Genomic DNA, 229,612 nt, shown 5'->3' on the forward strand with positions numbered 1-229,612 from the left:
GCTGACAAGCCAGTAATGGAATGACTGTAGGCCCATCCTCAGTCGTTCCCACACCATGGGCTCAATTCGGGATTGTGGCTTAAATGTTTGCACACATTGATTTGCACACATTTAAGTATTGCACACATAAGGTTCAACAGAATCTTAATCTTATATTTTCACTTGTCATAGGAATAATTTGTGAGGATAATGAGGAACTACACAGCAAATTCTCTAGTAAAAAAAAGAAAAAAAAAGAACACTGTGTAAAATCAACACTTAAAGTCTGTGGACCCTGATACAAATGGAAACAGTTTTAAATTAGCACGTTGCTTAGTGTAAAGCCTTATTCAAATATTTCCCAGAGTGCCTTGCCTTGCCCAGAGTTACCACCCATGACTGTATTTTTTATTGACAGACATGGTTGTTGTATTCATCCGTTTTCGGCCTTATGGACTTCACCAATTGATATCGTATGGGAATATGTTATAATAAATACAATTTAAAATGTAGCAATACCATATGTATTTCAATATCTATGTTTGTGCATGTACATTGATTAAAACCCCCAGGGCCACTTGATTCTGAAATGTAGGACCCCTTTAGCTATACATTTGTAAAATATATATAATTTGATGAAACATTGAATTTGGCCTTAGATTTATTAGCCCATAGAAACGCATTGTATAACAGATGCATACAGTCGTGGTCAAAAGGTTTGGGAATGACACAAATACTAATTTTCACAAAGTCTGCTGCCTCAGTTTTGATGATGGCAATTTGCATATACTCCAGAATGTCATGAAGAGTGATCAGATTAATTGCAATTAATTGCAAAGTCCCTCTTTGCCATGAAAATGAACTTAATCCCCAAAAAAAACCATTTCCACTGCATTTCAGCCCTGCCACAAAAGGACCAGGTGCCATCATGTCAGTGATTCTCTCGTTTACACAGGTGAGAGTGTTGACGAGGATAAGGCTGGAGATCACTCTGTCATTCTGATTGAGTTAGAATAACAGATTGGAAGCTTTAAAAGGAGGGTGGTAATTGAAATCATTGTTCTTCCTCTGTTAACCATGGTTACCTGCAAGGAAACACGTGCCGTCATCATTGCTTTGCACAAAAAGGGCTTCACAGGCAAGGATATTGCCGCTAGTAAGATTGCACCTAAATCAACCATTTATCGGATCATCAAGAACTTCAAGGAGAGAGGTTCAATTGTTGTGAAGAAGGTGTCAGGGCGCCCAAGAAAGTCCAGTAAGCGCCAGGACCGTCTCCTAAAGTTGATTCAGCTGCGGGATCGGGGAACCACCAGTGCAGAGCTTGCTCAGGAATGGCAGCAGGAAGGTGTGAGTGCATCTGCACGCACAGTGAGGTGAAGACTTTTGGAGGATGGCCTGGTGTCAAGAAGAGCAGCAAAGAAGCCACTTCTCTCCAGGAAAAACATCAGGGACAGACTGATATTCTGCAAAAGGTACAGGGATTGGACTGCTGAGGACTGGGGTAAAGTCATTTTCTCTGATGAATCCCCTTTCCGATTGTTTGGGGCATCCAGAAAACACCTTGTACAGAGAAGACAAGGTGAGTGCTACCATTAGTCCTGTGTCATGCCAACAGTAAAGCATCCTGAGACCATTCATGTGTGGGTTTGCTTCTCAGCCAAGGGAGTGGGCTCACTCACAATTTTGTCTAAGAACACAGACATGAATAAAGAATGGTACCAACACATCCTCAGAGAGCAACTTCTCCCAACCATCCAAGAACAGATTGGTGATGACCAATGCCTTTTCCAGCATGATGGAGCACCTTGCCATAAGGCAAAAGTGATAACTAAGTGGCTCGGGGAACAAAACATCGACATTTTGGGTCCATGGCCAGGAAACCCCCCAGACCTTAATCCCATTGAGAACTTGTGGTAGATCCTCAAGAGGCAGGTGGACAAACAAAACCCCACAAATTCTGACAAACTCTAAGCATTGATTATGCAAGAATAGGCTACCATCAGTCAGGATGTGGCCCAGAAGTTAATTGACAGCATGGCAGGGCGGATTGCAGAGGTCTTGAAAAAGAAGGGTCAACACTGCAAATATTGACTCTTTGCATAAACTTAATGTAATTGTCAATAAAAGCAGTTGACACTGATGGAATGCTTGTAATTATACTTCAGTATACCATAGTAACATCTGACAAAAATATCTCATAACACTGAAGCAGCGAACTTTGTGAAGACCAATACTTGTGTCATTTTCAAAACTTTTGACCACGACTGATTGATTAATTAATTATTCTTATGCTACTCAAATATAAATTACAAACATTTTCTAAACTAATCCAATATGTTACTTGGACTTATTGCACCCATTACTGAAATGCTTGTTCCAGTTTAGATGCTAGTCTCATAGGGTAGTCATCCCAACCCTGGCAGTCACTCTAAATAAAGGTTGCAGGTGATATTTTTTTTTGTATGTACTCACACTGGCTGGATTCCAATAAGACTTACACATCACCTTTCAAACCAGCATAAAGTGACTTGCAGGCCTGACGTAGCCTGTAAACCATGAATTTCAGGCCATTGTATTACACTCAGAATAAAAGGTTTAGATAAAAGGGGTAGAAACACATTTCACTTTAGTGGGACACTGTAAGGTCATCCTTTGTACCTTTAGTTAGTAGTGCATAATTGTACCCCAGTTCATATCTCAGCCACATCAGGCCTGCAAGTAGGGTTGCAAAATACCCAGAACTTCCAAAAATGCTGTTTGAAGGATTTCAGATTTCCTGCTTCCGTTTCCAGGAAACTTCCAACCAGGATTTCTGGAGAACCTGGGAATTTTGGGGAAATTACCAGAATTTTGCAACCCTGCCTGCAAGTCACATTATACTGGCTTGCTAACTGATGTGTAATTCCTATTGGAATCCAGCCAGAGTTAGGATATCCAACAGATGGAATTTTTATTCACCTGCAACCTGCAATTAGAATGAGTGCCAGGGTTAGGAACATTGTGAGGAGACTACCTAAGACATTTAAACTGGAACAAACACTTCAGTAACGGGTACAAATTTTTTTATTGAACAAACAGATTGGATTAGTTTAGAAAAATGTATGTTATTTATCTTTGTGTAGCATAAGAAAAACATCCTAGAGTCGATTGACGCAGTAGCGCTTCAGTCTAATTAGCATAACAAATTAAGATAGAGATCGTTTTTTTGCATGGGCCACATCCACCGATGTCAGCCTTCCGCATCTGCTGTGGTAGGTTTGTCAGACCAGGAAACATCCCGAAAATCGGTCTTCCCTCTAGTGTACCCTGCAAGCACAACCCGTGTGGAATTCCGAGTCTCTGGCAGCGTTTGGAACTGCCGATCTGCAGTTAAGAACGCCGAGGTCATCAAAGCCTATGCTGCCCTTCAGTCCCTTTACTTTTTGTCCCTGATGGAGACATGGATCACCCCAGAGAACACTGATACTCCAGCTGCTCTTTCGTCATCTGACTATGTTTTATCTCATAGTCCGAGAGCATCTGGTCGTCGCGGTGGTGGCATGGGTCTACTAATTTCTCTATTTCTCACCTGTCCATCTCGTCATTTTAATTCCATGCGGTCACTGTCACTTGTCCACTCAAGCTTAACATTATTGTCATCTATCGCCCACCAGGTGGCCTTGGAGAGTTCCTCAATGTGCTTGACACATTGATAAGCAAATTTCCTGACGATGGCTCACCGCTCTTCGTACTTGGCGACTTCAACCTCCTGAAGTCTGCCTTCAATTCATTTCTTTCCAACTCTTTCTTTCCCCTCCTTGCCTCTTTTGACCTCACCCTTTCCCAATCCCCTCCAACTCACAAGGCAGGCAATATGCTTGAGGCTGCTCGCCTACTAATCTCAATGCAACCCCCCTCCAGGTCTCTGATCACTACTTTGTTTCCTTTTCCTTCTCCCTTTCCTCCAACCCTAACCACTCAGCCCCTACCCAGATCGTCATGCACCGTCGTAATCTTCACTCTCTCTCTCTCACTACTCTCTCCTCTTCTATCCAATCCTCTCCTGCTAAATCCTTCTCCCTCCTGATTCTGCCTCTTCGACCCTACTCTCCTCCCTTTCCGCATCCTATGACTCGCACTGTCCCCTCTAACCATAGGAAACTATTTTCCACCTTCTCCCTCCTTAATCCTCCACCCCCTCCCCCTCCCTCCTCCCTCTCTGCGGACAACTTTGTCAACAACTTTGAAAAAAAGGTTGACGACATCCGCTACTCATTCACTCAGCCTATTGAGTCCACTGGTCTCACTCACAAAGAACTACCCTTACCTTTTTCTCCCCTCTCTCTCCAGATGACATCCTGTGACTAATGAGGTCTGGCCACCCGACAACCTGCCTGCTCGACTCCATCCCCTCCTCCAGACCATCTCTGGAGACCTTCTCTCATTCCTCACTTCCCTCATCAACTCATCCCTGACCACTGGTTGCATCCCCTCTGACTTCAAAATGGCCCGAGCTGCTCCCCTCCTCAAGAAACCAACACTTGACGCATCTGACGTCAAAAAATTGACCTGTATCCCTTCTTTCCAAAACACTTGAGCATGCTGTCTCTGATCAACTTTCTTGTTATCTCTCTCAGAACGATCTTCTTGACCCTAACCAGTCAGGCTTCAAGACGGGTCACTCAACCGAGACTGCACTTCTGTGTCACGGAGGCTGTCCGCACTGCCAAATCTGAATCTCTCCTCTGTTCTCATCCTCCTAGATCGATCCACTGCCTTCAACACTGTGGACTAAAAAATCATCCTCTCCACCCTCTCAGGGCTGGCCATCTCAGGCTATGCACACTCTTGTATTGCATCCTACCTGGCAGGCCGCTCCTACCAGGTGACGTGGAGAGGATCTGTGTCTGCACCATGTACTCTCACTACTGTTGTCCCCCCGGGCTCAGTTCTAGGTCCTCTCCTCTTCTCTCTATACACCAAGTCACTCGGCTCCGTCATATCCTCACATGGTCTCTCCTATCATTGCTATGCGGATGACACTCAACTACTTTTCTCATTCTCCCCCTTCTGACACCCAGGTGGCAACACTCATCTCTGGGTGCCAGGTAGATATCTCAACTTGGATGTCGGCCCACCACCTCAAGCTCAAAAAAACGGAACTGCTCTTCCTCCCGGGGAAGGCCTGCCCGCTCAAAGACTTCTCCATCATGGTTGACAACTCCACAGTGTCGCCCTCCCAGAGTGCAAAGAACGTTGGCGTGACCCTGGACATCACCCTGTCGTTCTCTGCAAACATCAAAGCAGTGACCCGCTCCTGCAGGTTCATGCTCTACAACCTTACCTCACACAGGAAGCGGCGCAGGTCCTTATCCAGGGAGTTGTCCTCTCCCATCTGGACTACCGCAACTCACTGTTGGCTGGGCTCCTCGCTTTGCCATCAAACCTCTGCAACTTATCCAAAACGCTGCAGGCTGCCTGGTTTTCAACCTTCCCAAGTTCTCTCATGTCACCCCGCTCCTCCACACACTCCACTTACTTCCAGTCGAAGCTCGTATCCACTACAAGACCATGGTGTTTACCTACGGAACAGCAAGAGGAACTGCCCCTCCCTACCTTCAGGCTATGCTCAAACCCTACACCCCAACCCGAGCACTCCGTTCTGCCACCTCAGGTCTCTTGGCCCTCCCACCCCTATGGGAGGGCATCTCCCACTCAGCCCAGTCCAAGCTCCTCTGTCCTGGCACCACAATGGTGGAACCAACTTGAAGCTAGGACAGCAGAGTCCCTGCCCATCTTCCGAAAAAATCTGAAACCCTAGCTATTCAAACAGTATCTTAAATAATCCTCCTCCTAACCAGCCCTTGCTGTAACTGTAAGTCGCTCTGGATAAGAGCATCTGCTAAATGACTAAATGTTTTGCTCTACGATCCCCACAAGTGTCACAGGACTCGTCTGAACGTAACCCGGTACCGGGCCGAAAAATGAATGGAAGTGAATAGTCAAAGGTATACGGGTAATTGCACCTTTTTTTCTGAGCTTTCTTATATCTCTCAGATATAGACAGACACTTCAAAAATTGTTCCTTTTGATAAATGTTTTGACTCTCTGTTTTTCCATGTACAGTCGTGGTCAAGAGTATTGGTCTTCACAAAGTTCGCTGCTTCAGTGTTATGAGATATTTTTGTCAGATGTTACTATGGTATACTGAAGTATAATTACAAGCATTCCATAAGTGTCAAAGGCTTTTATTGACAATTACATTAAGTTTATGCAAAGAGTCAATATTTGCAGTGTTGACCCTTCTTTTTCAAGACCTCTGCAATCCGCCCTGGCATGCTGTCAATTAACTTCTGGGCCACATCCTGACTGATGGCAGCCCATTCTTGCATAATCAATGCTTGGAGTTTGTCAGAATTTGTGGGGTTTTGTTTGTCCACCTGCCTCTTGAGGATCGACCACAAGTTCTCAATGGGATTAAGGTCTGGGGAGTTTCCTGGCCATGGACCCAAAATGTCGATGTTTTGTTCCCCGAGCCACTTAGTTATCACTTTTGCCTTATGGCAAGGTGCTCCATCATGCTGGAAAAGGCATTGGTCGTCACCAAACTGTTCTTGGATGGTTGGGAGAAGTTGCTGTCGGAGGATGTGTTGGTACCATTCTTTATTCATGGCTGTGTTCTTAGGCAAACATGTGAGTGAGCCCACTCCCTTGGCTGATAAGCAACCCCAAACATGAATGGTCTCAGGATGCTTTACTGTTGGCATGACACAGGACTGATGGTAGCGCTCACCTTGTCTTCTCCGGGCAAGGTGTTTTCCGGATGCCCCAAACAATCGGAAAGGGGATTTGTCAGAGAAAATGACTTTACCCCAGTCCTCAGCAGTCCAATCCCTGTACCTTTTGCAGAATATCAGTCTGTCCCTGATGTTTTTCCTGGAGAGAAGTGGCTTCTTTGCTGCTCATCTTGACACCAGGCCATCCTCCAAAAGTCTTCGCCTCACTGTGCGTGCAGATGCACTCACACCTTCCTGCTGCCATTCCTTTGCAAGCTCTGCACTGGTGGTGCCCCGATCCCGCAGCTGAATCAACTTTAGGAGACGGTCCTGGCGCTTGCTGGACTTTCTTGGGCACCCTGATGCCTTCTACACAACAATTGAACCTCTCTCCTTGAAGTTCTTGATGATCCGATAAATGGTTGATTTACGTGCAATCTTACTAGCGGCAATATCCTTGCCTGTGAAGCCCTTTTTGTGCAAAGCAATGATGACGGCACGTGTTTCCTTGCAGGTAATCATGGTTAACAGAGGAAGAACAATGATTTCAAGCACCACCCTCCTTTTAAAGCTTCCAGTCTGTTATTCTAACTCAATCAGCATGACAGAGTGATCTCCAGCCTTGTCCTCGTCAACACTCTCACCTGTGTTAACGAGAGAATCACTGACATGATGGCAGCTGGTCCTTTTGTGGCAGGGCTGAAATGCAGTGGAAATGTTTTTTTGGGATTAAGTTCATTTTCATGATAAAGAGGGACTTTGCAATTAATTGCAATTCATCTGATCACTCTTCATGACAGTCTGGAGTATATGCAAATTGCCATCATCAAAACTGAGGCAGCAGATTTTGTGAAAATTAATATTTGTGTCATTCTCAAAACTTTTGACCACGACTGTACATGCACAAACATAGATATTGAAAGAAACAATTCAAAAAAAATTACCTGCGATAGAGCATGCGGGGAAATATGATAATAATGGGGTGGTTTTGGTTCAAAGTGATGTGTTTGAGTTTCAGGCCCCTGTATTAGGGTAAAACTACGCCCTCAAATGAAGACCTTGTGAAATACGTATGATAGGCTGTGTTTACACAGGCAGCCAAATTCTGATCTTTTTTTCACTCATTCATCTTTTGACCAATCAGATCAGCGCTGAAAAAGATCTGATGTGATTGGTCAAAAGACCAATTCATGAAGTAATTATCAGAATTGGGCTGCCTGTCTAAACGTAGCAGTATTGTGTTAAATAATATATATTTTTTATGATTACATATTCGGTTAGGATCTCACTTGGTGAAGTCCATGGGACCGAAAATGGATAAATGCAACAACCATGTCTCTGTCACTAACAAATACAGTCATGGGTGGTAAACTCTACAATTTACTTGAAAGGCGCTCTGGGAAATATTTGAATAAGGCTTTACACTAAGCAGTGTGTTAATTTAACACTGTTCCTGCGTTCAGTGTTGATTTAACACGCTGTGTTAATTCTTATTTATTTATTTACACTGGAGAATTTGCTGTGTATTAATCCACTATGACCATTGGCTACAATTTTATGTTCTACCCTGGTCACCATAGATGTTTAATTTATCTGAGCATATGAGGGCCCTCACAGTAAATCACAACAGTGTGTGAATCATTTGACTTGGTAATGTAATTAAGCAACAAACAAACCACAGCACAGCAGCACTCGTACAGCCCTCTAACATCCTAGTGTTACACTCCTGATCTAGGTCACTTGTCCTGAATTCCAGCAGATCCTACTAATTCAGTGAACTCTCGCAAATCACAGATCTTCCTTTTATTTTGTCTGTGAAATAAGATGAGTATGCTACTGTAGTCTCTGAGCTTTCACAATCCCTTTAATAGATATTGTAGATATAGCCTATTGTATTTTAAATGCAGAGTCCGTGCATTTAAAAAAAATGATAAATTAGCAGATTTTGAGCTAGGTGTAATGCTTTTTTAGAAAGGGTTTGGTGTTATGATTATGAATCCATAATCCACAAGCTTTAAAATGATGGCATTGTAACCGTTATGTTATGATGGAATATTACACTGAATTTAATATGGAAAGATGTTGATGAAATAGTGATTAATACGTGTGCAGATACACATGCGACTTATTAACTAAGGCATTTATTTTATTTTATTAGTTGTGATGAGTGTGATAGAAGGAGTCAGGCGCAGGAGGGTATATCACCGAATACAGAGTTTATTCCGTCGTACACAATTGCGCTGGATAGCGACAACAGAAAACAGGCACAGGGGAAACCATCTACCCTGGCAATACAAGGTACGGGTAGCTCCAACAATATACAGGCACAGGGGAAAAATCTACCCCGGCAATACAAGGCACGAGTAGCTCCACCGAGCTACACTACTCTCACAATAAACAATCACCCACAAGGACAAGGGTGCAGAGGGAACACTTATACATGGACTAATGAGGGGATAAGAACCAGGTGTGTGTAATTGACAAGGTGGTCCTCTGTAGCTCAATTGGTAGAGCATGGCGCTTGTAACGCCAGGGTAGTGGGTTCGATCCCCGGGACCACCCATACGTAAAAATGTATGCACACATGACTGTAAGTCGCTTTGGATAAAAGCGTCTGCTAAATGGCATATTATTATTATTATTACAAGACAAAACAAATGGAATGATGATATATGGAGGTGGCTAGTAAGCCGGTGACGACGAACGCCGAAGCCTTCACCGGGACACAGCACCGTTCCTCCGGACCGTACCCCTCCCACTTTATGAGGTACTGAAGGCCCCCCACCCGACGCCTCGAATCCAGGATGGAACGGACAGAGTACGCCGGAGCCCCCTCGATGTCCAGAGGAGGTGGAGGAACCTCCCGCACCTCAGACTCCTGGAGCGGACTAGCCACCACCGGCCTGAGGAGAGACACATGAAACGAGGGGTTAATACGGTAATCAGGTGACCTCGTTGATTCTCTTCAGGACTTTGAACGGCCCCACAAACCGCGGGCTCAGCTTCCGGCAGGGCAGGAGGAGGGGCAGATTCCGGGTCGAGAGCCACACCCGATCCCCCGTGTACGAAGACCGGGGCCTCACTGCGGTGGCGGTCAGCGTTGGCCTTCTGACGACGCATGGCGCGCTGGAGGTGAACGTGGGCAGCGTCCACCGCAGGAGCCTCGGTCTGGCTCTGGTGCCACGGTGCCAGAACCGGTTGGTAACCTAAAACACATTGGAATGGCGTTAGGTTAGTAGAGGAGTGGGGGAGAGAGTTCTGGGCATATTCTGCCCATGGCAAGAACATCGACCACTCCCCCGGCTGGTCCTGGCAGTAGGACCGCAGGAACCTATCGAAATCCTGATTTACCCGTTCCACCTGCCCATTAGACTCGGGGTGGAACCCAGAGGTCAGGCTGACCGAGACCCCCAGACCTTGGACGTGAACTGGGGACCTCGTCGGACACTATATCCTCTGGTACCCCGTAGTGCCGGAAGACGTGAGTAAACAGGGCCTACGCAGTTTGCAGGGCCGTGGGGAGACCGGGCAGAGGAAGGAGGCGGCAGGACTTGGAAAAGCTGTCCACAACGACCAGGATGGTGGTGTTACCTTGGGAGAGGGGAAGATCAGTCAAGAAATCAAAACTTAGGTGAGACCATGGTCGTTGTGGAACTGGTAAAGGTTGTAACTTACCCGCTGGGAGGTGCCTAGGTGCCTTACTCTGGGCGCACACCGAGCAGGAGGAGACGTACACCCTCACGTCCTTATCCAAGGTAGGCCACCAGTACTTTCCGGTCAGGCAGCGCACTGTATGACCGATATCTGGGTGACCAGAGGAGGGTGACGTGTGTGCCCAGTAGATCAGACGATCACGGATAAGAGCAGGCACGTACCGCAGCCCAGCTGGACACTGAGGTGGAGATGGATCTGTGCGTAATGCCTGCTCTATATCCACATCCATACTACTGCTGCCACAATGCAGGAGGCCGGGCGTATGGGCGTGTTGTCTCTGAGCCTCTCCTCTGTGTCATACAGCCGGGACATTGCATCTGCCTTTACGTTCTTCGTACCCGGAATGTATGACAGTGTAAAATCACGGTGGTTCGTCCAGACGAGGAAAGGGTGTTTCGCCCCTTCGAGCCAATGCCTCCACACGGTCAAAGCTCGGACAACAGCCAACAGCTCCCAATCACCAACGTCGTAGTTCTGCTCCGCCGGGCTGAGCTTCTTAGAGAAGAAGGCACAGGAGTGGAGCTTGGGTGGCGTGCCCGAGCGTTGAGATAGGACAGCGCCTATCCCTACCTCAGATGCATCCACCTCCACTACAAACGGTAGTGATGGATCGGGGTGGGCCAGTACCGGGGCTGAGGTGAACAGACCCCGCAGTGTACTGAAGGCCAGGTCAGCCTCAGCAGACCAGCGGAGCCGGGACGGCTCGTGTGGCGGAATACACCAGGATGTGATCGATGTAGACCACTACACCGTGACCAAGCATGTCCCGAAACACCTCGTTCACAAAGGACTGGAAGACGGATGGAGCATTCATCAAACCGTAGGGCATCACCAGGTATTCATAATGCCCCGTGGTTGTGCTGAATGCTGTCTTCCACTCATCCCCCTCCCGAACACGCACCAGGTTGTATGCACTCCTGAGATATAATTTGGTGAAGAAGCGCGCCCCATGCCCCATTGACTCAATCACTGAAGGAATGAGGGGGAGTGGATAACTAAATCTTATCGTCTCCTTGTTCAGTGATCGATAATCAATGCACGGGCACAGACCGCCGTCTTTCTTCTTCACAAAGAAGAAACTTGAAGACGCGGGTGAAGTGGAGGAACGTATATACCCCTGGCCCAGGGACTCGGTGACGTATGTTTCCATAGCCTCCATTTCAGCCTGCGACAGTGGGTACACATGACTCCTGGGAGGTACAGCGTCTACCCGAAGGTTTATCGCGCAATCCCCTGCCCGATGAGGTGGTAATTTTATCGCCTACGTTTTAGAAAACGTGTGCGCCAAATCGAGGTATTCGGGGGGAATGCGCACAGTGGAGGTACCGTCTGGACTTTCCACCGTGGTTGCACCAACGGAAATACCTAGACACTTACTCTGACACTCTTGCGACCACCCCGTGAGAACCCTCTGCGGCCATGAGAAGGTGGGGTTGTGGAGTGCTAGCCAAGGGATACCTAATACCACAGGGAAAGCAGGAGACTCAATAATCGAAAAAGTAACCTGCTCACAATAAGTCTCCTGGGTGATCATGGTGACTGGTACAGTAACTTCCTTAACATCCCAGACCCTAATGGTCGACTATCAAGTGCTCTGATGGGGAGTGGAATGGATAGGGGAACCAATGAAATGCTTTGCAGGCGTGAGAATGCCCTGTCCATAAAGTTCCCAGCTGCGCCTGAATTTGTTCTGGACCTGGGGCATAAAAAAGATCAATTCCAGGTAATTCATAATTATAATATGCCATTTAGCAGACACTTTTATCCAAAGCAACTTACAGTCCTGTGTGCATAGATTTTTACGTATGGATGGTCCCAGGGATTGAACCCACTATCCTGGCGTTACAAGCGCCATGCTCTACCAATTGAGCTACAGAGGACCACGTCAAAGGTGCATGTCAAAGGTTCATGCTCTTGGACTGAGAGCTCCATCTGCAGGAGACAATAGAGAAAAAATATCATTGATAATGCTATATGAGACAACCTGTTATATAATGCCCATACATGAGACTGCGTTTAATAACCAGCATTATTGTGCGTTTTCACAGCAAATTTTTTGAAGAATAGCCTAATAATGTATCCCTCCTTTCTGATGTATAATGCCAATACACAGAATATCTATAACAGTGACAAACACGCAGTGACATAATGCTAATACAAGAAGAAACATGCTGGGATGAAATCAAATGTGTCACGTGACATGGAGCTTGACGTCACAACTACTGTATACCTTCCCCTCTAGTAACTGATGGTGTTCACCACTAGATGGGAGTGGTGACCCAGGTTAAAGTCAATATTGCCAGGCACCTAATCTTGGCAACCCAGAGACAGAAGAATTATACAAAACTGACAGTCAAATTGATGTCTCGCATGTAAATTGATGTAAATGTTTTAGAAGATACTGCCAAAGAGATTAATTTGGTTACTTTGGTTATCTACAACTACAAGTAAAAACACGTTTCTATCCAGCAAAATTAAATCATTGCATAATTTTAAGTTGCGTACAGGTATAAGGAAAATATCTTTGACTATGGGAAAGATTGTTGAATGAGTCAATGAACCAACATTTTACTGCAATTAGCTCATACATACTATCACAGAGCTGACATTGTCTGGAACACACTAAAGGCTGTGTTACACGTGACTCATTGATTTTGGAGGCATATCTTTACAATTCCAATTATATGATTGTTACATCCATTTTTTGACTTTTTAGTTAATGATATATAACCATTTATTCTTGAAGAATATAACTTTTATAAATGCCTCCATGAGCTTAGTTCAACTGTCGTACCCTATCAGAGCCCCAATCTAAGCTTGTTTCACTCCAATGTTGGTAAACAATGTAATTGTAAACAAACACTGTATAGCCTCAAAACATGGTTTAAACTATAATTGGGATATCATGGATCGTCAGTCCTTGCATCCCTAGCTCTGTTTACAAATTTGAGTCGTTACACTCAGGTCTTTACCAAAACAGTGGTGGGGTGTCTGCTTTGTTATTGTTTGAACAGCAGATTGCCCCTTTAAATTTAGATTAAGATGAACCTTTGGGGTTTTTGTATAGGTTGGTCAGATGTGAGGTGGTCATTTTCAGTAGGCCTTGCCAGTGGAAGGTACCCCATAAATAATAATATAATTTTGCCAAATGTTATGACTATTACCTTTTGTAATTACGACTTAGTCATGACCCATTGCTGATCTGCTATGTACTAGGCTAATAACGCTTGCCCTTTTCCTCATAGCCTAAATAATGGGATTGGTTGAAGCTCAATGTTAACTTCAAATCTCCCTACCATCACATCTAAGCAATATTTCGACAATGTTGATGAAAATGTGCAAATCACCTTGATAGGAGATACAAAACACACTCCCCGCCTCTCGTCACGCGCCATCCAGCCATTACCGAGAACCACATATCAGATTTTAACCGAGTTGTTAGCATTAGGGAAAAATACAATTTCTTAATATCTAGATATAGATCAATATCTAGGCATCAGATAAGAGGAAGACTACAGCGTCCATAAAGTGACCATTAGACTTAAGCCACCTTTCGGACTGAATAAGTTTGTAGGGGTAAAAGTTTTGATGAAATTGGTAATTTATCGCTCTCACGTGCCAATAGAGAATCAACGATGTGCTACATTTTTTTATCATTTCTGACAATGCTAACATATTTTCAGCAGAATCTGAATAAGAGTTCTATCTAACCGGGACAAGCAACTCGGTTGCTGCGCAACAGCACCAGCTAGTTCGTAGCAGGCTAGGCGCTGTAGCTAGCTAGCTAAGACCAGTCGGATGAGAAGGAAGCTACAAGCAAAGGAGGCTAGCTAGTTAGTTATATTTTGCTATGGAATGTTTTCAATGTTTTCAGAGGGTAGTGCGTACGGCCCAGTACATCACTGGGGCAAAGCTTCCTGCCATCCAGGACCTCTATACCAGGCGGTGTCAGAGGAAGGCCCTCAAAATTGTCAAAGACTCCAGCCACCCTAGTCATAGACTGTTCTCTCTGCTACCGCACGGCAAGCGGTACCGGAGTGCCAAGTCTAGGTCCAAAAGACTTCTCAACAGCTTCTACCCCCAAGCCATAAGACTCCTGAACAGCTAATCATGGCTACCCGGACTATTTGCACTGCCCCCCCACCCCATCCTTTTTACGCTGCTGCTACTCTGTTAAGTATTTATGCATAGTCACTTTAACTCTACCCACATGTACATATTACCTCAACTACCTCAACTAGCCGGTGCCCCCGCACATTGACTCTGCAATGGTACCCCCCTGTATATATAGCCTCCCTACTGTCACTTTATTTTACTTCTGCTCTTTTTTTTTCTCAACACTTTTTTTGTTGTTGTTTTATTTTTACTTTTTTTGTTTAACCCTCCCGTTGTCCTAGGGTCAAAATGACCCGCCACTGTGATGAACCAACTTTATTAAATTTTTATATTTTTTGGATTTTATTTAAAGTCTCACTGCCTCCTTCTCACAAATGATCCCCAAAATATAAAAATTAAATAAAGTTGGTTCAACACAGTGGCGGGTCATTTTGACCCTGGGACAACGGGAGGGTTAAAATAAATGCACTGTTGGTTAAGGGCTGTAAGTAAGCATTTCACTGTAATGTCTGCACCTGTTGTATTCGGCGCATGTGACCAATAAAATTTGATTTGATTTGATTTGAAATGGCTGAAGTAATCGGTGTATAAATCAGAGCACAAACTAATAAGTTAGCAAACTTCCTTGGCTGTTATTATAGCCAGTTAGCTAGTCAACTAATGTAGCTACGAGCCATAGCTGTAACGTTATAGATCCTGCAACAACAACTCAATGTTGACAATATATCCTCGCTAGCTACATTCTTCCATAAAGCATAGATAGCTAAGTAAAGTTCATAGTCAACACCGAACTTTGGGAAACTGCCACGCTGCTAACTTATAATACATGCAATGGGCATTGCTCATCTAGTGTAGCTACTCCGGCATGATACAGTCAAACTGTCTAGCTAGTTACATATGCAGCTAGATGTCATTTTCAGCACAAACAGCTCCTAGCTAGCCTAGATTTCCTCAACCAAGACCAGCATCTCACTACACAAACTAGCTGATAAATGGATTTGTCTTGTTAAGAAACAGTTATCTATGTTGAATCTAAGCCTGGTCAACGCATATGCAAGTAAGCGCATTGCAATGTGTACACATGCTAGCTAATTAGCTAGATCGAAAGACACGTCGCATTTCGAGCATCCAGAACAAATTCCAGCCCTTACTTTATGACGCATTATACAACCGGTGGGTCTAATCCTGAATGCTGATTGGTTAAAACCGCATTCCAGCCGCTGTCTATTCCACAAATTACCACCCGCTAAATCTATGACATTAAAATGCCTATTTACTCTGTTCCATCTGACTGCGCAATCCACTGTCTCATCAGCCCAGCCAAGCAATTTATAAACTTGATCTCCACTATAAAAAGCATCTACATAAAAAAATAATCATTTTAGTCATTTAGCAGATGCTGTTATCCAGAAAGACTTACAGTTAGTGAGTGCATACATTTCTTTTTATTTCTTTTTATTCATACTGGCCCCCCGTGGGAATCGAACCCACAACCCTGGCATTGCAAGCGCCATTCTCTACCAATTGAGATACACGGGGACTAATCTAGACATTATCTCACATTTCTTTTAGACTAACATTTAGTTTTCAACAGTGGAGATTTGTATAAACCTTTCTGTCTGTCTCTCCGACATTTGCAACATTTGCAACATTGTTTCAATATTCAAATTCGATCTCCAGCTATCCCATAGTAATGAACATGTTGGGAGTCGGGACAAGACAGACAGGCAGGCAGGCAGTTGTTAGGTAAACAAGTTGATAGGTAATCGACTAGCTGGGCTATTCCCCGGACCCCGTATGTAGGGACTTGTACAATGCTTGAACATGGCTATTGAACTTGAGATTTGTGTCTTTCTTTATTCTTTAATCTAACATATCATACAGAAACATAGTATCAGAAGTGGCTCGAAAACCACATATTTGTTATGTTTGTAGCTAAGTACAGTATAGGCACAGTTACATTCCATATGCGAACACGCCGTTTCCTACTGCTAACGTTAGTCACACCACTGATCAACTCATTGTTAGCTGGCTAGCTAGCATCACTACCTACCTCGATGGCTGAAGGCAAAGAGATCTCCAATTCCATCGCTATGGCAGCGAATATTCCGCCACCAAAACCCATGGTTCTCACAGGGGACTGGAATACTAATTGGGACAACTTCAGGGATGAATTCGAGGCCTATGCGCTGGCGACCGGTCTACGTGAAAAACCCAACGAGGTCCAAGCGGCAACTCTGAGGAGCTTAATAGGCAGCAAATGCAGGCACATCTACCGGCACAATCTCACCCTCACAGCACGACAACAGAGTGATGCAAAGGCCATACTGGATGCATTGGAGAATTACTTCAAACCCGCCAGGAATGTCATTTACAAGCGGTTTGTTTTTTGGAAGCTGCAAACAGGAAGAGGGTGAGTCAGTACACAACTTTGTAACCTGTTTGAGAGAAAGCTCCGCTACTTGTGAATACGGGGGATTGAAACATGAACTGATTCGTGACAAAAAAGTACTGGGAATTGCAAATGAGGACCCCACGCACAGATGCTGATACTGTTCACGCTGTTACCAGGCAAACATTCAGACAAAACCAATTGAGGCAGAGTAATTCACCACAAACGGTGAACACAGACAGCCCCATAGCATGCGAATACTGTGGAAATGCACACGCAAGAGGCAAAGAGCACTGCCATGCCTATGGAAAACCATGCAGAGCTTGTGGAACTAATAATCACTTTGCAAAAGTGTGTCTCAAAAGCAAAAGAACGGGTGAGTAAGGGCAAGATTCACTGTGTTGACGATGTCACTCAGTGTTTAAAGCAGAACAATGAAAGTGACATGTGTTCTCAACTGGCTTACCTGGTTAAATAAAGGTGAAATAAAAAAAATAAAAAACATGCATGAATCCATTGGGGCTGTGCACTCAAGAGGGAAGAAATGGTTTTTGACACTACGATTACACAACAAGCTGCAACAATGTCAACTGGATTCTGGTGCTACGTGCAACGTAATGAGCTACAAAGACAAAATCAATCTGGCACCTGACACATCTCTTGCCCAGCGATACTAGACCAAAGCTGTACTCAGGAGAGCTAATGAGCTCTATGGGCATCTTTGAGACCGCATGTGTTATTCGGGGACACAAACACAAGCTGGAGTTTGAGATTGTAAAAACCAGCGAACATCCTCTCCTCTCAGGCTCTACATGCGAACACCTGGGACTGATGCAGTTCACCGTACCAAATGACCTGCACATCGTGGAGCATGTCCAGCATGGACCCCTATCCAAAAAACAACTACTCAGCAGATATGACGATGTATTCAACGGGCCCGTTGAATCAGTACATGGGGAGGTACACTTTGAATTTAATGAGAGCGTCACTCCAGTCCAGTGTGCTCCTCGCAATGTTCCCATTGCAATGAAAGTGGCTGTGAAGGCCCAGCTGGACAAGTATGAGGCCGATGGCCACCGGACATCAGTGACTGAACCAACTGACTGGATCAGCAATATGGTCATAGTGAAAAAGCCAGAGAAGCCGAGGGTCTGCATCGACCCAAAGCATCTGAACCAAGCACTGAAACACTCCCACTACATCATGCCGACACTGGACGATGTCCTCTACAAGCTTCCCAAGGCCAGGATTTTCACCTTGGTGGATGCCCGAGATGCATTCCTGCAATGCAAGCTGGACGAAGAATGCAGCTTCGTGACTACCTTCTGGACCCCCTGGGGTCTGAAACGCTGGCTCAAGCTCCCGTTTGGTGTCTCCGTGGTGCCTGAGGTATACCAACGCAAGCAGCACGAGTTACTGGCTGGGCTCAAGGGCATTGAACCCATCGCTGATGATGTCCTGATCGTACGCTGTGGTGACATGGATGAAGAAACAGAACACGACCACGATGTGAAGCTCCTGGCACTGATGGAGTGCTGCCGATCAGTTAAGCTGCGCCTTGGCCTGAAGAAGTGACAGTTCAAGGTGAAAGACGTCCACTTCCATGGCCACATTCTCTCGGCCAAAGGCCTGAAGCCGGACCCAGACCAAATCAGAGTGATCCTCGACATGCCAAACCCGTCTGATGCCAAAGGAGTGCAGGGTCTCATCGGTTTTGCAAACTATCTTGCAAAGTTCATGCCACACCTATCAGCAGTCTGTGAGCCTATGCGTCGGCTGCTGGACAAAGACACACCATGGCACTGGCTACACAAACCTGAGGCTGTGGTGCAGGAGATGAAATCTCTGGCTTCTTCCATGCCAATGTTGCGCTACTACGACATTACGAAGCCTGTCACAATCCAGAGCGACTCCAGCCAAAGTGGACTTGGATGCTGCCTTATGCAGGAAGGCCAGCCCGTTGCGATTGCTTCGAGAGCGCTCACCCCCACCGAACAAAACTATGCACAAATTGAGAAAGAGTGCCTCAGCATCGTCTTCTCCTGCCAGTGCTTCCATCACTACTTACAGTGGAGAAAAAAGTATTTAGTCAGCCACCAATTGTGCAAGTTTTTTATTATTATTATTTTTTTTTAAATAAATTTATTTGCAAATTATGGTGGAAAATAAGTATTTGGTCACCTACAAACAAGCAAGATTTCTGGCTCTCACAGACCTGTAACTTCTTCTTTAAGAGGCTCCTCTGTCCTCCACTCGTTACCTGTATTAATGGCACCTGTTTGAACTTGTTATCAGTATAAAAGACACCTGTCCACAACCTCAAACAGTCACACTCCAAACTCCACTATGGCCAAGACCAAAGAGCTGTCAAAGGACACCAGAAAAAAAATTGTAGACCTGCACCAGGCTGGGAAGACTGAATCTGCAATAGGTAAGCAGCTTGGTTTGAAGAAATCAACTGTGGGAGCAATTATTAGGAAATGCAAGACCACTGATAATACAAGACCACTGATAATCTCCCTCGATCTGGGGCTCCACGCAAGATCTCACCCCGTGGGGTCAAAATGATCACAAGAACGGTGAGCAAAAATCCCAGAACCACACGGGGGGACCTAGTGAATGACCTGCAGAGAGCTGGGACCAAAGTAACAAAGCCTACCATCAGTAACACACTACGCCGCCAGGGACTCAAATCCTGCAGTGCCAGACGTGTCCCCCTGCTTAAGCCAGTACATGTCCAGGCCCGTCTGAAGTTTGCTAGAGTGCATTTGGATGATCCAGAAGAGGATTGGGAGAATGTCATATGGTCAGATGAAACCAAAATATAACTTTTTGGTAAAAACTCAACTCGTCGTGTTTGGAGGACAAAGAATGCTGAGTTGCATCCAAAGAACACCATACCTACTGTGAAGCATGGGGGTGGAAACATCATCCTTTGGGGCTGTTTTTCTGCAAAGGGACCAGGACGACTGATCCGTGTAAAGGAAAGAATGAATGGGGCCATGTATCGTGAGATTTTGAGTGAAAACCTCCTTCCATCAGCAAGGGCATTGAAGATGAAACGTGGCTGGGTCTTTCAGCATGACAATGATCCCAAACACACCGCCCGGGCAACGAAGGAGTGGCTTCGTAAGAAGCATTTCAAGGTCCTGGAGTGGCCTAGCCAGTCTCCAGATCTGAACCCCATAGAAAATCTTTGGAGGGAGTTGAAAGTCCGTGTTGCCCAGCGACAGCCCCAAAACATCACTGCTCTAGAGCAGATCTGCATGGAGGAATGGGCCAAAATACCAGCAACAGTGTGTGAAAACCTTGTGAAGACTTACAGAAAACGTTTGACCTGTGTCATTGCCAACAAAGGGTATATAACAAAGTATTGAGAAACTTTTGACCAAATACTTATTTTCCACCATAATTTGCAAATAAATTCATAAAAAATCCTACAATGTGATTTTCTGGATTTTTTTTCTCAATTTGTCTGTCATAGTTGACGTGTACCTATGATAAAAATTACAGGCCTCTCTCATCTTTTTAAGTGGGAGAACTTGCACAATTGGTGGCTGACTAAATACTTCAAAGCATGCTCCTGATTCTGGAAAAATACAGCCCGTAGGTCATCTACAAGCCAGGACCAGAGATGTACATCAGCGACACACTGAGCAGGGCAGCAGCACAATGTACAGGCAGAGGCACTACCGATCAGCGTCACGCCATCTGTTCACTACAGCAGGAACAACAAGATGTTCAACAGATCAATCAGGCAGACTACTTAAATGTCACAGATCACCGCCTAGCCCAGATCAGGCAAAACACTGACAAGGACGAACACCTACAGTCACTGAAGTCCATGGTTCTCACAGATTGGCCGTACCTGAAAGAGGAGACATCTTTCACAGTGAGAGAATACTGGACCTTTCGAGATGAGATCAGCGTGCAAAATGGCATCTTGTTCAGAGGTCAGAAGGTCATTATCCCCAAATCACTACGTCCAGAGATGCTTACCCACATACACTCCAGTCACGTTGGAGGTAACGCATTCTACCGCTAGGCACGCAAAACATTATACTGGCCAAACATGCAAGCAGAAATTAAAGACTTTGTCAGCAGCTGTACCACATGCAATGAGTACGCTCATGAACAGCAAAAGGAAACCATGATGTCGTACGAACTGCCCACGAGGGCCTGGCAAATCGTCAGCATGGATTTATTCAGCCACAGACAAAATGACTATCTTCTCATTGTTGATCACTACTCTGACTTTTGGGAAATTGAACTGCTCCCTGACTTGTAAACAGGTTTTTAGAAATGTTTGTGAAAGAAACAGAAATACCTTATTTACATCAGTATTCAGACCCTTTGCTATGAGACTCGAAGTTTAGCTCAGGTGCATCCTGTTTCCATTGATCATCCTTGAGATGTTTCTACAATGTGATTGGAGTCCACCTGTGGAAATTCAATTGATTGGGCATGATTTGGAAAGGCACACACCTGTCTATATAAGGTCCCACAGTTGACAGTGCATGTCAGAGCAAAAACCAAGCCATGAGGTACAAGGAATTGTCAATAGAGCTCCGAGACAGGATTGTGTCGAGGCACAGATATGGGGAAGGGTATCAAAAAATGTCTGCAGCATTGAAGGTCCCCAAGAACACAGTGCCTCCATCATTCTTAAATGGAAGAAGTTTGGAACCACCAAGACTCTTCCAAGAGCTGGCCGCCCGGCCAAACTGAGCAGGGAGGTGACCAAGAACCCGATGGTAAAAGGCACATGACAGCCCGCTTGGAGTTTGCCAAAAGGCACCTAAATCTCTGACCATGAGAAACAAGATTCTCTGGTCTGATGAAACCAAGATTAAACTATTTTGCCTGAATGCCAAGTGTCACGTCTGGAGGAAACCTGGCACCATCCCTACGGTGAAGCATGGTGGTGGCAGCATCATCCTGTGGGGATGTTTTTCAGCGGCAGGGACTGGGAGACTAGTCAGGATCGAGGCAAAGATGAACGGAGCAGAGTATGGAGAGATCCTTAATGAAAACATGCTCCAGAGCGCTCAGGACCTCAGACTGGGGCGAAGGTTCACCTTCCAACAGGATAACGACCCTAACCACACAGCCAAGACAACGCAATGTCCATGAGTGGCCCAGCCAGAGCCCGGACTTGAACCTGATCGAACATCTCTGGAGAGCTCTGAAAATAGCTGTGCAGCAATGCTCCCCTTCCAACCTGACAGAGCTTGAGAAGATCTGCAGAGAAAAATGGGAGAAACTCCCCAAATACAGGTGTGCCAAGCTTGTAGCGTCATACCCAAGAAGACTCGATGCTGTTATCGCTGCCAAAGGTGCGTCAACAAAGTACTGAGTAAAGGGTCTGAATACTTATGTAAATGTCATATTTGAGTTTTTATTTAGTCATTATGGAGTATTGTGTGTAGATTGATGAGGGAAAAAAACAATGTAATTAAATGTTGAATAAGGCTGTAACTTAACAAAATGTGGAAAAAGGGAAGGGGTCTGAATACTTTCCAAATGCACTGTAGTAGTTAAATGCACTAAAGAGGAACAATGGGTACATACAGTGGGGAGAACAAGTATTTGATACACTGCCGATTTTGCAGGTTTTCCTACTTACAAAGCATGTAGAGGTCTGTAATTTTTATCATAGGTACACTTCAACTGTGAGAGACAGAATCTAAAACAAAAATCCAGAAAAACACATTGTATGATTTTTAAGTAACTCACAGTTGAAGTGTACCTAATTTGCATTTTATTGCATGACGTAAGTATTTGATCACCTACCAACCAGTAAGAATTCTGGCTCTCACAGACCTGTTAGTTTTTCTTTAAGAAGCACTCCTGTTCTCCACTCATTACCTGTAATAACTGCACCTGTTTGAACTCGTTACCTGTATAAAAGACACCTGTCCACACACTCAATCAAAGAGACTCCTACCTCTCCACAATGGCCAATCAATCAATCAATCAATTTTATTTTATATAGCCCTTCTTACATCAGCTAATATCTCGAAGTGCTGTACAGAAACCCAGCCTAAAACCCCAAACAGCTAGTAATGCAGGTGTAGAAGCACGGTGGCTAGGAAAAACTCCCTAGAAAGGCGAAAACCTAGGAAGAAACCTAGAGAGGAACCAGGCTATGAGGGGTGGCCAGTCCTCTTCTGGCTGTGCCGGGTGGAGATTATAACAGAACCATGCCAAGATGTTCAAAAATGTTCATAAGTGACAAGCATGGTCAAATAATAATCAGGAATAAATCTCAGTTGGCTTTTCATAGCCGATCATTAAGAGTTTGAAAACAGCAGGTCTGGGACAGGTAGGGGTTCCATAACCGCAGGCAGAACAGTTTAAACTGGAATAGCAGCAAGGCCAGGCGGACTGGGGACAGCAAGGAGTCACCACGGCCGGTAGTCCCGACGTATGGTCCTAGGGCTCAGGTCTCTCAGTTGGCTTTTCATAGCCGATCATTAAGAGTTGAAAACAGCAGGTCTGGGACAGGTAGGGGTTTCGTAGCCGCAGGCAGAACAGTTGAAACTGGAATAGCAGCAAGGCCAGGCGGACTGGGGACAGCAAGGTGTCATCATGCCCGGTAGTCCTGACGTATGGTCCTAGGGCTCAGGTTCTCAGAGAGAAAGAGAGAACGAGAGAATTAGAGAGAGCATACTTAAATTCACACAGGACACTGGATAAGACAGGAGAAGTACTCCAGGTATAACCAACTAACCCCAGCCCCCCGACACATAAACTACTGCAGCATAAATACTGGAGGCTGAGACAGGAGCGGTCCGGAGACACTGTGGCCCCATCCGAAGAAACCCCCGGACAGGGCCAAACAGGAAGGATATATCCCCACCCACTCCGCCAAAGCACAGCCCCCGCACCACTAGAGGGATATCCCCAACCACCAACTTACAATCCTGAGACAAGGCCGAGTATAGCCCACAGAGGTCTCCACCACAGCACAAACCAAGGGGGGGGCGCCAACCCAGACAGGAAGATCACGTCAGTAACTCAACCCACTCAAGTGACGCACCCCTCCCAGGGACGGCATGAAAGAGCACCAGCAAGCCAGTGACTCAGCCCCTGCAACAGGGTTAGAGGCAGAGAACCCCAGTGGAGAGGGGAACCGGCCTGGCAGAGACAGCAAGGGCTGTTCGTTGCTCCAGCCTTTCCGTTCACCTTCACACTCCTGGGCCAGACTACACTCAATCATATGACCTACTGAAGAGATAAGTCTTCAGTAAAGACTTAAAGGTTGAGACCGAGTCTGCGTCTCTCACATGGGTAGGCAGACTGTTCCATAAAAATGGAGATCTATAGGAGAAAGCCCTGCCTCCCGCTGTTTGCTTAGAAATTCTAGGGACAATTAGGAGGCCTGCGTCTTGTGACCGTAGCGTACGTATTGGTATGTACGGCAGGACCAACTCGGAAAGATAGGTAGGAGCAAGCCCATGTAACGCTTTATAGGTTAACAGTAAAACCTTGAAATCAGCCCTTGCCTTAACAGGAAGCCAGTGTAGGGAAGCTAGCACTGGAGTAATATGATCAAATTTCTTGGTTCTAGTCAGGATTCTAGCAGCCGTATTTAGCACTAACTGAAGTTTATTTAGTGCTTTATCCGGGTAGCCGGAAAATAGAGCATTGCAGTAGTCTAACCTAGAAGTAACAAATGCATGGATTAATTTTTCTGCATCATTTTTGGACAGAAAATTTCTGATTTTTGCAATGTTACGTAGATGGAAAAAAGCTGTCCTTGAAACAGTCTTGATATGTTCGTCAAAAGAGAGATCAGGGTCAAGAGTAACGCCTAGGTCCTTCACAGTTTTATTTGAGACGACTTTACAACCATCAAGATGAATTGTCAGATTTAACAGAAGATCTCTTTGTTTCTTGGGACCTAGAACAAGCATCTCTGTTTTGTCCGAGTTTAAAAGTAAAAAGTTTTCAGCCATCCACTTCCTTATGTCTGAAACACAGGCTTCTAGCGAGGGCAATTTTGGGGCTTCACCATGCTTCATTGAAATGTACAGCTGTGTGTCATCCGCATAGCAGTGAAAGTTAACATTATGTTTTCGAATAACATCCCCAAGAGGTAAAATATATAGTGAAAACAAGGCCAAGACCAGAGGGCTGTGTAAGGACATCAGGGATACAATTATAGACCTGCACAAGGCTGGGATGGGCTACAGGACAATAGGCAAACAGCTTGGTGAGAAGGTAACAACTGTTGGCGCAATTATTAGAAAATGGAAGAAGTTCAAGATGACGGTCAATCACCCTCAGTCTGGGGCTTCATGCAAGATCTCACCTCGTGGGGCATCAATGATCATGAGGAAGGTGAGGGATCAGCCCAGAACTACACGGCAGGACCTGGTCAATGACCTGAAGAGAGCTGGGACCACAGTCTCAAAGAAAACCATTAGTAACACACTATGCCATCATGGATTAAAATCCTGCAGCGCACGCAAGGTCCCCCTGCTCAAGCCAGCGCATGTCCAGGCCCGTCTGAAGTTTGCCAATGACCATCTGGATGATCCAGAGGAGGAATGGGAGAAGGTCATGTGGTCTGATGAGACAAAAATAGAGCTTTTTGGTCTAAACTCCACTCGCCGTGTTTGGAGGAAGAAGAAGGATGAGTACAACTCCAAGAACACCATCCCAACCGTGAAGCATGGAGGTGGAAACATCATTCTTTGGGGATGCTTTTCTGCAAAGGGGACAGGACGACCGCACCGTATTGAGGGGAGGATGGATGGGGCCATGTATCGCAAGATCTTGGCCAACAACCTCCTTCCCTCAGTAAGAGCATTGAAGATGGGTCGTGGCTGGGTCTTCCAGCATGACAACGACCCGAAACACACAGCCAGGGGAACTAAGGAGTGGCTCCGTAAGAAGCATCTCAAGGTCCTGGAGTGGCCTAGCCAGTCTCCAGACCTGAACCCAATAGAACATCTTTGGAGGGAGCTGAAAGTCTGTATTGCCCAGCGACAGCCCTGAAACTTGAAGGATCTGGAGGTCTGTATGGAGGAGTGGGCCAAAATCCCTGCTGCAGTGTGTGCAAACCTGGTCAAGACCTACAGGAAACATATGATCTCTGTAATTGCAAACAAAGGTTTCTGTACCAAATATTAAGTTCTGCTTTTCTGATGTATCAAATACTTATGTCATGCAATAAAATGCAAATTAATTACTTAAAAATCATACAATGTGATTTTCTGGATTTTCTTATTTTTTTTTTAGATTCCGTCTCTCACAGTTGAAGTGTACCTATGTTAAAAATTACAGACCTCTACATGCTTTATAAGTAGGAAAACCTGCAAAATCGGCAGTGTATCAAATACTTGTTCTCCCCACTGTATCCCCAGAATCTTTTCACGTGTCTATTTTCAAAGGATAAAGCTAAGAACATTAACAACTTCATAGTTAAGAACACTATAACAAAATGGAAGAAAATGAAACGTATTCTACAAGAACCAATATCACTCCCTAGAAGCACAAGCCTATGAAACAATCCTTGGAAAGCTTTTCATAATTCACCAATAAATTGGTCCACATGGAAAACTAAAGGCAAAGAAACCATAAATGACTTGGTAATGAGAAATACATTTATTTCAATGATAGAATTAAAAAGCAATTTTGGATTGACCGATTTAGATCTTTTTAAATACGTTTAGACATCAAAGCAATCTTGAGGGAATCCTATTTGAGTGAGAAAAGGATATTCAAGTGTAAAACTAACAATGACTCATTAATCCATGCCTTCTGGGAATGCTATAAAGTCCCAAAGTTATGGGTGGAGTTAGAAAGTTGTCTGTCAGATGTATTACAATGTAAATTTACTTTGAATCCGTCTGTTTGCATATTTCAAGACATGGCAAATGAGGGTGCTGTGAGATACCCGGTGGGTTGGACGATACGTTTCTCGTCAATCATCTTGAAAAAACATATACTTAAAAACTGGAAATCAACCAATCCTCCTTCGTTAACACAACGGAAAGGTCAAATGCTTTATTATTTAAATGTTGAAAGTGCATGGGCGACGGAGAGAAACAAAATGGTGCAGTTTGAGGCCATGTGGTGGAGAGTGATGCGGGTCCTGGAGAAGTGGGTGTGAGCAGGTTGTTCTGGGCAGGGGTGATGTTGTGGATGTTTGTGTGCGTTTGTATGTTGTCGTTTGTATGTGGATGTTTTGTTTTGTATTGTAAAAAAAAAAAGGAAGATAAAAAATGGTTTAAAAAAAACAAACATATTTTCTGGACGTTGAAAATACGTATCTTGTGAAACATAGATGTCTATAATTGGTTCAGATTTGATTTATGTTTGGGCCAAATCAAGGCCAGTCCGGATTGGAGCAAATCTGAACCAAACATAGACATCTATGATTGGTTAGATTTGATCCGGACAGGACCAAAAACCAACGTCCTTGGATGAGATTCCCTAAAAACACGTAGCAGGTTAGGAGAACTTACGTAGCAGGTTAGGACAAGTAACGTAGTAGGTTAGGAGAATTAGGTTAAAGTTAGGAAAAGGGTTACGGTTAGCGAGAATGCTGTCTTAACCTGCTATGAGAAGTAACTTGTATCAAAGTGGTGTGTTTTTAGGGAGTCCCGTCCGTGGACGTTGAAATCAAGGCCAGTCCGGACAGGGGAAAATCGGTGTAGGTCCCCTTAGTGGGAAGTAGCCATCAACAAGTAAAGAAATTGGAGGAGGGTCTGGGGGGGGGGGGATCAGCCAACTTACTCAGTACTTTGAGAGTCACTTACAGGAACTGGTATGTGCTTCATGTAAAGCAGCTGTTGATATTCACCCCTCTCCCCTCTTTAAAGGAAGAATCCATATGTTTTACATAAATGCAAATAGCCATTTCTATGAAGTAATAGCCAGGGCCCGATTTCCCGATAGCGATGGAACTAAAGCTTACGAGTATTTTAACTATGCATAATTTCATAGGCAGAACTTTCAGTAAGTGCGTCGTTAGGGCATGTGTCGATACTGATAGGTTAGAAAGAAAGGCAGTGCTGCTCTCGGATCAGCGTTCTCCATTCAAGTCTTACCTTAACATTAGATACTGACGACAGATCAGCTCCAAGAGAGAAATTATCACCTATGGCTGCAAATATTGAGGCGGCTTATTCTAATGTTTAGGCTATGCACTAAATTGAATATTTGATACATCATACATGTGCAACCAGAGGAAAAAAAACTCTAGACCACCTTTACTCCACACACAGAGACGCATACAAAGCTCTCCCTCGCCCTCCATTTGAAAAATCTGACCATAACTCTATCCTCCTGATTCCTGCTTATAAGCAAAAACTAAAGCAGGAAGCAGCAGTGACTCGGTTAATAAAAAAGTGGTCAGATGACGCAGATGCTAAGCTACAGGACTGTTTTGCTAGCACAGACTGGAACATGTTCCGGGATTCTTCAGACAGCATTGAGGAGTACACCACATCAGTCACTGGCTTCATCAATAAGTGCATCGATGATGTCATCCCCACAGTGACCGTACGTACATACCCCAACCAGAAGCCATGGATTACAGGAAACATCCGCACTGAGCTAAAGGGTAGAGCTGCCGCTTTCAAGGAACGGGACTCTAACCCGGACGCTTATAAGAAATCCCGCTATGACCTCCGACGAACCATCAAACAGGCAAAGAGTCAATACAGGACTAAGATTGAATCGTACTACACTGGCTCTGACGCTCGTCAGATGTGGCAGGGCTTGAAAACTATTACAGACTACAAAGGGAAGCACAGCCGCGAGCTGCCCAGTGACACAAGCCAACCAGACGAGCTAAACCACTTCTATGCTCGCTTCGAGGCAAGCAACACTGAAGCATGCATGAGAGCACCAGCTGTTCCGGATGACTATGTGATCACGCTCTCCGTAGCCGATGTGAGTAAGACTTTTAAGCAGGTCAACATTCACAAGGCCGCAGGGCCAGACGGATTACCAGGACGTGTACTCCGAGCATGTGCTGACCAACTGGCAAGTGTCTTCACTGACATTTTCAACATGTCCCTGACTGAGTCTGTAATACCAACATGTTTCAAGCAGACCACCATAGTCCCCGTGCCCAAGGACTCTAAGATAACCTGCCTAAATGACTACCGACCCGAAGCACTGACGTCTGTAGCCGTGAAGTGCTTTGAAAGGCTGGTCATGGCTCAAATCAACAGCATTATCCCAGAAACCCTAGACCCACTCCAATTTGCATACCGCCCCAACAGATCCACAGATGATGCAATCTCTATTGCACTCCACACTGCCCTTTCCCACCTGGACAAGAGGAACACCTACGTGAGAATGCTATTCATTGACTACAGCTCAGCATTCAACACCATAGTGCCCTCTAAGCTCATCACTAAGCTAAGGATCCTGGGACTAAACACCTCCCTCTGCAACTGGATCCTGGACTTCCTGACGGGCCGCCCCCAGGTGGTAAGGGTAGGTAACAAAACATCTGCCACACTGATCCTCAACACGGGGGCCCCTCAGGGGTGCGTGCTCAGTCCCCTCCTGTACTCTCTGTTCACCCATGACTGCATGGCCAGGCACGACTCCAACACCATCATTAAGTTTGCCAACGACACAACAGTGGTAGGCCTGATCACCGACAACGATGAGACAGCCTATAGGGAGGAGGTCAGAGACCTGGCCGTGTGGTGCTAGGACAACAACCTCGCCCTCAACGTGACCAAGACAAAGGAGATGATTGTGGACTACAGGAAAAAAAAGAGGACTGAGCACGCCCCCATTCTCATCGACGGGGCTGTAGTGGAACAGGTTGAGAGCTTCAAGTTCCTTGGTGTCCACATCACCAACGAACTATCATGGTCCAAACACACCAAGACAGTTGTGAAGAGGGCACGACAAAGCCTATTCCCCCTCAGGAGACTGAAAAGATTTGGCATGGGTCCTCAGATCCTCAAAAAATTCTACAGCTGCACCATCGAGAGCGTCCTGACTGGTTGCATCACCGCCTGGTATGGCAACTGCTTGGCCTCCGAACGCAAGGCACTACAGAGGGTAGTGCGTACGGCCCAGTACATCACTGGGGCCAAGCTTCCTGCCATCCAGGACCTCTATACCAGGCGGTGTCAGAGGAAGGCCCTCAAAATTGTCAAAGACTCCAGCCACCCTAGTCATAGACTGTTCTCTCTGCTACCGCACGGCAAGCGGTACCGGAGTGCCAAGTCTAGGTCCAAAAGACTTCTCAACAGCTTCTACCCCCAAGCCATAAGACTCCTGAACAGCTAATCATGGCTACCCGGACTATTTGCACTGCCTCCCCACCCCATCCTTTTTACGCTGCTGCTACTCTGTTAATTATTTATGCATAGTCACTTTAACTCTACCCACATGTACATATTACCTCAACTACCTCAACTAGCCGGTGCCCCCGCACATTGACTCTGCAACGGTACCCTCCTGTATATATAGCCTCCCTACTGTCAATTTATTTTACTTCTGCTCTTTTTTTTCTCAACACTTTTTTTGTTGTTGTTTTATTTTTACTTTTTTTGTTAAAAATAAATGCACTGTTGGTTAAGGGCTGTAAGTAAGCATTTCACTGTAATGTCTGCACCTGTTGTATTCGGCGCATGTGACCAATAAAATTTGATTTGATTTGATTTGATTTGATCATTGCACACATGTTGTTAGGGCTATGCATCATGAAATTGAGGAACAAATTACAGACAGTAGCCTATAATTTCGGCCAATGGAAAAGCTAATTATTGTGAACTAAAGAGTGCAAAGGTGAGGGTTGAGGAGTAGGGGTGAGACTTGACTTGTGCAGGGTTGATACTTGACTCGGGGTGTGTTGAAGGTTGAGGAGGAGGTTTGAGGAAATGTCCAATGTATTCCGTACATTTGCTTGTTTTGAACAGCTTTGAAGACATTGTTTCCCTTATAACGTTCAAATTTAAATGTATTCCACTTTGGGATAAAGCAAAAATGGCAGCCTAAAGATCCCGAACCTGAAATTATAGCCTATCACTTACCTTGGTGAGAAAGGCCTACACGTTGTTCTTAGACTGATTGACATATTAGATTAGCCTAAAAATGGCAAATGAAAGAGTTAGTTGGTGTTTCTCATATTAGAGTGATGTGCATGCTGGGAAAGTTACATAGCCTAAAGAAAATTAAACCTTGTATTTCTATCAGTGGAGGCTGCTGAGGGGAGAACAGCTCATAATAATGGCCGGAACGTAGCAAATGGAATGGCATAAAACACCTGGAAACCATGTGTTTGATGTACTTGAAACCGCTCCAGTCATTACCACGAGCATGTTCTCCCCAATGAAGGTGCCACCAACCTCCTGTGATTCCTATAATGGTACAGTGAGGGAAAAAAGTATTTGATCCCCTGCTGATTTTGTACATTTGCCCACTGACAAAGACATGATCAGTCTATAATTTGAATGGTAGGTTTATTTGAACAGTGAGAGACAGAATAACAACAACAAAATCCAGAATACGCATGTTGATTTGCATTTTAATGAGGGAAATAAGTATTTGACCCCTCTGCAAAACATGACTTAGTACTTGGTGGCAAAACCCTTGTTGGCAATCACAGAGGTCAGACGTTTCTTGTAGTTGGCCACCAGGTTTGCACAATTCTCAGGAGGGATTTTGTCCCACTCCTCTTTGCAGATCTTCTCCAAGTCATTAAGGTTTCGAGGCTGACGTTTGGCAACTCGAACCTTCAGCTCCCTCCACAGATTTTCTATGGCATTAAGGTCTTGAGACTGGCTAGGCCACTCCAGGACCTTAATGTGCTTCTTCTTGAGCCACTCCTTTGTTGCCTTGGCCGTGGTTTTGGGTCATTGTCATGCTGGAATACCCATCCACTATCCATTTTCAAAGCCTGGCTGAGGGAAGGAGGTTCTCACCCAAGATTTGACGGTACATGGCCCCGTCCATCGTCCCTTTGATGCGGTGAAGTTGTCCTGTCCCCTTAGCAGAAAAACACCCCCAAAGCATAATGTTTCCACCTCCATGTTTGACGGTGGGGATGGTGTTCTTGGGGTCATAGGCAGCATTCCTCCTCCTCCAAACACGGCGAGTTGAGTTGATGCCAAAGAGCTCGATTTTGGTCTCATCTGACCACAACACTTTCACCCAGTTCTCCTCTGAATCATTCAGATGTTCATTGGCAAACTTCAGACGGCCCTGTATATGTGCTTTCTTGAGCAGGGGGACCTTGCGGGCGCTGCAGGATTTCAGTCCTTCACGGCGTAGTGTGTTACCAATTGTTTTCTTGGTGACTATGGTCCCAGCTGCCTTGAGATCATTGACAAGATCCTCCCGTGTAGTTCTGGGCTGATTCCTCACCGTTCTCATGATCATTGCAACTCCACGAGGTGAGATCTTGCATGGAGCCCCAGGCCGAGGGAGATTGACAGTTATTTTATGTTTCTTCCATTTGCGAATAATCGCACCAACTGTTGTCACCTTCTCACCAAGCTGCTTGGCGATGGTCTTGTAGCCCATTCCAGGCTTGTGTAGGTCTACAATCTTGTCCCTGACATCCTTAGAGAGCTCTTTGGTCTTGGCCATGGTGGAGAGTTTGGAATCTGATTGATTGATTGCTTCTGTGGACAGGTGTCTTTTATACAGGTAACAAACTGAGATTAGGAGCGCTCCCTTTAAGAGTGTGCTCCTAATCTCAGCTCGTTACCTGTATAAAAGACACCTGGGAGCCAGAAATCTTTCTGATTGAGAGGGGGTCAAATACTTATTTCCCTCATTAAAATGCAAATCAATTTATAACATTTTTGAAATTTGTTTTTTCTGCATTTTTTTGTTGTTATTCTGTCTCTCACTGTTCAAATAAACCTACCATTAAAATTATAGACTGATCATTTCTTTGTCAGTGGGCAAACGTACAAAATCAGCAGGAAATCAAATACTTTTTTCCCTCACTGTATAGGCTATTTATTATGTGTAGCCTAAAGGTAGGTGTTGTCAACAATGAAATATCAGTGAAACCTGTTCCATAATATTTAAAGACACATTTACACAGCAGCCCAAACACACACTAGCATTTGGCACCAAAAACGTTTAACACACATAGCAACACTCGAGGCAAGCCTAGGGAAAATAGTGTCACAAGCATGGAAGCCTCTCTGTTTTCAAAGCAGTAGGGTAGGCCTAGACTCATGTGTGACTTTGTTTTGAATTCTGTGGTGCTTGTTATTGAACTTCTAGGTCTGTTAACAAAACTTAAGTTTAGAAAAGTATGAGCAGCTCTGAATAAAGAATAGCCCAACAGCAACTTGATGTTGCTTTGATGGATGCTGTAAAAAAATATATACAGTGGGGAGAACAAGTATTTGATACACTGCCGATTTTGCAGGTTTTCCTACTTACAAAGCATGTAGAGGTCTGTAATTGTTATCATAGGTACACTTCAACTGTGAGAGACGGAATCTAAAACAAAAATCCAGAAAATCACATTGTATGATTTTTAAGTAATTAATTTGCATTTTATTGCATGACATAAGTATTTGATACATCAGAAAAGCAGAACTTAATATTTGGTACAGAAACCTTTGTTTGCAATTACAGAGATCATACGTTTCCTGTAGGTCTTGACCAGGTTTGCACACACTGCAGCAGGGATTTTAGCCCACTCCTCCATACAGACCTTCTCCAGATCCTTCAGGTTTTGGGGCTGTCGCTGGGCAATACGGACTTTCAGCTCCCTCCAAAGATGTTCTATTGGGTTCAGGTCTGGAGACTGGCTAGGCCACTCCAGGACCTTGAGATGCTTCTTACGGAGCCACTCCTTAGTTCCCCTGGCTGTGTGTTTCGGGTCGTTGTCATATGCTGGAAGACCAAGCCACGACCCATCTTCAATGCTCTTACTGAGGGAAGGAGGTTGTTGGCCAAGATCTCGCGATACATGGCCCCATCCATCCTCCCCTCAATACGGTGCAGTCGTCCTGTCCCCTTTGCAGAAAAGCATCCCCAAAGAATGATGTTTCCACCTCCATGCTTCACGGTTGGGATGGTGTTCTTGGGGTTGTACTCATCCTTCTTCTTCCTCCAAACACGGCGAGTGGAGTTTAGACCAAAAAGCTCTATTTTTGTCTCATCAGACCACATGACCTTCTTCTATTCCTCCTCTGGATCATCCAGATGGTCATTGGCAAACTTGAGACGGGCCTGGACATGTGCTGGCTTGAGCAGGGGGACCTTGCGTGCGCTGCAGGATTTTAATCCATGACGGCGTAGTGTGTTACTAATGGTTTTCTTTGAGACTGTGGTCCCAGCTCTCTTCAGGTCATTGACCAGATCCTGCTGTGTAGTTCTGGGCTGATCCCTCACCTTCCTCATGATCATTGATGCCCTACGAGGTGAGATCTTGCATGGAGCCACAGACCAAGTGTGATTGACCGTCATCTTGAACTTCTTCCATTTTCTAATAATTACGCCAACAGTTGTTGCATTCTCACCAAGCTGCTTGCCTATTGTCCTGTTGCCCATCCCAGCCTTGTGCAGGTCTACAATTTTATCCCTGATGTTCTTACACAGCTCTCTGGTATTGGCCATTGTGGAGAGGTTGAAGTCTGTTTGATTGAGTGTGTGGACAGGTGTCTTTTATACAGGTAACGAGTTCAAACAGGTGCAATTAATACAGGTAATGAGTGGAGAACAGGAGGGCTTCTTAAAGAAAAACTAACAGGTCTGTGAGAGACGGAATTCTTACTGGTTGGTAGGTGATCAAATACTTATGTCATGCAATAAAATGCAAATTAATTACTTAAAAATCATACAATGTGATTTTCTGGATTTTTGTTTTAGATTCCGTCTCTCACTGTTGAAGTGTACCTATGATAAAAATTACAGACCTCTACATGCTTTGTAAGTAGGAAAACCTGCAAAATCGGCAGTGTATCAAATACTTGTTCTCCCCACTGTATATAAGGACAAATATTGTAGCCAACTTCAGGTGGAATGAATCGCATACAAATTAGGCCTATTCTTTAAAAACAAATGTTGAATTAATTATGGTTACGAAAAGCGTCATTTATCAGTGATTTGTCTTGTAACTTATTATCCGCTCTGCACAGTTATTTTCACAGGAAATAGTTTGGTTGGTACACTCTTTGGAAAAAAAGGTGCTATCTAGAACTTAAAACGTTTTTTCGGCTGTCCATGGAACCCAAAATATTTCTACCTGGAACCGAAAAGGGTTCTCCTATGGGGACAGCCGGAATACTCTTTTTGGAACCTAGATATGTTTTTCCAATAAAATGGTGCTTTGCCAGACTAATTTAGCTGGCAGATACAACTCTTATTTTAAGATATGGCCACATCTGCATCCTCCCTAAAGGCATTTTTCCAAATGTCATGAGTTGGGATGTAATCATACCTGTCAACTATGGGGCTTTTACACATATTTTTGGAGTTTATCTACAGTAACATGCCATTTTACTTTTTTCTTATGTTGGTGAAAAAAGTTAACACATGTAGCCTGCTATCTTTTTATTGTATTAAATGATTATGATATCATGCAAGATTGAGAGAAACAATAATATTTATTTATGGTACTTACCAGTATTAATTCCTCTTACAGCCTGAGCGATCTGAAAGCCTAGCTGGAGAACAAACAACATCTGGGCGTGGAGAGAGGAGAGGGACGAGGCTCAGCAAGGACATTAGCAGATGGTGTCACTGCAACAACACTTCATCAGGTACTGTAACACAACTTCATATCCACCCACACCACCTTAGGGAGTCATGCAGCATATATGTAACCAAAGCCAGGGGGGAAATGTCTCCCCTATACAAAGCAGTTCAATTGTTTCCCTTCCCTTAAGTGTGAGGGAATTACAACTGTAACTTATAGATGACAATATGGCAACTCAAACCACACCTCACCAACCCCCTAAACACCATGCCAACCCACAACAAGCTTACAGTGAGGGAAAAAAGTATTTGATCTCCTGCTGATTTTGTACGTTTGCCCACTGACAAAGAAATTATCTGTCTATAATTTTAATGGTAGGTTTATTTGAACAGTGAGAGACAGAATAACAACAAAAAAATCCAGAAAAACGCATGTCAAAAATGTTATAAATTGATTTGCATTTTAATGAGGGAAATAAGTATTTGACCCCCCTCTCATTCAGAAAGATTTCTGGCTCCCAGGTGTCTTTTATACAGGTAACGAGCTGAGATTAGGAGCACACTCTTAAAGGGAGCGCTCCTAATCTCAGTTTGTTACCTGTATAAAAGACACCTGTCCACAGAAGCAATCAATCAATCAGATTCCAAACTCTCCACCATGGCCAAGACCAAAGAGCTCTCCAAGGATGTCAGGGACAAGATTGTAGACCTAAACAAGGCTGGAATGTGCTACAAGACCATCGCCAAGTAGCTTGGTGAGAAGGTGACAACAGTTGGTGTGATTATTCGCAAATGGAAGAAACACAAAAGACCTGTCAATCTCCCTCGGCCTGGGGCTCCATGCAAGATCTCACCTTGTGGAGTTGCAATGATCATGAGAACGGTGAGGAATCAGCCCAGAACTACACGGGAGGATCTTGTCAATGATCTCAAGGCAGCTGGGACCATAGTCACCAAGAAAACAATTGGTAACACACTACGCCGTGAAGGACTGAAATCCTGCAGCGCCCGCAAGGTCCCCCTGCTCAAGAAAGCACATATACAGGGCCGTCTGAAGTTTGCCAGGAATGCTGCCTATGACCCCAAGAACACCATCCCCACCATCAAACATGGAGGTGGAAACATTATGCTTTGGGGGTGTTTTTCTGCTAAGGGGACAGGACAACTTCACCGCATCAAAGGGACGATGAACGGGGCCATGTACCGTCAAATCTTGGGTGAGAACCTCCTTCCCTCAGCCAGGGCATTGAAAATGGGTTGTGGATGGGTATTCCAGCATGACAATGACCCAAAACACACGGCCAAGGCAACAAAGGAGTGGCTCAAGAAGAAGCACATTAAGGTCCTGGAGTGGCCTAGCCAGTCTCCAGACCTTAATCCCATAGAAAATCTGTGGAGGGAGCTGAAGGTTTGAGTTGCCAAACGTCAGCCTCAATAACCTTAATGACTTGGAGAAGATCTGCAAAGAGGAGTGGGACAAAATCCCTCCTGAGATGTGTGCAAACCTGGTGGCCAACTACAAGAAACGTCTGTCCTCTGTGATTGCCAACAAGGGTTTTGCCACCAAGTACTAAGTCATGTTTTGCAGAGGGGTCAAATAATTATTTCCCTCATTAAAATGCAAATCAATTCATAACATTTTTGACATGCGTTCTTTTGGATTTTCTTGTTGTTATTATGTCTCTCACTGTTCAAATAAACCTACCATTAAAATTATAGACTGATCATTTCTTTGTCAGTGGGCAAACGTACAAAATCAGCAGGGGATCAAATACTTTTTTCCCTCCATGACATTTAATGGTATGTTTCAGGAATTTCAGGTGTAAAATAATGGAAGAATGGCGCCGTAGGGGATAGCTGCCGTTTTACGGGCTCCTAACCAATTGTGATATTTTGTGCGTATTTTTTCACGTTGTTTGTAACTTATTTTGTATATAATGTTGACGCTACCGTCTCTTATGACCGAAAAGAGCTTCTGAATATCAGAACAGCGATTACTCACCTCGAACTGGACAAAGAGTGTGTCTTTAATGAGTCTGACGCGAAGGATATAATGTTGCTCCCGGACAAAGCCTAAATCCCTGTCATTCGCATGAAGAAAATAAGGAAATACAGGGGATGCAGATCAGGGTGACTTGTGAGAATTCGTCGGCGAGTGGGCAACCCGCCTCTACCATCTGTTCTATTGGCCAACGTGCAATCATTGGAGAATAAACTGGATGAGCTCCGTTCGAGACTATCCTACCAACGGGACGTTAACAACTGTAATATCTTATGTTTCACCGAGTCGTGGCTGAATGACGACATGGATAATATACAGTTGGCTGGGTTTTCCGCGCATCGGCAGGACAGAACAGCTACGTCCGGTAAGACGAGGGGTGGTTGGTGTGTATCTATTTGTCAACAACAGCTGGTACGCGATGTATAATATTACGGTATTCTCGAGGTATTGCTTGCCTGAGAGAGTTTTCATCTATATTTTTTGTAGCCGTCTATTTGCCACCACAAACCGACGCTGGCACTAAGACCGCACTAAACGAGCTGTATAAGGCCATAAGCAAACAAGAAAATGCTCATCCAGAAGCGGCGCTGCTAGTGGCCGGGTAGTTTAATGCAGGTAAACTTAAATCAGTTTTACATCATTTCTACCAGCATGTCACATGAGCAACCAGAGGGAAAAAAACTCTAGACCACCTTTACTCCACACACAGAGACGTGTACAAAGCTCTCCCTCACCCTCCATTTGGCAAATCTGACCATAATTCTATCCTCCTGCTTACAAGCAAAAACTAAAGCAGGAAGTACCAGTGACTCGCTCAATACGGAAGTGGTCAGATGACGCGAATGCTATGCTACAGGACTGTTTTGCTAGCACAGACAGGAATATATTCTGGGATTCATCCAATGGCATTGAGGAATATACCACCTCAGTCACCGGCTTAATCAATAAGTTCATCGACGACGTCTTCCCCACGGTGACCGCACGTACATATCCCAACCAGAAGCCATGGATTACAGGCAACATCCGCACCGAGCTAAAGCCTAGAGCTGCTGTTTTCAAGGAGCGGGACACTAATCCAGATGCTTATAAAAAATCCCGCTATGCCCTCAGATGAACCATCAAACAGGCAAAGCATCAATACAGGACTAAGATTGAATCCTACTACACCGGCTCTGACGCTCATCGCATTGGCAGGGCTTGCAAACTATTACAGACTACAAAGTGAAACCCAGCCGCGAGCTGCCCAGTGATGCGAGCCTACCAGCCTACTTCGAGGCAAGCAACACTGAAGCATGCATGAGAGCACCAGCTGTTCCGAATGACTGTGTGATCACACTCTCCGTAGCCGATGTGAGCAAGACCTTTTAAACAGGTCAACATTCACAAGGCCGCAGGGCCAGACGGATTACCAGAACGTATACTCCGAGCATGCGCGGACCAACTGGCAAGTGTCTTCACTGACATTTTCAAGTTTCCCTGATCGAGTCTGTAATACCAACATGTTTCAAGCAGACCACAATAGTCCCTGTGCCCAAGAAAGTGAAGGTAACCTTCCTAAATGACTACCGCCCATAGCACTCACGTCAGTAGACATTAAGTGCTTTGAAAGGCTGGTCATGGCTCACATCAACCCCATCATCCTGGAAGCCCTAAACCCACTCCAATTTGCATACCGCCCCAATAGATCCACAGATGATGCAATCTCAATCGCACTCCACACTGCCCTTTCCCACCTGGACAAAAGGAATACCTATGTGAGAATGCTGTTCATTGACTCCAGCTCAGCATTCAGCACCATAGTGCCCACAATAGTCATCACTAAGCTAAGATCCCGGACTAAACACCTCCTAGACTTCCTGACGGGCCGCCCCCAGGTGGTAAGGGTAGGCAACAACACATCTGCCACGCTGTTCCTCAACACGGGGGTCCCTCAGGGGTGCATGCTTAGTCCCCTCCTCTACTCCCTATTCACCCACGACTGCGTGTTCAAGCACGACTCCAACACCATCATTAAGTTTGCTGATGACACAACAGTGGTAGGCCTGATAACAGACAACGATGAGACAGCCTATAGGGAGGAGGTCAGAGACCTGGCAGTGTGTTGCCAGGAGAACAACCTCTCCCTCAAAGTGAGCAAGACAAAGGAGCTGATCGTGGACCTCAGGAAAAGGCGGGCCGAACACGCCCCCATTCACATCGACGAGGCTGTAGTGGAGCGGGTTGAGAGTTTCAAGTTCCTTGGTGTCCACATCACCAACAAACTATCATGGTCCAAACACACCAAGACAGTCGTGAAGAGGGCACGACAACACCTTTTCTCCCACAGGAGACTGAAAAGATTTGGCATGGGTCCCCAGATCCTCAAAAAGTTATACAGCTACACCATCAACAGCACCCTGACTGGTTGCATCACCGCCTGGTATGGCAACTGCTCTGCATCTAATCGTAAGGCGTTGCAGAGGGTAGTGCGTATGGCCCAGTACATCACTGCGGCCAAGCTTCCTGCCATCCAGGACCTATATACTAGGCGGTGTCAGAGGAAGGCCCATAAAATTGTCAAAGACTCCAGTCACCCAAGTCATAGACTGTTCTCTCTGATACCACATGGCAAGCGTTTCCGGAGCGCCAAGTCTAGGTCCAAAAGGCTCCTTAACAGCTTCTACCCCCAAGCCATAAGACTGCTGAACAATTAATCAAATGCCCACCCGGACTATTTGCATTGACAAATACTGCAACGCTGCTGGGTTTTTCAGTTTATATAAAACTAGGCTACACTGCATTACACTCTGCAATGGATAGGCTATCACAATCATGGAGCCTTGGCCTGTCCTGCTCTTGCTGATGTAAACCCTTTTGTGCTGCCTAACCAATGCATGTGCTGTGTACGGTGGCACTTCAGGAGGCGAGTCAAAGGCTTCTTACGAAAATATTTTTTGGTCCAACAAATGCAATATCTGTGCGTGCGGACTAGGCCAACTGATGTCCTGTTCAGTTTGAAAGGGAGAGCGCGAAGATGAGAAGGAGGACCGAAGGTAAGCTTGCTACTGCTATAATTGGTTTAAAACAATATGTTTAGTTTCTTATAATGAAGCTATTTATCAGAGTTATTGACCTCACAATAAGCCATAATCGAGTAATTTACATAACTTACATTACTATAAAGCGTCAGCCGCAGAGATGGACAGCGCATAGGTGCTGAAAGTTGTCTAATTCATTTAAACAGTCTTCATTTTAATTTGACTTTAGGCTACTAACAACAAGAGAGCTTTGTGTTGGAGTGTATTTCTTCCTATTCAATAAATAAGAGGTAGGTCTACCTGTTTGACAGATAAAATTATAGTCTACTAACCATACACTCCTTAACTATCTTGGTGTCAGTGAAGGGCTTGGTGTGTTAAGTTAAAACCAGGGCTCGAATTGAAGGGGTATGTGGGGGTATTGTGGCTTTTGTTAAAGAAAATTTATAAAAGCATAGGCCTACACCTTGTTAGCTTAAGATTTCTTTTTTTTCAGTCTGGCATTTAATAAATAAATTGTGATGCATTTGTGACACGCTAAAAGCTCGCAGGAGCACTCAGCATCTCAACAACACATCAACAACAGCACAAACAACATGCCTATACATTTCGCATTATGACTTACAACTAAATAATAATGAAACGAAAATGCTTTATTAGGCTATACAGTCATTACAGTGCCTTTGAATTCACTTTTAGAAACACAAGTTTGCAGTCTTTGGTTTGAGGATCATGCGGTGAGCTATGCATGCCTAGTTTGTTAATTTAGCTTAGAAGATGCTTTTACTGTATATTCCCATGTCCTAATCACAGTCAACACAAGTCTATTTTGTAACAACAATATCATAGAATAAATTAGAAAATGATAGTTTTCCAAATGAAAAAAAGTTACAAGTGCATACAGGCCTACCTGATGATATGCAGCTGCTGTGTAAAAAAAAAAAAAAAATTAATTGATGATACTTCAGTTTGTTCTGGTTCTGTTGCACTCCATTTTTACAGTCGATAGACAACTTTAGCACTGTTCCAAACTTAGACTATGAATAGAAATCAAAATGTCTCCGGTGCTGCAGCATGCGCCCATTCGTTGTCATGCTCTGTTGTGGTATTTAAAAAATATTCTGCTTGTCTCCAGTCATGTAAAATGCATGAAATACGTTTATAAAATGTTTTTTTTTCTCAGACTGCAAATAAGATGATAGATTCATGCAGTGCTTTTATTATAATGGAGATCTTTTCACGCCTACCCTTGTCTGATGTGGTCTGCGAATCCACAAACTTCTGGCTACTTTGCCATGTAATGCGTACAAAACGAAGAACAGTTTCTAAAACTGCATAGGCCTCTCTAAAGCTCTGGTCTGTCCTAGGAGTGAGGGTAAATGGTAGGCATGTTCTCTGCTATCCACTTTATGTTTTAATTATTATTTTGGGTATAGAGAACGGTCACTTGTTTTTTTTCAAGGGGTCAGGGAGGCTCGGGTAAAAATATATTTGATTGAAGGGAGGGCCATCCATTTTCATTTCAGAGAGGTCCGATTTTCTCCTGGTATCACTCTTTATAAATAATGTACAACATGCGAAAATGAAAAAAATTAAGAGTTTGCGCATCTTTTGATAATTTACCTTAAAGGTAACAAATAACCAAATTTGTATTAAAAACATTTTTTTCAACATTTACATTTTAGCAGACGCTCTTATCCAGAGGAGCAATTAGAGTGAAGTATCTTGCTCAAGGGTTCATCGGCATATCTTTCACCTAGTCGGCTCAGGGATTCGAACCAGCAACCTATAGGTTACCGGCCCAATGCTCTTAACCACTAGGCTACCTGCCATCCTAATAATCAATAGATTATTCAGTATTTTGACAACCCTGTTGTAAGCTTGTAAATTATATAAAACTCAACCGTTTATCTTTTCCAGTGATGAAGACATGGACGTCTCACGGCAGGGTGGGGTATGCAGAATGGATAAACTCTGAGCACCTCTATCTCCTAAATGTATTGACATTCAGGTCCAAAAAGTAACTTTATTACCACTTCTACCATATAAGTTCAATAAGTTATTGAAATCAAATGGAACAACCCCATAGTGACCCCATGATAAACCCAAGGCAACCTATACAGACTCCAGACAAGGTAACCCAACCCAAACACTGTCATAACCTATTCAACCATGACCAACATATCATGGTGATATTCCACCTCAATTTCATACTGTCTATCACCACAATGAATCAATGTTATATGAAGCTACCCACTGGGCACACACTGGTTCAGTCAACGTTGTTTCCACGTAAATTCAATGAAATTATGTTGAACCAACGTGGACTAGACATTAAATTGATGTCTGTGCCCAGTGGATAGGTCAGCTTTAAATTCAGTATACGGTACTGTCATATGTTAAAGTTTTTTTTCAATGAACAACAACAACGCCAGGTGTGAACACTTTTCTCTAAAACTTAAAATGAAGTGTTAACCATTTGCAGAAAGCCGGCACTGCATTTATTTTATATCTATCGCCTTCTCAGTGTGTGAGAAGGGAAAATAAGGCTGCTGTTGCTGCATTATGTCCTACCAACTATTAGACCGGTGACAAGCATGCATGCTCCAAGGGTCCGATCCCATCTGCATGTGCTAAGCGAGGTGTGAGATTAGGCCCGAATGATTTATGTCTATAAATTAACTCACTCCTGTTGAGCTCAAGATATTACACACATCATTCAGAGACTTGCCACTGAGTAAACCCAAGCAAAATGGGAAAAAGTCACATATTATTCTGTCATTGTAGGTAGTATAGGAAAGTGGAACGCTGTGTAGGTCTACAATGCTACAATGCAAACTGACATTAATAATATGACCTATCAGTGACAAGCATATCATCAGGTGGATGTGGCGAATTAAAAAGTAGCCGTAGTAATTTAGAGAGCGTATAATACCCATTTAACCTATAGGGTCAAGTGACACATGATTTTAAATGGCTTTGAATTGACAACTTCAACATAATTATAACAATTGTAAATTGTATTTCTTCACACAATAGTGTTTATTGAGTAATTCTTCTCAAATTGCATACCATTTCTCAGTTGGTGTCTGATACTCCACAGTAGAGCTTGTCGTTTTGTGCAATGTTGGTGATTTCAAAGCATGGAAAATGTAATATTTCATAAAAGCACATCCAACCAAACACATTCACTAGTTTATTTTATATCTTCATGGCACTTGCTCCTCTGAACATGAACATCATACAGTGTGTGAGAAAGATGTTTATGCTCTTTTTTAAATGATTTAATTTGGATTCATTGTTATGATTGTAGAGTACTAACGATTCAAGTATTTGAAATGGAGTGTGTAGAAATTCCAGTGAAATTAAAGTTCCGTCCATAATTGTATGTATATTTTAAAAATCCAGCATTAAAGAATGATATTTGTGAGTTACTAATGAGTAATAAAAATAAAACAACTGACATGGAAAAAAATTCAGAATTCAATTTGGGACGTTGCAATGCACTGTGGCACTCCCACTGACATTAAACAATAAATATTATGACAGAACCAGAAAATCAATTAAAGCAAATGCAATATGAGGTTGTGTTAATGAGCTTTGGGACATATGTCGTCAGTCAGATGGAAGTGAAACCCATAAGCTGTGAACAGTGGAGAAATTCCGGTGCGTTTGAGATACCTTTCCCGTAGTCGTCTAATTAAGAACGCAACATCGATTGTCACTTATTTTCATAACAAAAACACTGATGTGTGCTTTCAACCACAATTTTGTAAACAAAACAAATGCATGTAGTGTACATTTGAGATAAAAGTTAACTAGCTCTTCAGTTGTTCAGCTGCATAAAAAATAAAGTATGTTATTGTAGACAATTAACATAATACTTCACAAGGTAGTTGATGTAGAATTACGTTATTAAGCTTTTTGTTAGAGTTCCATGTTAATTGGGTCCTAACTCCTCTGGTTTGAGGGCAGAGGTAGCTGTAGATGTAATGCTCAAGTTTTTTTTTTAATGTAGCGCTAAAGCACTGTTCTTTCATTAACAAGCACAAATCTGACATTTTACAACTATGAACAGGAATAAACCCAGTTTAACAGGCACACAAAGGATTGCCTCCCCACAAAAGTAAATGAGGTGTAGGCCTACAGAAAGTTTGTGGTTTCGTCTAATCGAGGCGGATCCGAACAACTGTTGTACAGACCTAAACTGCAAACACACTTTTGCAAAATGAACTAACACTATCACAACTTAAAATACATGTTATGAAAAGAGCTAACTCTGTCAAAACAATATCATGAATCATCAAATTAGAAGGTCATCTCACCATTCATTAGATAATGCCTAAAACAAATATTAGCTATAACCATCAATAGGCCAACTTTTTCTATGGAAAAGAGTAAATGGTATGAGATGGTAATCAAACATTTCATAGAGGTGAGACTATTCTTAATCTCTGAATAAGGATCCAATATTTCCCAAATAGTTTCCTTCACAGTGTTCAAGCAATCGAGAAAACTGTAAGACTAATTCTGCAGATTCTTATATTTAAACCCATCAGACTTTTCCATTTTAACGAGGGGAATCAGTGTCTGCTGTGAGGCTGGCACAGCACCCACCATCGACCATGTGCTCTTAAGGTGAAGAACTTAAACTTGTGTGATTTAATCTTATCCATGCATTTTTTAAAGGTGGAATTCCCTCATGAGCTACTGCCCATGTGTGTAAGTGATCTTATGAATTCACTATAGACGCATGATGTGAAAGCCAGGGCAGACAGAGTTCACCAAAAGGTCAACAATGAAAACACAGTGAAAGCACTGTGTGACCAGGCTGTGTTTTTGGATCTTGGTCAAGATAAGGCAATAAGAGGTCACCACGAGGTGGACCTGCGTGACCCCAATCCATGAAGGAGCAAGCACCTGATTGTTTTCCTGTCTCTAAGATGATTTGTGGCTGTCACGATTAGAGGCACATATAACAGTAATGGAGTAAAACATTTGAATAATAATTGAACAGAGTGCTATACAAGGACCATACAAGCCAGGTATGTTACTGCCTGCCTCCTATCCTATCTGTGTGACAGTAGGCCAGCTATATATGTCTGTGTGAACGTGTTTGTGCTTTTACATGTGTACATTGTCTGTCTGGCAGTCCCTCCATCCCTTTGCCTTCCATTTGCCTGCCTGCCTGCCTGTCTGCCTGCCTGCCTGTCTGAACTGTACGTCTGTCTGGAAAGATGACATATCATATAGCCTAATTTCATGTACTCCATGAAAACAAAGTAACTGTTGTAAAGATAACTGTGATTAGGTGGTATCTTAGCAACATTTCTATAGTTTGTTATGCATGCTTGTTAAAAGCAGTGAGCAGTTAGTTCTGATATTTTGTAAGCTGTAAGAAATGTAAGTCTTGTATGAGGAAAATTATAACATATTTAGGGTATTTTTTCAAACTCCATCCATAGTGCTGCATTGAGCTAAAGGCTATTACTGATGAACTAATTACAAGCAATGGCATTAAATGCTGCATTCACCCTGCCCTTGAGGAATGTAGGTGTTGGATAGAGACAGAGGGAAGAGGGCAACACTCCCAACCTTTATCCCTGCCAGAAATGGAGTCATGGGATGGGATCGACACAGAGACAGGACCCTCCTTGTTAGTGGATAGAAGGGACAGAGGGTGGAACATCTCGTTTTCTGAACACGGGAGCACTCAGGCTCACATTATTCCTCACTGGCCTACATAAAGAGGCCGAAGACCCATTTTTTCCAAATGCCCACTCATACACACGGAATGCTAACTGGCTCCCAGATACAGTATGGATCTGAGGAATATGTGCACCATGTTTGTAGCGTTATTTAGATGGAACAACAAGGTCCCTGAAATTGGATTGGAAAAACAGCATGGGGTGAGTGGTTGACTGTGTGTGAGAAGAAGAGTCTAAAGCAAGGTTTTATTGAGGTTAAAGATAAACAATAGTTTGGTTTAAGAGCATGCCATTTTATATGAATTGCAATGTATGAAGTGAGACGGAGCTGAAATGTAATGAGACGGTGATATAATGAATGAGACATTGCTGTGATGTTCTGAGGCTGGTACTATATGTGATTGAATAAGGGGGCTGAGATGTAGTGAGACAAAACTGTGATAAATGCAGCATTAGAAGAAAGGACAATTATAGAAATAATACATCTTTAAATATAAGGAACTGGAACACAAAAGTACTAAAAAGTCCAAAGTTAGGTAGGAATCAACATGGTAGGGATAAAAACACAGCAACAGAGGACATAGAAGGCACAGTATGTGGGTATGTGGGGGAAGAATGGTTGTGATGGAAGATGGGGTGTGTGTTTTTGTGATTGGAAAAGTGTGGTGAGTTAAGTGAGTGAAAAAGGAAAATGGTTGAAAAAGCCAGACCCCATGTGTCTGTGAGCAGGAGTTGTGACAGAGAGAGTTTTCAATTTTGTGCAGATATGGGATATACATTTTAAAATAAATTACAAATATATAATATGTATTTATTTATTGTCCTATCATGATGGAACGGTCCCCAACCCAAAACCCTAGACACCCACATGAGTGACCCACACACTAAGGAGAAGTCCTTCTCTGTTTTATAGGCCTACTGCAAGTAGCCTATAGGCAGCCAAGACAGAAAGATAAACATGGTCAGAGACCCACTAAAGCAGCACTGCCCCCTCAAGAGTCTGAGGCTGCCTGGCAGGGTTGGTCCAACAAAGCCAAAGCCCCCGGGTGGGTGAGCATAATATACAAGGAATTTCTCAAAGCTGCTAATGAGAACCTTGACAACCTTTTACTTAGCCGGTGAGAATTCCGGTGGAGACCCCTACCTATGTAGAGGCAGTGCTGGCAACACTAGCTGCAGTAACCCATGGGGAGGGGGTCAAACTCAGACAATCGGAGAGGGGTCAAATTATTGTGGCCCTGGCGGCACAAAATAATCAAAAGGTCTGACTGCGCAGAGAGGCTTGGGAAAATGGTGACAACGGGGGACCAGCGTGTGTGTGTTTCAGGGGAAAGGGGTGTATCTGCGCTCCATCAGCTAGGATTTGACATTGGTTAAACAAATCTCCCCATTCTTGCTCAATTTTGCATGCCTTCTCAAACAGCTACAACTGTACATGCATTCGCACATCAAGTCTTCTCTTGAGTTGGGCTCGGGGATGGAACAACTGTTGAACATTGAGCTTGTTGTTGTTTGTGGGGGAAGGGTGGGGAGAGTGTGTGTATGTACAGTGAGGGAAAAAAGTATTTGATCCCCTGCTGATTTTGTACGTTTGCCCACTGACAAAGAAATGATCAGTCTATACTTTTAATTGGAGGTTTATTTGAACAGTGAGAGACAGAATAACAACAAAAAAATCCAGAAAAACAGGTAACGAGCTGAGATTAGGAGCACACTCTTAAAGGGAGCGCTCCTAATCTCAGTTTGTTACCTGTATAAAAGACACCTGTCCACAGAAGCAATCAATCAATCAGATTCTAAACTCTCCACCATGGCCAAGACCAAAGAGCTCTCCAAGGAGGTCAGGGACAAGATTGTAGACCTACACAAGGCTGGAATGGGCTACAAGACCATCGCCAAGCAGCTTGGTGAGAAGGTGACAACAGTTGGTGCGATTATTCGCAAATGGAAGAAACACAAAATAACTGTAAATCTCCCTCGGCCTGGGGCCCAATGCAAGATCTCACCTCGTGGAGTTGCAATGATCATGAGAACGGTGAGGAATCAGCCCAGAACTACATGGGAGGATCTTGTCAATGATCTCAAGGCAGCTGGGACCATAGTCACCAAGAAAACAATTGGTAACACACTACGCCGTGCTAAGGGGACAGGACAACTTCACCGCATCAAAGAGACGATGGACGGGGCCATGTACCGTCAAATCTTGGGTGAGAACCTCCTTCCCTCAGCCAGGGCATTGAAAATGGATAGTGGATGGGTATTCCAGCATGACAATGACCCAAAACACATGGCCAAGGCAACAAAGGAGTGGCTCAAGAAGAAGCACATTAAGGTCCTGGAGTGGCCTAGCCAGTCTCCAGACCTTAATGCCATAGAAAATCTGTGGAGGGAGCTGAAGGTTCGAGTTGCCAAACGTCAGCCTCGAAACCTTAATGACTTGGAGAAGATCTGCAAAGAGGAGTGGGACAAAATCCCTCCTGAGAATTGTGCAAACCTGGTGGCCAACTACAAGAAACGTCTGACCTCTGTGATTGCCAACAAGGGTTTTGCCACCAAGTACTAAGTCATGTTTTGCAGAGGGGTCAAATACTTATTTCCCTCATTAAAATGCAAATCAACATGCGTATTCTGGATTTTGTTGTTGTTATTCTGTCTCTCACTGTTCAAATAAACCTACCATTCAAATTATAGACTGATAATGTCTTTGTCAGTGGGCAAATGTACAAAATCAACTTCACCGCATCAAAGGGACGATGGACGGGGCCATGTACCGTCAAATCTTGGGTGAGAACCTCCTTCCCTCAGCCAGGGCATTGAAAATGGGTCGTGGATGGGTATTCCAGCATGACAATGACCCGAAACACACGGCCAAGGCAACAAAGGAGTGGCTCAAGAAGAAGCACATTAAGGTCCTGGAGTGGCCTAGCCAGTCCAAAAAAAATAAAAAATTCTGACAAAAATCATTTACTAAAACTTGATTCACCCATGATTCACCAAACAATATTTTGAAAGAGGAAGCAAAGTACTTTAAGCATATTTTTTCATTACAGTTTCCTCCATCTCCATTAACCGAAGTGAATTTTAAGGATTATTTTTCTATTGATAATGTAAAATTAACAGCTGTACAGAAAGACTCATGTGAAAGCCAAATTACAGATGAGGAACTTTTTGATACAATTAAATCCTGAAAGTCCGGGAAAACTCCAGGGCTGGATGGCATAACAGTTGAGGTATATCAAACCTTTTTTTTATGTACTCAGAGGACCGTTATTAGCATGTTTTAAGCACTCCTATAAAAATTTTAGATTATCAGATACTCAACAAGTAGGTCTGATTTCACTATTATTGAAACAGGACTCTGGTGGTAAATATATAGATCCAGTCCATTAAAAAAATTGGAGGACCCTTACACTTCAGTGTTGTGACGCAAAAATACTAGCAAAATGCATAGTGCATAAAATAAAAAAGGTATTGTCCGATATTATTCATCCTAATCAGACAGGTTTTTTACATGGATGATACATTGGAAATAATATAAGACAAGTACTGGAATCACTAGAACACTATGAAAAATCTGGGCAACCAGGCCTAGTATTCATAGCTGACTTTGAAAAGGCTTTTGATAATGTGTGACTGGAATTTATATATAAATGCCTGGAATATTTCCATTTTGGAGAATCTCTTATACCATTTGGTAAAGTTATGTATAGTAACCCCTAGGTGTAAAATAGTAAATAATGGCTACTTCTCAGAAATTATTAAACTGTCAAGAGGAGTAAAACAAGGTTGTCCACTATCGGCATATCTATTTATTATGGCCATCGAAATGTTAGCTATTAAAATCAGATAAAACAATAATATCAAGGGGCTAGAAATCCAGGGCTTAAAAACAAAGGTGTCATTGTACGCTGATGATTCATGTTTTCTTTTAAATCCACAATTTGGATCCCTCCATAGCCTCATAGAGAATCAAGATAATTGTTCTAACCTCTCTGAATTACAACTGAATTATGATAAGTGTACTCTATTACATATTGGATCACTAAAAATACAACTTTTACATTACCGTGTAGTTTACCAATAAAATGGTCTGACGGTGAAGTAGATACACTTGGTATTCATATCCCGAAATAAATAAATAATCTCACTACAATACATATTAATAGAAAGTTAGCAAAAATAGATCTTGCTACCATGGAAAGGAAAATACCTGTCTATTTGTGGAAAAATCACCCTGATTTAACTCTTCAGTCATATCCCAGTTTATATTTTTGCTTATGGCCCTGCCTACACCTAACAACTTGTTTTTTTAAATTATACTTAACAAAAATATAAATACAACAATTTTACTGAGTTACAGTTCATATAAGGAAATAAGTCAATTGAAATAAATTCATTAGGCCCACCCACTGGGGAGCCAGGCCCAGCCAATTAGAATGAGTTGTTCCCCAGAAAAAGGCTTTATTACAGACAGAAATAATACTCAGTTTAATCAGCTGTTTAGGTGGCTGGTCTCAGACCATCCCACAGGTGAAGAAGCCGGATGTGGAGGTCCTGGGCTGGCGTGGTTACACGTGGTCTGCGGTTGTGAGGCCGGTGGGACGCACTGCCAAATTCTCTAAAACGATGTTGCAGGATGTTTACGGTAGAGAAATTAACATTAAATTATTTGGCAACAGCTCTGATGTACATTCATGCTAATTGAAATCAAAACTTGAGACATCTGTGGCATTGTGTTGTGTGACATTACATTTACATTTTAGTCATTTAGCAGACACTCTTATCCAGAGCGACTTACAGTAATGAGTAGATACATCTTTGTACTTTTTCCGGTACTGGTCCCCCATGGGAATTGAACCCACAACCCTGGCGTTGCAAGCCCTATGCTCTACCAACTGAGACAAAACTGCACATTTTAGAGTGGCCTTTTATTGTCCCCAGCACAAGGTGCACCTGTGTAATGATCATGCTGTTTAATCAGCTACTTGATATGCCACACCTGTCAGGTGGATTGATTATCTTGGCAAAAGAGAAATGCTCACTAACAGGGATGTAAACAAATTTGTGCACACATTTGAGAAATATTTTTTTTGTGCGTATGGAAATGTCTGATCTTTTAATTCAACTCATAAAACATGGGACCAACACTTTTTATACGTTGTGTTTATATTTTTGTTCAGTGTATATTTATATAATGAATATGAATTCGGAGGGCAGAAATTATTACATATTAAAGCATTAGACCTCTCACTAAAGGCTTCAGTCATGCAAAAGGTATACCTAAATCCAAACTGGTTCTCTAGCAGATAAGTAAGAATGTCTCACCCCGTGTTCAAGAATGGCCTTTTTACCTTCATTCAGATTACAACCTCTTACTTTCGGTTATTTGAAAATGAAATCATCTCCAAAATATCACCATTAAAAAAAAGAAAAAAAAGCCATAGAAGGTTGGTTGTAATTTCTGGTTAATCCAACAGAAAAGACAGAACAAATATCACAATAAATATTATAGTTAAACTCACATATACTAACTGATAAAATAAACCATTATTTTTGGAAGAAAGTTTTTAAAAACGGTATAATCTTTGTAAATGAAGTCCTAAATAGGACTGGTTGGGTTGTCACACATGCAGCAAACAAAAATATATGATAATGTCTGCTCTATCCAAAATTAAAACCAACTAATTGCAGCATTACTGCAAAAATGGAATAGGCAAGTGGAAGGAAGTAAGAAACGTGTCTGTCGGCCCTGTATTAAAGACCAAAATGGTTAAAGAAAATTGTAGTAAATAAAAAGTATACCAGTTTCATTTCAGGACCAAAAAATGTACAGCTATGCCATACAGATTGTAAAATAGTTGGGAAGAGATTCAATGTACCTGTTACGAACCCCGTGGCTTTAAAAGTCTAGGGTGGATGGAACAGAGACCCATAACATAATTCATGCAAATTAGAATCATGACTTGGAAACAGTGAGAACAAAAACTACACCGACAACCATAAACTACCGTCAAACACAATATGTTTATTTTGAACACACGGTAAAGGTTTGGGAAAAAGGGCTGAGCAGGACCCAAGAAATGAAACAATAATGTAAAAAAAAACTAAACTGATCTTGCCTGCCTCAAGAACCGCTAAGCTACTGTTAATCATACAAAAATTACAGTGGGTGGTCCGCTCAGGTCTAACTAGTGTTTTTAGACTATTTTCTTCCTACGGGTAATGTATGCCCATGGGCAACTTGCTTAAATCCCCCTTTTCCCAGAAACACACAACAAAGTTACCAAACAGAGTAACCAGCAAATGAGTGAGTACACAAAACACAGGACACCACAGTATCCATACTCACATGCGGAAATAGTCTCTTCCAACAAACACAACTGACTGGCTTTTAAAACAATGGGAGGTGTAAGTGAAAAACCAGAAACAGGTGGTGCAATACAGAGGAATGTCCACTGATTGGTCCACCTCAGCAATCAGCAGCCAAATGGATGTCGGACAGGTGGGACACCCCAACGACCACCAATCAGGAACATAAAGGACACCTGTGATTAGGGCAGAAGGAGAGGAAAAACACAAAAACACACACAGGATACCTGTATCCGTAACAGTACCGATTCCATGGCATATGGTTTATGAACTGATACACAACTTAGTTTTTCAATTTAAATTATTATACAAAATTCTTGCAACCAATATAATGTTTTATATATGGGGGATACAACCATCCCAGCTCTGCAGATTTTGCTATGAAGAGACCGAATCATTAGATCATTTGTTTTGGTACTGTCCATATGTAGCTTGTTTTTGGTCTCAGGTTCAGGAATGGCTGAAGAATTGCAACATTTACCTGAAGAACTCTGCTGGGTGATCTGAAAAGTCATAGTCAATTGATAAATGATATAATAATACTCTTAGCAAATATGTTTATCTTTAATTTACAATCTGCAGAAACTATGAGAATAGAAAGGTTCAGAACATTTGTGAAACATCACAGCACAGTTGAAAAATATATGGCAAATAGAAATCAAAAGTGGATGATGTTCAGAGTTAGATGGGAGGGGTTGAGGGGAGCAGAAGGGTGGGACTAAAAATAACACAAACAAACAAGATAACTATTGTAAAATATACTGTGTCCGTAAAATAGGTTCAGAACTTTTGTGAAACATCACAGCACAGTTGAAAAATATATGGCAAATATAAATCAAAACTGGATGGTCTTCAGAGACAGATTGGAGGGGTTGATGGTAGCTGAAGGACAGGACTAAAAACAAACAAAAGATAACTAATGTAAAATATACTGTGTCCGTAAAATGTATAGTATGTATAAGTTGGAAGTAGAAGCATAAGTGTTGTTGTCCATTAATTTACTCCAATTAGGGGAGGGGTGGTAGGATTAGGTGAAAATAATGAATGAAAATATATTTTAAAAAATATATATATTTAAAATAATATATATATTCATAAAAATATATATGGGGGATTGGAAATTATGCAGACAATTACATTGATAGAAGCCACAATGTATTTGCAATATTAAAGCTGATCCACCCCATATCATATCAATATTAATTATATTCTGAATGAGACAAAGCTGAGATGAAGTGAGACTGGTATGGAATAAATTGAATGAGACAGTGATATCTGTGAATGAATGTGATGTGATACTTTGTGACACAAAGCACCAGGCTGCCATAGGTTAGCCGGGAGTCAAGGTCAGTCAGTGTGACAAGTGAATGGAGAGCAGTGAAAGGGGGGGGGGGGTGAAGTGGCCAGTATGATGGTTAGACAAGCTCTGAGAAGAGGGGCACGCTCAGTAGGGTTGAGAAGAGGTTATGGGCAATGTGCAACTTATTTTAGTAAAGTACTCACACATTATTATGTAAACATTTGATACAGCTCAGCAACTTCTGTGCTTATGTAACCACAAGCTGTCACACAGTGAATCCGTTGTTCTTAGTACTTTTCTCTAATAAATACATTGAATTGAATGTATCTATTAGATTAAAGTACTATGAAACTACAAATGTGTGCATTGTTGCATTATTGAATTTGGTTACTTTCCCTTACTCTTTTATTTATTTCTATCCCCCATTTTTTATAGCTAACATTCATGGTATTTTTTTGTAATTTCCTCCTAGTCAAGCATACTGTCAGTGGCCTTACTCCTCCTCCTTTTCATTTGCTGGGTTGGTTTCAGGTCAGTGACAGTATTCAGGTCAGTGACAGTGTTTATTTCCAATATCGAAGACTCTCTCTGAAAGTGTTGCCTGGAAAGACTGTCAAAGGCCTGGTCACAGTTAGCTGGGTTGGACTAATATCTGTGCCACATGCATCAAGCAGAGAAGAGTTGCTATGGAAATGACTGGGCAAAATGTCACTGAATACGACGTTATGGGGAACGCGGTCAGTATCTCTCAAACATCCATCGCTCTAAGGGAAAGCAATTATAAATCAGTAAACAAGGATCTGCCAGTTTAATGAGGAGTAAGAGCGCAAATGTCATCTAGCATGATGGTTGTTTGCAAAGGTTACTAACTGACGGGCAAATCATTCACCAGCAGAGAAATCTAAAGCATTGATACAATGGCTTCAAGTCCAAATATTTTGGGCTATGCTCTCATTAATGGACGACTGAGGTCTCTTTGTAGGCTACTTGTTAGTTAGGAGGTTTTGATAATGTGGTTACACTATGCATTCATAATCCTTACATGATAACTAAATCAGGTGTGAAATAGTCATGCCTTATGTATCCCTTAGAATAAAGTGTTACTTTGTTGTGTTTGTTGACACACTATCCTGGGTATCGATCTGAAGCGCATTCAATATCAGCCTCATGACTTGTGCTGTTATGCATCTCTCCCTCCATAAATAAACTACAGGAATGTTTCTGCCATTGTAATCATTGGGCGGGCCACCTAAGCCTTTTTTTGGGCCATGTAAGTCCAAACAATGTAAGAAAATATATTAAAAAATTAAATTATATATATATACTACCAGTCAAAAGTTTGGACACACCTACTCATTTATGTTTTTTTCTTTATTTTTACTATTTTCTATATTGTAGAATATTAGTGAAGAAATCATTTAGTAACCAAAAAAGTGTTAAACGAATCAAAATATATTTTATATTTGAGATTCTTCAAAGTAGCCACCCTTTGCTTTGATGTTAGCTTTGCACACTCTTCACATTCTCTCAAACAGCTTCATGAGGTTGTTACCTGGAATGCATTTCAATTAACAGGTCTGCCTTGTTAAAAGTTAATTTGTGGAATTTCTTTCCTTCTTAATGCGTTTGAGCCAATCAGTTGTGTTGTGACAAGGTAGGGGTGGTATACAGAAGACAGCCCTATTTGGTAAAAGACCAAGTCGATATTATGGCAAGAACAGTTCAAATAAGCAAAGAGAAACGACAGACCATCATTACTTTAAGACATGGACAGTCAGTCAATCCGGAAAATGTCAAGAACTTTGAAAGTTTCTTCAAGTGCAGTCGCAAAAAACATCAAGCGCTATGATGAAACTGGCTCTCATGACGACCGCCACAGGAAAGAAAGACCCAGAGTTACCTCTGCTGCAGAGGATAAGTGCATTAGAGTTAACTGCACCTCAGATTGCAGCCCAAATAAATGCTTCAGAGTTCAAATAACTGACACATCTCAACATCAACTGTTCAGATGAGACTGTGTGAATCAGGCCTTCAAGAAAAAACCTTGAAAGAGTAGGTGTGTCTGAACTTTTGACTGGTACTGTATAAAACACAGGAAGATCATGTTTTTGACCGCAATGGGCCTTTAACTACCCTGTCAGTGATTTAATTATCACATACAAGATATGTACCAGTCAAAAGATTGGACACACCTACTCCTTCAAGGGTTTGTATTTATTTGTACTATTTATAAAAAAAGAAAAAAATACATTGTAGAATAATAGTGAAGACATCAAAACTATGAAATAACACATATGGAATCATGTAGTAACCAATAAATTGTTAAACAAATCAAAATATATTTGCCTTGATGACAGCTTTACGCACTCTTGGCATTCTCTCAACCAGCTTCACCTGTCTTGAAGGAGTTCCCACATACAGTGGGGGAAAAAAGTATTTAGTCAGCCACCAATTGTGCAAGTTCTCCCACTTAAAAAGATGAGTGAGGCCTGTAATTTTCATCATAGGTACACGTCAACTATGACAGACAAAAAAATCCAGAAAATCACATTGTAGGATTTTTTATGAATTGATTTGCAAATTATGGTGGAAAATAAGTATTTGGTCAATAACAAAAGTTTCTCAATACTTTGTTATATACCCTTTGTTGGCAATGACACAGGTCAAACGTTTTCTGTAAGTCTTCACAAGGTTTTCACACACTGTTGCTGGTATTTTGGCCGATTCCTCCATGCAGATCTCCTCTAGAGCAGTGATGTTTTGGGGCTGTCACTGGGCAACACGGACTTTCAACTCCCTCCAAAGATTTTCTATGGGGTTGAGATCTGGAGACTGGCTAGGCCACTCCAGAACCTTGAAATGCTTCTTACGAAGCCACTCCTTCGTTGCCCGGGCGGTGTGTTTGGGATCATTGTCATGCTGAAAGACCCAGCCACGTTTCATCTTCAATGCCCTTGCTGATGGAAGGAGGTTTTCACTCAAAATCTCACGATACATGGCCCCATTCATTCTTTCCTTTACACGGATCAGTCGTCCTGGTCCCTTTGCAGAAAAACAGCCCCAAAGCATGATGTTTCCACCCCCATGCTTCACAGTAGGTATGGTGTTCTTTGGATGCAACTCAGCATTCTTTGTCGTCCAAACACGACGAGTTGAGTTTTTACCAAAAAGTTCTATTTTGGTTTCATCTGACCATACGACATTCTCCCAATCCTCTTCTGGATCATCCAAATGCACTCTAGCAAACTTCAGACGGGCCTGGACATGTACTGGCTTAAGCAGGGGGACACGTCTGGCATTGCAGGATTTGAGTCCCTGGCGGCGTAGTGTGTTACTGATGGTAGGCTTTGTTACTTTGGTCCCAGCTCTCTGCAGGTCATTCACTAGGTCCCCCCGTGTGGTTCTGGGATTTTTGCTCACCGTTCTTGTGATCATTTTGACCCCACGGGGTGAGATCTTGCGTGGAGCCCCAGATTGAGGGAGATTATCAGTGGTCTTGTATGTCTTCCATTTCCTAATAATTGCTCCCACAGTTGATTTCTTCAAACCAAGCTGCTTACCTATTGCAGATTCAGTCTTCCCAGCCTGGTGCAGGTCTACAATTTTGTTTCTGGTGTCCTTTGACAGCTCTTTGGTCTTGGCCATAGTGGAGTTTGGAGAGTGACTGTTTGAGGTTGTGGACAGGTGTCTTTTATACTGATAACAAGTTCAAACAGGTGCCATTAATACAGGTAACGAGTGAAGGACAGAGGAGCCTCTTAAAGAAGAAGTTACAGGTCTGTGAGAGCCAGAAATCTTGCTTGTTTGTAGGTGACCAAATACTTATTTTCCACCATAATTTGCAAATAAATTCATAAAAAATCCTACAATGTGATTTTCTGGATTTTTTTTCTCAATTTGTCTGTCATAGTTGACGTGTACCTATGATGAAAATTACAGGCCTCTCTCATCTTTTTAAGTGGGAGAACTTGCACAATTGGTGGCTGACTAAATACTTTTTTTCCCCACTGTACGCTGAGCACTTGTTGGCTGGTTTTCCTCCACTCTGCGGTCCGACTCACCCTAAACCATCTCAATTTGGTTGAGGTTGGGGGATTGTGGAGGCCAGGTCATCTGATGCAGCACTCCATCACTCTCCTTCTCGGTCAAATAGCCCTTACACAGCCTGGAGGTGTGTTGGGTCATTGTCCTGTTGATAAACAAATTATAGTCCCACTAAGCCCAAACCAGATGGGATGGTGTATCGCTGCAGAATGCTGTGGTAGCCATGCTGGTTAAGTGTGCCTTGAATTCTAAATAAATCACAGACCGTGTCACCAGCAAAGCACCCCCACACCATAACACCATAACACCTCCTCCTCCATGCTTTACGATGGGAAATACACGTGCGGAGATGATCCGTTCACCCACACCGCATCTCACAAAGACACAGTGGTTGGAACCAAAAATCTCAAATTTGGACTCCAGACCAAAGGACACATTTCCACCAGTCTAATGTCCATTGCTTGTGTTTCTTGGCCCAAGCACGTCTCTTCTTCTTATTGGTGTCCTTTAGTAGTGGTTTCTTTGCAGCAATTCGACCATGAAGGCCTGATTCACACAGTCTCCTCTGAACAGTTGATGTTGAGATGTGTCTGTTATTTGAACTCTGTGAAGCATTTATTTGGGCTGCAATTTCTGAGTCTGGTAACTCTAATTAACTTATCCTCTACAGCAGAGTTAACTCTGGTTCTTCCATTCCTGTGGTAGTCCTCATGAGAGCCAGTTTCATCATAGCGCTTGATGGTTTTTGCAACTGCACTTGAAGAAACTTTCAAAGTTCTTGACATTTTCCGTATTGACTGACCTGCATGTCTTAAAGTAATGATGAACTGTCATTTCTCTTTGCTTATTTGAGCTGTTCTTGCCATAATATGGACTTATTCTTTTACCAAATAGAGCTATCTTCTGTATACCCCCCTACCTTGTCACAACATAACTGATTGGCTCAAACGTATTAAGGAAATCAATTAAAGAAATTAACTTTTAAGAAGGCACACCTGTTAATTAAAAAGCATTCCAGGTGACTACCTCATGAAGCTGGTTGAGAAAATGCCAAGAGTATGCAAAGCTGTCATCAAGGCAAAGGGTGGCTATTTGAAGAATCTCAAATATAAAATATATTTTGATTTGTTTAACACTTTTTGGGTTACTACATGATTCCATATGTGTTATTTCATAATTTTGATGTCTTCACTATTATTCTACAATGTAAAAATAAAGTAAAAATAAAGAAAAACCCTTGAATGAGTAGGTATGTCCAAACTTCGGACTGATAGTGAGGGAAAAAAGTATTTGATCCCCTGCTGATTTTGTACGTTTGCCCACTGACAAAGACATAATCAGTCTATAATTTTAATGGTAGGTTTATTTGAACAGTGAGAGACAGAATAACAACAAAAAAATGCAGAAGAACGCATGTCAAAAATTTTATAAATTGATTTGCATTTTAATGAGGGAAATAAGTATCTAATGTTTAGGCTATGCACTAAATTGAATATTTGATACATCATTGCGCACATGTTGTTAGGCCTATACATCATGAAATTGAGGAAAAAATTACAGACAGTAGCCTATAATTTCGGCCAATGGAAAAGCTAATTATTGTGAACTAAAGAGTGCAAAGGTGAGGGTTGAGGAGTAGGGGTGAGACTTGACTTGTGCAGGGTTGATACTTGACTCGGGGTGTGTTGAAGGTTGAGGAGGAGGATTGAGGAAATGTCCAATGTATTCCGTACATTTGCTTGTTTTGAACAGCTTTGAAGACATTGTTTCCCTTATAACGTTCAAATTTAAATGTATTCCACTTTGGGATAAAGCAAAAATGGCAGCCTAAAGATCCCGAACCTGAAATTATAGCCTATCACTTACCTTGGTGAGAAAGGCCTACACGTTGTTCTTAGACTGATTGACAGATTAGATTAGCCTAAAAATGGCAAATGAAAGAGTTAGTTGGTGTTTCTCATATTAGAGTGATGTGCATGCTGGGAAAGTTACATAGCCTAAAGAAAATTAAACCTAGTATTTCTATCAGTGGAGGCTGCTGAGGGGAGAACAGCTCATAATAATGGCCGGAACGTAGCAAATGGAATGGCATAAAACACCTGGAAACCATGTGTTTGATGTACTTGAAACCGCTCCAGTCATTACCACGAGCATGTTCTCCCCAATGAAGGTGCCACCAACCTCCTGTGATTCCTATAATGGTACAGTGAGGGAAAAAAGTATTTGATCCCCTGCTGATTTTGTACATTTGCCCACTGACAAAGACATGATCAGTCTATAATTTGAATGGTAGGTTTATTTGAACAGTGAGAGACAGAATAACAACAACAAAATCCAGAATACGCATGTTGATTTGCATTTTAATGAGGGAAATAAGTATTTGACCCCTCTGCAAAACATGACTTAGTACTTGGTGGCAAAACCCTTGTTGGCAATCACAGAGGTCAGACGTTTCTTGTTTGCACACATCTCAGGAGGGACTTTGTCCCACTCCTCTTTGCAGATCTTCTCCAAGTCATTAAGGTTTCGAGGCTGACGTCTTGAGCCAATCCTTTGTTGCCTTGGCCGTGTGTTTTGGGTCATTGTCATGCTGGAATACCCATCCACGACCCATTTTCAATGCCCTGGCTGAGGGAAGGAGGTTCTCACCCAAGATTTGATGGTACATAGCCCCATCCATCATCCCTTTGATGCGGTGAAGTTGTCCTGTCCCCTTAGCAGAAAAACACCCCCAAAGCATAATGTTTCTACCTCCATGTTTGACGGTGGGGATGGTTTTCTTGGGGTCATAGGCAGCATTCCTCCTCCTCCAAACACAGCGAGTTGAGTTGATGCCAAAGAGCTCGATTTTGGTCTCATCTGACCACAACACTTTCACCCAGTTCTCCTCTGAATCATTCAGATGTTCATTGGCAAACTTCAGACGGGCCTGTATATGTGCTTTCTTGAGCAGGGGGACCTTGCGGGCACTGCAGGATTTCAGTCATTCACGGCGTAGCGTGTTACCAATTGTTTTCTTGGTGACTATGGTCCCAGCTGCCTTGAGATCATTGACAAGATCCTCCCGTGTAGTTCTGGGCTGATTCCTCACCGTTTTCATGATCATTGCAACTCCACGAGGTGAGATCTTGCATTGAGCCCCAGGCCGAGGGAGATTGACAGTTATTTTGTGTTTCTTCCATTTGCGAATAATCGCACCAACTGTTGTCACCTTCTCACCAAGCTGCTTGGCAATGGTCTTGTAGCCCATTCCAGCCTTGTGTATGTCTACAATCTTGTCCCTGACATCCTTGGAGAGCTCTTTGGTCTTGGCCATGGTGGAGAGTTTGGAATCTGATTGATTGATTGCTTCTGTGGACAGGTGTCTTTTATACAGGTAACAAACTGAGATTAGGAGCACTCCCTTTAAGAGTGTGCGCCTAATCTCAGCTCGTTACCTGTATAAAAGACACCTGGGAGCCAGAAATCTTTCGGATTGAGAGGGGGTCAAATACTTATTTCCCTCATTAAAATGCAAATCAATTTACAACATTTTTGACATGCGTTTTTCTGGATTATTTTGTTGTTATTCTGTCTCTCTCTGTTCAAATAAACCTACCATTCAAATTATAGACTGATAATTTCTTTGTCAGTGGGCAAACGTACAAAATCAGCAGGGGATCATATACTTTTTTCCCTCACTGTACCACGCTCAAAGTCACTTAGGTCACTTGTTTTGCCCATTCTAACATTCAATCAAACACTAACTTAATGCCTTGATGCCTGTCTGCCTGCTTTATATAGCAAGCCACGGCCACGTGACTCACTGTCTGTAGTAGCGCATTTTCGTGAACAGGGTGTTGTACCTAATAAACTGACCACTGAGTGTATTTTTCTCATCTTTGAGAACCAACAATCACCAAGCTAGACAGTCAGGGAGAATCGACGGGCTGATTGCTCCCATTGCCACTCCCTCTGCCACGACCACCACCTAAGCTCCTTTTTGATCCAGAAAAAGACCTGAACTAGCCTATTGTACCCATATTGTTGCTTGGACCTGGATTGTATTCATTAGGCACCAAACGGAAGAAAACTGACTGAAACAGGGAGGGACTACCTGGACTTAAGAAAGGCTCATTTTCGTTTTCTGTTGCAAAACATTTTCTGTTGCATGCCCTGTTCTAAAACAGGCTTGTTTATTCCATGGTCTATGTTCTGATTGGTCCCAATGCTCTGTGTGCCTGCAGCATGGAGGAGACGGTGAGGAACCTGCTACAGAACCAGGACACACTGGAGGGCCCCAGTGTGGATCCACTGGACCTTATGAAGGCCTATAAGGTAGAACATTGACCATATTTGTACTTACTTGCTTTATGTTTATGTTATAAAATAAATAAACATAAAGTATTATAAACAAATATGAACAAAATATTGTATTATGTGAGTATGCAACCCTTGATAAATCACCCTCCAGGTTCCTTTATTAACAGTGTTAGATAAAAGGCTGTGAACAATCAATTTTTTGTTGTTGAAATGATCATATCATTGTATTTAAAATAATAACTTTCTGAAATTTCCAATCATTGGCAATCCCCTGAAATGTTGCACTGTAAACAGTAGCGTGGGGATAGGGCATCCGGAAGAGATAGAGGGAAGAGTGGCAACCCTTAGGTTAGATGTTATCAAATCTCCTGATGAATGGCATACAGCATCTAAAATAAAATAAAATAAAATAAAATTGTATTGGCCACATGCGCCGAATACAACAGGTGCAGACATTACAGTGAAATGCTTACTTACAGCCCTTAACCAACAGTGCATTTATTTTAAATAAAAAAAGTAGAATAAAACAACAAAAAAGTGTAGAAGTAAAATAAAATAACAGTAGGGAGGCTATATATACAGGGGGGTACTGGTGCAGAGTCAATGTGCAGGGGCACCGGCTAGTTGAGGTAGTTGAAGTAATATGTACATGTGGGTAGAGTTAAAGTGACTATGCATAAATAATTAACAGAGTAGCAGCAGCGTAAAAAGATGGGGTGGGGGGGCAGTGCAAATAGTCCGGGTAGCCATGATTAGCTGTTCAGGAGTCTTATGGCTTGGGGGTAGCAGCTGTTGAGAAGTCTTTTGGACCTAGACTTGGCACTCCGGTACCGCTTGCCGTGCGGTAGCAGAGAGAACAGTCTATGACTAGGGTGGCTGGAGTCTTTGACAATTTTGAGGGCCTTCCTCTGACACCGCCTGGTATAGAGGTCCTGGATGGCAGGAAGCTTGGCCCCAGTGATGTACTGGGCCGTACGCACTACGCTCTGTAGTGCCTTGCGGTCGGAGGCCAAGCAGTTGCCATACCAGGCGGTGATGCAACCAGTCAGGATGCTCTCGATGGTGCAGTTGTATAATTTTTTGAGGATCTGAGGACCCATGCCAAATCTTTTCAGTCTCCTGAGGGGGAATAGGCTTTGTCGGGCCCTCTTCATGACTGTCTTGGTGTGTTTGGACCATGATAGTTCGTTGGTGATGTGGACACCAAGGAACTTGAAGCTCTCAACCTGTTCCACTACAGCCACGTCGATGAGAATGGGGGCGTGCTCAGTCCTCTTTTTTTCCCCTGTAGTCCACAATCATCTCCTTTGTCTTGGTCACGTTGAGGGAGAGGTTGATATCCTGGCACCACACGGCCAGGTCTCTGACCACTGTTGTGTCGTCGGCAAACTTAATGATGGTGTTGGAGTCGTGCCTGGCCATGCAGTCATGGGTGAACAGGGAGTACAGGAGAGGACTGAGCACGCACCCCTGAGGGGCCCCCGTGTTGAGGATCAGTGTGGCAGATGTGTTGTTACCTACCCTTACCACTTGGGGGCGGCCCGTCAGGAAGTCCAGGATCCAGTTGCAGAGGGAGGTGTTTAGTCCCAGGATCCTTAGCTTAGTGATGAGCTTTGAGGGCACTATGGTGTTGAATGCTGAGCTGTAGTCAATGAATAGCATTCTCACGTAGGTGTTCCTCTTGTCCAGGTGGGAAAGGGTAGTGTGGAGTGCAATAGAGATTGCATCATCTGTGGATCTGTTGGGGCGGTATGCAAATTGGAGTGGGTCTAGGGTTTCTGGGATAATGGTGTTGATGTGAGCCATGACCAGCCTTTCAAAGCACTTCATGGCTACAGACGTCAGTGCTACGGGTCGGTAGTCATTTAGGCAGGTTATCTAAGAGTCCTTGGGCACGGGGACTATGGTGGTCTGCTTGAAACATGTTGGTATTACAGACTCAGTCAGGGACATGTTGAAAATGTCAGTGAAGACACTTGCCAGTTGGTCGGCACATGCTCGGAGTACACGTCCTGGTAATCTGTCTGGCCCTGCGGCCTTGTGAATGTTGACCTGCTTAAAAGTCTTACTCACATCGGCTACGGAGAGCGTGATCACAGTCATCCGGAACAGCTGGTGCTCTCATGCATGCTTCAGTATTGCTTGCCTCGAAGCGAGCATAGAAGTGGTTTAGCTCGTCTGGAAGTCTTGTGTCACTGGGCAGCTCGCGGCTGTGCTTCCCTTTGTAGTCTGTAATAGTTTTCAAGCCCTGGCATCTTAGGCCAGTCATACATTCTGACACTAATGCAGCTACCGCCAGGAGTAAGTACCACCACTGGGGGTATTCAAACCTTGGTCACCTGGCCCCAAGGCGAGTACGCTAACCACAGTCCCAAAGGAGTTAATAAGCTGGAGAATGCTACCAACTGGTTCAAAAGGCCAGGGACGTTACAATACAATACAGTGACATTTTACCATGACCTCTGTGTAAGATTACACATTGTTTTTTCCTGTAACCCAATGTGAGGTCTTTAGCAAATATTCAGGTTTTAAGTACCTGTAACATATTCTTAATCAGGATTAATGGGAAAGTGGTTGCATTATAAGTGCACGCTCATGTAAAACATTTACATTTTACCAGATGCTCTTTTCCAGAGCGACTTACATTAGTGAGTGCATACATTTCCATACTTTTTTGTGCTGGTCCCATGTGGGAATCAAACCCACAACCCTGGCGATGCAAGCACCATGCTCTACCAACTGAGCCACACAGGACTACACTGCATGGCTAAGTCATTATGAGGGAACTATGCTTCCCTGGTGGTCTTACTACTTGTCTACTGGATGATTGCTTGGTTTTGAGAAAGTTACAATGTGATGAACACTAAATTGATTTGTGGCCATGACATTTTGTAGACTAGATGGCACACTATGCACCCACACACCTCTATCTTTTCAATTAGTCTTCATCTCGAGCGCTTGTGAGATGCAATTGATTGGTGTAGGCAGCAAGGGTAAAAGTGCTTGACATAAAAACCAACAACGCGTATTACAAATGCAAATAAGCCCCATAATTCACAATGCATTTTTTATCAGCAGTTCACAAGACTTCATGGATTGAAGGAAGGAAGGAGACTTTTGTAAATGTTGATGTTTTTGTAACATCTGGGGTCCCATATTTCATAATATTTGAGATAATTCTTGCCAATTATTTTATGGTTCAATCAACAAACATTGGGGGGTCAACCAAGGACATCCATATGAGTTAAGGTGGAAAACTGGTCAAATGAGCAGCCAGAAAAATAAGAAGTAAGCTACAGTATTAGTGGTGACTATCAAACTAACTATAATTGTGAAGAGGCAGCTACAGAATATAAAATATAACATCAAACAAATCCTGTGATTGCTTTTCTTGGAAGGAGTCAAAATACTATGAATCAGAAGTCTTAATTTGCATGCCTGCGTAGTGCTTGTAGCTACATCCCTATACAGCAAACTGCAAATACAGAATAGCAGTTCACCTACTGTATATGATTAAATAAAATCCACATATGATGGCCAAATTCAATTTTTTCCATTAATACTATGTGTATCTTGTAGGTTGGAGAAAATGGCAATGCGTAACAACTGTTTCAGCAGCTCTGTGCTTCTCTGCAACCCCTCTTTCTATGGTTTAGAACAAACTCCTGGAGGAGATGTGGAAACAGCAGGAGAGTCTGGAGGGCCCAACGCCCCCTTCGACAAAGAGGAGGCCCAACTCTCCTGGAGCCAGCAGTAGTGGACACGAGGAGGACTCCCACGAGGCCAAGCCCCTTCTAGAGCGACTGCAGGTCCTTGAGGTAAGCTCAGGGACAGTAGGGTCTCTTCTCCACTTAGTACCTCTCTCCATCCTCACTTATGGATAAGAATTACTTCATAGGGTGAATTACCATGATTGAAATTTTGCTGTAATTTCATATACTTGGTTATATTGGAAATTGGTCAGGAATTTGAAGCTCACTCACATTGGCACATGCTTCATTTTTATTATATCATTAAGATCATGATTTAAGCATAAATTAAAAGTAAATACAGTGGCAGTCACAATGATGTTATTGTATGTAGGTCAGGGACGGACAATCTTGGAGGCTTTCTCTCCCACCAAGTAGAAACACTTGATTCTACTAATCAAAGCCAATTGGTCCAGCTATGATTAGTTGAATTAGGTGTTTTACTGCTTGGCTGGAGCAAAAGCCTGCCCCTACACCGGACATGCTTGTATCTTTAGTGTGAATATGGCCCACAAAGAGCGCTTTTAAAATTCTTCAGCGGTTGTATGAGGATACGATATTGCATAGGGCATCGTACTGAAACGGATTGAAACACTTTGAAAACTATACACATTCATTCTGTCTGTTGTAGCTGCCATGTATCATTCCTTAGACCGTCAATCATGGCTGATTCCATTACGAGCTAAGAGCTCATTGAATACATAGTTCCAGGTTAAAGCAGAAGCAAAAAATAAGATGACAGTGATTATTTTCTACTCTATTCATTCTGTCCATTTCAGTAATTTATATGTAAAAAGGCCTGAGTAAAAGGTACATTTGAGGCCTCGGGGCACCGACTTCTGGAGTCCCTGCGTACCCGTTTGGTAATACGGCCCTGATTCATGCAGAGAAGACTGGGTCTGACTTGACAGTACTTAGTCATATCATTTATGTGATAATTAAATCACTGACAGGGTAGTTAAAGGCCCAGTGCAGTCAAAAACATGATTTTCCTGTGTTTTATACAGTACCAGTCAAAAGTTTGGACACACCTACTCATTCCAGGTTTATTCTTTATATATTTGAGATTTGAGATTCTTCAAATAGCCACCCTTTGCCTTGATGGCAGCTTTGCACACTCTTGGCATTCTCTCAACCAGCTTCACCTGGAATGCGTTTCCAACCGTCTTGAAGGAGTTCCCACATATGCTGAGCACTTGTTGGCTGCTTTTCCTTCACTCTGCCGTCCAACTCATCCCAAACCATCTAAATTGGGTTGATGTCGGGGGATTGTGGAGGCAAGGCCATCTGATGCAGCACTCCATCACTCTCCTTCTTGGTAAAATAGTCCTTACACAGCCTGGAGGTGTGTTGGGTCATTGTCCTGTTGAAAAACAAATGATAGTCCCACTAAGCCCAAACCAGATGGGATGGCGTATCGCTGCAGAATGGTGTGGTAGCCATGCTGGTTAACTGTGCCTTGAATTCTAAATAAATCACAGACTGTGTCACCAGCAAAGCACCCCCACACAATAACACCTCCTCCTCCATGCTTTACGGTGGGAAATACACATGCAGAGATCATCCGTTCACCCACACCGCGTCTCACAAAGACACAGCGGTTGGAGCCAAAAATCTCAAATTTGGACTCCTGACCAAAGGACACATTTCCACCGGTCTAATGTCCATTGCTCGTGTTTCTTGGCCCAAGCAAGTCTTTTCTTCTCATTTGTGTCCTTTAGTAGTGGTTTCTTTGCAGCAATTCGACCATGAAGGACTGATTCACACAGTCTCCTCTGAACAGTTGATGTTGAGATTTGTTGGTTACTTGAACTCTGTGAAGCATTTATTTGGGCTGCAATTTCTGAGGCTGGTAACCCTAATGAACGTATCCTCTGCAGCAAAGGTAACTCTGGTTCTTCCATTCCTGTGGTGGTCCTCATGAGAGCCAGTTTCATCATAGCGCTTGATGGTTTTTGCAACTGCACTTGAAGAAACTTTATCAGTTCTTGAAATGTTCCATATTGACTGACATTAATGTCTTAAAGTAATGATGGACTGTCGTTTCTCTTTGCTTATTTGAGCTGTTCTTGCCATAATATGGACTTGGTCTTTTACCAAATAGGGCCATCTTCTGTATATATTTCCACACTATGAGGTTGGAATAATACTTTGAAATTGTAAAAATTATGATAATGCCCTTTTAGTGTAAGAGCTGTTTGAAAAGAGTACATGAAATTTAAGCCTGTTTTGGTGGGATGGAGTTTTGGCCTGCCTGGTGATAAATTGGTTAATAGACCAATAAGAAAGAGAGTTCCAAACCTGAAAACAGCTAGTTTCCCCTCCCCATGTTTTTTGTCATGAGTCTTGTTCTAGAGGCAGCTCTTCAGAGTGGTCACTAACTGGCAGAGCCACAAAGTTATAAAAACGGATTGTAAACCTAACCTTAACCACACTGCTAACTCTAATGCCTAACCCTAAATGAAGACCAAAAAGCAAATTTTTGTTTTCATTAATTTGTACAATATAGCCAATATATATAGCTGGCCCATCTAGCGGAAATCGCTCAGTTCTGCTTCCAGGGCAAGTTTCATGACAATAAACGTCAACCTGCACTCAGACCACTCGCAGACAGTCCTAGCAAAATTGCTTGAGAAATTGCTCTTTGCTAAGAAGCTTTTTTTTTCTTCTTTATGACAATTTTAAATGAAAACAATCACAGTATGGTACTTAATTGTTACCCAGAAATTATTTGATATTGAGATAAAAAAAGGCTGCATTGTACCTTTTAACATTTAAGGCCATGTTCCTGTGAATGTTTTCCTCATTCACATCTGCTCTACAGGAAGCTAATAGAACTTACCATCTGTCTGCAGATCCCAGATCAGTAATACTGATCTGTTTCTTTCCTGTAATACATACATGTGGAATAGTGATGCTTTGACCAAATTGAATACATTTTTACCAGCCTTTTTTATGAATCAGGAAAAGTTAGGGATTCATGCACTACATAAAACACATACTATTAGGATAAATAGTACAACTTAATGTTATTTATCTACCTTAGCTTTATCAGTTCATACAGGAAGGATTTCATAACTGTGCCCCACCCTGTGTGACTGTGATTTAGGCCTAAACCCCAACCAGATATATTGATGATCAAGGGATCAGCAGGAGTAATGGACTATTATATCCATCCATTAATTAGACTGGATTAATGAAAGCAATTGTCATCTAACTCAGCAGTAGCCTTCATAGTTTTGATTTTATTATAATGAAATTATTCTGGAATTGAGGACATTTTAGGATGACGATATCCAAATTCCATTTAGCATGCAATCATGACCTTGACTTCTTCAGTAATGCCATTAGATAAACTGGCTTCTTGAATTACATTGATTAACTTGTCTGTCTCTGTAGACCCAATTGGATATTTTCTGACTTTCAGACTCATACCTTCATCGTGGATGCTATCCCTTTAAATTATGCTTGTAATTACACTTTTAGGCTAAAACTCATTGAGGTGATTAGTTTTTCCATTTTATTTCAAACTACTTTCCTAGTTTTCCAGCCGTGAAAGCACACTTGGGGGCCTTCCCTGTAATCCTCAATGAACAATTTGCTGCATATGAAAGTGAGCCAATAAACAAATTAACACAGATCCGGCCCACTGTGCTCACTGTCTGGAGAAGCCTCTCTTTTGATTCTCTTCACCACCTCAACCAAAAAGTCATTTGTTTCACATTTGCTTGCTGAGGAGTCAAAGGAGTGAGACAGATATCTGGGTTGAAACTGTGCTAACCGCATGTCAACCAAAACGGAAGGCCTGGATAATGCTAGAAAGTAGTGGAATGGCCGGCAAATGAGTACAGCTTGTAAATCCATAAGACTCATTTGGAAAGGTGAAGTGATATTTCATCGATAGCAGATTGAGGCCCCATCCAGCCCATATCTTATAAGGCCCCTACCTCTTAAAGTTCAAGCTCATAACTTGGATTTCCGTGACCTTTAAATTGGATAGTCTTATAGGCTCTATGACTTCGGGGTGATGCGTTGGCCTTTTTAACTCCAAGTGAAGGGAAAGGGATACCTAGTCAATTGCACAACTGAATGCATTCAAATGAAATGTGTCTTCCGCATTTAACCCAACCCCTCTGAATCAGTGTCCTACGATATCTTTCTCCTCAGAAACACTCTGCCTTCTTTTCAGACCCCTGTTGTGATTTATATGACCACTCTTTTTTAATTAATGGTGCTCAGACGTTCACCATTCCAGAACCAGTGTTAGGCAATAACTCCACACAGTAGGTCATATGGACACACCTGGAGAACTAAACAACCTGGATCACCAGCCAAGAGCCAGCAATGAGCCACTTGAAATTACAGTATTGTGTCAAGGGTTATTTAAAAATATCTCTCCTCTTTTTTTGTCTTTCCTAAAGTAGTTAGTTGTCCCATTAAATTAGTTATTTGTCATTTTAATTTTTATGCGTTTTCAATTATTTCAATTTAAACCCACTGTGCTTTACGGAGTGTTAGTGCTAATGAACTCCTAAAGCTGTGGGTGAGGTAAACATTTGATGCAAGCATGCACACACACATAACCGTACACACATACACACGTACACAAGTACACACACAAACACACACGCAGCAGGCATGCACACACTTTTCTAATACATAAAAACAGTGATGGATTAAAGAACATACAGTATATATGAGAGGTCAATAAAACTATCTGCTTTTAAAATCATTGTGAGTTGCTTCTCTACCTTATTACATTTTCCTGGGATTTTCAGATTTTTTGTTGATGTGCTGTCCAGCCACTCAACACCTAATTTAAAGGTAGACTCAGCGAAATGACAATGGCATGAGCAGCACCGCAGATATTGAGATGAGTGAGATGCAAGACTTCGCTCTCACACTCTCACACACAGTATCTGTGCATGTTCACGGGTTCACTTCATGCTGTTACAGCATGGTAGCCAGGGGACCAAAACAGCGGATTAGTTGAACCTCTTAGTTGTTGCGGAAATTGACCCACTATGCTGTTTACTTTCTGCATCTATGTCATATCGCTGAGTCTACCTTTAAGTATCATGTTGCATTCCTCAAACTTTTTACTTTGCCTCCCTCAGAAACCACAAACACCAAAACACTTCCACTTTCAACACTACCTAAAGCAGTTGTCTACAAGATTTACTAAGTAGCATCCCTGAGTCTCCTGGCTAATATTGTACCTTAGCTATCCCTTGATAGATTTACTGAATTAATAATTTCAGTAGAATGTCACCTCAGTCTCTTCTGTGTTCCTGGAATTGATCAGCTCTTGATTGAAAACCTTCTATCAGTAATTAAATTCCACCTGGGATACATCGCTACACCCCACTTCAGGGAGACCTGTTAGCTCTTAGGGATGAGGTTGGGACACCACAGATTTACAGCGTCATCCATTAGCTGTGTTTGGTTTGGCAGCGAGGCCTCAAAAGGCCATTATTGATGTCTGACTCCAGTGAAAAACAGATTGTAGAATAGCAGGCAAAGAGGTGATGTACAGAATGTGTTGGGTACACTCTTAAGGCTAATTCAGAGTTCATAGAAGCAGAGCCGCGACAGTCTGGTGGCCCATTGTGACATAGCTACATGGCTCTGAGACCACCGTCTGTGGAGGACGCACAGCCTGACCGCACACCTCCCCCAAAGTCCCAACCAACGCATTTCCTCATATGCGGCTCCTATTCATTTGAATCTGGTGACGCTGGGAGAAATTGCTCTGAGAATTCGAAAAGTATGAAAGCCAATGGTCCAATATTCTAGAACACTGCTGTGCAGATGCATACTCTGAGAAGAGCTTTTTAGCTCCCTCCTTTTCCCTCAGAACAGCCTCAATTCGTTGGGGCATGGACTCTACAAGGTGTCGAAAGCGTTCCACAGGGATACCGGCCCATGTTGACTCTAATTATTTCCCACAGTTGTGACAAGTTGGCTGGATGTCGTTTGGGTGATGGACCATTCTTGATACACACGGGAAACTGTTGAGCGTGAAAAACCCAGCAGCGTTTCAGTTCTTGACAAAAAACGGTGTGCCTGGCACCTACTACCATACCCTGTTCAAAGGCACTTAAATATTTTGTCTTGTCCATTCACCCTCTGAATGGCACACATACACAATTCATGTCTCAATTGCTTAAAAAACCTTATTTAACCTGTCCCCTCCCCTTCATCTACACTGATTGAAGGGGATTTAACAAGTGACATCAATAACGGATCATAGCTTTCACCTGGTCAGTCTATGTCATGGAAAGAGCAGGTGTCTTTAATGTTTTGTATATTCGGTGTATATGATTTCTCATAGTCCTATCACCTATTCTGTCTGGTATTTTATTGAGCCGTAAGTTAGTTCTGTTCTTTTTTTCTATGGGGTAGATCAGCTTAATATTGCAGATAGATTGTAACTTCCATCAATGTAATTGTCTGCTTCACTTCCAATCCCCCATGTTTATATACACTGCTCAAAAAAATTAAAGGAACACTTTAACAACACAATGTAACTCCAAGTCAATCACAGTTCTGTGAAATCAAACTGTCCACTTACGAAGCAACACTGATTGACAATACATTTCACATGCTGTTGTGCAAATGGAATAGACAACAGGTGGAAATTATAGGCAATTTGCAAGACACCCCCAATAAAGAAGTGGTTCTGCAGGTGGTGAACACAGACCACTTCTCAGTTCCTATGCTTCCTGGCTGATGTTTTGGTCACTTTTGAATGCTGGCGGTGCTTTCACTCTAGTGGTAGCATGAGACGGAGTCTACAACCCACATAAGTGGCTCAGGTATTGCAGCTCATCCAGGATGGCACATCAATGCGAGCTGTGGCAAGAAGGTTTGCTGTGTCTGTCAGCGTAGTGTCCAGAGCATGGAGGCGCTACCAGGAGACAGGCCAGTACATCAGGAGACGTGGAGGAGGCCATAGTAGGGCAACAACCCAGCAGCAGGACCGCTACCTCCGCCTTTGTGCAAGGAGGAGCAGGAGGAGCACTGCCAGAGCCCGGCAAAATGACCTCCAGCAGGCCACAAATGCGCATGTGTCTGCTCAAACGGTCAGAAACAGACTCCATGAGGGTGGTATGAGGGCCCGACGTCCACAGGTGGGGGTTGTGCTTACAGCCCAACACCGTGCAGGACGTTTGGCATTTGCCAGAGAACACCAAGATTGGCAAATTCGCCACTGGCGCCCTGTGCTCTTCACAGATGAAAGCAGGTTCACACTGAGCACGTGACAGACGTGACAGAGTCTGGAGACGCCGTGGAGAACGTTCTGCTGCCTGCAACATCCTCTAGCATGACCGGTTTGGCGGTGGGTCAGTCATGGTGTGGGGTGGCATTTCTTTGTGGGGCCGCACAGCCCTCCATGTGGTCGCCAGAGGTAGCCTGACTGCCATTAGGTACCGAGATGAGATCCTCAGACCCCTTGTGAGACCATATGCTGGTGCAGTTGGCCCTGCGTTCCTCCTAATGCAAGACAATGCTAGACCTCATGTGGCTGGAGTGTGTCAGCAGTTCCTGCAAGAGGAAGGCATTGATGCTATGGACTGGCCCGCCCGTTCCCCAGACCTGAATCCAATTGAGCACATCATGTCTCGCTCCATCCACCAACGCCACGTTGCACCACAGACTGTCCAGGAGTTGGCGGATGCTTTAGTCCAGGTCTGGGAGGAGATCGCGCAGGAGACCATCCGCCACCTCATCAGGAGCATGCCCAGCCGTTGTAGGGAGGTCATACAGGCACGTGGAGGCCACACACACTACTGAGCCTCATTTTGACTTGTTTTAAGGACATTACATCAAAGTTGGATCAGCCTGTAATGTGGTTTTCCACTTAAATTTTGAGGGTGACTCCAAATCCAGACCTCCATGGGTTGATAAATTTGATTTCCATTGATCATTTGTGTGTGATTTTGTTGTCAGCACATTCAACTATGTAAAGAAATAAGTATTTAATAAGATTATTTCATTCAGATCTAGGATGTGTTGTTTAAGTGTTCCCTTTATTTTTTTGAGCAGTGTATATATATATATATATACAGTGGGGGGAAAAAGTATTTAGTCAGCCACCAATTGTGCAAGTTCTCCCACTTAAAAAGATGAGAGAGGCCTGTAATTTTCATCGTAGGTACACGTCAACTATGACAGACAAAATGAGATATTTTTTCTCCAGAAAATCACATTGTAGGATTTTTTATGAATTTATTTGCAAATTATGGTGGAAAATAAGTATTTAGTCAATAACAAAAGTTTCTCAATACTTTGTTATATACCCTTTGTTGGCAATGACACAGGTCAAACGTTTTCTGTAAGTCTTCACAAGGTTTTCACACACTGTTGCTGGTATTTTGGCCCATTCCTCCATGCAGATCTCCTCTAGAGCAGTGATGTTTTGGGGCTGTCGCTGGGCAAAACGGACTTTCAACTCCCTCCAAAGATTTTCTATGGGGTTGAGATCTGGAGACTGGCTAGGCCACTCCAGGACCTTGAAATGCTTCTTACAAAGCCACTCATTCGTTGCCCGGGCGGTGTGTTTGGGATCATTGTCATGCTGAAAGACCCAGCCACGTTTCATCTTCAATGCCCTTGCTAATGGAAGGAGGTTTTCACTCAAAATCTCATGATACATGGCCCCATTCATTCTTTCCTTTACACGGATCAGTCGTCCTGGTCCCTTTGCAGAAAAACAGCCCCAAAGCATGATGTTTCCACCCCCATGCTTCACAGTAGGTATGGTGTTCTTTGGATGCAACTCAGCATTCTTTGTCCTCCAAACACGACGAGTTGAGTTTTTACCAAAAAGTTCTATTTTGGTTTCATCTGACCATATGACATTCTCCCAATCCTCTTCTGGATCATCCAAATGCACTCTAGCAAACTTCAGACGGGCCTGGACTTGTACTGGCTTAAGCAGGGGGACACGTCTGGCACTGCAGGATTTGAGTCCCTGGCGGCGTAGTGTGTTACTGATGGTAGGCTTTGTTACTTTGGTCCCAGCTCTCTGCAGGTCATTCACTAGGTCCCCCCGTGTGGTTCTGGGATTTTTGCTCACCGTTCTTGTGATCATTTTGACCCCACGGGGTGAGATCTTGCGTGGAGCCCCAGATCGAGGGAGATTATCAGTGGTCTTGTATGTCTTCCATTTCCTAATAATTGCTCCCACAGTTGATTTCTTCAAACCAAGCTGCTTACCTATTGCAGATTCAGTCTTCCCAGCCTGGTGCAGGTCTACAATTTTGTTTCTGGTGTCCTTTGACAGCTCTTTGGTATTGGCCATAGTGGAGTTTGGAGTGTGACTGTTTGAGGTTGTGGACAGGTGTCTTTTATACTGATAACAAGTTCAAACAGGTGCCATTAATACAGGTAACGAGTGAAGGACAGAGGAGCCTCTTAAAGAAGAAGTTACAGGTCTGTGAGAGACAGAAATCTTGCTTGTTTCTAGGTGACCAAATACTTAATTTCCACCATAATTTGCAAATACATTCATTAAAAATCCTACAATGTGATTTTCTGGAGAAAAAAAAATCTCAATTTGTCTGTCATAGTTGATGTGTACCTATGATGAAAATTACAGGCCTCTCTCATCTTTTTAAGTGGGAGAACTGGCACAATTGGTGGCTGACTAAATACTTTTTTCCCCCACTGTATATATATATATATATATACACTGCTCAAAAAAATAAAGGGAACACTTAAACAACACAATGTAACTCTAAGTCAATCACACTTCTGTGAAATCAAACTGTCCACTTAGGAAGCAACACTGATTGACAATACATTTCACATGCTGTTTGCAAATGGAATAGACAACAGGTGGAAATTATAGGCAATTAGCAAGACACCCCCAATAAAGAAGTGGTTCTGCAGGTGGTGACCACAGACCACTTCTCAGTTCCTATGCTTCCTGGCTGATGTTTTGGTCACTTTTGAATGCTGGCGGTGCTTTCACTCTAGTGGTAGCATGAGACGGAGTCTACAACCCACACAAGTGGCTCAGGTAGTGCAGCTCATCCAGGATGGCACATCAATGCGAGCTGTGGTAAGAAGGTTTGCTGTGTCTGTCAGCGTAGTGTCCAGAGCATGGAGGCGCTACCAGGAGACAGGCCAGTACATCAGGAGACGTGGAAGAGGCCGTAGGAGGGCAACAACCCAGCAGCAGGACTGCTACCTCCGCCTTTGTGCAAGGAGGAGCAGGAGGAGCACTACCAGAGCCCTGCAAAATGACCTCCAGCAGGCCACAAATGTGCATGTGTCTGCTCAAACGGTCAGAAACAGACTCCATGAGGGTGGTATGAGGGACCGACGTCCACAGGTGGGGGTTGTGCTTACAGCCCAACACCGTGCAGGACGTTTGGCATTTGCCAGAGAACACCAAGATTGGCAAATTCGCCACTGGCGCCCTGTGCTCTTCACAGATGAAAGCAGGTTCACACTGAGCACATGTGACAGACGTGACAGAGTCTGGAGACGCCGTGGAGAACGTTCTGCTGCCTGCAACATCCTCCAGCATGACCGGTTTGGCGGTGGGTCAGGCATGGTGTGGGGTGGCATTTCCTTGGGGAGCCGCACAGCCCTCAATGTGCTCGCCAGAGGTAGCCTGACTGCCATTAGGTACCGAGATGAGATCCTCAGACCCCTTGGGAGACCATATGCTGGTGCGGTTGACCCTGGGTTCCTCCTAATGCAAGACAAAGCTAGACCTCATGTGGCTGGAGTGTGTCAGCAGTTCCTGCAAGAGGAAGGCATTGATGCTATGGACTGGCCCGCCCGTTCCCCAGACCTGAATCCAATTGAGCACATCTGGGACATCATATCTCGCTCCATCCACCAACGCCACGTTGCACCACAGACTGTCCAGGAGTTGGCGGATGCTTTAGTCCAGGTCTGGGAGGAGATCCCTCAGGAGACCATCCACCACCTCATCAGGAACATGCCCAGGCGTTGTAGGGAGGTCATACAGGCACGTGGAGGCCACACACACTACTGAGCCTCATTTTGACTTGTTTTAAGGACATTACATCAAAGTTGGATCAGCCTGTAGTGTGGTTTTCCACTTTAATTTTGAGGGTGACTCCAAATCCAGACCTCCATGGGTTGATACATTTGATTTCCATTGATCATTTTTGTGTGATTTTGTTGTCAGCACATTCAACTATGTAAAGAAAAAAGTATTTAATAAGATTATTTCATTCATTCAGATCTAGGATGTGTTGTTTAAGTGTTCCCTTTATTTTTTTGAGCAGTGTATATATATATATATATACTCCCTACAACGCCTGGGCATGCTCCTGATGAGGTGGCGGATGGTCTCCTGAGGGATCTCCTCCCAGACCTGGACTAAAGCATCTGCCAACTCCTGGACAGTCTGTGGTGCAACGTGGCGTTGGTGGATGGAGCGAGACATGATGTCCCAGATGTGCTCAATTGGATTCAGGTCTGGGGAATGGGCGGGCCAGTCCATAGCATCAATGCCTTCCTCTTGCAGGAACTGCTGACACACTCCAGCCACATGAGGTCTAGCATTGTCTTGCATTAGGAGGAACCCAGGGCCAACCGCACCAGCATATGGTCTCACAAGGGGTCTGAGGATCTCATCTCGGTACCTAATGGCAGTCAGGCTACCTCTGGCGAGCACATGGAGGGCTGTGCGGCCCCCCAAAGAAATGCCACCCCACACCATGACTGACCCACCGCCAAACCGGTCATGCTGGAGGATGTTGCAGGCAGCAGAACGTTCTCCACGGCGTCTCCAGACTCTGTCACGTCTGTCACATGTGCTCAGTGTGAACCTGCTTTCATCTGTGAAGAGCACAGGGCGCCAGTGGCGAATTTGCCAATCTTGGTGTTCTCTGGCAAATGCCAAACGTCCTGCACGGTGTTGGGCTGTAAGCACAACCCCCACCTGTGGACGTCGGGCCCTCATACCACCCTCATGGAGTCTGTTTCTGACCGTTTGAGCAGACACATGCACATTTGTGGCCTGCTGGAGGTCATTTTGCAGGGCTCTGGCAGTGCTCCTCCTGCTCCTCCTTGCACAAAGGCGGAGGTAGCAGTCCTGCTGCTGGGTTGTTGCCCTCCTACGGCCTCCTCCACATCTCCTGATGTACTGGCCTGTCTCCTGGTAGAGCCTCCATGCTCTGGACACTACGCTGACAGACACAGCAAACCTTCTTGCCACAGCTCGCATTGATGTGCCATCCTGGATGAGCTGCACTACCTGAGCCACTTGTGTGGGTTGTAGACTCCGTCTCATGCTACCACTAGAGTGAAAGCACCGCCAGCATTCAAAAGTGACCAAAACATCAGCCAGGAAACATAGGAACTGAGAAGTGGTCTGTGGTCGCCACCTGCAGAACCACTTCTTTATTGGGGGTGTCTTGCTAATTGCCTATAATTTCCACCTGTTGTCTATTCCATTGGCACAACAGCATGTGACATTTATTGTCAGTCAGTGTTGCTTCCTAAGTGGACAGTTTGATTTCACAGAAGTGTGATTGACTTGGAGTTACATTGTGTTGTTTAAGTGTTCCCTTTATTTTTTTGAGCAGTGTATATATATATATATATATATATATATATATATATATATATATATATACACATACATCTATATATATATATATATATATATATATATATATATATACACATATACACATACACACACACATACATACAGTGAGGGAAAAAAGAATTTGATCCCCTGCTGATTTTGTACGATTGCCCACTGACAAAGACATGATCATTCTATAATTTTAATGGTAGGTTTATTTGAACAGTGAGAGACAGAATAACAACAAAAAAATCCAGAAAAATGCATGTAAAAATGTTATGAATTGATTTGCATTTTAATGAGGGAAATAAGTATTTGACCCCTCTGCAAAACATGACTTAGTACTTGGTGGCAAAACCCTTGTTGGCAATCACAGAGGTCAGACGTTTTTTGTAGTTGGCCACCAGGTTTGCACACATCTCAAGAGGGATTTTGTCCCACTCCTCTTTGCAGATCTTCTCCAAGTCATTAAGGTTTCGAGGCTGACATTTGGCATCTTGAACCTTCAGCTCCCTCCACAGATTTTCTTTGGGATTAAGGTCTGGAGACTGGCTAGGCCACTCCAGGACCTTAATGTGCTTCTTCTTGAGCCACTCCTTTGTTGCCTTGGCCGTGTGTTTTGGGTCATTGTCATGCTGGAATACCCATCCACGACCCATGTTCAATGCCCTGGCTGAGGGAAGGAGGTTCTCACCCAAGATTTGACGGTACATGGCCCTGTCCATTGTCCCTTTGATGCGGTGAAGTTGTCCTGTCCCCTTAGCAGAAAAACACCCCCAAAGCATAATGTTTCCACCTCCATGTTTGACGGTGGGGATGGTGTTCTTGGGGTCATAGGCAGCATTCCTCCTCCTCCAAACACGGCGATTTGAGTTGATGCCAAAGAGCTCAATTTTGGTCTCATCTGACCACAACACTTTCACGCAGTTCTCCTCTGAATCATTCAGATGTTCATTGGCAAACTTCAGATGGGCCTGTTTATGTGCTTTCTTGAGCAGGGGGACCTTGCGGGCGCTGCAGGACTTCAGTCCTTCACGGCGTAGTGTGTTACCAATTGTTTTCTTGGTGACTATGGTCCCAGCTGCCTTGAGATCATTGACAAGATCCTCCCGTGTAGTTCTGGGCTGATTCCTCACCATTCTCATGATCATTACAACTCCACGAGGTGAGATCTTGCATGGAGCCCCGGGCCGAGGGAGATTGACAGTTATTTTGTGTTTCTTCCATTTGCGAATAATCGCACCAACTATTGTCACCTTCTCACCAAGCTGCTTGGCGATGGTCTTGTAGCCCATTCCAGCCTTGTGTAGGTCTACAATCTTATCCCTGACATCCTTGGAGACCTCTTTGGTCTTGGCCATGGTGGAGAGTTTGGAATCTGATTGATTGATTGCTTGTGTGGACAGGTGTCTTTTATACAGGTAACAAGCTGAGATTAGGAGCACTCCCTTTAACAGTGTGCTCCTAATCTCAGCTCGTTACCTGTATAAAAGACACCTGGTTGCCAGAAATCTTTCTGATTGAGAGGGGGTAAAATACTTATTTCCCTCATTAAAATGCAAATCAATTTATAACATTTTTGACATGCGTTTTTCTTGATTTTTTTGTTGTTATTCTGTCTCTCACTGTTCAAATAAACCTACCATTAAAATGATAGACTGATCATTTCTTTGTCAGTGGGCAAACGTACAAAATCAGCAGGGGATCAAATACTTTTTTCCCTCACTGTACATACACATACATATCCTTAAAAAATATATACAGTGGGGAGAACAAGTATTTGATACAATGCTGATTTTGCAGGTTTTCCTACTTACAAAGCATGTAGAGGTCTCTAATTTTTATCATAGGTACACTTCAACTGTGAGAGACGGAATCTAAAACAAAAATCCAGAAAATCACATTGTATGATTTTTAAGTAATTAATTTGCATTTTATTGCATGACATAAATATTCGATACATCAGAAAAGCAGAACTTAATATTTGGTAGAGAAACCTTTGTTTGCAATTACAGAGATCATACGTTTCCTGTTGGTCTTGACCAGGTTTGCACACACTGCAGCAGGGATTTTGGCCCACTCCTCCATACAGACCTTCTCCAGATCCTTCAGGTTTCGGGGCTGTCGCTGGGCAATACGGACTTTCAGCTCTCTCCAAAGATTTTCTATTGGGTTCAGGTCTTGAGACTGGCTAGGCCACTCCAGGACCTTGAGATGCTTCTTATGGAGCCACTCCTTAGTTGCCCTGGCTGTGTGTTTCAAGTCGTTGTCATGCTGGAAAACCCAGCCACGACCCATCTTCAATGCTCTTACTGAGGGAAGGAGGTTGTTGGCCAAGATCTCGCGATACATGGCCCCATCCATCCTCCCCTCAATACGGTGCAGTTGTCCTGTCCCCTTTGCAGAAAAGCATCCCCAAAGAATGATGTTTCCACATCCATGCTTCACGGTTGGGATGGTGTTCTTGGGATTGTGCTCATCCTTCCTCTTCCTCCAAACACGGCGAGTGGAGTTTAGACCAAAAAGCTCTATTTTTGTCTCATCAGACCACATGACCTTCTCCCATTCCTCCTCTGGATCATCCAGATGGTCATTGGCAAACTTCAGATGGGCCTGGACATGCACTGGCTTGAGCAGGGGGACCTTGCATGCGCTGCAGGATTTTAATCCATGACGGCGTAGTGTGTTACTAATGGTTTTCTTTGAGACTGTGGTCCCAGCTCTCTTCAGGTCATTGACCAGGTCCTGCCGTGTAGTTCTGGGCTGATCCCTCACCTTCCTCATGATCATTGATGTCCCACGAGGTAAGATCTTGCATGGAGCCCCAGACCGAGGGTGATTGACCATCATCTTGAACTTCTTCCATTTTCTAATAATTGCGCCAGCAGTTGTTGCCTTCTCACCAAGCTGCTTGCCTATTGTCCTGTAGCCCATCCCAGCCTTGTGCAGGTCTACAATTTTATCCCTGATGTCCTTACACAGCTCTCTGGTCTTGGCCATTGTGGAGAGGTTGGAGTCTGTTTGATTGAGTGTGTGGACAGGTGTCTTTTATACAGGTAACGAGTTCAAACAGGTGCAGTTAATACAGGTAATGAGTGGAGAACAGGAGGGCTTCTTATAGAAAAACTAACAGGTCTGTGAGAGCCGGAATTCTTACTGGTTGGTAGGTGATCAAATACTTATGTCATGCAATAAAATGCAAATTAATTACTTAAAAATCATACAATGTGATTTTCTGGATTTTTGTTTTAGATTCCGTCTCTCACAGTTGAAGTGTACCTATGATAAAAATTACAGACCACTACATGCTTTGTAAGTAGGAAAACCTGCAAAATCGGCAGTGTATCAAATACTTGTTCTCCCCACTGTATATATTCCCCTTTATTATTTTCCAACCCCGCCACCCTTTCCCTACTTGGAGTAAACTAGTGAACAACAATGCTTAGGCCTCTACTTCAAGCTTATACTTACTATCTACATTTTATGGACACAGTCAATTTTACAATAATTATATTTTGTTAGTTTTTTCTCCTGAACTTCTTCTACTCTCAACCTCTCTGATCATTTTCATGATGTCCATCCGGTTTGCTTCTATATGCCATATCTTTCTAACTGTGCTCTTTCACAAAAGCTCCCAACCTACAACCTATATACTTATTATGGACACAGTATGCTTACATTATTAGTTATCTTGTTATTATTTGTTGTTAGTTGTTATTAGTCCCATCCTTCAATTCCATTCAACACCTCCCATCTATCTCCTAACACCATCCATTTAGGATTTCTATTTGCCGTATATATTTCAACTGTACTGTGATGTCTTACAAAAGTTCTGAACTTTTCTATTCTCATTGTTTCTACAGATTGTGAATTGAAAATAAACATTTTTGCTAAAAGTATTATTATATTATTGATCGATTGACTATGACTTTTCAGATCACCCAGTAATGCTATCTTCAAGGTTAGCTCCAGGTAGATATTGCAATCCTTTAGCCATTCCTGGACCTGTGTCCAAAAACAAGCTACAAATGGACAGTACCAAAACAAATGATCTAATGATTCTGTCTCTTCACAGCAAAATCTGCAGAGCTGGGAAGATTGTATCCCCCATATAAATAACATTATATTGGTAGCAAGAATTTTATATAATAATTTAAATTGAAAGATTCTAAGTTTTGAATCCGGTGTCGTTTTGCGTATCAGTTCATAAACACTATGCCATGGGATCGGTACGTCAAAAATCTCTTCCCAACTATTTTGCAATCTATATGGGACGGCTGTCAATACTTTGGTCCTGAAATGAAACTGATATACTTTTTTATTTATCACAGTTTTCCTTAACCAATTATGTTCTTTAATGTAAGGCCGACAGACAAGTTCCTTACTTTCTCCCCCTTCCACTTACCTCTTCAATTTTTGCGGTAAGGCTGCAATTATTTGGTTGTAATTTTGGGTAGAGCAGACATTTCCATATGTTTTTGTTAGCTGCATGTGCGACATAACTCCACCAGGCCTACCGATGATATTTTACGAAGATTATACCAATTTTAAAAAATGTTGTCAAAAAATAAAGGTTTTTTGTCAATTAGTATATTAGAGTTTTTTTTTAGGATTAAATTGAAATTGCAACCAACTTTCTATGGCTTGTTTTAGAAATGGTGATATTTGGGAGATTATTTCCTTTTCAAATAACTGAAAGTGAGTGGTTGTAATCTGAATAAAGGGAAAAAGGCCATTCTTGAACATTGGGTGAGACAATCTTACTAATTTGCTAGAGAACCAGTTCAGATGTAGGTATACTTTTTGTATGACTGAAGCTTTTAGTGATAGGTCTAATGCTTTAATATTTAATAATTTCTGTCCTCCAAATTCATATTCATTATATAAATAGGCCTGTTTAATTTTGTCTGGCTTGGCGTAGGCAAGACCATAAGCAAATAGGTAAACTGGGATAATACTAAAGAGTTAATCAGGCTGATTTTTCCACAAATTGACAGGTATTTACCTTTCCATGGTAGCAAGATCTTATCTATTTTTGCTAACTTTCTATTAAAATGTATTGAAGTGCGATCATTTATTTCCTTTGGGATATGTATTCCGAGTATATCCACATCACCATCAGACCATTTTATTGGTAAACTACATGGTAATGTAAAAATTGTATTTTTTAGTGATCCAATTCTTAATATAGTACATTTGTCATAATTTGGTTGTAATCCAGAGAGGTTAGAAAATGTATCTAGATCCTCTATGAGGCTGTGGATGGATTCTAGTTGTGCATTTAAAAGAAAATATGAATCATCAGCGTACAATGACACCTTTGTTTTTAAGCCCTGGGTTTCTAATCCCTTGATATTATTGTTGGATCTGATTTTAATAGCTAACATCTCGATGGCCACAATAAATAGATATGCCGATAGTGGACAATCTTGTTTCACTCCTCTTGACAGTTTAAAACTTTCTGAGAAATAGCCATTATTTACTATTTTACACCTAGGGTTACAAAACATGAGTTTGACCCATTTTATAAGAGATTCTCCAAACTTGAAATGCTCCAGGCATTTATATATATACCCCAGACATACTTTAGCAAATGCCTTTTCGAAGTCTGCTATGAATAGCAGGCCTGGTTTCCCAGATTTGTTCTATTGTTTCCAATACTTGCCTTATATTATCTCCAAAGTATCTTCCATGTAAAAAACCTGTCTGATTAGAATGAATAATATCCGACAATACCTTTTTAATTCTATGCGCTATACATTTTGCTAGAATTTTTGCATCACAACACTGAAGTGTAAGGGGCCTCCAATTTTTTTTATGGACTGGATCTTTATATTTTACACTTGTATCCTGTTTCAGTAATAATGAGATCAGACCTTCTTCTTGAGTGTCAGATAATCTACCATTTACATAGGAGTGGTTAAAACATGCTAATAACGGTCCTCTTAGTATATCAAAAAAGTTTTGGTATACCTCGACTGGTATGCCATCCAACCCTGGAGTTTTCCTGGACTTAAAGTCTTTAATTGCATCCAGAAGTTCCTCCTCTGTAATTTCACCTTCACATGAGTCTTTCTGTATGGCTGTTAATTTTACATTATCAATAGAAAAAAATCTCTACAATTAGCTTCAGTTAGAGGAGATGGAGGCGACTGAAACGAAAACATATGCTTAAAGTACTTTGTTTCCTTCTTCAAAATATAATTTGGTGAATCATGGGTGACTCCGTCAATTGTAACCAGTTTCATTAAATTATTTTTGGTAGCATTCCTATGTTGAAGATTAAAAAATAATTTGGTGCACTTTCCCCCATATTCCATCCAGTTTGCTTATATTACACTTGATATTTCTTGAATAAGTTTCTCCATTTATTTTTGTTTTTCCTCTAATTTATTCTGAGCCTCTATGTTACAGTTTTTATTACCATCTATCTGTTCTGTTAGACTTTCTATTTCCTTTGTTAGTATAAACTCTTTTGACCTAAATTGCTTTTGTTTTCGAGATGAGTACTGAATTGCATGGCCTCTAAAGGCACATTTAAGTTAGTTGTGTTACTGTTCACAAGAAATGGTCTCTTAATTAGAGATGAACTGAAGGAAATGCACAGACCTTGGAGTAGTGAGACTCAATAGCAGAAACATTGAGATAAGGGTGCTTTACAATAACTTTTAACCTCAACACAGATTCACATGAATGTCTAAGTCATGGGCATGTGCCTTGGGTTAGAATTATGTTAGTACATGATATGGACAGTTAATGTGTGTCCATTAGATGAAAGGCTTGCTCTAATTAATTTGGTTAGAAGTAAAATCTCATGGCATGACCGTCTTAAGAAGCACCGGGGTTACCTTCAGCTCAGTCAAGTGCCGATGTGTATAGAAGTGGTATCTTTATCTGGAAGACTGGAATTGGTCACAGATATATATTTAGAATATATTTATATGGACATTTATACAGTGAGGGAATTAAGTATTTGATCCCCTGCTGATTTTGTACGTTTGCCCACTGACAAAGAAATGATCAGTCTATAATTATAATGGTAGGTTTATTTGAACAGTGAGAGACAGAATAACAACAAAAAAATCCAGAAAAACGCATGTCAACAATGTTATAAATTGATTTGCATTTTAATGAGGGAAATAAGTATTTGACCCCCTCTCAATCAAAAAGATTTCTGGCTCCCAGGTGTCTTTTATACAGGTAACGAGCTGAGATTAGGAGCACACTCTTAAAGGGAGTGCTCCTAATCTCAGCTTGTTACCTGTATAAAAGACACCTGTCCACAGAAGCAATCAATCAATCAGATTCCAAACTCTCCACCATGGCCAAGACCAAAGAGCTCTCCAAGGATGTCAGGGACAAGATTGTAGACCTACACAAGGCTGGAATGGGCTACAAGACCATCGCCAAGCAGCTTGGTGAGAAGGTGACAACAGTTGGTGCGATTATTCGCAAATGGAAGAAACACAAAAGACCTGTCAATCTCACTCGGCCCGGGGCTCCATGCAATATCTCACCTCGTGGAATTGCAATGATCATGAGAACGGTGAGGAATCAGCCCAGAACTACACGGGAGGATCTTGTCAATGATCTCAAGGCAGCTGGGACCATAGTCACCAAAAAATCAATTGGTAACACACTACACCGTGAAGGACTGAAATCCTGCAGTGCCCGCAAGGTCCTCCTGCTCAAGAAAGCACATATACAGGCCCGTCTGAAGTTTGCCAATGAACATCTGAATGATTCAGAGGAGAACTGGGTGAAAGTGTTGTGGTCAGATGAGACCAAAATCGAGCTCTTTGGCATCAACTCAACTCGCCGTGTTTGGAGGAGGAGGAATGCTGCCTATGACCCCAAGAACACCATCCCCACCGTCAAACATGGAGGTGGAAACATTATGCTTTGGGGGTGTTTTTCTGCTAAGGGGACAGGACAACTTCACTGCATCAATGGGACGATGGACAGGGCCATGTACCGTCAAATCTTGGGTGAGAACCTCCTTCCCTCAGCCAGGGCATTGAAAATGGGTTGTGGATAGGTATTCCAGCATGACAATGACCCAAAACACACGGCCAAGGCAACAAAGGAGTGGCTCAAGAAGAAGCACATTAAGGTCCTGGAGTGGCCTAGCCAGTCTCCAGACCTTAATCCCATAGAAAATCTGTGGAGGGAGCTGAAGGTTCGAGTTGCCAAACGTCAGCCTCGAAACCTTAATGACTTGGAGAAGATCTGCAAAGAGGAGTGGGACAAAATCCCTCCTGAGATGTGTGTAAACCTGGTGGCCAACTACAAGAAACGTCTGACCTCTGTGATTGCCATCAAGGGTTTTGCCACCAAGTACTAAGTTATGTTTTGCAGAGGGGTCAAATACTTATTTCCTTCATTAAAATGCAAATCAATTTATAACATTTTTGACATGCGTTTTTCTGGATTTTGTTGTTGTTATTCTGTCTCTCACTGTTCAAATAAACCTACCATTAAACTTATAGACTGATCATGTCTTTGTCAGTGGGCAAACGTACAAAATCAGCAGGGGATCAAATACTTAATTCCCTCACTGTATGTGAAGGTGTTTTTTGTGTACATATTCAGTTGATCTGGAGGTGTTTGCTATTACAGGCGGAGAACTCTGCCTTGACGATGGAGAACGACAACCAGAGGAAGCAGTATGAACGTTGTCTGGATGAGGTGAGTGTCTATTTCTCTCCCTCTCTATCTCTCATAGACACACAGTTCACTGGGTTTACCCTAAGCTGAAATATTTGATAAGGTCTAGAAAGGACTACGAATTCCTGTAGTTTCCTTACAAAAGCATCCACAAAGTATAGAGCACTGTTGTTCAAGGTTTTGAATCTGATGAGAGTTAAGCATGGGAGCTCTAAGGGATGAGACCTCTCCTCCTGCTCAGAGAGACTGGCCGGGAGTGAAATAGTGTGAGTTGTGTGTGCTACTTTCCTCCTCTCCTCTATTACAACGGGCTGATTGTCTCTCCATCTCCCTTTCCATTTTTGAAGAGGCTTCCTTAATGAGGCAGTTACCATGGTGATTGCTGCCCTCTTGAATTTTAAGTATTCAGGTAGAAGACAAAATGTTTCAACACAACTGAAGTGAGAGTAATTCACTCTGCCTGGGTTTGGAACGTTAGTTTGTGCATGGGATTTTTTTTGGCAGTCTCTTAGGGTGCTTTGTGTCATGATGACATCTGAGAGTTGTCATGACGGCTATGCTATATTAAAGGGCTACATTTTCTACTGAATAGAAATGGTACCACTGACTCTCAACTATTTGGGTAAATTCAGAGCCAAGTCAAGCCAAGCTGTACTGCATGGATCCCCAACTGGCGGCCTGCAGGCCGACAATGCAAATAGTCCAGGTAGCCATGATTAGCTGTTCAGGAGTCTTATGGCTTGGGGGTAGAAGCTATTAAGAAGCCTTTTGACCTAGACTTGGCTCTCCGGTACCGCTTGCCGTGCGATAGCAGAGAGAACAATCTATGACTAGGGTGACTGGAGTCTTCGACAATTTTTTGGGCCTTCCTTTGATACCGCCTGGTATAGAGGTCCTGGATGACAGGAAGCTTGGCCCCAGTGATGTACTGGGCTATACGCACCACTCTCTGTAGTGCCTTGCGGTCGGAGGCCGAGCAGCTGCCATACCAGGCTGTGATGCAACCAGTCAGGACGCTCTCGATGGTGCAGCTGTATAACTTTTTGAGGATCTGAGGACCAATGCCAAATCTATTCAGTCTCCTGAGGGGGAATAGGCTTTGTCGTGCCCTCTTCACGACTGTCTTGGTGTGTTTGGACCATGATAGTTTGTTGGTGATGTGGACACAAAGGAACTTGAAGCTCTCAACCTGTTCCACTACAGCCTCGTCGATGAGAATGAGGGCGTGCTCAGTCCTCTTTTTTTTCCTGTAGTCCACAATCATCTCCTTTGCCTTGATCACGTTGAGGGAGAGGTTGTTATCCTGGCACCACACAACCAGGTCTCTGACTTCCTCCGTATAGGCTGTCTCATCGTTGTCGGTGATCAGGCCTATCACTGTTGTGTCGTCGGCAAACTTAATGATGGTGTTGGAGTCGTACCTTGCCATGCAGTCATGGGTGAACAGGGAGTACAGGAGGGGACTGAGCTTGCACCCCTGAGGGGCCCACGTGTTGAGGATCAGCGTGGCAGATGTGTTGTTACCTACCCTTACCACCTGGGAGCGGCCTGTCAGGAAGTCCAGGATCCAGTTGCAGAGGGAGGTGTTTAGTCACAGGATCCTTAGCTTAATGATGAGCTTTGAGGGCACTATGGTGTTGAAAGCTGAGCTGTAGTCAATGAACAGCATTCTCACATAGGTGTTCCTATTGTCCAGGTGGGAAAGGGCAGTGTGGAGAGCAATAGAGATTGCATCATCTGTGGATCTGTTGGGGCGGTATAAAAATTGGAGTGACTCTAGGGTTTCTGGGATAATGGTGTTGATGTGAGCCATGACCAGCCTTTCAAAGCACTTCATGGCAACAGAAATGAGTGCTACGAGTCGGTAGTCATTTAAGCAGGTTATGTTATTGTTCTTGGGTACAGGGACTATGGTGGTCTGCTTGAAACATGTTGGTATTACAGACTCAGTCAGGGACATGTTGAAAATGTCAGTGAAGACACTTGCCAGTTGGTCAGCGCATGCTCGGAGTACACGTCCTGGTAATCCGTCTGGCCCTGCTGCCTTGTGAATGTTGACGTGCTTAAAAGCCTTACTCACATCGGCTACGGAGAGTGCGATCACATAGTCATTCGGAACAGCTGATGCACTCATGCATGCTTCAGAGTTGCTTGCCTCGATGCGAGCATCGAAGTGTCGGAGCCGTTGTAGTATGATTCAATCTTAGTCCTGTATTGACTCTTTGCCTGTTTGATGGTTCATCTGAGGGCATAGCGGGATTTCTTATAAGCGTCCGGGTTAAAGTCCCGCTCCTTGAAAGGGGAAGCTCCACCTTTTAGCTCAGTGCGGCTGTTGCCTGTAATCCATGGCTTCTGGTTGGGGTATGTACATACGGTTACCGTGGGGATGACGTCATCGATGCACTTATTGATGAAGCCAGTGACTGATGTGGTGTACTCCTCAATGCCATCGGAAGAATCCCAGATCATATTCCAGTCTGTGCTAGCAAAACAGTCCTGTAGCTTATCATCTGCGTCATCTGACCACTTCCTTATTAACCGTGTCACTGGTGCTTCCTGCTTTAGTTTTTGCTTATAAGCAGCAATCAGGAGTATAGAATTATGGTCACATTTGCCAAATGGAGGGCGAGGGAGAGCTTTGTACGCATTTCTGTGTGTGGAGTAAAGGTGGTCTGGAGTTTTTTTCTTCTGGTTGCACATTTAACATGCTGGTAGAAATAAGGTAGAAAGGATTTAAGTTTCCCTGCATTAAAGTCCCCGGCCACTAGGAGCGCTGCCTCTGGATGAGCGTTTTCCTGTTTGCTTATGGCCTTATACAGCTCATTGAGTGCAATCTTAGTGCCAGCATCGGTTTGTTGTTGTAAATAGACAGCTACGAAAAATATAGAAGAGAACTCTCTTGGTAAATAGTGTGGTCTAAAGCTTATCATGAAAATCTTGAGACTTCCTTAGTATTAGATTTCGTGCACCAGCTTTTGTTTACAAATATACACAGACCGCCACCCCAAATATACACAGACCGCCACACAGACCGCCACCCCGGCAGGATAGACCGCCACTCAGCAGTTCTATCCTGCCGATCTAGCGTATATCCCGCCAGCTGTATGTTATCCATGTCGTCGTTCAGCCACGACTCGGTGAAACATAAGATATTACAGTTTTTTAATGCCCCGTTGGTAGGATATCCTTGATCTTAGGTCGTCCATTTTGTTTTCCAATGATTGTACGTTGGCTAATAGGACTGATGGAAGAGGCAGATTCCTCGCTCGCCGTCGGATCCTTAAAAGGCACCCCGATCTACGTCCACGATATCTCTGTCTCATTTTCTTGCGAATGACAGAGATTTGGTCCTTGTCGGGTGTCTGTAGAATATCCTTGGCGTCCGACTCGTTGAAGAAAAAATATGTACAGAATAAATTACAAATAATGCGAAAAAACACACATAATAGCACAATTGGTTAGGGGGCCGTGAAACGGCAGCCATCTCCTTCGGCGCCATTGTCCATCAAGCACTATGATGAAACTGGCTCTCATGAGGACCGCCACAGGAATGGAAGACCCAGAGTTACCTCTGCTGTAGAGGATAATTTCATTAGTTACCAGCCTCAGAAATTGCAGCCCAAATAAATGCTTCACAGAGTTCAAGTAACAGACACATCTCAACATCAACTGTTCAGAGGAGACTGTGTGAATCAGGCCTTCATGGTCAAATTGCTGCATAGAAACCACTACTAAAGTACACCAATAAGAAGAAGAGACTTGCTTGGACCAAGAAACACGAGCAATGGACATTAGACCGGTGGAAATTTGTCCTTTGGTCTGGATGTCACGACTTCCTCTGAAGCTGCCTCCTCTCCTTGTTTGGGCAGGCTTCGGCATTCGTCGTCACTGGCCTTCTAGCCACTGCCACTCCTCATCTCATCATTCCATTTGTTTTGTCTTGTTTATTACACACACCTTGTTCATTTCCCCTCATTAGTACCTGTATCATTTTTCCCTCTGCCCCCTTGTCTTTGTGTGTGATTATTTATTGTGGAGGTTAGTTTAGCTCGGTGGAGCTCCTTGTATTTTGTATCGCCGGGATATTTCACCTGTGTGCCTTGTTTTTTCCCATTGCGCCTGATTACGCACTGGAATGTTTGATGCATTGCTGCGTACCGCTGTGCCTTCGGAATAAACCCTTTTATTCTGTGATTTACCCTCCTGTGCCTGACTCCTTTCAAATCACCCGCCACAGAATCACACACCAAAACATGGAGTCAGCAGGAGAAGAGCCCATGTCTGGAGTCGTGGCACGGGTCCGGGAGCATTCTACAATGTTAGCCAGCTTGGGAGAAGCGATGGATCGGGTTCACCAGGTCAACCAATGCCTGGAGAGGAGAAGACCCAACACGTCGGGACCAGCTGAGCAACCGGATCCAGCCACCCACAACCCATCACCCAGAGGGATTCATCTCTCCCAACCGAGGGATTATGACGGGACAGCTTCCCGCTGCCAGGGATTCCTCCTGCAGCTGGAGATCTACTTCTTGTGCATCAGCCCGGCTCCATCGGAGCGGGAGAAGGTGTCCGCCCTCGTCTCCTGCCTCTCGGAGAAAGCCCTGGAGTGGGCCAACGCGGTCTGGAGTGAAGCAGGAGCCGCGTTGGATAACTACAGGGAGTTCGCTCGCCTCTTCCGGGCAGTTTTTCATCACCCGCCCAAAGGAAGAGAGGCCGGCGAGCGGCTGGTCCAACTGAGGCAGGGGACGAAGACCGCGCAGGGTTTCGTACACTAGTGGCTGGGTCCGGGTGGAATGAGCGGGCCCTGATCGACTGTTTCCGGTGCAGCCTGCCGGGATACCATGTTTACCTTCGACCAGCTGGTGGACATGGCCATCCGGTTGGACAACCTGCCTGCTGCAAGAGGACATCCTGGAGGGGGCCTGCCCGTTTCATCCCCCCTCAACCCGGATTCAGTTCCGATGGAGCTGGGTGGTGCAGCGATCCGGGAGAACGGAGGACGACAGCTCCAGTGTCACTCTTGTGGCAGGAGAGGACATTCGGCTGTACGCTGTCGTCAGGGTTCTTCCGGGTCTGGAGGCAGCAGGCAGGGCACTCTCGCATCACCCCAGGTAGCACAAAACCACACTCGTTCTGAGCCCTCTGCTGCGCACTGCAGCATACACGTCACCTACCCTGATTACACAGTGGTTTCCCAGCGTAAGGCACTGGTCGATTCAGGCGCAGCTGGGAACTTTATGGACAGGTCGTGAGCACATAGTCTAGGTATTCAATTGGTTCTCCTATCCATTCCACTTCCCATCAAATCACTTGACAGTTGACCATTAGGGTCAGGTTTCGTTAGGGAAGTTACAGCACCAGTCACGATGGTTACGCACAAGACCCATAGAGAGCAAGTCACTTTGTTTATTATTTTGTCCCCTGATTTCCCTGTTGTGTTGGGTCTTCCCTGGTTAGCACTACACAACCCCACCTTTTCATTGCCACAGAGGGTTAACACGGGGTGGTTGCGAGAGTGTCAGGGTAGGTGTCTAGCTATTTTCGTTGGTGTAACCACGGTGGAAAGTTCAGACACTACCTCCACTGTGCGCATTGCGATTTGGTGCACTCAGGCGTCCAAATTACCACCTCATCAGGCGGGGGATTGCGTATTAAACTTTCGGGTAGACGCTGTGCCTCCCAGGAGCCTCCCAGCGGTCGTGTTTTCTGTAGTGTCCTTTATGTAAATAGCCTGTTTTTTGTTTTTTGTCTTTTTTGTATATATTTTTCAATCTCACTTTCCATCCTTTAACTAAATATACTTTCCTGCAACCCGCCTCACCCAATGTGGAACGGATTCTGTTGTTTCTTCATACATTTTTATCCAGAACCTCTGGCTGAAACTAGCCAGCTAGCCAGCTAACTAGCTACTTGCTATTAGCCACCGTTAGCAGTTAGCGGTCTTCACCATTGTCTGTGTGCCCATGGCCTGCACTTCCTACCAGCCAGCTCTAGCATGGACAATTGTCGGCCAGTCTGCACATTGCGCTATCGAGCCAGAGCATATTGGATTTTCTGCCGGAACAACTGGACCTTAACACCGGATCATCGCTAGCCAGCTAACTAGCTACTTGCTATTAGCCACCGTTAGCGGTCCTCACCATTTTCTGTGGCCGTGGCCAGCACTACATACCAGCCAGCCAGCTCTAGCCTGGACTATTATTCGGCCAGTCTGCACTGGCTGCACAGCGCGTTATCGACCCTGAACATATAGTTTTTTCTGCCGGAATCACTGAACCATTAACACCGGATTCATCGCTACTAGCTAGCTGCAACCAAATGGACGTTTTGTGGTTGGCTAATCAGCCCTGAGTTAGCCTTGAGCCAGGCCCATCTCCCGGCTATCTACCTCTCTGTCAACCGGACGGGACCTCCTAGTGTCGACACGGAGCCCCGCCGATCCAACACGACTGGTCTGCCGACGAAATCGTCTGATGTGGTTACAACAGGCTTCCCATTATGACGTTGACCACGAAGATCCATCTGCTAGCCCCGGCCCGCTAGCACACGCTAGCCGTGGCCTCTTGCTAGCTAGTGCTATAGTAGCCCCCGAACTACCTCCGAACTATCCTATTGCTGTTCACCGGACCTTATGATAACTCAGCTATACAGCTGATGCCTGTTGGACTGTTCCATTTTACGGTACCGCATAATGTTGATGTTTAGCCTCAGCCCAAACTTTGTCGCCATTACCAGCTGTTGTCTTAGCTCTCTCGAATTACATCTGTGATTGCTTTATGCCTCTCTCCCATGTCAATATGCCTTGCTTATTGCTGTTTCGCTTATTTCTTATTGTACTATTTCACTGTAGATCCCCCAGTCCAGCTAAACCTGCCTCAGACAGCTCCTTTGTCCCACCTCCTATCCTTCCATATGCTTTTCTGTACATAATGCCCTGAATCTATTCTACAACGCCCGGAAACCTGCCCCTTTTTTTCTCTGTACCCAACGCACTAGAAGACCAGTTCTTAAAGCCATTAGCCGTATCCTTATTCTACTCCTTCTCTGTTCCTCTGGTGATGTAGAGGTTAACCCAGGCCCTGTAGCCCCCAGTATCACTACTACTCCCCAGGCGTTATCATTTGTTGACTTCTGTAATCGTAAAAGCCTTGGTTTCTTGCATGTTAATATCAGAAGCCTCCTTCCTAAGTTTGAGTTATTCACTGAGTTAGCACACTCCACCAACCCTGATGTTCTAGCAGTGTCTGAATCCTGGCTTAGGAAGGCCACCAAAAATTCAGAAATGTCCATCCCCAACTACAACATTTTCCGTCTCGATAGAACTGCCAAAGGGGTTGGGGTTGCAATCTACTGTAGAGATAGCCTGGAGAGCTCTATCGTAATATCCAGGTCTGTGCCCAAACACTTTGAGCTTCTACTTCTAAAAATCCACCTTTCCAGAAATAAGTCTCTCACTGTTGCCGCTTGCTACAGACCCCCCTCAGCCCGAGCTGTGCCCTGGACACCATATGTGAACTGATTGCCCCCCATCTATCCTCAGAGTTCGTACTGCTTGGTGACCTAAACTGGGATATGCTTAACACCCCGGCCAACCTACAATCTAAACTAGATGCCCTCAATCTCACACAAATTATCAACGAACCTACCAGGTACAACCCTAAATCTGTAAACATGGGCACCCTCATTGATATCATCCTGACAAATGTACCCTCTAAATACACCTCCGCTGTCTTCAACCAGGATCTCAGCGATCACTGCCTTATTGCCTGCGTCCGTAATGGGTCCGCGATCAAACAACCACCCATCATCACTGTCAAGCGCTCCCAAAAACACTTTAGCGAGCAGGCCTTTCTAATTGACCTGGCCCGGGTATCCTGGATGGATATTGACCTCATTCCATCAGTAGAGGATGCCTGGTTGTTCTTTAAAAGTGCTTTCTTCTCAATCTTAAATAAGCATGCCCCATTCAAAAAATTCAGAACTAAGAACAGATATAGCCCCTGGTTCTCCTCAGACTTGACTGCCCTTGACCAGCACAAAAACATCCTGTGGCGTACTGCATTAGCATCGAACAGCTCCCGCGATGTGCAACTTTTTAGGGAAGTCAGGGGCTAACAATCAGTTAGGAAAGCAAAGGCTAGCTTTTTCAAACATAAATTTGCATCCTGTAGCACTAACTCCAAAAGGTTTTGGGACACTGTAAAGTCCATGGAAAATAAGAGCACCTCCTCCCAACTGCCCACTGCACTGAGGCTAGGAAACACTGTCACCACCGATAAATCTACCACCACCGAGAATTTCAACAATCATTTTGCTACGGCTGGCCATGCTTTCCACCTGGCTACCACTACCCCGGCCACCAGCTCTGCACCCTCCGCTGCAACTTGCCCATGCCCCTCCAAACGAGCTTCAATGCCATACAACACTCCTTCCGTAGCCTCCAACTGCTCTTAAACACTAGTAAAACTAAATGCATGCTCTTCAACCGAACGCTGCTTGCACCCGCCCACCCGAGTAGAATCACTACTCTCTGCGGGTCTGACCTAGAGTATGTGGACAACTTCAAATACCTAGGTGTCTGGTTAGACTGTAAACTCTCCTTCCAGACTCACATTATGCATCTCCAATCAAAAGTTAGATCTAGACTTGGATTCCTATTTCGCAACAAAGCCTCCTTCACTCATGCTGCCAAACATGCCCTCGTAAAACTGACTATACTACCGATCCTTGACTTCGGCGATGTAATTTACAAAATAGCCTCCAACACCCTACTCAGCAAATTGGATGTAGTCTATCACAGTGCCATCCGTTTTGTCACCAAAGCCCCATATACTACCCACCATTGTGACCTGTACGCTCTTGTTGGCTGGCCCTCACTACATATTCGTCGCCAAACCCACTGGCTCCAGGTCATCTATAAATCACTGCTAGGCAAATCCCTGTCTTATCTTAGCTCACTGGTCACCATAGCAACACCCACCCATAGTCTGCGCTCCAGCAGGTATATCTCACTGGTCATCCCCAAAGCCAACACCTCCTTTGGCCGCTATTCCTTCCAGTTCTCTGCTGCCAATGACTGGAACGAACTGCAAAAATCTCTGAAGCTGGAGACTCTTATCTCCCTCTCTAACTTTAAGCATCAGTTGTCAGAGCAGCTTACCGATCACTGCACCTGTACACAGCCTTTCTGAAATTAGCCCACCCAACTACCTCATCCCCATATTGTTATTTATTTTGCTAATTTGCACCCCAGTATCTCTATTTGCACATCATCTTTTGCACATCTATCATTCCAGTATTATACGAAATTGTAACTTTTTTGCATTATGGCCTATTTATTGCCTTACCTCCATAACTTACTACATTCGCACACACTGTATATATATTTTCTGTTGTATTTTTGACTTTATGTTTTGTTTACCCCATATGTAACTCTGTGTTTTTGTTTTTATCGCACTGCTTTGCTTTATCTTGGCCAGGTCGCAGTTGTAAATGAGAACTTGTTCTCAACTGGCTTACCTGGTTAAATAAAGGTGAAATAAAAAATAAAATAAAAATGTATATCCTCTGTCGCAGGCTGAAACGGAGGCGATGGAGACATACGTCTTCGAGTCCCTGCGCCAGGGGTTCGTACGTCCCTCCACTTCGCCAGCCTTCTCGAGTTAATTTTTTGTGAAGAAGAAAGACTGAGGTCTGCGCCCTTGCATTGATTACCGAGCACTGACAATACATTATAGTTATCGTCTACCCCTCATTCCATCTGTAATCGAGTCAATGCACGGGGCGCGCTTCTTCACAAAATTAGATCTCCGGCGTGCGTACAACCTGGTGTGTGTCCGAGAGGGGGACGAGTGGAAGACAGCATTCAGCACATCCATGGGGCATTACGAATACCTGGTGATGCCTTACGGTTTGATGAATGCTCCATCCATCTTCCAGTCCTTTGTGAATGAGGTGTTTCGGGACATGCTTGGTCGCGGTGTAATGGTCTACATCGTTGACATTCTGGTGTATTCCGCTACGCGCGCTGAGCATGTGTCTCCGGTTTGCAAAGTGCTGGGCCGACTGTTGGAACATGACCTTCATGCCAAGGCAGAGAAGTGTCTGTTTTTCCAACAGTCCGTCTCCTTACTCGGATACCGCGTTACCACCTCAGGTGTGGAGATGGAGGGAGATCGCATTTCAGCCGTGCATAATTGGCCGACTCCAACCACGGTAAAGGAGGTGCAGCGCTTTATTGGCTTTGCCAACTACTATCGGAGGTTTATCCGGGGCTTTGGCAAGGTCACAGCTCCCATCCCCTCTCTGTTGAAGGGTGGGCCGTCCCGGCTCCGCTGGTCTGCTGAGGCTGACAGGGCCTTCTGTAACCAGAAGGTTCACTTTAGCCCCGGTACTGGCCCATCCCGATCCATCACTACCGTTCGTAGTGGAGGTGGATGCATCCGTGGTAGGGATAGGCGCTGTCCTATCTCAACGCTCGGGCATGCCACCCAAGCCCCGCCCCTGTGCCTTCTTCTCCAAGAAGCTCAGCCCGGCAGAGCAGAACTACGACGTTGGTGATCGGGAGCTGTTGGCTGTTGTCCGAGCCCTGACCGTGTGGAGGCACTGGCTCGAGGGGGCGAAACACCCTTTCCTCGTCTGGACGGACCACCGTAACCTGCAGTACATCCGGGCAGCGAGGAGGCTGAACCCACGCCAGGTCAGTTGGGCCCTATTCTTCACCCGGTTTGATTTTACACTGTCTTACATCCAGGGTACGAAGAACGTGAAGGCAGACGCACTGTCACGGCTGTACTACACAGAGGAGAGGCCCATAGACAACACCCCTATACTCCCGGCCTCCTTTATTGTGGCGCCGGTAGTGTGGGCGATGGATGTGGACATAGAGCGGGCGTTACGCACAGAGCCATCTCCACCTTGGTGCCCAGCTGGGCTGCAGTATGTGCCATCTCATGTCCGTGACCATCTGATCTATTGGGCACACACATCCCCCTCCTCTTGTTACCCAGGTATCGGCCGTACAGTGCGCTGCCTGACCGGAATGTACTGGTGGCCTACCTTGGCTAAGGACGTGAAGGTGTATGTCTCCTCATGCTTGGTGTATGCCCAGAGTAAGGCACCTAGGCACCTCCCAGCGGGTAAGTTACAACCCTTACCAGTTCCACAATGGCCATGGTCCCACTTGTGTATTGACTTCCTTACTGATCTTCCCCTCTCTCAGGGTAACACCATCATACTGGTTGTTGTGGACCGCTTTTCAAAAGCCTGCCACCTCCTTCCTCTGCCCGGTCTCCCCACGGCCCTGCAGACTGTGGAGGCCCTGTTTACTTATCGTATTAACCCCTCGTTCCAGGTGTCTCTCCTCAGGCCGGTGGTGGTTGGTCCGCTCCAGGAGTCTGAGGTGCGGGAGGTCCCTCCGGCCCCTCTGGACATCGAGGGGGCCCCTGCATCCGTTCCATCATGGATTCAAGGCGTTCGGTGGAGGGCCTTCATTACCTCGTGAAGTGTGAGGGGTACGGTCCGGAGGAGTGGTGCTGGGTCCCGGTGAGGGATATTCTCGATCCCTCCCTGTTGTGGGATTTCCACCATCTCCATCCGGCTCGCCCTGCTCCGCGTCCTCCTGGCCGTCCCCGAGGCTGGTGTCGGCGCGCTGCTGGAGCTGCACGTCAGGGGGTGGGGGGGGGGTACTGTCACGACTTCCTCCGAAGCTGCCTCCTCTCCTTGTTCGGGCAGGCTTTGGCATTCATCGTCACCGGTCTTCTAGCTACTGCCGCTCCTCATCTCATCATTCCATTTGTTTTGTCTTGTTTATTACACACACCTGGTTCATATCCCCTCATCAGTACCTGTATAAGTTTCCCTCTGCCCCCTTGTCTTTGTGTGTGATTGTTTATTGTGGAGGTTAGTATAGCTCGGTGGAGCTCATTGTATTTTGTATCGCCGGGATATATCACCCGTGTGCCATGTTGTTTCCCAGTGCGCCTGATTACGCACTGGAGTGTTTGACGCATTGCTTTGTACCGCTGTGCCTTCAGAATAAGTCATTTTATTCTGTGATTTACCCTCCTGCGCCTGACTCCTTTCAAATCACCCACCACACTGGAGTCCAGATTGGAGATTTTTGGTTCCAACCGCCGTGTCTTTGTGAGACGCGGTGTGGGTGAACGGATGATCTCCGCATGTGTATTTCCCACCGTAAAGCATGGAGGAGAAGGTGTTATGGTGTGGGGGCGCTTTGCTGGTGACACTGTCTGTGATTTATTTAGAATTCAAGGCACACTTAACCAGCATGGCTACCACATCATTCTGCAGCGATACGCCATCCCATCTGGTTTGGGCTTTGAGTGTGGAAAGCTGTCATCAAGGCAAAGGGTGGCTATTTGAAGAATCTCAAATATAAAATATATTTTTATTTGTTTAACACTTTTTTGGTTACTACATGATTCCATATGTGTTATTTCATAGTTTTGATGTCTTCAATATTATTCTACAATGTAAAACATAGTAAAAATTAAGAAAAACCCTTGAATGAGTAGGTGTGTCCAAACTTTTGACTGGTACTGTATATTATTATTATTAGTTTTCTTTTTTTCTTTGTTGGACATAAAAGACTGTAAAAACACCAGGAAATGAGCTCCAAGTGATTTTAATTTAAGAAATCTTTTCGCTACTATTCCCATGCAGAATAAAGAGACACGTGATCGTATGCAAATGTAAACAAGGTTTGAAATTGTTATGTTTTAGTCAAACATTATATCTGTTTGCTTCTTGCAGTCAATTTGCACTCTACAAATTATTTGTTATTATAAACTGGGTGGTTCGAACCCTAAATGCTGATTGGCTGACAGCCGTGGTATGCCACGGGTATGACAGAACATTTATTTTTACTGATCTAATTATGTTTTTTAATAGCAAAAAGCCACCTCTGGGATTTGTGGTATATGGGCAATATACCATGGCTTAGGGCTGTATCCAGGCTCTCCGTGTTGCTTCGTGCATAAGAACAGCCCTTAGCCGTGGTATATTGACCATATACCATACCCCCTCTGGCCTTATTGCTTAAACCCCTACCAGCTCACACAGTCGGCAATATGTAATGCATTAAACATCACACTTGACATCCCAAAAATGTTGAATGATCAGTATTGTCTCTGGAACTAAACAACATAATTGATCAGTTACGTAATTGAAATCAAATAATAAGTTCAAGCTCTTCATGATATTCTGCTACCTTCATTCATATTCAGTGCTACCATTAAATCAATTTATCCCCCAAAATTATAATCTAGCTTTGAGGAAGCGGACGGAGGGCCTCTCACATTAAAACGTTATTGAAAAGACTTGAGATTTTGTCATGAAAAAGTTTGTTTTAATTATAAGACATATAGCAGTTTAAACAGACAGATGATAAAAGGAGTAAAATAGGATAAAAGTATCAAACCAGGACTAACAATTGTTCACATTACTCTCCTAGTCACCTAGCTGCACTAGGGTCGGACAGCATGACCGTGTATATCAAGACACAGTGGAGCCAGCGCGAGATATGGCTCAATCCAGGGATGAGAAATGCGTTGTACTCTGAATTGTCTCATTATCCCACTGTTACACCGGGAAATTTGAAAGACTGCTAGTCTTCGTAGGGCAGCTTTTTGCTAGGAAAGCTGCCATTTTCGTGCTATGTAGCAGAAGCCACATCAGCCATTTTGAAATGGCACGAGAACGTGCAAGGATAGTCAGCCAATCAGGCTCTGTGCGGACTACATCGTTGAGCTGTGGAAATGTCAAAATAAAAGTCCTGTTGGGGAATGGCTTAGTATATGTCAAACTCTCCCAAAACTATAGATGCTCATCTGAAGTACAATAATTAATTGGTAATCCATGTCATTGTTGTCAAGGGTGCATTAACAAAGGCAATAAACAGCCACACACTAGAAAAAAAAAAAAATGTATTCACTAACTGTAAGTCGCTCTGGATAAGAGCGTCTGCTAAATGACTAAAAATGTAATGTAAATGTAGAACATTGTTGTTGTTGTCTTTGAATAATGTATTTCCTTGTTGGAGCTCCAAAACACAACTGGACCCTGTTTTAGCAAACATGTTGAATCACAATCAATATCACAATATCAAATGAATTCACAGTGACAAATTCATTACATTGCTATACAGTACAGTGTGAAGACCAGCCTGAGTCCTGTTTTTGCAGTAAGCAGGTCCCCCGTACCTGCGCCCATGAGGGGAGTGATGAATGACTGCATGGCGGAAAGGGCTCGTTAAAAAAGTAAGAAAAATGTGCAAAAAAGGAAATAGTAACACGATAAAATAACACCATATACAAGGAGTACGGGTACCGAATCAATGTGCAGGGGTACGAAGTAGAGGTAATATGTTCATGTAGGTAGGGGTAAAAGTGGGACAGTTTGGGACATTTAAATAATGGGACAATTTGGAGTACAACGCATTTTATCATCCCTGGATTCAGATACGTCAGACAGGAAGAGTCCCCTGTAGCTCAGTTGGTAGAGAATGGCGCTTGCAACGCTAGGGTTGTGGGTTCATTTCCCACGGGGGGCCAGTATGAAAATGTATGCACTCACTAACTGTAAGTCGCTCTGGATAAGAGCGTCTGCTAAATGACTAAAATGTAAATGTAAAATGAAGAGGCGAAGCGAGAGAGATAACTCGGCCCAAAATCTGTCTTCTCCAGCAGGTGTTTTTTTGTGCTCATCAAGCGAGGAGTTTTTGTAAGGAGGTCAATGAGTGTCGAATTTGGTCAACAAAAAATGTAATTGGTTTGCTACTTGAGGTTTATTTGGTTGAGTATACGTTTTGTAATGCTTAGGTTGTTACGAGTGTACTGATATAAGTAGGACATGTGCCTCTTAGTGCTATCCGGAATTCTTGGGATGTCGCCACCCTAAACCCTACCCATTTTACATTTCAACTTCAATGGGGTAGGGATGTCCTAAGGATCCCAGATAGCAAGGACATTGTGGTTGTTCACACACGTATCTGCCCTCTCATTGGCTAGAATGGTCCCACCTGATCTTGCCTCCTCACAACTACCTTCTATTTTTGAAGACATTTATTTTCATTGTTAGAGCGGCCAATATAGTATCTGGCCATATCTCGCGCTGGCTCTTCAGTGTCTTGATCTACATGGTCATGCTGTCCCCAGTGCAGCTCAGTGTAAACAAGCATAATGGTAGGGTTGGACTCTTCTGGCAACTAGTTATCTCTCTCCCGCTGACCAACAAACACTAGACTTTAGCCATGGCTTAATAAGCACCTGTATTGAATCAGGACTTAATGAGGGGCGTGTGGGCAATTACCACCTACAACATTCCAATGGCTGTCCTAAACACACACACGCTCACACACACACAAACAACTGTAGAGATGCAGATGATAGTATGAGCTTTAAATATTGTAGAGAATATGTAATGAAAGTAATAACTAGGGCCCTTGAAACAAACAATGAATACAAACAACAACAAGGCAACAGTAAACATGTCGTCCCCCACGAATGATCCAACTCTCCCCTTGGGCCAATTGAGATATCGAGTGTAACTAACAAATTTCAGTTAATTACTATAGCTCCCGCCTTTGGCCAATCAGTGTAATTTTGTAAACACCGGATCTCTATGGCAAGACGCATCATTCGCCCAAGTTTCGTCAAAATCAACCCAATGCTGTCTGAGATATTGTGTGTGACTAAAGTATGAACAAACGGAGGGAGACAGATCCACAGTCCCCTCCCCGATTTCATCATGGGGGACAATTAAAACATTGGGGAGGTGAATAAATGTCTCTGGTGAAGATCTGCATCTTCACACAAACGTTGGACAACAAAGATATCTCTGTCATGACATGTTGACTGAATGTTGTCTTATCTTTTCTTTGAGTGTATTGTTTATGTCTCTCTCTGCTCTCTTTCGCTTCAAGGTGGCTAATCAGGTGGTTCAAGCGCTCCTCACTCAAAAGGTTTGTCTTTGTTTTGTTTGATTAAAGCATCATTAAAGAAGTCTAAGGGAGGCTATAAAAGAAATAATGATGGAATGTAATAATGATAAATATACTTATTTGTGTACTAGCTAGCACGTCATGACTATTGAAACTGAAAAACCACATGCTCACTACTAGCTATTAAAACATTGTCTAGTCAGACCATTACTACTGTTCCAGCTGGCTGATTGCCGTTGTTACTTAGTGTGAACGGATCAGCTTGTCCGAAGCACCCTAACACAAGCGGGAGGCATGAAATCAACAGACCAGAGGCAATGGTTTTGGTTCCTTTTCTTTTGTATTGTTTATTTCGCCCAACAAAACAATTCCAATACAGGGTAACGTCCAATGCTGAAACAACAGTGTAACAACAAAATAAACAAACTAAGCCGTTGACCAAAAGGGAAAGCAAAACAACAAACGGCTACTCCTGTCTTTAGACTATCGTCTACACATAATAGTTACAGGAGAAACGCTTCTCTCTATCTAAAGTATGCCTTGGTTAACAGAGAGACAAGGTGCCCCAGACGAAGAAGCTTTCTCTGAGGTAGGACAATACGACGTCCTCCCAGGTCCCCGTCTCTACTCCCAATCCTCCTCCAGCTAAGGTTGTCGGAGGATGACACCTAGTGGGTCGCTCCGGAACTGCGACCCCCTCCTGTAACAGGAGAGGGATAAGAGGGTTACGGTATGTTCGCTTGGTAGCAGTGCGTTGGCAGGTGTCACAAGATTTGCAATACTATGCAACATCTTGGGTGATCCTCGGCCAATAGAAACGCCCCAGCAACCGTTCGGGGGTCTTCTCCCTGGCGAGGTGGCTCCCTAGTACATGTGTATGGGCCATGTGTAACACCACATCTCTGTATGAACGGGGCACCATTAGCAGTTCCTGTTCTACCCTTCTACATTTGGCCACCCAGTACAAGAGACCCTGCGTGGTTATCTCACCTTCCGAGCCGATTCTCCTCCCATCTATACTCTTCACCTTCCGCATAGCCTGGCGAGGGTTGGGCTCCCGGTGTTGGGCGGTTCCAAATTGGCCCATTAGCTCTTCCGACAGGGATAAGTTGTGCGTGTTGGGGCAAGGGGGGGGCGCTCCTGGTCTGGGTTGAATGACTCCTTGTCAAACCCCCTACAGGTGCTCTCCCTCGATGACTCCTGAAACACCTGGCGTAACTGCTCCCTCTGGAGCTCGTCGACTTGACTCAGGACGGGGGTCTGGTTAGATCCGTCTCCCGCCGGGTCGCTCTGGAACCCCCCAAGGTGTCTTCCTCCGTGGTCTCCTGGAACAAGTGCCTCAGACGGCCATCGGGGGAGTCTCCTTCCCCCCTGATCTGATGTGGAATCCCAGTTGCCCTGACACACCTCCTTAGCTTCCTCTCGTCCCTTCCCTGCGGTGTGTGCCGTCGAGTGCGTCTCTGGGTGGGCTCTGAGTGCGCAAGTGCTTGTCGATTAGAGTTGTTCAGTCTCCGTGCTCTATTGGGGCCACTCCCTCACCCCGCATTCCTCCACAGAAGCTCGAACAGGGGGCAGTCCCTCTCCAGTAGCACCGGTACCTTCATTTGAGGAACAACCCCAACAATCAGGGTGGTCTTCCCGGCAGGGGTATGGAAGCTGACTCGGGCTGTGGGGTAGTGTTCGGTGTCCCCGTGGATGCAGGCTACAGCGGTTTCCACCTCGAGACGGGGCGCGTTGGCCAGGACCTCCTCCCGTACCAGAGACACCATGCTTCCTGAGTCTTACGCGCACCCGCACACTCCGAGCCGGGGCCAGCTCCACATGCCAAGATACCTGTGGCGCGGGACATTCCCCCTGGTCACGGGGGGTGGCTGCTGATTCAGTGGGCATAGGGATGTCTAAAAGTCTTGACTATGAGGCTAGGTGCTGGCCTTGTTGACCCTCCTGCCAGCAATTGGGTGTACCACTGGAGTGGTCTTATCGCCCCTGCTAACGGCAGCAAGGCTTTTAGTAGACAAGTATAAATCGATGCACTGGACTTGGTGGTCAACTGTAACTGGATTTGTCTGACCAACTATCCTCTGCATGGTGACGGGTAATTCCCTCAAACACTTGTCTATGACAAGGGTTTCTAACACTTTAGCCGTGGTTTTTGTGGGGCATAGCCACCCCCTTACCAGACAGATAAGTTGGTAGAGCTGGCCCCTCGTGACTCCACTTCGGCGTACTTCCAGTCATGAAACCTTTGGGCCCGGTCTCTGGGGTTCAGCTGATAGCAGGACTGAATCTCCACCTTCAGACATGCGTATTCTGCAGCATCCCCTTCCTCAATGTCATAGTACGCTGCCTGGGATTTGCCTGTGAGCAGGGGAGCCAGGAGGCCCGCCCAGTCATCCTGAGGCCATCTCTCTCTCTGCGCCGTTCGTTCGAATGCCAGAAGATAGGCCTCCACATCGTCGTCCTCTGTCAGACGTGGAATCAGCACGTTGACGTTGGGCATCCTACGATCCCTGGGAAACGGCCGTTCTGCTAGTTCGGACCTGAGGAGGTCTAGGGTCTCCTGTTGGGCGATGGCGCAGGCCGTTAGCTGAAGTAGCAATTCTTCGCTCATGCCTATCAGCAGGCTTCTGAAAGAAGAAAAAAAAATCGCAGCCACCGGAGAGGGGAAAGGTTGTGGTCTTGCCTCAAGGTGCCCGCATTCTCCACCAGTTGTGAATGGATTAGCTTGTCCGAAACACCCTAACACAAGCGGGAGGCATGAAATGAACAGACCAGAGGCAGTGGTTTTGGTTCCTTTTCTTTTGTATTGTTACTGAACGGTTTTTCTTATGCCCAACAAAATAATTCCAATACAGGGTAACGTCCAACGCTGAAACAACAGCGTAACAACAAAATAAACATAAACTAAGCCATTAACCAAAAGGCTGTGGCCCAAAAGGGAAAGCAAAACAACAAACGGCTACTCCTGTCTTTAGACTATCGTCTACACATAATAGTTACAGGAGGAACACTTCTCTCTATCTAAAGTCTGCCTTGGTTAACAGAGAGACAAGGTGGCCCAGACAAAGAAGCTTTCTCTGACGTAGGACAATACGACGTCCTCCCATGTCCCCGTCTCTACTCCCAATCCTCCCCCAGCTCCTCTCCTGGCACACCTATATAGAGGAAGACACAAAGCAATTAGTGGGCCCAGCTGTGTACTAATTGGCTTTACACTGAGTACCTATCCCCTGAGGAGGGTGCTGTCGTGTCGTCTTCCTCCGGCTGATCACTGAACTCTCACATTAGGTAATGTAAAGCGTAGCACAGATCATTTTCAACCAACCTTTACTTGGCGATACTTCCTCAATTCCCGACATGGAAGACAATGCATGTCTTCGAAACTTCCATTGCTAGTTGCAGGTGGGTCATTTGAATTAAGAACATGTTCCGTTATTAAATAAAATAATTGCTCCATGAAGTCTATTCTGTTTCAAATATTCTCTCATTTATTGAGACAGGTGGGGGGAGTTTCCAACCCAAAGTGGCGCATGTCATGAGCACAACTCAGAAATCATGCTTTGCGTTCAATGACACTCACCTGTCTTGATCAATGAGAAGATTTGAAATAGGCAATATAGCGGCGTACACTTAATGGAGCAAAAACATTTTTTTATTTAATAACGGAACATTTTGTAAATTAAAATGAACCACCTGCAAGTAGCCATGGAAGTTTAGAAGAAATGCGATGTCTTCCAAGTCGGGAATTGAGGAAGTAACATATCGCCAAGTAAAGGTTGGTTGAAAATTCTCTGTGCTTCGCGTTACATTACCTAAGTAAGAATGGCTATCAGCCAGCTGGAACAGTAGTATGGTATATGCTTATCAACTTTCTGCTGACGTGCCATGCTTGTGAATTAATATTACAGGGACACTTTCTATGAGTCATGTTTGTAAGTTAAATATAATGAATGCATGCTACCATTTTAATGCATGAAGAATGTCTTGTAGGGTCCCAAGGTTTTCCTGGTCAGGTCACATGGTCAGGAACAACTCCTGGCCCTACATAAATCATAATGGAAGGCACACTGAACATGTATAATTATAAAGCCAGTTTATACCAATTTTAATCCCCCTTCCTTGTGCTTGTGTGGGTGAATGTTCAGGACCTAAAAGAGGAGTGTGTGAAGCTGAGGACACGCGTGTTTGACTTGGAGCAGCAGAACCGCATACTGAACGTTCTGTTCCAGCAGCAGGTCAAAACATCCAGCAACCCTGTCTCCCAGGTAGGCTGGCTTGGTATAGACTGGATAAAGACCAATATTAACTAGTTAAAGGTAAGTTATATTAGCATTTGAGCAGGTTCATGGAATTGGTGAATCTTTTTTTCTTTTAAAGAAACTACACTGCTCAAAAAAATCAAAGGAACACTTAAACAACACAATGGAACTCCAAGTCAATCACACTTCTGTGAAATCAAACTGTCCACTTACGAAGCAACACTGATTGACAATACATTTCACATGCTGTTGTGCAAATGGTATAGACAACAGGTGGAAATTATAGGCAATTAGCAAGACACCTCCAATAAAGGAGTGGTTCTGCAGGTGGTGACCACAGACCACTTCTCAGTTCCTATGCTTCCTGGCTGATGTTTTGGTCACTTTTGAATGCTGGCGGTGCTTTCACTCTAGTGGTAGCATGAGACGGAGTCTACAACCCACACAAGTGGCTCAGGTAGTGCAGCTCATCCAGGATGGCACATCAATGCGAGCTGTGGCAAGAAGGTTTGCTGTGTCTGTCAGCGTAGTGTCCAGAGCATGGAGGCGCTACCAGGAGACAGGCCAGTACATCAGGAGACGTGGAGGAGGCCGTAGGAGGACCTCTACCTCCACCTTTGTGCAAGGAGGAGCAGGAGGAGCACTGCCAGAGCCCTGCAAAATGACCTCCAGCAGGCCACAAATGTGCATATGTCTGCTCAAACGGTCAGAAACAGACTCCATGAGGGTGGTATGAGGGCCCGACATCCACAGGTGGGGGTTGTGCTTACAGCCCAACACCGTGCAGGACGTTTGGCATTTGCCAGAGAACACCAAGATTGGCCTATTCGCCACTGGTGCCCTGTGCTCTTCACAGATGAAAGCAGGTTCACACTGAGCACATGTGACAGACGTGACAGAGTCTGGAGATGCCGTGGAGAATGTTCTGCTGCCTGCAACATCCTCCAGCATGACCGGTTTGCCGGTGGGTCAGTCATGGTGTGGGGTGGCATTTCTTTGGGGGGCCGCACAGCCCTCCATGTGCTCGCCAGAGGTAGCCTGACTGCCATTAGGTACCGAGATGAGATCCTCAGACCCCTTGTGAGACCATATGCTGGTGCGGTTGGCCCTGGGTTCCTCCTAATGCAAGACAATGCTAGACCTCATGTGGCTGGAGTGTGTCAGCAGTTCCTGCAAGAGGAAGGCATTGATGCTATGGACTGGCCCGCCCGTTCCCCAGACCTGAATCCAATTGAGCACATCTGGGACATCATGTCTCGCTCCATCCACCAACGCCACATTGCACCACAGACTGTCCATGAGTTGGCGGATGCTTTAGTCCAGGTCTGGGAGGAGATCCCTCAGGAGACCATCCACCACCTCATCAGGAGCATGCCCAGGCGTTGTAGGGAGGTCATACAGGCACGTGGAGGCCACACACACTACTGAGCCTAATTTTGACTTGTTTTAAGGATATTACATCAAAGTTGGATCAGCCTGTAGTGTGGTTTTCCACTTTAATTTTGAGGGTGACTCCAAATCCAGACCTCCATGGGTTGATACATTTGATTTTCATTGATCATTTTTGTGTGATTTTGTTGTCAGCACATTCAACTATGTAAAGAAAAAAGTATTTAATAAGATTATTTCATTCATTCAGATCTAGGATGTGTTATTTTAGTGTTCCCTTAATTTTTTTGAGCAGTGTATATACAGTGGGGAAAAAAAGTATTTAGTCAGCCACCAATTGTGCAAGTTCTCCCACTAAAAAGATGAGAGAGGCCTGTAATTTTCATCATAGGTACACGTCAACTATGACAGACAAAATGAGAAAAAAAATCCAGAAAATCACATTGTAGGATTTTTTATGAACTTATTTGCAAATTATGGTGGAAAATAAGTATTTGGTCAATAACAAAAGTTTCTCAATACTTTGTTATATACCCTTTGTTGGCAATGACACAGGTCAAACGTTTTCTGTAAGTCTTCACAAGGTTTTCACACACTGTTGCTGGTATTTTGGCCCATTCCTCCATGCAGATCTCCTCTAGAGCAGTGATGTTTTGGGGTTTTGGGACTTTCAACTCCCTCCAAAGATTTTCTATGGGGTTGAGATCTGGAGACTCCAGGACCTTGAAATGCTTCTTACGAAGCCACTCCTTCATTGCCCGGGTGGTGTGTTTGGGATCATTGTCATGCTGAAAGACCCAGCCACGTTTCATTTTCAATGCCCTTGCTGATGGAAGGAGGTTTTCACTCAAAATCTCACGATACATGGCCCCATTCATTCTTTCCTTTACACGGATCAGTCTACCTGGTCCCTTTGCAGAAAAACAGCCCCAAAGTATGATGTTTTCACTCCCATGCTTCACAGTAGGTATGGTGTTCTTTGGATGCAACTCAGCATTCTTTGTCCTCCAAACACGACTAGTTGAGTTTTTACCAAAAAGTTATATTTTGGTTTCATCTGACCATATGACATTCTCCCAATCCTCTTCTGGATGCACTCTAGCAAACTTCAGACGGGCCTGGACATGTACTGGCTTAAGCAGGGGGACACGTCTAGCACTGCAGGATTTGAGTCCCTGGCGGAGTAGTGTGTTACTGATGGTAGGCTTTGTTACTTTGGTCCCAGCTCTCTGCAGGTCATTCACTAGGTCCCCCCGTGTGGTTCTGGGATTTTTGCTCACCGTTCTTGTGATCATTTTGACCCCACGGGGTGAGATCTTGCGTGGAGCCCCAGATCGAGGGAGATTATCAGTGGTCTTGTATGTCTTCCATTTCCTAATAATTGCTCCCACAGTTGATTTCTTCAAACCAAGCTGCTTACCTATTGCAGATTCAGTCTTCCCAGCCTGGTGCAGGTCTACAATTTTGTTTCTGTTGTCCTTTGACAGCTCTTTGGTCTTGGCCATAGTGGAGTTTGGAGTGTGACTGTTTGAGGTTGTGGACAGGTGTCTTTTATACTGATAACAAGTTCAAACGGGTGCCATTAATACAGGTAACGAGTGGAGGACAGAGGAGCCTCTTAAAGAAGAAATTACAGGTCTGTGAGAGCCAGAAATCTTGCTTGTTTGTAGGTGACCAAATACTTATTTTCCACCATAATTTGCAAATAAATTCATAAAAAATCCTACAATGTGATTTTCTGGATTTTCTTTTCTCAATTTGTCTGTCATAGTTGACGTGTACCTATGATGAAAATTACAGGCCTCTCTCATCTTTTTAAGTGGGAGAACTTGCACAATTGGTGGCTGACTAAATACTTTTTTTCCCCACTGTACAATGAATATATCAAATATTAGTAACACCTTCCTAATATTGAGTTGCACACACCCCTTTTGCCCACAGAACATCCTCAATTTGTTGGGGCATGAACTCTACAAGGTGTCAAATGCTTTCCACAGGGATGCTGGCCCAATGCTTCCCAAAGTTGTGTCAAGTTGGCTGGATGTCCTTTGGGTGGTGGACCATTTTTGATACACACTGGAACTGTTGAGCATGAAAAACCCAGCAGTGTTGCAGTTCTTGACACAAACTGCTGCGCCTGGCACCTACCACCATACCCTGTTAAAAGGCACTTAAATATTTTGTCTTGCCCATTCACCCACTGAATGGCACACATACACAATCCATGTCTCAGCTGTCTTAAGGCTTAAAAATATTTATTTAACTGGTCTCCTCCCCTTCATCTACACTAATTGAAGGGGATTTAACAAGTGGCATCAGTAAGGGATCATAGCTTTCACCTGGAAGTGGATTTCTATGAGTCATCAAATCAAATCAAATGTTATTTGTCACATTTGCCGAATACAACAGGTGTAGACCTTACAGTGAAATGCTTACTTACAAGCCCTTAACCAACAATGCAGTTTTAAGAAAGAATACCAAAAAAAAAAAACGGTACAGGAGCTTGGGGGTAGAAGCTGTTTAGAAGCCTCTTGGACCTAGACTTGGCGCTCCTGTACTGCTTGCCATGCGGTAGCAGAGAGAACAGTCTATGACTAGGGTGGCTGGAGTCTTTGACAATTTTTAGGGCCTTCCTCTGATATCCTGCCTGATGGTGTTGGAGTCGTGCCTGGCCATGCAGTCATGAGTGAACAGGGAGTACAGGAGGGGACTGAGCACGCACCCCTGACGGGCCCCCTGTCACGATCGTCTGAAGGAGGAGACCAATGCGCAGCGTTGCGAGTGAACATGATGACTTTATTAAATAAAGCAACCACGAAAACACAAAACAAAAGACGATACGTGAAGTTCAACACTGAATACAACTATCAGCAACAAGGAAACAATAACCCACAAAACAAAGGAGAAAACACACAGAATATATATGGCTCCCAATCAGAGATAACGAGCCGACAGCTGACACTCGTTACCTCCGATTGGGAGTCATAGACCAATCACACTAGACTCAAACAAAATGAAACTCACCCATCCCCAACACCACCAAATGAAATACACCCAAACAAATGAAAATGAACAACCCTGGCTCAAATATCAAAGTCCATGGAGCCAGAGTGTCACAGTACCCCCCCCTAAAGGTGCGAACTCCGGGCGCACCAACATCAGGACTAGGGGAGGGTCTGGGTGGGCGTCTGTCCATGGTGGCGGCTCTGGCCCCGGTCGTGATCCCCACCCCACCACAGTCACAACCTGCTTCGGTAGCCTCCTCCCAATGACCACCCTCCAACTAACCCCACCTAGACTAAGGGGCAACACCGGACTAAGGGGCAGCATCGGCCTAAGGGGCAGCACCGGGATAAGGGGCAGCACCGGGATAAGGGGCAGCACCGGGACAAGGGGCAGCACCGGGCTAAGGGGCAGCACCGGACTAAGGGGCCGCACCGGGCTAAGGGGCAGCACCGGACTAAGGGGCAGCACCGGGCTAAGGGGCAGCACCGGGCTAAGGGGCAGCACCTGACTAGATGGCGGATCCTGGCTGGCTGGCTCTCGTGGATCCTGGCGGGACGGCTCTGGCGGATCCTGGCGGGACGGCTCTGGCGGATCCTGGCGGGACGGCTCTGGCGGATCCTGGCTGGACGGCTCTGGCGGATCCTGGCTGGACGGCTCTGGCGGATCCTGGCTAGACGGCTCTGGCGGATCCTGGCTGGACGGCTCTGGCGGATCCTGGCTGGACGGCTCTGGCGGATCCTGGCTGGACGGCTCTGGCGGATCCTGGCTAGACGGCTCTGGCGGATCCTGGCTGGACGGCTCTGGCGGATCCTGGCTGGACGGCTCTGGCGGATCCTGGCTAGACGGCTCTGGCGGATCCTGGCTGGACGGCTCTGGCGGATCCTGGCTGGACGGCTCTAGCGGATCCTGGCTGGACGGCTCTGGCGGATCCTGGCTAGACGGCTCTGGCGGATCCTGGCTGGACGGCTCTGGCGGATCCTGGCTGGACGGCTCTGGCGGATCCTGGCTGGACGGCTCTGGCGGATCCTGTCTGGCGGAAGGCTCTAGCGGCTCCGATCTGGCGGACGGCTCTGAAGGCTCATGGCAGACGGGCGGCTTTGCAGGCTCAGTACAGACGGGCGGCTTATGCAGCGCTTGGCAGACGGGCAGTTCAGACGCCCTAGGGCAGACGGCCAGTTCAGGCGCCGTTGGGCAGACGGCAGACTCCGGCCGGCTGGCGACGCACATCGTGGACCTGGTGCTTGGAGTAGGAACAGGCCGGTCCATACCGGGAACACACACCACTGGCCTTAACTGGGGATCAGGAACGGGCCGGACCGGACTGGTAACACACTTCAGTCTCTCATGCCGTGCCACAACAACTTCCCTCCTTCTACTCGCCAATGGCTCCCGTACTCCGTTCGCCTTCTCTCCTTTTCTCCCTGTGGCAGCCTCCTGCTGCCCAGCTTCCCAAGCCATGTGCCCCCCCCAAAAAATTTATTGGGGTTGCCTCTCTTCCACGGGCTTCCAGCCTCGCCTTCGCGCTGCCTCCTCGTACCACCTCCTCTCGGCTTTGGCTGCCTCCAGCTCTTCACGAGGGCGGTGATATTCCTCCGGTTGTGCCCAAGGACCCTTTCCAGCCCGAATCTCCTCCCATGTCCAAAAATCCTTAGGAGGCGTCCATAACTCCTGTGTAGGTAGGTCCTGTTGCCGCTTGTTACGCTGCTTGGTCCTTTTGTGGTGGGTTATTCTGTCACGATCGTCTGAAGGAGGAGACCAATGCGCAGCGTTGCGAGTGAACATGATGACTTTATTAAATAAAGCAACCACGAAAACACAAAACAAAAGACGATACGTGAAGTTCAACACTGAATACAACTATCAGCAACAAGGAAACAATAACCCACAAAACAAAGGAGAAAACACACAGAATATATATGGCTCCCAATCAGAGATAACGAGCCGACAGCTGACACTCGTTACCTCCGATTGGGAGTCATAGACCAATCACACTAGACTCAAACAAAATGAAACTCACCCATCCCCAACACCACCAAATGAAATACACCCAAACAAATGAAAATGAACAACCCTGGCTCAAATATCAAAGTCCATGGAGCCAGAGTGTCACACCCCCGTGTTGAGGATCAGCGTGGCGGATGTGTTGTTACCTAGCCTTACCACCTTGGGGCGGCCCGTCAGGAAGTCCAGGATCCAGTTGCAGAGGGAAGTGTTTAGTCCCAGGTTCCTTAGCTTAGTGATGAGCTTTGAGGGCACTATGCGGTTGAACGCTGAGCTGTAGTCAATGAATAGCATTCTCACATAGGTGTTCCTTTTGTCCAGGTGTGAAAGGGCAGTGTGGAGCGCAATTGAGATTGCATCATCTGTGGATCTGTTGGGGTTATATGCAAATTGGAGTGGGTCTAGGGTTTCTGGGATAAAGGTGTTGATGTGAGCAATGACCAGCCTTTCAAAGCACTTCATGGCTACAGACGTGAGTGGTACAGGTCTGTAGTCATTTAGGTAGGTTACCTTAGTGTTCTTGGGCACAGGGACTATGGTGGTCTGCTTGAAACATGTTGGTATTACAGACTCAGACAGGGAAAGTTGAAAATGTCAGTGAAGACACTTGCCAGTTGGTCAGCGCATGCTCGGAGTACACGTCCTGGTAATCCGTCTGGCCCTGCGGCCATGTGATCGTTGACCTGTTTAAAGGTTTTACTCACATCGGCTACAGAGAGCGTGATCACACAGTCATCCAGAACAGCTAATGCTCTCATGCATGTTTCAGTGTTACTTGCCTTGAAGCGAGCATAGAAGTAATTTAGCTAGTCTGGTAGGCCCGTGTCAATGGGCAGCTCGCGGCTGTGCCTCCCTTTGTAGTCTGTAATAGTTTGCAAGCCCTGCCACATCCGACGAGCATCGGAGACGGTGTAGTACGATACAGAAAGTATGCATGCCCCTTGACTTATTCCACATATTGTTGTGTTACAGCCTGAATTCAAAATATATTACATTTATTTTTCCTCACCCATCTACACACAATTACTCTAATGAAAAAGTGAAAACATGTTTTTATAAATTTTTTGCACATTTATTGAAAATGAAATACAGAAATATCTGATTTACAATAAGTATTCACACCACTGAGTCAATACTTTGTAGAAGTACCTTTGGCAGCGATTACAGCTGTGAGTCTTTCTGGGTAAGTCTCGAAGAGCTTTCCACACCTGGATTGCACAACATTTGCACATTATTATTTTCAAAATTCTTCAAGCTCTGTCAAATTGATTCTTGATCATTGCTAGACAACCATTTTCAGGTCTTGCCATAGTAGATCTAAGTCAAAACTGTAACTCGGCCACTCAGGAACATTCACTGTCTTCTTGGTAAGCAACTCCAGTGTAGATTTGGCTTTGTGGCAACCACCACTATGCTTGAAAATATGGAGAGTAGTCCTCAGTAACATGTTGTATTAGATTTGCCCCACGTTAATTGCTTTGCAGTATTATTTTAGTGCCTTGTTGCAAACAGAATGCATGTTTTGGAATATTTTATTCTGTATAGGCTTCATTCTTTTCACTCTGTCAATTAGGTTAGTATTGTGGGGCAAAAAGCTGGTGGGATGTTAAAGTTGGTGGGAAAACGTATTGGTTTGAAAGGTGTATTAGACAAACACTTTTAATCTCTCTGTCATGTGGGGGATTCAGCACATCTACTCCCTGTGCAGTCTTGCACAATGTTTTGACATCTACTGTACGGTGGATAATTTCATTTTTTTGCAAAGCCATGGCCACTTAGGAGGCTACACAGGTCCACAAGGGAGTAAAAATCTTCGAAGATTTAAATGTTGGTATTTAATTTAAAGAAAAAGTCAACGCAATAGAAAGAGAAAATGACAGATTACAATTATTATAGTAATTTAAGTATATGTATTTTTCTTTTCCTTTTTTGACCTCACTGTGGAAATGGTCATGGTTTGAACATGAAATGTTTGAATCCCCTGCCAGTTCATTAAGTTTACTACGAGCTTACAAGGGCAGTAAAACGTCGTCCCACATCCCTGACCTTTTCTGTAAAGGTCAAATTCACCAACTCACTAAGGGAGCGACTGACTGCAGTTCTTCCTGCCGGAGATCAGTGGCAGCAGGGAGTTATATTGGTACAGATCCGACAGGGTAGAACCAATTATATATATCATGGATGAGCAACTGGCGGCCCGTGGCCCCCCTTTTGAAGGTCCTCTGGTCAATTTCCAAATAACCCAAAACAAAAACAATTAAAAAACAAAATAATAACAATTTTGGAACTCAGTCTGGGTCTCAACTTACTGATGAGAGTTAGAATAATAGAATACACAAGGTGCATTTTCGAAATTTGGTTGTGCATCAGCAGTTTTTCTCTTGTTATGTCAGTCACTGATAGTTAGTCAATTAGCCCATGTCAGCTACATTTCTTTGGACTGCTAAGTTAGTTTAGCAGTCAGCTATCTAAACTCGTTATCATGGTCGAATTACCGGCCGGGGGGGCCCCATTGCTTTTGTTAGTCAGTCTCACTCAGATATCATATTAAAAACTGCAAACATTTCTCCCCACCCTATGGCAAAATGTGTAAAATGGCAGGAAATTAGCTGTAAAAAAGCTAATTTTCCTCTCTATCCCATGACAAAATGAGTAGAATTGCATGAATTTTTTTATAAAATTGCTATATTTCTCTCCGCTGTCAAGAGGGGGGCTACTAAAATGCTTTGCTCACAACTGTAGCCCTTCTTGATGAGTTCAGGTTTTTGTGGCCCCCACCCCCATCAAAGTTGCCCATCCCTGATGTATTTAAAGCCTGGATTGCTGATGCTATGTACTGGCCAATGATAGGCTTTGAAGCCACCGGTCGGCAAATGTCTGCTTTTGTATTTTTACCCATCTACCAATAGGTGCCCTTAATTGCGAGGCATTGGAAAACCTCCTGGTCATTGTGGTTGAATATGTGTTTGAAATTCACTGCTCGACTGAGGGACCTTACAATTATCTGTATGTGTGGGGTACAGAGATGAGGCAGTCATTCAAAAATCCTGTTAACCACTATTATTGCACACAGAGTGAGTTCATGCAACTTATTATGTAACTCAAGCAAATATTTACTCCTGAACTTATTTAGGCTTGCCATAACAAAGGGGTTGAATTTTAATTGACGTAAGACATTTCAGCTTTTCATTTTTTATTAATTTGTAAAAAATTACGAAAAACATAATTCCACTTTGAAATTATGGGGTATTGTGTGTAGGCCAGTGACAAAAACTCTAAATTTAAACAATTTTAAAATCAGGCTGTAACACAACAAAATGTGGGTGCTGTTTTGAAGCTACCACGACTCCATCTTGGCACTCCACCACCATTGTAAAAAATAGGGGTGTGAGTACTTTCTAAAGGCACTGTATATAAATCATTGAGTAAAACGTTTGTTACTATAGTAAAACATTAAAGTGGGATTCATATGTGTTAGGAACACTCATAGGTGTTATTGTTAAGGAGTGTTAGGATATCAGTGTCCTTTTGTGTTTTCCGAAGAAAAATACTCCTGGCGTTCCGATTCAATCAAAACTGGTTGCCAGGTGTCCGACAATTTCCCACTTGATTGAATAGGACCCCTTGGTTTTACTATAACTTTTACTAAACCCTCAACAAATGCATTTTAGGTGGTGGGGGGAAGATAGTGGTGATGGGCACTGTGTGGTGCATTCAACAATAATTTATAGTTACGCAAATGAAGCTGCGTATTACATTTGTCTGTCAAATCAAAAGAAGAGGCCTGCGGCGAGATTTCTGGCTTTCAAGCAATTCCTTCTAGGCATCTTGCATTTCTGTGATAAGACAATAGCTGTGTTCGAATACCCATACTAACATACTGTATACTACATACTTAATGAGAATATACCACATACTATATACTATTAGTTAATTTTAGTATACTGTAAATGAACGGAAGCCTTTCAGTTGAGTGTACTAGCGCTTCGCCTGTCTACCGGAAGTTTATGCTGTTGCTATGCAACTTCCTGCTAGCTTGTTAGCATAACAAATTACTAGCTAGACATCTTACGACTTCATTAACAATGCCCATTGAGAACGCACAATGACTATACCACTTAGCTAAACTAGAATGACGTGAATAATCAACTAAATATACATTGGGTAGTTAGTTAGATTGCATATACAGTGGGGAGAACAAGTATTTGATACACTGCCGATTTTGCAGGTTTTCCTACTTACAAAGCATGTAGAGGTCTGTAATTTTTATCATAGGTACACTTCAACTGTGAGAGACGGAATCTAAAACAAAAATCCAGAAAATCACATTGTATGATTGTTAAGTAATTAATTTGCATTTTATTGCATGACATAAGTATTTGATCACCTACCAACCAGTAAGAATTCTGTCTCTCACAGACCTGTTAGTTTTTCTTTAAGAAGCCCTCCTGTTCTCCACTCATTACCTGTATTAACTGCACCTGTTTGAACTCGTTACCTGTATAAAAGACACCTTTCCACACACTCAATCAAACAGACTCCAACCTCTCCACAATGGCCAAGACCAGAGAGCTGTGTAAGGACATCAGGGATAAAATTGTAGACCTGCACAAGGCTGGGATGGGCTACAGGACAATAGGCAAGCAGCTTGGTGAGAAGGCAACAACTGTTGAAGCAATTATAAGAAAATGGAAGAAGTTCAAGATGATGGTTAATCACCCTCGGTCTGGGGCTCCATGCAAGATCTCATCTCGTGGGGCATCAATGATAATGAGGAAGGTGAGGGATCAGCCCAGAACTACACGGCAGGACCTGGTCAATGACCTGAAGAGAGCTGGGACCACAGTCTCAAAGACAACCATTAGTAACACACTACGCCGTCATGGATTAAAATCCTGCAGCGCACGCAAGGTCCCCCTGCTCAAGCCAGCGCATGTCCAGGCCCGTCTCAAGTTTGCCAATGACCATCTGGATGATCCAGAGGAGGAATTGGAGAAGGTAATGTGGTCTGATGAGACAAAAATAGAGCTTTTTGGTCTAAACTCCACTCGCCGTGTTTGTAGGAAGAAGAAGGATGAGTACAACCCCAAGAACACCATCCCAACTGTGAAGCATGGAGGTGGAAACATAATTCTTTGGGGATGCTTTTCTGCAAAGGTGACAGGACGACTGCACCGTATTGAGGGGAGGATGGATGGGGTCATGTATCGCGAGATCTTGGCCAACAACCTCCTTCCCTCAGTAAGAGCATTGAAGATGGGTCGTGGCTGGGTCTTCCAGCATGACAACGACCCGAAACACACAGCCAGGGCAACTAAGGAGTGGCTCCGTAAGAAGCATCTCAAGGTCCTGGAGTGGCCTAACCAGCCACCTGAACCCAATAGAAAATCTTTGGAGGGAGCTGAAAGTCCGTATTGCCCAGCGACAGCCCCGAAACCTGAAAGATCTGGAGGTCTGTATGGAGGAGTGTGTCAAAATCCCTGCTGCAGTGTGTGCAAACCTGGTCAAGACCTACAGGAAACGTATGATCTCTGTAATTGCAAACAAAGGTTTTTGTACCAAATTTTAAGTTCTGCTTTTCTGATGTATCAAATACTTATGTCATGCAATAAAATGCAAATTAATTACTTAAAAATCATACAATGTGATTTTCTGGATTTTTGTTTTAGATTCCGTCTCTCACAGTTGAAGTGTACCTATGCTAAAAATTACAGACCTCTACATGCTTTGTAAGTAGGAAAACCTGCAAAACCGGCAGTGTATCAAATACTTGTTCTCCCCACTGTAGTTAATATACTGGCAAGTTCGATGTATTAGTAGCCAACTAACGTTAGGTAGCTAGCTAACATACCGGTACATACAAGCAACTGCTGTAATGATATGCTATGCGGTTCATAAGGCTAGCGTAGCTAACAAATTGTCAGCCAACATAATGCGTAACGTAACTTATTTGAAAAGTAATTACTTTATTACATTGCTCAACATTGTCTTAACATGTGTCATACGTTTTTTAAGCAATTAATTTGTATCCCCTTTTGTCAGACTTCGGCTGCCTATTTTTCCACAATTTTCTTAAAATCTGAAAATGTTGTGAAGCCACGCACATTTTCTGAAGAATTGCATTATTGCCCTAAAAGCACGGAAATAGTGTCCACGGCTTGTATACTTCGTATTTTGGAGAATATAGTAGGACATCTGGGAACTTTTGGCTACTAACTATATCCATACTATGACCAATAAGCATATTACATTCTGAATTATCTTCACAAATAGTATGGTTAGTCTGAGTATTCGAACACAGCTAATATGATGCCCTTAGCATTGGAATTAAGTGTTAATGGCTCACAGGATCATGTAATGTGGAGAATGCTCCCACTTCTGATTTATTGGTTCAGCACACACCGTTATCCAGTATGATGTGGGTGTACTAGACAGCCTTACGCCATAGAGATGATTAGGCAATGACTTAATGCTTTTAGGCAGAATCCAAACTTGAGATCTGGGCATGTAACTCACATTATAATGCTATTCTTCCATAGACATCAATACATGATTTTCAGATACAGTATCTTGTTTCAGGGTTCGGTCCACTTGCGACTCGGTGTTCATTCATTGCGGGAATTTACAGTACTTATTTGATCATGTTCAATTTAGATTCCAATATCAATCCACGTTTACTCTGTCCACATGACAACGGACAGTTCCTGACTGAATTAATGTCCTGTTTATTTGATTCTGATTCCTGAATCATGTGATATGTGACGTGTAAGTGTCACTGGACATTTTCTCAGTTCACAGCATCCGTGTCAGTTTGATGTGTTCTGAAAGAACTTCACTGGGAGAGCTCGGTGTCACCTGTCCCTTCTAGAGGTTGGCTGACAGTGTTGAGTGAGTCACTCTACCCATCGGTGACATCTGCTTCACTTGAGCCTCAAGCTCCTTCAGTACATACACTGAGTGTATAAAACATTTAGAACACCTTCCTAATATTGAGCTGCACCCCACCCTTTTGCCCTCAGAACAGCCTCAATTCATCCGGGCATGGACTCTACAAGGTGTCGAAAGCGTTCCACAGGGATGCTGGCCCATGTTGACTCCAATGCTTCCCACTGTTGTGTCAAGTTGGCTGGATGTCCTTTGGGTGGGGGACCATTCTTGATACACACGGGAAACTGTTGAGCGTGAAAAACCCAGCAGCGTTTCAGTTCTTGACACAAACCAGTGCGCCTGGCACCTACTACCATACCCCGTTCAAAGGCACTTAAATATTTTTGTCTTGCCCATTCACCCTCTGAATGGCACACATACACAATCCATGTCTCAATTGTCTCAATACTTAAAAATCTTTCCTTAACCTGTCTCCTCCCCTTCATCTACACTGATTGAAGTGGACATCAATAAGGGATCATAGCTTTCACCTGGATTCACCTGGTCAGTCTGTCATGGAAAGAGCAGGTGTCCTTAACGTTTTGTACACTCAGACAGAGATAGACGAAGAGTGAAAGAAAGAGGTTGATGAAGATATGAGGGAAATGAAGAAAGGAAAGAGGTAGAGACTGTGAATGAAAATGAGGCACAAATAAGTTGGAATTCTGTACCTTGTGATTTACAAGAAAGAATACATTTTAAAAGTATTCACTGTTTTCAGTTAAATGTAAGACATTAAGTGTGTATAGAACTGTGCTATATCCGAAGCCTTTGCTCATGCATTACTACACCAGTCTCAAGGCCATTGGCCCTGTCTTTCTAATGAGCAACGATGAAGCCTGTGATTATCAAGACAAGGGTCCATGGCCTTAGGACTGCGGTAGTGCTGGAGCAAAGTGCCCAGGTTCCATTAGAGGTTGTGATTTCTCTATCCGGCTGCAGAGAGCTGAAACATACACTACCGTTCAAAGGTTTGGGGTCACTTAGAAATGTCCTTGTTTTCCATGAAAACATACATGAAATGAATTTGAATAGGAAATATAGCAAAATGCATAGGAAATGTAGTCATTGACGAGGTTAGAAATAATGATTTTTAATATAAATAATAATTGTGTCCTTTAAACTTTGCTTTCGTCAAATAATCCTCCATTTGCAGCAATTACAGCCTTGCAGACCTTTGGCATTCTAGTTGTCAATTTGTTGAGGTAATCTGAAGAGATTTCACCCCATGCTTCCTGAAGCAGCTCCCACAAGTTGGATTTGCTTGATGGGCACTTCTTACATACCATACGGTCAAGCTGCTCCCACAACAGCTCAATAGGGTTGAGATCCGGTGACTGTGCTGGCCACTCCATTATAGACAGAATACCAGCTGACTGCTTCTTCCCTAAATAGTTATTGCATAGTTTGGAGCTGTGCTTTGGGTCATTGTCCTGTTGTAGGAGGAAATTGGCTCCAATCAAGCGCCATTCACAGGGTATGGCATGGCTTGCAAAATGGAGTGATAGCCTTCCTTCTTCAAGATCCCTTTTATCCTGTACAAATCTCCCACTTTACCACCACCAAAGCACCCTCAGACCATCACATTGCCTCCACCATGCTTGACAGATGGCATCAAGCACTCCTCCAGCATCTTTTCATTTGGTCTGCATCTCACAAATGATCTTTGTGATCTGAACACCTCAGACTTCGATTCGTCTGTCCATAACACTTTTTTCCAATCTTCCTCTGTCCAGTGTCTGTGTTATTTTGCCCACCTTAATCTTTTCTTTTTATTGGCCAGTCTGAGATATGGCTTTTTCTTTGCAACTCTGCCTAGAAGGTCAGCATCCCGGAGTTGCCTCTTCACTGTTGACGTTGAGACTGGTGTTTTGCGGGTACTATTTAATGAAGCTGCCAGTTGAGGACCTGTGAGGCGTCTGTTTCTCAAAATAGACAATCTAATGTATTTGTCCTCTTGCTCAGTTGTTTTCCATTCTGGTTCGTTCTCCACTAACATCAATGCGGTGACCCGATCCTGTAGGTTCATGCTCTACAACATTCGGAGAGTACGACCCTGCCTTACACAGGAAGCGGCACAGGTCCTAATCCAGGCACTTGTCATCTCCCGTCTGGATTACTGCAACTCGCTGTTGGCTGGGCTCCCTGCCTGTGCCACTAAACCCCTACAACTCATCCAGAATGCCGCAGCCCGTCTGGTGTTTAACCTTCCCAAGTTCTCTCACGTCACCCCGCTCCTCCGCACACTCCACTGGCTTCCAGTTGAAGCTCGCATCTGCTACAAGACCATGGTGCTTGCCTACGGAGCTGTGAGGGGAACGGCACCTCCGTACCTTCAGGCTCTGATCAGTCCCTACACCCAAACGAGGGCATTGCGTTCATCCACCTCTGGCCTGCTGGCCCCCCTACCTCTGCGGAAGCACAGTTCCCGCTCAGCCCAGTCAAAACTGTTTGCTGCTCTGGCACACCAATGGTGGAACAAGCTCCCTCACGACGCCAGGGCAGCGGAGTCACTCACCACCTTCCGGAGACACTTGAAACCCCACTTCTTTAAGGAATACCTGGGATAGGATAAAGTCATCCTTCTACCCCCCCCTTACCCCACCCCACCCCCCCAAAAAAATTTAAAAAAACATTTTGTAAAGTGGTTATCCCACTGGCTATAAGGTGAATGCACCAATTTGTAAGTCGCTCTGGATAAGAGCGTCTGCTAAATGACGTAAATGTAAAAATGTAAATGGTTAGAGCCAGTTTGCGCTGTTCTGTGAAGGGAGTAGTACACAGCGTTCTTCTTCTCGCATGGAATAGCCTTAATTTCTCCGAAAAATAATAGACTGACAAGTTTCAGAAGAAAGTTATTTGTTTCTGGCCATTTTGATCCTGTAATCGAACCCACAATTGCTGATGCTCCAGATACTCAACCAGTCTCAAGAAGGCCAGTTTTATTGCTTCTTTAATCAGCACAACAGTTTTCAGCTGTGCTAACATAATTGCAAAAGGGCTTTCTAATGATCAATTAGCCTTTTAAAATTATAAACTTGGATTAGCAAACACAACGTGCCATTGGAACACAGGACTGATGGTTGCTGATAATGGGCCTCTGTACGCCTATGTAGGTATTCCATAAAAAATCTGCAGTTTCCAGCTACAATAGCCATTTACAACATTAACAATGTCTACACTGTATTTCTGATCAATTTGATGTTATTTTAATGGACAGAAAATTTGATTTTCTTTCTAAAACAAGGACATTTCTAAGTGACCCCAAACTTTTGAATGGTAAAGTAGGTCAAATTATTATGCCTATCACTGGCAATTCCCCAAATAGCCAAAGCAGACATAAACATACTAGAGATGGTGACTTTAACCAATGCCTGTACAGACACACAAACATTAAATCAAACAAGGCACAGAAACAAGATTAACAACACGATGGAGAGTAGAAGTCTTTAGGGTGTGTTTCCCAAAACCTTTGTAGCTCAAGTGGTACTTCATTTCTATCAACGAACCAGATACACACCACACATAGAACAGCAGTGCTTCATTTAACGACTTGCATTCCTTCAGGCACAGAAGGCTATCTCACAAAGTGTGGCTGGGTTGTGGAGAGAAATAAAGTATCACTTAACATACCAAGGTTTTGGGAAACTCACCCCAAGACAATAAGTCACTTTAGAGAAGTAGTCACATTGAGGCTCTGTAGAAAGGTCACATAAAGGCACACAGGAGATTATCCCCCTCCGGGTTACATTACACTGCATGGGCCAAGACCTAGCTTGGTCTGTTGGCTTTCCATCTCTCTGTCTAGTGTGAAAATGAAAGTGAACAGCAGTACAGCCTAATTACTGTATGGGCTGCAAGGCATGGTGCTCAGCAACCGAGAGGAAAGAGGAGAGATGGGGAAGAGAAGAGGATGTAGAAGAGGGGGAGAGGGTGACTAGCTGAGGGAAGGGTAGCGGGAGTCAGGGAATGGAGAGTGGGAAGTAGGTGGGCAGGGGAAACGAGAGGGACGAGAGCACTGAAGAGAGTGATTATAGTAATGGAAGAGGAGGGGGAGAGAAGAAGGGAGAAGACACAGGTGAGGGCAGCATATCACCTTAGCTAGGGTAGTGAGTGGATATAGAGATATAGTGGAGGGGATATAGAGAAATGTTTGGAAATGTTTGCTACAAACAATTAATTGCAAAGAAAACCATGTCAATAAATCATGTTTACTTTGCTCCCATTTCAGTGTTCGTGGTCAGAATAATAGATGTTTGAGACAAAATCTGTAGAGACGCATCAACAATTTCTCAAAGACTTGTCTCTACTGTACGTGTGACACAAACACAGATATTGTTTAACTATCTTGTGGAATTTGTTACGCAAACTTCAATGCTCTGAGTGTTTTGAAGCATAATTATTCTCCAAACAAGTTTCCAAAAAGTCTTCAATATACAATTTTTTAGTAGTGTTGAGGAGTCTTTCAAACAGTCACTGAGCTATGTCCTTGTCACGATCGTCGTTAAGAGAGGAGGACCAAGGCGCAGCGTGATGAACGAACATGTTTATTTATCATTAGCGATAAACACGGACAGTAAACAAAAACAACAAACGACTCGTAACGTCCTAGGTAACATAGACCAACACGGAACAAGAACCCACCAACACAAAGGGAAAAACAGACAGTTTAAATATGGCTCCCAATCAGAGACAACCAGCCACAGCTGACACTCGTTGCCTCTGATTGGGAGTCACTCAGGCCAACATAGAAATAAACAAACTAGAACTCCCAACATAGAAATACACCACATAGAAAGAACAAACCCTGGCTCAACATATAGAGTCCCAGAGCCAGGGTGTTACAGTACCCCCCCCCTAAAGGCGCGGACTGCGACCGCGCCTCCACTAGAGCAAAACAGGGGAGGGCTGGGTGGGCATTCCTCCTCGGCGGCGGTTCTGGCTCCGGCCTTGCCCACCACCCTCCAATAAACCCCCCATAGCGCCCCTGGTCCGGTCTGGCCCCGCTGGCTGGAGCTGAACTGGACGTAGCAGGAGCGGCTAGCTTCAGCTCCGTAGTGGAGCAGTTGACCGGTACCTTACCAGGCACCGGTGACCCAGGCACGGGTTGTGCTGGACTGACGACGCGCACCCCTGGCTTGGTGCGTGGAGCCGGAACGGGCCGGACCGGGCTGACGACTCGCACCCCTGGCTTGGTGCGTAGAGTAGGAACGGGCTGAACCGGGCTGACGACTCGCACCCCTGGCTTGGTGCGTGGAGTAGGAACGGGCCGGACCGGGCTGACGATGCGCACCCCTGGCTTGGTGCGTGGAGTAGGAACAGGCCGGACCGGGCTGGCGACGCACACCGTAGGCTTGGTGCGAGGAGCAGGGACAGGCCGGACCGGGCTGGCGACGCACACCGTAGGCTTGGTGCGTGGAGCAGGGACAGGCCGGACCGGGCTGGCGACGCACACCATAGGCTTGGTGCGAGGAGCAGGGACAGGCCGGACCGGGCTGGCGACGCACACCGTAGGCTTGGTGCGTGGAGCAGGGACAGGCCGGACCGGGCTGGCGACGCACACCGTAGGCTTGGTGCGTGGAGCAGGGACAGGCCGGACCGGGCTGGCGACGCACACCGTAGGCTTGGTGCGTGGAGCAGGGACAGGCCGGACCGGGCTGGCGACGCACACCGTAGGCTTGGTGCGTGGAGCAGGGACAGGCCGGACCGGGCTGGCGACGCACACCGTAGGCTTGGTGCGTGGAGCAGGGACAGGCCGGACCGGGCTGGCGACGCACACCGTAGGCTTGGTGCGAGGAGCAGGGACAGGCCGGACCGGGCTGGCGACGCACACCGTAGGCTTGGTGCGTGGAGCAGGGACAGGCCGGACCGGGCTGGCGACGCACACCATAGGCTTGGTGCGAGGAGCAGGGACAGGCCGGACCGGGCTGGCGACGCACACCGTAGGCTTGGTGCGTGGAGCAGGGACAGGCCGGACCGGGCTGGCGATGCACACCGTAGGCTTGGTGCTTGGAGCAGGGACAGGCCGGACCGGGCTGGCGACGCACACCGTAGGCTTGGTGCGTGGAGCAGGGACAGGCCGGGCCGGGCTGTGGAGACGGATAGGAGACCTGGAGTGAAGAGCTGCCACAACCCGTCCTGGCTGAATGCCTACCTTCACACACTCTGTGTGAGGCATCAGCACAGGACGTACAGGGCTGTGTACCCGTACTGGCATACCAGCACGTGACACTGGCGCAGGATATCCGGGACCGAGGAGAGGCACTGGAGGCCACGAGCGCTGAGCCGGCACACTCCGTTCTGGCTGCATGCCCACCTTCGCACAACACGTGCGGGGTGCTCGCACAGGACGTACCGGACTATGCCGGACCACTCATGGCACAGTACGCAGCTCCGTATACCCCGGAACCTGACCAGTCTCATGCTGCCATGCCTGAGTATGGGGAGTTGGCTCTGCTCTCCATCCAGGCTCCGCCAACCTGCCTTCTGGCCCCCCAAACCCGGTGGCCTCCTCTCCAAATCGCCCTGTGGCAGCCTCCTGCTGCCCAGCCGCCCATGCCGTGTGCCCCCCCAAAAAAAAATTTTTTGGGGTTGCCTCTCATCCTTCCAACGATGACACTGCTGACGCCGCTGCTCCTCTCTCGCCAGGGCCTTAATCCTAGCCCATGGCCCTTTGCCCCCGAGCATGTCCTCCCAGGACCACGATTTGCCCACCTGGGCCATCGCCAACCTCTCCATCTCCTTTCCCGGCGCTTCCTCCCATGTCCAGTCTGCCTGCTCCTGGACACGCTGCTTGGTCCTTGTATGGTGGGTTCTTCTGTCACGATCGTCGTTAAGAGAGGAGGACCAAGGCGCAGCTTGATGAACGAACATGTTTATTTATCATTAGCGATAAACACGGACAGTAAACAAAAACAACAAACGACTCGTAACGTCCTAGGCAACATAGACCAACACGGAACAAGAACCCACCAACACAAAAGGAAAAACAGACAGTTTAAATATGGCTCCCAATCAGAGACAACCAGCCACAGCTGACACTCGTTGCCTCTGATTGGGAGTCACTCAGGCCAACATAGAAATAAACAAACTAGAACTCCCAACATAGAAATACACCACATAGAAAGAACACACCCTGGCTCAACATATAGAGTCCCAGAGCCAGGGTGTTACAGTCCTCGGGAATGCAAAGAGTGCACTTTTTTTAGCAATGAGAACTCCTGACATACGGTGCTTGATTGTAAATGCACATATACAGTGGGCTCCAAATTATTGACACCCTTGATAAAGATGAGCAAAAATGACTGTATAAAATAAATAATTCAAATACTGAGCTATATTGTATGAAATAAAAAGGTTAATTATGTTATTTTATACCAATACAATTGCTCAGAGAAAGAGAGTTTGTTTAACAAGTAATATTTTTTTTATATAAAAGGTAGGGGTCAAAATTATTGAGGGGGTGGGTGGGATTTTGATGTGTGCGTGGGGTTGTTGTCCTGCTGGAAGATCCACTTGCGGCCAAGTTTCAGCCTCCTGGCAGAGGCAACTAGATTTTTGGCTAAAATGTCCTGGTACTGGGTAAAATTCATGATGCCGTTGACCTTAACAAGGGCCCCAGGACAAGTGGAAGCAAAATAGCCCCATGACATCAAAGATCCACCACCATATTTTAAAGTAGGTGTGGGGTTATTTTCTGCTCATGCATTCTCATTTCAACGCCAAACCCACCACTGGTGTGCGTGGCCAAAAAGCTTGATTTTCATGTCATTCAACAAAGCGGATTTATGCCCACTCGTCACGACCAAGCACACTGTCTAATCTGCCATTATATTCAAATAGTGCAATCTATTTGCAATATGCATTTTGCCATTTCTTTCTATAAGCATTATATTGTAAGTTACTTGTTAGCGCTTTGGTTACCAGTAAGCTACAGTTTATGCCCAGTTTGCTAGGAAAATGTTTGTATGGAAAGGCAGGGGGGGCAATTTTTCTGATGATTTAGGTGACCTACACACATTTTAAAAAAGATATGTCCAGCAACAACATGAAGACAGGGGCAGCATATAAGTCAATACCAGAAGCATTTATTGACTGATCTCAAAAGTGTTGGCTTACCAGGGTTGGTGGAGCCCTCAGTTTCATCTTTGCCTCGCAAAGCTAACTCAAACACTCCGCAAAACTTCACACACTGGATTAGCCGGCTGAGGATGTGGCGGTTCTTGCTAATGTCGTAGTAAATATATTTGTTATAGTGAATATGGAATATGATATGTTGAGTAAAATGTTGTGCTAAGATCTATTTAGGTCAGGAGCTGGTTATAAGTCCTGTTCCTATCCAATAACAATGGACAAAAGGGTCCTATCTTATCAGCCTTGTCAGTTTCAGTTCTCCAGTAAACTTGTGATTATCAACACTAACCTCATCGTTGTGGCGGCGGACAGCTAGCCTGTATCCCTCATCCAGTTGAGTGGGAATGTTCACTCTCCCCAAAGCAGACAATCTCAAACAGGTATCCATGTGGGTCTTTGACAGCTCATGTTTCTTAATCTTTCCTGAAAGATGGTGCATGTCCGTTACACACCAGTCGCTGTCCAAGCGGTGCTGTCTGCCGTTCCGCCTTCAGGGTGAAAGAGTAAGCAGGGGGTTGCAGAAGACTGCATTAGCTACATCGCAGCCTGCTAGCCAGGTTTTTCGTTCGTACCAATTTTTGGAAAATCCTCGGGTGTAGGACTTCCCCCCTTTAGTAGAAACCTGTTGAATTATTAAATTTGGTCTGGGAGGTCCTAATTGTTTCGTTGCCAATTTATCTTCATTTGTTCGCCGACAAAAAGGAACTTCTTTCAAAGACACAATCGAGTTGCACTGAAGCCTAGCCATTTTGACAGTAATAGTGAATTGATTGACGCTGCTACCCGCTCTTTTCTTAGTTACGTTCATGGTTATGTTACGTATGACGAAAGCGCGTAAGTGCAAGCCCTCAGAAACCCATAGAGATTGTATTGAAAGCTCTGATATTTGAAAAAAATTGATTTTACATGGGAGTCTATGACAGACTTCTGGGCGATTTTCAACCTGACTGAAATCGCCCCAAAAGGGGGGGGGGGGGGGGCATTTGAAGCACGACTTTAGCCTGGACATTTAGTGGCACTGTGGCAGATCAGACGTCTAGATTACAACACTGATAACTACTGTTGCCGTGATATAATTGATTAGAAAAAAAATCCCTTCCTTTTCCCGTTTGGCAGTGCGTCGCCCATATCGCCCTATTGAACACACCGCCCCTGTGGAAAGGTATTTTCATATATTCTGTTCCACACAAAGATGCGGTCATTTACCGAGTGAAAAGTTGTTTCGGTGCACAGATATTTTGCTTCCAATGGTCCTGGGGCCCTTGTTAAGGTCTACGGCATCATGAACATTACATTTTAATCATTTAGCAGACACTCTCATCCAGAACTTGCTATTAGCCACCGTTTAGCGGTCTTCACCATTGTCCGTGGCCGTGGCCTGCACTACATACCAGCCAGCCAGCTCTAGCCTGGACTATTATTCGGCCAGTCAGCACTGTCTGCACAGTGCGTTATCGACCCTGAACATATCGTTTTTTTCTGCTGGAATCACTGAACCGTTAACACCGGATTCATCGCTACTAGTTAGCTGCAACCAAATGGACGTTTTGTGGTTGGATAATCAGCCCTGAGTTAGCCTTGAGCCAGGCCCATCTCCCGGCTATCTACCTCCTTGTCAACCGGACGGGACCTCCTAGTGTCGACACGGAGCCCCGCCGATCCAACACGACTGGTCTGCCAACGAAATCGTCTGATGTGGTTACAACAGGCTTCCCGTTACGACGTCGACCACGAAGATCCATCTGCTAGCCCCGGCCCGCTAGCACACAATAGCCATTGCCTCTTGCTAGCTAGTGCTGTAGCAGCCCCTGAACTACCTCCGAACTCTCCTATTGCTGTTCACCGGACCTTATGATAACTCAGCTATACAGTTGATGCCTGCTGGACTGTTCCATTTTACGGTACCGCATCCTGTTTATGTTTAGCCTCAGCCCAAACTTTGTCGACATTACCAGCTGTTGTCTTAGCTCTCTCGAATTACACCTGTGATTGCTTTATGCCTCTCTCCCATGTCAATATGCCTTGCTTATTGCTGTTTCGCTTATTTCTTATTGTACTATTTCACTGTAGATCCCCCAGCCCAGCTAAACCTGCCTTAGATAGCTCCTTTGTCCCACCCCCCATACACGCAGAGACCGACTCAATCGGTGCCTCCAGTGATGCTATCTCCTTCATCGTTACCCAACGCTTAGGTTTACCTCCACTGTACTCCTATCCTTCCATATCCATTTCTGTACATAATGCCCTGAATCTATTCTACAACACCCGGAAACCTGCCCCTTTTTTTCTCTGTACCCAACGCACTAGAAGACCAGTACTTAAAGCCTTTAGCCATATCCTTATTCTACTCCTCCTCTGTTCCTCTGGTGATGTAAAGGTTAACCCAGGCCCTGTAGCCCCCAGTATCACTCCTACTCCCCAGGCGTTATCATTTGTTGACTTCTGTAATCGTAAAAGCCTTGGTTTCTTGCACGTTAATATCCGAAGCCTCCTTCCTAAGTTTGAGTTATTCACTGCGCTAGCACACTCCGCCAACCCTGATGTTCTAGCAGTGTCTGAATCCTGGCTTAGGAAGGCCACCAAAAATTCAGAAATCTCCATCCCCAACTACAACATTTTCCATCTCGATAGAACTGCCAAAGGGGGTGGGGGTGCAATCTACTGTAGAGATAGCCTGAAGAGCTCTAGCGTACTATCCAGGTCTGTGCCCAAACAGTTTGAGCTTCTACTGCTAGAAATCCACCTTTCCACAAATAAGTCTCTCACTGTTGCCGCTTGCTACAGACCCCCCTCAGCCCCGAGATGTGCCCTGGACACCATATGTGAACTGATTGCCCCCCATCTATCCTCAGAGTTCGTACTGCTTGGTGACCTAAACTGGGTTATGCTTAACACCCCGGCCAACCTACAATCTAAACTAGATGCCCTCAATCTCACACAAATTATCAACAGACCTACCAGGTACAACCCTAAATCTGTAAACATGGGCACCCTCATAGATATCATCCTGACAAATGTACCCTCTAAATACACCTCCGCTGTCTTCAACCAGGATCTCAGCGATCACTGCCTTATTGCCTGCGTCCGTAATGGGTACGCGATCAAACGACCACCCCTCATCACTGTCAAACGCTCCCTAAAACACTTTACCGAGCAGGCCTTTCTAATTGACCTGGCCCGGGTATCCTGGATGGATATTGACCTCATTCCGTCAGTAGAGGATGCCTGGTTGTTCTTTAAAAGAGCTTTCCTCTCAATCTTAAATAAGCATGCCCCATTCAAAAAATTCTGAACTAAGAACAGATATAGCTTCACAGCCGCGAGCTTCCCAGTGACACAAGCCTACTAGACGAGCTAAACCACTTCTATGCTCGCTTCGAGGCAAACAACACTGAAGCATGCATGGGAGCACCAGCTGTTCCGGATGACTATGTGATCACGTTCTCTGTAGCCGATGTGAGTAAGACTTTTAAGCAGGTCAACATTCACAAGGCCGCAAGGCCAGACGGATTAACAGGATGTGTACTCTGAGCATGTGCTGACCAACTGGCAAATGTCTTCACTGACATTTTCAACATGTCCCTGACTGAGTCTGTAATACCAACATGTTTCAAGCAGACCACCATAGTCCCCGTGCCCAAGGACACTAAGATAACCTGCCTAAATGACTACCGACCCGTAGCACTGATGTCTGTAGCAATGAAGTGCTTTGAAAGGCTGGTCATGGCTCACATCAACACCATTATCCCAGAAACCCTAGACCCACTCCAATTTGCATGCCGCTCCAACAGATCCACAGATGATGCAATCTCTATTGCACTCCACACTGCCCTTTCCCACCTGGACAAGAGGAACACCTACGTGAGAATGCTATTCATTGACTACAGCTTAGCATTCAACACCATAGTGCCCTCAAAGCTCATCACTAAGCGAAGGATCCTGGGACTAAACACCTCCCTCTGCAACTGGATCCTGGACTTCCTGACGGGCCACCCCCAGGTGGTAAGGGTAGGTAACAACACATCTGCCACACTGATCCTCAACACGGGGGCCCCTCAGGGGTGCGTGCTCAGTCCCCTCCTGTACTCCCTGTTCACCCATGACTGCATGGCCAGGCACGACTCCAACACCATCATTAAGTTTGCCGACGACACAACAGTGGTAGGCCTGATCACCGACAACGATGAGACAGCCTATAGGGAGGTGGTCAGAGACCTGGCCGTGTGGTTCCTGGATAACAACCTCTCCCTCAACGTGACCAAGACAAAGGAGATGATTGTGGACTACAGGAAAAAAAAGAGGTCTGAGCACGCCCCCATTCTCATCGATGGGGCTGTAGTGGAACAGGTTGAGAGCTTCAAGTTCCTTGGTGTCCACATCACCAACGAACTATCATGGTCCAAACACACCAAGACAGTCGTGAAGAGGGCACGACAAAGCCTATTCCCCCTCAGGAGACTGAAAAGATTCGTCATGGGTCCTCAGATCCTCAAAGAATTCTACAGCTGCACCATCGAGAGCATCCTGACTGGTTGCATCACCGCCTGGTATGGCAACTGCTTGGCCTCCGACCGCAAGGCACTACAGAGGATAGTGCGTACGGCCCAGTACATCACTGGGGCCAAGCTTCCTGCCATCCAGGACCTCTATACCAGGCGGTGTCAGAGGAAGGCCCTCAAAATTGTCAAAGACTCCAGCCACCCTAGTCATAGACTGTTCTCTCTGCTACCACATGGCAAGCGGTACCGGAGTGCCAAGTCTAGGTCCAAAAGACTTCTCAACAGCTTCTACCCCCAAGCCATAAGACTCCTGAACAGCTAATCATGGCTACCCGGACTATTTACACTGCCCCCCCACCCCATCTTTTTACGCTGCTGCTGCTCTGTTAATTATTTATGCATAGTCACTTTAACTCTACCGACATGTACATATTACTTTAACTACCTCAACTATCCGGTGCCCCCGCACATTGACTCTGCACCGGTACCCCCCTGTATATATAGCCTCCCTACTGTTATTTTATTTTACTTCTGCTCTTTTTTTCTCAACACTTTTTTGTTGTTGTTTTATTTTACTTTTTTATAAAATATAAATGCACTGTTGGTTAAGGGCTGTAAGTAAGCATTTCACTGTAATGTCTGCACCTGTTGTATTCGGCGCATGTGGCCAATAACATTTGATTTGATTTGATTTGATATAGCCCCTGGTTCTCCTCAGACTTGACTGCCCTTGTCCAGCACAAAAACATCCTGTGGCGTACTGCATTAGCATCGAACAGCCCCCGCGATATGCAACTTTTTAGGGAAGTCAGGAACCAATATACACAATCAGTTAGGAAAGCAAAGGCTAGCTTTTTCAAACAGAAATTTGCATCCTGTAGCACTAACTCCAAAAAGTTTTGGGACACTGTAAAGGCCATGGAAAATAAGAGCACCTCCTCCCAACTGCCCACTGCACTGAGGCTAGGAAACACTGTCACCACCGATAAATCTACCACCACCGAGAATTTCAACAAGCATTTTGCTACGGCTGGCCATGCTTTCCACCTGGCTACCACTACCCCGGCCACCAGCTCTGCACCCTCCGCTGCAACTTGCCCATGCCCCCCCCGCTTCTCCTTCACACAAATTCAGACAGCTGATGTTCTGAAAGAGCTAAAAAATCTGGACCCCTACAAATCAGCTGGGCTAGAAAATCTGGACCCTTTCTTTCTAAAATTAGCCGCTGAAATTGTCGCAACCCCTTTACTAGCCTGTTCAACCTCTCTTTCGTAACGTCTGAGATCCCCAGAGATTGGAAAGCTGCCGCAGTCATCCCCCTCTTCAAAGGGGGTGACACTCTAGATCCAAACTGTTACAGACCTATATCCATCCTGCCCTGCCTTTGGAAAGTATTTGAAAGCCAAGTTAACAAACAGATCACCGACCATTTTGAATCCCACCGTACCTTTTCCGCTATGCAATCCGGTTTCCGAGCTGGTCATGGGTGCACCTCAGCCACGCTCAAGGTCCTGAACGATATTATAAACGCGATCGATAAAAGACAGTACTGCGCAGCCGTCTTCATCGACCTGACCAAGGCTTTCGACTCTGTCAACCACCGCATTCTTATTGGCAGACTAAATAGCCTTGGCTTCTCTAATGACTGCTTCGCCTGGTTCACCAACTACTTCTCAGATAGAGTTCAATGTGTCAAATCGGAGGGCCTGTTGTCTGGACCTCTGGTCGTCTCTATGGGCGTGCCACAGGGTTCAATTCTCGGGCCGACTCTATTCTCTGTGTATATCAATTATGTCGCTCTTGCTGCTGGTGACGCTCGGATCCACCTCTATGCGGACGACACCATTTTGTATACATCTGGCCCTTCATTGGACACTGTGTTAACAAACCTCCAAACGGGCTTCAATGCCATAGAACACTCCTTCCGTAGCCTCCAACTGCTCTTAAACACTAGTAAAACTAAATGCATGCTCTTCAACCGAACGCTGCTTGCACCCGCCCACCCGACTACAATCACTATTCTCGGCGGGTCTGACCTAGAGTATGTGGATAACTACAAATACCTAGGTGTCTGGTTAGACTGTAAACTCTCCTTCCAGAATCACATTAAGCATCTCCAATCAAAAGTTAGATCTAGAATTGGCTTCCTATTTCGCAACAAAGCCTCCTTCACTCATGATGCCAAACATGCTCTCGTAAAACTGACTATCCTACCGATCCTTGACTTCGGCGATGTCATTTACAAAATAGCCTCCAACACCCTACTCAGCAAATTGGATGTAGTCTATCACAGTGCCATCCGTTTTGTCACCAAAGCCCCATATACTACCCACCATTGTGACCTGTACGCTGTTGTTGGCTGGCCCTCACTACATATTCGTCACCAAACCCACTGGCTCCAGGTCATCTATAAATCACTGCTAGGCAAATCCCCGTCTTATCTTAGCTCACTGGTCACCATAGCAACACCCACCCATAGTCTGCGCTCCAGCAGGTATATCTCACTGGTCATCCCCAAAGCCAACACCTCCTTTGGCCGCCATTCCTTCCAGTTCTCTGCTGCCAATGACTGGAACGAACTGCAAAAATCTCTGAAGCTGGAGACTCTTATCACCATCACTAACTTTAAGCGTCAGTTGTCAGAGCAGCTTACCGATCACTGCACCTGTACACAGCCTTTCTGAAATTAGCCCACCCAACTACCTCATCCCCATATTGTTATTTATTTTGCTAATTTGCACCCCAGTATCTCTATTTGCACATCATCTTTTGCACATCTATCATTCCAGTATTATATGAAATTGTAACTATTTTGCACTATGGCCTATTTATTACCTTACCTCCATAACTTACTACATTTGAACACACTGTATATATATTTTCTGTTGTATTTTTGACTTTATGTTTTGTTTACCCCATATGTAACTCTGTGTTGTTGTTTTTATCGCACTGCTTTGCTTTATCTTGGCCAGGTCGTGGTTGTAAATGAGAACTTGTTCTCAACTGGCTTACCTGGTTAAATAAAGGTGAAAAAAATTAATAAATAAAAAGAACGACTTACAAGTGAATGCATACATTTTCGTATTTGATCGTACTGGTCCCCCATTGGAATCGATCCCACCACCCTGGCGTTGCAAGTGCTCTACCAACTGAGCCACACGGGACCACAGTATCAGGACATTTTAGCCCAAAACCTGGTTGCCTCTGCTAGGAGGCTGAAACTTGGCCGCAAGTGGACCTTCCAGCAAGACAATAACCCCAAACACACATCAAAATCCACAAGAAATGGTTAATTGGCCCAAAATCAACATTTTGCAATGGCCATCTCAGTCTCCAGACTTGAAACCCAATGAAAACTTGTGGTTTGGGAATTGAAAAGGGCAGTTCATAAGCACAGACAAAGGATATCAAGGATCTGGAAGGATCGCTCCCAATGTGTTCTCCAACTCATAAAACAGTTTAGAAAATGGCTGTGCTGTTATCCTTAAATGGTGTAGGCCAGTGGTTCCCAACCTTTTTCGGTTACTGTACCACCAACTGACTTTTGCTCTGCCCGGACAACCCCTGAAGTACCCCCTCATGTGCATTTTACCAGTAAGCCTATGGCCTCATGTCTTCCCAAGTACCCCCTGTGGATAAGCCAAGTACCCCCAGGGGTCCTAGTACCCCTGGTTGGGAATCACTGGTCTAGGTTAAGGTCCAGGGCACTAATGTTTTTGTGCCAACTCCAAAGTGTTGGAGCCTTTTTGTAAAAAAAATATTTCAGGGTGATGCAATTGATATGTTACATTCAATTTCTCTGTAGTTCCTCCAAATTGTAATTGTGTCGATGCAATCAAGGTGACATTGCTTAAACCCAGCTTGTTTCACTTTCAAAATGAATGTCTGTAAAAACAAAAAAATACATTTGAGTTATTGTACAGTAATCTCTACTTTCAAACTTCCCTTAAAGTCCTTGAGATAATGAAAGGAGGAAAATTCTCCCAGCACTGGCACTGAAGTCGCCCTTGAATCGTAGTTGCTGCTGTAAATGGAATGTTTTTGTCTTGCTGTATCAGTGATGTCAAATCTCTGAGAAACTCTTGGAGTTGCCAGCGGTAATTAGCGCACAGATTAGTCCGCTGGAACGTGCTTTGGTTTGGTATTCTGCCGCAGTGCATTTGAAATAAAGAATAGAGCGGATCATCAATTACTAGGTGAATATCAATGAATGGACCAAATCGGCCTCGTCCCCAGTTCCCTGATGCAATTATTTTCTATTCACATCAATTATTGCTAACAGATGACACTAATGATTTTGAGCGAAAGCTGCCGATGGCAGCACTTCTAGAGATCAATGCTATTTAAAAAGGGGTCACAGCGCAAACAACACTTGTCGTCTTTCAGGGTGTTTCTATCTGGATTTGGCCCAAAGCCGCATTGAGCATTTATAGCATGCTTTGATGCAACATATTTAAGTCATGTATGTATGCCCAACTTTGGGACTAGTTGTGAATGGATAAACATAGGTCTATTACACATTCAATTTGATACTTCATAAATAACAGCTAAATAATTGTGGAAACACTACTGAAAATAGTGTTACCGACCTAACTTTTTGTGTTTTGTTTTGCTACTGACTTAACTTCTCACCCATCAAGTGTGGCTGAGGGATATATTATGGCTAAGTAGACCTACCATCATGGGGGCATTAAAACACTCTCTTTGCTCAGACTATGGGATTGAAAGTTTGATAAAGAATTTTCCTTTTGGGAAATGAGGTTCCATGGTTCCAGCCAGAGAGGCTAAGAGAGGAGGAATGAAGCTGAGTAATAGATCACTGCGTGATTATTGATCATTGCCCATGCTGTATTATTATGCATGAACTTTTGAGATATGATAGAACTCCAAAACCCACGGGGCTACAGGTTCAGTGAACTGTAGATATTTGTCTTGGGACTGTGACCACAGATTGTAAAGCATTCAGAAACTGGGATTCAATCCATTGCATGTTATAGCAGAGGGCACTCTACAGCCGACTCCCAAGTGGCGTAGTGGTCTAAGGCACTGCATCTCAATGCTAGAGGCGTCACTACAGACTCTGGTTCAATTCCAGGCTGTATCACAATCTGGCTGTGATTGGGAGTCCCAAAGGGCGGCGCACAATTGGCCCAGCGTCATCCGGGTTTGGCCGGGGTAGGCCATCATTGTAAATAACAATTTGTTCTTAACTAACTTGCCTAGTGAAATAAAGGTTGACAATGTGCATTTTCGCTGAAGTCCACAGAGATCGCATTCATGGTAAATACTGTGCATGTCAGCTCAAGGGTAAATTACCTTTAAAAGTCTGTTATAGTAAGTCAAAAGTAAGTAGCCATGGCTTGTGCGAGCCAAAACGGCTCATGGGAGCAGGAGCCTATCTCCTGTAGATGAGGCCGCTTGATATACAAGTACACCCCCTGGACAGGATGCTAGTCTATCGCAAGGCCTTACCCCCCATTCTATCTTCTTTATGCCGAGTGCCAAGCAGAGACTCATTGGGTCCCATTTCTACAGTCTGGCATGACACGGCCGGGCATCGAACTCCCAACCTTCCATCTCAGGGCTGACATGCTAACCACAAGGCCACTGAGTTGGTTCTGTTATAGTGCCCTGCGATATAACGCACATTGGATTGAATCTTGGCCTTAGTTTCAGACTATTGACCATGTCTCCAACAATACATAAGAAAGACATACCAACGTTTGTTTTCATGCACAGATAGAGAAGACGAGTGAATGCCCACCTTGTAGAGTGGGATTCCTGTGACAAGTAGAGTGGAGAATGTCATTCCTCTCCTCAATTAGCCTTTGGATGGAAAGAGACAGTGATGCATTCAGCATATTGATTCTTCTAGTTCTGTGACAAATACAAACAGCGAGCCACAGGGTACCATCTCGGTTGTTCATTGTGCAAAGCAGTGAGATGATCTATTGAATACAATACAAGGCATTATTTGCAAGAGCACAAAACTGACTTGTGGAAGAATAGATTGGTTACACACGAAACTTGAATCATCATCAACAATACTTGGTTACAGATATTTGGGTATATTGAACCAATAAGTATTGTACCCTCTGTGCGGAATTGCAACGTCATTCAATAATCAATTGCAATTAATACTAAAACATGCAATCTTTCAGTTAACATGCTAATAGAGGTATGTAGATGGTACTATGGCCTCTTCTGCTGCACACTAATTGCTGATTTGTATCGTACTGAGCAGTAGGTGCCTGGATCACTATCTACACTCCAGAGGCAGTAAAGTTTGAATTGAATTGAATTTCTGAACACACTCCTTATTTTCCAGGAGGTCCAGCGGAATGGGAAGGCAGGTGTTCCTGCAGGGAGGTGGCCCAGCCTGCTGAATCTGACCTGTCCACGCAGTAGCTGCAGTGGCAGTGAGGTCTCCTTATCCAGTGCCTGTAGCGAGTACTCCAGTGGCTCACATACTTGGGCAGAAGGACGCGGCTCCACCAAGCAGGTGAGTCACCCAGTCTGAACTTAAACTAATTGCTGTTGCGTACAGTGAAGTAAACTTGTAATAGGTTACTATGCACGAAGGATCCTCAACATTCATCAACAAATTCCAATGTCTTCATTCTTTCTTGTTGTTGACGACTAAATTGTCTTTCTCTTTTGTTACAGTCTGCAATAAATCGGGAGAAGAGGATGAGTGCGACTTATTGCTCTGTCTCAGCAGAGCAGCCGGACCTAAGCTGGAAAGAGGGACACATTCTGAAGGGCCTGCGGAGGCTCCAAATGCGCAGCCCAGCTCCCCAGGAGCCATCTTCACTCGCCTCCACGTCACATTTCAAGAACTGCATGACCTCCAACGAGGGCATATACTCTCTAGGGGTCAAGTGTGGGCCCATAGGGGTAGTGCCCACATTGGCAAAGGGAAAGCCTTTCAAGCCAGGAGCAGGAGTCAGTACCTTAATCTCTGACTCGGACGATGCAGATGATGAATCACCTCAATCCCCAGTCAGGGAGTCCTGCGGCCAACCCATCAAAGACACTCACCATCTGGAAGGACAGCCTCCGTCTGAATTGGGAATGGCACAGGGGGAAAAGAGCTTTATGGACTACAACTCCCAAGAGGAGCCTGTAAGACTCGTAAGGAGTCCCTGCAACTCCCTCTCACCTATCAAAGACGTTTTCTTGCTCAAGGGTCCCACACTGAAGCCTGGACTTAGCCCAACGGCGACCCCTACCATTGTGAGTGGACTTGAGAATACAAACTGGATAGAAAAAGACAAGCAGTCAGCCTTTACAAACTGGAATGTTATGGACAGTTGCAATTTGAGGCCAGAGAGTGTTAAACATCCACAAGACAAAGTTACAGACAAACAACTAGAGACAGGGGCTAAGGAAGTGAGCCTACCCATTCAGCATGCAGCAGCCAGAGCTTTGAGTTGGGTTAGTGAGGTCAGACAGCGCAGTGCTTCCATGGATACGAAGCATTACAGAGAGCCGAATAGCCAGGGTGAAGTTGATACCAAGGACTACACCATTTTGGAGTCCCGACAGAGGAAAGCAAAGCCTAAGGCCTGCAACTCAGCAAGGAAGGCCTTTTTCCTCCGAAGCAAGAGTGCGGATGGAGGCCCAGACAAGGCCAAGCTGCACCAGCCTCTACACCTGAAGCTGATAAAGGTCAATCAAAGGTCAAAGAACCACTCAAACACTCCTGGGCCCAGTGGCCCTGGCACAAATACTAACCTCAGCAAGGCACCTGGTCCAGCAAAGGCATCAGTACAAATGTCTGAGAAAGGTAAGAATGCTACTGGTGCAAGAACTTCAGGGCCCCTTGAGAGTACAGTACAGGGTTCCCCCTCTTCTTCCCCTCAGAAACTGGTCAAGGTATTTAAGCCACCTGGGCTGAAAGATTACCCCAAGAGCCCATCTAAAGTATCCCAACCAGTCTCCAAACTCCCATCAAGGAATGACTGTGGGGCCAAAGCCCCCAACTCCAACAATTCAGCCGGCTCGCCACTCAAACAGAGACAGCAAGACCAGCACTCCGATCCCCCTCGCAATGATATCAGGTCCCTTTCTCCTCCACCCCCACCAGGTCGGACCACCTCCCTACTGAAACGACCTGGTTATGACTCGTTACCTCAGGCGCATAAGTCTGTGGTTCAGCCCCAAACCTCTAGCACTGTGAAGGCAACCACTAGTAGCACCAAATCTCAGTCTAGTCATCATATATCTATTTTACAAATGCAAGCTCAAGCCCCCAACAAAATGCAAGACACTCGTCATATGGCTCCCAAAATGGCCGCTGAGGTGAAGAAGTCACCGAAACGGGGCCCTACCAAAGTTTACCATCCCTTACCAACTTCTACCCCTATTCAAGAATCTAAGGAAACAGCCTCTTCCCAATCCTCAATGAGCAGGACTGTGGCACAAGCCTCCCATCAGGAAAATAGTGTCCCCTTTGTGGTGCCAAACCAGGGCTGCTTACCTGTGTCCCAGCAAGGCAATGGTGAGCCACAAAGTACAGAGCTCTTACCTCAGGCCTCAGCATCTCTTCTCTGCCATGGCATAGTTAGTAACTCTCAAGATTCTGTGACCAGGGTAGAGAAGTCATCCATTCTTGTTGGCTCCAAAACCTACGAGACAACTCCAAAGCCGGGCAACAACTCCACAGTTAACACTGCTACAAAGGGAGTGCAGACTTTTGACACCTTCAACCAGGACACCTACACACGTCCAATGATGCACTGTGTCAATGCAGCTGTAGCAAAGGCCAAAGCTAGGAGAAATCTCAAGACCCGCTGTAGTTCACTAGAGGAGCCCGCACTTCCACCTCCAGCAGCAGAGAATGGTGTAACTTTGGACTGGGGATTTGATGAAGAGGGCTGGCTATTCAAGCGCTCAGTCTCAGTTTCTACCCAGCGTCCTCTTCACCCGGTTATGGGGATGAACGGAGCAAAGGCTCGCAGTCAAAGCTTCGGAGCACGTTACATGGACAGACCGAATGTCAGCAGGTCAGAAAAAGTCCGTAATCACATCAAAACTAAATCAGGAAGCTCTTTGAACTCTCTTGGTGATGTATTTCGGGGTAGTATGAGTTGCTCCAACAGCTACCATTGTCCCATGAACAGATCCCACGTGAACAATTTCATGATTGAGGAAGGCTTGCCACTACCTGCACATCTGGGGGCTTCCAGTGATCGATTTGGTCTCAAACACCAGAGATTAAACTCAACATCACATCTCCAGACTGAGAAACAGCTCTCTAGCACCTTCTGTGAACCCATCCATGGGGAACCAGAGAGACATTCCACCATCGAGGAGAAGGTCATGATGGGAATCGAGGAGAATTTGCAGAAATCTCAGGAGCAGGAGAAGACAACTGAAACTAAGCAGAAATCAGTCTCATCCCTGGCAAACTGGTTCGGATTCCGCAAGAGCAAGCTCCCTGCTCCGAGTGGCAAAAAAGGAGATACTCCAAAGGGAAAGGAAGAGAAGAAGGAGCCAAAGCTTGGATCTCTCTTGGGTGGGAAGCAGGCAAAGTCTGACAAAAAGAAGGAGAGGAGGAAAAGTGAAGGTCATCGAATGGACAGGTAAGGCTTTTATATTGTTTAAGTTGGGTAGCTGAGAAGTCATGTTGACTTGTTTTACTGCTGGGAAAATAATGTTTATGAGAGACATCAAGACAAAGTAACTTCTCATTCATTACAAAACAATGCTTTGCTTTATTGTAATGCATTGGATATATTTACCACAAAGGCTGAAATATACTGTCACTTTTGATATTGGTAACCAGAGCTAAAGTAATGATTAAAATCAATGAAATCCAACATCAGTATATCTGCTTAATCCCCCGAGAGTTGCACAACAACAAAAATCCCCATCAAAATCAGTCAGTTTAAATTAGAGATATCAGTGTTTTTGCATTTGGATGCGTCTCAATCCACCGTTTTGCTCTACGGCACCCACTAGTGTCAGGAGACTCGTTTGAAGTCAGTACCGTCAATGTGCCAGTTCTGTTTGGTAGCGTCCGAACCGTTTGAGCTACAAACTAATGGGACTCCACTGTGGAAAGGGGACATTCTCTCTGTTTTTCTCTACGACCCCCACAAGTGTCACGGGACTTGTCTGAAGGTGTAAAAAAAAAAAAAATATATATATATATATATATATATATATATTTATACACCTTATATATATATATATATATATATATATATATATATATATATATATACAGTACCAGTCAAAAGTTTGGACACACCTACTCATTCAAGGGTTTGTCTTTATTTTTACTATTTTTTACATTGTAGAATAATAGTGAAGACATCAAAACTATGAAAGAACACACATGGAATCATGTAGTAACCAAAAAAGTGTTAATCAAATCACTATATACTTTATATTTGAGATTCTTCAAATAGCCACCCTTTGCCTTGATGACAGCTTTGCACACTCTCAGTGAAAATAAAGTAGAACCCTTGAATGAGTAGGTTTGTCCAAAATGTTGACTGGTATCTATCTATCTATCTATCTATCTATCTATCTATCTATCTATCTATCTATCTATCTATCTATCTATCTATCTATCTATCTATCTATCTATCTATCTATCTATCTATCTATCTATCTATCTATCTATCTATCTATCTATCTATCTATCTATCTATCTATCTATCTATCTATCTATCTATCTATCTATCTATCTATCTATCTATCTATCTATCTATCTATCTATCTATCTATCTATCTATCTATCTATCTATATTTCCAGAGTTTTTTATATCTCCTAGATTTAGGGCAGACACTTGTTTCAAAACTTATTTCATATTATTTATTTTTTAGCCATTTATGAATGTGTTTCTATGTGTAAGGTTCTGTATTTATTTTCTTAGTAAACCTTGTGTTTTTGAACGTAGCCCTGTCTTTCATTTTTGTTCATTGATTGCACCTGTGTTTGTTACTCACCTGGTCTCATTATCTCCTTATTTAGTTCAGTTCATTCTGTTTGTGCCTTGTGAGGTATTGTTCGTTTTGACTCTACTAAGCCTTTTCCTAGCTCGTTTGTGAGAACCAGTTATAGCCTTCAGTCCTAGTTTTTGATTCTCCTGCCTGTTTGCCTATCTGTGTATGACCATTGCCTGCCTGTGACCACGATTCCTGCCTTTTGCGAAGGCGAAATAAACACCTGCCGCGCTCTGCACGTGAATCTACACCTTTTTCTCCCTGAGTATTCAGTACACTATGGGCTTTAGTATAAAAATACCAAAATAATTGTTTTATATATTTTTTTATACCTAAAGGGGTCCTAAAATGTCAAATGAAATAGCTAAATGATTCATAGTATGACCATCTTAAAACAATTCCATATGTCATCAACTGAGTTCTCCATTTTGAGTCATACCTCATGTACACTGAACTATCACCACTTGACTGAACCATCAAACAGATCTCTTCATATCTTTCCATGAGGTGATTTACTGCCCCAGATAGCCTTTTTTATTAAGAGCTGTTAGAAACATTTATCACTCTTCTAAGTCCTGAGACCATTTCAGACCCATAGCACAGCGAGAACACAGTGAGAATTCAAGAGGTAGGCAGTGGCTACACAGTAACACCCTGGGCATGTTGAGTAAATATGAAACGTAGATTATAGTGGTCGAGTGAAAACCTGTTTTCTTTCAGCTCGGTGGGGAAAAGAGACTCCCAAGATGCATTGCTCCTCTGCCTCTCGATGGCCTCCCAGGGAGCCCCAGTTAATAGCAACATGCAAAGACAAACTGACATCTGTGGGGACACAAAGGTACATTAAATTATTACCCGGCATGAGGAGAAGGACTGTGTTGTCGGTTTAGGGTCAATTTCATGTAGATTTTAGTCAATGGAGGGATTAAATTGTAACTGGAACTACAATTGAGAACTGCTCAATTAATGTTATGGACATTTTCCCATACAAATTCTATGTCCAATTACATTCCTGAATTGACTGGAAAATTAAATGACCATAACTCTACGACGTGTCAATTTCATGTCTAAGGATTCAGTTATACAATATGCATAATGTCTCTGCATGGCCAATTATAGAAAACTGTATTTCTGTGTATGACAATTTGTGCCAACCACTTTGCATGGACCGTCAGATAAGTTAATTATATTAACATTTAACTGTGCTAGTTCATTTCAACCTGTCAATAGCCTAGATCCTCTGAAAGACTTTCAATCTCTTCCCTAACACTAGAAAACACCATTTCTGAAAGGAAGTATTTCTGTATAATACCACAATCTGTACAGAAAGGAAGTGAAGCTAAAGAAATACTGTATTATCAAAACTGACCTCGCAAGGTCCCATCTAATGGAAAAATAGAAATGTGAGATGAATTCAAGAAAAAAGGGGTGGGTGACCGAAAGAAAGGAACATATGAGAAGAATATAAAGGACCCAGGAAGATATGTGGCAGATCAGATGGATATGGAGTTAGGGTGAGAGATTGAAAAACTACGAGACGGGAGAGGAGTTGGAGAGAGAGAGAGAATTGTAACAAAGATTTATAAACAAAGAAACACCAATGAAATTTAGATAACCGGAATAAACCTTTCATGTGTTTCATAGATTGTGTGGATCACTCCAACACACACGCATGCAACATGCTCTCACACATGCATGCACACAAACATGCACGAAATACTGGACATACTTAATGGAGATACTGAGGAAATCTATGGACTATTTAGATATAGTATCTACAAACATTCACAGGCAGTCTTGATAATGGAGTGATCATTAGAATGAACATTGCTTAGAAGTATTTTCAATGACAGTCCATCATTGTCCTGATGTGATTCAGATAAATATTGTTAGCCTGTTGCCCAAATAGATGATCAGATAATCTAGACAGCTAAAATGGCAATTGAATTAGAGTTTATTAAATTAGTTTTTCCCACCAAACTTAACGAAAAGTCAGACAACCACTGTTCGATTAGATTACCAGGGGTGAAAATAAGTCAACAATGCCAAGTTGTCAACTGGCCAAATGTCTGTCTTGCTGGTTCACAAACTTCTGTGAGATTGTGCTTTACAAAGAACTGAAAACATGTCTTAACATAGAGGATTGCATGAAAGAGGACATTTGAGTCAGTCAATCAGCGACTATGTCTGCGTTTGTAAGGAATTTATTCATACCACTTTATGATCATAGATTCAAACCATGATGGTAGATTGCAAACCACAAATTAAATATAAAACATGTAATCACAAGTATAGACAACTCATCTATTGCTTTACAATTCACAGAGCCCAATTTAGTCCCCTGTTCCATACAGGTATAATTATTCTCTCTTCTTGCTCCCACAAACAGACAAAAACACAGAGGATGAACCTCAGGACTGATAACGACAATGGAGCTGCATTAAAGAGCCCCAGTCAAGAACACGTGATCGGTAAGGGATTTAAGAAAACTATTTGTATTGAATTTGATAGATGGGCCCTGTCGAGAAGCAACCCCTTGCTCCTACCCATAGGAACAATTTGTAAAAATTGGCTAGGTGTTTCATGGTCATAGCTCTACCTTGCACCTATCCAATCCTATTAGATCTACAGAAGTGCACTCTTTCCATCAGTCAAGGCCTATTTTACCCTCTGTTTCTCAGCCATCAAATTACTCAAGCATTGCTAATACTGGCAGATTTCCTTCCTAGCTCTTTTCATTCATGTTAGTTTAACCTGTGAACCAGTGTCAAAGAGATGGAACCACAGTTGAAAGAGCAAGGTTCTGCGCAAACACTGTTTTGACTGTACGTGACACCCCCTCACCCAGAGTTAGCGTTTTCCTTCTGTGCATTTAACTTCACAGAGAAATACTGAAGCACAGTTCTCTCTCTCTCTCTCTCTCTCTCTCTCTCTCTCTCTCTCTCTCTCTCTCTCTCTCTCTCTCTCTCTCTCTCATTAAGGACGATTTAGATAGTATCAAAGCCCCTGCAAAGCACGCTAAAATGAAATGTTTCAACTCTGCGCAAGTCTAAGAAGTAATATAAGTATCCAATTTAAAGGTAACCTCCGAGTGAGTGGAGGTCTAAATGTCACTCAGTATATTTTAGCAATTGTATTTGTACCATTTGAGGAGAATATGCTGATGTGTTTTAAGATATTTGGATTTTTGAATTAATTTACTTGTTAAATAGGTCTGCCAAGACATCTGTAAACTGCATGTAACAGATGCATTTAGGCCTCAATTAATTAATACACTCAAAAAGATCTTTGGTCTATACTGAAGTGATTTTCTAACTTTTTAGGCTAAGAACCCCTACCCCTATCAACCCATACCAAATCTTGAAACCATATGGTACTGTGTGCTTAAAGGCCAAATGGAGCCATTTTTGTAAAGCAACATCAAATAATTCCTGGGTAACAAACCTAACTGTATTAGCCTGCCATTAAAATGGGCAGAAAAAGCTTTTAAGCAAAAAACTATTTCTCAAGCAATACTTTTGTTTGGACTGTCTGGGAGTGGTCTGAGGGGGGAAGGGGAAACTGGAAACTAGCTGTTATTGGCAGAGAGGTTTGGAACTCTCTTTCTTATTGGTCTTTTAACCAATTTACCGCATGGTGATGTCACCTTGGAAAGCCGAAACTCCCACCCATGCAAACTTGCTGATTAGAAGGTCCTGTGTAGATTGTATTTTCAACCAGCAACTATCAGGAAAGAACACTGATCAAATTTTTCCACACATTTAAAGAGTTTGAACTCTGTTGCTGTGCATTGAACTTCAAACATTATTTTGAATGATTGAATATGGATGAACTGTAAACATCCTGCCATGTATAATACATTGTTCCTTCTCATTAATATTAACAACAGTTGGGGACTATACAGTTGACCTTTTATGAGTTTCAATTTTCAGGTGTTAGCTTGTTAGTCATCATTCAGTCTTTTCATTACTTCAGGCCAATTGAAAGGAGATCAAACAAGGACATGATCCTTAGCTAGTGCCAAAGGGCTTGTGGAGGGCAATCAATGGTCAACCTCTTTGATGCTGCACAAAGGTGCTTGTTAATTTTCGCCTTCAAGAACACAAATCAATAACGTCTGCCATCTGTATCGCGCTCTTACCTTTATTAGTTACTCCTGTTTGTGTGACAGGTAAGTAAGAGCTGCTTTCATCATTGTCGTACATTTTTTTTAGAGCTGTTTGTCACAATTTGAAACTGACCACCTGAATTGTTTAAGTTTAATCATCTTGATGTATGAATAAAACACATACTAAATAAAGACACCCAATTATCAAATAAGTTGTCAGTTAACAGCCCAACTGTTTTGAGTCAAGCTTTTCTCTGGATCACTGAAGAGGAGCCAATATTTTCCGTTGATAAAGAAGTCTACTGGGTATTATGTCAGAAATCATGTCAGCATGACAAGGAGACAGGGACTTTGATGGTTTGAATTCAGGATATCTTGTTCTGAGTTGTGTTTGCCTGTGCTAGTTCACTGGAGGGATAGTTGAAACTTTTCAGAATAAAACATCAGCGGCTTGATCAGGTTTTCTGTTTCATACAGCAGGAATAAAACAATAATTTTTGTATTTCTTTCCAATTCTTTCAAGAAGTTCAAATAAGATCTGAAAATCTGTTGTTTTTTCATTGTATCAAAGCGAGAAGTATGAGAATGACAAATAACAGCGTTGTGATTACTGTACTTTAAATATTGTGTAGCCCAGCATACTATATGATGTGCACAGTTAATTGTATTACAATTGAAATAGATACGGATTCAATACTGCTTGAACAGTAATGCATTAGAAATAGGTTTGCCACCAACAAGTACAATATCATACATGCACCTCATTTGACACTGCCACTAAATCAATGGTTAAAGTGCCTGATTTTCCCTAAGCGTATTCAACCCGACTCTTCATTGGGTGAAGCCCATTCTCTCTGGTGGCAACAATGGCATCATGCGCTAATTAGCGAGGAATCATAAGCCAGCGACACAGTTACATGTAATTGGATTGTACTGAACTGCCATCAATTTGGCTCTTAGAGAGGACCTTTTTCGAGTGTCGTAGAATGAAATAACTAGACCATCTGTTGCATTAATGCACTGAAATTCCACAAGGCGGTGTCAGCAGCCAGTCACAGCTGGTTAAGACTCCCTCATGCACAACATAATGTAGGTGAGGTAGGACAGGGGACAAGGAGACAGACAATCAAATCAGGCTGGAGAGAAAAAAATTCATGAAATTGAGTGGATAATGTTGCGCTTTGAGATTGCAGTTCATGTTGTTGAGACATATTCCCAATGTTATTATAAACGCATTTGTTCATAGATTATTAAACTAGTCATGAGGTAGTTTAGATTATTCATAGGGCATAAATCATTGTTGCAGTATTATTGTATCTCATTTTTATTTTTAATGCACTACAGTAGGCATATGCTTGTCTTTTGTTGATTCCTCTTCAACCAATTATATAAAAAAGTGTAATTCCGTTATCTCTTTCCTTTGGTTTTGTGTAACTCCTGTCATTGCCTGCATCCCCAAGCCCCATCATGTGTTCTCCTTGTGCCTCAGACTCCGGCTGCAAGATGCAAACGTTGGACAGCGGCATTGGAACGTTCACCCTCCTCGATTCCTCCTCCTTCTTCTCCTCCTTCCTCCACCTCCTTCCCAAGTCCCCATCGGCCCGGGCTCACTCCCTCAGCTCTCCCAGTGTGCCTAGTTCCTCTAGTGAGGAGGTGTCGCCCTCCCCATTACCAAGGTGGAGAGTGCCTGCCGGCTCGAAGGACCGTCTCTGCAGCCAACCAGGGCTTGTCAACTACCCGTTATCTGACATCACTGTGACCCTTGTCCAATCAGTGCCTTATCCCACTGTGGCCTTCCTTCAGCCCATCCAATCCCTGTCTGAGCCCCTTGTGACCTGTGCCAGTGTATGTGATACCCAGAGCAGGCTGCCCAGACTAGCCTCAGGTAAAGCCCAGAGAGCTCTTGTCTAGAGATACAGTGCCTTCAGAAAGTATTCATACACCTTGACTTATTCCACATTTTGTAGTGTTACAGCCTGAATTCAAAATGGATAAAAACACAATACCCCATGACAAAGTTATAACATGTTTTTAGAAATTGTAGCAAGTTTATTGAAAATGAAATGCAGAAATATCTCATTTACATAAGTATTCACACCCCTGAGTCAAAACTTTGTAGAAGCACCTTTGGCAGCGATTACAGCTTGAGTCTTTCTGGGTAAGTCTCTAAGAGCTTTCCACACCTGGATTGTGCAACATTTTCCCATTATTATTTTCAAAATTCTTCAAGCTCTGTCAAATTGGTTGTTGATCATTGCAAGACAACCATTTTCAGAACTTGCCATAGATTTTCAAGCAGATTTAAGTCAAAACTGTAACTAGGCCACTCAGGAACATTCCCTGTCTTCTTGGTAAGCAACTCCAGTGTAGATTTGGCCTTGTGTTTTAAGTTATCGTCCTGCTGAAAGGTGAATTCATCTCCCAGTGTCTGGTGGAAAGCAGACTGAACCAGGTTTTCCTCTAGGGCAGGGTTCTTCAATTCCGGTCCTGGAGGGCCGAAACACCTCTGTTTTTCATCCTCTCCTTCTAATCAGGGGCTAATTCAGACCTGGGACACCAGGTGAGTGCAATTAACTATCAGGTAGAAATAAAAAACAGAAGTGTTTCGGCCCTCCAGGACCGGAATTGAAGAACCCTGCTCTAGGGTTTTGCTTGTGCTTAGCTCCATTCCATTTATTTTTTATCCTAAAAAACTCACCAGTCCTTAACGCTTGAACATATGGAGAGGTTTTTATTTATTTAACCTTTATTTAACTAGGCAAGTCAGTTAAGAACAAATTCTTATTTACAATGACGGCCTTGAGTGCTACTCAGTAATATGTTGTATTGGATTTGCCCCAAACAGAACACTTTGTATTCAGGACAAAAAGTTAATTGCTTTGCCACATTGTTTGCAGTATTACTTTAGTGTATTGTTGCAAACAGGATGCATGTTTTGGAATATCTTTATTCTGTACAAGCTTCCTTCTTTTCACTCTGTCAATGAGGTTAGTATTATGGAGTAACTATAATGTTATCCTATCACAGCCATTAAACTCTGTAACTGTTTTAAAGTCACGATTGGCCTCATGGTGAAATCCCTGAGCAGTTTCCTTCCTCTCCGGCAACTGAGTTAGGAAGGACGACTGTATATTTGTAGTGACTGGGTGTATTGATACACCATCCAAAGTGTAATTAATTACTTCACCATGTTCAAAGGGATATTCAATGTGTTTTTTTATTCATTTTTTCCCTTCTACCAAAAGTGCACTTCTTTGCGAGGCATTGGAAAACCTCCCTGGTCTTTGTGGTTGTATCTGTGTTTGAAATTCACTGCGTGACTGAGAGATCTTACAGATAATTGTATGCATGGGGTACAGAAATGAGGCAGTCATTCAAAAATCATGTTAAACACTATTATTGCACACAGCGTGAGTCCATGCAACTTATTATGTGACTTGCTACGGACATTTTTACTTCTGAACTATTTAGGCTTGCCATAACAAAGGGGTTGAATACTTATTTCATCTTTTCATTTTTTATTAATTTGTAAAATTTTTGAAAAGCACAATTCCACTTTGACATTATGGGGTATTGTGTGTAGGCTAGTGACACAAAATCTCAATTTAATTATGTCTGTAACACAACAAAATGTGGTCAAGGGGTGTGAATTATTTCTGAAGGCACTGTATGTCTGTCTGGTCATGAGCATTAACAGAGTAATAGATTTGGGACTAACCAAATCTCACTTAGGGGACCCAAAATGCTAGAGCTGGCCCTGGTTAAAATTGTGGTTGTATTGCTTGTTTCAATGTAAGGCAGTATCAAGGGATAATATCATGCCACTTTTACAGCCAATCACAATAGGTTCATCATTATCTCAATATTGACTGAAGTATTATTGAAGTATGCCTGGGGACTTCAATGTCCCGTCATGCCTGTATTATGACTTTTATGGCACTAGGGTGCCAGTCAAATAGAAATAGGGTCCTATAAATGCAATAACTCTATGTAAATACAGTCCTGGAGGCGACAGTGATCAGGCCCTGTTATTACTACAACTAAAGCCAGCATCAAGGCAGACAATCACCTTTTTAAATGAGCAGAGAAGAGAGGCTTGCCCAGATTAGTATGCTAATGGTAGCCCCAGTTTAGACTTCCAAATATACACTAAATTATCCTGTCATAAGAGTTGATGTATTTCCTATCAGAGTTTTCCAGAGAAATAAATAAATTGGTGGTAATTGAAATTCATACCTCATTGCACAGAGGGTGATCAGTTGGCCCAGACAGCTGTATTTTTTGGTTGGCACAATTTTGAGGTGGGGTGTAGTGTCAACTGGAAAAACAAAGCAAATCTCCAATGTTAAGTGATGACCATCTAATGCCTGAAGATGGGACACTAGCAAACCTTTTTCATTACCGAACACCAGATTCAGTGAAAGAGGCTATGTGCTCTAGATGTTTTATTCTACCACTGTCTTGCTTTCCTGTTACTGTGTGCAATACAACAGAACATATTCCCGTAACATTTTCTGGATGAGGTTAATTTTGTGTGTAATGACACTCAGCAGTGCCATGGCAATAACATAATTTGTTACAACAGAAAGGATTGTTTTATGTCAGATTTTGTTAGAAACATAAAGGTTTGTGCTCAAACAAATAGAGAGGAGGTGCTGCCAAAAAATGTCTAACTACTGGGAATGGATGTAAGGCACGACACTCTCCATATACAGCACCAGTCAAAAGTTTGGACACACCTACTCATTCAAGGGTTTTTCTTTATTTTTACTATTTTCTACATTTAGACTAATAGTGAAGACATCAAAACTATGAAATAACACATATGGAATCATGTAGTAACCAAAAAAGTGTTAAACAAATCAGAATATATTTGAGATTTGAGATTTTTCAAAGTAGCCACCCTTTACCTTGATGACAGCTTTGCACACTCGTAGCATTGTGGTAGTCACCTGGAATGCTTTTCCAACAGTCTTGAAGGAGTTCCCACATATGCTGAGCACTTGTTAGCTGCTTTCCCTTCACTCTGCGGTCCAACTCATCCCAAACAATCTCAATTGGGTTGAGGTCATGTGATTATGGAGGCCATGTCATCTTATGCAGCACTCCATCACTCTCCTTGGTCAAAAAGCCCTTACACAGCCTGGAGATGTGTTTTGGGTCATTGTCCTGTTGAAAAACTAATTATAGTCCAACTAAGCGCAAACCAGATGGGATGGCGTATCGCTACAGAATGCTGTGGTAGTCATGCTGGTTAAGTGTGCCTTGAATTCTAAATAAATCACTGACAGTGTCGCCAGCAACACACCATCACACCACCTCCTCCATGCTTCACGGTGGGAACCACACATGCAGAGATCATCCGTTCACCTTCTCTGCATCTCACAAAGACATGGTGGTTGGAACCAAAAATCTCAAATATGTACTCATACCAAAGGACAGATTTTCATTGGTCTAATGTCCATTGTTTGTGTTTCTTGGCCAAATCAAGTCTCTTCTTATTATTGGTGTCCTTTTAGTAGTGGTTTCTTTGCAGCAATTCCACCATGAAGGCCTGATTCACACAGTCTCCTCTGAACAGTTGATGTTGAGATGTCTGTTACTTGAACTCTGTGAAGCATTTCTTTCGGCTGCATTCTGTGGTGTAGTTAACTCTAATGAATTTATATTCTGCAGCAGAGGTAACTCTGGGTCTTCTTTTCCTGTGGCCGTCCTCATGAGAGCCAGTTTCATCATAGCTCTTGATGGTTTTTGCGACTGCACTTGAAGAAACGTTCAAAGTTCTTGAAATTCTCTGGATCTATTTGCTTATTTGTTCTTGCTATAATATGGACTTGGTCTTTTACCAAATAGGGCTATCTTCTGTATACCACCCCTACCTTGTCACAACACAACTGATTGGCTCAAACGCATTAAGAAGGAAAGAAATTCCACAAATTAACTTTTAACAAGGCACACCTGTTAATTGAAATGCATTCCAGGTGACTACCTCATGAAGCTGGTTGAGAGAATACCAAGAGTGTGCAAAGCTGTCATCAAGGCAAAGGGTGGCTACTTTGAAGAATCTCAAATATAAAATATATTTGGATTTGTTTAAAACTTTTATTGGTTACTACATGATTCCATATGTGTTATTTCATAGTTTTTGATGTCTTCACTATTATTCTAGAATATAGAAAATAGTAAAAAATTAAGAAAAACCCTGGAATGAGCAGGTGTGTCCAAACGTTTGACTGGTACTGTATATCAAAAGTAATTTCATTAAACGTAATAAACTATGTTTGTAACCTAATGTAAAAAAAAAAAAGAAACTAACCAGATTTGTATGCATTGCAGATACTGTCAACCTGAGGTTGAAAGAGCAAGGTAACTTGACACTGCTGTTATAATGCTGTCTTAGAATACTTGGAATGTCTTAGAATTCAATGGCCATACAATTTAACAGTGCTCTCTCTCAGCTACTGCTCTTGTTCCCCTTTTCTCAGCAGTTAAAATGACATGATCGTGAAAGAATGACAAGGACGACTGCTAAGAAACCATCAGCAGTGAGTTGTTTTTTTAAATGATTATTGCTTTTATTGGTAGGTGGAATGTAACCAACAAGATTGAGCCATTTCAAATCAAAGACAACCCCTGCTAAGAGCCAACAGAGAGAGCAGTCGATACTCCAGTCTAAGAACTGTTAGAACCGGTTTTATATCCAATTAATTTATTTTAGCAATCAAGTAATTTTCAGAATAAAATAAAAGTATCTTAAATAATCTGTAGTTGATCAACCATAGGCATGGATTTACAGGAGTGAATATGTAAAATGTTGGGTTCTGTGGAGCCAGTTAAAATACAAAATTACACACAAGCAAATAATCAAATATGTGGGATAATGTGCTCCGAATCCATTAGCAAGCCATGCATAAAAGGCCTGATGAAGTGCGTGAGTCATGGTTGATAATGGAAGTGTCTGCCTATTGCAAACATCACATTCGTTAATGAAAGCAGGTGTTTTTTTCCAAATAATAAGCACTATGCTCAAGAGGCCTTATGAGACCCCTGAAATCTATCTTTGCATAATAAGAAAAATTGCTCAATGCTTAAAATGAGTATTTATTTTCATGTTTTACACAAATCGCACATCCTGTCATGTTCTATAATGAATCATTAGTATGAGGAATTAAGGATTTCCGATGTGAGGATGGTCACTCCAAGTTTGTTCGTAATCTAGGGATTAATAAGAATTGTCTTGTGAAAAGGATACACATCAGTGGTTGACATGTCAATCAATCATATAATTTATGTGAATTGTATAAAATGTCCAAGGTATATTTTGTAATCCTTCAAAGCCTAAGATAATTTGTTGTACATAATTTTATGTTTTGGTGGATATCAAATACAGATGGAATTGATTATCTTTTTCAATGAAGTTCAAGGAGTATGTTTTATCTGTTTTGAAATAGGTGGGGTTGTTTGGTTTGAGAATGCAAACTCTTTAACAAACGAGGGGGTCACTATCAATTCATTTAGTCCGAAAAGTATTATATTGTTTCCTGGTTGCACTCGACCACCACCATAAAAGCACTCTTGGTTATTTCTCTTCAATTCCCTTGCCAAATTGGAGCATGGTGAGTCATTTAACAGTGTCCTGTGCACTTATAGTTATAGACTGGGGCCAGCCTGAAGTCTCTGTCAGGATTATGAGAATATTGATTAAGCCCATCACAATACAACCCCACAGGTCTAAGCTATTTGTCAAGCCTCTAACTGTCCTACTTCACTGGATGTCCCCTGGAGGATTGATAACAGACATAATTACCATAAATCTACTCTGTGTATTCCTGTGTGTCACTTTAAAAGTCACATGTATTGACTGGAACATCAACAACAATTGAGTCTTTTTTTCATTTTACTTTTATTTATTCAGGAGAACCCATTGAGACTAGGGTCTCATTTACAAGGGTGCCCTGAGGACAACAATAATACAAATTCAAAATGATCAATAAAAATAAAATAAACTACAAATTAAAGTCCTAAACTGCCCTAGAGGCACCAGAGAGTCAAGATGTATGGAGTTTTGTAGGCTAGTCCAAAAATGTGCGGCACTAAAACTGAAGGCGGATTTACCTAGATCGGTACATACTAGTAAAACCTGTGAACGGGTTTGGTGTCTCATATTTTTTTTATTTTAACAGTGAAGTAAGTTAGGTCTGAAAATGGTACAGTACAAAAAGGGAGTCATGAAGTGATCTACGGGACTTTAATGAGGACCAGCCAACCTTTTGATACAGGATGCAGTGATCCGTATTAAAACTTTCACCTGTGATAAAGTGAAGGGTGCTATGGTAGACGGCATCCAAAGGTTTAAGAGTAGGGTCTGCTGCATTCCGATAAATGGTGTCACCATAGTCAAGAACTGGCAGGAAAGTTGACTGTACAAGCTGCTTCCTGCTGTTTAGGGAGAGGCATGATATTTTTCTTTAAAAGAAGCCTACTTTCAATCTCAGTTTATTAACTAGCTCATCCATATTTTTTTTTAAACGTCAGATTATTGTCAATCCAAAAGCCCATTTATTTATAGGCGTGAACCTGCTCGATGAAAGAACCATCCAATATATAAATGTGTAAGCCATCTGAAATATTTCTAAGAGAATTAGAAAACAGCATACATTTAGTTTTATCTGCATTAATTACCAATTTTAAAATCAACAAGGACTTTCCGCAAAGCGACAAAATCAGATTGCAGCTCCCACATAGCGTGCATAACAGTGTCCTCTGCATACAGATGAATGTTACAGGTTTTTGCAGATAGACCAATATTATTTATATAAATAGTAAAGAGGACAGGTCCCAAAATTGACCCCTGTGGGACACCTTTAGTAATATCGAGGTGACTTGACACCATCAGAAAGCACACATTGTGTCCTGTGTGACAGATACACTGTAGTTCCCAAGCCACTTGCAAGATGTCTGGTTGAGGCCTATTTCAGACAACCTTTGAATGAGTAGGGGATTGTTGACAGTGTCAAATGCCAGTACTTTTATGTATGCTTAATTGAACTTCAATCCAAATGATTTCGTAAATGTAAAGCACTTTGAGCACCTGGTGGAAAACAGTGTTAGATATTATAATGATTCATATTTCCTCATTGACAGTAAAACCCGTAAAATATGTCAAAGTCAAGACTTGACAGTTTATTTTTTTTAGTTGATATATTGCAGATAGATTATAACTTCCATCAATGTAATTGTCTGCATCACTTCCAATCCCCCATTTAGTTTTTTTCCTCGCAAATATACATACATTTACATTTTAGTCATTTAGCAGACGCTCTTATCCAGAGTGACATACAGTTAGTGAGTGCATACATTTTTAATACTGGCCCCCCGTGGGAATCGAACCCACAACCCTGACGTTGCAAGCGCCATGCTCTACCAACTGAGCTACAGGAGGGCTACATACATACATACATAAATACATACATACATACATACATATATACATACATACATACACATACACACACATCCTTTAAAAAAAAATATTTCCCTTTATTATCTTCCAACCCCCACCACCCCTTCCCTAATTGGAGTAAACTAGTAAACAACAACGCTTAGGCCTCTACTTCCAGCTTATACATACTATATACATTTTATGGACACAGTCAATTTTACAATAATTCTATTTTGTTTGTTTTTACTCCTGAACTTCCTCTACCCTCAGTCTCTCCGATCATTTTCATGATGTCCATCTGGTTTGCTTCTATATGCCATACCATATCTTTCTAACTGTGCTCTTTCACAAAAGCTCTCAACCTATAACCTATATACTTTTTATGCTTATTATGGACACAGTATGCTCATATTATTAGTTATCTTGTTGTTATTGGTTGTTGTTAGTCCCATCCTTCAACACCACCCATCTATCTCTTAACACCATCCATATTGGATTTCTATTTGCCATATATTTTTCAACTGTACTGTGATGTTTTACAAAAGTTCTGAACCTTTCTATTCTCATTGTTTCTACAGAGATTGTAAATTGAAAATAAACTAATTTTTGCTAAAAGTTATTATATTATTGATCGATTGACTATGACTTTTCAGATCACCCAGTAATGCTATCTGCAGGGTTAGCTCCAGGTAAATATTGCAATCCTTTAGCCATTCCTGGACCTGTGTCCAAAAACAAGCTACAAATGGACAGTACCAAAACAAATGATCTAATGATTCTGTCTCTTCACAGCAAAATCTGCAGAGCTGGGAAGATTGTATCCCCCATATAAATAACATTTTTATTCATCACAGTTTTCTTTAACCAATTATGTTCTTTAATGCAACGCCGACATACAAGTTCCTTACTTTTTCCCACTTCCACTTTCCTCTTCCATTTTTGCGGTAATGCTGCAATTATTTGGTTGTAATTTTGAGTAGAGCAGACATTTCCATATGTTTTTGTTAGCTACATGTGCGACATGACTCCACCAGTCCTACCGATGAGATCATTTACGAAGATTATACATTTTTTAAACATTTTATCAAAAAATAAAGGTTTTTTATCAATTAGTGTATTTGAGTTTAACCACAATATTTTTTGCATTATTTGTTCTGTCATTTCTGGAGGATTAAATTGAAATTACAACCAACTTTCTATGGCTTGTTTTAGAAATAGTGATATTTGGGAGATGATTTCCTTTTCAAATAACTGAAAGTGAGTGGTTGTAATCTGAATAAAGGGAAAAAGGCCATTCTTGAACATTGGGTGATACGATCTTACTAATTTGCTAGAGAACCAGTTTGGATTTAAGTATAACTGTTGTATGACTGAAGCTTTTAGTGATAGGTCTAATGCTTTAATATTTAATCATTTCTGTCCTCCGCATTCATATTCATTATATAAATAGGCCCATTTAATTTTGTCTGGCTTGCCGTTCCAAATAAATTGGAATATTTTTTTCTCATATAATAAAAAAAAAACTCTTCACTAGGCTTAGGCAAGACCATAAGCAAATAGGTCAATTGGGATAATACTAAAGAGTTAATCAGGGTTATTTTTCCACAAATAGACAGGTATTTACCTTTCCATGGTAGCAAGATCTTATCTATTTTTGCTAACTTTCGATTCAAATGTATTGTAGTGAGATCATTTATTTCATCTGGGATATGTATTCCGAGTATATACACATCACCATCAGACCATTTTATTGGTAAACTACATGGTAATGTAAATTTTAATTTTTTTATGATCCAATACGTAATATAGTACATTTATCATAATTTGGTTGTAATCGAGAGAGGTTAGAAAATGAATCTACATCTTCTATGAGGCTGTGCAGGGATTCAAGAAAACATGAATCATCAGCGTACAATGACACCTTTGTTTTTAAGCCCTGGATTTCTAATCCCTTGATATTATTGTCGGATCTGATTTTAATAGCTAACATCTCGATGGCCATAATATATAAACCCCAGTCGTACTTTATCAAATGCCTTTTTGAAGTCTGCTATGAATAGCAGGCCTGGTTTCCCAGATTTTTCATAGTGTTCTATTGTTTCTAGTACTTATCTCCAATGTATCTTCCATGTAAAAAACCTGTCTGATTAGAATGAATAATGTCCGACAATACCTTTTTAATTCTATGCACTACACATTTTGCTAGAATCACAACGTTGAAGTGTAAGGGGCCTCCAATTTTTTTTATGGACTGGATCTTTATATTTTCCACTTGTAACCAGTTTCAGTAAATACTTTTTGGTAGCATTCCTATGTTGAAGATTAAAAAATAATTTGGTGCACTGTTGTCAGTGTTGTGTTCGAGACCACCTAAAGCGAGACCTATTCAAGACCAAGACCGGAGCATATCGAGTGCGAGTCAAGACCAAGACCGGAGGGGGGCGAGACCGAGGAATCTAAGACAGAATGAGCCCTTACTGTTGAATTCCGTCGATATGAATTGTGCAGCACATTACGTTATACACCCAGGTTACGTTATACACCAGTAGAGCCGTAGGCAGGATTTGTTGTTGAGGTGTGTGTGTTTCCATTTTAACAAAATACTAGAGGTTGCCTCCAGTTTTGTATGTCTGACAAAGAGTCAGTGTGTAGGGTGAATTACTGAATGCTATGAGCCAGGACATATGGGCCGGCCGATTTAGGTATTCTGAGAAATAGTATCGTTTGAAGAAAAAAAAACGTACTATTTCTGTCTCTCGTGTCTCAGGAGCAAGTAGACTCTGCCATTATTAATTTCTAGAGCGAGGACATATGGCCCGCCAATTATCGAAATTTGAGTAGATATATTTGTTTGACCGAAACGGGATGATTATCTCTCCATCTCTTTCGTTCCAGTAGTGTAGGGAGATAAAATAAATACCTTTATGTTTCCGCGTGTTCCGGTAAAACATTGCTAGCAAAGAATCGGCGAAAGGGTGAACATGAGACGTCACTAGTTAAAGGGGACACCGTTGTGCTGGGAAGTGAGATTCCCTGTACAAGTAGGGTAGCTTTGCACTAGATGCTAAGCTAACAATAGGAGAGCAGCCATTTTTTTTTGTGAAATCCCGCGCAGTGCGGGAATCCCGTTTGAGTTCAGTTTCTGGGATCAATGATCCTTGGCAACGGAATTGGCAGTTTTTTTTTTTGGAAAAAGAAATCCAATGTGAGGGCCAATGTCTAATCACATTTGTAAAAACTGGTTACACTTATGATATCCAGCCAATCTCAACTGATTGGATATCGTTGTCTCATTCAATTTAATAAGTTAAATTGCCGAACATACCTTTTCAGGTTCTTCCAACTAATTAGACAATTTTAATATTTTCCATATTAACCTAAATAAAGCAAAGCTTTTAAAAATGTTTTTAAGTTTAATTCCCAGATAGCCTATACAGGTATGATTAATCATTATCATTGATTAGTCAATTCACTTTTGCTTTTGCAAATTCATTCACATCCAACTCCCACATTACTGATGCAGTACTGATGGTTCATTAATGTCTATAAATAGATTAAAATCGTTTTTGCAGCTTCCATCAACTCAAAACACAAACTTTGAAGAAAAAACAACATAAAAAAAAGTGCAAGCTCTCAGAGGGGGTGGTCCCCACTCCCCCGCTAATTAGTGAACCCTCACCCATAAAATGATTGATCGCTGACCTCAGCAGCAATACCAACACTATCTATGCCATTAGCGGAAGAAATTGCGACAAACGCTCTACAAAAACAACCATCGGGCGCAGGCCTTGTAAAGGTTCTCTCCAGTTTAGCCCTCATGTATTGCCATCAGAGATTGGCATCAGTCCAATACCGCAGTACACAGCTGAAGCACGAGCAAGAAATGGTTGATATGAAGGAACAGGTGGAGAGAACCGGGAAACTAATGACAAAAGCAGATGAGGAAAACATTCTGTTAACCGAGGAACTGCGTTTGAAAACGGAACAATTTAAAGTAATTGCGAAAACTTATGATGATGAACGAGCTCAAACTCTTCAACAAAATCGTCTTCTACAAGAACAACTCGATTTAGCAAACACTAAATACGACGAAGTCCACACCAAACTAGATAAATCTGATCTGAACTTATCTATAAACAGGAGTGCGCTATTTGATAACATACATGCAGTTAGGATGAACGTTACTCAAAGCAATAATGTTCTAGTCCAAATGCTGCACACAAAGACGATCAGTTAATGAACACAATGACCAAGTTGGATGACAAATCAACGAAACTCATTGAAGTCGCTGACCAAATTAATGATGTGAGAATTCAGGTGATGAAGATGGAAATATTGATTTCTAAGCAAGCGGAGGAAATCTCATCACTGAATCTCTCGCTCCGTACTCAAGCCCTCTACCTGCAAACCATGTCAGATAAGTATGAGGCTGAACGGAGCAAGTGCGACACTCGCGTGTCTGAAATAAATACTCAGTCCAGCTACAATCACTAAGAAGGTTAAAGACCTAACAAGTCAAATTGCCCTTAACAGTGACAGAGGAGTTAGTAGTCACTCAGATTGCAACACGTGGAAGGGAATCTCCCAAAACACTCTTCTGATGGTTAACACACATGCCACAAATAAATAGAACCCTCCATTCAGGAGGAAAGTTATTAGAAGTCATTTACATTTACATCATTTAGCAGATGCTCTTATCCAGAGCGACTTGATAAGCCAGTGGGACAACCACTTTTTTTAATTTTATTTTTTTTAAATGGGGGGTGGGGGAAGAAGGATTACTTTATATTATTCCAGGTATTCCTTAAAGAGGTAGGGTTTCAAGTGTCTCCGGAAGGTGGTCAGTGACTCCGCTGACCTGGCGTGGTGGGGGAGCTTGTTCCACCATTGGGGTGCCAGAGCAGCGAATAGCTTTGACTGGGCTGAGCGGGAACTGTGCTTCCATAGAGGTAGGGGAGCTAGCAGGCCAGAGGTGGATGAACGTAGTGCCCTCGTTTGGGTGTAGGGTCTGATCAGAGCCTGAAGGTAAGGAGGTGCCGTTCCCCTCACAGCTCCGTAGGCAAGCACCATGGTCTTGTAGTAGATGTGAGCCTCAACTGGAAGCCAGTGGAGTGTGCGGAGGAGGTAGGTGACATGAGATAACTTGGGAAGGTTGAACACCAGACGGGCTGCAGCGTTCTGGATAAGTTGTAGGGGTTTAATGGCACAGGCAGGGAGCCCAGCCAACAGCGAGTTGCAGTAATCCAGACGGGAGATGACAAGTGCCTGGATTAGGACCATGATCACCATGATCACACCGCGTACGACTGGTTCAGTGCTTATAGAGTACTTCCGTCATGAGGTTAGCTCCTCCGGGGATAACATAGCTATGAAATAGACACCTTCATACCTATCGCCACTACAATGGAGTAAGACACCGTCACCTGTAGTAAAACCACTACAGGTTCCCTCAACACCAATTCTTACTTACCTCCAGGCATTGACATGAAAATCATCTGATTACGTCAGACTCATTCTGAATAGGTTGCAGCCTACCGGGATACCTGGTTTTCTTTCCTTTGGCATGCGCGCTTGTGTAAGCATAAACGCACATGTACAACAGAACATTCAATGAGGATTTATGCTAGGATCACTTAAGGGTCCAAGCAAAACACCAGCCTCTGTAATGTTGAAAATGTATCCTGAGGCCTTTGATTCTACAGCTACCGTACTCACCAGTTTCTCCCCAGAAGTCTATAGGTCATTCCTTTAGACTGTCCGAAGCTAGTGCCTTACAGCTGTAGACTTATCATGTAGTTATTAACTTAGGATAGTGCCATCAGTTAGTGCCACAATGCCGCTCATTTGGGAAATAAATGTAATTATGTATTTCGTGAGTGTATGTGTGCGTTGTTAACAACTGCCCAGATCTACCAGCCTGGATGACCAGACGACGGGTCCCAACACGGACACCCACTGCCCATTCTTGTGGTGGACTGCTCCGTTGGAAGAAAGCCTACCAGGGTAAACCACCAGAGAGGGACCGGAACGACGATCCCCAACCAGGATATCCCTTGGCCATTCTTGTGGTGGCCTGCAACTTGCAGAGATCCTCCCAAGGTAAACCACCAGAGGGGGACCGCAACAATGATCCACAACCAGGACATCCCATGGTCATTTTTATGGTGGGTTGCAACTTGCATAATAATACCAAGATTGAACCACCAGAGGGAGACTGACATGACTTGCCCTCATGGGTTGAGGATTAAAGATGCCTGCTAGGCAAAGGCTTGAACACCCCCTTTCCTGGTGACCAGTTTTATGACCGGTCGTAAATTCCTTGCAGAAACATTATTTTCTGTGCCATGCAGTATTGGGAGAGGGAATTTCCCTGTGGAACAAAGGAAGTCTTCCCGCCAAGACTCCAACATCCAAAAGTGGATAATGAAACAATATTCCTACTTCAAATAATGTGTGAAATGGTCGGTGGGGACTTAAAGAACAATCATGTCAAATTCGTTACTATGTTGTGATGTCATTAAAGATGGTGGAACAACATAACTATCTCTGGGGGTGTACACTTCCCAGTTAAGAGTTTTGCATCTAATTGTTGTATAAAACAAATAATTAAGTATAATAATACTTTTGTGAAGATAATGTGATTTTAGCGTTCTACATGAGATTATTGTTTTCCATATTGATTTGTTCTCAGTCAGTGGCCACGCCCAGATGAGCACAAACATGATGAAACTCCCTCTTTTCTCAAGTATAAAACCCCTCGTGATGAAATTCACCTCAGACCAAACAGATTATGATATAAGCCGGATGTTGCAAATGGTTGAATTTCTACCAGACCAGGAAGCGTGAAGCTGAAGCTACACGGCTTAAAATGGTTAGACCAGGAAGCCCCATGGCTTAAAATGGTTGACACGCTATAGACCAGCAGACATGAAGCGTGAGCTAAACGTTACAAAATGGTTAAACTCTACAGACCAGCCGACATGCAGCGCGAGCTGAATATGGCAAATTGGTGAAACTCTGAAACTCTCAACCTCTACATGAGGTGAAGAAGACAACGCACTAGACCTTATCTCAGTCTGCAGCTGGCATGTATAGTCGTCTAGAGAACTTTCACTAAAGACACGAGTTGAGAAGGACAATCCCTCTCAGACCACTGTTGGTACATCTGAAGTATCTATTCTAACAGATCAACCCTAGAACTACAGGGTACGCTGAAGTATCCATTCTAACCACCACTATGACCAGAAACTCTACCAAGGACATTGGGATCTCTGGTGGGCAAACCAGAGTCCTACATCATCAACTCAACTATCGAGGACAGCTACACGTAAATACATGTTGCATTTCTAATCCGAATGAGCGGCTGCTAAACATTTGTATTTCCGTGAGCGTAGTTTACAAATGTCCAATAGGTGAATTCCTTTGTCTCCTCCTTTCCCCCCCTCTCTCTGAATCAGCCAACCCTCCTTCTACCCAAGCATTCATGCTATTGTTAGTCCAGTCCATTAGGGACCTGTTTTCATTGCATTACGTTAGTAATCAATAACCTGTGTGTGTGTGTGTGTGTTATTATTTATTTAGTTAGTAAATAAATAAATAAGCCAATTTGTGTATTGCTGATTCATCAATAAGGTTAGGGTTCTTGCAGGTTCAAGGATTATGCGACGTTCAGAATGAGACTGATAAGAGATAATTATTTAATAAGTGACTTATCGATATATAACATATATTTATCTAAGAGTTTAATTTGGGAGATGGTAACTCGTTAAACAACTTCTTCCGTGGTGCCCCAAATTCATAATGAGTAAATTGTTACATGATTAATTTAATCGAGTGACAATTAAACATAGTTAGATGATTCAATAAATAACAGTCAATACATTAAAGTAAGTCACGTCACGACAGCCAACAATGCCTTAGTGTACGTCATGGAACGTTGATATTTTTTACTCATTATGATTGTCTGTTTGTTTCATATTTGCAAAGTAGTTAAAACGCTGTCAGTTCCACTTTAAACTTTAGGTCACCGGTTACTTTGTACTAAATGTGAAATGTTTTTTGTAATGGGAAGTAATAGTTGTAAATTTCGATTGGGAAATGCTTAATGGTTGTGTTTTTGTATTTTTGTCAAAAAGTTCCCAAACAGCCCGCCCAGCGAAGGAAAGGCACCCTGTATGAAAAATCCTGTTTATGTTTTCCTATAGATCTTTCAGATTTTCACTCTCAAAATCACACTTTAAAAAAAATATATATATACAAGAATGTGACGTCTAAGTCCACAACAATACTTAAACCACATCAATCTCATTGGATGGGCCTGTCAGGGCCTGGCTCCCCAATGGGTGGGTGGACCAGGCCCATCCATATATACGCCCCTGATGCAAACAGCGCATGATGACAATTGCACATCACAAATAGCCTACTAACCAACAATTCAAACTCAACTTTTTCAATACCTGGTTTGCATACACATTGTTGCCTTAGTGTGCATTTACTGGTAAATATCATAAGTTGAAACGTCTTGCCTGCCCTACCGGCTACCCATGTCATTCTTTTACATTTTAGTCATTTAGCAGACACTCTTATCCAGAGCGACTTACAGTTAGTGAGTGCATACATTTTCATACTGGCCCCCCTTGGGAAATGAACCCACAACCCTGGCGTTGCAAGCACCATGCTCTACCAACTGAGCTACAGGGGACTATCTTCTGTGAGCTGCTCCATACCAAAACCAGTTGAGAGCTGCACATTCTTGCTGCCTGCAGATGATATTCCGCTGAAACTAGGCTATGTGTGCGGGGTGCATGTGAACATATTTCACGGGCTTTGCGATTGTGTAGGCTACTTTGTGCATGATTTCTCTATTGTACTACATCATTGATAAGTCGTATACCTTCACTACACTACTTTGATATGCACCAGTAGGGATTAAGAAGTGAGTATATGCAATGCCCACTGAAAAAAAAGTGGGTATATGGTTTATACCTGCGTATACACTCCATTACACCACTGGCCCTTTGTGTTTTACAAAAAGTGTAGTCTCCTACATGAGTGCGCTGGTATTATGGTTGCTGTCCTTTCAGAGCCACGACACTGTCACACACTGAAGGCCTATAGGTTCGCCACTGCGCAAACATGTCTATAAAATATATAAAGACTTAAGATATTCATGTTTCAAGAAAGTTGTGTATATCTTTGGCCTGGCAAAACGGTTTTATGCGCTGACTGAATGGAAGCTGATAATGATGAGTTTTTTTACTCCGCTGGTCTCGAAAAAATTACGAGTCCTTACTGTCGGAGAGCAAGTCAAGACCGAGTACTTGTGTATCCGACACCGAGACAAGACCGAGACACTCAATATGTAGTCTCGAGACCGGAGTCAAAACCAAGACATACGTTGTATACACTGTACTACGTTGTATATGGGTGATTCTGCAACTACGGTGCTTCTATGTCCTCCTGGTCAATTTGGGGGACTTTATTTAAAAAATATATGTTTTTATTATTTGATATGTTAACTTCACAGTACAATCACCCCAGAATTTTTAAACACCTCTCTCAAGTGTTTTAGCTACTTTTCAGATGCATTTTATACCTCCATTTCACGGTTTTGCCCTTGTCCCTATCCCAGACTTGAGCTTCTACTATGTTTTTCTATGAGAAAACATGAATAATTACACATTAATGTTATCTACTAGAGAAAGAGTCAATTAAATAAAATCTATATCAATATGTGAGTATGCCCTTTTATATTGTTTACACAAAATATACCTGTCCTTTGGTAGTGATGCCATTTCCACCACTCAGGGCAAATTCCTCATTAAAGTTTTTTCAAGAGAATGTTAACTTCGTTACCATGGAAACTTATTGTGACACTGACACATATGGCTGCAGCAGACAGTTGTTCCAGATCTTATGTCCAGAAGTTGATGAAAAATCTAGGTAAATATTGCTTGTGTTGAGAATATTTTTATTGTCAGTCATTTCCAAACAGGCTATAATTTCTTTAATTTGTGGTCGGATTTTGAAAAAATTGTATATTTTATGTATTTAGTGTAAACTATATGCTAGCTGTAATACTAGCCAATGCATGCTGTTTTTTTTGCTTATTTAATCATGTTTTAAATTGAATCTAGAAAATGCCCCAAGGTGTGCACAAGTTGAAAACGTAAGTATAATTTTTATTTCTTCCCTATACGATACCAGGAACATCTGCAAAAAGACAGGGAGAGATACTGGAAGAAAAAAGAGAAGGGGTAAGTGAAATGTATCTCTGAGCTTACAAAGCGAGAACAAAGAAGCAAGAGAAGGCAATGGAAATGCAACCAACGGAATAGAAAACAGACTTTAAAGAGAACAGTTGCAATGGAGACCTACCTATAAGGCAACACACCACCTCAGTCACCATAATATTTGCAGCCAGAACATGAGGCCAACATACCTGCCCCTAACTTACCTGCCCCTGATGCACGCCCTGATACCCCTTCCTCATTGTCTGCAACAGGAATGAGAAGTCTTATACTTGCTGGAAGGAAAAAGGTTGGAAGAGGTCACTCAAAAACATAGAGATCTTTGCATGACAAATGTCAAACTTGATAAAGCTTTACGGAAAGCTGAGAAATACAGTGTACAGTGAAATGCTTACTTACAGCCCTTAACCAACAGTGCATTTATTTTAAACAAAAAAAGTAAGAATAAAACAACAACAAAAAAGTGTTGAGAAAAAAAGAGCAGAAGTAAAATAAAGTGACATAAAGTGACAGTAGGGAGGCTATATATACAGTAAAATAAAGTGACAGTAGGGAGGCTATATATACAGGGGGGTACCGTTGCATAGTCAATGTGCGGGGGCACCGGCTAGTTGAGGTAGTTGAGGTAATATGTACATGTGGGTAGAGTTAAAGTGACTATGCATAAATACTTAACAGAGTAGCAGCAGCGTAAAAAGGATGGGGTGGGGGGGCAGTGCAAATAGTCCGGGTAGCCATGATTAGCTGTTCAGGAGTCTTATGGCTTGGGGGTAGAAGCTGTTGAGAAGTCTTTTGGACCTAGACTTGGCACTCCGGTACCGCTTGCCGTGCGTTAGCAGAGAGAACAGTCTATGACTAGGGTGGCTGGAGTCTATGACAATTTTGAGGGCCTTCCTCTGACACCGCCTGGTATAGAGGTCCTGGATGGCAGGGAGCTTTGCCCCAGTGATGTACTGGGCCGTACGCACTACCCTCTGTAGTGCCTTGCGGTCAGAGGCCAAGCAGTTGCCATACCAGGCGGTGATGCAACCAGTCAGGATGCTCTCGATGGTGCAGCTGTAGAATTTTTTGAGGATCTGAGGACCCATGCCAAATCTTTTTAGTCTCCTGAGGGGGAATAGGCTTTGTCGTGCCCTCTTCACGACTGTCTTGGTGTGTTTGGACCATGATAGTTCGTTGGTGATGTGGACACCAAGGAACTTGAAGCTCTCAACCTGTTCCACTACAGCCCCGTCGATGAGAATGGGGGCGTGCTCAGTCCTCTTTTTTTTCCTGTAGTCCACAATCATCTCCTTTGTCTTGGTCACGTTGAGGGAGAGGTTGTTGTCCTGGCACCACACGGCCAGATCTCTGAATCGAAGACAGATGTCGGGAGGTTGAGCTTATCAAGGTGTCAAGCTCATTGAGGAACTCTTTAAGGGCACCTAGTGGACGATGGATGACAATAATGTTAAACTTGAGTGTACAAGTGACAGTGACAGTATTGGAATTCAAATGAGGAGATGGACAGGTGAGAGAGAGGGAGAAAAGAGAAAATCTCTATTTAGGAGAAATGAGTAGACCTGTGCCACCACCGCGACGATCAGATGCTCTCAGACTATGAGAGAAAACATAGTCAGATGAAGAAAGAGCAGCTGGAGTAGCAGTGTTCTCTGGGTTGATCCATGTGTCCATCAGGGCCAAAAGGTCAAGGGACTGAAGGGTAGCATAGGCTGAGATGAAATCTTGACTACAGATTGGCAGTTCCAAACTCTGCCAGAGACCCGGAATTCCACATGGGTTGTGTGTGCAGGGTACACAAAATTAGAAGGATTGCAGCCAAGGGGTGGGGAGCGTCTGTAAAGCCTACAGGGAGAGGTGCGAGCAGATATAGAAAACAGACACATAGTTGACAAAGCTACAAAATAGCAAAATTAGATAATCTGTAAATAACTAGGTAAGATACTCAAGTGAGCGAGTGGTGTGAAGCCCTCCTCTCTTTCCTTGAATATCTCCGCAGAACGGTCTTTGTTTTGGCGACGGTCTTAGTTTTGTGACACGACCGCCGCTTACAGCTGCCGCTGAGAAACCAGGGGAGACTGAAGAACTAAGAATAATTGCTAATTGCCTAGCAGAGGTGGAGAGCACACCTACCTGTACTAATTGCTGATTGCCTAGGAGAGGTGAAACCACTCACCCCCCAATACAGCCACTGATTACCAAAACAAGTCACAAATTGACCTGCCTCTTGATTCTGGTTGATGTGTCAACAACTATCTGAAAAGTATGAGCAGTCAGCAGTTTACACACCAAGTAGGCAACTGGGAAAACAGGCAGCACTTAAAGTAGATGGCCCTAGCTAGCAAAAAGACAGAACTAGACCACAACTAGCTCCACCTTCTCCTCCCTCCTTAATCCTCCACCCCCACCCCCTCCCCCTCCCTCCTCCCTCTCTGCAGACGACCTTGTCAACCGCTTTGAAAAAAAGGTTGACGACATCCGCTACTCATTCACTCAGCCTAGAGTCCACTGGTCTCACTCACACAGAACTACCCTACGCCTTGACCTCTTTCTCCCCTCTCTCTCCAGATGACATCCTGCTACTAGTGAGGTCTGGCCTCAACCTGCCCGCTCGACCCCATCCCCTCCTCCCTTCTTCAGACCATCTCTGGAGACCTTCTCCCATTCCTCACTTCCCTCATCAACTCATCCCTGACCACTGGCCGCGTCCCCTCTGAGTGCAAAATGGCCCGAGCTACTCCCCTCCTCAAGGAACCAACACTAGACTCATCTGACGTCAAAAACTATAGACCTGTATCCCTTCTTTCTTTCTTTTTCCAGAACATTTGAGTGTGCTGTCTCTGATCAACTTTCACGTTATCTCTCTCAGAACGATATTCAAGTCGGGTCACTCAACCGAGACAGCGCTTCTCTATGTCACGGAGGCTTTCCGCACTGCCAAAGCTGACTCTCTCCTCTGTTCTCATCCTCCTAGATCTAGCCGCTGCCTTTGACACCGTGATCCATCAGATCCTCCTCTCCACCCTCTCAGGGCTGGGTGTCTCAGGCTTTGCACACTCTTGGATTGCATCCTACCTGGTAGGCCACTCCTACCAGGTGATGTGGAGAGGATCTGTGTCTGCACCACGTACTCTCACTACTAGTGTCCCCCAGGTCTCGGTTCTAGGCCCTCTCCTCTTCTCTCTATACACCAAGTCACTCGGCGCCGTCATATCCTCATATGGTCTCTCCTATCATTGCTATGCGGATGACAATCAACTACTTTTCTCCTTCCCCCCTTCTGACACCCAGATGGCGACACGCATCTCTGCGTGCCTGGCAGATAGCTCAACTTGGATGTCAGCCCACCACCTCAAGCTCAACCTCGACAAGACGGAACTGCTCTTCCTCCCCGGGAAGGCCTGCCCGCTCAAAGACCTCTCCATCACTGTTGACAACTCCACAGTGTCACCCTCCCAGAGTGCAAAGAACCTTGGCGTGACCCTGGACAACACCCTGTTGTTCTCTGCAAACATCAAAGCAGTGACCCGCTCCTGCAGGCTCTACAACATCCATAGAGTACGACCCTACCTCACACAGGAAGCGGCACAGGTCCTAATCCAGGCACTTGTCATCTCCCGTCTGGACTACTGTTGGCTGGGCTCCCCGCTTGTGCCATCAAACCCCTGCAACTTATCCAGAACGCAGCAGCCCGCCTGGTTTTCAACCTTCCCAAGTTCTCTCATGTCACCCTGCTCTTCTGCACACTCCACTGGCTTCCAGTTGAAGCTCGCATCCACTACAAGACCATGGTGCTTACCTACGGAACAGCAAGAGGAACTGCCCCTCCCTACCTTCAGGCTATGCTCAATACACCCCAACCCGAGCACTCCGTTCTGCCACCTCAGGTCTCTTGGCCCTCCCACCCCTACGGGAGTGCAGCTCCCGCTCAGCCCAGTCCAAGCTCTTCTCTGTCCTGGCACCCCAATGGTGGAACCAGCTTAATGTACAAATGTATAAAACAATGTGTTATAAATTAATTGTATAATATTTCATTTTAAACCAAAATGGATGTTTAATGACGTGATGGAAATGACATTTGTCTATAGCTGTCTGAGAAAAATGAAAAAATATATAAATTCCTGAATAGTACGATCGCAGCCATTATCAGATATTGTTTCTAGACAAATCAAAGACAATTATAATACTAGTAAAATGGTGTTTCAATAAGTTTTAATTTATGAAAGCTTGCAGACCCAAAGTCCCCGAAGTTGCAGAATCACCCATACACTTTTACACTATTACAGAACTGCCCCTATGAACAGTTTCTGCTATATGTCTTGTTATTTTAATAGCAGCAGAATACTTTGAAAAAATGCTTTAAACACCCTTCACTGTACTGTAGTTTGCTGAAAGATTAGATATTCAACAATAGCCTGACAACTGACACATCTTATGTTCTTGGCACCTTTATCTGGCAGAAAACTTTTTAAATTGTGTGCATGAAATTGAAGTTGACATGAAGTGTGGCTTCTGCATCATGTTTCTGTATAGGTAGCTATTTTCTGAGAAAAATCCAGGAAGTGTGTGACATGTTTTTTTCTCATCACTCCTGGCAAACTTATTTCAAACCTCTGTTCCGGTAGACCTGAAAGTGTTTTTGCAATGTCCTGGTCCCAAGGTCAAAATATAATATTATAAATTTTTTATTTTATACAATACCATAGTTATTTTCTTCCTATTCAAATACGGCTTTTATTGAAGCATATTGTAATTAGCAAGGCCATAGTGGTTTGCTACCTTCTTCCATTCATATTTGTACTGGTATTCAATTTAAAATCCAATTTAAAATCAGGAATGTGTATTTAGCAGGGGTTGGAACCTAAATTATTTTCCAATCATTTTGTTCTGAACAGAACCATTTATTTATTTTTGTTCCGTTTCACTGTTCCGAGCTGCAAAATAAAGTTCTAAACCGGTTTGAACCCAAAGAAAGTACTAGTTTATATCGTTCCTTTCTGTTCCTTTTTAAACCTCTGAAATATATAGATTTTTTATTAGCTCGACATTAAATTACTTCACAAGTCAGTACAGATAGAGCAGCTTTGCGTGAGGGGAGAGAGCGAGAAAGGGTGGAGGAGGAGGCTTGGTTTGAAGTGCTGGGCATTGTTATGACATGCATTATCTGAATTAGGCCCACATAATTATACCTACGGAGAAGCGGCTTCTATGGAGGAACTTTGAATATCTTTGAACTTCTGAGAGTTGGCTTAACGTTGAACCATAGCTAGCTAGCTAACAAGCTTGTGTGCAGAGTGGCACCAGAATTAAAAACACATCTTACCTTTTTGTAGTTAATAAATCCAATGTGAAAGGTGATAACTATAGTATCCGTAACTAGCATTGAAAACGTTAACATATTCTTCTCTAATTAAAAATCTCTCCCTAATATAAAAATCACGCTTGTAACATCAGTAGGCTACAGTAGCCTAAGCTTCGGAGGGGGAGGGGCAGGTTACCTACACACACACACACACACACACACACACACACACACACACACACACACACACACACACACACTGGCAATGATTTTCAGCTGGCAGGCAGACACTGGAATAAGTTTCTGAGTGACAGAGTGAGGGTATTTTGTAGGACTGAAAATAATGCCTGGAACATAAAATAACATTATTAACCGCTTCCCATGCTTTTAAAATGACGGTTCTGTTCTGTAACAGTATAGATCACTTTCGTTCCCAGTTCTGTTTCTGTTCATCGAAAAATGACGTTATTTTACGGTTTTCTGTTCTGTTGCCTGAACCGGTTCCAACCCCTGGTATTGAGGCAGGAAGTCCTTTGTGGAGCCTTAACAATAAGGTTAGTACTTTTGTGTGTGGATTAGCCTTGTACATAATGATTTTCTCATTAGGGTGTACCATTAGTGGTCTCTTCACAGTATTAATAATAATGTATGATTGGTGATTAGGAACCAGAGATGTTGCTGGTCACGTCATGTGCAAGGGAAAACTCTGGGCCCTATATACAGCTGTAATTTTAAAAAAATATCAATCTTTATTTCAGTCCTCTAGGTCCCCACTTTGACCAAATGATTGACATGATGATTAGCATTATTGGTATATATTTAACAGCCAGAGGCAAGACCTGATCCATCTGTGATCCAACAAAATCTCCCCTTGAAACTGACTAAATAGCCCAGCAAAGAGACAGTTCCTCAAATGATATTGGTAATTCAGAAAGGGGTGATTTAGAACTAGGTTAGGTTCCATTTTCAAATATGCAGCCTTCAGTGAAACATCATTATATGAGCAAAAATGACTGAATTATATGGCTTCGACCCGATGTTACATTCCAACACGTTGGCAGCTGCAGAGCGACAGGTGGCAGCTGCAGAGCGACAGGTGTCTCAAATATCTTGCTGAGCTCATAATCGTCCAATTGCAGGTCATTCATGCCATTTGCAATGAAAATCCTCTATTGTCCATATGGCTGAAACACTAAGATTTGATGTACTGCCAAAATAACCTTTTGTTTAATTACTAGGAAAGTTGACCAAGTTTTACTTTCTGCCCAACAGCAGTGGATGAGCAAAGTTTGCGGTTTTTCATACTGAAATAGGCATTTGTTGTGTAACACAGATGTTGATTTTCCCCACTGTATCATCTAATACTCTTTTCCTCTTCCATTTCAGACTGAATTATCAAACTAAATGCGCAGCGTCGTGGGGAGAGAGATAGAGAGGGCAATCAGCAGCCATGTAACCTAAAGGGGAGAGTCATGATTACAATGGCTCATGAGTCAGACAAACGCTACCATACCTATTTATCCCATCCTGGCTCCACTAAGGCTCAAATCATGGCTCATCAAAAAGCAACACGGTATCAGTGAACTATGGGTGCTCGCTGAAACCTGTGGTAATGGATCATCCTTTGAATGATGGCTTTATTCTCTGTGTTTAGAATTTTTTGAATAAAACTGCCAATGACAATGTGTTAGGGTAACATATGAAGGCTACTAGAAGCCTGAACGTTGCCCATTTCTGTCTGATGGGTTTCTGTCCACAGTATGTACCTGAAGTGTTAAGATCAGCATGCCATTGATTTATAGTCACAGGCAATAGTCATGGTCTGCTGTAGTTGACACACATTAGCCTCGTCAGTAGCTTACCAGTTAGCTCACACTTAGCTACTGTACTGTAGCTGACTAATTGCTCCTTATCTTCTCAACTTACTTGTAGATGGATGGCTTGGGAAGAAGGCCACCATGATTTTCTCTCTTTCAGGGTTTTTATTAAAGAGATAGTTCACCCAAATGAAATAATCACATATTGGTTTCCTTACCTTGTAAGCAGTCATTGGCCAAGGTAAGGCAGCAATCCATGCATTGGTTTTACTTACAGGGTTAGAAAAGCAACATGTCGTTTGTGTGAACTATCCCTTTAACAGTTTGCAACTCAATACAGACTGACTAGCTCCAGTACAAATAATTAGCTAGGTTTTGTGCTGGGGAATGTGTAATGTCAACCGACGCTTCAGTTTGCAACAAACAACTTCAAGGCTCTCTGATTTGGATAATAAGCCATCAATCATAGAAGTACAGTGTAGGCGGGATCTCCACTAATAACTGTACGTCACTAGATTGAGTACATTCAGCCTCAAACCGTATGAACAAGTAAATATAAATGCAGGTTAACTTTGTATTTATCAAGCACTTTTTATTATGTGTTACACATTCCTGAACTTGTGTATAGTCATGTAGGCCTCTGAACTGAGTTATACATAAACTCAACATGAATATTGCTATGCAGTTAGCTCAGGGAAATGCCATTAATCATTTAGGAAATACTTATTAATAGATGGCTATATGGAAGTTATAAGCAGGTTTTCAATTCAACCCCAACACATAATGTGTGTATAATGTACACTGTAAAAAAAATCTAGTTGTTTCAACTAATTATTATTAAGTAAGTAACTGGTTCCACAGCCTTTTTTTAGTTTACTCAACTTTTCGGTCAAAGTGTTACCTGAACATAACATTTTTAGTTGGCCCAAACTTAACTCCAACATGAGAAAATTTAGGCAAAAATTTGGTCAACTTAAAATGATGTTTGCTCAATTTGACTCATATGTTCATTCAATTAGCAATTATTATTTTGTCATCTTACCTAAAAAAAAGGCTGTGGAACTAGTTACACACACACACAGTGCTTTTAACATACAATGTTTTCAACTTACATACAGTGCCCTCTGTAATTACTGGGACAGTGAAGCATTTTTTCTTCTTTTGGCTCTATACTTCAGAAGTTTGCATATAAAATCAAACAATGATTATGATGTTAAAGTCCAGACTGTCAGATTTAATTTGACTGTATTTTTTATCCATATCAGGGGAACCGTTTAGAAATTACAGCACATTTTGTACATAGTCCCTCCATTTTAGGAGAGCAAAAGTATTGGGACAAATTCACTTATGTGTATTAAAGTAGTCAAAAAGTTAGGTATTTGGTCCCATATTCATAGCACGCAATGACTACATCAAGCTCGTGACTCTACAAATTTGTTGGATGCACTTGCTGTTTGTTTTGGTTGTGTTTCAGATTATTATGTACCCAATAGAAATGAATGGTAAATCATGTATTGTCTTGGAGTCCCTTTTATTGTAAATAAGAATAGAACATGTTTCTAAACCCTTCTACATGAATGTGGATGCTGCCATGATTACGGATAATCCTGAATGTATCGTGAATAATGATGATTGACAAAGTTACAAATATCATACCCCCACAAACATTCTAACCTCCCCTGTTATTGTAATGGTCTGTTAACAGTACACTCAAGAAAAAACATTTTCTTTATCATATTGATTAAGGAATAACATTAAAACTGAGTAATATGCCCCACCAACATTCGACAACTATACAGAAATATACCAAAAATTGCTTAAATAAGTAAATCAAATGAATGATGAGAGAATAGTAAGATTAAACGATAACTGACACAGACATGGTGGCGTAGCAGGAAAATCGGAATGTCATGAGTTCAAATCCCATGTGCGGACATGTTGAATAGTAATTACTGTATAAATGAACATGCACAATGTAAGCATTTATTGTGCATTTGGAAAGTATTCAGACCCCTTGACCTTTTCCACATTTTGTTACGTTGCAGCCTTATTCTTAAATTGATTAAATTGTTTTTTTCCCCTCATCAATCTACACACAATAACACATAATGACAAAGCAAAAACTGTTTTTTAGAATTTTTTGCAAAATTATTCAGACCCTTTACTCAGTACTTTGTTGAAGCACCTTTGGGAGCGATTACAGCCTAGAGTCTTCTTGGGTATGACGCTACAAGCTTGCCGCATCTGTATTTGGGGAGTTTCTCCCATTCTTCTCTGCAGATCCTCTCAAGCTCTGTCAGGTTGGATAGGGAGCGTCGCTGCTCAGCTATTTTCAGGTCTCTCCAGAGATATTCGATCGGGTTCAAGTCCAGGCTCTGGCTGGGCCACGCAAGGACATGTCCTGAATCCATTCCTGTATTGTCTACGCTTCTCCCTTCTCCACAAAATAACTCTGGAGCTTGTCAGAGTGACCATCGGGTTCTTGGTCACCTCCCTGACCAAGGCCCTTATCCCCCGATTGCTCAGTTTGGCCGGGCGGCCAGCTCTAGGAAGAGTCTTGGTGGTTCCAAACTTCTTCCATTTAAAAATGATGGAGGCCACTGTGTTCTTGGGGGACCTTCAATGCTGCAGACATATTTTGGTACCATTCCCCAGATCTGTGCCTCGACACAATCCTGTCTCGGAGCTCTACGGACAATACCTTCGACCTCATGGCTTGGTTTTTGCTCTGACATGCACTGTCAATCGTGGGACCTTATATAGACAGGTGTGTGCCTTTCCAAATCATGTCCAATCAATTGAATTTATCACAGATGGACTCCAATCAATTTGTAGAAACATCTCAAGGATGATCAATGGAAACAAGATGCACCTGAGCTCAATTTTGAGTTTCATAGCAAAGGGTCTGAATACTTATATAAATAAGGTATTTCTGTTTTTTATTTGTAATACATTTGCAAACATTTCTAAAAACCTGTTTTCACTTTGTCATTATGGGGTATTATGTGTAGATTAATGAGAATTTGTGTTATTTAATCAGTTTTAGAATAAGGCTGTAAAGTAACAAAATGTGGAAAAACTCAAGGGGTCTGAATACTTTCGGAATGCACTGTATGTCAATGTGTGTCAAATATGTAAGTTGAAAATATTCTGTTAAAAGTACTGTGTGTGTGTGTAACTAGTTCCACTGCCTTTTTTTAAGGTAATAATTTCTAGTTGAATTAACATATGAGACAAATTGAGCGTACAGCGTAGTGTACATTTTAACTATTTGGCCAATAACAATATAAGTATACAACAGAAATACTATTTGTCTTTTATGAACTACATCTGATACTTTTTTTTAAAGGCCCAGTGCAGTCAAAAATGTGATTTTCCTGTGTTTTATATATATATTTCCACACTATGAGGTTGGAATAATACTGTGAAATTGTGAAGATGATGATAATGCCCTTTTAGCGTAAGAGCTGTTTGAAAAGACTGCCTGAATTTCAGCCTGTTTTGGTGGGATGGAGTTTTGGCCTGCCTGGTGACATCACCAGACGGTAATAGACCAATAAGAAAGAGTTCATAACATCTCTGCCAGTAACAGCTAGTTTTCCCTTCCCAACTCAGACCACTCCCAGACAGTCCTAACTAAATTCTTGCTTGAGAAATTGCTATTTTCTAAGAAGCTATTTTGGTTTCTTTTCTTTAACCATTTTAATTTAAAACAATCACAGTAAGGTACTTAATTGTTAACCAGAATGTTGTTTTCCATTCATCCAACTTTATCTAAAATGGCTCTGTGAGGTACTTCGTTTTAAGCTCCAAATATAATGTATATTGTGTCTGACCTTTTCATTGTTATGAATGCATCCTGACATGTTTGGCAACTTAAGCTGCTATATGAAATGTTTTACTTCCCTAACCCTTTTGGACATTGTTTCCCTGCCTTGCCTTTTATAAATTGTGATGACCGTTTACCCCAGGGCGGTCTCTCTCCTCCTGGGTATATAGTTCATCTTCAGTCCTGGTAACCTGGGGTATATTAAACAATAAACCATGAATAAAATGTACACGTGTACTTAAGAGGAATAAAAGTGAATATATGCAAATTGGCCCACAACTCCACCTATACAACAACAACATAGGCCTATGCATCCTTTAAGCAGGGTTCATACAGACATTGGCAAGTCAAATTCAAGGATTTTCAGGGACCTCAATGTTATATAATTGTACATATAGGGTCTAATATAGAACTCCCCCTCCCCACAAAAAGGTAGGCCATTACCACTTAAAGAATAATGCGTTTTGTAGGCCTTGCCAATGCATTGATATTCAAATTATTATTACATTCTAAAATATAGTATGTGAGAATAATGTGGACATTGCCTGACTAAATAGATTGGATGCATGCATGCCAATTCTTCTGTAGCCTATGTGGCCGATGTAGGCACATATAATTAGACATGAACAGCGGTAGCATTAATCTCACCATTTGAGTCTCAGCATCGCTGTTTTTATAATGAGAAAGTGATCAAAAACTAGGTTACTTTTTAATTGAAGGATTTGTATGGAAAGCCAAGTTAGATGTTTCGTCCTCATAATAACCACACGTGGTTTTACCACAACAGAGTAGTGCAATGCCTTTCAATTGAAACGGCAGGAAACAAACGAGTGGCCACATCTCTCACAAAAATGGATCAAAAATGAAATCACGGATAATTATAAGGGAGCAGCAGAACTTATAAATTGGCTACAATAAATATAATAACATTTTGTGCATCAAATTGAGAATAGTCTGATTTTCAAGGTAGGCCTATACCAGTACTTGAATTTCTGAGCTTCAAATTCAAGTTCAAGTAGGCTACTTGTACTGTTTAAAATTGCAGGTCTAACATGTAAAACTAAATGTATTCATCATGTTATTTCATTACCAGACCATATTGTGAATAAACCCACTAGGCTATGTCATTTGTTGTAATTATATCCAGAATAATTAATAGGAATAGCGTTGCGTGTTGCTCAATAGTCTATCCTACACAATTGCTCACAGTGGACTCATATGAAAACAAGAACTCATTACCTTGACTCTTTCTCTGTTAAATCTAACGAGACCCTGCTGTAAATCAAGCAGACAACAACAGATGATCAACATCAATTCGCTAGGGATATTAGGTCCAATGTGGATCCTGGCACAATCACCAGTGTAACGAATGAGACACAAAAATATTCTGGACATTCCTCGCAAACACCTTTTTTCCAGCACTTGGGCTTTTGTTGCATCGCATGCCCTATCACAACAGTTGTTCGTAACTTGACTGTCATTCTGAAAATTATTTCCTGGATCAGATGATGTGTGACAATATCATGGCGTAATTAATAAGCTGGATACCAAATGCGCATCCAACAAGTGGTATGCATAATTATTGAAGAATCACGTTAATGACAGTATCGATTTAGGTTTTAAGTATCAAGGTAAGGGGACTCTTTCAGTTAGAAGCATTTGATTGTGCAATGCATACTTTATTTTGGATTTGTGTGCCCATGTAAACTTAAGGAGACACAAAATGTTACATAGTTACACTGCATTTCTGAGATCCTTATACAAGAAACTGTCGGACAGCTGGATCCAGGATTCAAGTTCAATGTCTAATTTAACTGATTAATGCTTAATAGATGATATACAGTGAGGGAAAAAAGTATTTGATCCCCTGCTGATTTTGTATGTTTGCCCACTGACAAAGACATGATCAGTCTATACTTTTAATGGTAGGTTTATTTCAACAGTGAGAGACAGAATAACAACAAAAAAATTCAGAAAAATGCATGTCAAAAATGTTATAAATTGATTTTCATTTTAATGAGGGAAATAAGTATTTGACCCCTCTGCAAAACATGACTTAGTACTTGGTGGCAAAACCCTTGTTGGCAATCACAGAGGTCAGATGTTTCTTGTAGTTGGCCACCAAGTTTGCACACATCTCAGGAGGGATTTTGTCCCACTCCTCTTTGCAGATCTTCTCCAAGTCATTAAGGTTTCAAGGCTGACGTTTGGCAACTCGAACCTTCAGCTCCCTCCGCAGATTTTCTATGGGATTAAGGTCTGGAGACTGGCTAGGCCACTCCAGGACCTTAATGTGCTTCTTCTTGAGCCACTCCTTTGTTGCCTTGGCCGTGTGATTGGGGTCATTGTCATGCTGGAATACCCATCCACGACCCATTTTCAATGCCCTGGCTGAGGGAAGGAGGTACTCACCCAAGATTTGACGGTACATGGCCCCGTCCATCGTCCCTTTGATGCGGTGAAGTTGGCCTGTCCCCTTAGCAGAAAAACACCCCCAAAGCATAATGTTTCCACCTCCATGTTTGACGGTGGGGATGGTGTTCTTGGGGTCATAGGCAGCATTCCTCCTCCTCCAAACACGGCGAGTTGAGTTGATGCCAAAGAGCTAAATTTTGGTCTCATCTGACCACAACACTTTCACCCAGTTCTCCTCTGAATCATTCAGATGTTCATTGGCAAACTTCAGACGGGCCTGTATATGTGCTTTCTTGAGCAGGGGGACCTTGCGGGCGCTGCAGGATTTTAGTCCTTCACGGCGTAATGTGTTACCAATTGTTTTCTTGATGACTATGGTCCCAGCTGCCTTGAGATCATTGACAAGATCCTCCTCCCCAGTTCTGGGCTGATTCCTCACCGTTCTCATGATCATTGCTACTCCACGAGGTGAGATCTTGCATGGAGCCCCAGGCCGAGGGAGATTGACAGAGTTCTTTTGTGTTTCTTCCATTTGCGAATAATCGCACCAACTGTTGTCACCTTCTCACCAAGCTGCTTGGCGATGGTCTTGTAGCCCATTCCAGCCTTGTGTAGGTCTACAGTCTTGTCCCTGACATCCTTGGAGAGCTCTTTGGTCTTGGCCATGGTGGAGAGTTTGGAATCTGATTGATTGATTGCTTCTGTGGACATTTGTCTTTTATACAGGTAACAAGATGAGATTAGGAGCACTCCCTTTAAGTGTGTGCTCCTAATCTCAGCTCGTTGCCTGTATAAAAGACACCTGGGAGCCAGAAATCTTTCTGATTGAGAGGGGGTCAAATACTTATTTCCCTCATTAAAATGCTAATCAATTTATAACATTTTTGACATTCGTTTTTCTGGATTTCTTTGTTGTTATTCTGTCTCTCACTGTTCAAATAAACCTACCATTAAAATTATAGACTGATAATTTCTTTGTCAGTGGGCAAACGTACAAAATCAGCAGGGGATCAAATACTTTTTTCCCTCACTGTAACAACAACTTACACTGCCATAAATGCAAGTTCAGAAAAGTAATGTTTTATGTCATACGATTTTGGACAAATCCGTCAAGCCACCAACCATAATAAAGGGTTAAACATAGGTTTTAAATCAACTCGTGAATTTTCTTGAATTTTTTTATTTTTTTTTATTTCACCTTTATTTAACCAGGTAAGCCAGTTGAGAACAGGTTCTCATTTACAACTGCGACCTGGCCAAGATAAAGCAAAGTAGTGCAATAAAAACAACACAGAGTTACATATGGGGTAAAAAAAACATAAAGTCAGAAATACAACAGAAAATATATATACAGTGTGTGCAAATGTAGCAAGTTATGGAGGTAAGGCAATAAATAGGCTATAGTGCAGAATAATTACAATAGTATTAACACTGGAATGCTAGATGTGCAAGAGATTATGTGCAAATAGAGATACTGGGGTGCAAAAGAGCAAATTAAATAACAATATAGGGATGAGGTAGTTGGGTGGGCTAATTTCAGATGGGCTGTGTACAGGTGCAGTGATCGGTAAGGTGCTCTGACAACTGATGCTTAAAGTTATTGGGGGAGATAAGAGTCTCCAGCTTCAGAGATTTTTGCAATTCGTTCCAGTCATTGGCAGCAGAGAACTGGAAGGAATGGCGGCCAAAGGAGGTGTTGGCTTTGGGAATGACCAGTGAGATATACCTGCTGGAGCGCAGACTGCGGGTGGGTGCTGCTATGGTGACCAATGAGCTAAGATAAGGCGGGGATTTGCCTAGCAGTGATTTATAGATGGCCTGGAGCCAGTGGGTTTGACGATGAACATGTAGTGAGGACCAGCCAACAAGAGCGTACAGGTCACAGTGGTGGGTAGTGTATGGGGCTTTGGAGACAAAACGGATGGCACTGTGATAGACTACATCCAATTTGCTGAGTAGAGTGTTGGAGGCTATTTTGTAAATGACATCGCCGAAGTCAAGGATCGGTAGGATAGTCAGTTTTACGAGGGCATGTTTGGCAGCATGAGTGAAGGAGGCTTTGTTGCGAAATAGGAAGCCGATTCCAGATTTAACTTTGGATTGGAGATTCTTTATGTGAGTCTGGAAGTTGAGTTTACAGTCTAACCAGACACCTAGATATTTGTAGTTGTCCACATACTCTAGGTCAGACCCGTCGAGAGTGGTGATTCTAGTCGGGTGGGCGAGTGCTAGCAGCGTTCGATTGAAAAGCATGCATTTAGTTTTACTAGTGTTTAAGAGCAGTTGAAGGCTACTGAAGGATTGTTGTATGGCATTGAAGCTCGTTTGGAGGTTTGTTAACACAGTGTCCAATGAAGGGCCAGATGTATACAAAATGGTGTCGTCTGCGTAGAGGTGGATCTGAGAGTCACCAGCAGCAAGAGCGACATCATTGATATACACGGAGAAAAGTGTCGGCCCAAGAATTGAACCCTGTGGCACCCCCATAGAGACTGCCATAGGTCCAGACAACAGGCCCTCCGATTTGACACACTGAACTCTATCTGAGAAGTAGTTGGTGAACCAGGCGAGGCAGTCATTTGAGAAACCAAGGCTATTTAGTCTGCCAATAAGAATGCGGTGGTTGACAGAGTCGAAAGCCTTGGCCAGGTCGATGAAGACGGCTGCACAGTACTGTCTATTATCAATCGCGGTTATAATATCGTTTAGGACCTTGAGCGTGGCTGAAGTGCACCCGTGACCAGCTCGGAAACCGGATTGCATAGCGGAGAAGGTACGGTGGTATTCGAAATGGTCGATGATCTGTTTGTTAACTTGGCTTTCGAATACTTTCGAAAGGCAGGGCAGGATGGATATAGGTCTGTAGCAGTTTGGATCTAGAGTGTCACCCCCTTTGAAGAGGGGGATGACCGCGGCAGCTTTCCAATCTCTGGGGATCTCAGACGTTATGAAAGAGAGGTTGAACAGACTAGTAATAGGGGTTGCGACAATTTCGGCGGCTAGTTTTAGGAAGAAAGGGTCCAGATTGTCTAGCCCAGCTGATTTGTAGGGGTCCAGATTTTGCAGCGCTTTCAAAACATCAGCTGTCTGAATTTGTGTGAAGGAGAAGCGGGGGGGGCATGGGCAAATTGCAGCAGAGGGTGCAGAGTTGGTGGCCGGGTTAGTGGTAGCCAGATGGAAAGCATGGCCAGCTGTAGCAACATGCTTGTTGAAATTCTCGATTATTGTAGATTTATCGGTGGTGATAGTGTTTCCTAGCCTCAGTGCAGTGGGCAGCTGGGAGGAAGTGCTCTTATTCTCCATGGACTTTACAGTGTCCCAAAACTTTTTGGAGTTAGTGCTACAGGATGCAAATTTCTGTTTGAAAAAGTTAGCCTTCGCTTTCCTGACTGCTTGTGTATATTGGTTCCTAACTTCCCTGAAAAGTTGCATATCGCGGGGGCTATTTGATGCTAATGCTGTACGCCACAGGATGTTTTTGTGCTGGTCAAGGGCAGTCAAGTCTGAGGAGAACCAGGGGCTATATCGGTTCTTAGTTCTGTATTTTTTGAATGGGGCATGTTTATTTAAGATTGAGAGGAAATTACTTTTAAGGAACAACCAGGCATCCTCTACTGACGGAATGAGATCTATATCCATCCAGGATACCTGGGCCAGGTCAATTAGGAAGGCCTCCTCGCTAAAGTGTTTTAGGGAGCATTTGACAGTGATGAGGGGTGGTCGTTTGACCGCGGACCCGTTACGGACGCAGGCAATAAGGCAGTGATCGCTGAGATCCTGGTTGAAGACAGCTGAGGTGTATTTAGAGGGTATATTAGTCAGGATGATATCTATGAGGGTACCCATGTTTAAGGATTTAGGGTTGTACCTGGTAGGTTCGTTGATAATTTGCGTGAGGTTGAGGGCATCTAGCTTGGATTGTAGGATGGCTGGGGTATTAAGCATATCCCAATTTAGGTCACCAAGCAGTACAAACTCAGAGGATAAATGGGGGGCAATCAATTCACATATGGTGTCCAGGGCACAGCTGGGGGCTGAGGGGGGTCTGTAGCAAGCGGCAACAGTGAGAGACTTATTTCTGGAAAGGTGGATTTTTAGAAGTAGAAGCTCAAACTGTTTGGGCACAGACCTGGATAGTATGATAGAGCTCTGCAGGCTATCTCTACAGTAAATTGCAACTCCACCCCCTTTGGCAGTTCTATCTAGACGGAAAATGTTATAGTTGGGGATGGAAATTTCAGAATTTTTGGTGGCCTTCCTGAGCCAGGATTCAGACACTGCTAGAACATCAGGGTTGGCAGAGTGTGCTAACGCAGTGAATAACTCAAACTTAGGAAGTAGACTTCTGATATTTATGTGCAAGAAACCAAGACTTTTGCGATTACAGAAGTCAACAAATGATAGCTCCTGGGGAGTAGGAGTGATACTGGGGGCTACAGGGCCTGGGTTAGCCTCTACATCACCAGAGGAACAGAGGAGGACTAGAATAAGGATATGGCTAAAGGCTTTAAGAACTGGTCTTCTAGTGCGTTGGGTACATAGAATAAAGGGGGCAGATTTCCGGGTGTTATAGAAAAGATTCAGGGCATTATGAACAGACAAGGATATGGAAGGATATGAGTAAAGTGGAGGTAAACCTAAGCGTTGGGTAACACTGAAAGAGATAGTATCTCTAGAGGCATCAATTGAGTCGGTCTCTGAGTGTATGGGTGGAGGGACAAAGGAGCTAACCAAGGCAGGTTTAGCTAGGCTGGGGGGTCTACAGTGATATAGTACAATTAGAAATAACCGAAACAACAATAAACTAACCATGTTTGGGCTGAGGCTAAACATAAACAGGATGTAGTACCGTAAAAAGGAACAGTCCAGCAGATATCAGCTGTATAGCTGAGTTATCGTAAGGTCCGGTGGTGAAGCGCTAGTGAGTAAGAGGCCACGGCTAGCGTGTGCTACGCTATGATTCCCACTTATATCTTAATGTAATGACATGAAAAAAAGATTATTATCAATGACTTATCAACAGCTGTAACAAGTTGTCCAGTGTAGGAAATCCTCACTGGCACCCTAGTTTATAAAAAAAGACACATATGTGACCTATTGTATTGCCCACATATTCCCAACCAACCATAGTCCAGCCTACATCATCACTCATGACAAAATGGGTAAATGTATTATGACAGAAAAAGCCTTTGAGCTTTTTGAGAATCAATCCAAAACATCCCTAAAACTATTGGGATACATTTTAGGTACATTTTCAATATGACTACAGATATAGTCTCTATTTATATTCCCTATAAAGACACAAGGGGAAATCTGCAGATAACAAAGCCTACCCCCCACCACTGTTTTACAAAATAAGTAATTTGACTAGATGTCACTTATTAAATACTGCTTTCCTCTAATGCACACTAACACGTGCATATCACTGTTTACACTCATTATAACCCTTTAATTGTTGCAATATTGCATTTATTTGTAAGAAAATATGAGTAACTGTTCATTGTTGTTTTGAGTATAGCAATATACAGGTAACTGCAAAAATAAAGGAAACACCACCCTAAAGTGTCTTAATAGGGCATTGGGCCACCACGAGCCTCCATAACTTCACACACTTTAAAACCCCTATGCTCCTTTGAGACCCCTATTTCAAAAACACTGAGATATCTTCTAGCCATGGTAGCCAAAATAATAGGCAACTGGGCATTTTTAATACATGACCCTAAGCATGATGGGATGTTAATTGCTTAATTAACTCAGGAACCACACCTGTGTGGAAGCACCTGCTTTCAATATACTTTGAATCCCTCATTTACTCAAGTGTTTCCTTTATTTTGGCACTTACCTGTACATGTGTAATGTATACTAGCCATTTAAATCATAAAAAAGTGTCAATCAAGTCTTCAGACGTGGTACTAGTAGAGAGAGTATGGAGTCTGTGTTTTGATATTTATGGAGAGTCCATTTCAAAGGACTATTGAATTTTTCTAGCATTCATGTCTTAATACCCAGTATTTGTATGCTGTACTATGTATTATGATTAGTGCGCTTTACCATTTCACCTCAGCTGACTGTTTTTCTATGAACCCAATGCCAGTTATGTTCCCCCATGTGATAATTTATCCAATGTTTTACAGTAATATCTTCTGTTCCATGCTAAACTATTATCAGGGTGAAATAAACTACTTCAGCACTATAACAGGACATTGTTATAGTGTTATATTGACCAAAGAACATTTGTGTGTTTGTGTAAAGTATTTATGTCTGTGTGTGAAGAGTCAATCTGGTTTGTGAGGGCATTAGTATATACAATTGTGATATACTGTACGTACAAAATCTACTTGCAGTGTATACTGTACATAAGACTTACAAAGCTGTCACATTGCCTTAAAATCATTATGAGAGTCCATGGGTCAAATAATCATTGATCACCTAAGGCCACAAGTGACCTGAACCTCACCTTTGCAAAAACGACCTGTCTTTTCTCCCAACTCTGTCTCAGAATGTGGATATACTGTACTTCCAACTAATCCTCTAAAAGTAAAGGTGCCTTTAACCTTGAGCAGTGAGAGCTGTCAGCGTGTTATTACGTGGATCTACCGCTGATCGGATTGAATCCCGGCCTTAGTATCATTCTGCAGCATGAATAATAGGGATAATAAGACATGGGACAACATCTCACAAAATGTTAAATATTCTCACCCTATAGAGAGGGCAAGCTTCCTTGATAACAAGCTTGTCAGGGCTGCTGAAGGTGGGTGTGGTGCAGGAATCAAGCGCAGGACGCAGAAACTAAGTCCAAAAGACTTTAGTGAAATATTCACGTAGTACACGAGCAAACAAGCCCGGAGGCGAGAATAAAGGCGCACACAGGCGTCAAACAATAGGCGCACTAACATGTGCGAAAACCTCTCCAACACAACGGAGGGAAACACGTAGCTCAGAACACCAAACAGAAGAGCAATCACACACAACACCTGACACACACAACGAGAACTAAATAGGACACTAATGAGGACTAACTAGACACAGGTGTACAACATCAAGACAAAACCAAACGAACATGAAACATAGATCGGTGCAGCTAGTACTCCGGGGACGACGACCGCCGAAACCTGCCCGAACAAGGAGGAGGAGCAGCCTCGGCCGAAACCGTGACAGTACCCCCCCCTTGACGCGCGGCTCCAGCCGTGCGCCGACCCCGGCCTCGGGGACGACCAGGAGGGGGCGGAGCAGGGCGCGCGGGATGGTCCCGGTGGAACTCCGACAGGAGAGACGGGTCTAGGATGTCCCTCCGCGGCACCCAGCACCGCTCCTCCGGGCCGTACCCCTCCCACTCCACGAGATACTGGAGACCCCCCATCCGGCGTCTTGAGTCCATTATGGACCGAACGGTGTACGCCGGAGCCCCCTCGATGTCCAGTGGGGGCGGAGGAGTCTCTCTTATCTCACCTTCCTGGAGTGGACCAGCTACCACCGGCCTGAGAAGAGACACATGGAACCAGGGGTTAATATTCTTATATTCAACAGGCAGATGTAACCTATAACACACCTCGTTCAATCTTCTCAGGATTTTAAAAGGCCCCACAAACCGCCGACCCAGCTTCCGGCAGGGCAGGCGGAGGGGTAGGTTTCTGGTAGAGAGCCAGACTCGATCTCCGGGTGCGTACACCGGCCCCTCACTGCGGTGGAGATCGGCGCTCGCCTTGTGTCGACGGATGGCCCGCTGCAGGTGGACGTGTGCAGCGTTCCACGTCTCCTCCGAGTGCCTCATCCAATCATCCACCGCAGGGGCCTCGATCTGGATCGGCTGCCAAGGTGCCAGAACCGGCTGGTAACCTAACACACATTGGAAGGGGGTTAGGTTGGTAGAGGAGTGGCGGAGAGAATTCTGGGCCATCTCGGCCCAGGGAATGTACCGAGCCCACTCCTCAGGCCGGTCCTGGCAATACGACCTCAGAAACCTACCCACATCCTGGTTGACTCGTTCTACCTGCCCATTACTCTCCGGGTGGTACCCTGAGGTAAGGCTCACCGAGACCCCCAAACGCTCCATGAACGCTCTCCATACTCGGGAGGTAAACTGGGGGCCTCGATCAGACACTATATCCTCGGGTACCCCGTAATGCCAGAAGACGTGGGTAAATAGTGCCTCTGCGGTTTGTAGGGCAGTAGGAAGACCCGACATAGGGAGAAGACGACAGGCCTTAGAAAACCGGTCCACAACGACCAGGATGGTGGTATTCCCCTGAGAGAGGGGAAGGTCTGTCACAAAATCCACTGAGAGGTGGGACCATGGTCGTTGTGGAATGGGCAGGGGTTGTAACTTACCCCTGGGCAGGTGTCTGGGCGCCTTACACTGGGCGCACACCGAGCAGGAGGAGACATAAACCCTCACATCCCTGGCTAACGTGGGCCACCAGTATTTAGTGCTAAGACAATGCACTGTCCGGCCAATACCCGGATGTCCAGAGGAGGGTGACGTGTGAGTCCAGTAAATGAGTCGATCCCGAATCTCGAGCGGAACGTACTTCCGACCCACAGGACACTGTGGAGGGCTGGGGTCGGTACACAACGCATGCTCGATTTCAGCATCGACCTCCCACACCACCGGTGCCACAAGACAAGACGCCGGTAGTATGGGAGTAGGCTCAACGGACCTCTCCTCCGTGTCATACCGCCGGCGGACCCAGGGATGTACGTGATTTTAAATACGAACCTGGCGAGAAACATACTCCATCGAGCCTGGCGAGGGTTCAGTCTCCTCGCTGCCCGGATGTACTCCAGGTTCCGATGGTCAGTCAAAATGAGGAAAGGGTGTTGAGCCCCCTCAAGCCAATGCCTCCACACCTTAAGGGCCTGAACTACAGCTAACAGCTCCCTGTCCCCGACGTCATAATTTCGCTCCGCCGGGCTGAGCTTCTTAGAGTAAAAAGCACAGGGGCGGAGTTTAGGTGGCGTGCCGGACCGTTGAGAGAGTACGGCCCCTATACCGGCCTCAGACGCGTCCACCTCGACCTGAAAGGGTAATGCGGGGTCCGGATGCGCCAGCACCGGAGCCGACGTAAACAGGTCCTTCAGTCTCCTAAAGGCCCTGTCCGCATCAGCTGACCACTGCAGGCGCACCGGACCCCCTTTCAGAAGGGACGTGATGGGAGCTGCCACCTGTCCAAAACCCCGGATAAACCTCCGGTAGTAATTCGCAAAGCCCAAAAACTGCTGCACCTCTTTGACAGTGGTTGGGGTTTGCCAATTACGCACGGCTGACACACGATCCACCTCCATTCTCACCCCTGACGCGGACAACCGATAACCCAAAAAGGAGACCGACTCCTGGAAAAACAGACATTTCAATGCCTTGACATACAGGTCGTGCTCCAACAGCCTCCTCAATACACAACGCACCAGGGCTATATGCTCGGCTCGGGTAGACGAGTACACTAGAATGTCATCAATGTACACGACCACCCCTTGCCCCTGCATATCCCGGAAAATCTCATCCACGAAGGATTGGAAGACTGATGGAGCATTCATCAACCCGTATGGCATGACGAGATACTCGAAATGACCTGACGTGGTACTAAACGCTGTCTTCCATTCGTCGCCCTCCCTAATGAGCACCAAGTTATACGCGCTCCTGAGATCCAGTTTTGTGAAAAACCGCGCTCCGTGCAATGACTCCGTCATGGTCGCAATCAGAGGGAGTGGATAACTGTATTTCACAGTAATCTGATTGAGACCACGGTAATCGATGCACGGGCGCAACCCTCCATCTTTTTTCTTCACAAAAAAGAAGCTCGAGGAGGCGGGAGAAGTGGAGGGCCGAATGTATCCCTGTGTCAAAGATTCGGCTATGTAAGTTTCCATAGCTTTTCTCTCCTCTTGAGACAAAGGATACACGTGGCTCCGTGGGAGCGCTGCTCCTGCCTGGAGATCAATCGCACAATCCCCCTGTCTATGAGGAGGCAACTGCGTCGCCCTAGCTTTACTAAACACGAGAGCCAAATCCCCATATTCAGGCGGAATGTGCAGTGCGGGCACTTGGTTTGGACTTTCAGCCGAAGTCGCCCCTACGGAAACACCCAGACATCGCCCCTCACACTGAGCAGACCACCCATTGAGAGCCCTCTGTTGCCACGAAATAGCAGGGTTATGGGTACTTAACCAGGGAATTCCCAGCACCACCGGGTACGCAGGAGAGTCAATCAGATACAGCTGTATAGTCACCTCATGACCCCCCTGCGCACACATCCTAAGTGGCGCTGTGATTTCCCTAATCAACCCCGACCCCAACGGGCGGCTATCTAAAGCATGAACGGGAAAAGGCTTGTCAACAGGCAGGAGAGGGATCCCTAAATCGAAACAAAACTTCCGATCAACAAAATTCCCAGCTGCGCCTGAATCTACTAGCGCCTTATGCTGGGAATGAGGTGCAACCTGTGGAAAACAAACAGGTATACAAAAGTGCGCAACAGAGAGCTCTGGGTAAGTGGGGCGTCTACTCACCTGGGAAGGTTCCCCAGTGCGTGGCCTGTTGTCTCCTCCCTCGGGGAACCCTCCCCAGCACCTGGCCGCAGTGTGCCCTCCACGACCGCAATTGGTGCAGGGGACAGGCCCCCTCGGGCTCCTCCTCCTCCTTTCTCTAGCGCCAGCACCCCCGAGCTCCATAGGGCTCGGCTCGGAGGTGCCGGAGGGTGGAATGGACGGACCCCACTCGGGACGTCCACGGGTGGCCAGCAGGGTGTCCAGACGGATGGACATGTCGACCAACTGGTCGAAGGTGAAATTGGTGTCCCTGCAGGCCAACTCACGTTGAACGTCCTCCCGTAGGCTACATCGAAAATGGTCGATGAGGGCCCATTCATTCCACCCTGCGTCTGCCGCTAGAGTCCGGAACTCCAGTGCGAACGCCTGTGCGCTCCTCCTCCCCTGTCTCAGGTGGAATAAACGCTCCCCCGCCGCTTTGCCCTCCGGTGGATGGTCGAACACGGGAGAACTCGGCGTAGGAGAAGGTGGTGGCGTCCATCCTCCTCCACTCAGCGTTGGCCCATTCCAACGCCTTGCCCGTGAGACAGGAGATGAGGGCGGAAAAGCTCTCGTGTCCCGAGGGCACCGGGTGTACAGTGGCCAGGTAGAGCTCCACCTGTAGGAGGAACCCCTGACACCCGGCAGCTGTGCCGTCATACGCCCTCGAGAGCGAGAGCCGAATCCCAATGGGTTCCGGACCTGGGACTGGTGGACCGGCCAATGGGGGTGGCAAGGTAGGTGGAGGTGTGGGTACCCCTCTGGACTCCCATCGGTGCAGGGTGTTGATGACGTCCTGTAGAGCGGTCCCCAGTTGTCTGATCTGGTCATCCTGGCCGCGAACATGCTCCTCTAGCGACTCAGGCGTGACTGTTGCTCCTGCTGATTCCATTCATAAATGGTGTGTGATTCTGTCAGGGCTGCTGAAGGTGGGTGTGGTGCAGGAATCAAGCGCAGGACGCAGAAACTAAGTCCAAAAGTATTCACGTAGTACACGAGCAAACAAGCCCGGAGGCGAGAATAAAGGCGCACACAGGCGTCAAACAATAGGCGCACTAACATGTGCGAAAACCTCTCCAAAACAACGGAGGGAAACACGTAGCTCAGAACACCAAACAGAAGAGCAATCACAAGCCCGGAGGCGAGAACATGAAACATAGATCGGTGGCAGCTAGTACTCTGGGGACGACGACCGCCGAAACCTGCCCGAACAAGGAGGAGGAGCAGCCTCGGCCGAAACCGTGACAAAGCTGGTAGATTACAGTCAATGTGAGCCTAAATTACGGCAGGTACAGTAGCCTAGTGGTTAGAGCGTTGGACCAGTAACCAAAAGGTTCAAATCCCCGAGCTGACTAGGTGAAAAAATATGTTGATCTGCCCTTGAGCAAGGCACTTAACCCTAATTGCTCCAGGGTCGGCGTCAATAATGGCTGATCCCTGGCTGTGACCCCACTCTCTGAGTGGGATATGCAAAAAACACATTTCCCATTTCACACCACACACTTGTACAAGTTACACACTTGTACATGTGTGAAACAGGACAAATATAAGCACCCCCTATTAGACCTTTTTGAGTTAGAGATTAGGTTATTTTAAACTGAATAAAACAATCTTGTTTTTGTTAACCCCCATGGGTTTTTTTTCAAGAAGTCGTGATAATACTTCAACTTTTGTTCTGACTTACTGGGGCTAATTAACAGATTTTGAGCTCTACTGAAGCAGGGTACTCATAACAATTAACAGTCTCTTGATGTGCAATTGTGGAGGTAAGGTAATTAACTGTTATGTGAATTATTTAACAAACTATTTCAGTGTCTCTGTGCGTCTCCCAAAAGGTTGTAAGTCTTTTGGGATTTAAGTAACGGACAGAGTCTCGATCTGCATAGTCAGAGATTTATTCATTGAGAATTCTGCCATCACAATTTCAGAGTCCATCTTTTATACTCATACGTCATACAAAAAAATCCCTCCCCTCGGTAGGCGGGCTGTAGTTTTCCACTCTAAAACTGCTCTCCTGACCATCAGTTCACACACACACACATATACACACATGCATACACACATACATACACACACACACACATGCATACACACACTCATCATAGCCTACTCCCTGCATTACTCAGTTATTGCCGTTCTCACAATATTCTGCACCATGTTTTCGTAACAGTTTCTCTACTCCCTAAATTCCTCAGTTATCAGTTGCCTTTGTTGTCTGGCCTAACTCTTTCTCACATTGCTAAATAGTGGCTAAATGCCATAGCCTTTACTGGTCCTACACTCACACATTTCTAACACATTATACACAGTTTCAGGGTGTAATAATTAGTCATTAATAATTAATCTATCAATCCACCCTTTGACTAACTATTACGCACATACAAAATATATGTTGTTATAGAAATTAATCACACTCATTGAAGTATATCAGTTGGTTTGCGTATAAAAACATTAAAAAGTCTCATTCAATACAGGTTACGTTACTTTTTAGCAATGGTAACTAGCACATCATACGTAAAATGAGACTTTAATACACAAAAGATCATTACAATAACTTTTAAACTAGAGGTTTATAGTTCTAGGAAAACATCCAGTCTCAAACTATCTGGATCGTCGTCGTCCTCCACCAAGCCTGGTAGGTCATATCCTTCATTCCTTAGGTCGGAGTCCGGGATTGGGCCGTATCTCACCATCTGTTGGGAAACCGCCTTCTCCATCGCCTTGCTCACCAACCCTCGGACACAGGGAATAAGACAACATCCACAAAGAACAAGTACAGTGGGGAAAAAAAGTATTTAGTCAGCCACCAATTGTGCAAGTTCTCCCACTTAAAAAGATGAGAGAGGCCTGTAATTTCCATCATAGGTACACGTCAACTATGACAGACAAAATGAGGGAAAAAAATCCAGAAAATCACATTGTAGGATTTTTAATGAATTTATTTGCAAATTATGGTGGAAAATAAGTATTTGGTCAATAACAAAAGTTTCTCAATACTTTGTTATATACCCTTTGTTGGCAATGACACAGGTCAAACGTTTTCTGTAAGTCTTCACAAGGTTTTCACACACTGTTGCTGGTATTTTGGCCCATTCCTCCATGCAGATCTCCTCTAGAGCAGTGATGTTTTGGGGCTGTCGCTGGGCAACACAGACTTTCAACTCCCTCCAAAGATTTTCTATGGGGTTGAGATCTGGAGACTGGCTAGGCCACTCCAGGACCTTGAAATGCTTCTTACGAAGCAACTCCTTCGTTGCCCGGGCGGTGTGTTTGGGATCATTGTCATGCTGAAAGACCCAGCCACGTTTCATCTTCAATGCCCTTGCTGATGGAAGGAGGTTTTCACTCAAAATCTCACGATACATGGCCCCATTCATTCTTTCCTTTACACGGATCAGTCGTCCTGGTCCCTTTGCAGAAAAACAGCCCCAAAGCATGATGTTTCCACCCCCATGCTTCACAGTAGGTATGGTGTTCTTTGGATGCAACTCATCATTCTTTGTCCTCCAAACACGACGAGTTGAGTTTTTACCAAAAAGTTCTATTTTGGTTTCATCTGACCATATGACATTCTCCCAATCCTCTTCTGGATCAACCAAATGCACTCTAGCAAACTTCAGATGGGCCTGGACATGTACTGGCTTAAGCAGGGGGACACGTCTGGCACTGCAGGATTTGAGTCCCTGGTGGCGTAGTGTGTTACTGATGGTAGGCTTTGTACTTTGGTCCCAGCTCTCTGCAGGTCATTCAGTAGGTCCCCCCGTGTGGTTCTGTGATTTTTGCTCACCGTTCTTGTGATCATTTTGACCCCACGGGGTGAGATCTTGCGTGGAGCCCCAGATCGAGGGAGATTATCAGTGGTCTTGTATGTCTTCCATTTCCTAATAATTGCTCCCACAGTTGATTTCTTCAAACCAAGCTGCTTACCTATGGCAGATTCAGTCTTCCCAGCCTGGTGCAGGTCTACAATTTTGTTTCTGGTGTCCTTTGACAGCTCTTTGGTCTTGGCCATAGTGGAGTTTGGAGTGTGACTGTTTGAGGTTGTGGACAGGTGTCTTTTATACTGATAACAAGTTCAAACAGGTGCCATTAATACAGGTAACGAGTGGAGGACAGAGGAGCCTCTTAAAGAAGTTACAGGTCTGTGAGAGCCAGAAATCTTGCTTGTTTGTAGGTGACCAAATACTTATTTTCCACCATAATTTGCAAATAAATTCATAAAAAATCCTACAATATGATTTTCTGGATTTTTATTTCTCATTTTGTCTGTCATAGTTGACGTGTACCTATGATGAAAAGTACAGGCCTCTCTCATCTTTTTCAGTGGGAGAACTTGCACAATTGGTGGCTGACTAAATACTTTTTTCCTCCACTGTATACCCATAGAAGCTATAACTGCACCCAGAATAGTTACAACAATAGTTTTCCATTTACCAAATATGTTATCTAACCAACCGTTTAGGGAGCTATCAATACCAGAGTTCTCAGCCAGTTCGTTCGCCAGCGTGGTGAGTCCCTGAAGCGCTTTGGTCACGGACCCGTCCGGTGCTGTATTGTTGGGGATGAAAGTACAGCACATAGATCCAAACAGAACACAAACTCCGCCCCGCTCAGCCAAAAGCATATCTAAAGCTATTATATTCTGCCATGCCATTAAGCTAGTTGCCGCTGTCTGCTCAACCAATCCATTTATTGCATCACGAGTGTGGTTTATAAATCTTTGCTGGTTATAGTAAATATAATTTATCCAATCTACGTTTTTATTAATTGTTGACCACCAGAAAATACTTGATTCAAACCCAGCTGCGATCTGATTCCTAGCTTTGAATTCTTCTGGAACCCCTCGAGGTACTCCTATCTCATCAATATATATCCTTTCATCAAAGGATCCCGGGAGGAGGTCCCACTTTCTACGTGACAACTCACCAGTCTCTGACACGTTTGATTGTTTGCGTATGTAGGTGAGTTCACAATCTGTTATCACCACACAACCATCAGATGTCAGCACGGGCCTAAAATCCTCTGGCTGCAACAAAGAGGAGAGATTAGTCATGGTCTCTTTAGTTGTGACATTCTCTGTGTGGGAGCAGGAGCTAAGATGCCCTACCCTGTATCCTATCTTATTAGTCCTAGAAAAACAATAATAAGAATCCCCTGAGACTTCAAACGGAGGCAACCTAGGTCGGGGTGACTTTGTTATCGGGGGATACAGATAGTGCAAGTTACTACAAGACTCCTTCACCACATTCCCAGGTGGCTTGAACAATTGAATCATGGAGGATAAACCTGACGGAGAGTTAAAGCCTGTCAAGGGGAACGGAGTAGTTGTTAACCTTGGTTTGGCTGTCCCACAGGCATAACAGTCCTCTTTAGACATAGTTCTTGCCGCATACTGAATCCATTCCAACCACAGGTTAGGATCTCTATACCCCGTCTCCACCTGTACTACTTCCTTCAGGTCTATAGTTTGCACTATCTTCACCACAGCCCCGGTCTCACTACCTCCCTCAGAGAGGTTTACTCTATAGGGTGCCCCAGTTGAAGAGGATATCTCACTTGTCAGGTCTGTAACCTGTTTTAGCGTAATTCGGACTTTCAGACAGTACCTACCCTTATATGGGTCGCACTGCCATTTCTGGTAATTCCCTACTTTCACAATACTACACCTGTCCTTAAACTGTGTATGGAGATTGACATATCCCCCCCCCCCCCGCTCGGTATGAGCAACTACATAGTCCCAGGATGTACATGGTGACATACATATATATCTCCCATCCTTTACGATACTACCAGCCAGTAGTCCCCAACTCCCCAACTGGTCCGCAAAGACCTCAAAAGGTGATGTCCTTCCCTAGAGTCCCTAGTACTTCCCCTTTCCCTACGTCTAGCTGTCTCCTATGCCTTCGTAGACTGTGCTCAGGTATTATTTTATCAACTTGTGTTAGGTTAACTACTACTTCTGGCGGATCAGGAGGGTTTGAGTGTGTTAGGAATATGGCCCCCACAATCAGACAGCTACCTACCGTCAGGAGACCTGTGAATCCCCACCCTCGCCCTGAGAACATGTCAGACGCCAGAGGCCAACCCATTGCTTTACCTTCTATCGAACTCACACAGGGATGATCAGACAGGGTAAGGGAATCTTCGTTAAGGAGCCAACCCCCTAGCCCTAGTGGTGATCGGTTCTTTCTCCTAACTCTGTGTTTGTTCGTCAGGTGTATCTGGGTTTACCTTTTTGCAGTGTGTGACATGCACCCAGGTGGATCTTTCGGCAATTCTTACAGCGAAGGCCGTCACCAACAGGACCTGATATAGACCTTCCCAACGGGGCTGCTTCCAGTTTTTCTTCTTTAAGGATTGGATCTACACCCAGTCACCTGGTTGGATGGAGTGGGTTACCTTCTCCTTTAGTTCACCTGTGGGGCACAAAATCTCTGACATACAGGTGTGGTTAATAAACTACCTTCTCACGTGTTCTGCTAGGGTGCTCTCTAGTTCTATGTCTGCCTGTCTAGTCCTGCCAACTGTGGCATTCTGTAAGGTCTTCCAAATACTTTCTCAAAGGGGGATAACCCATCTTTATCTGGGGTTACTCTAAATTTCTTCCCTTCACTCCGTGATAACTCTATAAAATCAATTTCCAATTGCTGGAAAGGGTACTTAGCCGGAGGATACTCACCCTGAGGTGCCCTTTGTCTGCCCTGGTGATTATTTTGAGCACAGATAACACATCTTGAACAAAAGTTTTATTTTTTATAATTAGTAATCCCATATGCAACAAAGTGTTGTCTAATCTGCTCTACCATCCATCCCTCATTTTGACACATAGGTAGATGGTCAATATTACCACCTACCTAAACAATCACTTACAGTGGGGAAAAAAAGTATTTAGTCAGCCACCAATTGTGCAAGTTCTCCCACTTAAAAAGATGAGAGAGGCCTGTAATTTTCATCATAGGTACACGTCAACTATGACAGACAAAATGAGAAAAAAAAATCCAGAAAATCACATTGTAGGATTTTTAATGAATTTATTTGCAAATTATGGTGGAAAATAAGTATTTGGTTAATAACAAAAGTTTCTCAATACTTTGTTATATACCCTTTGTTGGCAATGACACAGGTAAAACATTTTCTGTAAGTCTTCACAAGGTTTTCACACACTGTTGCTGGTATTTTGGCCCATTCCTCCATGCAGATCTCCTCTAGAGCAGTGATGTTTTGGGGCTGTCGCTGGGCAACACAGACTTTCAACTCCCTCCAAAGATGTTCTATGGGGTTGAGATCAGGAGACTGGCTAGGCCACTCCAGGACCTTGAAATGCTTCTTACGAAGCCACTCCTTCGTTGCCCGGGCGGTGTGTTTGGGATCATTGTCATGCTGAAAGACCCAGCTACGTTTAATCTTCAATGCCCTTGCTGATGGAAGGAGGTTTTCACTCAAAATCTCACGATACATGGCCCCATTCATTCGTTCCTTTACACGGATCAGTCGTCCTGGTCCCTTTGCAGAAAAACAGCCCCAAAGCATGATGTTTCCACCCCCATACTTCACAGTAGGTATGGTGTTCTTTGGATGCAACTCAGCATTCTTTGTCCTCCAAACACAACGAGTTGAGTTTTTACCAAAAAGTTATATTTTGGTTTCATCTGACCATATGACATTCTCCCAATCCTCTTCTGGATCATCCAAATGCACTCTAGCAAACTTCAGACGGGCCTGGACATGTACTGGCTTAAGCAGGGGGACACGTCTGGCGCTGCAGGATTTGAGTCCCTGGCGGCGTAGTGTGTTACTGATGGTAGGCTTTGTTACTTTGGTCCCAGCTCTCTGCAGGTCATTCACTAGGTCCCCCCGTGTGGTTCTGGGATTTTTGCTCACCGTTCTTGTGATCATTTTGACCCTACGGGGTGAGATGTTGCGTGGAGCCCCAGATCGAGGGAGATTATCAGTGGTCTTGTATGTCTTCCATTTCCTAATAATTGCTCCCACAGTTGATTTCTTCAAACCAAGCTGCTTACCTATTGCAGATTCAGTCTTCCCAGCCTGGTGCAGGTCTACAATTTTGTTTCTGGTGTCCTTTGTCAGCTCTTTGGTCTTGGCCATAGTGGAGTTTGGAGTGTGACTGTTTGAGGTTGTGGACAGGTGTCTTTTATACTGATAACAAGTTCAAACAGATGCCATTAATACAGGTAACGAGTGGAGGACAGAGGAGCCTCTTAAAGAAGAAGTTACAGGTCTGTGAAAGCCAGAAATCTTGCTTCTTTGTAGGTGACCAAATACTTATTTTCCACCATAATTTGCAAATAAATTCATAAAAAATCCTACAATGTGATTTTCTGGATTTTTTTTCCTCAATTTGTCTTTCATAGTTGACGTGTACCTATGATGAAAATTACAGGCCTCTCTCATCTTTTTAAGTGGGAGAACTTGCACAAATAGTGGCTGACTAAATACTTTTTTGCCCCACTGTAAGTAATATTGGTAATTTATCATCCAATTTCCATCCCTTATTTATTTTTGAGACTGTCCCTTGCTTCTTTATTGCTCCTATCTTCCTGATCTCATTACTAAATAAATGATCTAGGTGATAGCTGTTTCGCATTAGATTGTGCCTTCCTCTGATTACTGCAGCTCATTGCATTAATTTAGTTTCAAATACCAACTTGTTGTTTATTAAAGCATACTAAAAATGAAATTTAAATGACAACATTTGATAATACCTCAATTTACTTCTATCCCGTAAAAGTAATCCAAGATTAGTACAATTGACTAGCAACAGGTATCCCTCATTCAGGGAAAGTTCTCTCTCTCTTCTGTTATTTTATGGTTCAAATCATATATATTATTACCAAATTATAATCTTCTTCACACCTTTCACAGTATTATAAATTACCCTCAACTTGGTAAAATAAACTATCTTAAAGTCCTCCTCTCATGCCTTTAGAATTTACCAGTGTGGATGATTAACACCAGAAAGTTAAAACAGAGTTCAGAAGCAATTGAAATTATTCAACAAACTGTTCCATCCCATAGTATACCAAACATTACCATTATTCTAAATATTTCATAAATGTTACTTATCCCAAGTGTTCATTAAGTCCTCATGACATTAATTCTCATAAGAAATCATATATACCCCAAACTCAGCCAAAACCGAAAAACTCCATAAAATTCACTGTGTTTGCTCCTCCAAGACCTATCACCCTTGACCTGCTGAAACCCCCCCAAAATTGAAACAACAACCCTTTATAAACATCATACTAGGTGTGTTGTTTTTTATTTGAAAACCCCAATTAAAAAACAACAACCAAACAGCCAGGTCATGAGGACTCCTGATTTTTCTCTTCCCCTTCTGCCTACAGTTGCTTAACTGGTGCCCTTTCCTTGCACAGTAACTACACGGTTCCTCACATTCTCTAGCAAAATGTCCCGTTTTGTCACAATTGTAACACTTCCACTCACTCCTGTCTCCACTATTACCATTTCCTTCTTGTCTGTCTTTGCTACCGTAACCTCTCTTCTCTCCTAGGTATTGACTAATAGTCTCACTGTCTCCCTGCTTACACTCGTGGACTTTGGAGAAGTCGACATGTATGTGATAATATTCTCTCAGATTATCACAGAGTTGTGCCAATTTTTCTCCATAAGCCCCTCCTTCTGCCCACTCTAGAACCCCTGTATTCAGCTTAAAGCTGGCGGTCAGCCCTTCCATATCTCTTCTGAACTGGTCTACCCCCGTCTTAGGGTGGGGTATCCCTTCCACTGCTCTCACTACATCTCTCTGCTTCGTTTACTAAATCCTCACATTAGTAAATTCTATCCACACACCACCAAAAATGATTTAACATATTTGCATACACATAACTAGAAAGCATGAATGTAATGCCATTCTTGCTTAAACAATGCAATTCAACCTTTCTCAAATCTAATTACCTCTGTTATCAACAAAAATTATAGCCACCTCTTATGAAACCCCCAATCTGTCATTGTTTAGAATACAGCAGATATAGGTAACTGTCCTTTCTAAGTAGGCTACAAATAACACCAAACACCTGCCATAGTTGACCAGCATATATTGAATTTATCTCCATAGTATTAATATCCAATGTAGTGATTGACGTTCCTTAATGGAAACCCTAAATTGGCTTTGTACAATTTTTTTAAAATTATGTCTCACCCATGACGTATGTCTACGTTTGGGTGAGCAAGTTAATATATCATTATTATTCCAATTATTATTTTATGAAGTCTCTAGCCTCTAATTTAACACAAAACCCCATCATCAAATGTACTCCCAGCAGAACTGAAATAAAACAAAACAGACTGTGATTTCCAGGACACTGCACCTTTGTTTCTGGCCTCACTATCTCCCCGAGAATTGGCCCTCCCTCAAGGTCCCTCCCAATCTGCTCTTGGTAAACTGCAAACCTTTTATTGCTTCTGGTTTCATAGGGTATTGCTTCTGATATGGCCTATGATTAGATTTGGGTATCACCTGTACTGGAATTACCCCTTTTATTAATCCTACGTCTGCTGGACCCCGGGACAACAAATGCTCTGGAACTTCTTTTAAGTCTGACTCCTGTTGTTCTGTCAACAGGTATTCCTCTCCTCAGCATCTGCTATTCTCATCTAAATGTACTATCTGTGGATGGGCTGTGTTGATCGCCACTCACAATATTGACCCAATCAGTGATCCTCTTACCCTTGGATACCCACTGGCCCATGTCTTTCCAGTCCTCTGCTGGCTCCTTTGCTAGGGACACATGTGGGCTCCATCTTTCCCTGAACTTTGGGGCCCTAGTTCCACCTCCACTGCTGCGTGGGTGTTGTCGTAGTGAAACCATTTCAAGGCTATAGTCCTTTCTGTGGTTTTAAATAATGCTTCCTCATAGATTGCATCTGGACCTGGGTGTTTGTTATACCAGAGAGTACAGTGTAGGTCATTGGGGGACATTTTAGTGGGGCCTGGTACTACATCATCAGCAAGTTCCATCAAGGTTCGGGGAATATCAGTTATTCCCCCCCTTAACAAATCTTGCCTATACCAATAACATGGCTCCCCTTCCCCACAGACCACCATATTGTCTCTGACTATGTGTACTTTCATTCCCCTCTCAGTGGAAATGACGGCCACATTCAATTTAGTCATTACATCACGTCCTAGTAAATTTACTGGACACAGCTTAGATATCAGGATGGGTATGGTTGCCTCTCCTCCTGATTGGTCATGTTTTAGGGTTTTTGGGGCTGATAACCTTTCAATAAATTGATGACCAGAGGCAGATCGCACTATGATTTTCTCCCCATCAATTCTGACTCCATCTGGCTTGTCTGTTGCACAGATTGCTGTCCTGCAGGCTCCCGTATCACAAAGGAATTTAATTTTCTTACCCATTACTGTCAATGTCAAATAAGGTTTCTGTTCCTGTTGAAGTGCTAAGTCAATAGTAGCCAATTCAAACACCTCACAATTTGGATCAAAGGGTTCCTTAGTCTTCCCCTCACTAGAGTCTACTCTTTCTCCCTCACGCTCAAAGCTGGGGGATGGACGTCTGTTAGGCTTCTCTCTTTTCTCTCTTTTCTCTCCCCGGTTTCCCTTCTTGCCCTCTCCTTTATGTTTGCAGCGGGAAATGGCCTATCTTGCCACAGTATTTACACGGGCCTCACATTCTTTGGCGATGTGCCCTCCCTTGTTACAGTTAAAGCCCCTATTCTCCCCCCCGTGGCCTTCACTCTTTCCTACCTTATCTCCTCTCTCTCCTAGGTTTCTAGTTCTACCCGCCATCTCTCCCAGAGTGGCAATTAGGTACTCTGCATCTTCCTCTTCTTTCTTGGCTCTGTCCTGTCTGTTATTCTGCTCATGACGGATTGCATGTCTCTCTGAGGCTATTACACAATTCAGTTATTTTCCCAACATACTCTCCGTGATCGGCCCATGGCAAAAGTGTCCTCTGGGCATCCCCTGAAACCCACTGCCCTCTAACGGCAGCCCAAACCTTACTATTCCTGTTTTGGGGTGGGTCATTCCTTGTACCGCTCTGGCCACGTCCTCTGTGTTCATGGCCTGTCTGCTAAATGGCATATTATTATTATTATTATTATTACTGTATACATCTAAGGTTGCTGGGGCCCCTTCATTCCCTGCCAATAGATTAGGTAAGGCTATCAGTTGGGTACTGGCCCCCTCCTACTCTCTCTCTCTCTCTCACTGATTCTTTCTCCTTTACACACCTTATGTATCTGTTTAAGCATGGATTCGAGTTTATCTGCGTCCAGACGTCCCTCAAAACCATACCTCTCCCTCCACCTGGTTACATAATGGAGATTTCTTCTATCCCTGGATTCCATTTTAATTACATCAAGTATTTCTCGTCCCCAGTAAATTCTGGGACCTCTTGTGAGGATTTTCCCCCCACGGTTGGTACTGTTAAAAATCCCTTAGCCACCTCTTCTATATAACAAGTCAATTTAACAAGTAATTAAAAACAGCTTCACACCACAACACCTGGAATCACCCCTTCCTGTATATGTAATCTTGACTAGTCCCCCAGAATTATCTCATACTTTACGGAGGGATTTATCCCCACAATGTAATCTTGATAATTCCTGACAGTCTCATACAACAGGAATGGGTTCTCCCTCTTCTCTATACAACCACCTGGAACCACCCCTTCCTGTATATGTAGTCTTGACTAGTCCCCCAGAATTATCTCATACTTTACGGAGGAATTTATCCCCACAATGTAATCTTGATAATTCCTGACAGTCTCATACAACAGGAATGGGTTCTCCCTCCTCTATACAACCACCTGGAATTATTCATAGATGTGACATTTGAGCAAACATTAGGTCTCACATGTATACAACCTTACATGATTATTGGTTAACACCATCGGTAACCCAGAGTTTATAAGGCTCCAGAACGGATAGAGTTACAGCTAAATCTACAGTTGTTTGTGACTTTTGACTTTACTAATATTCTATTTCTCACACATGCTATTTTAATTCCTTCTGGTGTACTTTTTGCATTTGTTTAACCCGGATTATTTGTTGACTGTTCTATAATCTCTTACAGGTTACATCCCATAGGTGTACTTTTAATAGTTCCTTCTATTTCAACACCGGGTAGTTTCTTTTGGTAATGGCCTATTACCGTGAATCGTTACGGACCCACCAACAGGTTGACTAGTCCCCCAGAATTATCTCCTACTCTACGGAGGAATTTATCCCCACAATGTAATATTGATAATTCCTGACAGTCCCCTACATTTCACTTAAAATGGCTACGCATTGATCTATTTGCTACTTTTCAATATTTTAGCAAGTTCTCAAATTAAGTAATGAATAAAGACTACTGACCTTATCCTTGCAGCCGAGATTCAATGTAGGTTTGGATTCCGTCACCGTCTCTGTCATTAATAAGGTGTCCTCTGGCCTGTTTTAACCCTTAATGTCAAAGGGCAGGACTTTCTATTTACGAATGTATCATTCGCCCGTCGACGGTTTTCAGAGTTACCTGGAATGACAGAAACAGGGTATTGGAGTCCGGCTCAGAAGGACCAAGCAGCTATGTTAATTATTTAACAAACTATTTCAGTGTCTCTTGCGTCTCCCAAAAGGTTGTAAGTCTTTTGGGATTTAAGTAACGGACAGAGTCTCGATCTGCATAGTCAGAGATTTATTCATTGAGAATTCAGCCATCACAATTTCAGAGTCCATCTTTTATACTCATACGTCATACAAAAAAATCCCTCCCCTCTGTAGGCGGGCTGTAGTTTTCCACTCTAAAACTGCTCTCCTGACCATCAGTTCACATACACACTGTCAGGGGCTGATGTGGATGTGGTGTTGGAGTCAGGCGCAGGACACAGAAGCTTAGTCCATCCGACTTTTAATAGTCACAGGAGCAAAGAACAATCCATACAGGCCTCATAAAACAGGAGGCGAGCGAATACGCAAAACAGTGTGTAAAGTGCAACAGCACTAACACTAAGCAAACAAAAACAATCTACACCAAACGACAGGCGTACAACGACACACAACTACAAACAAAACCAAAGGAAACTTATAGGTGACATAATCAAGACGTGATAAGGAACAGGTGCACTAATCAGACAAAACCAAACAAACATAGATAACATCAAACGGTGGCAGCTAGTACTCCGGGGACGACGAACGCCGAAGCCTGCCCGAACAAGGAGGAAGAGCAGCCTCGGCGGAATCCGTGACAGTACCCCCCCTTGACGCGCGGCTCCAGCCGTGCGCCGACCCCGGCCTCGGGGACGGCCAGGAGGACGTGGAGCAGGGCGCGTAGGATGACTACGATGGAACTCAGTCAGGAGGGATGGATCTAGAATGTCCCTCCTAGGCACCCAGCACCGTTCCTCCGGACCGTACCCCTCCCACTCCACGAGATATTGTAGACCCCCCATCCGACGTCTCGAATCCACGATGGATCGGACTGAGTACGCCGGAGCCCCCTCGATGTCCAGTGGGGGCGGAGGGGTCTCTCTTATCTCATTCTCCTGGAGTGGACCAGCTACCACCGGCCTGAGGAGAGACACATGGAATGAGGGGTTAATATGATAGTCATTGGGCAATTGCAACCTGTAACACACCTCATTCAATCTCCTCAGGACTTTAAATGGCCCCACAAACCGCCGGCCAAGCTTCCGGCAGGGCAGGCGAAGGGGCAGGTTTCGAGTCGAGAGCCAGACTCGATCTCCAGGGGCGTAGACTGGACCCTCACTGCGGTGGAGGTCGGCCCTCGCCTTCTGCCTGCGGATGGCCCGCTGCAGATGGATGTGGGCAGCGTTCCACGTCTCCTCCGAGCACCGAAACCACTCATCCACTGCAGGAGCCTCGATCTGGCTCTGATGCCATGGTGCCAGAACCGGCTGATACCCCAACACACACTGGAAAGGGGTCAGATTCATAGAGGAATGGCGAAGAGAGTTCTGGGCAATCTCTGCCCAGGGGATATACCCCGACCACTCCTCCTGCCGGTCCTGGCAATAGGATCTCAGAAACCTACCCACATCCTGGTTCACTCTCTCCACCTGCCCATTACTCTCAGGGTGGAAACTCGAGGTAAGGCTAACCGAGACCCCCAAGCGTTCCATGAACGCCCTCCAGACCCCGATCAGACACTATATCCTCGGGTACCCCGTAGTGCCGGAAGACGTGGGTAAACAAAGCCTCAGCAGTCTGTAGGGCAGTAGGGAGACCCGGCATTGGGATGAGACGACAGGCCTTAGAGAATCGATCCACAACGACCAGAATAGTGGTATTCCTCTGGGAAGGGGGAAGGTCCGTGACAAAGTCTACCGAGAGGTGAGACCACGGCCGTTGTGGAACGGGTAGGGGTTGTAACTTCCCCCTGGGCAGGTGTCTAGGCACCTTACACTGAGCGCACACCGAGCAGGAGGAGACATAAACCCTCACGTCCTTAGCCAATGTTGGCCACCAGTACTTTTCACTAAGGCAGTGCACTGTCCGGCCAATACCAGGATGTCCAGAGGAGGATGACGTATGAGCCCAATATATGAGACAATCACGAATCTCGAGCGGAACGTACGTCCGCCCCACTGGACACTATGGAGGAGTAGGGTCGGTGCGTAACGCCCGCTCGATTTCCGCATCGACCTCCCACACCACCGGTGCCACCAGACAAGACTCCGGCAGTATGGGAGTGGGCTCAATGGACCTCTCCTCTGTGTCATATCGCCGGGACAGGGCGTCTGCCTTACCGTTCTGGGACCCTGGGATGTAAGTGAGATTAAAAACAAATCGGGCCAGAAACATGGCCCACCTAGCCTGACGAGGGTTCAGTCTCCTAGCTGCCCGGATGTACTCCAGGTTATGATGGTCAGTCAGAATGAGAAAAGGGTGTTGAGCCCCCTCAAGCCAATGCCTCCACACCTTTAGGGCTTGAACCACGGCTAGCAGCTCCCTGTCCCCCACGTCATAATTACGTTCCGCCGGGCTGAGCTTCTTAGAGTAAAAAGCGCAGGGCCGGAGTTTAGGAGGCGTGCCTGAGCGTTGAGACAGTACAGTCCCAATACCGGCCTCTGACGCGTCCACCTCCACCTGGAACGCTAAATCGGGGTCCGGATGCGCCAGCACCGGAGCCGAGGTGAACAGGTCCTTCAGTTTTCCAAACGCCCTGTCCGCCTCAGCCGACCACTGCAAACGCACCGGGGCCCCCTTCAGCAGGGAGGTGATGGGAGCTGCTACCTGTCCGAGACCCCGGATAAACCTCCAGTAGTAATTGGCAAAACCCAAAAACCGCTGCACTTCCTTAACCGTGGTTGGAGTCTGCCAATTACGCACGGCTGAAACGCGGTCAATCTCCATCTCCACCCCTGACGCGGACAATTGATGGCCCAGGAAGGAGATGGACTCCTGGAAAAACAGACATTTCTCTGCCTTGACATACAAGTCATGCTCCAACAGCCTACCCAACACTCGACGCACCAGGGCTACATGCTCGGCTCGTGTAGAAGAGTAAACTAGAATGTCGTCAATATACACCACTACACCCTGCCCATGCAAATCCCGGAAGATCTCATCCACAAAGGATTGGAAGACTGAAGAAGCATTCATTAACCCGTATGGCATGACGAGATACTCATAGTGACCTGAGGTGGTACTAAATGCTGTCTTCCATTCATCTCCCTCCCTAATGCGCACCAAGTGTTAGGCGCTCCTGAGATCCAGTTTTGTGAAGAAACGCGCTCCGTGTAATGATTCCGTCATACTCGCAATCAGAGGGAGAGGATAACTGTATTTAACAGTGATCTGATTGAGACTACGGTAATCAATACACGGGCGCAACCCTCCATCCTTCTTCTTCACAAAAAGGAAACTCGAGGACGCAGGAGAAGTGGAGGGCCGTATGTATCCCTGTCTCAGAGACTCGGCTATGTATGTCTCCATAGCCGCCGTCTCCTCTTGAGACAGAGGATACACATGACTACGCGGAAGTGCAGCACCTGCCTGGAGGTCTATTGCACAATCCCCCTGTCTATGAGGTGGCAATCGCGTCGCCCTAGTCTTGCTGAACACGAGTGCCAAATCATCATACTCAGGAGGAATGTGCAGTGCGGGCACTTGGTTCGGACTTTCCACCGTGGTCGCCCCTACGGAAACACCTAGACACCGCCCGACACACTGGTCAGACCCCTCCTTGAGAGCCCTCTGTTGCCACGAAATGGTGGGGTCATGGGCGATTAACCAAGGAAGCCCCAGCACCACGGGATACGCAGGAGAGTCGATCAGATACAACTGAATGATCTCCTCATGACCCCCCTGCGTCTTCATCTTTAGTGGCGCTGTGACCTCCCTAATCAACCCAGATCCCAACGGACGGCTATCTAGGGCATGGATAGGAAAGGGCACATCTACTGGTAGGAGGGGAATCCCTAACTTAACACAAAAATTACCATCAATAAAATTCCCAGCTGCGCCTGAATCGACTAGCGCCTTATGCTGGGAATGAGATGCAACCTGGGGAAATACTACTGGTATACACAGGTGAACAACAGAGAGCTCTGGGTGAGTACGGCGCCTACTCACCTGGAATGACTCCCCAGTGCGTGACCTGTTGCCTCCATGGGTGGTATGTTATTCTGTGAAAAGCTGATGTGTATGCGGTGGTGAAGTCAGGCGCAGGACACAGAGGATAAGTAAAGACGACTTGACTAACAAACTAAATACGCACAAATAAACGTCTCCAACACTGGAGGGAAAAACACCATATGCGTAATAGACACGATGAGCAAAATACGGACAATAACATACAAAGGCAAAACATAAAACAGGTGAACTTATACGTGACATAATCAAGACAGAATACAAAACAGGTGTACCAACTAGATATGACAAAACAAACATCGAAAACATCAAGCGGTAGTAGCTAGTACTCCGGGGACGACGAACGCCGAAGCCTGCCCGAGCAAGGAGGAGGAGCAGCCTCGGCGGCATCCGTGACAGGAATGTTGGGGGTATGTGGTAGTCCATCCCTGCCTCCACACTCCTCCCCCACTTATCACTATGTCAAGAGTGCAGTCGCCGGGCTCACTGTTAAATCTGGGGGGACACACTTTTCATGCCATTTCACCCAGTGGGCGGTGCTATACCTCACGGTGGGCGCAGATTTCAGTGCGCATATGGGTGCACACAGCTTCAACAACGAGCCGAGCACTCACTCAAGGGTTAGTGCTATACGAAATCCTTGGGACATCCCTACCCTAAACCATAACCTAACCTTAACCCTTACCTTACCCATTTTACATTTCAACTTCAATGGGGTATATTCAGTCGTGGTCAAAAGTTTTGATAATGACACAAATACTAATTTTCACAGTCTGCTGCCTCAGTTTTAATGATGGCAATTTGCATATACTCCAGAATGTCATGAAGAGTGATCAGATGAATTGCAATTAATTGCAAAGTCCCTCTTTGCCATGAAAATTAATTTAATCCCAAAAAAACATTTCCACTTCATTTCAGCCCTGCCACAAAAGGACCAGCTGCTATCATGTCAGTGATTCTCTCGTTAACACAGGTGAGAGTGTTGACGAGGACAAGGCTGGAGATCACTCTGTCATGCTGATTGAGTTAGAATAACAGACTGGAAGCTTTAAAAGGAGGGTGGTGCGTGAAATCATTGTTCTTCCTCTGTTAACCATGGTTACCTGCAAGGAGACACGTGCCGTCATCATTGCTTTGCACAAAAAGGGCTTCACAGGCAAGGATATTGCTGCTAGTAAGATTGCACCTAAATCAACCATTTATCGGATCATCAAGAACTTCAAGGAGAGAGGTTCAATTGTTGTGAAGAAGACGTCAGGGCGCCCAAGAAAGTCCAGCAAGCGCCAGGACTGTCTCCTAAAGTTGATTCAGCTGCGGGATCGGGGTACCACCAGTGCAGAGCTTAATCAGGAATGGCAGCAGGCAGGTGTGAGTGCATCTGCACGCACAGTGAGGCTAAGACTTTTGGAGGATGGCCTGGTGTCAAGAAGGGCAGCAAAGAAGCCACTTCTCTCCAGGAAAAACATCAGGGACAGACTGATATTCTGCAAAAGGTACAGAGATTGGACTGTTGAGGTCTGGGGTAAAGTCCTTTTCCGATTGTTTGGGGCATCCGGAAAACACCTTGTCCGGAGAAGACAAGGTGAGCGCTACCATCAGTCCTGTGTCATGCCAACAGTAAAGCATCCTGAGACCATTCATGTGTGGGGTTGCTTCTCAGCCAAGGGAGTGGGCTCATTCACAATTCTGCCTAAGAACATAGCCATGAATAAAGAATGGTACCAACACATCCTCCGAGAGCAACTTCTCCCAACCATCCAAGAACAGTTTGGTGACGACCAATGCCTTTTCCAGCATGATGGAGCACCTTGCCATAAGGCAAAAGTGATAACTAAGTGGCTCGGGGAACAAAACATCAACATTTTGGGTCCATGGCTAGGAAACTCCCCAGACCTTAATCCCATTGAGAACTTGTGGTCGATCCTCAAGTGGTGGGTGGACAAACAAAAACCCACATATTCTGACAAACTCCAAGCATTGATAATGCAAGAATGGGCTGCCATCAGTCAGGATGTGGCCCAGAAGTTAATTGACAGCATGCCAGGGCGGATTGCAGAGGTCTTGAAAAAGAAGGGTCAACACTGCAAATATTGACTCTTTGCATAAACTTAATGTAATTGTCAATAAAAGCCTTTGACACTTATGGAATGCTTGTAATTATACTTCAGTATACCATAGTAACATCTGACAAAAATATCTCATATAGACCAATACTTGTGTCATTCTCAAAACTTTTGACCACGACTGTACACTGATTGCTCTTTCCATGACATATACTGACCAGATGAATGCTTTGATCCCTTATTGATGTCACCTGTTAAATCTACTTCAATCATTGCAGATGAAGGGGAGGAGACAGGTTAAAGAAGGATTTTTAAGGCTTGAAACATGGATTGTATGTGTGCCATTCAGAGGGTGAAAGGGCAAGACAAAATATTTAAGCGCCTTTGAACGGGGTTTGGTAGTAGGTGCCAGGCGCACCGGTTTGAGCGTGTCAAGAACTTAAACGCTGCTGGGTTTTTCACGCTCAGCAGTTCCCGTGTGTATCAAGAATGGCCCACCACCCAAAGGACATCCAGCCAACTTGACACAGCCGTAGTTACGGAAGTTCAATCAGTGAGGCTGGTCTGAATGGATCGTCACTTTTCATTAATCTAGTAAACTCATAATTCACATCACTTCCTATCTCACTCATCAGCATATTAGGTATTTAGATGGTAGTGTCTTTAATGTTACCTCGTCAGCTTAGCATGCCGTCTCTCTTCCTCCTTTCCTATTAGCAAGCATGTGGCATGTCATTCACATAATAAACTTCAGCCTATGAGCATGGCACACTAAGAAATTCCACCACGGTTGCAGATAAACTAATTGGCTCACTCGTGCAATAATCACTATCCTTTCTTTCAACCAATGGGCATGAATCTAGTTTTGCAGCAATAGTTTTCAACAACTCATCCACATCATCTCAGTAATTTACACCGTCATGCTTTGCCTTCCTAGTGTAATGTTTTACACATTTGAAAGTCTCTCAGCCTATCACACAATGTTATGCAAATTAGTTGCTGTATGTGAGGATGCGGGAGGCATGCTGAGGGAGAGTTTTGGGGAAGGCATTTTGTGTGGTGTGTCAGTGCTGGGGTGCACTGTCTGTTCATCCAAATAAAATACAACTTGATTATTTCATGGGAAATCAGTGTCCTAGACTGTTTACGCTAGTCAACAAATACGTTTCGGTGGCCTTACAGGTTCGTGGTGGACAGTGGTGGGATCAGCACGTCAACTAGCTAACAGCAACTCGTGAGCTTGGCTAACTTTAGTTGGTTAGCTGCGTGGGAAAATGGAAGGAGAAGTCGAACAACCCGGGAACAGCAATCAACAACCACCGACCAACAGCCGGTGGTGGATCAGCAAGGTGCTATGGACAGGCAGATTGACCGGCCGGTGTTCATGCCAGAATCTTTCGAGGGGAAAGAAGGCGAATGGACTGTTTGGATTGAACAATTTGAGTTAGCAGCGCAAGTGAATGAATTGTTCGCGGCAGATCGTTTGAACTTTCTCATGCTGTTGCTGAGGGGAAATGCGCTGAGATTTTGTAGCACTTTACCTCAGGATACCAAGAATGATTACAACAGCGTGAAAGTGGCTTTGCAGAGGCATTTTGAGCCACCGGAACATGCTGACTGGAATCGTGAATTCTTTCAGGACAGAAAACGTAAAGTGGGTGAGTGCATTCATAACTTTGGGCATGATTTAAGCAGGGTAGCTTCAAAGGCTTATCCAGATTATAGCGCGAGCACACGTGATTCGCTGGCACGAGACACATTGTTACACACATTGGGTGCAGTGATCTTCGTATGCACCTGCACAAGGCAGTACCAAAAACGTTGGAAGAGGCAATTAGCATTGCTACAGAGCTTTATCAGATAAGGCAGCTAGAATTGCTGGAAAGCAAAGACACCGCATAATACAAAGTGAACATGTGTGGGACAAGTGAAGTTACTCTGCCTCCCGTTGGAGACAATGTCAGAGTTCCAAAAGAGATGTTAGAGTCATTGTGTGAGAGCGTTGCACAATTGCGGACCGAGGTGCAGTATCTGGCAGCGAGGCAGCCACATCAGTGGGAGACATACCAAAGCAGCAGAGCGTTTCCAGGGTCTTCTACAGCAGCAACGGTGGATGCCGTGGGAGGATACAGACCGGACCAGAGGAGAGGGAGATCTAGGTTCCCCGGGAGCGACAGAGGACGATCTACGTCGACCAATAGCAGGGCCTGCTGGCACTGTGGTTGCACATTGCACATGAAAAAAACTGTCCTTACATGGAAAAGGACAGGGCAGCATCGACTTCAACTACATGCAAAATTGCTGACTTTGAGTGTGAGGTCCTGGTGGACTCGGGGGGCCTAGGTTTCCATGGTACACGAACAGGTATGGAGAAATGCTACTGGAGGTAAGAGTGGTACACTGCAACCATACCACAGCACGGTTAAAGTAGCAAATTGACCGTTTCTTTCAGTCCTGGGGAGCTGGTCCAGAGTCATGAACATTGAAGGTTTGAATCTGACCTGGGATTTTGTGGTCGCTAGCGATGCAGACCAGTGTGCACTGATAGAGACAGACTTCGTGGTAAAATACGGGGTTGTACTTGATTTGAGAAAGAAAACATGTTGTGTTTCGGGGAAGCAGATTCCGTTGATTTTCAGGGGAGGGGCAGGGGGAGTGTGTAAAGTGTTGGTGATGAATGACACGATTATTCCCTCCAGAAGTGAAATGTTTATAACTGGTAAAGTTGAGGGTACAGTAAACAATGACAAAACTGAGGGTCTTCTTGAGCCCTGTGTTAAAGTCACTGATACAAGTAACCTGTTGGTAGCATGTAGTGTTTGCTGCTCAGTGAAGGGGAAACTGCCAGTGCGTGTGATGGATGTAACTCCAGAATCAGTTACTGAGGGAGGGCACTGAACTGGGGGGTTTCTCTATCTGGGAGAAGGGTAGTGAAGACACTATCGTTGCTAGCCTACAGGATTCCAATCATCCGCCATACTCTCCCACCACAGCAAAGTGGGACGTAGAACAGTTAATGCAAGAGCTGGACATAGATTGCAGCCAGCTTACTGAGGTGCAGCTGAGAGCTGTAAAGGAAATGGTGGGAAGGTATGTGGGAGTGTTTAGCACTGGTGATTTTGACTTGGGCTGCACAAAACTAGTCCAGCATGATTGACACAGGGGACATAAGGCCTATCAAACAAGCGTTGAGGCGGGTGCCTGTTCATCTGCAAGCAGAGTTTGACAAGCCTTTGCAGGACATGAAAGAAAGGGGAATAGTTAACCCATCCAGCAGTCCATGGGCAGCACCAATGGTGTTAGTAAGAAAGAAGGACGGCTCAATCAGGTTCTGTGCGGATTACAGAAGGTTAAATGAAAACACTGTTAAAGATGCTTTACACTTCCTAGGATCGGCGAGACCTTGAACTCGCTTGCCAGTGGGTACTGGCAAGTCGAGATGCATCATGAGGATCGTTGCAAAACTGCTTTTGTGACAAAGAGAAGGCTTTTCGAATTCCAGGTCATGGGGTTTGGGTTGACAAATGCTCCAAGCAGCTTCCAGCGTCTCATGGGCCTGGTTTTGTCTGATTTACAGTGGACAACATGTTTGGTGTACTTAGACGACATCATAGTGTTTGGTCCTACATTCCAAGAGCATGTGAAGCGTTTAGACAAGGTTTTCAGCAGATTGGAGCAGGCAGGACTTAAGGTGAAGCCATCTAAGTGCCTTTTGTTCAGGTCGCAGGTGAGCTACCTGGGACACATCATCTTGGCTGAGGGTGTGTCCACTGACCCCATGAAAACAGAGACAGTCAGGGTCATGGCCTAGCCCCAAGTCACTGACAGAGGCAAGAAGCTTTTTAGGTCTGGCGTCATACTTCAGGAGGTTCATACCAGATTTTGCAGGTATGGCGGAGCCTTTGTACAGAATGACAGATAAGGGGAAATTGTTTGAGTGGAACGCAGCGTGTGAAGTGGCCTATAGTGAATTAAAGTCCAAGCTTACCACATCCCCCATACTTGCTTCCCAGACCCAAATCTAGATTTCATAATGGATACTGACGCATGTGACACAGGGCATAGGGGCAGTCCTCTCCCAGAAACATGAGGGTAGAGATAGAGTAGTAGCATATGCCAGTCGGGCACTGTCAAAGCATGAGAGGAAGTATTCAACTACCAAGGAGCTTCTTGCTGTGGTAGTGTTTCTTAAACATTTCAGACACTTTTTGCTGGGGAGGAAATTTCTACTGAGAACTGATCACAGCTCACTGAGGTGGCTGAGTAACTTCAAAAACCTGAGGGACAGTTGGTTAGATGGTAAGAGAAACTGGATCAGTTTGACTATGATAGTCCACAGGCCAGGGAGACTGCACAGTAATGCAGATGGTGTGTCACGCCGACACACACAGACAGAGAGTGTAGACACAGCCGTCTCACAGGAGGCCACTGTCAATCTGAGAGCCATTGTGAACAAGCCTCAGGATGTCACTATTGAGCCTCTAGTTGGAGCTCAAACAAGCCAGGCAGTACCCAAAAATGCAGCTTTCCTTTTGGAAGCACAGGATAGAGACCCAGTGGTCTCTCCGTTAAATAAATGGAAAAAAAGAGGGTAGAGCAGAGCTCCCTGTGGAGTTGCAATCGGAGCCAAAGTTCAGGCCTTTCAAACAAGTGTGGGGGGCATTACATGTGAAGAATGGGGTGTTATGCCTTGAGAGTCAAAACTATGAGACAGATGATACCATCTGGAGATGGGTTGTACCAGATGAGCTGGTATATGAGATACTTACCTTTATTCACAATGATTGAACAGGAGGACATTTAGGAGTTGAAAAACTCACCAGTAAAATCAGAGCAAGATTTTATTGGCCAGGCTGGCAGAGAGCCATAAAGCAGTGGTGTAAGGGCTGTGTGGCGTGCACTGCACACAAGTTACAGGGTCCAGCCCCCAGAGCGCCCATGACAAGTTCTGTCACAGGCCGCCCTTTTGAGAGGATAGCTGTAGACTTAATGGGTCCATTTACAGAGACGGGACGAGGTAACAAACACATTATAGTAGTGTCAGATTACTTTACTAGGTGGTCAGAGGCATATGCCATACCCAATCAGGAAGCAGTAACAGTGGCCAAGAAACTGGTAGAGGAATTTGTATTGAAGCTAGGCGTTCCTCGCTCTATCAATAGCGAACAAGGGCAACATTTTGAATATGCTCTTTTTAGAGAGATGTGCAATCTTTTACAAATAAACAAAACACAAACCACTCCGTACAACCCACAATCAGATGGTTTAGTGGAAAGAATGAACAGAACTCTGATCAATATGCTGTCACTTTTTGTTGATGACAATCAAAGAAATTGGGATGAGATACTCTCATATGTGATGATGGCATACAGGAGTAGTGTTCAATTCTCCATGGGGTTCACACCATACAGGGTGCTGTAAGGACTTTACCGGTTGATGTGGTTATGGGAATACAACAAAATGAAGGGAAAACGTATGTTTCTCAGTATGTGCAAAAGGTGCAAGGGTATTTAAGCACTGTATGGGAAGCTGTAAAGAGAAATCAACAAAAAGCCACAGTTAAACAAAAGCAATACTTTGATCTAAAGGTAACACCACAGAGGTATGAGGAAAATGAATATGTGTGGCTTAGAGACTACCCAGAGGAAAAAGGGGTTGCCACCCAAACTGAGAAAGAAATTCAAGGGTCCTTTCAAAATTGCAAAGAAACAGTCAGAGGTGCTGTATGAAGTAATACAGTGTAATGGACCTTATCATGCCGTGGTACACTACAGCAGGCTCAAACCTTACTTTGGGGTTGTTTCAGAGCATGAGGTCACTGGCACGGGACAAGAGACTGAGTTGAGCACTGACTCATTTGTGCTTAGTCAGACATACTACCCCTCAAGGAAGTGTGCTCCGAGTAAAAAGCAACCAATGTTGCCTAGGTTACCCTTCAGGAGAAGGTTGGGGGACATTGTGAGACTGCGGGCTCCAAGGGATGTTAATGTCTCAGTGGAATGGGAACTGGACACTGTCAGGACTGAAAGCTCAGTCGAAGACACAGAGACTCATACCACGCAATCGGATGTGAACACTGAGTTGCCCTGTGCACCTGCAACAGAACACTGAGTTGCCCTGTGCACATGCAAGAGAAAGTGTATCCTTTGAGATGGGTCAAGCACCTGAGTCAATTGCAGCAGAAGATCACATGGGTCAGGGGGGTAGACCCCAAATAACTATTAGGAGGCCTGTTTGGCAAGAGGGTTTTGTGTTGAAGTTGGTCAATGCATTCTGAATGTGTTTTGATTACTGTACACTTCTTAGAGGTTATTTTGTGTGTGTTTATCCAGCTTATTAAACACAGGGTGTGTTCAGTTTAAGAATGGGGTAATGTAATGTTTTACACATTCAAAAGACTCTCAGCCTATCACACAATATTATGCAAACGAGTTGCTGTATGAGAGGATGCGGGAGGCATGCAGAGGGAGAGTTTTTGGGAAGGCATTTTGTGCGGCGGGTCAGTGTTGGGGTGCACTGTCTGTTCATCCAAATACAATATAACTTGATTATTTCATGGGAAATCAGTGTCCTAGACTGTTTGCGCTAGTCAACAAACAACGTGTGAGTTTCGGTGGCCTTACAGGTTCGTTACACTAACAATCATGTAGGCTACTTCAACTTGCACTTCGGAGGGCATTTCTGTGTGGGAATTGTTGCTCATTTCGATCAGCTCATTTCCCTATCCATGGCGTATTTTAGAATTCATGGTTGCAAAGCCGTAACTGTAGGTTATTCAACAAGTGGAATTATCGACCAAGAGGTGGACCCTGTATGATCATTGTCAGTTGTATTTCAATTAGCTGAGGATAGCGCTCATCTCCCAGCTCAATCAAGGACACGGCTACAGGCTACTTGCCCAGCCGACGTTTGCCACGTAAGTATCCCTGTAGCCCACTTTTGTTTCCCATCACTGTATCGCATGTCCCTGGCAGCATTTTGATTCCCCCCATCATGCTGCCACGTCTAGCCATCATCCCAGCTATCCGATACGGATGGAGCATTGTAAATGCACATTTACGCATAGTCTCCGAGGTATTTTTTAGACCTACTAGGCCTGTCTGCTTAATAATATGTTGTTGTGTCAAATTTTCTTTTGCAGGATATGCACAGAGGATATATCCAAATCTATCCTCTGCAGGGACAAGGGGGCGCATATATGCTGTTGGTAGTTGCTCGCAAGTATATGGTAGTGTCTATAATGTTCAAAAGCTGAAGAACATACGCACATCCAGGTACTTTCCGCTGGAGTTGTAGGCAAACAGAAAGGAAAATGCCTCACACTGCAGCTCATGCTCCCAGGTGACTCAACATAACTTTTCGACCCTTAGGTCTTCATCAGGTATCCATATCCCAGGTGGGGGTGGTAGGTCCTATATATAATGGCAGTACTCAGTGACATCACTTCCTGAAACAGGAGGTAAAAAATATATAACATAGGTTCACAATATTAAACATTCAATGTATCAAAATATGATCATACACAAGGAATGTAATCAATATTTACAGTAATATATATATACAGTACCAGTCAAAGGATTGGACACACCTACTCATTCCAGGGTTTTTCTTTATTTTTACTATTTTCTACATTGTAGAATAATAGTGAAGACATCAAAACCATGAAATAACACATATAGAATCATGTACTAACCAAAAAGGTGTTAAACAAATCAAAATATATTTTATATTGGAGATTCTTCAAATAGCCACCCTTTGCCTTGATGACAGCTTTGCACACTCTTGGCATTCTCTCAACCAGCTTAATGAGGTAGTCACCTGGAATGCATTTAAATTAACATGTGTGCCTTCTTAAAAGTGAATTTCTTAATTTCTTAATGCATTTGAGACAATCAGTTATGTTGTGACAAGGTAGCGCGGGTATACAGAAGATAGACCTTTTTGGTAAAAGTCCATATGGCAAGAACAGCTCAAATAAGCAAAGAGAAACAACGGTCCATCATTACTTTAAGACATGAAGGTCAGTCAATACGGAACATTTCAAGAACTTTGAAAGTATCTTCAAGTGCAGTCGCAAAAATCATCAAGCGCTATGATGAAACTGGCACTCATGAGGACCGCCACAGGAATGGAAGACCCAGAGTTACCTCTGCTGCAGAGGATAAGTTCATTAGAGTGACCAGCCTCAGGAATTGCAGCCCAAATAAATGCTTCACAGAGTTCAAGTAACAGACACATCTCAACATCAACTATTCAGAGGGGACTGTGTTAATCAGGCCTTCATGGTCTAATTACTGCAAAGAAACCACTACTAAAGGACTCCAAAATGAAGAAGAGACCTGCTTGGGCCAAGAAACATGAGCAATGGACATTAGACCGGTGGAAATGTGTCCTTTGGTCTGGAGTCCAAATTGGAGATTTGTGGTTCCAACTGCCGTGTCTTTGTGGGATGTGGTGCGGGTGAACGGATGATCTCCGCATGTGTATTTCCCACCGTAAAGCATGGAGGAGGAGGTGTTATGGTGTGGGGGTGCTTTGCTGGTGACACTGTTTGTGATTCATTTAGAATTAAAGGCACACTTAACCAGCATGGCTACCACAGCATTCTACAGCGATACGCCATCCCATCTGGTTTGGGCTTAGCAGGACTATCATTTGTTTTTCAACAGGACAATGACCCAACACACCTCCAGGCAGTGTAAGGGCTATTTGACCAAGAAGGAGAGTGATGGAGTGCTGCATCAGATGACCTGGCCTCCACAATCAATGAGTCGGACCGCAGAGTGAAGGAAAAGTAGCGAACAAGTGCTTTTTTGGTTACTACATGATTCCATATGTGTTATTTCATAGTTTTGATGTCTTCACTATTATTCTACAATGTAGAAAATAGTAAAAATGAAGAAAAACCCTTGAATGAGTAGGTGTGTCCAAACTTGTGACTGGTACTGAATGTGGGAACACTTTCAAGACTGTTGGAAAAGCATTCCAGGTGAAGCTGGTTGAGAGAATGCCAAGAGTGTGCAAAGCTGTCATCAAGACAAAGGGTGGCTATTTGAAGAATCTCAAATATGAAATATATTGTATTTTTTTAAACACTTTTTTGTTTACTGCATGATTGCATATGTGTTATTTCATAGTTTTGATGTCTTCACTATTATTCTACAATGTAAAAATAAAGAAAAACCCATGAATGAGTAGGTGTGTCCAAACCGTTTTTCAACCACTCCACATATTTCTTGTTAACAAATAAATAGTTTTGGCAAGTCGGTTAGGACATCTACTTTGTGTATGACACAAGTAATTTTTCCATCAATTGTTTACAGACAGATTATTTCACTTATAATTCACTGTATCACAATTCCAGTGGGTCAGAAGTTTACATACACTAAGTTGACTGTGCCGCAGCTTGGGAAATTCCAGAAAATGATGTCATGGCTTTAGAAGCTTCTGATAGGCTCATTGACATAATTTGAGTCAATTGGAGGTGTACCTGTGGATGTATTTCAAGGCCTACCTTTAAACTCTTTGCCTCTTTGCTTGACATCATGGGAAAATCAAAAGAAATCAGCCAAGACCTCTGAAAAAATATTGTAGACCTCCACAAGTCTTGTTCATCCTTGGGAGCAATTTCCAAACGCCTAAAGGTACCACGTTCATCTGTACAAACAATAGTACGCAAGTATAAACACCATGGGACCACGCAGCCGTCATACCGCTCAGGAAGGAGACGCGAACTGTCTCCTAGAGATGAACGTACTTTGGTGCGAAAAGTGCAAAGCAATCCCAGAACAACAGCAAAGGACCTTGTGAAGATGCTGGAGGAAACAGGTACAAAAGTATCTATATCCACAGTAAAACGAGTCCTATATCGACATAACCTGAAAGGCCGCTCAGCAAGGAAGAGGCCACTTAAATTGTGTCTACCGACGCCCCTGATGTAATGTACATTTGCTGAAGCATTTTGACAACTGCGTCACAATGGTAGGGATTAGCTAAACTGGGCTTGGGTCATTGCTAAGTCATTTTCTCAACGCAGCCTTATAATGCTGTGAAAGGATCCAGGAACCTAAATGATTTGGGTGGATCCAATCCTCCTTATAAAACGTGTTTTGTTTCAAAATGGTATTGAAATTGTCAACAACAGTTATACCCATTGAGCTGCAATAATCACGTAGCCAGTTGTGAAGAGCAAGAATCCTGCTAAAGCGTTCAATGCCACGATTCAGAGAGGGCACAGGGCCAGATATAATGGGTTTTTTGTTAGTGTCTAGCAGAGAGTGAAAATATCATGACTGGTTGTGTTCATGCCTCATTAAAAGCTAATTAATTTTTACCATTTAAATTCCATCTTTATTATTAGGTCCATTAAAAGTATGTGCAAGCACGTGCACTCAGTTGAGGAAACAGCACAACATGTTAAGGAGAAAGAGTAGGCCCATGGGCTACACATCTGAAATCAAACATAAAGCCTACACTGCAAACGTGCGCTAGATCAACATGACATGACAAAATTGGCATAGCCCTATGATGAGTGAACAAAATTGCCACCAATAAGCATGTCATTGAACTGTGAAGCCTACACCACGTCTATCCTGTACATACTGTATGACAATACAATTTGATTGGATTGATTTGTGCAGGCACGATAGCCGCTATAAAGGCTACATTATAATGAACATGCAGAACTTAAGAATGAAGTGACAACATGTAACGATGAATATCGTCAGATAATAGCTGACGAGGTAACATTATAGAGGCTCAACACACTGGCCTTAACGAGGAGTTCGACTTTAAACTGTTTATAGTTTCAAAATTTAAAAATTATAGTTTTTTATTCTAATTGAAAATTGTATGTATATACAGTTGAAGTCGGAAGTTTACATACACCTTAGCCAAATACATTTAAACTCAGTTTTTCCCAATTCCTGACATTTAATCCTAGTAAAAATTCCCTGTTTTAGGTCAGTTAGGATCACCACTTTATTTTAAGAATGTGAAATGTCAGAATAATCGTAGAGAGAATGATTTATTTCAGCTTTTATTTCTTTCATCACATTCCCAGTGGGTCAGAAGTTTACATACACTCAATTAGTATTTGGTAGCATTGTCTTTAAATTGTTTAACTTGGGTCAAACGTTTCTGGTAGCCTTCCACAAGCTTCCCAAAATAAGTTGGGTGAATTTTGGCCCATTCCTCCTGACAGAGCTGGTTTAACTGAGTCAGGTTTGTAGGCCTCCTTGCTCGCACACGCTTCTTCAGTTCTGCCCACACATTTTCTATAGGCTTGAGGTCTGGCCACTCCAATACCTTGACTTTGTTGTCCTTAAGCCATTTTGCCACAACTTTGGAAGTATGCTTGGGGTCATTGTCCATTTGGAAGACCCATTTGTGATCAAGCTTTAACTTCCTGACTGATGTCTTGAGATGTTGCTTCAATATATCCACATAATTTTCCTTCCTCATGATGCCATCTATTTTGTGAAGTGCACCAGTCCCTCCTGCAGCAAAGCACCCCCACAGCATGATGCTGCCTCCCCCTGTCACGATCGTTACAAGAACCGGACCAAGGCGCAGCGTGATAGGCGTACATCTTTTAATGAGTACTTATAAACACAAACAACAAACGATACGTGAAGTCCTAGGGTTAAACACAAACCTTACGGATCAAGATCCCACAATACAAAAGTGCCAACAGGCTGCCTAAGTATGGTTCCCAATCAGAGACAACGAGAATCAGCTGCCTCTGATTGGGAACCACCCTGGCCAACATAGAAATACAACGATCTAGAACAGAAACCTAGAAAACTATAACATAGAACCTACACACCCTGGCTCAACATTAAAGAGTCCCCAGAGCCAGGGCGTGACAGTACCCCCCCCCCCCCCCCAAAGGCGCAGACTGCGACCGCGCCAACCAAACACAACAGGGGAGGGGCCGGGTGGGCATTCTGCCTCGGAGGCGGACCAAGGCCCCGCGCACCACTGGCTTGGTGCGGGGAGCAGGAACAGGCCCGACCGGGCTGGCGACACGCACCACTGGCTTGGTGCGGGGAGGAGGAACAGGCCGGACCGGGCTGGCGACGCGCACCACTGTCTTGGTGCGGGGAGCAGGAACAGGCCGGACCGGGCTGGCGACACGCACCACTGGCTTGGTGCGGGGAGCAGGAACAGGCCGGACCGGGCTGGCGACGCGCACCACTGGCTTGGTGCGGGGAGCCGGAACGGGCCGGGCCGGACTGTGGAGGCGGACTGGAGGTCTGGAGCGGAGAGCTGACACAACCCGTCCTGGCTGAATGCCTATCTCCACACAATATCTGTGAGGTATCAACACAGGACGTACAGGGCTGTGCACTCGTACTGGCGCTACAGCACGTGGCACTGGCGCAGGATATCCGGGACCGAGGAGGGGTACTGGAGGCCACGAGCGTTGAGCCGGCACACTCCGTCCTGGCTGCATGCCCACCTTAGCACGACACGTGCGTGGTGCTAGCACAGGACGTACAGGACTGTGCCGGAACACTCGCGGCACAGTACGTGGCTCCGCATAACAAGGAGCCTGCCCAGTCTCACGCTCCCTAGCCTGAGTACGGGGAGTTGGCTCTGCTCTACCTCTAGGCTCCGCCAACCACCCTTTTAGCCCCCCCAAAATGTTTTATTGGGGCTGTCTCTCGGGCTTCCTCCTCGGCCGGTACCCTCTGCGTTACCGCTGCTCCTCTCTGTAGCGCGCCTCCACAGTCTCCTCCCAAGGACGGCGATCCATTCCGGCCTGAATTTCATCCCAAGTCCAGGATCCCTTCCCGTCCAGGATCTCCTCCCAAGTCCAGGCTGTCTGTTCCTGGACACGCTGCTTGGTCCTCCTTTGGTGGGATCTTCTGTCACGATCGTTACAAGAACTGGACCAAGGCGCAGCGTGATAGGCGTACATCTTTTAATGAGTACTTATAAACACGAACAACAAACGATACGTGAAGTCCTAGGGTTAAACACAAACCTTACGGATCAAGATCCCACAATACAAAAGTGCCAACAGGCTGCCTAAGTATGGTCCCAATCAGAGACAACGAGAATCAGCTGCCTCTGATTGGGAACCACCCTGGCCAACATAGAAATACAACAATCTAGAACAGAAACCTAGAAAACTATAACATAGAACCTACACACCCTGGCTCAACATTAAAGAGTCCCCAGAGCCAGGGCGTGACACCCCCGTGCTTCACGGTTGGGATGGTTTTCTTCAGCTTGCAAGCTTTCCCCTTTTTCCTCCAAACATATCAATGGTCATTATGGCCAAACAGTTATATTTTTGTTTCATCAGACCAGAGGACATTTCTCCAAAAAGTACGATCTTTGTCCCCATGTGCAGTTGCAAACCGTAGTCTGGCTTTCTTATGGCGGTTTTGGAGCAGTGGCTTCTTCCTTTCTGATCGGCCTTTCAGGTTATGTCGATATAGGACTCATTTTACTGTGGATATAGATACTTTTGTACCTGTTTCCTCCAGCATCTTCACAAGGTCCTTTGCTGTTGTTCTGTGATTGATTTACACTTTTCGCACCAAAGTATGTTCATCTCTAGGAGACAGAACGTGTCTCCTTCCTAAGCGGTATGACGGCTGTGTTGTCCCATGGTGTTTATACTTGCGTACTATTGTTTGTACAGATGAACGTGGTACCTTCAGGCGTTTGAAAATTGCTCCCAAGGATGAACCAGACTTGTGGAGGTCTACAATTTTTTTTCTGAGGTCTTGGCTGATTTCTTTTCATTTTCCCATGATGTCAAGCAAAGAGGCACAGAGTTTGAAGGTAGGCCTTGAAATACATCCACAGGTACACCTCCAATTGACTCAAATGATGTCAATTAGAAGCTTCTAAAGCCATGACATAATTTTCTGGAATGTTCCAAGCTGTTTAAAGGCACAGTCAACTTAGTGTATGTAAACTTCTGACCCACTGGAATTGTGATACAGTGAATTACATGTGAAATAATCTGTCTGTAAACAATTGTTGGAAACATTACTTGTGTCATGCACAAAGTAGATGTCCTAACCGACTTGCCAAAACGATTTGTTTGTTTACAAGAAATGTGTGGAGTGGTTGAAAAACAAGTTTTAATGACTCCAACCTAAGTGTATGTAAACTTCCGACTTCAACTGTATACTTTCTGTGTGATTTAAATATTGACTGGCTTTCATCAGGCTCCCCACTCAAGAGAAAGCTTCAAACTGTAACCAGTGCCTGCAACCTGGTTCAGGTTATCAGTCAACCTACCAGGGTGGTTACAAACAGTACATTAATTAAATCATCAACATGTATTTATCATATCTTTACTAATGCTGCAGAGATTTGTTTGAAAGCAGTATCCAAATCCACTGGATGTAGTGATCACAATATAGTAGCCATATCTAGGAAAACAAAGTTCCAAAGGCTGGGCCTAATATTGTGTATAAGAGGTCAAACAATAATTCACCCAACTTATTGTGGGAAGCTTGTGGAAGGCTACCAGAAACGTTTGACCCAAGTTAAACAATTTAAAGGCAATGCTACCAAATACTAATTGAGTGTATGTGTAAACTTCTGACCCACTGGGAATGTGTTGAAATAAATAAAAGCTGAAATAAATAATTCTCTCTACTATTATTCTGACATTTACATTCTTAAAATAAAGTGGTGATCCTAACTGACCTAAGACTGGGAATTCTTACTAGGATTAAATGTCAGGAATTGGGAAAAACTGAGTTTAAATGTATTTGGCTAAGGTGTGAGTTGCGCCTAAATATGAGTTGCGCCTAAATATTATTGGAAATAATATTTGCAAACATGTAGCTTTGGAGAATAAATGCAACAACACTAGCAAGCAGGTGATGTGTGAATAAATACAACTACACTTATATTTTAGTCATTTAGCAGACGCTCTTATCCAGAGCGACTTACAGTTAGTGAGTGCATACATTTTTCATACTGGCCCCCCGTGGGAATCGAACCCACAACCCTTGCGTTGCAAGCGCCATGCTCTACCAATTGAGCTACAGGAGGCCTCTTGCATGTAAATCCAATAAGATTTTGCAACTGGTGAATCTTCTGTGAATCAAAACTACATTTGTCTGTGTCGAATCTGTTTTGTCACAAATTTAGCGATTAACCTGTGCCAAAAGTGTTGTAGTTGTCAACAACAACAAAAACCTGTTGAAATTACTAAATGATATTCACAGAATTTGAAAGCTACAGCAAGACATTGGTGTGGAAGATGAGTGAAAGAATTAGTTTTTCTATATAGCTAGCATCAGCTTTGTAGCAGTTATGCTAACATTAGTTAGCTTGCTAGCGATGTTTTGAGGAGAACAGGTTAGCTCCCTGTAGAATCAAAAGGGGATGGGGGAGAAGATTAGATGTGCAGTTGCTTTAATCGGGGTGTTGCAGTACCCAGACGAGATGACGGCAAACTGCTACAGAGAGCGAATCTGAGTGATCTCACCTTTTTATCTTAATTAGATAGCTAATGTCGAACCAATGCAATGATGGACATTTTATTGGCTTGCTATGAGCTGCTTTTCCTGAAAATGTATCTGATATAGCTAGTTGTTCTAGTGCAATGTCCATTAAATGTTACATCCACAACATCATGATCATGTAGTCATGCATCAGCAGACCAGCGAGGAGGAGAAATGCCTGCTTTGGGTGAGCTAGCTAGAATAACATCAACTAGCTAGCTATAATATCAGAGACATTTTCTAGGAAAAGCATGGACAGAACTAGCTATCTGTAGTAACCACCACATTCACATCTGTATCTGTTACATTCCATATTATGTTTTAATCTATTTGTACTATATTGCTATCTATCTCAAGTTGTACAAATCATCAGCATGAAGAATACTGAATTCTGTTTGAATTGTCAAGTGGACTGAATTCTCATTCAAATAATGTTGTGCCTCTCTTTTAGATCTGCCAAGCACAACTCTGCCTCAGTGGTTGGGTAAGCTCCTTCCTAGATGGCCCTGTCTAGGGGTGATATTGAACCGGGCCACAGTGTCTCCCAACCCCCCGGTCTCAGTCCCCAGGGGGGCTACGATCTGCTTGTCTTATCTGGACCCAGTGCAGATCTAGAATCAGATCTAGGCTGTCCTGTTTAATGTGAGACATTTTTTTACATTTACATTTTAGTCATTTAGCAGACGCTCTTATCCAGAGCGACTTACAGGAGCAATTAGGGTTAAGTGCCTTGCTCAAGGGCACATTTACGTCATTTAGCAGACGCTCTTATCCAGAGCGACTTAGAAATTACTTACACCCTATAGCCAGTGGGATAACCACTTTCCCAATTTTTTTATTTTTTATTTTTTTGGGGGGGGGGGGGGGGGGGGGGGGTAGAAGGATTACTTTATCCTATCCCAGGTATTCCTTAAAGAGGTGAGGTTTCAAATGTCTCCGGAAGGTGGTGAGTGACTCCGCTGTCCTGGCGTCGTGAGGGAGCTTGTTCCACCATTGGGGTGCCAGAGCAGCGAACAGTTTTGACTGGGCTGAGCGGGAACTATGCTTCCGCAGAGGAAGGGGAGCCAGCAGGCCAGAGGTGGATGAACGCAATGCCCTCGTTTGGGTGTAGGGACTGATCAGAGCCTGAAGGTACGGAGGTGCCGTTCCCCTCACTGCTCCATAGGCAAGCACCATGGTCTTGTAACGGATTCGAGCTTCAACTGGAAGCCAGTGGAGTGTGCGGAGGAGGGGGGTGACGTGAGAGAACTTGGGAAGATTGAACACCAGACGGGCTGCAGCATTCTGGATGAGTTGTAGGGGTTTAATGGCACAGGCAGGGAGCCCAGCCAACAGCGAGTTGCAGTAATCCAGACGGGAGATGACAAGTGCCTGGATTAGGACCTGTGCCGCTTCCTGTGTAAGGCAGGGTCGTACTCTCCGAATGTTGTAGAGCATGAACCTGCAGGATCGGGTCACCGCCTTGATGTTAGCGGAGAACGACAGGGTGTTGTCCAGGGTCACGCCAAGGCTCTTCGCACTCTGGGAGGAGGACACAACGGAGTTGTCAACCGTGATGGCGAGATCATGGAACGGGCAGTCCTTCCCCGGGAGGAAGAGCAGCTCCGTCTTGCCAGGGTTCAGCTTGAGGTGGTGATCCGTCATCCATACTGATATGTCTGCCAGACATGCAGAGATGCGATTTGCCACCTGGTTATCAGAAGGGGGAAAGGAGAAGATTAGTTGTGTATCGTCAGCGTAGCAATGATAGGAGAGGCCATGTGAGGATATGACAGAGACAAGTGACTTGGTGTATACGGAGAAAAGGAGAGGGCCTAGAACTGAGCCCTGGGGGACACCAGTGGTGAGAGCACTTGGTGCGGAGACAGCTTCTCGCCACGCCACTTGGTAGGAGCGACCGGTCAGGTAGGACGCAATCCAGGAGTGAGCCGCGCCGGAGATGCCCAGCTCGGAGAGGGTGGAGAGGAGGATCTGATGGTTCACAGTATCAAAGGCAGCAGACAGGTCTAGAAGGACAAGAGCAGAGGAGAGAGAGTTAGCTTTAGCAGTGCGGAGAGCCTCCGTGACACAGAGAAGAGCAGTCTCAGTTGAATGACCAGTCCTGAAACCTGACTGGTTTGGATCAAGAAGGTCATTCTGAGAGAGATAGCAAGAGAGTTGGCTAAAGACGGCACGCTCAATAGTTTTGGAAAGAAAAGAAAGAAGGGATACTGGTCTGTAGTTGTTGACATCAGTGGGATCGAGTGTTGGTTTTTTGAGAAGGGGTGCAACTCTCGCTCTCTTGAAGA

The 229,612-nt window shown here is 44.0% G+C and overlaps 1 protein-coding gene across 1 annotated transcript; it reads left to right on the forward strand.

Moving 5' to 3' along the window:
* Positions 1–35,652: 35,652 nt before the first annotated feature.
* LOC311128743 (nck-associated protein 5-like) lies at positions 35,653–150,510 on the forward strand (the record flags this gene model as incomplete). The annotated part of the gene is made up of 11 exons (XM_084160993.1): positions 35,653–35,681; positions 62,283–62,373; positions 66,015–66,176; positions 87,310–87,378; positions 103,301–103,339; positions 107,464–107,583; positions 139,861–140,034; positions 140,199–143,119; positions 145,212–145,329; positions 146,881–146,962; positions 150,089–150,510. The coding sequence occupies 11 exons, from the start codon at positions 35,653–35,655 to the stop codon at positions 150,508–150,510; spliced, it is 4,227 nt and encodes a 1,408-aa protein (XP_084017119.1).
* Between the last annotated feature and the right edge of the window lie 79,102 nt (positions 150,511–229,612).

This window comes from Coregonus lavaretus (assembly GCF_964263955.1).
Source record: "Coregonus lavaretus genome assembly, chromosome: 5".
NCBI classification, from domain to species: domain Eukaryota; kingdom Metazoa; phylum Chordata; class Actinopteri; order Salmoniformes; family Salmonidae; genus Coregonus; species Coregonus lavaretus.